Below are 288,358 nucleotides of genomic sequence, written 5' to 3' on the forward strand. Positions count from 1 at the left end.
AAGCGACTTGACTAATAGGTCCATTGAAATGGGGTCGATTTCTCATGTTAATCTGTCTAAACGACCAAGTCTTCTACTCAAGACTAAGGCCATTTGTTTCATTCCCATGGAATGGATGGTTCATACGTGAGAAAGGCCACAAGTTTCTAAAAACTCATGCTAGCTCAGGTCTTTTCATTGAGTAGTTGGTATGAAATGATTTTTGACAATGAAAAGATGAAAGTGGTGAGAAAAACTAGGTCCCACCTGTGCCAGCATGGCATTTTCCTACTGTAATGTGTGGATGTTTGTTTTACCCATAATGGAAAGTGAGAAAAAGAAATGTCAACTAAGCAATTTTCCATGCAAATTACATGAAACAAACAGATTCTAAGACATGGAAATAGACACATCTTCATAGTAAATGGTTGTCTTTCCTTTGGGGGTTGAAACCAATGCCCCAATTGGGAGCCATGTTTTTTTCATGCAAAGCTTGGCCTTTGATATGAAAATATAAGTTGGCAACACCCCCCATCCTCCCAACTCCCAAACAGAACTGATTTTTCCTGTGGGAAAGTGTGTTTCACATGGAATGTGCTTCCTGTGGGTGTGCATCTAAAAGATGTACTCGAAAGGGTTTACCTATACATGGGCAAGTTTTGGTCAACTCTAGGTCCATGGGAAAGTTGAGTTGGTGACTCTAAGATGACGAAGCAGGTTATATGTCCTCCCCCAGAACAGACAGGTATGTGTTCTCTGGTCTGAATGAGCGCCACGTATGTAAGCACATGGGGCTCGCTTCCCTGTGTGTGTCTGCATTACTTAGCATCGAAGTCTGGTGCATTTGCAAAGACTAAAGTATCCTTTCCCGCCATTAGCCCCATGAAACAACGTTTCGAGTAATGTACCAAAATCTCCTCCAGTCAGAAAATGGAGGATAACTTTTTGTTTTTGCCCTAAGCAACACCTCTGCTTAAAGAGTCTCAACCTCGAAATATGGTGCCCTCTCCGTTCCGGATCACCCTTACACCTCCGAAGAAGCACCCTTTGCGTCGTCTGTTGCTGGAGCACCCTTTGTCATTGTCTGTTGTCGGACCACCTTTTATCATCGTCTGTTGTCGAACCACTCTTTATCGTATAACTGAGGATCTATCAGATATTAAATCAAAAAGAGCAGATTCAAAAGTATACTCTGCAGCTGATAGCTCCATGTTCTTCTGCAGAAGTTCTGACAACAACTCTGTATCAGGGGTCAGATCTCACATATCCTTTGCAAGCAAACGAGCTCATTCGTAATGGCAGCCCACTGCACCATTCAAATCGATACAGTTTCTCATATGTTTGAGATGTTCAATATTGTTTCAATTGGTGGTTGTACATACTCATCGAAGAGAAACAATTGAAGATCTTTACAAAGAATGGGTTGACCTTGCCAAACGAAAGGTGATTCAGTTAGTTGTAATGATCTTTGAGTTATTATTTACCATGCCAATAAAAGTAACGATTTATAGTATTAGCATGTTTTGACGTGATTCATATGAAAAATATCGTAATAATTGACACTAGCAAACACATAATATCTATTTACAACAATCCATACTTCAAATAATGTGAAACGAGTTTAATAGAAATCGCTAAATGAGCAACAATTTGAACACACACATCGATGTGCATATCGTATACTACAAATCGATACGACATTTCAACATAATCGCTTATTCATATTACAAATTGATACGATAAACATATATACTGTTATGCCTCACAAACCCTGGACAACAACAATCGTGGTAACTTCATAAATCATAAATACAAATTGCAAAGCCTAATCCATTAGATTATGAATGACACATATTTTGGTAACAAAGCGAAATCGACACGATTTATGAGTTATGATTTATATGTTTAAAGCAGCAACGATTTATACATTTAATGCAGTAGTGATTTATGATATATAAAGTTACCAAGATTTATACTCAAGTTTGCTAAATCGTACAACGAGGTATACTGTTGAAGCCTAAACGTTACAACGATATGTACTTATGAACGGTGCGATTTATACATCGATTTGTAAGTTTGAAGCAACGATTTGTACGTTTAAATTAGAAATGATTTATATGTTTGATGCAATAGCGATTTATAATTGTTGATGATAGTGATTCACGTGAGAGCTATTTAATTACAGGTATGATGCTTTAAAGCGATTTACATAGAAATTGCTAAAGTAGCTACAATTTGAACACGCAAATGGCCACCTCCTGTCCCTACAATTGTTATTCCTCACGCACAGGTTTCAATTACATACTACAAGTATCTAACCCTAAACCTAAACCATAGACCATAAACCTAAACCATAAACTTCAACCCTAAATATCTTACTAAACCCTAATGGCAAACACTAAACTCTTAATATATTACTAAACCCTAAATGCTAAATCCTAGCCCTAAACCCTAAACACTAAACACTAACCCTAAACCATAACCCCTAAACCTCAAACCATAACCCTGAAACCCTATACCCGAAACCCTAAACCATAACCCCTAAACTTGAAACCCTATACCCTAAACCCTAAACCCTAAATCATAAACCCTAAACCTTAAATCACAAACCCTAAACCCTAACCCTAAACCATAACCCCTAAACCTAAAACCCAGAACCCTAAACCATAGACCCTAAACCGTAAAACCTAAACCCTAAACACTTTTCCCTTTACCCTAAACCCTAAATCATAAACCCCAAATCTTAAATCATAAACCCTAAACCCTAACCCTAAACCATAAACCATAAACCTTGAACCCTAAACCTCTAAACCTCTAAACCCTAAACCCTAAATCATTAATATCTTACTAAACCCTAACGCTAAACCCTTAATAAATTACTAAACCCTAAACCCTTGGTAAATTACTAAACCCTTAACCTTAAACCCTACACCCTAAAACCTAGACCATAACTCAAAACCCCGAAACCCTAAACCCTAAATCCTAAACCCTAAGCATCATGTCAATTTGTTCTTCAGTAAGTTTAAACATTGTGTCGATTTATTTAAAGCTATTTCCTTTCTGCCTTTTATGAATCAGTCATTAGGTAAATCGTTATATGACATATCGTTCACGTAGAAAACGCTCGTAAAAGCAAATCGCGATAGGATATCATTCACATAGACAAATCTAGTAAACAAAAATTGCTATAGGATAAATCGTTAACGATTTGGGTCTGTTGTTGTACAGATCTTGATAAAACACTTTTTCTATAAAATAGTGATAATGATTTACAACTTTAACTTAATGTTTGTTGTTGTATAGATCGTGATAGAACACTTCTTTTATATAACAGTAATAGCGATTTATAACTTTTTAATAGTTATCAAGTTGTAAATTGATTTGTACTTTACTAAGTCTAAACGTCGTATCGATTTATGTACACGTACTTAAAATCTGATTCTATGTAAAACCCTAATATAGATGTGTAAAACACTATTCTATGTAAAACCTTACTCGACCCGACCCATTGTCCATGTCTAAAACCCTAATCTATTTAACCTCTTTTCAGCGGCAGCGCAACTTCTTCTTCTTCTTTTTTTTTCTCCTCCGCCTTCTTCTTCTTCTTCTCCTGCTTCTCCCTTGTATTTTTCTTTCTTCTTTGTTCTTTTGTGTTCCTTCTACCTGTGCTTGATAGATGGGTTTTGATGCTGATAATATAGTTGTTTCACGTTGTGAGGAAAAATCTGTATAATCTTCCATGATGATTATGGTTGTTATCTTTTGTGTATACCTCGATATATTCATGACACATATGACTATGGTGTATTTGTCGTGAAGTATATCGAAGCTTACGCAGAATATAACAACCATAATCATCTTTAATTGTTGCCGCCATACCAGAGCAAGCACAAATACTATGCATGATAGATAGGGGGTGATGTTGATGTTCATCTATTTGATCTATTCCTACTGTCGGACCCTCCATTGTTCGCAAACCATAATTCGTAGTTGGAAAAATATTTGCCTACCTTCTATATACTTCATGACAAATATGCACATAGAATCAGTTTCTTCAAGGGAACAATGCCTGAGCTGATGTTTGTGAAGCATATTCTCAAGAGTGCGCTCATTTCATGCTGCAAAGCGATTCTATGTGCCGATCGCATATATATCTCTCTAGAGCTCTTGCTAGCTGGAATATGAACTTTGTGCCATGAGTGATAACATTGGAGGATCTCTTAAAACAAAGAATGTGCAACACTCTGAAAGCAAAGAATGTTCAGCTGCAGATAATTGCATGAGAAGCAAAGAATGTGCAACACTCATATATTTTGTAAATGAATATGATTGTAATGTACGTTGAAGTTAACTGTATTTATAATTTACTATGCTTAAACATCGTGTCGATTTGTTTATTGTATTTTCCTTTCCGCCTTTTATGAATCAATCATTGTATAAATCACGGTAGGACATGTTCACTTATACAAAGCTCATAAAATTAACTCGCGAAAGGACAATCGGTATCAAGCAAATCGCAATAGGATATTCAATGTATAAATCGCAATAGACAAAGCATAATATATTAATCATTGATACAACAATTCAGCATAATATCAATTTCTATCGTGATTTTGTATATCGATTTAAGATATTGTTTTAATTATTAATATTGATTTAAGATATTGTTTTGATTCTAAATATTGTTTTTTAAGATATTAATACAAATTTTCAAATCGATTTATGATATTATTCTGAATCTTAATATTGATTTCTATGATGATTCTTAATAATGATTTAAGATATTGTTTAATTCTTAATATCTATTTAAGATACTGCTTTGATTATAAATATCGATTGTTAAGATATCAATAGGAATTTGCATATCGATTAAGATGTTTTGATTCCTAATATCAATTTAAGATACTGTTTTGATTTTAAATATCAATTTGAAAGATATTAACATGAATTTTCAAATCGATTTAAGATATTGTTCTGAATCTTAATATTGATTTCTATGTTGATTCTTATTATCGATTTAAGATATTGTTTTGATTCCTAATATCGTTTCAAGACATTGTTTTGATTTTAAATATCGATTTTTAAGATATCAATAGGAATTTCTATATCAATTTAAGATATTTTGATTCTTAATATCGATTTAAGATATTGACTTGATTCTAAATATCTATTTCTATCCTGATTCTGTATATCGATTTATAAGCTATCAACAGTAATTTCCATATCCATTTGTATGATATTTGATAATCCGATTGCGTTATACTATGATAATATTTTCGCAACAAAGGCAGATCTTTGTGGCCGACAATGACACCATTTTAAAATCTTTTATTATAATATGTGAACCGCCAAAAATGTGAACTAAAAAAAATCTTTGGCGGGTCCCATAAGCATTAAACTCCTCAGTTATAAATGGAGTTTTTTTCGCAATATTTCCTCCTAAACATTCCACAAAAATTCTAATGTTTCATCTTCTTTCGCCGGAGCACCCTTTGTCGTCTCGGTAAGTTTTTGTGTTGTGCTAGTTTTCAATGGCTTACATTCCTAAGAGAAGAAACGCTTTATCGTCAGCGGAGAAAACTCTTGACGTAATCATCCAAGAGTATGCTTTGTATGAGCAAGTAGAAGCGTACTACAGAATAATGAAGATTGAGAATAATAAAGAAAGAAATAAATTGTTGGTAAAGTATAGATCGAAGCCTAATCCATCAGATGTTGAAGATGATAATCCAACGATGAAGAAGAAGAAGAAGGATGACGAAGACAAGCAAAATAAAAAGAAGGAGGAGGATAATGAAAAAAAGCAAAGGAAACCAAGGCAAAGGAAGGAGGAGGAGGGTAGGGGGAAGCAAAGAAATAATAAGGAGAAGAAGGAAGAGAAGGCAAAAGGAGGAGGAGGAGAGAGAAAAGCAAAAGAAGAATAAGGAGAAGCGAAGGCAAAAGAAAGAGGAAGAGGAGATGGAAAAGCAAAGGAAGGAGAAGGAGGATAAGGAAGAGAAGGAAAGACAAAGGAAGAAGCAAGAGGAGGAGGAGGAGAGGGAAAGGCAATTGAAGGAGGAAGAGAAGGAAAGGCAAAAGATGAAAGAGTTTTTAGCAAAGCGTAAGAGGATAAGGCAAATGAAGGAGGCGGCGGAGAGGAAAAGGCAAAAAAAGAATAAGGAGGAGTGGGAAAGGCAATTGAAGAAGATGGAGAAGGAAGAGAAGGAAAGCCAAATGATGAAGATGGAAGAGGAAAGACAAAGAGAAAAACATCAGGATGAGGAAGAGAAGGAAAGACAAAGGAAGGAGAAGGCTGATGAGGGAGAGAAGGAAAAGCAAAGGAAGGAGAAGGAGGACGAGAAAGAGAAGGAAAGACAAAGGAAGGAGAAGAAGGATGAGGTAGAGAAGGAAAGAGAAAGTAAGATGCAGGACAAGAAAGAGAAGGAAAAAGAAAAGAAGAAGCACGAGGAAGAGAAAGAAAGGGAAAGGAAAAAGCAGACGATGGATGAAAGGAAAGAAGAAGTACAAAAGCGGAGGAAGGGAGGGGATGAAAAGGAGAAAAGTGTGACCAAGGTACATTAATCACTATTGTATGTCACGATGCACTGTTATAGGTATTATTATGTATAGTGATTACTACAAATAGTGATTACTATGTATAGCAATTACTATGTACAACAATTATTACGTTTAGCGATTTATCTTTAAAGCGACTACTACGATAGCGATTAATGTGATAGTGATTACTCTATACAGCGATTACTATGTATAACGATTAATATGATAACGATTATTTTGTATAACAATTAGTCTGTATAGCTATTACTAGGTGTAGCGATTAACTGTGATTTGATATTTTATGTTACAGGCAGGTCATAAGAGAAGCAGAGCAACAAGTGAAAAGCTGAGAGGGTGGTGTATGTGGCCTGTAGTTCTATCATGGTTCAAAAAACTGAGTGAATATCAGAAGAACCGATTACGAAAGATGCACTTTGGCGGCCTTTTGAACCAACATTATTTTGAAAATTGTTGGAACACCATGACCCACCTGGTCAATAAGTGGAACCATAAGACAAACACATTCCAGTTTGGGGGTTTTGAGATGACCATGACCCTCAAAGCTGTGGCACGAATTATGGGTCTTAAGTGCTATGGCAGTGCTGTCCTAACACGAGATTTAAGCTATAACCCAAATGACAATTGCATCGACCCTTTTAGGAATGTCGATGCAGGAATGGCGTGAGTGTATTTATGGTGGAGTCAGTTCATCATCGATGAAAGTTCATTTTTTCCGTAATAAATTGGAAGGCAGGTCTGTTGTATGTGCATCTGAAGCAGCTGGCCAAGAGTTGTGTGGCTTCCTTCTTTATTTTTTTGGATTTACTTTATTTTTCAATTGTTCTGGATCGAGAATAAGTTACTTGTGATTGCAGTTTATGGAAGACTTAGATGAAGTCGACAATTAAGCATGGGGTGCTACTATGCCTGCACACTTATACAATAAACTTTATCGTGCGAGTAGGGGTACAAAAATCATCCGGAGGTTTTGGTCATTTGTTCAGGTATTTGTTTATTACATATTTAGTGCTTGTGGACTAAGCTCGTTGAAGGTTGTAGTCTTACTAATATATTATTTTTCTAGGCCTGAACTTGGGGAGCATATTGTCGTCTTGCATCCTCAATGTGGCCCTGCGATTTGTGGTTTTCCCATGATCGGCGCGTGGGCTTCAATAAATGTCAAGTACGAAAATGCCCAATTTATTTTAGATGGGCTGCAATTAAATGATGTAAATGGTTTAAAATCGTTGTAATATTTAAAATTCTTAAGTAATCATCGCTTTATGATTTTGTCTTCCTTAGTACAAATCGTTATCTCCTATGCATCTAACTTTCATTAGCGCAAATCTTTATATGGTTTAGCATTCTTAAGTAATCACCGCTTTAGTATTTTGTCTTTCTTAGTACAAATCATCATCGCCTTTGCATCTAATTTTCATTACCATAAATCATTGTAATGTTTACCATTCTTATTTAATCATCACATTCATTATATCATTTTTCTTAGTACAAATCGTTATCGCATTTGCAGCTAACTTTCATTACAATAAATCATTGTAATGTTTAACATCCTCAAGTAATCATCACATTTGACATTTCATTTTCTTAGTACAAATCGTTATCGCATTTGCATCTAACTTTCATTACCGTAAATAGTTGCAATGTTTAGCATTCTCAAGTAATCATCGCATTTGGCATTTCGTTTTCTTTAGTACAAATCATTATCTCATTTGCATCTAACTTTCATTACCGTAAATCATTGTAATGTTTAGCATTCTTAACTAATAATCACATTCAGCATTTTATCTTCTTTAGTACAAATCGTTATTGCATTCAACATTTTGCATGAATAATTATGTCTATAACTAAACCACAATCTTGATTATACAGGTTATGTGGAGACCTTATGGGGATGAGGAGGACAAGGACGACGAGGTTGTTGTTGAGGCTGCGAGACTGACTCTATGCGATATTTGACTATTTAGCAAATGTGAAGCCAAGATGCAGCATGGTAGTCGAGTACTTCTACAAGCTGGCTTGGGACAGTCGATACCAAAATTGCCATTGACATTGAAAAGGAAGATGAATAGTGGTGGGGCCACAAACGTGAATTGGCATGAACGCTTCAGGGAACAATTGGATAACTGGAACAAAGGAGGTGTTCGTGCCATGCCATATGATTATAAAGAACGACAATATGACCTCAACTATTTCAAACAATACTGGCAACCCATGCATGGAAATCGACAGATTGAAGAGAAGCAACCTGAAAGTGAGGTCACTCTTGTCCCCAAGCATGTCGCCCTCCAGCATAGACGTAACGTCCATCGTATCCATTTGGCGGATACTATGATTCCATTTGTTGCAGTACATGATAAAGAGCGAACACAACTCCCAAAGGAGAAGGTATCGTCCGACCAAAGGTTTGCGATGCTGGAGAGTGAGAATAAGGAGTTACGGAAGGACGTGCAGAAATTAAGTAAACAAATTGGGTCGTTGGTTGAGTTGATTACCAGTGGGTTATAAAAGATCAAGGGAATAAAGAGGCCACCAAATAAAGAGACTCCACCAAGTGCAAGCAAGAGACAAGTTATAGGTCTATCTGACTCGTCAAGCGCAAGTGAATAAACATATGTGATTTGTGTATCCCGACAATTCTATGTTGTAATTCTGACATTCTTTATTGTAATTTTATAATTCTTTTCTTAATAAGTGTAACACAGAAGTATCACTAACTCTTTCATGATTTGTACTTTCGTATAGCGATTACTCGCTTCAGGTTTATTATGTATCACGATTCTTGTGATAGCGATTACTCTGTATAGCGATTAATATATATAGTGTTTAGGAAGTTACAACGATTTATACTTACGTTGGATAAATCGTATAGCGATTACTAGCTTTAAGTTTATTACTTGTAGTGTTTCTTGTGATAGTGATTACTTAATATGTCAATTACTCAGTATAGCGATTATGAAGATACCATTATTTGTACTTACATTTAGGGATTATTATTAATAGCGATTACTGGTTTAAGGTTTATTATTTATAATGTTTCGTGTGTTAGCGATTACTTAGTTTAGAGATTAATAGGTATAGTGATTATGCAGTTACCACGATTTGTACTTCCTGTGATAGAAATTATAGTGATTACTAGTTTTGAGTTTATTATGTATAGTGATTTCTTTAGTTGCAAGAAACGTCGCATAACATTAGTATATGGTTTAGGATCTGACACGCTACTGATGTTATGCTACGTGTCATTCATTTACACGTACTACATCATATTGATGATACTATCAAATGAAATGATGTCTTTTAATTAATGCGTAATATAATTTATTTATTTGTTAATAAACTTTCATTGCGTGATTTTTAAAAACTGGCGGGTTGTGAAACAACGTGAACAATAAATGAATGAATCATCATGTTTCGCAAGCCACACAAGACGTTTCCTTTAATAGCACGGAACAAGCGATGTTTCATTTAAAGAAGAAAAAGAGCCTTTCCTATAACCAGCTTTGTGAGCAACGAACAAAAAAACTGACATTTTCTCTAACCTCTTTCTAAGCACAAGCTGTATCGATGTCGAAGAAGAACACTATGATTCAGTCGAACGTCAGCAAAAAAGGGTACCTTCGATTTCTATAACCTGCTTCAGCTTTTTATGTCGTTTACAGTTCGTTTAATGAATATAATGCTACAGTTATTTTATTGAATATTCAACTAATTTCAGTGCAGTGTCTACAAAACAAGGTGCAAGAAAACTCAACAAAGTGTTCGAAGAGAACATCGACCTGATGTGAGAGGAATTTGCAGAAGGACACACTATCAGTAATTTTGTACGTATGAAACCACACTCAGTTATACATTAATGTATGCCATAGGTATATATACTAACAAATGCACATTTGTTCTAAACAGACTATACACGATTTCGTCATGTATATTCAAAGCAAAGGAAGAACCATGTCGGTCTGCGTCGTCACCCCTTATTTTATGGCATATCAGTTATCTGATATGTTTATTTTGTCATGTTATTTACTAATGTACCTTCATGTTTTAAACTTACTATTATCATTGTCCATTTCAACATAGTATTGTCCACAGAATGCCATACGCGGCTGAATTTCTAGACGGAATATAATACTGAGGTGACCATGACCAAATGACAGACTTTTTTTTCAAGTGAAAAGGTTTGTGACCATATCGATTTGTAAGATGTAAAATCTATTTAAGATCATGTTTTGATTCTTAATATCAATTTTAAGCTATCAATAGGAATTTGCATATCGATTTAAGATATTGTTTTGATTCTTAATATCGATTTATATGCTGATTCTAAATATTGATTTTTAAGATATTGTTTAGATTCTTAGTATTGATTTCTATGCTTATTCTTAATATCGATTTAGGATATGGTTTTGATTCTCAATATCGATTTGAGATATTGCTCTGAATCTTAATATTGAATCCTATGTTAATTCTTAATATCGATTTAAGATATTGTTTTGATTCTTAATATTGATTTCTTTGCTGATTCTTAATATCTATTTTTAAGCTATCAATAAGAATTTCCATAGTGATTTAAGATGTTTTGATTCAATGTTGATTCCTAATATCGATTTGATTCTTAATATCGATTTATATGCTGACTCTTAACATCGATTTTTATGGTATCAGTACACATTTCCATATCCATTTTTTTAAGATGTTTTATAATCGATTTGCAGATATTGATTCCTACATTGTGGCAATCAGAAAAGCATTGGGTCTTATACGTGTTGGATGTACGAGAACAAAAATTATGGCTATACAATTGTGAACACCCTAAATTTTTCAAAAATCCAAAAAAATCCCTTCTTGCCCTTGGCCCCAGCTTCTGAATAAATTGGGTTAATCTCTGATAAAATTTTATTTATTTCTTGAATTTACAGAAATCCAAGCTCAATTTTTGTATCTGACCCAATCCTGGATCCAGATCTGATATTCGGATCTAAATCTGAGTCTGGATCTCTTATTTTTCAAAAAATAAAAAAAAAACAATTTTTTCATACTTTCTCAGAGTTTTTTTCTCAATTCAGGGTCCAATCTTAATTTAAAAATTTGAATTCTAATGTTTTATCAAAATTCCCGGATCCGAATCCATTCTGACATCTTATTCCCAAAAATTAATCAAGTATTTTCCCAAAAAACCCATTTTAAAAATTCTTAAAATATTTCAAAATAAATGTTTTACAAAAAAAAATACATTAAAAACCCCATTTAGACCTTCATCCTTTGTATTTCCTTCATATTTTAGGTTTCTTTTCTTTTCTTGAAAAATTCAGAAAATGACCCAACTCTTTTTCTTTGAAAATTTTCATAGTTAAACCTCCCTCTTGAGAAAACCTTATAAACAAACCCTCTTGTCGAAAATTTTAAAACTTGGAGGACCCAAGTTGAAAATCTCCAACGACCTTCAGTTGTGAGAGAAACCGCAGAGACCTCCCTCTCTCTCTCGATCATCCTCTCTCGATCCTTCTTCCCAGCCTACTTAAACGAACCATCAGGGGTCCTCCTCTTCATCCATTCCTCACCCCAGCACCCTTGTTCCTCTCTACGAACCGCGTTTCACCCCACCATTACCCTACTTCTTCTTCTTCTTGATCCTTCCTCATTAACGCTTCTTCTTCTTCCACCCTTTCCTCTCCTTTATTACTTCTTATTTCTCTGGCTTTCCTCCTCATCGACTGAAGAAACTCCATTCTGCAAAGGCTTCAAGCAATCCGAATGAGCATACAGGATATCGGTACTCCTTCCATCCGAACTCCAGTGATCCAAAGAGCCCTGCAGCAGAACTAAGCAAAATCATATTTCCTTTCCCGATTGCCTGGAGGAGCCTGATCTACGATTTATCTCTTCATTATAGATTCTCCCTCTTCAATCCATCACAAATACCTCTCCGCACAATTATATGATTTAGCTTTCTGCATCTAGATATTGCATCATATTCCTATGCCTATTCATTTTCATTTTCTATTAGTATTGTCTCTGCATTACGTCATTTACTTTGATTTTGCCCCTTTATTTCTTCTTTTAGTCACGCCCTTGTTTCTGTGCACTAAATGTTATGGTTCATATACTTGCATTTTCATTCAGATTCATACTTCGTCGCACCATTCCCCGTCTCTCATCTGCATCTTTCATTTTTATTACATACGCATTGCATCACTGCATCGAGTGTTCTGATTTTCAGATAAGCCCATTAATTTTCTATGCTCACATTTCATTGCATTCTCTGTATGTAATGTATGATGTTTAGTTTAGCAATACATACATAATATTTTGCTTTCTAGCAGTAGTTTCATTTTATCATCTTGCATGCAATAGAGCTTTATGGCTGATTTGACACCATTCACCTATTTCTCCATGGATGTCAACATATGAAGGTTATTGTCTTATTGATCAAACACCCTCATCATTATAAGCTTGAGCCAAAATGTCTCATGTATTGGTCAGGTAATGGTTTCATACCCTTTTAACGGTTTGTACTAAGGATTACAAAATCCTACAATGATCATTACTTAAGAATGCAAACGATTACAAAGATTTACACTAATGAAAGTTAAATGCTAAAGCTATAATGATTTGTACCAAGAAATACAAAATCCTACAACGATCATTACTTAAGAATGCTAACAATTACAATGACTTATACTAACAAAAGTTAAATGCTTAAGAGATAATGATTTGTACTAAGTAATACAAAATCCTACAACGATCATTACTTAAGAATGCAAATTATTACAATGATTTACAGTACTGAAAGTTAAATGCTAAAGCGATAACGATTTTTACTAAAGAATACAAAATCCTGCAATGATCATTACTTACGAATGCAAACAATTACAATGATTTACAGTATTGAAAGTTAAATGCTTAAGTGATAACGATTTGTACTAAGAAATACAAAATCCTCCAACGATCATTACCTAATAATGCAAACGATTATAACGATTTAGAGTACTGAAAGTTAAATGCTAAAGCGATAACGATTTGTACTAATGAAGACAAAAATCCTACAGCGATGATTACTTAAGAATGCTAAACATTTCAATGATTCATACTAATGAATGATAAATGTTGAAACGATTATAAACGATTTTAAACCATTTACCTAATTTAATTGCAGACCATTTAAAATGAACTTAGCATTATTCTCCTTGACATTAATTGTAGCCCACTGATCGATCCTTGAAAAACCACAAATCGCAAGATCACACTGAGGCCGCAACGCGACAATATTCTCTCATGCTCAGGCCTACAAAATCAATATATTAGTAAGACTATAACCTTCAACGATCTTCGTCTACAACTACCAAACATGTAATAAATAATTACCTAGACAAATTGTCAAAACCCTGCGATGGTTTTTTTACCCTCACTTGCACGGTAAAGTTGCTTGTACAAGTGTGTGAGCATAGCAACACCCCATGCATAGTTGTCAACTTCATCAAAGTCTTCCAAGAATTGCAGCCACAGGTAACTTATTCTTGAACCAGACAAATCAGAAAATAAAGTAAGTCCAAAAAAATAAATAAGGAAGTTGCGCAACTCATGGTTAGCTCTTTCAGATGCACATGTAGCAAACCAACCTTATTTATTACAGAAAAAAGAAACTTTCATCGATGTAGATTGATTCTACTAGAAATACATTGACCTTAGTCCTCCATCGACATTCCTAGAAGGGGTCGTGCACTTGTCCCTTGCATTATAGTTTGAATCCCGTAATAGGACAACACTTATATGGCACTTAAGACCCATAATCAGTGCAACATCTTCTAGGGTCATTGTGATCACAAAAGAATTAAACTGGAATGTATTCATCTTATAATTCCACTTTTCTACTAGGTGGGTCACGGTGTTCCAACACGTTTCAAAATAATGTTGGTTCAGAAGGCCCCCAAAATGCATATTTTGTAATCGATCCTTCTGATATTCACTCAGTTATCTATACCACAACAGAACTACAGACCATTGACACCGCCCTTTGAGTTTTTCACCTAGTGCTCTACTTTTCTTCTGACCTCCCTGTAACACAAAATAACATATTATTCGTATCAATTGTAAATTAGTTTTATTTATATTTCTACATGTCGTTATACACATGAATCACTATAAATAATAATTGTTGAACACACGCTATCACAGTAATCGCTATACAGAATCATACCTATAACAGTAAATCATTCACAATAATTATTATACATAGTAATCGTTATCACAGTAATCACTATATATAATAATACCTATCACATTAATCGATATCACAGTAATCACTATCACATTAATCGCTATACATAGTAGTCGCTATCACAATAATACCTATCACAGTAAATCATGACATTCATGATTAATTTGCGTACCTTGGTCACACTCTTCTCCTCTTCGTCCTCTATGTTCATCCTCTGCTTTTCTTGCTGCTCCGTTGCCTCCCTCTGCTTTTCTACTTCTTCATTCCTTCACTCCTTCGCCTCCCTCATCTGCTTTTCAATTTCTTCCTTCCTTTCTATTTCCTTTTCTTCCTCCTTCTGCTTTTTCCTTTCCCTTTTCTGATCTTCCTCCTTTTGTTTCTTCTTTTCTCTTTCCATATCTTCCTTGTCATCTTTCTCCTTCCATTGCTTTTTCTTCTCTTCCTCGTCCTCCTTCTCCTTCATTTGCCTTTCCTTCTCTTCCTCATCCTGATGCTTCTTCTTTTGCCTTTCCTCTTCCATCTTCATCAATTGTCTTTCCTTCTCTTCCTCCTTCTTCTTCTTCTTCCATTGCCTTTCCTTCTCTTCCTCCTCCTTCTTCTTATTCAATTGCCTTTCCCTCTCCTCCTCCTCCTCCTTATTCTTTTTTTGCCTTTCCCTCTCCTTCGCCTTCTTCTTCATTTGCCTTATCTTTCTTTGCTTTTCAAAATATTTCAGCTTCATCATTTGCCTTTCTTTCTCTTCCTCCTCCTCCTTCTTCTTCAATTGCCTTTCTATGTCCTTATTCTTTTTTTGCCATTTTCTCTCCTCCTCCTTCTTCATTTGCCTTTTCTTCCTTTAATTTTCATTCTCCTCCTTTTTTTTCCTTTCTCTCTCATCCGCCTTCTTCCTTTGCCTTTGCTTTTCATTCTCCTCCTCCTTCGTCCTTTGCTTTTCCTTCTCTTCATCATCCTTCTTCTTCTTCTTTAGTTCTTCATCATTATTCCTTTGCTCTTTAGCCTCAATATCTGATGGATAATCCTCCGCATAATATAATTCCAACACTTTGTCCCTGTCTTTATCATTCTCAATCTTTATTATATTTTGGTACCTTTCATAATGCTCATATAGATAGGACTGACGGATAACTTCTCTAATAATCATCTCATAGAACAACGAGGGATTTCTTGTCTGACGAGCTTTAGACATTGCTAACCTGCACAACACATAAATTTAACCGCATCATTATATGTTACAACTGCCTCCCCAAGTATATAATAATACAAATTATCTCATTCGTTAAACAATCACCAACATTACAAATCACCGCAATATTTGGCTTCATAAGTAAACATCATTGTAAGATTTAGCAAACTTAAGTACAAATCGAGGTAACTTCATAAATACACATCGCTAGTGCTTTAAATGTATAAATCATTGTTGCATCAAACTTACAAATCGTTGTATAAATCGCAGCCTTCATAAATACATATCATTATAACGTTTGGCTTCATACGTAAACATTATTATACAATTTATCAAACTTAAGTATAAATCGTGGTAGTTTCATTAAATCATTACTATTTTAAACATATAAATCATTGTTGCATCAAACGTATAAATCGCTATTGATTTAAATCTATAAATTTTTCATGCTTCAAACGTACAAATCATTGTAGAAATTTATCCTTCATAAGTACATATCGTTGAAATGTTTTGCCTTCATAAGAACAAATTGTGCTAACTATTTTTCGATAACCAGAAGGTGGATAGGTACAAATTGATTTGTTTCAGTATGAAAATAGGTGTTATTTAGCATAAAGACGACCACCAAATTGTAAATTTTTGCATTCAGATCTACAAATTGATTTGTTTGCAAAACAAAACCTTGGTAATCCAATAGTGGAGAAGATGCACCCAGAAGGTAGACGCAGCTGATGGTGGAAACAATGTTGCCACTGTGCAGACGATGACAAAGGATGCTCTGGCGACAACAGACGATGACAAAGGGTGCTCCAACGACAGCGGACGATGACAAATGGTGTTCCGACGGTAGCAGACAATGACAAAGGGTGCTTTGATGCAGAAGACGGCAAAGGATGCTTCGACGATAGCAGACAATGGTAAATGAGGGTACGATGGCAGCAAACGACAACAAAGACTGCAACGTCAAAGGGAGCTCCTGTTACAGCAGATGGTGTAAAAGTTTACTGCTTAGGGCGAAAACAGAACGTTTGGACTTTGAAGAGTTAACATCATTCTTGAATCGACGTTTCACTTTTCTAGATGGAGGATCTTGAACCGTCATTTCTTTTTTTTGAATTGAGGACATTTTTGTTATTTTCTCGAACCATCATTTCATGGCAAGAATGGCTTGAATTGGCGTTTCACTTTTCTAGATGGAGGACATTTTTGTTCTTTTCTCGAACCATCATTTCATGGCAAGAATGGCAGGAAAGGGTACTTAAGTCTTTGCAACCACATCAGATTCTGATGCTAAGTGATGTTGACACACGGGGATACGAGCCCCATGCACTTTTATATGTGGTGCTCATTGGGACCCCCGAACATGCACTGTAGCAAGCTGTGCATCTTAAGGGGGGGAACATATGACTTGCACACCTTTTACTCATGTTAGCTTAGCTAATGCCATTCTTTTAGGACTATTGAAAGCTAAAACCCAAAGTCTATGATCCTGCAGTTCTTGGAATGGATGATCCCTACTCACCGGAGGATGAAAAGCGCATACACGATAAAGAGCGAAACCCCACATTCTCTTTATTTTAAAAACTTGATCCATTTTCTTAAGTAAAAAAGTTGCCTTGCAAATCTACCAATGTTTTCTTAAAAACTTGGGGGTTCACACGGATAGGTTGTTTCTTGGTCTCACAAATTTTCTAAGAACCATTCAAGATTTAGATGAAGGGAATTAATAAATTTGTCTCTAGTTGTTGAGAGTGAATGGTGATGGAAAAGAAGGGTGGTCATTCTCTTGCAAAGGAACCTCCCAAGCATTGTGAGTTTCCTATCACAGATAACAACTCGAACTATCAGTATATATATGAAAGAAAATCCACACCAAGATAAACGTAGATCATGGGTGGATATTGTTGAAGAGTTTAATTCTGAATCAAGTGGTCCTCTTGGGCCGTTTGATGTACTGATCATTGATAATGAACTTGTGATGATGGACCCATAAGAAAGAAATCAACAGATGTTAAAACCTTTATCTTTCACTCTTTTGGCAGGAGTCATTGGTGATGAGTGGTACAAGAGAATGGAATTTTAGTTTATTTACCAATAGTTGCAAAGGTTATTGCCTAACGTGCAAAATCTTTAATTTTCACCTGAAAAAATGGTATCTTCTTGATTTATGTTGGATGTGAGCATGATATGCAGACAAGTATGAAGCCTAGAAGATGGAAGATTTCTGAACAAACTTTGGTGGTTAAGAAATGAACACCATGGATGTCGTGGCAGCAAGTTTCGGATAGACTTCCTATATAAATAAGAATGCCTAACTTATCCCTTTAATTATGTACGATGGTTAATTATTTAAATGCTATTCTTATTGGCATTGATCAATATACTAGGGACAAGGATCGTGTTTTATATGCTTAGATTGTGTTTACACATGCATATCAATGCTCTTAGATTGCAATCCATTGAAATTTAAATTGAACAAGGAAGGAGGATTTCCCAATCAATGATTTATGAAACCATCTTTAACACCATGTCATATTTTTGGGTCTACATACCATTGTCATGGAGGTTGTCTTAAGCAAGCACAAAATCAACGGTTTGTTCCCGCTCAACATACTGATTCTCAGTGGATAAATGTAATGTCCCGATTCGGGGCCACTCGAGCCTAGGTTCATGGATGCTAGTTTTTAGAGAGAAATTACTCTAATAATCTCAAAACACCCTCAAAACTATGACAAATAATATATATATATATATATATATATATATATATATATATATAAAATAATTGAAGGTTAAGACAACCATTTTTACAATATCATAATCATCCAAATACATAAGCAGAATAAAAGAGTAGAAGTGAACCATACTTCTGATGTGGTAGTGTCGCAATTTGTTACTAAGTCTTGTGAGTGACAGCAGTTCCTGAACCTACAGTTGTAAACAAAGGAAGAGGGTAAGTTTACAACCAGTAAAATTTTATTTATAAATAAACACGACTATTACAACTGTAGTGAGTTTTAAGCTCTTTGTCTTAGTTTAGTTTGCTAAATATACACACATGTTATTTATGAGTTTTACCCCATTTTTATCGTATCTCTAACAACATTCTCAGACACATCTTCTACTCTGTTATTTCGGACATAGCGTACTCAAGTGTAGCAACCCATGTATAAAACTCAGAGTCTATGATGTTGGCCAGACATATAAATCAATCACAACAATATAGTCCAAATCGATCTAGACTACGGACACATGTGCTACAACTGCTCATCGGTTGCAAGCCATGAACACACAAGCTCAATTGGTAACTAGCCAAAGAGTGAGGGTAGCTATACCTACCCCCACGGTCTCTCAATGAGCTATACCTACCCCTAATCTGTCTCAAAGAGCTACCTTCTCAGCCGAGGTCTCTCTCTCTGATTTGGTTGTTGGGGGTCGTATTTTTTTTCTTCATTCTTTTTTTCTATTTGTCATTTTTGGTGACTTTTCAATTGGGGCTACATTCGGATGGTTGTTTGTGGGTGCCTTCGTTTAGTTTTTGGGTATTTTTCTTTGTGGGTACATTCGGATGGTTGTTTGTGGCTTAGTTGATTTTTGGGGATTTTGCTTTTGTGGCCTTCATTTTTTTCCTGTTTTTTATTTTTTGGGGATATTTCTTTTTGGGGTATATTTGGATGGTTGTTTGTTGCTCAGTTGATCTATCTCTAGAAACCAAATTCTGAAAGGGGTACATGTGTGAACCACAACATTCTGAGGGCTTGACTCTATTAGAGATCATAATGTTGTGCTATATTATGTACAGTTGTCTTGGGTACAATTGTTCAGTTTTTTTGGTTCTTGACCTTTTGTTCTAGATGCAACTAATGGGCTTGAAGGTGAGGTTCACTAAAACAAGAAAGATAAGCTGTAGAATGCTTTGTACCATGAAAAAATAGTACCATAAGGTCATCAAAAAGATAACATCCTCCCGCAATAACAAAACAATGCCTTAATGGCACTCATGGTGACATACGTTCTTCAACAATAGCATAATGACATGGAAAGGTACTCACGATGCCTTAATGTCACTTGTTGGAATGTTTGTGCATCATTGCTTTTTCCATACTGCCTAACGAAAGCAAAGAAGAAGAGAAGACTGCAAAAAGTAATGGCTGGCAAAGGCCCCTATGACGCCCACCAATGATTGAACCAGTCGATCGATTTATAGTTATCTTCATGAGGTAGGAATGAACCTAGGAATATTTGTAACAAAAGGCAGAAACAAGAAGGCGACAATGTGTTATAACACAAGCTAAAAACCAAGACCGCAATCTGGACTCGAGACGATGACAAAGGGTGCTCTGACAACAGTAGACGACGATAAAAGGTGCATCATCAAAAGGAGCTCTTATTACAGCAGATGGTGCATCGTCAAAGGATGATCCATTCACAGCATAAGAGTTTACTGCTTAGGGCAAAAATGAAACGTTTGGACTTTTTGAAGAGTTAAGATCATCCGTGCTTTTTTGGATGAAAGACATTTTTATCCTTTTTTTTAACCGTCATTTTATGACGAGAATGGCAGAAAAAAGTAGTCAAGTCTTTACAATTGCATCGGTCTTTGATGCTAAGTGATGCCAACACACACGGGGATACGAGCCCCACGTGCTTATATAAGTGTTGCTCATTCAAACCCCAAACATGCATGGTAGCAAACCCTGCATCTTCGGGAAAGAACACGCAACACCCTCTTGTGGTTGGTAGGTGCCTGCTTGAAGTACAAAGAAACTTCCCCAATGCAATGCAATGTGGATGCCTGCCAATGAGTACACAAAAAAATGATTTGATTGAATATTTTGTGAGATGGACCACTCGAGAATGATGGCCACCCATTTATTAGATGCCTAAAAAACTTTGTTCTTTTTATCTATGATTGTAGTCTCCAAGGCCTACTAGTGTATTTTAAATAGTAGTCGACTGTAACGTCATCGTATATTTAAGCTTTTATTTTTAAGCACAAGACAAGGCTTGATTTACACATCAAATCAAATTGATCTTTGTTTTTTTTTAACTTATATTTTTTCAATTATAAAATAAAGAGAGTGAGTTTGAGGTTTTCTGTTTTTATGTGGTAATGATCTTTGCATAAGAGAGATTTACTCTTAATCTCATATATGATACATATTTTGAAAATGATAAACAATCACATCAGTGGCATGCAAGTAACTGACTTCTCAATCATGTCATGAATATAATGATATTTCACAATTATGTGTTTGTTTTTAGAATTGTCTGCTCCACTTTTTATAAGAGTGCTAGCTGTTTGATTGTCACAACAAATTAGCACTTGCCCGTTAGTTATATCCTGCTTCAAATTGTTGATGAAGCGGCTTATCCAAACGACAAAAGTGGTAACAACATTACATGCAACATACCCGACTTCTTGAGTACGTTGAGCTACACAACCTTGTTTATTGTATAACTAAAAAACTACATCTCCTTCAAGACAAAAATATATCAAGAAGTAAATTTACTTGTCATCTCTACTACCAGCAAAATCAACATCAGAATATCCAATCAGTTCCAAATTATCAGATTGAAAAATCAATTGCAAAACTTTGGTCCGTTTCAAATATCTAAATATTTTGTTCACTACTTGCCAATGAAGCCAACCAGGATTACTCTGGTAATGACTAATGAGACCTACAACAAATTTGATATCAGACCTTGTACATAACATAACATATATCAATTTTTCAACAACTTGTGCATAAGGGATATTAAATCTTTCTTATCCTTCACCTAGTCAATCTTTCTTACTTAATTTTACCATTTTTACTACGAGGGTTATAACAAGTTTGCGATCACTCATTCTAAACTTTTTGAGTATATGATTGATATATCTTTATTGACTCAAGCTCAAAATTTTAGATTTTTTGTCTTGAGTGATTTTAATTCTAAGAACATATGATGCCTTTCTCATGTCTTTCAATTCAAACAATAAATTTAACCATGACTTGGTTTTGATAATCATTTTATTAGCATTTTTAGTCAAAAGAATATCGTTCACAAAAAAAAAATAGAGAATTTGCTTTCATTTTTTCAAACATAAACACAGTGGTCAAATCTATTTGCCACGAACCCCACTTTAGCAATTGCTTATGAAACTTCAAATATCACTGTTATGGTGATTGTTTAAGTCTGTATAGTGATTTTTTCAACCTATACACTTTATTCTCTTGGCCTTTAACAATATATTCTTTAGGCCAATCCGTAAACATGGTTTCTTTAAGATGACCATTTAGGAATGCAGTTTTATTATCCATTTGATGTAGATCTAAATCATAATGTAATACAATAATCAAGATTATTCTTATAGAGGTAAATTTAGAAACTAGTGAATATGTATCAACATAGTCTAAACATTCTCTTTGAGAGAATCCTTTATCTACTAGTTTAGCTTTAAATTTGTCTATACTATTGTTAGACTTAATTTTTTTTCTTAATATCCATTTGCATCCAATGGATTTCCTTTCCTCAAGCAGATCAGTCAATTCTCAAACTTTGTTTTTCTTAATTTTTTTGTTCATAGATTTTATCCAATTTGTTGACTCGAGTGAGTTAATTGCCTTACTATACGAGGGGTTATCTTCCATGTCATTAAGGTTTATCAAATAATACAGTTCCTTTGATAGGTAAACATAGTAGTCATTTAAATATAAAAGAGGAGTTCTTGACTTTTTGTGGTCAACCTATCTCTCATGCGAAGTAGAAGGGTCACCAACAGTTGATTCATCATTACCTAACAGTTCTTGAGAATCATCAGAGTCGTAGATGAATCATATAGATCATCTTCATTTATTTCAAGGATGATTGGTTCTATGTTTTGCTCTTTCAAGAATATGTTTCTACTTTCAATTAAACCCTTATCAGGATGATAAAACCTATAACTTTTGAATCATTTTGGATATTTATTAAATGTACATTTATAGATCTGTTATCTAGTTTATCTCTACATTGATCTATGATTTTTATATGAGCTATTGAACCCCATCTTCATAGATGGCTAAGGTTTGGTTTTCTTTCAATCCATAACTCATAGAGAATAGAGACAATGTCCTTACATGAAACCCTTTTCAAAACTTATGTAGTTGTATAAGCAGCTTTCTCCCAAAATACCTTGGGTAATGATGCATGAGCCAACATAGATCTTACCATGTCAAGCAAACTCCTATTTTATCTTTCAACCATAATGTTTTGTTAAGGTGTTCTACGTGTTGTGTTTTGAGGTTTGATTACAGTCTTCTTATAATATTTAATAAATTTATTTAAGGTATATTTTTCTCCTCGGTCAGACCTTAAGACCTTAATTCTCCTTGCAAGTTGGATTTTAACTTCTTGATGATATTCTTTAAATTTCTCTAATACCGCTCACTTATATGTTATAAGATATATATAACTATATCCTGAGTAATCATCAATGAAGGTTATTAAATATTGCATTTCTTTATGAGTTTGGGTCCTAAAAGGTCCACAAATGTTTGTGTGAATAAATTTTTAACAGTTCATATGCTCTAATTACATCAATTGAAAATGATTTTCTTATCATTTTTTCTTGTATACATGATTCACATATACAAAAGAATGTTTCTTCAAAATTAGGCATTAAATTTAGTTTGACAAGTTTCTTTATCTTATTTAGACTAATATATCCTAGTCTTTGGCATCATATATTCACATCAATATTAAGAACACTGTCAATATAAGCAGAAGTTGATGAAATTGTATTCAAGTCAAAAACATGAAGCTTAAACAAACCATGATTTTTGTCAAAGTGTCCTTCAAACTTGACCCGATCATGTTTTTCCATAGTTACTTTTCCTGGGACAAGCCTAACCTTCAATCAGGGCAAGAACAGACACCAGATCTTGTCACATTGATGGCACAAACAAAACATAAGTCAACAAGACATTATTCTTAGAGACTTCAATACTATATTTTCCAACACTCATAACATCAGATAGAAAGTTGCTTCCTTGCTCTTGACAATGTGACGTGTTGATTCTGATCCACCCACCATCCAAAAGTTCTTGGTCCACATACAAGCACCACTACAAGGATGAAGGTCAATAGCGGTGACAAAAGGTGTTGCTATTTCTCTCTATGTCATCGTTATAGATCTATAACGATGACAAAAAGTGGTCATCTAATTTGGGTATCTGTTGACTAATAACAACAACAATTATAGGTTGTTGTTAAAGGATATATTCCAATAGCGATGACTTAGCCTATAATGGTGATGACCTTATAATAGTGATTAGCCTTTAACAGGGAGAATTAAATTTCATTATAGCCTATAATGGCAAGCATGAAGTCGTCGTTATAGGCTATGATAGGTTAACGACCTATAATGACACAGGAATGTCATCATTATAGCTCATAACGATGACCTCGTAGTTATCATTATAGGCTATGACGAGTTTAAGACCTATAACTACGACATCATAATGTTGTCATTATAGGCCTTAAACTTGCAAAAATAAATTTTTATATTAGTTTTATTTATTTATTTTTACAGAATTTGCATATGAAACAATAATAATGCAATAAAATTCAACAATAACAATGCAAATGAAACCACTCAAACAATAACAATTCAAATATCACATTCAACAAAATTTAAACAATAACAATGCAAATGAAATCACTCAAACAATAACAATTCAACCATTACATTAAACAAAATTCAAACAATAATAATGCAAATAGAATTACTCAAACAATTACATAGTCAAATGAAAATATATGATAGCTTTTAATATTAATTAGCAGAAACAAAAGTTCAAGTTGCCCAATCATTGACATGATTGGCCAGAACCTCTCTCATCACTCGCCCAATGGAATCACTCAATAGTGAACTAATCAACCAATCAATTTCATGTGCCAACGAACTAATCCTACTTCTCTCTGCTTCCTACCATAAAAAATAAAACATGTTAGAACCTATAACAAGTATCCATAACATAATGCTCAAAATCACAAATTAACACTCAAATAAATGTGAAAATACACCTAAATATTATCCACTTGATATACATTAATAAGAATTTAAGATATACCAACAAAGCACGTGATAGAGGCTTACCTTATAGTTGAACTTGAACATACCCTAAGAGAAATGTAGCTCATTTACGAGCTGCACAATAATGCTATAAAAAATAAATAAGTAAATAAGAGTATTTAAAAAATCAGTTCTATTCTCAAATTAGGTAACATAATTTCACACTTAATTATTTAAAGACAAGCAAGGTAAATATAAATATGAAAGCATATTTGATTTATCATATTTAATTTAGCATGGACTCATTAATATATATATATATAGTTATAGTTATAGTTATGGACTTTGGACCTTCCTTTGCTTGAAAGGGTATATATATATATATATATATATATATATATATATATATATATATATATATATATATATATATATATATATATATATATAGAGAGAGAGAGAGAGAGAGAGATGTTGAGGGTCATCCTCACCTCTATAGGAGAGAGTAATTTCTCTTGACGAGCAAGCAGCAGGAGGGAAGACAAGCATCATAGCATGATGATAAATATAAATATGAAAGCTTATTTGATTTAGAACAGACCCGTTATATATATATATATATATATATATATATATATATATATAGAGAGAGAGAGAGAGAGAGAGAGAGAGAAAGAGAATGGGGCATACTGAAACCATGGAGAGATTTATTATAGGGGGTTTAGTCTAAGCGATGTCACTTTATTTAACATGTCCTTTCTAAACCTTCTATTTTCTTCTATCTCTCGCTCCAGCGGTTGTTCGAGTCACAACTAGTTTGTCCTTTGTTCTTCTCTCTCTCACTTCAGTTATTCGAGTCGTTTGAGCTCTGACTGCATCGCCTTCAACTGAGGAGATAGCTCTGAAACTTGGGTTTTGCCTTTGGATAGAATGACAAATACACCTATCCCTCTCACATTTTCAGATCACTTTGTGAGGACTTTCGCAAAGACTTCTTGTTGTGACATCGATGTGCCTCTTTGCCTCCTTATGAAAAACATGTTTCATTATCTTCAATCTCTCCAGACGGTCTGATTTACCTCACCATTGCCCGACCTTATATTCTATTTTGAGTTCATGTCCTAAGTAGATTTATGCAAAATTCCCAAATGTTGGCTGCCATGAGAATGTTCGCTACCTCAAGAAGAATCCTGGTCAATAAATTATGTTGCATGCATTATCATCATTGCGCATCAATGCATTTTGTGATTCAGATTGGGTTGGATGCCCAGATTCTCACAAGTCATTTACTGGTTACTATATTGTTTTGGGACAAACTCTAGTTTCATGGAAATTCAATAAACAAAATATTGTGCCTTGATCCTCTATAGAAGCAAAGTATAGGGCGATGGCCGATGCAGTTTGTGAAATAGTGCCGATAAAATATATATTGACTAATCTTGAGGTCGCTCATTATCAGTCTACTTAATTATTCTGTGACAATCAGGCAGATATCTGTATTGTTGAACTGCAAATTCAGTCAATCATGAGAGGACAAAACACATTGATATAGACTGTCATATAGTGTGAGAAAAAATAGTTGATGGAGTGATTAAAACTGCTTATGTCCGATCAAAGGACCAACTTGCAGACTTGTTCAAAACAATTTATAAACCTTATTTTCAAACTGACAATTCGAGATCTTCATGCTCCAGTTTGAGGGGAGTGTAAAGAAATAAGGCAGACTTGATATCACGGGAGTAATTGTCGTGATCGGTTGTTGCCCTTTTTTCAATCCCACGATGTACGGGATTTGGCTACTTCATGTAACCTATATTGAATGAATGAATTTATGTCTTCCTCATTTGCGTGTCATCTTCTGGTATCACATTTTGCACTAAAAAAATCCATGGCTTAAGTTCACAGTGACACGAGGTTGTGCACATTTCTTAACCAGTTATAAGCAGAAGCTTATGATGAGGATGAGCCATAATTTTGGCGATGAAAAAGCCAAAAGTAAATCTTTGTTTCCTCGATGAGGAACACGGCAAATTTAACATTATCCATTGTTACGTCAATCAGGAATACGTCAAACTGTGCCCATTGTCTTATAATTGCAACCCACTCCCCCACAGTATGAGCCGGCGGTTTTGCATTGAGGTTTGAACCAACCGAGATTTTGGACCGCGTTTGTTAGGTCAATGGTGAAGGGGGAAAGCTGTCAAAAAAAAAGAAAAAAAATATAGATGCATGTGCAGGGAAGGGAAAAGATGAGAAAAAGGAATCAGAAAACGTGTAACTATTTGATCATTCGAATTATTAATCAATTGGGAAAGGAAAGAGAGAGGATCAAGCACCTACCGGGGGGGGGGCTCCGCTTGTTTTGTAGGAGCTGTTAGTGCACGTCACCATGTGTTGAGGTTGCACGTTCAAAACCCAATGGTATGTTGTGTAACTGGTAGGGGTCTGGCTAACCTCAGCTTGCTTTTCAAAAAAAAGCAAGAGGATCAGGTGCAATGTGATTGCACACTTTTAGTAGGCTGGTGAACCTGATCACCCACCATCTTTGAGACAGCCTATCAGCTATGGGAGCCCAACATCCAATGGTGGCTGATCAAAGTGTGCAATGATCTCAATTCGAAAGGAAAGACCAGGAGGGGAACTGTGTAACGACATTTTCTACACTTTTCAAGAAAGTCACATTATTTCAACTCGAGACTGTTGGACCCCTCCTGGCTTTGGTCCCATACAATACCTATTTGGATTGGACTCATACGATCCAACACTGTAAAGACAAATTTTATTGAATGTGTGTCTCGTTCTAAATCAAGCCACTGGTATTGTCACGGGCATAAAATTTTTGCAAACCCGCAACATGCCAGACTACCCAGTCTGAACAGCCCAACGGCCAAAGGCCGTGCAACAACACTTTTCCATGTGTTGAATCATTTTCATTGGCCCTGCGCATCACCTCGTGCGCAACTACCTAGAGGAAGCTGATCAAGCGCCTCTTCAAGTGCGCATTCCATGTAGTCTATGCCGCTTAGTGCATAGCCGTCTCATACCAGCTATCACTTTCGAAAAGAGGCACAAACTTTGCCTTAGCATTGTGTATCATAGAGCGTATTGCGACTCCATGCGCATGACATAGCAAAACCCCGTCACTGAAGGAACAAGACCTTGTGGCCCCCAGTCCGAAGACCAGTTGATAATTGAACACCATAGCGAAGAACACCACCCAGACTTATTCGTCGACGCCTAGGCATTCACTCGCCTAGCCCCGAGTCACCATAATCGGTTGGAACCGCCTAAGGTGATTTTTGGAGGAATTAGCCCTAATACATATGCACTCTCATGCGTTCAACCGCTACGCATGAAAAACTCCAAGCCGAGAGGTCCTTAACAAAATCTTCAAAAGCAACATCCTCCGACAACCAACCAACACTCTACGTTTGAGCCACCACCCAAAGATGCACTAATGCCAATATCGTTGCTTATCGCGTGTAGCGCTATCACCACGCATCACCGATCAAGCCAATTCATACTGCGTGCTGCTACACTCGATGCGTTTTCCACTCAGCAGAGCTCAGCACTGCACATGCTTCATCATTTTGAAGGCTCGGTTCAGGACAGGTATGATCCCAGAGCAAATTGATCCTGAGCAAGATAAGGTTCCACCGTCTACACAAGAATCTTCCTAATTACTCCTAGGGGAAGACCTTCGATTTTTTCCTTCGTTTTGGTAACAACATAGATAGATGTGAGAAGAGTCAAAGAGACAACATTGCCATTTCCATTAGTCATAGTTGAAAATACCGCTTAAGGCAGCCCCCGGCCCCTAAGAAAACATCCATCCAGGGCCGAGGGTGGAGACTTCAACCCAATCCATTCAGCGGCTATCCTCTATTTATGCACAAGGTCTCTTTCCCACACCTTGTGGCTTTATCAACATAGCTCTGCAGCATTGTATATGCATGGCTCCTTTGCTCCTTGCTCTCCTCCTGCTCCATGGATGTTCTTGCTCTTTGGCTGCATCTTCCTTTAGGCCAAAGGCTATCATTCTTCCTGTTGCCAAGGATGCAGCAACCAAGCAATATGTAGCAACCATTCAGCAGCAAACCCCACTACAATCTGAGAAGGTTGTTATCCATCTTGGTGGCCAGCTCCTTTGGGTAGACTGCGATTCCGTGTACAATTCTACCACCTATCGCCATGTTCCTTGCCGGTCTGCTGCTTGCTCCGCAGCAAGATCTGGGGCCTGCGGTTCATGCAATGCCCCTCGTCGACCGAGTTGCGGCAACAACACTTGCGGTGCCTTCCCGGAGAATCCCATCATTCGGACCAGCACCGGCGGTAACCTCCTACAAGATGTGTTAATCCTCCGCTCCACTGATGGCAAAACCGTCGGTCCTCCCGTCACCCTACCCAACTACATCTTCACTTGTGGCAGCACCTTCCTCTTACAGGGACTAGCTGCCGGGGCTCGCGGCATCGCAGGGTTGGGACGGTCCGCAATCGGCCTGCCGAACCAACTTGCAGCCACATTCAACTTTGCTAGGAAATTCGCCATCTGTTTATCTTCATCTTCGTGGCCATCATCATCTGGCGTCATATTCTTCGGCAACGGGCCATACGTATTGCTTCCAGGGATCGATGTATCGCAGTCGCTAACATTCACTCCTCTCTTGATCAATCCGGTTAGCACGGCGGGTGTGAGTTCGGGCGGGGAACGTTCGGACGAGTACTTCATCAAGGTGACGTCGATCAAAGTGAACGACGAGGTGATTCCGGTGAACACCACTCTCCTTAACATAGACAAACAAGGGCGAGGTGGTACCAAGTTGAGCACGGTGATTGCTTATACAACTCTAGAGAGCTCCATCTACAGGGCTCTGGAGGGTGCTTTTGTAAGGGAGGCAGCTGCAATCAACCTTGCTAGAGTGAAGGCAGTGCATCCGTTCAACGCATGTTTCAGCACCAAGAATGCAGAGTACACCCGGATCGGCGTGAGAGTGCCGCCGATTGGTCTGGTTTTGGACAAGGAAAGCACAGAGTGGTTCATCTTCGGTGCCAACTCCATGGTGCAGGTGAGGGATGGAGTGATGTGCTTGGGGTTTCTGGATGGTGGAGAGAGCCCAAGGACGTCGATAGTCATCGGAGGATACCAACTGGAGGAGCATCTGGTGCAATTCGACCTTGCGGCTTCTAGGTTAGGTTTTGGCCCCATATTGCTATCCAGCCGAACATCTTGCTCCAGTTTCAATTTCACCTCTGTCTAGTGACTATATCCTGTAATGCAATTTTTCTTTCTTCTCTTGCCAAAGTCAAATAAACATGGTCGGTAGTAGATCATAGAGATAAGAACTGAATGTTGGCAATCTTAAGAATAAGTTTGAGAAACCGAACACGGATCCCATCATACATTCAATCCCAAGCTGAGAAATCACTGTTATTGTTTGGACGTCCCATACAGGCTGAGAGGCATCACGTTGTTCACCGTAGAACACGGAGTCGGTGTCCACAGTGTAAAACTCTACAAGTACTCTCTCCATGCCCATCAGGGATAGTTTTTCATTTGGCTTAGACCTTGCAGCAAAGAACGCACAGCCTGGGCTTCAAACTCTCAACCTGAAAGCCTTGAGTCGACCGCACCTAGCCATGTATGCGTTGGCTTCATCGGCGTGATGTGCCACGTTTGTGCTACCACTTGGAGCAACGTAGAATCATTTATTAATCAATCAAAAAACACGTATGACAGAGAATGCAATAGCTTCCATGTAAAATAGCAACTAATAACCCTTCCCTTAATCCTAGCCCTTAGATCAAAATAAACCAAAATGTCAAATCCAGCCATTGTACCAATATACGCAAGGTCAAACGCTGGGTGAGAAAGTTAATCTCACCCAGGGTTTTATAGGATCCGCTTTCTCCCAAAAGTGCGTGTTTGCTGGTTGACTGGGCATAATACAGCCTGCCAAATCCAAAATCTGTATCAAAATCACGGATTCTAATCCTGATCCAAACTTAATAAAAAAAATCCAAATCCAGATCTTAACCTTTTCCCATCTCCAACTGCCCCCATGGCATAAAAAGCTGGCTCTATCTGATATTCGAGGACAATATCAAAACCAAGGGCGGCCTTGCCTTTCCGTCCAAAAATTGTGAAGTTTCATTAGAGAGTGGTTTTTAGGGCTTTCTTTTCAATGTTATGTTTTTGATTGACCACAAAGAGGTCGCCTAAAACAGGCAATTAGCAAATGCATCAACCACATTATTCCACCATAATTTGGGACGTCCTGCAGGTTATCTATAAAATCCAAAACTGTCTTCACAACATATGCAATAATTATACAAAATAACACATCATCAGTAGAACTATGAAGAATTTCTTTTTGCTAATTTTCTTCTTGATCTCTAAGTTAAACCATGTCCTTCTAAATACTAAATGCATAAAATTTGTTCCTCAAACACCCCGAACATTTCTACGAAAGGCAGTTACATTACCCATCTTTTGATCAGCATCTCCAGAAAACAAAATTGCAGATAATACAAACTAATAAGAAATCTGATACATGTGCTCCTGCTAATTTATATGTTACAGGTGCCTAAATATAATTAACAGTTCCAAAAAACTCTAAAGAGCCTGTCTACGCGCATTGCTTGAACACCTCCAGCACAGCTGCCCACTAGGATATCAGATTTCATATGCAGTTTGAGAACCATTGCCATATTTCTGTACCATAATATGAAACAAAAAATATGAAAAAGAATGAGATACATAACAAAGTTATTGGATGAAAATAAGCAATCAAATATGAGACAAAAACCAAATGTCTTGAGAAGTATTAAGGCCAGAGAAATGTAGTTTTAAGAAACCCAGAATTATTAGGCCACGTAAGGCAGGGTGGTCGTGGGGCAGAAGTATTAGGCCACGTAAGGCAAGGTGTGTCCATAGCTTTTAAAGGTGGGCCACGTAAGGCAGGGTGGTTGTGGGGCCCCACCCAGGGTTTTCCTTGAATCGGTGGTGGTTCCTCGTTATAAAGAAAGAAAGAAAGAAACCCAGAAGTCATTTCACTGTGAAAGGATCTCCATGCCTTGCATAGTAAATACTACAATATGGCCTGGTATGTGGGCCATCCCTTTAATTTTCTTTTGTGCCTTGTGCTGCATAAATTATACAATGGTTGTTTAGGCATTACCCTTCAATTTCTTCACCGTAAATGAACATTTATCTAAGCCTATCCTGAATACAAATATGTTGGTTTAAAGTGTTCTTTTGATATAGTCCAATCAACATGAAGTTTGAAAATATCAACCCTCTATGCAAAACTGTAATAACTTGTAATTTTCCTCTGTTTTAAAATTTTAAAAATATAATTTTTATTTACTAATTATATTTATATGTCTAAAAATTAAAAATATTATAAAGAATTGTGTATATATTAAAGTATATGGGCTGACGTCAATATTGAAGATATCTATATATGATAAGTAACCACCTGTGAATTTTATTTATTTTTAATTTTTAAATTCAAGCACAGTTCAGGTTAAAACCAGATTAAATTCAAGCAAAATTCAGGAGTTATATGGATCTAGGACTACAGTTAGATCCATAATGGGACGTATGTTAAAATGTATCTCCCAAAATCGTTGATGTAAATATAAATATATATACTTATATACATAGAGATACATATACATATAATATATATATGTATATGTATCTCTCTATATATAAATATATATATATATATATTATTTTTATGTTTACCCGATAAGGGTATAATTGTAATTTCCCTTCTTGCGCATATTCCATTTGGAATATGTTGTACTTTTCTTTCTTTTTATTTTTTGTATTTTTATTCTTTTTATTTTTTCATAAAAGGTGCATTGGGGGTCCCCCAATAGAGTCGTTGGGGGCTCCCCACCCCAACGACTCCTTTGGGAGCCCCCTTGCACCTCCTCTTTCTTGTATAAATAGGGGTGTTCCCCCCTTGTTTTCCCCAAGCTTGAGAGTCTCAAGCATTTGGTTATTTCTATAAAATACATGCCATTGTGCATGTTTATTATTTTTACGCTTTTGCGTACTTTGTTCAAGAGTTGTGAGAGTGCCTTCGTGCACATCTTTTCTATATTATTTGTGCTCGTATGCGTATTGTCTTTTCATAGACAATTTTACAACGTAGATCTCGCATGAGATCTGATTTAGCAATTTTGGATATGGGTTGATCTAGAAATTGTGTTCTTCTAATTAGACCGGCCTCTATTTTGGGTCTTTTTAGATTTGGATTGAAGTCGACCCACTCTATATACATTTGGGTCGACGTCAATATGGATCTAGACCTAGTCTAGGATCCATATTAACTAGTGCTCATGAATAGGCTGAAATCCAAATGAATATGGATATGGATTTGAATCATGGGTCTAACCCAGACCCATAATCCATCCATATCTTATTTAAAACTTTAAGATATATATAGTAGTTATGATAGGGTAGAGTTCTACTTTTGTATAACTCTACCCCAAATAACAAAGTCTAGAAGAAGTTAGAATAGGGTAGAGTTCTACCTTTGGTAGAACTCTACCTCAAGGAGGGGGGGGGTGCTTTTCATATTTAAAGAGAGAGGCAAAACCTCTCTCTCCAAAAACGTCATCTAGAAAGAGAAAGAGAGGGAGGAAAAAAAAAAGAAAGGCACCACCTTCTTCCTCTTCTTCTTTTTCTTCGTCTTCTTTTGCTTCTTTTTCTATTCATTCCACATATGTTCAGCAAAGCAAGGTACAGGTTTCTCTCTTTTTCCAATAGAAAAAGGTTTAGCATGATTTAAATCAATCGTATGGGTTTAAGGGCTAACCATGTCTGAAGATTTCTACCTACATATGCTATGTATTTTTTTATGTTCTTAATGCTTAAAATTGATTTTCTGCATCCTTAAATATGACAGCAAATTTCTGCATGTATATGTTATGTATTTATAATGTTCTTGATGCTTAAAATTGATTTTCTACATTTTTTAATATGACAGCACAACAAATTTCTATATGCATATGCTATATATTTTTATGTTTTTGATGGTTAAAATTGATTTCTGCTTCCTTGAACATAACAGCAAATTTCTGCATGTATTTTTGATATTCTTGATGCTTAAAATTGATTTTATGCATCCCTGAATTTTGCATGCATATGGTATGTATTTTTTATATTCTTGATGCTTAACATTGATTTTCTGCATCCTTGAACATGTCTTCAAATTTCTGCATGTATATACTATATATCTATGATGTTCTTGAGGTTTAAAATTTATTTTATGCATCCCTGAACATGTCTGCAAATTTCTACATGTATATCATGTATATTTTTATCATTCTTGACGTTTAAATCTAAGTTTAAACATCCCTAAACATGTCTGAAAATTTCAGCCTACATGTCATGTATATTTTTATCGTTCTTGATGCTTAAATCTAAGTTTATGCATCTCTAAACATGTCTGAAAATTCCAGCATGAATATCTTGTATATTTTTATCGTTCTTGATGCTTAAATCCAAGTTTATGCATATCTCAACATGTCTGAAAATTTCAGCATACAAGTCATGTATATTTTTATCGTTCTTGATGTTTAAACCCAAGTTTATGTACCCTAAACATGTCTGAAAATTTAAGCATGCATGTCATGTATATTTTTATCGTTCTTGATGCTTAAATCCAAGTTTATGCATCCCTAAACATGTCTGAAAATTTCATCATACATGTCATGTAAATTTTTAGTGTTCTTGATGCTTAAATCTAAGTTTATGCATTCCTAATCATGTCTGAAAATTTCTGCATGCATACAATAAATATTTTTATCGTTCTTGATGCTTAAATCCAAGTTTCTGCATTCTTGAACGTGTTTGCAAATTCCTTCATGTATATTGGCATGTATATTTGCGTTCTTGATTAGATTTAGAGCATGTATAGACACACATATGCTATTTAGAGCACGTATAGTCACATATACGCTGGCTGCGCCATAAACAAATTTGCAGCAGCATACTTGTGCATATACATGTCTGCATCATAAACAGGTTTGCAGCAGCATATACTTAATTATGTATGTGTTGTCCGCGTTTTGAACAGGTTCGAAGCATATATATATATATATATATATATGTGTGTGTGTGTGTGTGTGTGTGTGTGTGTGTGTGTGTGTTGTCCGCATTATGGACAGATTCGCAACAGCATATATATAGGTATATATGTTGTCATATGTTGTTTACACCTGCTGCCCACGCAAATGTGTTGTTTGCATATGCTATTCACATATGCCGTATCCATATGATGTTCACGCATGTGCTGTCTGAACTATGTTGTCTGCGTTATGCCGGTTATGCTCTTTACGCTATGTTGTATGCATTATATTGTCTGCGTGTATTGTATGTGTTCTTGAACAAGTTCGCAGCCTAACACACACACACACACATTATATATATATATATATATATATATATATATATATATATATAGAGAGAGAGAGAGAGAGAGAGAGAGAGAGAGAGATTTGTGTTGATTGCTTTTGAGCAGATTTGCAACATAAAATATATGGATTGCTACACGGCATAAAATATATATAAATGTTTGCTTTTTTAACAGCTTCGAAGATGTCACGGGCCTATTTCCTTCAATAGCCCAGCACGGCGCAACGGTCATTCCTTACCGGCGCAAGCCTACTTGGCAGCTCGCTTGCCAGTCGTGGAAGCTTGTAATCAAAGTCCAAGAGAGAATAGAGGGAGAAGAATTGCAATCACAAGAAGCAATCACAACGAAGGTGAACAAAAGAAAGCTCAACGCATTTAATTCATTCACAATTTTGCCCGAGGGCTATTACAGTTCAAGTATACGGGCTGCCCCTTCGGGGTATTGATTCACCTGAACCGGGCAGCTTACATCAGACTCAACAAAAGCAAAATAGACTCTAAGCGCAACTTTACAATGTAAGTCGCAAGGTAACATTCTTCTCTCTTCAAATCATGCGTCGTCCTCGACGCCATCTATTTCATGGTAAGCCCCGACTTCAGTTGTGTAGCGGTTGTTCATTCGGAATGCAAGCTCCCACGTTGGTTTCGTTGGTTCCTCCCACTGCACTAGGTATTTCTTCGCTTTGCCCAAGTAGTTGACCTTGTGACGAAGGATCTTACTAAGGTGCTTCTCGGCACGTTATGCTGCCAGGACCCTCTGCATGATTTGGAGCGCGTTATAGCACGCTACGTTCCGGATCTCCATCGTCTGGATGAAACTGTGTGAGGTTGCACACGTGGAACACCGGATGCACCTTGAAGTCTGGGAGCAACTCCAGCTTATACGCCAACTTGTCCACCTTCTTTGTGACGGTGAAGGTCCTTCATACTTTCTAAGCCATCATGCTTCATCTGAAAATGTCTCGGGCCGATCTTTTGGAATGGGCATGTACAATGTGGAGCTCCACTGGGTGGAAAAATGCATCGAGTGTAAGAACGTGCGGTATGTGTTCGCTTGATCAGTGACGTGAGGTGGTAACATGGCATGTGATAGGCATTGGTATCGTCGTTAGTGCATCGTTGTATGGCGGCACAAACGTCGAGCTTTGTTCGGTTAAACAGTGTCAGCGGATCAGAGGATGTTGCCTTTGAAGATTTTGTTAAGGACCTCTCAGCTTGCAAGATGAGTTTCCCACGCATAGCGGTTGGATGCACGGGGGTGCGTGTGGGTTAGGGCTAATTCCCCCAGAAATTACCTTAGATGATTTCAACCGAGTATGGTGACTCGAGACTAAGCGAGTGAATGCCTAGGCGCCGGTGAATGAGTCTGGGTGGTGCTCTTCGCTATGGTGTTCAATCATCAACTGGTCTTCAGACTGAGGGGCGCAAGGTCTTGTTCCTTCAGTGGCGGAGTTTTGCTATGTCGTGCGCATGGAGCCGCAAGACACTTCATGACACACAAGGCTAAGGCAAAGTTTGTGCCTCTTTCGGAAGTGATAGCTGGTATGGGATGGCTATATACTAAGCGGCATGGACTACATGGAATGCACAATTGGAAATGCGCTTGATCAGCTTCCGCTAGGCAGCTGCGCACTGGGTGGTGCGCAGGGCCAATGAAATTGATTCAGCACATGAAAACGTGTTGCTACACGGCCTTTGGTCGTTAGACTGTCCATCTTGGGCAGCTTAGCGCGTCGCGGGTTTACGAAGCATTCTATACCTGTGACAGAGCGAAAAGTAGGCTTATGGCGGCAAGAAAGGATTGTCGCACCGCATTGGCTTATTGAAAAAAGTAAGCTCGTGACAACAACAATATATGTGTTTATACATAAATATGTTGGTTGTATTTGAACATGAAATTTTGGTTATTGTGTGTTTCATGTTCACTAAAAAATCTTGCAATGTTAATTTATTGAGGTAATGTTTGATTCACTAAGAGATCATTGAGGGCTCTGAGCATGTGTTACTTACGAAATATTAAATTGTGATTTTTGCATTGAAAAATGATTTTGTTGAAAATTGATTTTCCTAAATTAATTACACTGTTGAATTTGATGGAGCAAGGGCACGAATTTGTTATTGTATGTGGATTTGCATAATTTTTCTGGTGTAAAGAACTCTTAATTGATTAATATGGTAAAAGAGACCAAACAGTGTAATAATTTTATTTCCTATTGTCCCTCTCAAATGGTGAAAACCTTGGATGGAGGTCGTAGGGAACCGTGATGATACTAAACATCGTGTGCATTTGTTGTTTCCAAGAATCCGATGTATTATTCGTGTTCCCAACCATGGTTATAGGAAACTTTCAGCTACTTTGCCTAAGGATGGTAGCGTTGACTCAACTGTAGTTATTGGTATACCAAGAAAGTGACGTCAATGGTTGTCGATTATCATTGTTGTCCCGACATTAGGTGAAGATTCGTAATGTTTCAATGAATGGTGAGGATTCCTGATATCAGTTGAGGAACAAGTGTGAAACTCAATCATTAAAATACAAATTGTATATTAAGCTACGACTAGGAACTGCCTAGAAACTTGAAAACTTTGTCTGTTTAGAGTATCTGCAGCTTCGTAAGAAAGTAAAAATTAAATTTGTTTGCACTAAATAGGGATATGCATGCAAAAACATTTTTGATAAATTAACTTAAAAAGTTATTCATGCATGTTGTATTGATTCATGCATCCCTAAATGTTTAGCATCAATTTCATGCATCTTTAAATGTTTGATTTAACATAAAATTGTTGAATGTTTGCTTGAACTGTTTAGATGATCCTCTTAAACTTGTGATTGATTTACTTAATGTTATTTCTTTACTGTTAAAACTTTAGAGTGTCTCGTACGAGAACTTCAGTTCTTACCAATGTTATAAAAAACATGTCTTGAGGTGCAAAAGGCACGCCTCGCCGTGAGGCACAGCCCTTTGTGCCTCAAGGCACAAAAACAAAACAAAAAATGTGTTTTTTACAAGATTTCTGAGACATAATCAACAAGATTTTTGTAGGTTAATCCCATATATTTTCCAGTTATTTCAGTTATGTAATAAGTTTCTTAGTATATTACTATATTTTAACTTTTGTTGGTTAATCTCGTATATTTTTCAGTTATTTCAGTCATGTAATTAGTTTCTTAATATATTTTAACTTTTGTTGGTTAATCTCATATATTTTCCAGTTATGTAATCAGTTTTTTAGTTACTTTTATAAGTTAATCTCATATTTTTTTAACTTTTGTAGCTTAATCTCATATATTTTCAGTTATTTCAGCTATGTAATCAGTTTCTTAGTATATTTTAACTTTTGTTGGTTAATCTCATATATTTTCCAGTTATGTAATCAGTTTTTAGTTACTTTTATATGTTAATCTCATATTTTTTAGAATAATCTCATATATTTGAACTTTTGTAGGTTAATCTCATATATTTTCCAGTTATTTCAGTTATGTAATGAGTTTCTTAGTATATTTTAACTTTTGTTGGTTAATCTCGTATATTTTCCGGTTATGTAATCAGTTTTTTAGTTACTTTTATATGTTAATCTCATATTTTTAGAATAATCTCATATATTTTAACTTTTGTTGGTTAATCTCATATATTTTCCGGTTATGTAATTGGTTTCTTAGTATATTTTATCTTTTGTTGGTTAATCCCATATATTTTCCAGTTATGTAATAATTTTTTTAGTTACTTTTATATGTCAATCTCATTTTTTAGAATAATCTCATATATTTTAATTTTTGTAGGTTAATCTCATATGTTTTCCAGTTATGTAATCAGTTTCTTAGTATATTTTAACTTTTTTTGGTTAATCTCATATATTTTCCACTTATATAATCAGTTTTTAGTTACTTTTATATGTTAATCTCATATTTGTTAGTACTTATTTGAGATTTTCTATTTTTTATTGGTTTTTATATCATCAACGCACCCAGGGTCATTTTTGTCCATAATTTGGGCGTAAAAAAAAATCCCCCGATGAAAAGGAGGATTAGGGCAAAAAAAAAATTGCCCTAATCTCTCCTCTCTCTCAACCTGAGCTCGAGCTCTCCCATCGTCGCCCCAGCTCCGCCGCCCCCAGCGCCGCCGCCCCAGCTCCGCCTCCCAGGCTCCTCGTCTCGGCTCCTCCTCTCCTTTCGCAGGTATGTCTCTCACTCTCTTCTTGAGTCGGCTGGGGAGGGGCCGAGCACCTCCCCCCCTCTATCGGTCTCTTGTTGGGTCGGCAGGGGAGGGGCTGAGCCTCCCCTGCTCCCTCGTTTTTCGGCACAAGAGGGGCCGAGCCCCTCCCCTTTATGTTTTTCTTTTTTGGGTCGACAGGGGAGGGGCGGAGCCCCTCCCCTTTATGTTTTTCGTTTTTTGGTCGACAGGGGAGGGGCCGAGCCCCTCCCCTTTATGTTTTTCTTTTTTGGGTCGACAGGGGAGGGGCCGAGCCCCTCCCCTTTATTTAAATGTTATAAACTGTTGAATGGTATCTAGTAAGTCATCCACTATTGAATGTTGTGTATGTGTCTTGAAGCATGGCAACAGTGGAAGTAATCTTATTCACTGCTCTTCTTCATTTTTATTTTGCGTGGTGGGACTAGGCGCTTGCTACCAGCCATGGAATTAACTAAGTATGCAGTGTATATCTAAGAATTAATAAGCTCAAATGCATGACTAAGAATAAATAAGTTCAAATGCATGTTGCAATTCAAGGGTGTGCTTGGTGGTAGAAATGAATGCAGAAGCTCCTTGCCTGGAGGGTTAGCACAGAATTGATGTTCTGGTTCAATCTGTTTTTAAAATCTGCAAGTAATGGGTCAACTGTCAATGTCTTGACCACTAATGTCTGCTTGATTTAATGGATGCTTAAATGAAACCACTTGCATGCCTGATTCCAGGTAAGGTCACTAGTACCCATCAAGAAGATTAGTGACATTCATATTCCTCTCCTTTAAGAGCTTTTATTTTCTAGAAGATGCCTTTACATTCATGGAGAAGCATGGTGAAAGTCCTGATTTAGCTTAATCTTAAACCGAGTTTTTCGTTCATTTCCATGAAGAAGTTCATTGAGTGGTATAGACTGCTAATTATCTAGAATATAACACATGGATTGGTGACAATGACTAACAAACAGTGGTCCATTTCCATACTGCACCTAGATGAAACCTAGGAGAAAATCATGAAAAATTAAAATAAATTATTGTGCCTTATAACATTTAAATAATTTAAAATAAATGTTAAACTGTTAAAACTTCAAAATTATATATATATATATAATTTTTTTTTTACATTTTTGCCCCTGCCGCACCCCCGCACCCGGGTTTTTTGGAAGTGCCAAATCCCCGCACCCGCACCCGCACCCGCTCCCGCACCCATATGACATAGCGCCTCGAGGCTTACGCCTTGCCTAGGTTTTTGTTGGAGCGCCTCGCTACGCCTCAACACTTTTCACAACACAGGTTCTTACTCATTTTCTAACAATATTTTTCAGGCACTGAGGCTCCATGATGATGAGACTGGCTGGCTGAAGGACTCGAGGGTTATGGATCTAGTGTCTGACGGATAGCGATGTTTTGTCTTTTTTTTTTGGGAACAGTGTGAAACTTCAGTGAGACTATTCAATTAAGTTTAATTCAATTTCAATTTATGGTTTAAATTTATTCTATATCTGAAATGGTTGATGGGTTGTAAATATAAAATTTGTCATGTGCCCCTGGTCCTTGGGAGGTTTTCCGCATTTTTTTAGTGTCAGTTTGGGGTCGTTACAAAAACATTTTCTTCTTGCTTGCATATAGTATCTCAACATTGATTTCTACGGCCCACCAGTAGAAAAATTCCAAAAAGCATAAAGATGCTACTTGAGGTTGATTGTCTCCTTGTTATGAATCACTACATTTGTCCGGAAGCAGAATCCATTTGGTTAAAAATAGATATTACACACACAGAGATAGTTTCAGAGAAAATTAGAGGTAGCATCAGTGTCATGCATAACAAGGAGACAATTTATACCTAAATTATAAATAACAATATAGACCTAATTTATCCAGATAGAGTTAAGTTGAGTTTAAAACTTTTGATCAAAGAGATTGTTTTCTTAGAGATAACAAAGACACTAAAAGACTATGTTTCAGGTACATTGAACACATCGAGAAAATCATCTGAGAGTACCTCATGAAATACGAAATCCAGAGGAGATACAAAGTTTTGAATCAGCTCCACCACTTATCACACTATCACCTCTCCACCAGTCCGTGCAGAGTACCTACATTTATATATTCATGATTTAAAAACCACAGTCCGATTCATCTTGGGGCAAAAAAGCCATAAGATCAATTAGTATGAGAGTGAAAAGTGTACCTTGTCTTCATGAGATTCCAATACTGCTACAGGCCACTGCATAAAAGCACTTCATTCAGTAAAAAAAATTCAGTTGGTAAACAGAAAGCTTGGCACACAGATTCTGCAACCAAAGAAATCATACCGCAGTTCTAATATCCCATAGCATCACCTTCCCATCATAAGATGCAGAAATTAAATGAAACCATGATTTTTCATGCCATTTGCATGATGTTATCCAAGAGGTATGAGAGGAAAACTGAAATACCGGAGCAAGACTACCTACAGAGACAAGTTGCTAGCAGCAATTAAAGAATGCCAGCAGTAACCAAAGCATACAGCATAATAAAATTTATTCAGACTGATTTTTTTACTGCACCTGGTTTCCGAGGGTCCCATATCCGAAGAACAGGATCTGAACCACCACCAGCAACAAGTGCAGAGCTCTCACCACCAACATCGAGGCAGTGCAGGACCTTCCCACAAACCTACCCCATGGGAATATAAAAAGGCAACTAATTATTGAAAATGTAGTATTAATAAGGCAGCAAGACTTGACTCATTTTATGGGAACAGCTGCAGGCCACCATAGCCTGGGAAAAAACAGCTCACTCAGACAAGGCTGGACAAGAATCTCAACACAGAACATGCTCAAACCTGGAAAATGAAGCACACACAAACAAAGGTTGCTGGCTTTAGACACAGAAAAAATACATAAGAGATTACTATCTCGACTTAAGAGCGTAGCCTAAAGATGAGAGGGAGAAGGATGGGAGAAACGCACAAGAAATGCCCAAAATTACAGAGAAAGCTGGGCTGAGAACAAAAAAAACAAAAACATCTCAACATTGAATCAGCATGAAAGTGAAAACTGATCCCACACTGCATACAATTCTGCAAACTTGGCAAGAAATTACAAACAACCTTGATGATATCAATCTGCTGTGGTATGAAGCACAGAAGAGAGGGGATGTGGGAACTGTACAAAAGGTTCCAAGATTACAGACAATGTTGGTATGCGTAGATGACAAAAAACAGATATCTGGAAGTTGCAAATAGGGCTTCCAAATACTCATTTTTGTAGTCTGCTGAATTTACTTAGGCAGTTGCTTCAGATTAATACACCTATGTTCCCTCTCCAACTCAGTTTTTGACTATTATAGAAATGCATGAACATGGAACTGTTAAACCTTTGATATAAGCCAGCCACCCCAACCCAACAGATACTAAGTTTACACTTTTAGCCTCCCATAGTTTTCCACCATTTCCTTTTATAAGTTACCTGTTATGGCAGGGTCCAATGAGATAGTTGGATGGTTAACACCTTTGTCACATACATATGGATCATAGTCACCTATATCGTTCAAGGTACTTTCTTGGCGAGGGTATTTCCCAAAGAGATTTTCAAAAGTTGAAAAATTTCAGGAGTTTAAAAATATTAAAAAAATATAAATAATAAGAGAAAAAATATAAGAAAACAATAATCTTGCATGATTTTTCTTGGAAAAATATAAAAAACAAGTCTTATCAGGTTTTAAAATATAAAAGAAACAAACAAATAGAAAATGTATGCTTAAAATATTAAAAAATGAGATTTTTCCTAAAAATATTGTGATATTTTAAGTATTAGTTACATTTTGAAAATTTCAGGATAAATTGCAGATAATATCGCCTGATTTGATATCTCCGATATTATCACGATATTTTCAAAATATCAGCGATATAAGTGACACTGATATGGATATGGAAATGGGACACGATGTGGATACACTTGGTACAAACAAAAGATTTCAAAAGTTAAGACACTAGGAGAGTAGGTGCCTACCGCGAGCCAATGGGGGTTTTCGGAGTGTTTTTCACAAATGTGACCATGCAGATGTCGGCATAGTCGAATTGCTAGAAAATGACACTTGAATCGTGTTTTTCAATGAAAATACGTGCATTTTTAAATTTGAACATTTACGAAAATTTTAGCATGTTGATTTTAAACCTTATAAAAACCTATCCATGTGTCATAATCGGATGATCCAAGATGCCATTCCTATAAAATCAAGCATGTAGAACACATCTGCATGGTCAGATTTGAGAAAAACATGGAAAAAAAACCTTCAGAAGCCTGGTTTGTTTGGTGTTATTCAAGGCACAGAACTATTGAACTAGAAATCATAGGTTCGAGCTTTATCGACTCAATCTGACCATGTAGATGTGTTCAGCATGGTTTGTTTGCTGAGGATCAAACCTTGGTTCATCTTATTTCAATCTAAAAATATGAATTTTGGAGTCGTGATATTTTAGTGCACTGTGGATCATTCATTTTTTAAGACCTTAAAAAACCAGATTACATGTCACAATCGCATGGTTCAAAACTCATTTTCTATTAAACAAACTTGTAGATTACACCCAAAAGATCGGATCTACAAAAAAATGTGAAAAGAAGATTTATACTCAATAGTTTTGTGCCTTCAATAGCACCAAATATTAACCATATACACATATACATACATAAATACATATATATAATTCTTAACCAAAAGCAATAAACATGAATGTCATCTCAAGTGCAAGCTCTTGAACAACATTTCTAATCACTATAATTAAAATCATCAAATAATAAAATTAAGTTGGATGACAAATTGAAGAAAAAGAATGCAAGTGACTACAGAATAAGTAAACAAGATCATAAAAGGAAATAGATAAAGTTAATGAAACAATGTTGATTGTGTCCATCACTGATGTGACTGTACATAAAGTATTCTGATGTGTCCAAGCATCATGTTGTGTCAACGCAGGATATGGACAATAAGTGTGACACACTATTGTGACTGAAGGATGACGGGTTTGGTAAGCATTAGAAAACCTACCAGGCTCATGGAATCCTTGCCCGTTTCAACATCCCATATTCTGATAGAATGATCCCATGATGCTGAATAAATTGTTTCCTGCTCCGGCCAGACAACAGAAGAAACACATTGTGTATGACCTGAGAATGTTGACACTGCATCCCCCTGAAAATCAATGAGATATCAGCATAAAGGGAAACAAACAACCTATTGTTTATGACAGAAACTTAGCTAACATATAGATTATACAAAGTGAAAATAGTTAACTCAAAGAATGGGATGGGAAAATTACAAGAGTTGGCGCTTCCTTGCACACACACACACACACACACACACACACACACACACACACACACACACACACACGAGGTTAAATTCATGTTATACATGGTAAAGTTACATATTGATAAACATTGTAATCCAATAAACCGATATGAAAAGGAGAAAGTTGAAAGATAGAGTTCTTTTCAATCTAGAGTAGATAGGCAACCATAATGAGCAAAAAGAGTCATATCAACAGTATTAAAGGATCGTGCCCTCATCTTAAACTAGGATATGACAAAGCCCTAAAAAATCTGCCCTTGCAAAAGCACACCTTTTGCTGCATCCAGAGTTGTACAATAGAGGGTCTTCAAGCTAGGCTTTGAAAGAGGGAAACACACAAATAGGAGAGGAAGAAAAACTGTTTCATTCCTTTTGAGAGAATATACATATAGGGGTTGACCCTTTTGTTTGATTGCTTTTTACAAGCTGGTCAACAATGTTGTTATGAAGTTGACCAAAGGTCCAAAACAAATAACCGTTATATAGATGAATAAATAAGTCCAAAAAAAAAATCCAAAGCTACATAAATGACTAGAATAAGTCCTAGAAGAAATTTATATGCACCATTATATACAATATAAGTGTAAAAAATTGAAACTGTCCCTAAGCACAATCCAATTATTGTTTAAACACTCCCCCTCCGACTCAATATGGTGTAAGAATAACCATCACAAATTTGAAGATCGAAGAGCGAAACTGAACAGTGGATTGTGCCTTGGTAATTACACCAGCAATCTGGTGCTCGGATTTGACCAAAGATAGGGAGATAGTCCCCTCCAAATATGCTTGACGCTCAAAAGTGGCATCATTCTCTATAAGCTTTGTGTGAACATGGAACACAAGATTTCTCACAATATGAATTAAACTCTAATTATTGCAGTGAAGAGTAGACAATGACAGAATGAATTCCATATCCCCAAGAAGCCAAAGCAACCAAATAATCTTTGTTATAGTCTGGATCATGGCATGATACTCTGCCTCAGTAATGGATAAGACGACTCTTTAATGCTCCTTACTCTTCCAAGATATCAGAGACTCTGCAAATAAGATACAAGAGCCTATGGTGGAATGTCAAATCTCACTACATCCTCCAAAATGTGAATCACAATATGGCAATATGCACTCAACTCCAACTAGGAGGAAGATAGAAAAAGCAATACATAGTGCATAGTATCATAAGTTCCTAACATATCGAAAGATCCTCATGATTGCTGGCAAAAGAAATTGACATGAGCACCCATGAACTACCTAACCAGGTGTACAACATACATAATGTCAAGTCTCAATTTTGTTAGTTAGATGGGGCTCCCAACTAACTATCGATATGTTGTTGGATCATCCCTGTCAATCATAATTTGGCATTTGCCTCAATAGAGGTCTCAACATGTCTCACATCCTCAATCAGTCTCGCTCAGGATACCAAATCCGCTGCAATACTTGTAATGTGACAACAAGTATCCTTTCTTTGAGTATGCAACATCGAGGCCAACAAAGTAGTGCAACACTCCCAAATCCTTCATGTCAAACAACTCACCATCCTTTTTTTTGCATTGGCTATCATACTAGTATTATCACCTGTGATGATAATCTATATAAAACAAAAGTAAACATTGTCCTCGAGGAGGCGAGAACAAAAACATAGCTAAGACATGGTAACTTTCAGTAAATCCAAGGTGTCTAACAGTAGTACTGAACTTCTCAAACAAAGCTCTAAAAGCTTTTTTGAGACCATAAAATGTTTTACGTAATCCTCACATTTTCCTATAAAATGCTCTACACAATCTACACACTTGTCCTTCAGAACTGACATAGCAGAAGGTAAATTCATATAAACCTCCTCTAAGTCCTCTTCTATATCTTCATTCAGAAATGTGTTCTTATCATAAGTTCCTAACATATCGAATGATCCTCACCCATGAACTACCTAACCAGGTGTACAACATGCATAATGTCAAGTCTCAATTTTGTTAGTTAGATGGGGTTCCCAACTAACTATCGATATGTTGTCAGATCATCAAGTGGTTCCTTATCTGTCAATCATAATTTAGCATTTGCCTCAATAGGGGTCTCAACATGTGTCATATCCTCAATCAGTCTCGCTCAGGATACCAAATCTGCTGCAATACTTGTAATGTGACAACAAGTATCATTTCCTTGAGTATGCAACCTCGAGGGCAACAAAGTAGTGCAACACTCCCAAATCCTTCATGTCAAACAACTCACCATACTATTTTTTTTGAATTGGCTATCATACTAGTATTATCACCTGTGATGATCATTGATCGTGCATAATTTTATGCATAATATATACACTTTGTATGCATGATTGTGTGTGAAATGAGTATTAAAAACCCATGCTTAACTAATGTTTGGCATGGTCCTGCAGGGTATTTATTGATTTCAATTAACGAGAAAAATGAATAAGTTTGGACCCATTCGAGTTTTTAGAAAAGTTTAGTTTTTACTAACAAGTCTTTAGAAAATAGTTTGAAAAAGGAGGTTTTATGAATTTGTTAAAAAATTGGAAAGTGTCACTTCTAAAACCTAATTTGAGATTATAAATAATAAGGATTAGAGAGAGGGGGGTCTCTCCCTCTTGGAATTCACGCCCCTCCCCTCTCTCTCTCTTCCTCTCTTCCATTCGGCTCTCTTTCCTCTCTTTCTTCTTTCTTTTTCCCTTTTATTCTTCCTCTCTCTTCCTTTTTTCTCGCCAGCTTCTTCTTCTTTTCCTCAGAGGTGTTGTGTGACTTGCGATCATCGTGGAAGACCGCTCTGCTCTCCCCACTCCGTCAGAGGCAACCCCAGGTACGTCACTTCTCCATCTTCTCTTTACATTCCTGCACGTAGAATAGGTTTCTGAAACTTCTAAATGCATATAGTTTTTTTAGACATTGCATCTTAGTCTGATATTGTTTTTACATTAGTTTTCTGCATATAGGTAGTGTTCCATGGGATTCATTGCAGCATATAGTTAGTTTTTAATTTTCCTAAAGAAAATACACAAAAAAATCTCTGAAATAAAGTCTGATTTGTCAATTAGATCCAGCCAGCCACTCGGTTGGCCCAGATTTGACTAGCGCAGGCTATCTCAGGCCTGATTTGCTGAGCCAACTGGAGTAGCAGTCTGCGTGTGTGTGTGTGTGTGTGATCTGATGGCCACAACAGATTAGATCTACCACCAGACTCGAGTTGTTTGCATTCTCGACCCAGCCTGATCTGACAGATCCGGCCACTAGTCCAGGTCTGCAGTTTTTTTTTTAAAACTCTGCCAACAGCCAGATTCAGCTAGCCTCAAACCGAGCAGACCATCTGATCTGTCGACCCCAGATTTTGTCAGATGAATCAGGCCAATCTTATCAGATATAGTTTTTCTTTATCATATCTGCCAACATAGGCAGATCTTATCTGATTTTTTATCAGGTAAACCGACCTGCTTATAGTCGACCCTGCCAGTTTGGCTAGCAATTTGCCTGCTGGTTTTTGGGGTTTTATCCAGTTCAGGCGAGCAGCAGAGCAAGTCCAATCTGAGTGTTTTTTTTAACATATCAGCCTGCTGCCAGCTAGCGTGATAACACGCTGATCTGGCCTCGATCACGGCTGGGTTGTTAGTCAAGCAGCCGACCAGCAACGTGAGTCTTTTGTTTATATGATCGAGCTACTGATTGGATTTGATTCAAGGCAAGGCAAGGCAAGGCTGATTTTAATTTTTGTTTGCTAACCATTTCCCTTTAGTTAGTTTATTTTCTTCTTTTTATTTAGATTAGTGTTTTTATTGCATTTTAGTCTAGAATTTGAGTTCCTTTAGAACTAGATATAATTTAGGTTCTTGTATTATTTTGTTTAGATTTAATCTTTATTTCCTTTAACTAACATTAACTAAATTAGGTAGTCTAGTATTTCGTTTGTTTTGTGGTTGTGTTTTGCAGGTGGGTTCACGCTTGTTGACTAGAAGGCGATAGCGAGTGTGGTGCCCGTGCGAATAAGGGAAGCTAGATTGTGAGCGAAAAGAGCCTTGCAGATTTTTGCTTTTCTTTATTTTTAATTTTTAGGGCCTCAAGTCATTCAATTTATTGGGTTGTAATAATTTTTATTTTTGCTCGAACCCTCTGTAATAGGGTACTCCGTTTTATTTACATTTGATTCAAGACAATAAAGAGTGTTATGTGTGGAGTACAAAAGTTATAAACATGTTCCCTGAGTTCGACCCAAACTTCACCACTAGTGTGAACCGGTTAATTTAAAATTTGATGCACAATTTGCAATGACAATTTTTATCAAAAAATCCCTTTTAAAAACACTTTCAAGAAAAGTTGCATCAATCATCTATATAAAACAAAAGTAAACATTGTCCTCGAGGAGGCGAGAACAAAAACATAGCTATGACATGGTAATTTTCAGTAAATCCAAGGTGTCTACCAGTAGTACTGAACTTCTCAAACAAAGCTCTAGAAGCTTTTTTGAGACCATAAAATGTTTTACGTAATCCTAACATTTTCCCATAAAATGCTCTACACAATCTACACACTTGTCCAAATCTGACATAGCAGAAGGTAACTTCATATAAACCTCCTCTTCTATATCTTTATTCAGACATGCATTCTTAGCATTCACTTGCCAAAGATCCCATTGCTTAATTGCAGCTACAGCAAATAGGGTGTAAATCAGTCACATTGGGCAAAAGGAGCAAAGATCTCGACGTAGTCATGCCAAATTGCTCAATGCAGTCCTTGACTTCAAGTCTTTCCCTATATCTTTCCATTCTTCCATCTGCCTTTGACTTTATCTTATATGTTCATTGACACCCTATTTCTTTCTTGTCTTTAGGCAACACAATCAGATTCATGCATTCATTCTTTTAAAAGCAACTAATTCCTCTGTCATTGCCTCCTACCGCTCTGCTTGTGAAACAGTTTCCTGATAGGTATTGGGCTCTACATCAGAGTGAACTAAGGCAAGAAAAAATTGATGTTGGGCAGTAAAGGATTCATAAGAAATAAAGCAAGAAGGAGGTGCAGAGAGTCTAGTACTACATCTTACTTGTAACATAGGCATCTCCCCTATTGCTTGTTCAGGCTCAGCAGAGGGAGGATCGTCGTGAAGTTGTCAATCACCCATTGTTGTCTATCAAGGTTTGAAAACTTCTTCTTTGAGGATCAATTTCAGGTTTCTTTTCTTTAAAGGGATATGGAATAAAAAAACAAAATATCTGAACCGATTGACTTCCTGTCGATGTTCAAAGCTTCCTCTTGACATTCAAAGAAAAGTATGATAGTTGCTCAAAAAAGATTACCTTCCTAGGTGTCCATATTCTCTTGGCCATGGGATCCTAGCAAATGTATCCCTTTTGATCAGTTGGATACCCAATAAAGCAACATTTCCAAGCCTTAGGTGACAATTTATTCCTCATGCTTGAATAGAAGGATATAGCATATACAACCAAAGACTCTAGGTGCATAATAGTCAAAGAGGAGACTTATACAATCTTTGATATGGAATGCCCCACCACAAGACACTAGATGGTATATAATTAATCAAATGAACTGCCACACATGCAACTTTTGCCCAAAACGCTTTTGGAATGTTACTAAAAAACAGAACCCATGTGGTTTCTAGTACATGTTTTTGAATCCAACAACTCTATTTTGTTCAAGGTATAGGGACAGGCTCTTTGATGCTCAATTCCTTTCTCCTTAAGTAATTTCTGCACTTGAAAACTAACATATTCTTCCCCCGAATCAGAATGCGGGGTCTCAATTCAGGCCAATATTCTCAGAAAATCTTGAAACTTTGAATTTCACTGGAGCTCTAACCTGAAACTTGTCTTGAAAAACTTGTTTTCAGTCTCTCTTGCAACATCAATATGACCCAAAACAACCCAGCAAAGATCCAGGAGTGTCACCCCAAGCAAAAGTGATATCAGCCCCTGTAGTGATCAGCAACAAAAATTTAACTCATACCTCTTCAATCATGCCTAAACTCTGGTCCAATCACACTTAAATCCCCCTCAACCTTGGTCTGATACCATCTTCAAGCTAGGGTTTGAATGTGGGAAACACACAAATAGCAGAAGAACAAATTGTTTTATTCCTTTTGAGAGAATACACATATAGTTGTTGACCCCTTGTTTGCCTGATTTTTATAAACTAGATAACAATGTCCTTATGAAGTTGACCAAAATAAATACCCAAATATACAAGAATAAATAAGACAAAAAAAAAAGATCAAAAACTACCTACTAGAATAAGCCATAGAGGAATTTATATGCATCAGTATATACAATAAAAGTTTGAACTACTGAAAATGCCCCAAGGTACAATCCACTTATCGTTTCAACAGGTCACCTCTCCTCAGTGATACATGCACCTGTTTACAACTAAATAAATGCATGTGCCATCAGTAACATCTTGTTCCAAGCATAATACCATTTTCCTAGTCTCCCTTGAATCCTATTTGCTAGCAACTGTTCTAGAATCAGTCTCTATCCCTATTTGAAACTTCCATTGCCAAGCCTTGCTAAAAAAGATAAGATTTTAAATTGTGTACAAGAAACATCACCTAATGACATTAAATATTTATCCATCTAGAATGTTATTATATGGATAGAAAGTAATTTAAGTATAGAAAAATGAATGTTAATCAGGTTACAGGTAACATATAATACAAGAAATATTTTGAATACATGTAATGTACACGTGTGCACAGCACATGCATGCACATAAGCACATTGAAACACATACCCATACTGGCATACAGTCTTATACATACATGAAGATGTATACCCACAAGCATGCCTATATGCACACACATTTCCCTCAAGAATATACAGATGCAAAGAAACACATTGGTAAACCCATCTGTTTGAAAAAGTGTCGAATGTGGTTTTGGAAGCCATGTATATCAAAAATATATGCATGATACAGGTGCAACAGTAAACCATAAGCATTCATGTAAGATGGGTTCATCAACGAAAATTTCAATTTAGAAGTGTTTCAGTTCTTTGTGGAAACATGCCTCAGACACTTTTATTTGAGAGGTGATATATGTCCAGCCCTTAGTTTCTAGGGGAGAGACATGGACATTTTCAAAGGCTTTGGTGGTCATGAATTTGAAGATCTTCGTGTCCCTGAAAAAAGGTTTGACAGAGACATCTCTCATTAATATTTTATTCTTTGATTTACTTTTTAGCACATGCCACTGCAGGCGAGATGATTCTTACTTTTTCTCTTTGCCAAGGGTTTCCTGCATAGTTACCAGAAGCGCACTTCAAAAAAGGGAAACCAATTGCTTCCCCAAAAGTGGGGAAGCGATTGGGAAACTGCTTCTCATATTTGGGAAGCATGCTTCATAAATGAAAGGAAGTGTGTTTCTTAAAACTAAGAACCATGCTTCTGTAATTTGAGGAAACGTTCAAAGATTGTATGGGAAACGCCTATGTCACAATGGTGCGGGAGCGGATGCGGATGCAGCTGCAGGTACGGGTACGGGTGCGGGTGCGGGTGCAGATGCGGATGAGGATGAGGATGTTGATGCGGCACTTTAAAAAAACTTGGGTGCGGTGGTGCGGGGAGGATATATATTTTAAGTTAACACTGTGTATTTGTGTGCATATATATAATATAGATAAAAATGGACTTGATTAGGGTTAACAGAATCTACTTTTGAATAGAAATGAACCTCAGTGTGGTTGACTTCACCTAACACAAAGGAAGTTGTGTCCAAGTGTCGCACCCGCCTGGGTGCGGGTGCGGTGCCCTCGTAGAAGAGTCCGTGTGACATAGGGAAACACACTTCTGTTACAAGGAAATGTGTTTCCCTATCTTTTTTGGGGCTTTCTTCATTTGGTTCAATACTATTTTCATGGGGGTTTCAACGGTAATTTAGGAATTACCAAAAATTCAAGAAAGGAGTGGACTTACCTCTTCGTTTCATTTGGGGCTTTCAGTTTTCCACCTTCCGTTCGAAAAAAGTGCAGGGAACAAAACAAAACAAAGTCAAACCCACCATTGATGAATACAAAGAGACGAGAAGTGATGCTTGCCACCAGCAATTTGCAGGCATTTTTTTGCATAGTTGGCAAACTCGTGACTCGGAGTCGTATCGCCCAACCCCTTGACTCACGAGTCAGCGGGTCGACTCGGTAACTCAGACGAGTTAGGACTAAAAATTTTCTAGTCTTAAGATAGGGAAAAAATCAAAATTCATATTGTATAATCACTAAATTTAGCACATGACATCAATGACTAAGCTATATAAGTATTCAACTATACATAATTGTTAATTTTTATGATTTAAAAACACAATTCTTTATAACAAGTATTCTTTTATGGTAATTATACATTAAAATCACAAAATGCATGAAAGCATGTGGATCGGCCGTCCTAAATCGTGACCTAGTTGGGGTCCGATTCGGGTCGACTAGGGCACCAACTATGCATTTTTATCTCATAGGGCTAGGGATTTTAGCAAAATGAAGAATTATCTCTAAAGGAAGAACTAAAGAGGATCCTCTCTCTCTCTTTGTCAATGTAAATGAGATGGTGGTGAGATTTTGGTTGTGTGGTGCCATGGACCATGGAAGAAGAGCCCCTCTTTGTTTTTCGAAGAGGGAAGCTTCCTTTCCTTGTTCATGGAAGAAGATCCTCTCTTTGTTTTTCAAAGAGGGATGTTCCCCTCTGCTTTTCAACAAAAGGAAAGCTCTCTCTCTCTCTCTCTCTCTCTCTCTCTCTCTCTCTCTCTCTCTCTCTCTCTCTCTCTCTCTCTCTCAGGCACGTGTTTTTTTTTTGGGTGTTGGTAGTGCAGTGCCCTTTTTATGATGACGGTCTTTTGGCCCATGCTAAGAGGAAGAAATGGGGAAATTAGAGAATAAGGGTTTATAAAACATTTTGTTACCATTATTTGTTGTTCTTTAATTTTTATTGGTTTATGATTCATGAGATTTAATAAGTTAATATAGATTAGCTAGAGAATATCGCTTCCAAATTCATTTTGTGTCGCTTTTCCTTTCACTTTTTTGCCGCTTCCTCTTTTCGCTTCCCAAACACTTCACACTTCCCGCTTCATGAATTTCAAAATTATGTGCTTCCCCGCTTCCACTTCTTGAATCGCTTCCCGCACCCATTTTATTTCCTGGTAACTATGGTTCTCTGTCCTTGCTTTGTGCTAGAAACTCTAGTGTATGGATATCCATGTTTAGTATCCAATTACTACCTTAAACATCAAAATTAAGATATCTTGAGGTTCTAAAATGTACTCTTATGAGAAATACAAGAATCCAAATGAGAATCTTTCTTCAGATAAACAGTGTTTTTTTATAATATTAATGACTTAAATTTACATGCATGTTGACATTACTGATCCATACCAAGGAAGTTAGCATGACAGATAACAGGGATCGTAAATAAAATACTCAATATGGGATAAACATCAGACTGGCCCTAATGTCCAATAAGCATGATACACTGTTCAGGATCTGTTGAGTATTGACACCATGAAGGGAATATAGGATGTAAACATAGAACCATATATACTTACATATGAACAGTAAACTTACAATTACAGTGTGCACAATTAGCAGAAACCCAAAAAGATCAACAACCAATGCATGTTTATTGAAGGTACGCAAAAATATACTTGTAAACCTTCCAATATGGGGGAGGAAGGGAGGAGGGGAGGAGGGGGAAGGGGAAGAAAGAGACAAAATGAACATTTAAGCATAAGATCATATGTGAACAAAGCAGCATCCTCTTGTCATCAACAACAGTCTACGAAAATCACTGTGTATAGAGATAGGAACGTTAGAAAAGATGCATAACCTCAAGGTATAAAATTTGCCTTAGTAATATAGAATAAACAGAAAGCATTAAAAATTCTTGTATAGGACAAATATCAATTATGTCCACCGGTTATAATAGGTAGATCATAGTAAGGTAACAAAAGCAGCTTTCTCCCAAGATAACCTCTCCCTTGTGAATAACTTCAGATCAATTTAAGAATTTTCTAACTACATTGGTTGACCAACAGACAATTTTCAAAGGCCAAGCTGTAGCCCATTGATGAAGCAGCCAGTCTCCTCAGAGCATATTTTCCTATATCAAATATGTTATTATGTACTTTAAACATCTAAAATAGCCATTTATGTGGCTGTTCAAGAAACAAGATACTTGAGGCCTGAATCCTGCATCCAAGAGTTAGTGATGAGACCAGCCATAACTGCGGAATTTCAATAGCAGCCTCCTGTTAGTTTTATATTAGTGATAACAACTAATATTTCATGTTCATGATATCATAGATTTCATATTTCAGAATTACATATTGATCATCCTTTTATGAAAAAGATACATATTGTTGGTAAAGATGATGAGATGATAGAATAAACTTGTATTTTTATTGAGGGTCAGAAGAGGTTGGTCATGGATTTCCTTGTTTTGATTATTTTCTGCTATCACTCTGGATGTTCTTTATGAAGTTACATTTAAACCTATGATAAACAATGATTAACATCACACTCCATCCACGCATGAATATGAAAAAACCCAGATGGACACAGATGGTGCAATGAATGACCATGCCTAAAAGCAAAATTAACTGCCATTGCACATCTTTGTCAAATGGACAATATAGGTACGAAGATTTTTGTTGGAAAATTGGAAAATAGTCAAGAAATCATCAGACTTTTAGAATGGCACTTTAAGAGAATATCTCAGTAACTACAATTACCTCCATCTGTGCTGTCCCATGTAAATCTTTTTCAGAATCCACCTTTCTCCTCTTTAAGGATACAAAGCCATCAGCATCAGATTCCTTTGCATTCCATAACTTGACAGAGCAGTCCCAAGAGCCTGAACATACCTAAGAAATAAACTGCATAAAATCAAGAGAAATGCATAGACACCAAAATCTATTGGATGATAACAAGCAACAAGAAAGCTGAATGAAATTACCATTCGTCCTGATGGGTCTGATGAGACACTTTGTACAGACAATGCATGCCCTCTCAGGATTTTAAATGCAGTAACCTTCTTAGGACGCTTTACAGAATCAGCTGCATCAAACTATTATAAGGGAGATATGAGCACAAAATGAAAAGTCCGAAAGCAGTAAAACACTGCAACATTTGACTCACTTTCCATAGCCTTAATGTCCGATCTTTAGAAGCAGTTGCAACATGCAAGTTACCACTATCTTCAGTGACTGCAAAAAGAAAGATGTACTAAGTATCAAGTATAAAAGAAGAATCCATTCATGTATGGACCATATAGGAAAGATAGATTGCTAAACATGCTCAGCAAATAAATTAAATTCTTCCACCAAAACAGGCAGTTACTAAGATTTTTTTCTGTAGTAAAACTAGTGTTATTATACCCTCTCCACTGGTAAGGCTTTTCAATGGTAATTACATCTTATCTAGATCCATACTCACAGAATTTATCCCCTTTTCTTGAATCTAGACAAAGGATCTGTTCTCTTACAAGTATGATGACATCATGAATCAAGAATAGACTTTATAACAAGGATGACGCTTAGTAGCAGTGTAGCCACAATCAGCGACTCCTCGGCCAAATCGACAATAAACCACAATCAGACTAATGGACGAGGTTGTAATGAAACAAGTACAAGAGAATGCCTCGAAGGGCTTACAAGAGCATAAACACAAAGTGCCACTTATGGGAAAAATACAAAACCACACAAATCACAAGCCACTAAGGGCCACAACATGAAAATATAAAACTTTTATTAGTGACAAAATGCTTGGAGAAGCATTGCATTTACAATAGAGATATAGGCACAACAGAGAGCAAAAGAGGGCAGTCCAACTAGTAGTTGTACTAGCCCCCATCAGTAATAAATATGACCGTTGGAATAAGCCCAACAACTAGTTGGGTTGTCCCAACCAGAGTTGCCAGTTGAGGAAGCGGGAGCGGGAAGCGAGGCACTTCCAAAAATGTAGGAAGCGGGGAAGCGTGGGACCACTTAGAAGAAAATTATGAATCGTCTCGGAAGCGACCTAGGAAGCGAACCGGAAGCGAGGGGGAAGCGTGGAGGAAGTGCGCTTCTCATAAAAGGGAAGCGTGCTTCCCAAAAAAAGGGGGATGCTCCCCACGCATTTCGGAAGCGCGACATTTCGCGCTTCCGAAGCGCGTATCGGGGAAGCACGCTTCCCCATTACCCTAGGAGCTTCCGGTAACTCTGGTCCCAACCAAGGTTGTAAGTATAGTATCGTTATTTGTATCGGTCTGGCCCAAATTAAGACATTATTGTATCGTATCGTAAAATATTATAAATTTTTAATAAAAAATTATTTAAAAAACAAGAAAATAGCAAAAAAATTTAAAAAAATCATATCACATAACAATGATGAATTGCACAAAATACAACCATAAAATCACATATGGAGCATTTATGTCTCTATAAGCCGCATAAGACATCATCAAACATCAAGTAATATGGAAAAATAGATAATATTGCATGCATATCTCACAAGAACAATGCAAAATATTAAATATCCTACAATTCAGAACATATCACAAGACTCACACTTTTATATTAAAATACACAAAATTATTATGGTAATAGTTGCACTCAATTTGCAATCGATTTTCACTCATTACTTGAGTGCCTCATTGTCATGCTGGATCATGTGATGACATCTTTGTTGGAGGAGTGTGGAACCTAATTTCTACCTTGATATAAATTTCTAATTTTTGCGGATCCACGAGTCCTAGGGTGGGCATCACCCCTCGAGGCAAAAAAATGGAGGGTAGATTTGTAAATTTAATTTAGCAAACCACAAAACCTCTCTTTGTTGTGCACAAATCGGCCCCCAAAGCGCTCTCACGAGTCCTAAGGTGTGTGGATACCTTTCTAATGACTTCTACATATATGAGGGAGCCCAAAACTGAACAATTATGATTTGGTAATTTTTTAAAAGTGTTGACCATGTATCGTATAATAAACCTTGTATTGGACGATACAGTATGATACCAACATGTATCGTACGATATAGCTATGATACGCACTAGTATCGCGAAACCAGTGCATATCGTATCGATATTCTAAATAGTAACAATATGTATAGTACTGTATAGCACGATACATACAACATTGATCCCCAACAGTCATATGATATACAAAAAAAAACAGAAAAGAAAATTAAAATTTATAGAAACAGACCCTATTATGCTCACCCTATTACAAAAAGAAAAGTATACCCTTGACATATATATATATACAAAAAATCATATTTTAACACTCCTCAAACTTACGGTGTAAACATAGAAAGTTTGTCACGGAGAAAGTGAAATCGAGGTGACGGAAGCGCCTTAGTCAACAAATCCACTACTTAATACTCGAAGTGACATAGGGCAAAGCGCTAGTCTTCTTTAAAAATTCTACACGTACATATTGCCTATTTATTTTGATATGTTTAGTCTTTTCATTAAATGTATGACTGTCAGTTCTGTATATAGCATTCTTATTATCACAACATAATCTAGAGGGTGTATGCAAATGCAACCCCATATCATAAAGCAATCTTCATAGTCAAACAATCTCTGAAGTGGTAGTAATCATCACACGATATTCGGCTTCAGTGAATGATAATAATACTTTTGTTTGCTTCGTGCACTTCCAGAACACCAAAGAAACACCTAAAAAGACACAAAAATCAGTAGTTGAGTGTTTAGTATTTGAGTCACCTACCAATCTAAGAAAAGAAGAGGAAGACAGCAAAAGACACCTAGAAGTAGAATTCTATAAATATATAATTATCTGCATCACAACACTCATGTGAACTGTGGTAGAGAGTGTTGAAAGTGGCTTGCAGTATGAAGTATGAACTGCATGCGCAATATCAGGTCGGATAATGGTTAAGTAGGTCAAGGCACCAATCATCTGGTGATACGAAGTTGCATCTTCCTGAGGTGACCCATCATCTGTCTTTATTTTAGCATTGTTAACTACTGAAGTATCCACCCTTTTCTTATCAATAATCCTGAACATGTCAATAATATCATTAGCAAACTTGGTTTGAGTAAGTGACCTCTAGGAGAATAAGCAACCTCGAGACCTAAAAAAAATTTTGAAAAATTCAAGATCGGTCATTTCAATGTATTTTGTTAATAACTTTAATGTGATTAAGTATCTATTTGTCTTCACCAGTGATGATCATATCATCAACATAAAGAAGGAGAATTATCCATGCATCAAATTTATTAATAAACATAGCAGTGTCAGTATAGCAAGATTTAAATCCAAGAGTAAGAATAACAGAGCTAAATCTATCATAAAAGGCTTTAAGTGCATGTTTCAAACCATATAAGGGTTTTCATAAATGAAGTACATTTCAAGGAGAAACCTCATATCCAAGAGGTGAATTCATATAAACTTCTTCTTTTAAATCCTCATTCAAGAAGATATTTTTTACATCCATTTGGTAAATAGTCCAACCTTTGACCGCAGCTACAGCTGTAAGAGTCCTAACAGAAGTTATCCTAACTACGAGTGCAAAAGTTTCATCATAATTTATACTATATTCTTTAGCATAACCTTTTGCAACTAATCTAGCATTACACCTCTCTAAGGTCTCATCACTCTTAATTTTAACTTTATAAACTCACCTACAACATATAGTTTTTTTTTGTCTTTAGCCAAATCAGTTATTTCTCAAGTCTTAGATTTTTCAAGTGCCCTCAATTCGTCATTCATGGTTCCTATCCATTCGAGGTAATTTTTAGCTTGGTTATAGGTTGTTATTTCAAAATATGGCAGAATTTTAGCTAGGCAGAGTATATATTGAGGAAACAAAGATTCCAATGAAACAAATCTATCAGGAGGTCTGGAGATTCTATCAGATCTTCTAACTTCCCTTACATGTTGTCTTTCTAAGTTGGAGAAGGTTGTCTATCATTTCCTAGTCTACTATTTTGAATTACTATAGGTTCATTTTGATCAAAATTTTCACCATCCTGGATATTGGATTGAGGTTTTTCATTACTAACATTATCAATCAACCAATCATTATTATACTTAAGCAATAACTCAAGCAAGAAAGAGTATCAATACTTTCTAAGGCACACTTTGATCAAAAAAATCTTTTTTTTCTAGAAACATAGAGTTTGTCTTTTCCAAAATTCCTTTTGGTTTTCCCCATACCCAAAAAATGCACAAGTTATGGCTTTTGGAGAAAGTTCATCAGTTTTGTTAGTAAGAACAAAACATTTGCATCCAAAAGGCCTTAATCTAGAATAGTCAGGAGAGAACATGTTTTGAAATTAGGAGGGTTCTAGTAGTTTCAACTACATGCCTATGTTTTCTTTCGGCCAAACCATTTTATTAAGGTGTATAAGAACAATAACTTTGATGTAAAATCCCATTTGATTCAAGATATTTTTTAAATCAATTGACATAAATTGTCCACTTGAATCGGAGCAAAAGATGAAAATATCAGTTTTAAATTGATTTTTAACAAGGTTATGAATTTTTTTAATATTTCAAAATTTATATTTGTGCCTAAGAAAATAAATCTAAGTAAATCTAGAATAATCATCAACAAATATCACATAGTAAGTATAATTACCTTTTGAAAAAATAGGAGCCGGAACCCATACATCCGAATCCGAGTGCACTAATTCAAAATATTTTGATGAAAAAACGTCCTATTGGAAAAAGGAAACACTTTCATTTTGCCAAGAATGCAATCAATACAATGAAATTCTTCATTATAAAGATTTTTCAAATGTGGTACATACGACAATTTGGATATACTAGGATAACCTAGCCTTTGATCACAAAAAAATGTCCACACTTTGTACATTGTAACAAAAAGTATTTTTTGGAAAGACAAGTCATTACATGTAGTAGAGACCTTCTCTATGCCCTTTCCCAATCCGCTTTCCTTACTAGAGATCCTACACCCAACATTAGTTTGATAAGGAGGCACCACACGTGATCAATAATTTAGGAAATGGAAAGAATGTTCAAATTCAATTTAGGAATAATTCTAATTTTTTAAATGAAAATGTTTGAAATATTTTTAAATTTTTCAATACCCTTTATATCAAGGGAGGACTCATCGGCGATAAAAACATGATTTTTTATTGAATTAGTGCAACGATCGCAAAGCAAAGATGCTTTGTAATCTAAAAGCCAAGAAACCTTACCAGGAGGAGATGAAGTAGAAACCGAAATGGAGGAACATGTCTTGAGAAGTGGTTGTAGGGCCTCTACAAGTTGAGACAAAGTCATGGTCCCAACGGATTTGGAATCTCCATCGGTTCCATTATTGTCATCTTGAGAAGTTCCCACGGATGCCACATTTTTTTCCTCTCTTCCTTTGAATTTTGGACAATAGGGCTTGATGTGCCCCAGTTCTCCACAATTATGATAAATGATCTTTTTGTCATCATCATTGTGAGACTTTCTGTAGTAAGGCTTGAAAAAGTGTGTTAATTTGTAAACATTGGTGTTGGCAATCAATTTTGAAACGGCCAATACATTATCCTTAGTTTCTTTGGATTCGAACATGGATCTCAACCTTGTTACCTCTATACACACCTCGACTAACCCTTCATGCAAGGGAAGGAATTTTTTCCTATGGATAATATTAAACCGAACTTGTTCAAATTCGGGTCTAAGACCTCTCATAAATTGGAATAGTTGCACTTCAAGAATTTGCTTCTTTCTTCGAAGAGCATCACTTGGTTTTTCCCATATTGGCTTCAACTTAGTCATTTGATCTCAAAGCCTCTTAAGGACACTATAATATTCTCTAACTATCTCGTCACCTTGCTTACAATTACGGATTTGGTCCCTTACATCCCATTTGTGGGCGGCATCTTTTTGGGTATAAGTTTGCCTAACAAACCCCCAAGCTTCATCCGTCCTCTCAAACTCAAGAATGTTCGATCATGGATCCTCGTATGTATTTCCCATAAAAAGTGAAAGAACATTGGCATGGCCCACTTTCCATTCTTTATAGCCTTTTTGTATTCCAACAAAGCCTTTTCTCTCTCAACTCCCTTGAGAGTTTCTTCTTTAGATTGCCCAACTTCTCCTATAGCTGTTTTTGTGAGAATTTGTTGAGGTTTCAGTGTGGAACCATCAACAAATTGCCACAAATCCTTACCCATAAGAATTTTTTTCACTGTGGTGCCACACATATTTGATGGTAACAACAATTACAACTTCTTTATCGACCATTAGAGAGGAGAAGGGAAAGAGAGAGAATAGAGAGAAGTTGAAGATCCACCAAGAAGTGTGTCCATGAGAATTCTTTTCACTGTGGTGCCACACATATTTGATGGTAACAACAATTACAACTTCCTTATCGACCATTAGAGAGGAGAAGGGAAAGAGAGAGAAGTTGAAGATCCACCAAGAAGTGTGTCCATGAGCTCCCGAGCCTTTAACACAACCCGACCTTGAATCTACAAGTCTCCAAGAGTGTCAAGCTCTTATACCATGTATTGAAACAAGAAATAAGTACAAGAGAATGTCTCCAAGGGATTACAAGAGCCTAAACACAAAGTGTTGCTTATAGGCAAAATATAAAACCACACAAATCACAAGCCACTAAGGGCCACAACATAAAAAATATAAAATCTTTGTTAGTGAGAAAATGCCTGGAGAATCATTACATTTACAATAGGGAAGTCCCCTAAATATAGGCACAAAAGAGAGCAAACGAGGCAGTCCAACTAATCGTTGGATTATCCCCTAATGGTAGGGATGCACAACGAGTCGAGCTAGCTCAGGCCCGACCCGTTTAAGCTCAGCTCAAGCTCCTACGAAAAAATAAATGAGTCGAGCTTGAACACAAGTCCAGGCTCGATGTGGATAAACAAGTCTAGCTTGATCAAGTTGCTGAGCTCAAAAAGCTCAATAAGGCTCGCATAAAATTATATATATATATATATATAATATGTTTGCAAGATAAAACCAGAAAGTCGTTGTTCTTTAATGGGTAGGGTGTTAATCTCTTCCTCAAGAGGTGCTAAGTTCAAATTTCAGGCCCTATAACTTTTTTCTCTGGACAAAAATCTTGCAGGTTTTTAGTATATGTAAATTTTATAGGTCATAATAAACACAACATAGTTTGGGGTAATGATGGGGTGTCTGTGCACTGTTTGGAGAGATTGGGGATCAAGTCTCATTTTTGCAAGACCCATTACCGGTAAAGTCTTTTTGGAACAATAGCCAAGCTCGGCTCGGCTCGAGCTCGGAGCTCGAGCCGAGTTCGAACAGCCCAGGCTCGACTAGAACTCAGCTCGTGTGCATGCCTACCAACGGTCAGAAATATGACCGTTGGGAACAACTAGTTGGGCTGTCCCAACAGTCATATGATATACAAATACAAAAAAAAGAAAAATTACAGAAATAGCCCCTACTAGCTGACCCTATTACAAAAAGGAAAAGATTAAAATACCCCTGATATACACATATTCATACAAAAAATCATATTTTAACAGAGGTGATCGCACCGATTTTCTTCAAGAATCGTTAGATCGTTAACTCACTGATGAAACAATGATATATCTCCTTTGTATTGACTTTATGCATTTTTTAGAGAGGGGGCATTGTGTGTGGGAGCATTACTGGCAGCGGAGGAATCGAGAGAGTTTGTCCATTAAGTCAGCGGTGGCTATCACCTTGTTTTTACGAAAAAAGTTAAAAGATTTAATACTTTATTAAAAATTCTTTACCTCATGACACAACAAAATAAAAAATTAAATTAAATGTACAAAAAATGAAAGTAGTTTATGTACATTCAAATTTCTATATGGTAATATTAATAAAAAAATACATAATAATTAAATTAAAATTTAACCATTTCCTGTAACCTAGTTGACCATATATTTGCTTTAAACTTCAATAATTTCAGCATTTTTGTTATCATAGATTCAATAGTTTGGTTTATTCTTTTAATTGATATATATATATAATGGTAAGAATTATATTATGTAATTAAAATATTAAAACACCATCAATTTAAGAGCACAATGGAATAATTTTTTCAGTTATTGATATTTTTGAAATTTAATTATTTATAAATATTAATATGAAATTTACAATCTTGCCGATTAATCATGCTTTAACGAGGAGTTTGCATGCCAAGGTTGACCTGTTTTTTTCCCTGATTAATCATGATTTGCTGAGGAAGATCATCCTCGACGAATTGCTGAGGATGAGTTTGGCTACCATGCTTAGTAGCACAACTGCCTTATTGAAGTGTATTAAGCTCCACTAGCTGTGTAAGATTGACAATAGCAGTCCTTGTAGACATGCATGAACAAAGATTTGAAGGAAATTTGAAAAACAGAAACATGAAGGGAGTACAACTTCTCAGATGCACACACCACGCATGCATGCAACACAGACACACATATACACACCATGCGCATATGCACACGAACACACACAAAACACAGAGACAGAGACACATACGTGCATACCCTCCCCCCCCCTCCCCACCCTTTTCCCCCACACAGACAAAAATACAAACTTTCAGTCTCCTCTGACTCAGGATGCTTTAGAAAAAATATGCCAATAGTTGTCATTTTTCATATAGTCAACATGAAACCAACCAGGCCAGCGCCAAAGGCAAGAACCAGAGATATGGCTTTTAAGAATTTCGCTTGCTATTTAAACAAGTTCCACCTTAACATGACCTAGAGAACCTTACGGCCCTATAGTTGACAACAATTTAAAGCAGAAAGCAATCATTACAAGCAAATAAACGCCTCCTCCGCTCAAAAACTAGGAAAAGGAGAGAGAAAGAGAGAACCCAAAGCACATTTTCTTGTTGCCATTTAAATCAGTGACATTGTAAGAGAGCTTCCTCATCAGAATTTAAATTAGCTCTAAGGCTTTTCATAGGCAAGGAAATGCATATGATAAATGGAGTGTGATAAGAAGCTTCCAGTTACCAACAAAAATAACACATAAATTTTTTGAAAGATGACAGTTCAAAAGCTGCTTAAGCATATAACCCATGGCATTTAGCAACCATTGGAAACACACAGCAGTCAAATGATCTCATTACAACAGACTACTAAACTAGGGAAGTGCAAGTGACAATTTCGCCAACCTTTTGCATTGATGATGCAGACAGAAGCAACAGCTCCAGTATGTCCCTCCAAAATGTGAGTACATGTTCCACCGTCTTTCCATATTCTAAGGGGAAAAAGATGCTAATACATGAGGCACAGTAATATTGTTCATAAATCAGATGATAATTAACAGGTTCAGAATATAGAAAAAACTAAGTGTTTGATGCTTCCTCACCTTCCATTGCCATCATAGCAACCCGACAATATAAAGCTGCAAGGCCGCATAAATAGATATCATAAATTATACTTAATCATTTATTACTTCCTTTCTGAAGCAAGCAGAAAAAAATATTTGAAGGAAATCAAAGTACAAGAAAAGCTAGTGAACACCCACCTGCCCTCCAAAACTAGGAAAAAGAAAAGAAAAATTAGAAAGTCTAACAAAGAAAGCAGCATAACACCAAATGCATTCACTGAGCCATCCCATTAATCACTTAATCTCCAAAACTAGGCATTAGACCAAGTTAAGAGAGCAACAGGTGGCTTCATCTCACCTACAAAAGTATAGGAATTTTTTTTTCTAGATCCTAAATCTAGATATTCCATAAAAGGTTGACTAGACTACCCTTTCAATAGGCATTCACTGCACTATCATTGTGAATGGCTAGAGGGAGCTCCAAGATGCACGCACAGATATACAAGCGTACGCAGCATGCATATGCACATGCACACTCAAAATGCAGCATATCACAGCAAGAAGACGAAGAAGAGGAACAAAGAAGGAAACTTCATTAACCTCTATAATGAATGATTACAACAGATCAGGAGTCGACCCCTCTATTATACTATAAGACAAAAAATGGTTGACTTTCACAACTAACTGAACAAATATAATAATGCCCCTATAAACAATGATATGAGCATAAAGCATAGCTGCATAGAAACTCTATTTTGTCCTGTGTATCCCGTTTCAGGCGTACCAGTACCTGGTACTAGTTAGAAATTAGTTTCAAAAATACCGAAACCAGTTTCAAAAAGGCCAAGAAACTCGTTTCTAAATGCATATGAAGCCCGTCCCTAAGAATATAAGAAACTGGTCCCTTGTACAAGTGAAACCAATACCAAACCTGGCTTCATTTGTGGAGGTGGTATTGTATCCCACTTAAATAAGGTAAATCATGGGATATTCACAAATTCTTGCAAGAGGAAACCTATGGATCATTGACCAAAGGGCAAGGAACTTTAAATGTGAGGCATGTGTAATTGTAGGATGGCTGTAACGCAGGCCTCCCTTCTGTCAACATCACTCCAGAACTGACATGACTACTGCAAACCAGTCTTGGCATTCACTCCAATTTAGATAATGGCACAAATGCATTTAATCATTATTGGTGCCAAAATAATACTGGAACTATTTCACTATCATATGCTCTTGAAATAATAAGGGAAATTTCACCCCTTTCCTGACACAATTCCGGAACCAGCAATGCAGAAAACTGGTTAATTTTCAGATATTCGTATCAATTTCATTAGAAACTCGTATTATCATCAAGGAAACCGCTCACCAAAACCTCGTATCAATGTCTATAAAAAACTCGTACCCAATTTTTAGAGATATGTTTCAATAAAAGCATACCCAAACTTTTGATGGTTGTACCCGCTTCTGACAACTATGACATAAAGAGAAGGGACAGCACTATGTACAAAAAAACACATGTATTACACTTCTCAACACTCCCCCTCAAACTTGAGATGATGCGTGTGAAATCATCAAAAGTTTGAAAAGGAATAATTGAAAATGTAATGGGGCAAGACTCTTGGTGAAAATATCTGCAACTTGTTCTTTTAAGCCCACATATTCTAAAGATATGATCTCATCATCATATGTCCTAGTAAAGTGACAATCTATCTCAATGTACTTTGTTCTCTCGTGGAACTCTAGATTCTTTGCAATGTAAATAACACTCATATTATCACAATACAAGGAGGTTCTCCCAGAAACTGAAACACCTAGCTCCCCCAAAATCCACCTTATCTAAATAATATCAATTGTAACTTGAGTCATAACTCTATATTATATCTCAGGTGTGTAAATAAAGCAATCTGTTGCTGCTTTTTGTTTTTCCAAGAAATCAAAAAACTCCTAAAAAACACACAAAGCCCTATAACAGAGAGACAATCTCGAGTGGATCCCCCAAAGTCTGCATCACAAAAGGCTCTAAGGTCTATGGTGGAAGATGAGGAGAAAATCCCAAAATGCATAGTGTCTCACATATCAAATAATCTGGAGCACAGCAGCAAGGTGAATTGACATGGGACAGCTTATAAACTAACTGACAACACGATCTGTAGCCCTCAGCTTGACATTTGCTTCCATCGAAGAGATAACTCTCTTAAAATCATCTACTGGTCTTGCCTTCACAACAAGATCAGTTGCATACGTATGTTGTGACAATTAAAGTCCATTTTTTTAGTATGCACCTTCCAGACCAAGGAAATATTTCAAATGTCCTAGGTACTTTATCTCAAATATGCTAGCTAGTCTTCTTGGTATCTTCTACCTTTTGCACATCATCTCCTATAATAATCATATCATCAACATATAGGAGTAATATGCACTTGCCATAAAATGAGGACACAAACAAAGGGGGATCGTGATAGCTTTGCTCAAACCAAGAGATCTAACTGCAGTGCTGAATTTTTCAAAACACGCTCATGATGCCTGTTTGAGACCATAAAGAGCTCTCGTCATTATGCATATTCTGCCTTGAGAATCTATGTATTCTTGAGCAACTCCATGTACACCTCCTCATCAAAATCTTCATTCAAGAATGCATTCTTTACATCTAACTGTCTCACTGTCTAGCAACTACAAGCAAAATCCTTAGGGTGGTCATATAGGCTACATGAGCAAATGACTCAACAAAATCAATCTCAAATTGTTGACTATAACACTTTGCCACCAACCTTATCTTATACCTCTTAAGAGACCCATCTAATTTAGTCATTATTTTAAAAACCCACTTACACACAACTACATTTTCCCTGATGAAGGTTTCAAAAGATCTCAAGCATGCATTCCCTCCAATGCATTTAGCTCTTCTACCATAGCCTATTGTCACTCTTTAGAAGTTGCCTTTGTATATGAACTAAGCTCAACATAAGACTGGATGAAGACCAAAAATGCACGATGCCTAAGAAGAAAAAAAGAATCATAAGAAACAAAATGATGAGGAACAGATACTCTAGATCTTTTATGCACTTGAGGAGGAAAACACGGTGGAGATGAGGAAGGGGAAGACTACAAACTTATATGTCAGGCTCAACTGAAGGAGTCGAATCAAAATTGGCTTCTAGATTTTTCATTTGCTCAAATTCAACTTGATCCAAGAATGGTATCTCAACAACATTCTTATGTCTTCTAAAGTAGGTTTGTCCAAACCTATTCTCTCAAGTGTGATCTTGCTCCCCTTGAACCTCAGTATTCTTATCAAATCCTTCTTTTTCAAGAAATGACACCAAGAAAGAAAAATCAATCTCACATCCCTCCTTGTCTTTAACTTGACTAAAATAAGTTATGTCCCCATGAAAACAGCATTCCTAGATATCCAAATTCTTCTTTCAACATGATCATATCACTTGTAACCATTTCAACCATTAGAAAATCCTAATAAGCAGCATTTCACAACTCTAAGAAAAAGTTTATCTCCATATCTATTAGGCAAGAGTACAAAACAAGTGCTTCCAAAAACTTTTATCATATTATAGTTTGGAGCAATTCCATATAATATTTGAAATGGAGATATACCTTTAAGAACATTAGATGGCATATGATTAATTTGATAAATGATCATACACATTGCATCTGCCTAATAGTCTTTAGGCACACACCCACCAAAAAGCAAAGCTCTAGTAGTCTCCAATATATATCTATTCTTTCTTTTAGCAAAGTTGTTCTGCTCAGGGGGTATAAAGACATATTTTCTGATTATTCCCTTTTTTCTTACAAAAACTTTCAAACAAGCACCCATAGTGACAAAAAGTTTAAAACAGCAATTTATTGGCAGTATTTTTCTCATGAGATTTTCAAAATTTTATTTATTTCGCATTTTTTCGAGCATATCTCAACAAAAATAAATAAAACAAAGCTTAAAATAAATAGGACAAAATATAAATTTTAAGAAATGACATTGGTTCAAGATCTGGTTTCAAATTTCAAATCTCCTAATAAAAGCATTTTACGTTTTCAATTTCCAAATAAGGATTTTAGAAAGTCATCTTTTCTTCAACACTTTCCAAAGCTACTTTTTTCTAAAGTGTTATATAGTGATAGTGGATGAGGACTTTATTAATATGCAACATTGAGAGAGAGAGTGTGTGTTAACGAATTTAATGACATTTAGTGGTTGTTATAATGCCACTTTTAATGCATCCTAATTCTTAAATAACTCTAGCAATTAATTGTACACGTCCTTTTAAAAAATCTCATGTTAAAAAATGTAAATATCATGATAAAATATATTCAATTATATTTTGTACAATCATCAATAAAGGCAACAAAGTATGCAAAACCACCTTTGGACAAAACTGATGAAGGACCACAAACATTCGAACATAAAAGATCAAAAGGACTCACAACCTCTCTAATTCTACACTCAAACGGCAAGGCACGACTTTTTGTTAATCCACAACTCTCATATCCATGTACATGACTCAGTATGACTATTTTGGAACCATCAAGACATCCTGACAACACAAATGTTGCAACGTAGGACTGGAAATATGCCCAGTCTCCTTTGCGAACTCATATCTAGCTAGTGCAAATAGTACAAGTCTCCCCTTATATGACCAATCTCAATCCACTTCTCTGATAGTTGATGCTGCATAACACAATCAACAAGAGAGAATGTAACACTACAATCAAGTTTGGTAATTTGACCAACAGAAATAAGACTGATAGCCAAAGAATAAACATGATACGCTTGAGAAATATTAGGTCTACTACCAAGATAAAAACTAAAGGCAATAGAACCAACTTTTAAAACAGATATAAATGACACATCTACAATGCGAAAAACATTGCAGGGATGACGGTCCGTCAAGACAGACCTATGTCACACGGACACTCCATTTTGCCCTCTGTATGCATGTCCCCGTGTCGACACACGTCGACACCTGGACACACCATTTTACCCTCCGTACATACAAGTTTGTATTCAATTTATAATTTATAATTATATTTTCAGTATATAATATATATTTTAAATATAGCATATATATTTAGATTATATTCAATTTATTTTGTATTTATGTGATATTTAATATATATATATATAGTCGTGTCCGCGTACCCACATTTTTTGAAATTGCCGTGTCATACCCTTTGTACCCATACCCAAGTGACATAGAGACAGACTTATGAGCTATGATATGACATTATGCTCCTAAGTCTATCAACCACCCAATGAAACTATCAGAGATACCTGTTAAGGCAGTAACAAAGAAGAAAGTAGGAACAAAAGAGGAAAGAACATAAGTTGTGGCAAACTGAGTCAGAAGCTGCAACCGGTGAATTTGTTGTTGCATCTACTCAAGGAGCTGAAGTTGGCCTCCAACCACATACTCGGAATAATTAGACTGGGTGCCACTACAACTAATGTCAGACTGCACATCTTTGGGCTTAGAGCTCTCTCTTCCAAAAGGTGCTGCATATACTCCACCCGTCTTTTTCTTCAGAACTGGACATGAGTTCTTGATGTGCCTGGAACCTCTGCAATAGCGGCATTGAACATAACTCATATCTCCCCTGCCACCTCCTCTACCTCTCCCTCTGCCTCCTGACTGTCTACTTGAAACAACAGGTATTGTCTCATTGAAAGACTGAGCATTGAGATACCTAATCTTGGTCTCCTCAGCTAGCAACTCTACCAATGTCTGAACAAACATGGGAAAGAAGGGTCAGTTGAGAATACTACTGTGAACACTATCGAACTCGGGACGAAGAGCCATCAAGAAATCAATGACATGCATTTTATCCCTAGCTTCACCATCTCGATCCTTGCATTCGGTGCACTCATCACACTTTGCACATTTAACAATAGGCATCACTAATGCCAAGGCTTTTGACAACTGTTGAAATCGAACATAGAACTCTTGTATAGAATCATGCTTTTAGTTCTCACTCTAATTGATACATTCTAGCCCAGTTTGATTGCTCATAAACTTGTCAAATACCCCAAGCATCCTTGGCTGCTTCATACTTCATGATATTAATTGCAATATTTTGTTCTACTGAGCCCAAGAGCTATGATTTTAGCTTAGCATTATCCCTTTCCCACTCCACAATGTTGGAGTCATAATTGGCATCTCCTTGGGTTTAGATTTGGAACCATCAAGATACCCAATATAGCTGAAACCTTTAACTACAGTCCTCATGAATTCAGCCCGGTATGAAAAGTTTGTCCCATGAAATTTTATTGCTAAAATCTGGATGGTCTCCTTCTCCATACTACACCAAACCCCCAAACTACAAATCACATACCTACACACAATACCAACCAAGGCACAGCCAAAACAGAAGCAAACAATATGCAGCCCAGCAACACCAAAATATGTTGCACTATTGATATTAAAAGAAACAGAAATTTCCACACAAATGATTTAACTAATGAGTAACACAACCACCCAAGAGTTCTAGTGTAATGCTACCAATATCAAAACTAAGGTGAAACACAGCAAAATCTCCCAAAATAACACCAACTTGCAGTCAAAAGTATACAATACTAACCCAGCAGCCAAGAAAAAAATATATAAAACAAGTCTAACAGAAGTTAAACAGCCACACCACTACTATCAGCCCAAACACACAAATTAGACTACCTCCTCTTATAGGAGTTCCAAAATTACATTAAAACTCCATGATAGTCACCCAAATTACTTCCATCCGATTTCTTACCCAAAAACAACCTCAACACATCCCATTTGAGGCATTAAAAACCAAATCTCATATCAGAATCAGCAATTTTCTCAAATCTGGCCAGACAGAAACTCACAATACAGAAAAATATTGAAAAATCAAATTTTAAATCGAATATATCTCCAAACACCACGATTTTGGATTTGATAGACTTCTAAAATGAGCACTATTGAGTCCCTAATTAGGACAAGTCAAAATCTACCAACCATATTAGGCATCTGGTCGGTACGTGATGATATCAGCAGCAAAAATCTTGAGGTGGACGACTGATAGATCCAGGATGAGGCTTCCTTCTCTTCTCAATCAGCAATCTCAATCTCTCACAACTCTGATATGGCTTTGATACCATATCACAGCAAGAAGATAAAGAAGAAGAGAGGAACAAAGAAGGAAACTTCATTAGCCTCTATAATGAATGGTTACAACAGATAGAAGGCGTTGATCCCCTCTATTACACTACAAGACAAAAAATGGTTGGCTTTTACAACTGAAAAAAAAATACAAGAATGCCCCCTATAAACAATGATATGTAGTTATGTACATAAAGAGAAGGGACAACACTATGTACAGTAAAACATGTATAACACTTCTCAACACAGCACACTGTGTATGTGTCACACACGCGCACAATGCACGTCTCTGCACATGCACACATTCATGCATGCAAGACCATGTAAATTGTTATGGTTAATTATACTTAACGATAGGTAATATAAAGCTGCAAGAACACATAAATATACAGACACGCACAAGCACGTGTACATGCATGTGTGCAAGACCACGTAAATTGTTGTCAATAATTATGCTTGACAATAGGCAATATATAGCTGCAAGACCACATGAATTGCCATCATTAATTATACTTTATTGCTTATCTTTTATTGTACTGCCTTTATGAAGCAAACAGAAAATATTTAAAGGAAAGCAAAATATGTGAAAAGCTAGTGAACACCCGCTCATCCCCTTAAAAAAAATAGAAAAACTAACAAAGCAGCAACATAACACCAAATGCATTCACTTAACCATCCCATTCATCATTTAATTTCCATAACTACGCAAATTATACCAAGTCAAGAGAACCAGATGCAGCCTGGTCTCACCCACAAAAGTATAGGAAATATTTTATTCTATAACCTAAATCTAGATATTCCACAAGACTACCCTTTCAATATGCCCATAGGGAGTTCCATTTGATTCACTGCACTGACTCTCAGATTTGCTAGAGGGAACTCCATGCCACACGCACAAACCCTCACACATACACATGCACATGTTTGTGTCTGGAAACAAGCACCAAATGCTCATCGCTGCAAACTTTTCCTTTAACTTTTTATACACATACATACATGCATACATACGTAAATATATGTATATATATATATGTAAAGTCGCCATAAGGCACAACAGTGCAGTTACTAGGGCTCATCAATACCATGAACAGCATGCAATATGTGCTTCCAAACAATGTCATCAATGATACGTTTTCCAAAGTATAACATGCATCACATTCTCATGAAAATGTTTATAAAATAAAAGCAACGGTTTAAAGACAGTAAAGTATAGAATCTAATCTCACCAACATGCCATTTAAAACTCCAGACTGAACAATTGTTTACCTAGGATGTGAACCATCAACAGCACTGACCCAATCATCATGTAAACATGGATCCTCCTGCTTTTGTGGCGCTACAGCATATATATATTCTATGTCAAGAACCTTCTCCTGAAAAGTGGAAAAGAAGATGTTGTCAAAGAATTGAGTAAATCTCCTCAAAATGTCATTGTGGAAATTTACAAGAGCATATATCACCAAAACCAAAGCAAACAGCCTACGAAAATAGCCAGTCATTGTGTTCGGTGGAACTTAAGGCCGTACAGTTCCCTGTGTCATGTAGTGCTACTATTAAGCCCAAAAACCTTAGGATGACACTAAAGGAAATTACATTTTACCAAAAGTGACATTTTTTAGGATAAGCAAGAAAATTAAGATCTTGATATTGGCAAGTATCCTTCCAGAACATGATTGTATTGCTATTCTCATCTTTTGCTTTAGGTTGGTCAATGAGTCATGCTCCAATGCACAATACTTAATACAAACCGCTACTCAGTATTTTTTTAATCATATTGTAGCAACAGGAATTCAGTTATTCAGTAACACAACACCTAGCAGACAAAATTACTTCCAGGGAACTTTGTTTAAATAAATAGGACAGTTTTTGTTTTCAAAACACCTCTTCTGTTCAAGTTATTGAGATCTTCCTTATCTAAGAAGGATTTTCAAAGACAGACAGACTTCTCCGCCAAGTCTCTCAAGAGACAATAATAGCCACAACTAAGCCGAATGAGAATGGACCATGTAGAAAAAATAACTGATGTAAAGTAGGATATGTTGCAGCAAGAAAGAGCTCAATTTGTTTATGACCAGAAATTTTCATGTTTTAAGTTCATATAGGACCCAAAGAATATCATGCATCTCTCTGATCAACACTAGTTCTTTCCTTTCTGCAGGTGTTGACAAAGGAAATACAGTAATAGAAGCATAATTATGCTCAATGTAGAGAAGGACCAGCCAAAGAGTTTAAGAATTTAACATCTCAGTCAGATGAGGAATATTATTTCAATTTCCATTTATAAAAAGAAAAAGGGATAAAACTACAAAAAAAATAATAGAATTTAGATAGGAAAAAAACTCTGGAATCCACTTCAGAATTTTATATTAGAAGTAGTCCTTCTTAGAAGACTAAAAAGAAAGGAAGACAAATATTAACGTTACCAATGGTACCACAGGGCCAAATATCAACCTGACATGAATCAAACTTTCCCATATACCACTCCCAAAAAAAAGTGATCTAATAAAAAAGCAGGTCAAGTCAAATAATATTAAGAGGGTTCCAATTGAAATATAAAACTAACTGAATACTCTATAATGGACTCGAAGTCAAGCGCCATGAGTAAAAAAGACAATTTTACTACTATGCCTGCTTCATATTTTATGTGTCACTATAATACATACATTATATGTCGTGTAGCAGATCACTCTCTCAAAAAAAACATAACATGGTAGATCACATTCAAATCCTGAGAGTTGGTGCTAGATGTTACAAATCCAATCATGATCATAACTGGCGAGTTTAAATGGACATTACTCAGCATCCAGTATCTTTGTGTTTTATGATACTGACTCCAAAATGACAAAAATAAACTTCAACAAGCACACGCTAAGAATGTTTTCAATGTTAATTTAAATTTCTCGCCAACAATAGAAGATAACATGCTGGAAAATAACATGAAATGAAATCTATAAAAATTGCACTCTAAAGTGGATTTTTTATTTTTTTTACACAAAAAAATGCATTTCATACGTTAACAATCACCAGGAATGATGTTAAGCATCGTATAAAGCAGAGGTTTATTACATAAGAAGATAAAATAAATGAAGCATTGGTACAACAGGAAGGGCACAACCAGTGTTCACAAAATCAATCCCATTACAACTCATCCAGGCAAAAAGCCAGCCTTTAAGTGAGAACAGAAATGCAAATTCCATCAAGTCAAAAGAACATATGCATGCAACACACTTTTGCTACGAAAAATGTTAAAAAGGAAAGGAAAGCTGCACACCGCAGAGATGCCCTTAGCAAGAAGAAAGCTCTCAAGAGGCATGCGAACCAGTTCGCCATCAATGAGAAAATCAAATGGTGTAGGAGTCTCTGACATAAGAAAAGATAAAAAGTTAATGGATAAAAAGTTTTTGAATTTGTGGGATTGAAAAGGAAACAAAAAAATATTGCATTCAAAATATCTACATGTCCAAGGAATACATAGAGAGGTTAGAAGATAATTAGATCGAGGACGAAAACCACCATTCTACCAACTCTTGAAATATCCACCACACTGCACAAAACTTAGAGCGAAAAGACAGTAAATCTTATGGAAAAAAAAGATCTTTGATTCACATGTTCAGTAGAATTACACATACTTTTCAAAGATATCAAGCGTTCAAAACAATGACGATATAAAATGAGCATAAATGCTTTCAATTATTGATTCAGAAAACAAAATCCAATCGAATCAGTTTCAATTTGGACTTGGGGTCAGGTGCCTTCACCGGATCATAATTTGATTAGCTCCCTGGCGAGTCAAAAATTCCAAACTTACATGCAAATTGCACTAATTGGATTCATAATCATATAGAACTCCAGGCCTTTTTTTCTTCATGTGTCAATTGGTTTCAGACACAGAAGCCCAAGTCAAACTCAAGTATACATCTACTCAATTGCAGAAGCAGAAATACATTACCAAATCCAAGTAAACACGTCAAACATCAATTTCCAACCCATACCAGTGCCGCTGTGCATTGTGTGTCCTAACCTCAGAGCATCGCAATAAAGCAAAGAGTAAAACCAAACAAACACAACAAGTTGCATTAGAATTCACAGATTTTGGCAGAAATGCACATACTACCCACGCGGCGAATCCATCATTCGTACTGAACGGAAGAGAGAAATATCTTTCCCCCGCCAATTCCGAAAATATAGCGGGAAATCACATGTTCCCTGTTAGGAAGAACTTTGTATCTCCAGCAATGCGCGAACGGCGAGTTCCATGGTGAACCACATATCAATGTAAAGAGTGTTTCTAAGACGTTTCTATTGGATTAAAACACAATAGAACCAGAAACCTAATTAGGGTTTCACCGGAACGGATGCACAACTTGATCGAGCTCGAGAACGAGTACAGCGATGAATGGCAGAGATCGTAGACAAACAAAAGCGGGAAAAGAGAAAGAGAAAGAAGGATAGGGTCAGTCACCGTGGTGGAGAAGGGCGTTGATGATCTCGGAGAGGCCGAGCCTGGTGAGGTTGGAAGGGACGGCGATGGAGGTGGTGCGCACCCTCAGGGGCTCCGGGAGCTTGGTCACGAACCGCACTCTGATCTGCCGAGCGGATTCCTCTCGTCCGGCGGCCGCGCCGCTCGTGCTTCCTTCCATCGACCTCAATCACCACCAGCCGCCCGTTTGGTCCCGCGGAGACAGGGCAATAAGAAAGGAGAAGAAGAAGATGAAAATCCCGCCACGAAGAGAAACAGCCGCCCTAAAATTGAACGAGCGCAGCAACCACTGTTGGTGTATGGTAGATGATCCAACACGGATAGACGTGGACCAACCCCACCACACCCGGCCCGAGCTGATTTAGGTCCAAACCAAATCTCTCTCTCTCTCTCTCTCTCTCTCTCTCTCTCTCTCTATATATATATATATATATATATATATATATAATACGAAAACTGTAATGTTGGATGCCAGAGTCGTCGAACGGGGTTGGACGCGTGGCTTTGCGGCGTGCATCCAAAAATATAAAAAAACTGACGCTTTAGCGGCGATCAAGACCACCGCTAAAAATAAAAATAATAATATATTACAGAATAATTATGCACCGCTGATCATGCACGATCAGAACACAAAGTGTCCAATTTGTGTCAGACACTTTGCCCATTAGATACGGCTTATTATATATATGCTATTGAGATCGAAAGGGTATGATCAAGCTTTATGGACTCAATATAACCCCATATGTGTTTCAGCATGGTTTCTTTGGTAAGGATCAAACCTTGTATCGTGTTGTTTTGATTTTAAAATATGACTTTTTTGAGTAATGAAATTTTAGTACATTGTGGGCCCTAGGATTTTTAGGTCTTTTAAAAATCTAATTATGTGTTATAATCTCATTATTTTAAACTCGTTTTCTACTAAATATACCTTGGAGATCACGTCCATATGGTATACCAAAAGATAAAAATTTAAAAAAAAAAGGTGAGTTATACTCAATAGTTTATTGCCTTCAAATATAACACCAAATATAAACCTATGTATACTCAATAGTTTACATGTGATATTACTTGTTTACATGTTCTCTCTTTCTTTGTATATATAAATATAACAAAAAATAGGTTAAATTGTAGTTTTTAAAACTAATTACATGCATTGACATTGAATAATGGATTATAAAGAAAATAAACCATAACTTAAAAAATGTGAAGTCCGACCATGAAAAGGAATTTATTAGCAATTGAATCATCATCACCTTGAATCATAACAATATAGTATTCTTTTGGGGTTTTTGTTTCACACAATAATTTTCTCGTTGTTTGCGTTCACTACAACAAAGTAGTAGATTAGCGATGACTACATTCTGTCGCTAATCCGTCGCTACACATGTTAGCGACGGATTAGCGACAACGAGGCGACGGTATGCTTACGTCGCGAATATTTCGACGCTAACTGGCGACGGAATTATTCTGTCGCTAATTGCGACGGACTAACAAGCGCTATATTCCGTCGCCAATCCGTCTGTACTAAACGGCGACCACGGCTTGGCGACTGATTTACTTCCGTTGCTATGTCGTCGCTAGATTAATATGAATAGCGACGGATGGTTCCGTCGCAAACACGAAAAAAAAATAAAAAAAATTTTATTTGAAAATTAAATATTGAGAACTGTACAATTTATATTTCCTGAACAATTTATATTTTCTGTAAATAAAAAACAAATCACACAAAAAATTTCATATAACAAGAATCTACAACAATTAATCGTTCCACCTTAAAATTAACAAGTTTAATTATTTACAATTCAACAATTACGATTAGGAAACATAAAAAAATAGAACTTCTTCAACACAGTTCTCTAATCATCGCCAAGATTTTGTGCGTCTTCTTGTTCATTGACTTTATTTGTCCCTTCAACTCCACTACGCTGATTATCGCTAACAGTCTACACAATAAAAGAACAGTCAGTATTGATAAACAAAATATAATGAAATAAATTACACACTATATGTGAATCTATCATGTGCTCATGTGTGATCTAAGGCAATAAAAAAACTCTATATGTGATTCTATCATGCTCATATGTGCTCTAAGGCAGATAAAAAGTTATATATATATATATGTGATTCTATCATGCTCATATGTGTGCTAAGGCAGTCAAAAAATTGAATATGTGATTATAGCATGTTCATATGTGTTCTAAGGCAGCTAGAAAAACTCTATATGTGATTCTACCATGCTCAGATGTGCTTTAAGGCAGGCAAAAAACTATATATGTGATTCGATCATGCTCGTATGTGTGCTAAGGCAGTCAAAAAATTGAATATGTGATTATAGCATGCTCATATGTGCTCTAAGGCAGGCAAAGCAAAAAAATTTATATGTGATTCTATCATAAATGATATATGTTCTAAGTTAGTAAAAAAACTCTATATGTGATTTGTGAATGCTCATATGTGTTTTAAGGTAGTCACAAAACTGAATATGTGATTATAACATGCTCATATGTGTTCTTAGGCAGTCAAAAAACTGAATATGTGATTATAGCATGCTCATATGTGTTGTAAGACATGCAAAAAAACTTTATATGTGATTATAGCATGCTCATATGTGCTCTAAGACAATAAAAAAACTCTATATGTTATTATAGCATGCTCATATATGCTCTAAGGCAATAAAAAAACTTTATATGTGATTCTATTATGCTCATATGTGTGCTAAGGCAGTCAAAAAACTGAATATGTGATTATAACATGCTCATATGTGTTTTTAGGCAGTCAAAAAACTGAATATGTGATTATAGCATGCTCATATGTGTTCTAATGCAGTCAAAAAAACTTTATATGTGATTATAGCATGCTCATATGTGCTCTAAGGCAATAAAAAATGTTTATATGTTATTATAGCATGCTCATATGTGCTCTAAGGCAATAAAAAATGTTTATATGTTATTATAGCATGCTCATATGTGCTCTAAGGCAATCAAAAAACTCTATATGTTATTATAGCATGCTCATATGTGCTCTTAGGCAGGCAAAAAGTTATATATGTGATTCGATTATGCTCATATGTGTTTTAAGGCAGACAAAAAACTAAATATGTGATTATACCTGAGAGGGCCCTCGAATCGAAGATCCCCTTTTCAGAACAGCGGCCTTGATCTCATTTCGGAGAAAGGGGGCGACAGTGTATTGGAAGTAGTTATTCAATGATTCATTAACGATCTAACGTACATCATCACCGGAAAGAATAGTCGGTTGCTTGGAGCTTATGTCGGCGCAAGAAGTCGGTGAGCCGTAACTGGAAGAACCAATAACTGGTGAAGTGTTCATATTACTCCCAAACCCGAACACGCGACCTTTTTTGGGTTCACCTGCTGCAGTCACCCATGCTGTAGGATCAAATGATGGATGCTGAGTAGCGTCATCACCATATCGCTCTACCATCTGTTGCTCATATGCCTCCTACAAAATAATGTTTAAAATATTCATTAATAATTAATGATAACATTATGATAACTTGTATATATATTACAATGATTATTAATAGAATTAATACATACCATTGTCGTTCTCGCATTCTCTGATACGAAGACTCCCGTGGTCTTCCGTTTATGTGTTTCAACAAACACATCCTTATATGGTACACTGCCTCCTTTTTCTGCTTCCTGCGAAGTTAAATAACAAAAGATTTAGTACACAAATTTGCAACAATACTTATAAAAATAATATTATAAATTAATGAGTTACCATTTTCTTTAGGTTACTCCCAAATGTCCTAAATCCATTTGTATGTAGATGGGCTTCGGGCATCTTCGATCGATTTTGTGCAGCCTTCGCAGAGCGATTTTTAAATGCATCTCCCACCCACTTATCGCACATTTCATCCCAGTAATCTCTCCTGATAGTAATAGGACCATGGCCCTTCCACAGTAATAGATCATCTACTACGCCATATGTTTTTTTTGCTGCAGTATTCATAGTGTGCAGCATGTCTGCAAATCGATTGGCAGCCACCTTCTGTCACACCTTCCTTGCATCATTTTCTTCCACCGTAGTTGCGAAGCGATTCGAAACCTACAAATATTTTCAGAAAGTTAGTAGACATTGCTTAAATAAATTAAATATGAAACACATTAACTATGAGGAACAACTGTATACCATGAATGAGGACCACAATCTGTCTAACACCTCCTTTGGGTACTCTTTCCATTGAGCAACTGGTCTTGGTAGATGTTGAATAAGTGAATTCCTAATCTCTCGTACTACTTCTTGTGGCTCAAACCTCGTGTTGCACATGAATTGTTACACATTAAATATCAATATAAAATATTTAAAAGATATGCAATAATTGAAAACAAAATACTTATGGTCGATTATCGATATACACTATTCAAATGAGTCTTCTTGTGCCAGCCTGAGAAGACCATGTTTTCTGTGTTGGCTGTTGACTTGTGTGATAAACTGGTGTAGGTGGGTCGTGTACAGGCGCAACATCATCTGTAAAAAATACATTAGAAATTCTCAGAATGCGCATTTGAACTAATCAAGCATCCAATTAGTTATATGATATACCTATCACAGGAGCCCGTGAAGATAAAGGCTGAGTCTGGCTACTACTGGATGAGCGACCACTATAACCTCCACGAACCATATTCTAACAAATAACATATGTCATACAATACATTCAAATAATTTACATCAAGTATTACAATGCATTCAAGTCATTCACATCAAACATTGCAATGCATTCAAATCATTCGCATCAAGTATTACAATGCATTCAAATAATTCAAATCATTCACATCAAGTATTGCAATAATTCAAATCATTCGTTGCATAAATTATAATACATTCAAATAATTGAAATCATTCACATCAAGTATTACAATGCATTCGAATCATTCGTATCAAGTATTAAATACATTCAAATAGAATTTTTAATCATTAACACCAAGTATTGCAATACAACTCACATCAAGTACTGCAATGCATTTAAATAGAGATTTGTAGTATAAGATTTTGCTCACTAGCTTGAGAATTCTTCCTCGTCACTAGTTTGACTTTCTTCTTCTTCATTGTTTGCCCATCCACTTGGTACATCATTTGGATCACATTCCTCTATGAATGTTTCATCGGCCAATGGAGATATGACATGCATATCATGCGCAACATCGTGACCATAAGCGAAGTCATAGACATCATCTGATTGATAGTAATCGCTGTCTTCAGCTAACTCATCTTCCTGTAACTGATCATACTCGGGGTATAGTTTGGACTTCACCTTGCAAACTGCCCACCATTCATTTCTATCTGACTTTTTTATACTCGGATATGAAGTATAATAATCTTGTTGAGCTTGAGAGGCTAATATGAATGGTTCATATGTTCCAAACCTTGATTTATGATTTACCTCTATAATGCCTGAAGCTTTGTCGAGTCTTGTTGCAGTTGGATCAAACCAATGACACTTGAATATCGTAACCCTGTTATTCATGCCTAAGTAAGTCAACTCCATTATTTCCTCTATAACACCGTAGTAATTATGTTCATTTTCACCGTAGCTGCTAACCTTGACACACACGCCACTATTTATCATTGATTTGTTTATACCGTAGTCTTTTGTATGGAATCGATAACCATTTACGATATACCCATTGTAGCATTGCACAACTTTGGTTGTACCATTTTCTAAATCACATATTCCTTGATCTTTAACATCACCATGGCGAACCTACGCACAGACATAAACAATGATTGTGATCACGATCAATTAAGTAACTTAGTGTTGTTTATAAGTACAAAATTTATGTTAGCTTCTTTACCAACTGTTTCAACCACTCCACAAACTAAGTTTCGCATTCTTTTTGTACTTCTGCATCAGTGAGATGTGAAACTTCGCTTTGCAACTCCAGATCAAATCGTCTGCAAACCACAAATACTTGTATTACCGAGCCATGTATCCATATATAGAACATAAAATGATTTATAATTGAGTTGCATATACATATACTTACTCGATGTATGGGTCGATCGTTGAGCAATTAAAAAGAATATAGATGTGTGCTGCATCTTGCTCTCGATCTATCAATAGCCTTGATCGACAACTACCAAATGCATGCCCAAGTGGTTGAAATATCGACAGCTTGTCAGCTACATTTACTTGTTCTCCATCATTATTACGGGGCGGGCATGTGTAACGTGTTGGAATATGAGGTTCGGAGTACATAGATGAGAAATTTAAAATCTCTTCTAAAGTGTACGCCTCACAAATAAAGCCTTCTACTCTTGCTTTACTACGAACCTTCTTTTTTAGGTCGAACATGCATCTGACAAGAATATACATTTCAAATTTTAAATATCTGTCATTAAAGAGACAACTATACAAAAATATATACCTTTCAAATGGGTACATCCATGCAGCACGGACAAGCCAACCTCCCATGTGTGCTCCAACCAGATAACATACCATATGCAGGGAAGTCACTGATTGTCCATAGAACAACGACCTTCATGTTGAAATTTTGTTTTTTTTGGGCATCATACGTGGTAACACCGTCATCCCACAGTACTTTTAGTTCATCAATCAATGGTCTTAGATATACATCAAGATTTTGGCCAGGTGAGGTCGGACCAGGGATCAACAGAGACAAGAAAATATTTGGACGTTTCATACACAAGCTTGGTGGAAGGTTGTATGGAGTTACAAATACTGGCCAACATGAGTATGGAGTTGATCTACCCCCAAATGGATTAAATTCATCTGTACATAGACCGAGTCTAACATTTCGCACTTCCATTGCGAAGTTCTGATGAGTACGATCAAAGTGCTTCCAAGCTTCAGCGTCAACAGGATGCGTGATCTTGTTTTCATCGTGTCGAACTTTATTTGCATGCCATCTCATGTGTTTAGCTGTCCTTGAAGACATATACAATCGCTGCAATCTAGAAGTGATAGGAAAGTAGCAGAGTGACTTGTATGAAACTTCCTTTAATCTCGTGCTACCATTGCCTCTTGTCTTTGGCTTGAACCGAGGATGCTCACATAACGAGCATGACATGTTGTTTTCCTGCTCCTTGAAATACAACATGCAGTAATTTGGAAAAGCATCAATCTTTTTGTAACCCATACCTAGAGCGTTGACCATAACTTTCGCACGATAGAAATTTTGTGACAATTTCTCATATTTGGGCAACATACTCTTCACAATAATGCACAAACGATCAAAACATGATTGACTCAAATTATACTCGGACTTCAAATTCATTAGTTGAAGAACTGCAGACAAGATAGTGTGACTCTCACAACCGTTCCAAAGTGGCTCATCAGCATCTCTAAGTAAATCATAAAATCTACTAGCTGCATCATTTTGTGATTCTTCATCTACGACAGTTCTTACATCACTAGAACTCATAGCAGAACCCAGTTTTGTTCCTGCGTCATCAAATATCAAATTCGTATATGAATTATCGTGCACCATATTCACCCGTGCATCAAAATCGTTTCTAAATTCTTCTCCATGAAACGTCAAGTTCTGATAATCACTCACAAAATCCTTCCTATATAGGTGATGTCTAACGCCATGAGGTTCTACAAATCAATTATTCTTACAAATCTTGCAGGGACACCTAATCCGACCCGTGAGATCTACTGTACTGACACTTGCCGTTGCAAATTCAATGAAACTGTCAACACCATCCATATATTCATGCGATAACTCATTGTCCACTATCCTACGGTACATCCATTCACGGTTTGCGGTCATTTTGTCGTATGATGTTACAAATATTATCCTAACCAGTTAAAAGAGAACCATCAGAATGCTATGATGAAGAAAATATCAAATTTATCATGCAATATATGATGTCATACAATCACAAGAATTATGATGCATGCATTGATAACTTAATATTTTCATGTGCAAACTATTCATGACACGATACATTCATTTGAAGCATGCTTTCAGTATACAATTTCACATGGAAGACATAATCAAATTGAAAGTAACTACATGTAAGCATAGATACCATCACATCAAACATTGCAATATATCGAAATAATTCATATCAAACAAATGTCAAACATGTACCTGCAACAAACACACTTCAATATCCCACTAATTACTACCATGCCTAACATGGACTCCGTACTAAAAAAATAAGAACACTTCCATATTCATACATTAAAATCATGCTCAGCATGATCTCCGAACTCCAACAAAGCAGTCCTAGATATCAACAACTAAGTGAGTGTGTGAACAATAAAATATTACATTCAATAAATTAAATAACATGTGATGCGCTTGCATCACTTACTCACCACGGGTATTTACCCGATTTGCATTGTTTTTGTCACTTACTTACCATGGGTGGCGGGGCACAAGCGAGTTCCGTTGAGAAATCTGCAAAAAACACTGTGTTAAAATGAATATTGAAGCTAATTAAGGAAACACAAACCACACTGGATCGGACCTAGGGATGCAAATATATCAGTTTCGGACAAGCCAAGTACATGGCAGAGTCAAATATGGCCGGAGCAGTCCAAAATCACAAAACCCCAATACTGGATCCGACACATTTGTATCCCTAATCCAACGCATGACTTAGCACTAGTGTTGAAAATTGGTCTTGTATCCGATCAATCAGGAAATTACCAAAATCGGCTCGGAGATCGGATTTGGGTTTTGTCTGGTCAAGTTGAGTTGGGTGGAATAGAGTACAAAAAGAATCATAACCCAAACCCGATCCCCACATGGTTCGTGTTCGGTTAAACTAAAATAATAATTGAGGCCAGCCTTTTTTATACTCATACCTAAGAATTCGGGTTCATGTCGAGTTGATTACCTGGTCCAAACCCAGACCCATTGACAGGCCCACTCAGCACTGATCTCTAATTGTTTCAGTCGAAGACCGCGTCGAGCCCCAAACCCGAGCGAGACATAGAAGAAGAAGGTCCGGCGGGTCAGTGACCACGAGTGATACGAGTTAGACTACTGGGGAACATACGGACGGCTAGGATCCACCCCTTTCACGTCACGCACTAATTCTGAGCCCTACGATGGGAGAACGCTCTCTGAAAAAGCATTGACCACCCTCTCCTTCCTTTCCGTGCGTCTCTCCTGGAAATTTTTCGACGACGCCGGAATTCTCAGCGCCAGTAAGGTGAGAGGGAGAGAAAATGCACTCGTTCGCGTACAGAGCGAACGCTCTCCTGACGTTCTCCATCACGATATTGGGCGTGATCTGCGGGTTGGCTTCTCTCTCCGACAATTTCAACGCTTCCTCCCCCACCGCCGACATTCAGGTCCTCACACCCTCTCTCGCTTTTCTTGTTTTTTTTTATGGTGTCGGTGGATTTGTTTTTTTTGCTTTTCTTTTTCTCTGTTTTTGATGGAATTCTTTTCCCTTTTGGTTTATGTGGTTTGGTTGGTTTTGTTCGATTCAAAAAGGTTTCGTCCATTGAAAGGATTTGTCGATGCATAAGGGCGCCGGTTTATGTCTCTCTTTTATTCCTTCTTTTTTATTTTGATTGGGTTTGGTTCGGATGACGTGTTGGTCGTCACAATTAGGTGCCGATTCTCCATAGAGTTCAAGAAAGAATTTGTTCGGGTTTCGAAGGGGATGTTTAGTTGGATTTCATGATATCTCGCGGAGTGAAAAACCAATTGCAGGAAATCTCAGGGTTTAATGCATGGTTTTTTATTCTGCAGAAGCAAAGTCAATCTCGAAGAGGTCACGTGGAATAATTGGATCTTATGTGTGATTGTCGATGAACCCTGTGATTTTTAGATCAAAACTGTTTTCAGTTATGCGATCATGGAGCGCTTAGCAAACTTGTGTGTGTGCTGGGTGGGACAGTGTGCAGGGATTGATTGGGTTGGTGAAGCAGAGAAGGGCACAATAATTTTAAGCACCGGGTTGTTCTTTTATTAACAGGCTGCCCGCTGTGGCGGAGCACCTAGAAACAGATTCTAAGCCCACTATGATTCAACGGATATAAAAGTATCATTTGTTGCATAAAATCTCGAGGAAATATGATAATCACATTGAGGTTGGTGGATTGAAGCTGCATATTACTCTTGGGGAAGCATTTTACGTGATTAGACCCTAAACAACCTGAGCGGTTGAGCCTCTTCCGAGTTTTTCCATGGATGTAGGTGAGAGGAGCAAAGTGTTTAAGGTTGTGTCATGCCAATCTCTCTAGCAAGCCTTGATGATAGCTGTGCAGTGTGCACGTAATGTATGTATCAGAGATTGTTAAAAATAACTATTTTGCTATACATAAATGGTTTGGATCTATTCCGTGATAGTGTGGCATCATAGGTTTCTTATTTCACTGTCGTAGTACCCTCTTATGTTATTGCTGCGATTTTGTTTTGGTGTCTAGGATCTGCCTTTTGCACATTTTTGCATGTCATGTCCGTTAAGAAGTATCTGTACCAAAAATTACTTATGACATATAGCATGGGCGGAAGTATTGCCAACATTTTGAATGAGGCTTTCCTGTATCTATATTAAATGATGTTTGTTGCAATGTGCTGGAAGTATCTACAATTTCTTAAAATATCATGAATATATAACAAAATTCTTGTTATATTTGACCTCTTTTAGTTGGAAATATGAATAAAGTATCATTTTTGCAACATAATTTCTAAAAGTTCATCACAATTGTTGACATTTTTCCCGAAACCAAAGTTTTCAAGTCACCTTGGTGAGAAACTCCTTGAATATTTTGTTTCAGAACAATCTCATTTACACAAACTCAGAAACAAAAAGGAACCCCATGGAAACATACAATCTGAGTCTCATGTTACAGTGGATATGATTGGAAAGATCATATTCTTAATCATTACTGGAAGGAACTTGAATATATTTGAGGAATTTGGATGGGCAAGATTCTTTTTCTATTCGGCAAATACAAAACGTGTAAGAAGAGACACACGAAAGTTTGATAAATTGTGGAAGATTTACATAACTGGAACAGTTTTATGATGAGATACACATGTATTTGTGTACCAAATGCAATATTGTTGCAAGTTTTTATGATGATTTATTCTGTTTAATGCTTTTGAACATTTTGTGCAATTTCTGTTTACCTATTTAAGGATCTTTTTTTGGTCATTGATGTCATGGTAGTTGCTCACATCCATCATGTACTTCTATAGTTTCTGTACAAGTTTCTTCCTCTCTTTGTCTTGAATCAACCTCTAAATTAGGGCTGTCAATTGGTCGGGTTTGTATCAGGTACCTGGCCCACCCAAAACCGGAATACCATGGAATGGGCATAAAAAATGCTGACCTGAATATTATTCAGTTTGACCTGAACCTGACCCGAGTAATATGCAGGTTAGGTTTGGGTTATGATTTTTATTAGATATCTGACCCAACCTGGCTTGACCCAAGTGTTTTATAATTTTTTTTCGCGAATATAAACTCTTTAAATTATCTGGATCCAGCTTTGGATTTCATTTCCTTGACCTGAAAAAATCTCGAACCTGAACATGAATCTAGCAAATAATTATTTGGGCAGGTTTGGGTACCCCCCGATAGGCCGCTTACCTGACCCATTGACAGCCTTACTCTAGATTGTGATGTGCTAAATTTATTTGAATTGAATTTATATCATAGTTACAAATATTGATATCAGCTATATCTCCGTGAGGCTATTTCTCGTGATATTATAGGTTTGGTGATAAATCTTGGGGCTTAAAAAATATAAAAAACAACAAAAATAAGTAAGAAAATATCATGTTTAGACAAAAAATACATAAATAAGAAACAAAAAAAAATATAAAAAAAAGAAGAAAAACATATTTAAAATGTAAAAAACAAATAAAAACAGTAAAACTAATTGATAATATCACGATATTATCGTGATAATATCACAATATTATCAATTTGGCGATATTTTCAAAATATCACAATATTTTACCTATATTATTGTTTGCTGAATTTACAGCGATAATAACACGATATTTTGGAAATATCATCGATATCTGTGACTATGATTTATATTAATTGTGTGTGCTACTTGCAGGTGTTGAACTTGAATTGGTTTCAGAAGCAACCAAATGGAAATGATGAGGTTATGTCTTGCAACCTTTCTTTGTCTTCAATTGTGTTGAATGTTGTTACTGTGTAATTTTTTTTATGAAATATTAGCATGTAGGTTTATGTATAAGTCATCAGTTTCATGTATGAAATATTATTTATGTGGTTATTCTTGTCTTTTTGCAATTTTAGTTTTTCCATTTTTTTAAAATTTTGGATGAAACAAGAGAGTTAACAACATGCTGATGTCGGAGGTCATTGGGTTTTGCGGTAATTGATTAACATTATCCCAAATATGAAAGCAGCTGATAGTTATTGAAGTTTATCTAAACACCATTTACAAGCCGGAGCTCTATCATATTTTGAGTAACTGAATCAGTCACCTGACCTTGTTGTATTAGTCATAACATTGCTGACTGCTGAGCCTTGCCTCACCCCTGACACACATCCACAGAAGCATGTTTGTAGATATGTGCATGAACCTCCATATTTTATGGAATTCAATCATGTCCATGTTGATTTAATAAAGCAACATTGACCACAACCATCATGTAGTCGATGTCCAATTATTATTTTATTTTAACTGATTACTTTATTTGTCTTTTTTCCTTCCATGAACATTTTATCCTGTTAATTTGTGTCAGCCTAGTTTGGTATTGTTCGAGTTAGTTTTATATTTACTATTTTGAGAACTTCTCCAGTGCATTTTTTTGTTCGCATTTTATAGAGTTTATTTTCTGTTATTTATGTATTCTTTTGACAAGTTCTATGGCTTCATCAGCTGTTATAAGGGTTGCTAGAATCTGAAGAAGTATAACTCCCAGAACTTGCTGATTTGATTAAATTTGTTTTTTCTACTGCTTTTTGGCCAAACTGCTGCTGGTCTAGAAATTTTTACAAAAGGGTGAAAACTGAAAATGAGAGGGACACATGAAGTCTATATACCAGGGTTGTAAGTATTGTATCGTTACTTGGAAAAATAATAATTTTTTAATATTTTTTTTAAAATGATAAAAAAACATGAAAATCAGAAAAAATAGCAAAGATTCTTAAAAAACCATAAGACATGAAACAATGATGAATTGCACAAAACACAACCGTAAAATCACATATGAAACATTTATGTTTCTATGAGCTGCGTAAGACATCATTAAACATCAACTATCTTACAAAAACAATGCAAAATATTAAATATCTTGCAATTAAGAACATGCCACAAGACTCATACTTTCATATTACAGAAACAAAAATAAAATAACCAAGTTTATGAATAACCAGTTTTTTAAAAAATTTACCCTTGTGAACACCCCAAAATTTTCAAAAAGACCTTTTTGCCCCTAATTCCATCTTCTGAGAAGGTCGAAGTGATTTCAAAACTAAATTTCAGTCTTTCTTCAGATTTTTGGATCGAATTCCACATTGATATATTCAAAATCAATTCCGGATCCGAATCCAGTACTTTAAATCCATATTTTCTCAAAATTCGGATCCAAACTCATTTTTGAAGAAATTTTCTCAAAATGGCTTGTAAATTCTCAGAAAAATTCCCTTTTGTAAATCTTTTTGCAAAAACACAAAAAAATAATTAGTTTTAACCTTTGTTTTCTCACAAACTTTAGGATTTTATTCTAAAAATACAAAAAATTGAAAAAAAAAAAAACCAAAGACCAAAAAAAAAAATTGGGAAAAATTACAAGAAAGCGAAGGATTCTTAAGCCTTTTTCCAAACAAAAAAACTCATTTCCCAACCATTTTTGCAAAAATTTCTTAAAAGGAGTCCTCTTATTGGAAAATGAGAAATTCTACAACGGAATCCTCCTGCGCCTTCTTCCCCTCCTCTTTCCACCCTCCATCTTCAAACCGCATGCTCTCTTTTCCACCATCAATCCTTAACAGATTTCACCCTCTCGAGCCTTCCATTCTTCCTTTAAGAAGAGGCCTCCAGACTTCGTAGATGGATCCGATCTTGATCTCTCCATAGCGCATCTGTTTACCTTTTCCCGTTTACACTCCCCTTTTCTTCACTTGAGTTCTGAAAGAAGGCTTGCAGTTGAAATCTCATTCGAACTACTTTCAAGCTCCAGAATATCTATAGAGCCACGATCAATTAATCCCTCAGCAAACCAGTAAGAGCTACTCCTCCCTTCTTTGCTTTTTGTTTCCCCTTTTTTTTTATTTATTTTTTTTTCTCTCTCTTTCTTCTTTTCTCCTTTCTTTTCTGTGGATTTCCTTAGTTTTTCATCATTCGGCATTTCGTTAAAAGCACTCTGGGTGGTAATTGATTTGCTGATAGCAAAACCAATCCACATATATGTGCGATATTCAATGGAACAGACAGGTTCCGACATTCCTTTTTTTTTCTTTCTTTCATTTTGTTGCTGTTTTTTTTTTTTTTTTCTCTTTGCTTTGAACATCGGCTGCATGATTAGATTCAAGCAGTTATTTATCATTTCCCGGAATCAGTAATATATTTTCAGTTTCCTTTAACTATTGCTGGCATCTGTTCTTTAATCATCATTTTCTATGTTCTGTTTATAACATTATAATCGTGTTGGTTTTGATTTTCATTATGTATCTTTGATTTTCGCAATTAAATTCCTGCATCTAATCTTCCATTCCATTTCCTTCCAGCGTATCATAGGTCATCCCCATTTTCTGGTTTTATGCATCCAATTCATTTCGATTTTGTTTATCTGTTGGCCTATGTTTCCGGTTATGTTTTTTTTTTTTTTTCCTTTTCTCTTTCATCTTAGTTGTCTGGAGGGATAACCATTTATATCCATTTTGATTTACCATGATTGGTCGATATTCATCTCTTATCGACTGCCTGTTAATTCCATTTCCCTTTTAGTCTGTGCTCCTTGCTTTTTTTTTTCCCCTTAAATTCCACATAGATACTTCTGTACATTGCATCAAAGCATGGATGTGCTTAGACGTGTTGATCCCTATGCGTTAAGCTTGGATTCTAAGGGAAGAACATGACTACCGGCTAAGGACCTTCAGAAGGCTTTCAAGGATTCGAGATTCGTCCATCTTGACACAGATAACTGCCGCTGGGATCAAGTGCATCCTCTGCACCATCCAGTATCGATAATTCATCTCAAACAGGGGATTCTATTTTATTTGTTGCAATTCTCTCAATGCACTATGATCGTTTTGTTTACCTGATTTTTTTTTCTCTTTTTCACAGTTTTATATTCTTCTCCTTGACTTCGGGTATGATCGTTGGCTTTGAGGATCATCTAGGACTATCATCCGATTCAGTATTTCTCTTGTATTTGCCTCAGCTTTCTAATTCTATTTTGATAATTGATTGACGTTTTAACTTTTAATTCTTATTTTGTTCTCTGGTTATTTGCCGTGATTAATTTCCTGTTTTTCCCCTTTGATCTATCTCCTAGCATTTGATTTTCTAGTTTTAATAAACATCAGATGACATTCGTTTACTGCATTTAGTTTGTATCTTCCCTATTCACGTTCTCCAGTTTCTGATATATGCTTTCATGTGGTGGTGTCCTGTATCATCATATTAAACAAGAATCTACATACCCATTAGGTGAGGTAAGAGTCAGCATCACCTTATGTGATAAGCTTGAATTAGAATATTTGAGATGGTTGCTGCGATCTGACTGTCAAGATTAACAAAATCCATTATAGTCTTTGGTCTTACTATCCCTTTTGAATGTTACGTCAGTTTTTCAGCATAGAAGCATTCAAATCATCCATAAACACCCCAGCAACACCATTATTAACTTGACAAGCTCTCCTAGAGACATCTCCACTGGTTGGGATAAAGCCCCTCAAAATCCGTAGAATGAACTTAGAGATCGTTATGGAAAAGTAGATTGGCTATATTATATTTATCCTCCTGTAAAATTCTAATATCCTGTTGTGCTGAATTCAAATGAGATTCACATTGGGTTCGGTTCTTTCACTCTGATTTAGTATAAAAAAAAAAAAAATAGTATAACTGCTGAAGGTGTAACCTTATATGTCTTGTGCCACATAGAATTTCCCTTCGATGGCCAACTCACGTTTTCAAGGGTATTGGCTCAAGGTATTATAGTTAAGGTTTTTAGTAAGATGGTCAACAAAGTCTTTCTCCAAGGTTCATAAATTGTTGGATGGTGTTCGGTAGGTCGATGCTGAAAGTGATAAAACATCATTTCCACTAACATTTTGTAAAAAGAAAAAGATGCTATCAGTTGATGTGAAGGCAACATCCTTCATTGCTGTGTGTTCATATTTTGCTTCCCTTCCCACACTATGGTGCTGTACACATTCCTTTTTTTAGTCTGGCGCAGAAGTTACATTACCTGTCATGGTAAAATTTTGGGCAACTTGGCTTGCGGGTTGCTGATAATAAAGGGTATCTATAAGCAACAGAAGGATCTCCAGAGAAGAGTGCAGCCAGACTCATCTGCTTATTTGTCGCTTGTAGTAGATGCCATTCTCAATAGTGAATACGTTGGGATTGGTTGCTTAGCATATTATATCTCTTATTTACTTGCACTACACCTATTGCACTCATCTGTGTATAATTCCAGCACATACCACTCTGCACTATCCACCTGCAACAGCACAAGCTCCACTCCATGAGTCACTGATCCATTTGCTAACGGGTGATTGCAAAGATTACCACCTGCTGGGATGCTTATTCTAGCTACCACATGTCCACCCATCAACAACAGTAAAATCCCTATTTGCTAGATGTATCTTCCAGCATGTGTACCTACAGTAGGTATGTTTATTGAGTCCATCACATAAACTCCACTAAAGGTGCTGTTACACTTGCCAACAACCATCTTCTACCCTGTATATAGCTGATGTACATCAATTACCCGCCCCTCGGATTTGCAGCAACACTTTGCTGCAAGATACATACACAACCACCTGTTGGAATCAAGCATATACTGTGGTACCACCACCTCACAGTATTCTTCCCCCACTGCCTTTAGATACTGCTACAGCCCTCACTTCACTCTTTGCCCCATAATCAGCTCTCACTACACTTCATTTCAATACCTTCACTCCATATACATCTGCCACTCACCTCACAGTATTCTTCCCCCACTGCCTTTAGATACTGCTACAGCCCTCACTTCACTCTTTGCCCCATAATCAGCTCTCACTACACTTCATTTCAATACCTTCACTCCATATACATCTGCCACTCACCTACTTTATATCAATATTATATATATATATATATATATAACACATTTGGTTATCCTTCCATACTTTAGATCATCCATGTCGTTTCATTAGGAGTTAAGCACAAGGTAGGTATATGAGTGTCCCATCGCTTAAATCCATGTGATATATGCCATTTCTCTTTTATTTTCCATACTAACCAAGTGTTTTGCAGGGAATATGTGGAAAATATCATTATTTAGAGTTGTAAATTCAATTTCGTGTATTGTAATAGCTAGATATTAACGAGAACTTTACATTTCTTGTTTTAGATAGAATGAATGAGCATTGTAAATATCATGAATTACTTGTTCTTCATGCATTTTTTTTTTATTTCTCAAAATCTCACATTGGTGAAACACGAATGGCACGTACATCATTTCATAAAAGGTAAGTTAATTCTAAGTTGATGATTTATACCAACGGCCATAGTCGGGGTGTAAACAAGACTTAGTATTCTTATCTTTTATGAAATAACACTGGATCCACACTGGATCCTCTTTCAAAAAATCATCATATTCTTCAAATATTTTACCTTTTATCAGAGTTTAACTTAGAATTAATTCAATATATATACCAATGGCCATAGTCAGGGTATATTGAGAGTTAATTCCATTCTAAACTCTATAAAAGCACAAAAATGTGTTTCATTCTTCACTAGAATTTTAATATAGATTACTATATAATACATTCAATGACCATAGTCAAGGATGTATTATATTTTCAATCTTATTTTAATTCATTTAAAGAATGAAATAGCTTTTCAAAGTCCAATCTCAAATTTATTCAAATTCATTCATCATGTAGGGTAAAATTGCATCATATTTTTCAAAATTATTTCAAAAACCCAAGTGATTTCGAACATCTTTTCTATTTTCCAAACCTATCTCAAATTTCAAAGTCCAATTTGACTTTGAAATTTCGAAATTATTTCATATTCAAACTTCAAATTTCCAAACTCAATATCAAAGTTCAATTCAACTTTGAAGTTTCTAAAGTCATCTTCTGATTCTAAACCCAGTTTTTTTTCTCTTCGAAGTTTTAAATCAAAGTTGAGATTGACTTTGAATCTCAAACCTTCTCAAGTTCAAATCTGGATCTTCAAAACCCCAGATCATCTTTAAAAGTCCTATTTTTGACTTCTCAAAACTCAAATCCAAAATCAAATCCTAGTCTCAAACTTGGATCCAGATTTCCAAGTATAAACTCCATTCTACTTTGGATCTCCAATTACAGATCCAAAATCCATTTAGGATCCAGATCCTCATTCCATTGGATCTCAGATTCAGATCCAAAATCCAACTCTTAGGATCCAGAATCCAATTCTACCATCGGATCTCAGATTCAGATCCAAATCCATTCTAGGATCCAGAACCCAATTCTATTTTGGATCTCAAACTTCAGATCCAATTCCATCTTAGGATCCAGAGTCCAACCCTATCCCGGATCTCAGATTTCAGATCCAAATACCTTCTTGGATTCCACGTCTTGAATCTAATTCCATTCAAAATTCCAAGTCCAAATTCCACTTTGAATTCCAATTCTCAAAGCCAGTCTCATTTTTTTCATTCAAACCAAAGTTCCTATTTCAGATCTTAAATCCAAAAATCAACTCAAAACTCTATTCAGAATCCAGAATTTGGATTCAGATTTCATCTTGAAATTCCAACTGTTCCAAGTCCCATTCCTCAATTCCTTTAGATCCCCCACATTTCCTTCTAACTTCAAAAACTTCAAAGTTAGAATTCAATTCCATTCCAAAGTTCAAACTTCCAAATTCAAAGTCCATTTATGACTTTGAAATTTTCTTTCCTTCAGTTTTAAGATCATTTCTCTCAAAGATCCAAATTCATTTTCCTAAGCTCTGATTATTCTAAAAACTTAGAACTTCAAATCTTAAGTTCTAAGTTAGAAAACATTTCTTCACTTTATCTGATTCACTTGGAAATTCTTCAAAATATTTTCAAAAAGAGCATACATCTTTGCATTTGCACAAGCATGATTCATTGTGCATTTTAGACTTAGGATAAATACTTAGATAAATTCATTGCAAAGCAAAAAGGCATAAAATTCGACCCTTGGTTCGATTACCCCTGGTAAAGGCGCCAGGAACGGTCGAACCTCGTACCGACGAGCGGATCCCGTCTCCCAGTTTTCCCGCAAATATTTCAAAACGGAGGCGAGTTATTTCAAATATTTTCAAAATTAAGGTCAAGTGAGACCCGCAAAAGAGTTCCTCTTCTCTTCTCTTCTTTCTTTTCTCTTCTCTCTTTCTTTCCGTTCTTTTATCTTTTCTCCCTTCAAAAAGGAGGAAAATAAGAGGTTGGAAGGGAAAAGAGAAGGAAGAGAGAGAATATTACGAGAGGAAAAATTTTGCGATGATCACAGATTTGGCGACCGTGATGGGACTCGTCTTCGTCTGGTCGAATTTAATGCCTTTTTTTCTTTGCTTTGATATTATCTAAGTCTTTATTCTTCATATGTCAGCTTCATTTCCATGCAAACCTTAGGAGCCTAGACTCTGTCCTAAGCTGACATCATGGCATATAAGATCTAAGTATGGTTTGGTAGGACCATATTGAGGAGATTATTCCATGCTCACATTAGACTTAGGTTTTAAATACAACTCTCCTCAATTCTAGGGATTGAATGTAAAAACAATGTATGCAAGTGTATGCTTCTCTTCATTTTAATCTCTATCTCTTTAGGACTTGCATTAGAGCCATCTGATTTCTTGCATGTTGAGCATATTTTGAAAACCTCCTTACCTATATTGTCCCGGTCTTCACGTTGCTGGGCTGTCTCACTGAACCATAGTTTGGGAGAGAGCCTCACAACTGGACCACTTATTTGGGTTCGCGCCCCCCTATCACGTACCTAAGGGCCATAGTCCGAGGTATATCGGTAGGTGCTCAAGGATGTTGGGAAGCCATTACCTTAGAACCGAAGGAATATTTCTATGCCACGTACTTCGAGCTTCGGCTTGAGTATATCGGCGTGTCTTGATTGGAATCAGATGATTTGAACCCTAGAGTTAGGATTAAGGTCCTACAAGCCATTTCAAAAATTGCATTTAGAGTCAGCCTCTAGGGATTGCTGTTTGTACATCCTTGTTTGTATATTTATGATTGTATGATATTTTATATTCCCTATATTTTCCAAAACCCTGGGTATATATTATTCAAGATTTCCTCCTTGTTTTAAAACCCAGGTGTATTTTCCTTTTCTTCTCTTAAATTTCTTCTAATTCTTTTGATCCTGCCTGCAATTCTTCAAAAAATTTCTTTTCTATATTCCATTCACTACCTTCATTTACAATAAAACATCTTTTTGTCAGGATATGTCCGTTTCAAAATTTATCTTTATTCACATTTTACTTGTCTATCCTTTTCCAGAAAAACAAATGCGGTTGTCGCAAATTTTGGTGACAACCCAATCCCTCGTAATGGGATGTTTTCATTTTATGATTTCCTCCTTTATTAAAATTTCTTCCTGGATCCTCTCTAAAAAGACCCATTTATGCTCTACAGAGAGTATCAGCGTTATCAGTTGAGACGGGCAAAGCTCAGGAGATTACACTGCTCTAACATCCCAGTTATAAGCAGAAAGAGTAAGGAATGGATTCTCAAAAGTTTGTCAAAAGAGGGGTTCAGGACAGCAAAAGTGAGATCGATCCTGCGATATATCAATTATTCAAAAAGATGATGGTGGAGATATTATCTGAACAAGCTGAAGCCAATTGCGGAAAAGCTCCCGAAGAAGGAAAGACACCTGTCGCCTTCCCTCTGACTGAACACAGCCACATCAGTGCAGGAAACTCTAAAGCCAGCAGGATCATCCATCAAGGCAACCAGGGCAGCTACTTGGGAGAACACAAAAGCCAGATTGGGAAATATTGTGAAAACCATAATAGACCTCTTAAATACAGTCCTCAGCAGAAAGGCAAGAAGCAGGAAGAACCAAAGCGCAAGGATTGGAGCAAGGATCGAGATTTCACTCCTTTAGATCAACCGCTCGACACAATCCTCGAATATATGATGGCCAACGGATTACTCAGGCTCCCAAAAGCCGCCAACCCTTCCACAGTCATGGGAAAATATATAGACCAGTTCTGCAGATACCATCAAGTAACAGGGCATGACACTGGGCATTGCTTCATCTTCAAGAATATCGTTCAGGATTGCCTCGATAAGAATCTCTTTGTCAAAAACGAAGGAGAAAAGCATCCAGATCTCCTGAACATGCAAGCTCAGTCCAGCTACCAGGCAAGGGTCAGTGTTCAGCAGAAGTCAAACAAGCCGAAGAAAGCAAAGCATGAAGGCTGGGGTTATGATCGTCAGTTTACCCCTCTAGGTCAGCCGATTGAAGAAGTTCTCCGATATCTGCTCGAGAAAGAAATGATCAAGCTCCCAAAGCAGGATGATCCCTCTGTCACCAAGGGGAAATAGAAAGATCGCTTCTGCAAGTTTCATCGAGCAATGGAGCATGACACGGAGCGCTGCTTCGTCCTCAAAAACATTGTGCAGGATTACATTGATAAAGAGCTTCTGGTACCAGAGGAAGGAGAAAAGCAGCCTGCAGTTTCAGCCGGACCTTTTTCAGACCAACCAGAGAATTGAGAATGTCAAGAATTTTTCGCTTTCATCCCTTTCTGTCAGTCGCTTTGTAGGGGCAAGTCAGCCAAGTTTTTGTGACTTCTTTCTAGTTAAAATACTTGTAAATATTCAGTTCTGTCATCAACTTTTGCTTATCAATGAAATGTCGATTTTCTTTATATCTTTGATATTCAATACTTTCTTCCTTTTGCTATATTGGGGCATTTAAATTTCTTTTTCAAAATTTGGGACAATCCTGACATCATTCATGAGAGAAATGATATTACCTATGAGGGTCTTTCAAAAATCATGAAAATTTTAGTTCATATATTTTATTACAATCTCATTCAAAGATCAACCCTTGTGTTGATCATATTTTCAAAAATTGACTTTGAATCATTACATTCAAAGATCAACCCTTGTGTTGATCATATTTTCTAAAAATTGGTTTCAAATCATTACATTCAAAGATCAACCCTTGTGTTGATCATATTTTCTAAAATTTAATTTCGAACCATTACATTCAAAGATCAACCCTTGCGTTGATCATATTTTCTGAAAATTGATTTCAAATTATTGCATTTAAAAGATCAACCCTTGCGTTGATCATATTTTCCAAAAATTGACTTTGAATCATTACATTCAAAGATCAATCCTTGTGTTGATCATATTTTCTAAAAAATTGGTTTCAAACCATTGCATTCAAAGATCAACCCCTGTGTTGATCATATTTTCTAAATCATTGCATTCCAATATCAACCCTCGGGTTGATCATATTTTCTACAAATTGATTTTCAAATCATTGCTTCAAAAGATTAACCCTCATGATGATCTTTCATGAATGATCCCCTTTCAAAAGATCAGCTCTCGCGGAAAATCTTTCTTTCCAAAGACGATTTCTCTCATATTCTTCTCTCATTTTAAAAGATCCCACATGCAGGCAGGATTAAATTCTTTTCTCAAACTTCTATCAACCTTTTGTTTATCCATTTTTATCAGTTTTATCAATTTTTTATTATTATTTATCCATTTTATTAATTCTCCTTGATTCTTATTTTAAAAAATTACCCTTTCAGGTTAAGGGATAAACCTGATGCCTCTTTCCCATGAGGTATTTCTTTTCCTTCTTTTTATTTTCTTTCTCCTCCCCTTCAGGTTAAGGGATAAACCTGAAACCTCATCCTACGAGGTCCTTCTTTCTTCAGGAGAAGGGATAATCCTAAAAACCTCTCATAGGAGCAACAATGCTACCTGTGAGAATTCTTTCCATAAAATTTCCTTGATTCTTCTCTTTTGTCAAATATTCCCATCAATTTCTATCTCTTCACATTTGTTCTTTTAAATTTTATTTCCTCTCCAATCAAGATAAGGGGGCAATCAGATCATTCAGTCCCCTAAATGGTCATTCTCAATCCCAGGTCCGGTCCTCGCATTGGCAAATTTCCAAAAACTCAATCTCTTGTCAAAAACCCGAGTTTTCACTCGGGCTTCTCCCTTTATTCTTTCGTTCGAAGTTCTGAGTTCCGACCAGGACTTCCTTTTGAATCCAATCCTCGCATTGGAAATCCTTCATCCCTTTGGAAATCCGAGTTCCAGCTCGGGTTCTCCTTCTGTTATTTTCAGTCGAAGTTCTGAGTTCCGACCAGGACTTCCTTCTGAATCCAATCCTCGCATTGGAAATCCTTCATTCCTTTGGAAATCCGAGTTCCAGCTCGGGTTTTTCTTCTATTATTTTCAGTCGAAGTTCCGAGTTCCGACTCGGACTTCCTTTTGAATCCAATCCTCGCATTGGAAATCCTTCATCCCTTTGGAAATCCGAGTTCCAGCTCGGGTTCTCCTTCTATTATTTTCAGTCGAAGTTCTGAGTTCCGACCAGGACTTCCTTCTGAATCCAATCCTCGCATTGGAAATCCTTCATTCCTTTGGAAATCCGAGTTCCAGCTCGGGTTTTTCTTCTATTATTTTCAGTCGAAGTTCTGAGTTCCGACCAGGACTTCCTTTTGAATCCAATCCTCGCATTGGAAATTCATCATTTCTTCTACCCCTTCAGGTTAAGGGATAAACCTGATGCCTCCTGCTAACGAGATATTTCCTTCCTTCCTTCCCCCGTTCAGGATAAGGAGATAAAATCCTGAATCATCTCCTAAAAACTCATTTTGAAAATCTAGCTCATCTTTACAACCCAGTCCTCGCACTAGGGTATTTCCCAAAATCTTCAAACATATATTGAGCTCATTTGGAGGACTCGGTCCTCGCACCAATAACTTTCTACATTTCAATATTTTGATCAAAATTCTTTCTTCTACCAAAATTCAAGTTCTGATTTAAAATCTCCCAAAAGCTGATGTATTTCAAACGTCCCAGTTTTTTACTGGTCAGGTATTTCAAACGTCCCAGTTTTTACTGGTCAGGTATTTCAAACGTCCCAGTTTTTTACTGGTCAGGTATTTCAAACGTCCCAGTTTTTACTGGTCAGGCATTTTCGCAAAAGATCCAACAACTTGTTGGTCATATATTTCAAACGTTCCAGCTTCCCGCTGGTCAGGTATTTCAAACGTCCCAGCTTTTGCTGGTCAGGTATTTCAAAAGATCCAACACTCGTTGGACATGTATCTCAAACGTTCCAGCTTCTTGCTGGTCAGGTATTTCAAACGTTCCAGCTTTTTGCTGGTCAGGTATTTCTAAAAGATCCAACACTCGTTGGTCATATATTTCAAAAGTTCCAGCTTCTCGCTGGTCAGGTATTTAAAACGTCCCGGCTTTTGCTGGTCAGGTATTTCAAAAGGTCCAACACTCGTTGGGCCTATATTTCAAACGTTCCAGCTTCTTGCTGGTCAGGTATTTCAAACGTTCCAGCTTTTGCTGGTCAGATCCAACACTCGTTGGTTACGCATTTCAAACGTTCCAGCTTCCCGCTGGTCAGGTATTTCAAACGTCCCAGCTTTTGCTGGTCAGGTATTTCAAAAGATCCAACACTCGTTGGACATGTATCTCAAACGTTCCAGCTTCTTGCTGGTCAGGTATTTCAAACGTTCCAGCTTTTTGCTGGTCAGGTATTTCTAAAAGATCCAACACTCGTTGGTCATATATTTCAAAAGTTCCAGCTTCTCGCTGGTCAGGTATTTAAAACGTCCCGGCTTTTGCTGGTCAGGTATTTTAAAAGGTCCAACACTCGTTGGGCCTATATTTCAAACGTTCCAGCTTCTTGCTGGTCAGGTATTTCAAACGTTCCAGCTTTTGCTGGTCAGATCCAACACTCGTTGGTTACGCATTTCAAACATTCCAGCTTCTCGCTGGTCAGGTATTTCAAACGTTCCAGCTTTTGCTGGTCAGGTATTTCAAAAGATCCAACACTCGTTGGGTGTGTATTTCAAAATGTTACAGCTTCTCGCTGGTCAGGTATTTCAAACGTTCCAGCTTTCACTGGTCAGGTATTTCCAAAAAAGATCCAACACTCGTTGGTTATGTATTTCAAACGTTCCAGCTTTTTCGCTGGTCAGGTATTTCAAACGTTCTAGCTTTTCGCTGGTCACGCATTTCAAACGTTTCAGCTTTGCTGGTCATGTATTCCCAAAAAAGAACTCAGCTTTTGGTCGTGTATTTTCAAAAGACCCAGCTCTCGCTGGTCATATATTTCAAAAAGTCCCAGCTCACAATTTTCGAGCTCCCAAATCAACCTATTTTCCATAAATCAAACCTTCAGGGTGCGATTCCTCCATTCTCTCATTTCCAAACCTTCGAGTTTCAATCTCTCAAATATGTCATTTCCTAATCTTCAAATCTCTCAAGATTATCAATTCTCCAACCTCTGGGTACAATATTTTCAAAAATTCACCATTTTCTCAACCCTCGGGTTATAATCTCCCAATTTCGATCATTCTCAACCTTTTTATTAAAACCCAGTTTTTCATAACCATTCGTGTATTTCCCAAAAGGCCCAACACTCGTTGGTCATGTATTTCCAAAATGTTCCAGCATTATTGTTGGTCATGTATTTTAAACGTTCCAGTTTTACTGGTCAGGTATTTCAAAAGGTTCCAGCTTCTCGCTGGTCGCGTATTTCAAAGGTTCCAGCTTTCGCTGGACAGGTATTTCAAAAAGATCTCAACAGCTATTTGTCATGTATTCCAAAAGGTTCCAACTTTTGCTGGTCATGTATCCCGAAAAGGTTCCAGCTTCCGCTGGTCACGTATTTCCAAGGTTCCAGCTTTCGCTGGTCATGTATTTCAAAAGTCCCGGCTTTTTGCTGGTCATGTATTTCCAAAATCGAAGATATAACTTAAGGTCTCATCAAAATCTATATTGAGTGATTATTTCACAAAAGAATTCGTGAAAACGTTGCCAATTTGCTAAAAGCATTTGTTGATTCTAAAAATCTGACTACACAAAAAAAGAATTTCCTCAGATTACCTCTAGTATTTCTTTCCAAAAAGGTGAAACTTTTTGCGAAAAGAGGTAAAATTCAGACCTTTTCCTGTTGATCAACTAAAAGGATGTAAGAAATGTCCTCGATATGATTAATGAGAGAAATCTTCAATGATATTGAAAAACCAGAAGCGAATTGATATTGACCTTGGTTATGGCGCATGTTTTAAAATAAACTTTCTGGCAATTAGGCAGTGGAGATATCTGGAGCTATAAAAAGAATCCACTCAACCCATATCCTCTCATTTCGTTTAAAAGTTGCAATCAAATATCCGCAAAAGGGATCTCTCAATTGTCGTCAAGATGAAGGCGAATTAAACGAGTGGACCCCCGGGGCCAAAGAAGATTCGAAACATCTCCAAGATGACGGAGTTTGTGACGGATCCTTCCAGGGAAAGTTTAGATCACCGTCAAGATGAAGGCGAGTGTGATGAACCTACCGACAAACCCTAAAAGATATTTGATTTCTGCTATCATCTAAAACCTTTTGAGCCAGTATCATCAATAGAATCCCTGAGATAAAAGAAGGATCGGAGCATCTCCAAGATGAAGGAGTTTGTGACGTACCCTTCCCTGAAAAAAGAGAGAAAAGTCAGGACATCCAAATGAAGGATGATGTGAAAAATCGAGAAAGCCCAATGACTCAAAAGAGTGCAAAAAGATCATCGTGGGAAAACACCCAGATATCAAACTGCCGAAGCTGCCAGAAGTCATCTTTTCTCATGCAAAATTCTTTTATCAATATCTCTTCATTTCCTGCTTTTATGAAATTAAGAATATTTCTTTTATTCTCATATCAGGGAAATGGATAGCATCCTTGAAGAAAATCATCAGCGCTAATCTTTTGAATTTGACTCTTAAAGCCGAGGAGTTAACCTCATTGGAGGGGATACTCTAGGTAAAAGAGGGAATATCTTTGCACATACATGCACATTTAGAAACATTTGAATCTACTATGATTTTATCTTATTGGCAGAATTTTCTAGCTATTCCAAAAATAAAATAAACATTCAATATCCATTTTGATGCAACTTAGCGTTGTCTATATCTTCCAGAAGAGTTGCCTCATTCAGTTGAAGTATCTCTTCCTGTCCCATCGCGGTTTCTTCAGTCAAGGATTCCGTATGGCGTTGACCCACTCAGGATAAGGGTAAAGCCTGAACCATTTGCGAAAGATTCATTTACTTCAAAAGTTGTTTCAGTCTCAGCAATGAGACACGCAATTTCTTCCCCTTTTCGAAGCTTTAGGGACTCTATATTTCCTCCTTTCGCAAAAACCCCTCTCGGATTTGTTCGTCCAAAATTCCGAAGGTCCCATCGTGGTTTCTCCATTTTGAGAAATCCGTATGGTAGATTTCTTATTTAGGTTAAGAGTTAACCCGGAACCTCGCTTCGCGAGGTATCTTCCTTGCAGGTTTGGGTTAAACACGAGTCTCGTTCCAACAAGATTCCTCGTTTGAACGAGATGATTTCTTCCAGTCCCATCATGGCTCCTCCCATCAAGAAATCCATGCTTTGTATATCCATCGAGGATAGAATCCCGCTTGAGCTTCATTTCACAAGGCCTTTTCCAAAATGTCCCATCAAGGTACTCATGTATTCCTTTCCTCATTTCCAAATTCATTTTTGATATATCTTCGTCCCATCCAGGTTAAGGGCTAAACCTGAATCATTCCACAGAGAGTATCTTGTCTCACCCATGAGACCGGATCAAAATTTTCATTTCCCACCATTTCAGAATTTCCATCTAAAGTCCCATCACGATTTCCTCATTCTCTACTCAATCATATCATCTCAAGGATTTCGTCTCCCCAAAACCATGCAGGATAAGGTTTGAAGCCTGAAAAGCCATATTTTCAAAATTAATTTTTCCACACCCAGTTTAGACCTGCTGACTGGGGCATTTTTCAAAATTTGGAGTGTTGTCTTTGCCACTAAGCTCGGCTTTCAACCGGCTTAGTAGCAAAGAGGGGCATCTGTGAACACCCCAAAATTTTCAAAAAGACCTTTTTGCCCCTAATTCCATCTTCTGAGAAGGTCGAAGTGATTTCAAAACTAAATTTCAGTCTTTCTTCAGATTTTTGGATCGAATTCCACATTGATATATTCAAAATCAATTACGGATCCGAATCCAGTACTTTAAATCCATATTTTCTCAAAATTCGGATCCAAACTCATTTTTGAAGAAATTTTCTCAAAATGGCTTGTAAATTCTCAGAAAAATTCCCTTTTGTAAATCTTTTTGCAAAAACACAAAAAAATAATTAGTTTTAACCTTTGTTTTCTCACAAACTTTAGGATTTTATTCTAAAAATACAAAAAATTGAAAAAAAAAAAAAACCAAAGACCAAAAAAAAAAATTGGGAAAAATTACAAGAAAGCGAAGGATTCTTAAGCCTTTTTCCAAAAAAAAAAACTCATTTCCCAACCATTTTTGCAAAAATTTCTTAAAAGGAGTCCTCTTATTGGAAAATGAGAAATTCTACAACGGAATCCTCCTGCGCCTTCTTCCCCTCCTCTTTCCACCCTCCATCTTCAAACCGCATGCTCTCTTTTCCACCATCAATCCTTAACAAATTTCACCCTCTCGAGCCTTCCATTCTTCCTTTAAGAAGAGGCCTCCAGACTTCGTAGATGGATCCGATCTTGATCTCTCCATAGCGCATCTGTTTACCTTTTCCCGTTTACACTCCCCTTTTCTTCACTTGAGTTCTGAAGAAGGCTTGCAGTTGAAATCTCATTCGAACTACTTTCAAGCTCCAGAATATCTATAGAGCCACGATCAATTAATCCCTCAGCAAACCAGTAAGAGCTACTCCTCCCTTCTTTGCTTTTTGTTTCCCCTTTTTTTTTATTTTTTTTTTTTTCTCTCTCTTTCTTCTTTTCTCCTTTCTTTTCTGTGGATTTCCTTAGTTTTTTATCATTCGGCATTTCGTTAAAAGCACTCTGGGTGGTAATTGATTTGCTGATAGCAAAACCAATCCACATATATGTGCGATATTCAATGGAACAGACAGGTTCCGACATTCCTTTTTTTTTCTTTCTTTCATTTTGTTGCTGGTTTTTTTTTTTTTTCTCTTTGCTTTGAACATCGGCTGCATGATTAGATTCAAGCAGTTATTTATCATTTCCCGGAATCAGTAATATATTTTCAGTTTCCTTTAACTATTGCTGGCATCTGTTCTTTAATCATCATTTTCTATGTTCTGTTTATAACATTATAATCGTGTTGGTTTTGATTTTCATTATGTATCTTTGATTTTCGCAATTAAATTCCTGCATCTAATCTTCCATTCCATTTCCTTCCAGCGTATCATAGGTCATCCCCATTTTCTGGTTTTATGCATCCAATTCATTTCGATTTTGTTTATCTGTTGGCCTATGTTTCCGGTTATGTTTTTTTTTTTTTTTCCTTTTCTCTTTCATCTTAGTTGTCTGGAGGGATAACCATTTATATCCATTTTGATTTACCATGATTGGTCGATATTCATCTCTTATCGACTGCCTGTTAATTCCATTTCCCTTTTAGTCTGTGCTCCTTGCTTTTTTTTTTCCCCTTAAATTCCACATAGATACTTCTGTACATTGCATCAAAGCATGGATGTGCTTAGACGTGTTGATCCCTATGCGTTAAGCTTGGATTCTAAGGGAAGAACATGACTACCGGCTAAGGACCTTCAGAAGGCTTTCAAGGATTCGAGATTCGTCCATCTTGACACAGATAACTGCCGCTGGGATCAAGTGCATCCTCTGCACCATCCAGTATCGATAATTCATCTCAAACAGGGGATTCTATTTTATTTGTTGCAATTCTCTCAATGCACTATGATCGTTTTGTTTACCTGATTTTTTTTTTCTCTTTTTCACAGTTTTATATTCTTCTCCTTGACTTCGGGTATGATCGTTGGCTTTGAGGATCATCTAGGACTATCATCCGATTCAGTATTTCTCTTGTATTTGCCTCAGCTTTCTAATTCTATTTTGATAATTGATTGACGTTTTAACTTTTAATTCTTATTTTGTTCTCTGGTTATTTGCCGTGATTAATTTCCTGTTTTTCCCCTTTGATCTATCTCCTAGCATTTGATTTTCTAGTTTTAATAAACATCAGATGACATTCGTTTACTGCATTTAGTTTGTATCTTCCCTATTCACGTTCTCCAGTTTCTGATATATGCTTTCATGTGGTGGTGTCCTGTATCATCATATTAAACAAGAATCTACATACCCATTAGGTGAGGTAAGAGTCAGCATCACCTTATGTGATAAGCTTGAATTAGAATATTTGAGATGGTTGCTGCGATCTGACTGTCAAGATTAACAAAATCCATTATAGTCTTTGGTCTTACTATCCCTTTTGAATGTTACGTCAGTTTTTCAGCATAGAAGCATTCAAATCATCCATAAACACCCCAGCAACACCATTATTAACTTGACAAGCTCTCCTAGAGACATCTCCACTGGTTGGGATAAAGCCCCTCAAAATCCGTAGAATGAACTTAGAGATCGTTATGGAAAAGTAGATTGGCTATATTATATTTATCCTCCTGTAAAATTCTAATATCCTGTTGTGCTGAATTCAAATGAGATTCACATTGGGTTCGGTTCTTTCACTCTGATTTAGTATAAAAAAAAAAAAATAGTATAACTGCTGAAGGTGTAACCTTATATGTCTTGTGCCACATAGAATTTCCCTTCGATGGCCAACTCACGTTTTCAAGGGTATTGGCTCAAGGTATTATAGTTAAGGTTTTTAGTAAGATGGTCAACAAAGTCTTTCTCCAAGGTTCATAAATTGTTGGATGGTGTTCGGTAGGTCGATGCTGAAAGTGATAAAACATCATTTCCACTAACATTTTGTAAAAAGAAAAAGATGCTATCAGTTGATGTGAAGGCAACATCCTTCATTGCTGTGTGTTCATATTTTGCTTCCCTTCCCACACTATGGTGCTGTACACATTCCTTTTTTTAGTCTGGCGCAGAAGTTACATTACCTGTCATGGTAAAATTTTGGGCAACTTGGCTTGCGGGTTGCTGATAATAAAGGGTATCTATAAGCAACAGAAGGATCTCCAGAGAAGAGTGCAGCCAGACTCATCTGCTTATTTGTCGCTTGTAGTAGATGCCATTCTCAATAGTGAATACGTTGGGATTGGTTGCTTAGCATATTATATCTCTTATTTACTTGCACTACACCTATTGCACTCATCTGTGTATAATTCCAGCACATACCACTCTGCACTATCCACCTGCAACAGCACAAGCTCCACTCCATGAGTCACTGATCCATTTGCTAACGGGTGATTGCAAAGATTACCACCTGCTGGGATGCTTATTCTAGCTACCACATGTCCACCCATCAACAACAGTAAAATCCCTATTTGCTAGATGTATCTTCCAGCATGTGTACCTACAGTAGGTATGTTTATTGAGTCCATCACATAAACTCCACTAAAGGTGCTGTTACACTTGCCAACAACCATCTTCTACCCTGTATATAGCTGATGTACATCAATTACCCGCCCCTCGGATTTGCAGCAACACTTTGCTGCAAGATACATACACAACCACCTGTTGGAATCAAGCATATACTGTGGTACCACCACCTCACAGTATTCTTCCCCCACTGCCTTTAGATACTGCTACAGCCCTCACTTCACTCTTTGCCCCATAATCAGCTCTCACTACACTTCATTTCAATACCTTCACTCCATATACATCTGCCACTCACCTACTTTATATCAATATTATATATATATATATATATATATATATATATATATATATATATATATATATATATATATAACACATTTGGTTATCCTTCCATACTTTAGATCATCCATGTCGTTTCATTAGGAGTTAAGCACAAGGTAGGTATATGAGTGTCCCATCGCTTAAATCCATGTGATATATGCCATTTCTCTTTTATTTTCCATACTAACCAAGTGTTTTGCAGGGAATATGTGGAAAATATCATTATTTAGAGTTGTAAATTCAATTTCGTGTATTGTAATAGCTAGATATTAACGAGAACTTTACATTTCTTGTTTTAGATAGAATGAATGAGCATTGTAAATATCATGAATTACTTGTTCTTCATGCATTTTTTTTTTATTTCTCAAAATCTCACATTGGTGAAACACGAATGGCACGTACATCATTTCATAAAAGGTAAGTTAATTCTAAGTTGATGATTTATACCAACGGCCATAGTCGGGGTGTAAACAAGACTTAGTATTCTTATCTTTTATGAAATAACACTGGATCCACACTGGATCCTCTTTCAAAAAATCATCATATTCTTCAAATATTTTACCTTTTATCAGAGTTTAACTTAGAATTAATTCAATATATATACCAATGGCCATAGTCAGGGTATATTGAGAGTTAATTCCATTCTAAACTCTATAAAAGCACAAAAATGTGTTTCATTCTTCACTAGAATTTTAATATAGATTACTATATAATACATTCAATGACCATAGTCAAGGATGTATTATATTTTCAATCTTATTTTAATTCATTTAAAGAATGAAATAGCTTTTCAAAGTCCAATCTCAAATTTATTCAAATTCATTCATCATGTAGGGTAAAATTGCATCATATTTTTCAAAATTATTTCAAAAACCCAAGTGATTTCGAACATCTTTTCTATTTTCCAAACCTATCTCAAATTTCAAAGTCCAATTTGACTTTGAAATTTCGAAATTATTTCATATTCAAACTTCAAATTTCCAAACTCAAAATTCAAAACTCAATATCAAAGTTCAATTCAACTTTGAAGTTTCTAAAGTCATCTTCTGATTCTAAACCCAGTTTTTTTTCTCTTCGAAGTTTTAAATCAAAGTTGAGATTGACTTTGAATCTCAAACCTTCTCAAGTTCAAATCTGGATCTTCAAAACCCCAGATCATCTTTAAAAGTCCTATTTTTGACTTCTCAAAACTCAAATCCAAAATCAAATCCTAGTCTCAAACTTGGATCCAGATTTCCAAGTATAAACTCCATTCTACTTTGGATCTCCAATTACAGATCCAAAATCCATTTAGGATCCAGATCCTCATTCCATTGGATCTCAGATTCAGATCCAAAATCCAACTCTTAGGATCCAGAATCCAATTCTACCATCGGATCTCAGATTCAGATCCAAATCCATTCTAGGATCCAGAACCCAATTCTATTTTGGATCTCAAACTTCAGATCCAATTCCATCTTAGGATCCAGAGTCCAACCCTATCCCGGATCTCAGATTTCAGATCCAAATACCTTCTTGGATTCCACGTCTTGAATCTAATTCCATTCAAAATTCCAAGTCCAAATTCCACTTTGAATTCCAATTCTCAAAGCCAGTCTCATTTTTTTCATTCAAACCAAAGTTCCTATTTCAGATCTTAAATCCAAAAATCAACTCAAAACTCTATTCAGAATCCAGAATTTGGATTCAGATTTCATCTTGAAATTCCAACTGTTCCAAGTCCCATTCCTCAATTCCTTTAGATCCCCCACATTTCCTTCTAACTTCAAAAACTTCAAAGTTAGAATTCAATTCCATTCCAAAGTTCAAACTTCCAAATTCAAAGTCCATTTATGACTTTGAAATTTTCTTTCCTTCAGTTTTAAGATCATTTCTCTCAAAGATCCAAATTCATTTTCCTAAGCTCTGATTATTCTAAAAACTTAGAACTTCAAATCTTAAGTTCTAAGTTAGAAAACATTTCTTCACTTTATCTGATTCACTTGGAAATTCTTCAAAATATTTTCAAAAAGAGCATACATCTTTGCATTTGCACAAGCATGATTCATTGTGCATTTTAGACTTAGGATAAATACTTAGATAAATTCATTGCAAAGCAAAAAGGCATAAAATTCGACCCTTGGTTCGATTACCCCTGGTAAAGGCGCCAGGAACGGTCGAACCTCGTACCGACGAGCGGATCCCGTCTCCCAGTTTTCCCGCAAATATTTCAAAACGGAGGCGAGTTATTTCAAATATTTTCAAAATTAAGGTCAAGTGAGACCCGCAAAAGAGTTCCTCTTCTCTTCTCTTCTTTCTTTTCTCTTCTCTCTTTCTTTCCGTTCTTTTATCTTTTCTCCCTTCAAAAAGGAGGAAAATAAGAGGTTGGAAGGGAAAAGAGAAGGAAGAGAGAGAATATTACGAGAGGAAAAATTTTGCGATGATCACAACCCTCCATCATCATCATCATCATTATCTTCTTCTTCGATATTGACATCGTCTCCAATGTAAGTGGGCTCTTTATCATCTACCTCCTCGGCTCCTTCCACGTTGATCCATTGAATGCCCTCTTCATTCAAAATGTCTGCCTCTTCTTGAACCTACGCATCCAAAAACTAACGAGATCCAATGACTCTTTGTACTTCTTTGATGATAACTTTTCTAGTTGCCTAAAAAGATGACATAAAAAAATTAAAATTAGTTCAGTTTTTGTATGATATAAAAACTTTAAATAAACACATTAAAATGACAAATAAACTTTATAAATTTATATACCTTTGCCTCAATCGTAAGTTGTAGCGAACGTGGACGAGGTCACTGAATTTTTTGTGCTCCAATCTATTTTTTTGTTTTATATGTATTTGCTTAAAGATGTTTCAGTTTCTCTCACATTCACTTGCACCACGTTTGACTAAGAATGCTCATAGCAGAAGCTCTCAAATTTGAAACATTACTTCTAAACCTGGTCCACCACATGTTTGAAAAAAAAGAATATGAGAAATCAATAAGATAATAATATATACAATCATACAAAACGTCATAACTAAATAACAATATGAGATTAAAAATGAAATAGACAAAATAAATTACTTGGACGCATCGTGACACAATTTCACACTACTGCAGGTCTCCCAATATCATACAATGCATTATCATAAATTTTTATTTTTTTATGAATTTGATCTTAAACGTTATAATCAGGGTTCAACCTTTCAATGCAATATCAAAGTTCATTGTTGACTTTCCTGTTCATTTTAAACGTAGAGGAGTGTCTAAATGCAAGATTTAAATCATATGCTGCAACATGAAGAGGTTGATGAAGTTTATCACTAATGATCTATTTTGCCTTATCCATGGCTTCATAGAGATAACCCATAGCTAATCTGTCCTTACTGTTAACCAATCAAAGTACCTTCACCAAGGGTATAGTTAGTCTCAACAACTTCACACATGAATCTAATAATTTACTTCTAAATACAATATCTACAATTTTTCTTGGCTTTCTTCTTTGTGCATGGGGATATGCATTCCACTCATCTGATAAATTTTTTTAATGCAATTCTATTATTTACTAGACTTTGTATTGCCAAAAAATTCTTAGCAAATCTAGTAACTGCACTAAGAATCAACTCATCACCATTAGTGTACTTTCTCGTTAGACTCAAAATCCATGCATAATTGTAAATAAATTTAGTAACTTCTTGACAACATTAATTGTGTGCTTTATCTCATTCATACTGCCTATGTCTACAAACATGAGGTCTATGCAATGGGCAGCACACGAGGTCCAAAAAAGTGATCCATAATTTTCGACTAATTCTTTACCTCCTTCCGTATAATTTGCTGCATTATCAATAATGAATTGAATAATATTTTGAGGCTGAACTTCTTCAATAATTTGATAAAAAACCCTAAGTAATACATTTATTGTCTTGGGTGTATCAGACAAATCAATTGACTTCAAAAACATAGTTTCTTTGAGGCAATAGAAAATAAAATTTATTAAGGTCCTTGACTTTTTGTATGTTCATCCACCTGCCATGATGCTACACATAGTTTCTCTCCATATCTGCCTCATCGCATCACAATATGCTTTCACTTTATTCACGTTAATATCTAATTTTTTTTCTCTTAAAACATGATGTGAAAGCATTTTATATTCAGACCCGATACTGTTTATGACATCTGCCATGCCCTGAAAATGAAAAGAATTTGCCGCATTAAAAAAAATGTAGGCGTCATAGAACCATCTCTCAACCGCAACATTCCCTTGCTCGACTAAATGTTGAGGAGTCAAACTAGTACGAATGTTTGGTTGCGCCTTAGGGGAAGTCTTAAGAAGGAAAAACTCCTAATAGAGCCTCTAGCTCTACCTCCTATCGAAGAACTCCATCCTCTTCTTTTTGTGCCCATGACACTACTACTAGCTCCAAACACACCTTTCCCTTTCGCTGAAGAACTTTCTACTTTTAGTGCTATGCTAGGGGTTGTAAGATCAGAAGTAAAGAGCTCATCTTCATCCTCCTAGGGTTGCACATATCTCATTTCTCCCTCACTCATCCATTTTTCTTGTTTTTTTTCTCTCAGACCAGTGAGTCATTGTTGACATTGCCATTCCATGACATTCGACAAATTCCTTAACGTGCATGCCGCAACATTGAGATGTGTCCCAACTAAATGATACTTTAACCGAGAGATACCACCCAAAAAAATAGTATGACAATAGTTTCACTCGATTTTCAATTGGTTTTTACTCATTACTTGAGTGCCCCATTGCTATGCCAACGCATTTGATGCCATCTTAATAAAAAAGATCAATAAGAAGCTAAGATAGGATTTTTTTTACCTTAACCCACTTCCTTGAGTGAAAAAATTGTAGAAATGCCTTTTTACTAGAGCAAACCGCACAAATCCCTCTCACTTATGCACAGATTGGCCCCCAAATCGCTCTCACGATTTATGGGTTGCGTGAGTACCTCTCTAATACCCTACACACAAATGAAGGAGGCGGCTCTCAAGAGGTATTTAAATCTCAAACAGAAAAAATTACAATTCAACCATTTTTAAAAGTGCACCGAATGTGTATCGTACGATAGAGGGCTATATCATATGATACATATACGATACACAATCATATCGCGATACGAGTGTATATCGTATTGTTATTTTCCATATTAACAATACCTACGGTATGATACAACATTGCTATATACATTTCAAATCAAAGGAAAATCTGGAAAGGTGAACCAATGGAAGTCACCATTTAAATCTTTATCCATTCATTGAAAGCTTTAACTTTGGTTTTATAGGTAATAGCACTTAGATAAGCATGTTTCGGAAGCGCGAAACACGTCGCTTCCGAAACGTGTGGGGAACTGACCATTTTAAATGGGAAGCACGCTTCCCATTTCTCTTCCCACTCGCTTCCCAATATCAAAACAAATTTGGAGCCTTTAGTAAATTTTTTGCCCAATATCGGGAAAACTTGATTCCTATTCGCTTTCCACTCGAATCTTAGGTCGCTTCCCTCTTCGCTTCCCTTCTCGCTTCCGAGGCGATTACCGGTTCACTTCTAAGTCGTCCCACGCTTCCCGCTTTCTCGAGTGACAACTCTGTCCTAAACAGATAGGGTCATTACATCAACAAACTAGCATAACAATATACTTTATTGCATGTGCAGGTCAGTTTGACTTTGAATATATCAGCAGACCTGCAATCCCTGTTCACATGGAACACCAAGCAGGTATGACCATATGATCACGAGAATATTTAATATGATGACACCGCTGCTTCTTATGCTTCTGATATGGAGTTTACTTTTATCAATATCCTTCCTGTGAGTTTTGATTCATTGCATAGATAAATCCAACTCTAGCTTTACGACATTCTTATGCTTGAATTTAAATTACGTTTATGCCATGATGGAGAAACAAGAATTGGCCATTCATGGAGGTGGATAAATGGACAAAATATGTATGCCATAAGCAACAAAAAGGCATCTTAATAGGAATAAGGAATAAGGTATAAGAATAATGTGATCACCATCTTGGACACAACACACACACACATGAAGTCTCTCTCTCTCTCTCTCTCATCTTCAGACTTGTGTTTGTGTACCATGTATAAGTATATCCCCATAAAAGAAATATCCTTTGCTGGTAAACTGTTACATTATATTGGTTCCTGAGTGAATGAGTATCTATATCAGGCGACTGTGACATACTTAGAGGGTGAATCTGGACCAGAAAAGTAGAACAAGGCAAGGTTGTAATTCATTTGGATGTAGGAGATGCTTGACCTTTCAAAGCCACTTTTAAAAGATATTTCGTGTTAGAAACCTTCAATGTGGCCTGGCAAAATCCCACCACCTGAATTCTTAGACTATTGATCTCTGCCTCATAGTGTCCTGTATGGGTGTATTGAAGCCATAAATCTAGCATGTGATACACCTAATTAAAATAGCGTTCTTCTCCAAATTGAAAAGCAGAAAGAAGCCAAGCAAAATGAAAAATTATTGCTAGAAAAGAACACTCAAGATTTAATGTGACCCTAACAAAGAATGGAAGCAGCTAGACGATTTCAGAGATTAATACTGTGTCAACAAACCAACAACAGTCCTGATGTGGTCAGGCAGTGTCTACAGTCATGAAACTCCCTTTACATATATGCTAAAATTGCTTCTAAGTTGGTCGCTTATCTTTGAAGTAGTAATGATTTTTTTTTAATAACCAAAGAGACCAACACCACTAATCAGTGTATTATTTTTTTATAACCAGAGAGACCAACACCACTCATCAGCGCAAAAAGACTTCTGTCTCTCCTTTTGATTCATTACCTTCTTAAGAGGTTTTCGGGAAGCACAAGCATGTAAATTGCATTGTGCCGGGTATTCTTGCCAAAATTCTTAAATGCAAAATTTAAGCTCATATTCTCCAAATAGGTGGAAGATAAATTTGGAATCCTTTATGTAATCGACGTCTTCCTACCAGGTAAAACCCTGCTTTTGTAGAATGTCATAGGTTATTGGCTTCCCTTTGAGCACAAGCCAAAGCAGAGAATACTCAAAATGCTGTAAGCATAAACTCTGAACTGGCAAATATGAAGTTGTGCTGAATTAAAAAAAAGCTCTGATTTACGTCCCTTCTGCCTATTCTCACAGCATGAACAACTAACTTTGACATTGTTCCCTCCACCTTCTAGCTGCCCTTTGTAAAGAAAGAAGTTTCTGTGCCTTGTCCATCTAACTGGAATTTGTTCTTGTTGCCTCACTTGTGTACTTACTGTGTTTGAAGTTTGAACTAGGGGACATAGCAACAGTAGATGGTAAAATATTGGCAGTAGGTGGATGTATACTGTTGTAATCGAAAAAAATTGATGGAAGCTTCAAAATTTCATTGGAATAGCTATACAAATTGTATTGGGTGATGATATCAGATTACATAGTTTCTTCGAATTATTGTTGTCAATGTTTTTGGTATCCAACCCATTTGGCATACCTGAGTGTCACCAAATATTGCAGTCAGTTTTGGATTCGGAGTTGGGTAATTGTCTGATCAGAAATGAGAGAACCCATAGCAGGCCATATTTATTTTTAAAGTTCCTATTAACCATTTCTTAACACGGCACTGGGTTGAATCTTTTGCAACATTGGTGCTTTTGCCAGCCGCCAGCACACATGTCATACCTGCAATAGTACTTCGGGTGTGAGTTTACTAGTTTTCAAACTTGACTTGCCTGGTCAATATTCAGACAAACGTGTCTGCTGTTAACTATAAACTTTTTGATTATTAGTTGTTAGTTAATTGTGTATCTTTGTCAGGTTTTAGACTTTTAATTCATAATTGACTATCTACAACTTCATACAATAGAGCATTTTCTAAACTGTAGCATTCTTGTATATATATATCTGTGTGTGTGTGTGTGTGTGTGTGTGTGTGTTACCTCCCTACCCATAATTTTCGAATTTGGTGTCCTACCCTTCACACCTGTGTTTTATCCTGTATCTGCACCTGTACCTATGTGACATAGGTTGGATCAAAGTCATGTCAGGCCGGTCTGGTTGAGATTGAATCGGATCATCGACCCAAATCATAAACTTTGCCATACTTTTACTGAGTTGGGTACCTGTCCCAAAGTCTCTATATGCAACTCATATCTGGACATGAGCCCAATTGGGTTTGAATATAAAGCCCCAAAAGTGACCATTTTCTATACATATTCCTGTTGTTTATGCACAACCCTGGAACCTAGATTCGGGTTGGCTGGGTAACCTCAGGTCCATCAGTTGACAGACCTAGTTTTAGGTATCCAGAGCTGTTTGAGCAGCACTTACTGTAGTTGCAACGAGGGTAGCAAATGCTATCCCTATGATATATGGGCAATATCATGCATATGAAATACAGATTTACATATTTCAGTAGAGGACAACATGCAATGAAAACCAGAGACACAAATTACACACATAATTACATATAAGCACGCCACTCACTGTTTGTTCACCTACACATATATATACAACACACACACACACAACTACATTTACATATACACTACTGTAATATACATGCAGTCACTCATCCACATACAAATGCATACAAACAGAGCAAACATACACACACAAATGAAACAAGATGTGCACAATCACAATGCCAACAAAGGGCTACACAAGTGCACAAATCACAATATGGTCTCTAATGGACCGATTACAATCTCAGAAAGGAGATATACAAAACACAAACTTCACAACAGCACAATGTAAAAATAATGATTTTATAATATCAACAAGTATGCTCGAAAAAGCATACCTTAACACTTACAAAAGGCTCTATTTATAGAGCAATACAACAGTCAAAAAGGGAGTGAAGGGAGCAATACAACAGTCGTTGGACTGCCTCCAACGGTCAGAAATATGACCATTGGGAGCAGTCCAACGACTAGTTGGACTGCTTCCCAATAGTCACAAGCAATTTTATATTAAAAATGAAAAGAAAATTAAAAATCTAAAAAGACTATACAATCCTTATTGGACTGTATTTATTACAATATATAAAATAAATAAAATACCCTTGATATACATATATTGTATGAATATATGTATATCAAGTGTATATATATATATATGTATATAATGTATTTTAATACTCCCCGTCAAACTTACGGTGAGATCACTGAAAGTTTGTTAAGAAATGAAAATCGTTGTAGAGGAAGAGCTTTGGTGAAGAAGTCTGCAATCTCTCAGACTGAACATATGGTAAAGTAATCGTTCCCTTCAAGTATTCTTCTCGAACACAGTGACAATTCATTTCGATATGTTTTGTTCGTTCATAAAATGCGTGATTGCTGGCTATATATATGTCACTTTTGTTATCGCAGTATAACTTTGAAGGTTCTGAAACATCAACACTCATGTCTGAAAGTAAGGATCTTATCTACACGACTTCGGTTGTTGCTGTAGCCATCACCCTATATTCAACTTCTGTGGAAGATAAATACACTTTCTGCTGTTTTTTTCATCTCCAGAAAATGAGGGAATCACCTATAAACACACAAAAACTTGTAGTTGAGTGTCGGTTATTGGAACTCCTCTTCAATTAGAATCAGTATAAGCAATAAGATTTAAAGATGATGAAAATGATAAGACTAACTCTTTAGATATAGTTTTCTTGATGTATCAAACTATTTTTAACACAACACTCATGTGAACTGACGTAGGCGCATGCTGAAACTAACTTGTAGTATGCATTGCATGTGCAATATCCAGTCTAGTAATAGACAAGTACATTAGTGATATAATAAGTTGCTTATAAGGAGTTGGATCATCTAATAAAACTTCGTCTTCAAATCTCATTTTAACATTTATCACTTTAGGAGTATCAACATATTTTGTGTTTGTGATTCCCGAACGTGCAACAATATCAATTGTGAACTTTATTTGAGACAAAATGTATCCTCTTGGCGAATATGCTACTTCAATACCTATAAAATATCTCAAAAAACAAAGGTCAATCATATCAAAAGATTTTTTAAGCATAATTTTAATTTCTTCAGTTTCCTTTTGATCATTCCCAATGATTGATTATATCATCAACATATAAGAGCAAAATGATAAGCGAAGTATCTGTACATCTTACAAAAAAGCAGTGTCAGTATAACATGATTTAAACCCAAAATTTATTATAGTCCCACTAAACCGATCATACCATGTTTGAGCTTGTTTAAGCCCATATAAAGCCTTTCGAAGATAAAGAATCATACCATTTTTAATGGATGATCTATGTAAACTTCTTCATTTAAATTTTCATTTAAGAAAACATTCTTAACATCTAACTGATATATAGGCCATTTCTTAACGGATGTTATTGCAACTAGAGTCCTAACTGTGATCATGCGAGCGACTGGGGCAAAGGTTTCTTCATAATCTATATCATCTACATCCTATTGTCTTCTTTTCCTTAGGAAGATGTTGGACTTCCCAAGTATGGGCCTTATGTAATGCATGTAATTCTATTTTCATAGCTTCTAGCCGTTCTTTTACGTTTTTGACTTCTCTATAGTTGGATGACTCATGATACGAGTGAATTGCTAGAAGACATGCCCTATAGTTTCGAGAAAAAGATTCATAGGAGACAAACCTATTTGGAGGTCTAGAGATTCGTTCAGATCTTCTAACACTAGATTCTTCTATACTTGTTGGTGGACTATATTTCTCAAAAGCACATGGATGCTCCTCGTTATATCGTCTAGAGTATTGTATATGGTTATGAGTTGGTTCTCTTTCTTCAATTGGTTCATCATTTGACTCAACATTATCATTAACTTCATTATCATCATTTTCAATGTTAAACTTAGGCAATAAGTCAAACAATAAGACATACTCAGATTCTTCTTTAGTTTTTTCAAGATCAAATCCCTTTTCTTTTTCAAGAAATGTTACATTTCTAGATAGATACATAAAGTTTATCATTTTTAGAGTCATAGCATCAATAACCTTTTTGATTTTCAGCATATCCTAGAAAAACACATTTAATAGTTTTAGAATAGAGTTTGTGGTAAAGTAGCATAAAACATTTACATCCGAACACCCTTAATCTTTTCAAATCGGGAGAAATCTTAAGAGTTTTTCAATTGGAGATTTGTTTTCTAAAATTTGAGAAGACATTTTATTTATTAAATAAACCGCGGTGAGAGCGGCTTCCACCAAAAACTTTTATGAAATTTCTTTTGAAATAAGTAGGGTCTTGGTAGTTTCAATAATGTGATAATGTTTTCTTTCGAAAATTCCACTTTGTTTGGGGGTCCTAGGACAAGATTTTTGGTGAAAAATACCATGGGTTTTTAGATAGTATTGAAAATCATTTGAAAGAAAGTCTCCTCTCCAGTCAGAGTGGAAGATCTTAATATTTGTTTTAAATTGATTTTTAACAAGATTATGAAAATTTTTAAAACATGAAAAAACTTCGGATTTGATTTTAAGGAAGTTGATCCAAGTGTGTCTACTAAAATTATCTATGAATGTAAGATAGTATGAGTAACCACCTTTTGACATAACGGGAGCGACACCACATACATCCGAATGCACTAATTAAAAAATTTCATTAGTTAAGGAAGTTCTAGATCCAAAAGGCATCATTTGTATTTTTTCAAGTATATAATTTTCATATACAAATTCTTTTCCTTACAAAATTTTTCCAAAAACGAAAAACGAAATAATTTGGATATACTTAGATGACCTAATCTTTTATGTTAAAGATCCAAATTAGTTTCTTGGATATGGTTACAAAAAGAGTCTTTAGGTAGACATAAATAGTCTATATAGTAAAGGTCTCCTCTTCTATGGCCTTGCCCAATTAGCTTTCGTGACGAGAGATCTTGCACCCAACAAGACTTAGATGAGAAGAATATTTTACACCCATAATTGAAGATTTGAAAAACCGAAAAAAGTTTTAAATCAAGTTTTGAAATAACCCTAACATTTGGAACAAATTTTTTTTAATCATTGTTAAGGTTTCCTATACTTTTAACTTTTAAAGAAGTACTATCGGTGGTTGACACACATGAAAAATGTGAACCAGTGCAATCTGATAGTAGGGACTCATTATGAGTCATATGAAAAGAAACTCCCAAATCAAAAATCCAAGAGGACTTACCCGGAGGCGAAGAATAGGAGACGACAACGCTGAATGTAGATGAAGTGACTTTTAGTATTTGTGAAATGGCCTCCGCAATTTGGACATTTGTTAAGTCATTGAAGTTGCCCTCTTTCTTTGATTCTTGAGGTTTCACTTACCGTGGCAACTTTTTTGAGTTTGGGAGAATCTGGTCGTATGCGTTCCGATTCTTTACAGTAGTGACAAGTAATTTTACCACCCTTGTATCCTCCCCTATTATGTCCTCCATTGAATTTTTTCTCAAAATGAGGAGGTTTATATGTTTTTACAAAATTTCTGGGTCTTGATACGGCAAGCACCTCATCACTAGACTTATGCATTCCAAGTTTAGTTTCTTCTTGACATATTTGAGCAAGGGCATCACTTATAGAAGGAGCCGAAGTCTTATGAAGTAAAGAGAGCCTAACTTGCTCAAATTCCGGTCGAATACCATATAGAAAAGAGAAAAGATTCTCTTTCAACTTGTTGCCGAACCTTTCCATTTTGGTTTCAACCTAGCCAATTCATCCCAAATAGGTGATAAGAGACCATAAAAATCTCTTACACTCTTATCCCTTTGTTTGGTAGTACGTACCTTGTCTTGAAGATAATATAGTGTAGCCATTTTTTTTTGAATGAATGTGCTTCTTAAAAAGATCTATGCATCACACACTTTTTTCAACTTGAGGATGTTAGTTGCAATCTTGAACTCCATAGTATTCATAAACCATGAGAGTATTTGAGTATTGTTAGCCTCTCAATCCTCCATTTTGTCTTGATATTCTTGCAAAGCCTTCTCCTTTTATTCTTCGGAAAGAGCTTTAATTTGATCTTCTTCTCCTCTTGTTAGCCTTAGTTGGGGGTTTATTAGTGGTCCCACTAACAAAACCCTTAACTTTTTCCCCTTGATATGGTTTTTATTGCGGTAGCCCACAACTTGCAGGAGATGATTGAGGCATATTCTTTCACCCATGTTAACTTTGAAGATTTTAGCTTGAAGTTGAAGAACACCATCACAAAGAGAGCACACCTAACAACACAATGTAAAAATAATGATTTTATAATCTCAACAAGTATTCTTGAAAAAACATACCTTAACACTTACAAAAGGCTCTATTTATAGAGCAATACTATAGTAAAAAAGGGAGTGAGCATTGGACTTCCTCCAATGGTCAGAAATATAATCGTCAGCCACTAAATGAAAATAAAATAAAAAATCTAAAAACACTATACAATCCCTATTGGATTGTATTTATTACAACATATAAAATGACTAAAATACCCCTGATATATATATATATATATCAGGTGTGTATATATATATATATATACCTGTGTATATATGTATACAATGTATCTTAACACACACAACATATTCACCTACACACACTACATATGGACTCATCATAAGGCATACATACACATATATGCATGGCGTTCATCACACATAGCGACAAAAAAGAAAAAAAAAGAAGATAGAAAAAATGAACAATGAAGAAGAAGAAGAAGAAGAAGAAGAAAGAAAAGAAGCAAAAAGAAACTAAAAAAGAAAAAGAAGAAAGCAGAAAAAAAGAGAAGAAAGAAAGAAAGAAGGAAAAGATGGGAAGAAACAAAAGAAGAAGAATAAAATAAAGAAAAGAAGAATAGAGGGCAAAAAAGAAGAAAGAAAAAAACAGAAAGAGAAGGTGGAGAGAGAGAGAGTATTGTTTGTGAAGTGCCAGAATGTTGTTGTTGGTTGAAGGGAGGTGGAGGAAAAAAGGGAAGATGGGTGCCCTAATCCATTGGACCCCCCCTTTCCTTTCATGTTTCTTTTGTTTTTTTGTTATTTTTCTAATGAGTTAAAAAGGTCAAATGAGGCCTTTGACTCCATTTGATCACATGAGTATGAGGCATGCACCTCATGTTTGAGGTGCGCCTTGTTAAGGTATTATACTTGGTATATATTTATATATAGATATATGTGGTTATATCATATATATGTATGTAAATATAATATATATATATATATATAAAATGTATATATACATTATATATACTCATTTATAATTGTAATAGGTAATACCCTCAAGGGGTATTTTAGTCTTTTTGACCTTGTAATAGAATCTTCCCATTAAGGGCCGAACTATCTTTTGTTTTTTATTTAGTTATTTTTGCAATAGGTATAATAATCAAGGGATTTTTAGTTCTTGACCAATAGAGTCGTTGGGGACTCCCACCGACTAGATTTATTGGGTTATTTTCTTGCCTCTTGTGCACAAACCCTATTAGGTTGTGGTTTATGAGATTGTTCTCATTTCATTACATGGTATCTGAGCTTTGGTGAATTGACTATAGAAGACAAGTTGCTTGTGTGAACGTGAACTTGTGGATCGTGAGGCTTGTGGGGTTCCTTAGAGTATTGCACCTCTCATCTTCTCTCTTCTATTTCTCCTTCATTCTTGTGACATCACCATGGAAGAGAATCGAAAGAACATTATTACCATTCCCACTAAATGACTCCAAATATGTGACATCATGTGGCATTAATTGTCAAACATCAAATTTGGAGCAAAGGTCTATGGGGTTTGATAGATGGGATCGAGAAAGAAGCCAAACTCAAGCTTACAAAGATCGACAATGGTAAAGAAGTGTCGCTCTAAGGAGACGACATGAGCAAAATCGTTGCCGAATATGAAAAGGAATGGAAGGAATGCAGGATGGGCCATTCCAACATTACGACATGGCTCATCAATAATATTGATATAAAAAAGTGTTCTAGTGTAACCAAATTTGATTTTGCAAGTGATGCTTGGAAGTATCTCCAAGATATGTATTTTTTAAAGAACAACGCTCATATATGTAATCTTCAATATAAGGTTAGGACCATGACCCAAGGAGATATGAGCATAAGAGAATATTACATTTCTCTTTCTCTCATTTGGGATGAGTTAACCCTTTTAGAGCCTAAATGACATTGTCCCACGGACATAGAGCTATGTGAAAAACAAATTAATACAGAACATTTTTATCATGTTGTAAATGCACTTAGACTTGAATTTTCGGTTACCATGTTTGCTCTTTTGCATTGAGGAGGTTTCCCTCCATAGTTGAAACATTAGAAGAACTAACTATGGAAGAAAATAGGTTGAAGAAACCCACCTCCTCCAAAGATGATGACTCCATTCTTGCTATGTTAAGACCCAAAAATCACATAAGAACTTATAAGCCTCCACACTTAGGAAGAAGCTCAAATGACTATAGATACAAGAAGAAGATAATGCCATTTTTGCAACCGGGCCACATCAAACCCTTTTGCCTAAAGAGAAGAGAATATAGAAGAGATGAAAAGAAAGCGGCCTTCGTAGCGCCATCATTTGAGAGAAGTGGTGCAGATGAAAGCTCCAAAAGCATTGGCTCAATGTCACTAGCACAACCCTTGAAGACACTACAACTACTGCTGAAAAATTAAGCCTCTTCCCTCTCTGGTGTGGCCGTGCCCAGATGCATTTATCCCTAAGACTTCTTAGATTCTTGATTCTAGTGCATCCTTCCATATGATTGGAAATGAATCCATACTATCTGAATGTCATATTAACTCAAATGATTCTTATGTTTCAACCACCGATGAAACTTTTTCGAAAATCAAAAGTTTTGTGATTTTGCAAAAACATCAAACCTTTTATGTACCAAATGTTAGAATAGTGCCAAAATCAAATTTAAATTTCCTATCAGTTTTTCAAATTGAAGACTATGGGTGCAATATCTCTTTTTCATCTAGTGGTTGCTTGGTGTGGGATCTTCAGTACGGGAAGCCGATTGGGAGAGGCCATAGAAGTGATCTCTATTTCATGGACAATCTTGAACTATCAAAACATGCCTTTTGTAATTTTGTGAAAAAGAGAGACAAAGAAAATTGACATAAGAGATTATGACATCCTAGTATGTCAAAAATACATTTGTTTCTATTCCTTGTAAATTGTAATGAAAATGATTTAGTTTGTAAAGATTATATTATTGAAAAAAATAAAATCTTTACCTTTGGATCTAGTCATTTTATATCTAAAGAATCATTTGAGTTAGTACATTCAGATGTATGCGGACCGACTTCGGTTGTGTTCAAGGGAGGAGTATCATATTATGTTATTTTTGTAGATGATTATAGTAGACATACGCAAATATATTTTCTTAAGGTAAGATGATTATCTAAAGTATTTGATTGTTTTAAAAAATTTCATCACTATGTTAAAAATCAATTTAAAGCAAACATTAAGATTTTTAGATCCGATTTTGGAGGAGATTTTTTTAAAAATGAATCCAAAAATTATCTTGACTTTTATGGAATTATTCATCAAAAATCTTGTTCTTATACTCCAACAAAATGGCCTAACCGAAAGGAAACATAGGCATATTGTTGAGACCATTAGGACTCTTATATATAAAAAAACCCCTAAAAGTTTTTGGGTCAAAGCCTCTCTTACGACGATTTATTTGATTAATAGAATGCCTTTAAATGCTCTTGAAAATATTTTTTGATTGAAAAATTATTTAAAACTCCTTTTGACTATAAAAGATTAAGAGTTTTTTGTTGTAAATGCTTTGTCCTTACTAACAAAAATGATAAACTTTTCGCTAAAACTATTTATTGTGTATTCTTGGGATATGCCAAAAATAAAAAAGGGTATAGATGTTATGAAATTAAAAAGGACAAACTTTATGTTTCAAAAAATGTTACTTTCTTTGAAAACGAAAATGGATTTGATAAGGATTAATCTAAGAAACATTATGAGTATACCTTTCTTTTGATCTTGCTAATGAGCATGTTTAAGTTGTTGACAATGATAGTATTCATGAGAACAATGATGATGACATTTATGATGTGCATGAGAGTGACAATGAGGACACTCATGATGCACATGAGAATGTAAGTGAAAGTCTTAATGACATAATTGAATCACATAATATTGAAGATCATCCTCCATGTGCCTTAGAAAGATATTCCCAAAATCAAGACATAGATCCATCTAGTGTTAGAAGATCCATAAGGATTTTCAAAGCTCCTAGTAGATTCATGTTTTATGACTGCTTTAAACCCAAGTTATAGAGCTTGTCTTATGGTCATCCACTCATATATAAAACAATCATATCTTATAATGATGCTAAGAATCATCAAGAATGAATTAAAACCATGAATATTGAATTATAAGCTCTAGAAAAGGCAAAAACTTGAGAAATTCAAACATTACCTAGAAAAGAAAACTATAGAGTGTAGATGAGTTTACAAAGTTAAAACCAAAAGTGATGAGACATTAGAGAGATATAAAGCTAGACTTGGAGCTAAACAATATAGTCAGTATTACAAAATAGATTATGAAGAAACATTTGCTCTAGTTGCTCGAATGACTACTATTAAAGCTCTCGTTACTATAATATCGATTAGAAAATGACCTGTCTTTCAGATGGACATTAAAAATGCTTTTTTGAATGGTAATCTTAATGAGGAAGTTTATATGAAACCTCTCCCCAAATTAGGGTTGGCACATGAAAAAATTATTCTTTTGCAGAAGGCCTTGTGCGACCTAAAACAAGCCCTCGATTCAGAAGTGCGATGATTCTACTAAGTTTTAAATTTTGTTATACTGACATTGCATTGTTTGTTAAGTCCTCTAATTTTGGTATAATAATCTTACTTTTCCATGTGAATGACATGATTATCACAGGAGGTGATAAGAATGAAGTTAGTCATATAAAAAATGTTCTCAAAGCGAACTTTGATATGTCAGATCTTGACTTTCTACGTTATTTTCTTGATATTGAAGTTGCATATTCACCTTGTGGCTATTTCTTTTCATACAATTAAAATAATAGAACGATCAGGGCTTTCTGATAAAAAACAAGTTGATACTCCAGAGGTCATTAATGCCAAGATGAAGAAGGATAATGGAGAACGTCTGAAGGACCCAAATCCATACAAACAAATGATTAAATCTCTAACTTACCTTTATATTACTCTGTCTGATATTGCTCATGCCATTTAGTCTGCTAGTCAATTCTAGCATGCTCCTACTACAATGCATATGAGTGTTGTAATGAGGATTATTAGATATATTATATATACTATTAGTTATGGTTTATTTTTGTCATCTTCTTCCCCATTAGAAGTCATTGCATATTCAGACTTTGATTGATGTGGAGATATGAATGATCAACGCTCAAGTGCAGTTTTTTCTGTTCTTGTAGGTGATTTCTTGATTTCGTGAAAATGCAATAAACAACAGAAGGTGTCCCTATCTTCTACAGATGCAGAGTATCGAACTATAAAAACTACTACTTCTGAGTTGGTGTGGTTGAGGCAATTGTTAGAAGACTTGGGAGGTCACATAGCTGAATCCTCAAGACTATGTTGTGACAACAAAAACACAATTTACATCACGGGCAATCACATATTTCATGAGCAAACCAAACACATCGAAATGGATTGCTATTATGTCAGAGAAGAATTTTTGAAGAAGACCATTACATTGCCATATGTACCATCTGAGTATCAACTGACAAACTTCTTCACCAAAGCGCTTTCGTGATCGAGATTTCAATTCCTTCTTGGCAAACTCTCGGTTGTGGAACCGTATGTTTGATGGGGGGTGTTAAGTTATTGTACTTGGTATATATATATATATTATACTCATTTATAATTGTAATAGGTAATACCTTCTAGGGGTATTTTAGTATTTTTTGATATTATTAGTAGGATCTACCCATTAGGGGCAGAACTATCTTTTATTTTTTATTTAGTTATTTTTGTAATAGGTATAATAGTCAAGGGCTTTTTAGTCCTTGACTAATGGAGTCGTTGGGACCTCCCAACAATTAGATTTCTAGCCATTGGGAGCTCCCCATTGACTAGAAGGGAGTCTCTTGCTCCCATTTACTTGTATATATATGGGGTCTTTTCCCCTTTTCAGGTTATGCATTTTGTATGCATAACACATGTAATAATACTATTATTTTTAATGTGTTGGTTTGGCCCTTAGTGGCATTTGGTGTTTGTACCCATATTGGGTTATCTTCTTGCCTCTTGTGCATAAACCATATTGGGTTATGGTTTGTGAGATTGTTTTCATTTCATTACATGCCTCGAGGAGAAAGCGCGCCTCGAAGCACATGAGGTGCACACCTCGACCCTTCTTGCGCTTTCTAGGTGCGCCTCAAGGGCCTCGCTTCGAGGCAGTTTTTTCGCCTCGAAGCGAGTTTTTAACAACACTGGTTTAAATGATTAGTTTAACATCCAAGATGGTTCATCCTTCTACTAGAATAGAACGAGATTTCAACTGGGCTTGTAAGTGGTAAGCAAGAAATATTTTCATGTTGTTCCTAGAAGTTGTAGGTTGCTTTTAGATAGATCGATTGTTATTACATTTTTCTTAAATATGGAGAATGACACTGATGGCACCATTTTGTCCTTGCGCTCATTGATATGTCTGCTTGAATGGCTTGGTCAATGGCCATTATATTGGAAGATTTATCATTGACATTCTTTGGTTACCTTCCATCCAAGTGAGTCACCAAGTGGTGAAAAGCTATGTCACATAGGTGTGGGTGCAACACTTTAAAAGAAGTTGGGTGCTGGAGGGTATATAAATAATTACATATATGTAATTTTTAATATTTAACAATAACACTAATGAAATAAAAACAATTATCATATTATCGTTTCATCATGCATGTAATAAATCAAATTAATAGTCTACAATTTTATTCTTGATCAATAAAAACTAACACTACAATTTAATCAACCTAAATATATTATGAAAACAATCACACAAGCATAAAAGAAGTAAATTATACTAATAAAAGAAACACACATTGCATAATTACGTACCAAAAGTATATCATAAACAATGTATATGACGATGATGTAATGATCCTAATAATTTTCTGCTTCATCATCAAATTCATCATAAGAAGGAATAATATGCTTAGATAAATTCATGTTTATAATGTTGAAATCATGCACCTCTTCTAAGTCACACTCCTTTGAGTTTACATCCCAAAATTTGGATGAACCTTGTCTGCATTACAATTAAAATTTTAAAATGTTAAATACTTGCATATTTAAATGAAGAAATTAATAAATAATCAAATAACTAAGAGAACAATTAGTACCTGTATTCCTTCGTGGTTCGCGAAAGTAATCGAAGATTGAAATAAATAAAGACTAAATCCTCTCTATACTTGCTGGTGAGTTTGTTTTTCTTTCATATTGTGGATTTGAGTATATGCGCTCTAATTTCTTTCACAATAAGATGAACTAGCAAGCTGAGATAACAATCTCAATACAAGACGTTGGTGAAGAGGTGTTTCTAATCCATATGTTGATCACTATGTGATAGGGTCTATATTCTCCTCCTCTCTCGCTATTAATGCTTGTCTATATAACATCAAAGATGAATTTTTTTCAAAATCTTATATGACTTGATTTAGAATATGTGATTCATGTTAAAGTCTTGTCATACACATATTTCTATGCCTTGATAGCTCTAAGTCTAAATTTGGAGGGATACGACCAACATCACCTTCTTGTCACTTTTTCGCATAATATTTGGGATTGAGAGAATGTACCATGCAATGCAAATGAGTGTTGCTCTTATCCTATCTTTTGACTAAAATTAAATGTATATGATTAAAAAATTCTAAATCATCCACTGCAAGATTTTTTCCCTCATGCTTGAAAACTATAACCTGAATTTTTTCAATCATATTATTCCACATTTCATAAACTTTGTGAAGCATGGGCTTATCCATGTCAACTTCTCTCAACCGTTTCTAAATAGGTTGCGTAAACTCAAGGAAGTATATAGTTCTATCCCAAAACTCATCATCAATAATAAATTTCTTAATTTCTTGAGTCTTGACAACATCATCAACACGATAGAATATCTAATTTTCATCAGTCATCATGTTAACCAAAGCATTATTGTCTTTCTTAATTTTTTTCACCATCACAATGATGGACACAAAACATGTTTCATCAACCTTCAACAATTTCAGATCAAAATGCCTATTAAATATGACATTAGCATGATGGTGGTTGACAATAAAATTCCTAATGATTTTGACATTTTTTTCTAATTTCTCAATCCATGAACATAAAGCATATGCTGGTGAATTTTCTTCTTATTTTGGGTTGCAAAAGCTCTTGATGGCCAGATTCAAGCTGTGTGCTACACAGGGAGTCCAAAAAATATGAGGATACTCATTCTCCAAACTCAATGCTGCACTTTTACAAACTAGAGCGTTGTCTATGATGATTTGCACTACTTTCTGATTACCCACTTCTTTTATTTCTTTTATAAACAATCTCTTCAAATACTCAACATTTTTATGTTACTCGGATGCATCAACTGCTTTTAAGAATATTAGGCCACTAAGTAAAAAAATAATGAAATTAATCAATGGACACCTTTGAATATCTGTCTACCCATCAGAAACAATGGAAACTCCATTTTATTCGCATAAAAATTTCTTAATCTCTAGCAATCTCTCAACATTTGCCATCTTTTTTGCAAGAATTGTCATTCGTAGTTTTTCTTAGCTTGGAGGTACATAGCCACTCAAGTTATAATTTTCTAATGAAGTAATTAAATCATTCCAATAAGAATTTGTAGCTGCATTAAATGAAAGTGAACTAGAATAAAATTACCTCACTACTTTTCTATTCATCTCCTCTCTTGTATATGTATTGAATGATGCTTGTATCGTTCCTCTATCTCCTACGTCTACTTTTTTTTTTTAGCATCTTCTTTGTGGTTTAAAAATGGTATAATGATTACCCAAGAATCACTCATTGTTTTCTTCTTCTCATATTCATCTTGTATTTTTTTGTATTATCTCCGCATTGCCTCATCAACTCTTTTGCATCCTGAAATGTCATGTCCTGATATCTTCAACAAATGAGCCTTAACTCTTGTGTAAGACCTAATATAATCTCTCCCACAAAGCTTGCATCGAAATCTTTTATTTTCACCACCTCCTCCAACTTTTTCAAACTTATCAAATGTGCTCATAGTGGCCCCCCATCATCACATGATGTAGCCAACAAACGAAAATTAACACTACTACTACTACCAACAACACTAGCCACAAAACTTACATGTGTGGATGAGGATGACACAATTCCTTTTCCTTTAGTTGTGAGTCATTTTCCTTTATTTGCCGTTTTCGTTCTTAAAACAAAAAAAAATTATTAAAATAAAATTCTTATTAGGTTATTCAGAACCAAATAAAATTTAAAATAAAATAAAAGAAAAGGGAAATGACATCTGCAAAGGCGAATCCCTAGGTTCAGCATTGCCAAACCCAACAGGGTTGGGTTCGACATTCCAGGGATGCTGGGCTAGGTTCGACAGAGCAGAACCCAGACCAACAGGGCTGGGTTTGACAGCCAGGGTTGGGATCCGAACCCAACCCCAACAATCGAGAGATGTGAGCCAAACCCAGTCCAGCAGGGCTAGGTTCGACAACCCAAGGCTGATTGCCTAACCCAACTCAGAAGGGTTGTGTTCGACAGCCGAGGGATGGGAGCCGAACCCAGCTCAGAAGGGCTGTGTTCGACAACCAGGGTTGGGAGCCAAACCCAACCTTGATAGCCCAGAGATGGGAGTTGAACAAGCCCAACAGGGCTGGGAGCTGAATCCAGACCAAAAGAAGAAGAAGAGAGAGAGAGAGAGAGAGAGAGAGAGAGAGAGAGAGAGAGAGAGAGAGAGAGACCTTGCAGTCACTGGAGGAGGAGAGGAGGGCTCGAGTTCGACAATCACCCGTCCATCAGAGGAGTGGAGGGGTCGAGAGTGCAGCCATGGAAGAGGAGAAAGGGGGAGGCGTTGAGGTCTGGGAGAGAGAGATTTGCCCTAATCCCCTGTCCAACCCCCTTCCGTAGTTTTTTTTATTTTATTTTGGGTCCAAAATGGACAGTTATGACCCTAGGTGCGTTGATCGCACCCAGGGTCAACACACCCAAGGTCGGCTTGACTGCACTGGTGCCGCACCCGCACCCGAGTAGAGTCGTGTCAACGCAGGTGCGACACCTTGTTGACCAAATCTCTGTGACAAGTGAAAAGCTATTATTTCCAAATGAGTCTCCACATCTTACATTTGACGACTTTGGGCGGCCCAAATAGAAGTTGGCAAATACAATACCTGGATTGAGGATTGAACTTTGAGGTGAATATTAAGCCACACTAGCGCAAACAATTGCTGAAAATTGGGCAAAGCTAAAATACATGTGATTTAGTCTCTACCTCAGCAGAACAAAGGAAACACATGCTTGCTGGATACCTTTCCTCGTCATGTTGAACTGCATATTTGATTTATCTAATACGATCAGCCACACAAAAAGCTTGGCCCTTTGGGAAGGGCTGAAGTTCCAAATTAGGAATCTGGGGAAAGGTTCAGCCTCCAGCTACAAAAAAATCTACAAATGGTAGCAGTTGAAAATACTCCTGATTTGTGACATGTCCATAAGATGGTGTCCTCTTAATGGGCTGGTTTTCAAATGGAAAGTTCTCTCATCAAGGTGCCACTACACAAATTCTGAATCCTTGAAATTTCTTCTAGAAATTATGCACTAACCTTCTGAGGATTCCAATAATTACCCTTACCCATCATGGCATTTTAACTTTTTGCAATTTGTAAAATATTAGGGCAGGTTTCATCCCAAGTTTTCCAAAAACACTGAGGATCCCTCCAGAAGCGCAGGTTTCATTGGTGAAATGGCTGTTTGCTGCAATTGCTGCAGAATAAGTGAATTTGAAGTAAGCCACATTGGTTCGTGCAATTCAAGAAAACCCCTTTCATCCAAGTAAATCTAAGCCCTAAGGCTTTACTATCAGTCAAAATAAAGGGGCAAATCTGGCCAAATCTGAATGAACATGGTCCAAGGAAGATATTGGGCTGAAACAATAAGACTCGAGCAGACCTGAATGTCCAGCACTGACGAAAGGGCTTAAGACCTTGAAAACAATGATACTGAAAATAAGTTATAGATCTGAGCAGATCTAATCTGTATAGTCAAAAGTGCCAGGCGGTGCCTAGCCCGTAGACCCCTAAAAAGACTAGTCTGAGAAGTATATATATATATATATATATATATATATATATATATATATATTCAATTATTGATAACATATTCAGTAATCAACAAAATATGCTTTCAGCCTTTTATAGAAAAATTGATTGTAACACACATTTTATAGCATTATCATAAAACACAAATCATACTTTCCACCTTTCACAGAAAAAATCACAGAAGCACAATTAACACATACATATATAAATAATGTTACATAAGAAGTAAATGGGCTAAGGTAGCAGAAGTCAGAAATAGTGCGGTGCTACAAAAAACACGCTTTCAAGCTTTTATAGAAAAAATTACAAAAACTCACACATATATACAAACAAAAATCATACGTATATTATCTCACGTACAACCTTTAACTGAAAAATTCATCAGAAACAAGTTAACACCCACATATACGTTTTTTCGAAAATATATATAATAATAAAAATAACCAAACTACCCTTGCACCTAGGAAATGCAGCTTAATCACTCACTAGGCACCCTAGTCGACTTCTAGTCGGCAAAATTGGTACCTTTTAAGGTAGCCACATATAAATTGCAAAGCCTAGGTGTTTTACCTACTTCTAGGCTGACTAGGTGGACTAGTCGACGCTTTTGAGTCTTGACTACATAGGATCTAATGTTTCAGCAAGAGACATTAGAGATAAGGAAGGAATGAAGATAAAAATGTAAAAAAAATTTTAGAAAGGATAAAAAGTAATAGGTTTTGGCAGTATTTTCTATGAAAACATAATGAAACAATTATACAATATTTAAAAAAAATAAACGAAACAAGAAAAATATATACTAAAAAAATAGAAATTTAGAATATTTTTGAAAATAATCAAATATCGTGATGTTATTGCGATATATATGATGATATTTTGAAAATATCATTATATATATACTATGTCACACGGACTCGGCTCCAAGGTCGACGCATCCGCGTCGACAAACACGGGTGCGGCTCGGACTCGGACTCGGACTCGGTCAACCCGACCCTGGGTGCGGTCAATGCACCCAGGGTCATTTTGGTCCATTTTTTGATTTTTTTTTTTAAATTTTCTGGGCTACAGAATTTAAGGAAAAAACCCCCTCCTGTAAGGAAAAAAACCCTGAATCAGGCTTCACAACTCATCACCTGTCCCCTAATGGGCACAACTTTGATCGGGTCTTATATATATATATATATATATATATATATATATATATATATATATATATATATATATATATATATCCGAGTCCCCGTGTCCAAAATTTGTGAAATTGCGCCGCACCCGTGTCGCACCCGCACCCATGTGACATAGTATATATATATATATCCTTTAATATCAGCTGACCTGTTTTTCTCGTAAATATTATTATATTTTCAGAATATAGGCAATATTTGTGGCTATGGTCAGATCAATGTTTCAGCAAAGGTTATAAGGGATAACAAGCGAGAAGAGGGAAGAGAAGAAAGAAAAAAATGAAAGGAGAAGAGAATGAGGGAAAGAAGAAAAGGAGGATGATAGAGAAAGTTTTGAAATGAACAAAAAGATGAAAGAAAAAATGGAAAGAGGAAGAAGAAATAGGAAGAGAAGGATATGAGATGAAATACACTACCTTATGTGTATCGGGATGTACAAGATGAAGAATGAGATGAGATGAAGAAGAAAGAAGTTAGCAGCCCACAATGAAAGGAAATCTCAGTCCCTAGCGATTCTCTCTACTGGGGAGTCTTCTCATTATAGGCTTTTATAACTACCCTAATTAGGGTTACAAAAAAATACCTGTACATTTGATCCATGTTACAACTATGGCCACTGCCTGGCAATATTACAGTAATGACACCACCTATACACTCTCAGATATTGCAGACAGCCACCTGTACATTTGATCCATGTTACAATTATCGGCACTGCCTGGCAATATTACAGTAATGCCACCACCTATACAGTCTCAAATATTGCAAACAGCCACTTAAAGGTGGCGCAATTAGGTGTGTTACAACTGCCACCAATCACCTTAATATGCTTGTATTGGATATTTCTCTCATTATCAAACATTCCTTAGATATTTGTTCAATGTAGATTTTATGTTCAACTTTCCATAAGCTGTGTTTTTGCAAGATACAGATACTTTCCTTTTGTATCAAGGTTGAAAGCACTCTGTTATATGTGCAATGCTAGCTTTCAATGCTCTTTTCCCTGCATTTATCAAGTGTTTCCACATAAAATAGGATTTTTTTGCTTTTGTGATGTGGCATATCTGTTAGTTTTCAGTATTTTAGCCTTTTATACTTGAAAATTTTAATCTGCTTACATGCAAATGTGTTTGGACTTTGGATTAACCTTTTTATGTATACATTTCTTGCTTTCCGATTGAACTGGAATGCATGTTTTAGTTAGTTGTTTGGTCTAGAATTTTGTTGACATTCAGTGCCTTTCTACTTCAGATACAGTTAATCCTGCATATGAATTATATGGAGACTTGAACATTAATAAGTTCTCACCATGTCATAGTGCATAATTGTAGATTTTTGTGTTTGTGGCTGCTGAGTACGAGACTCCTCAAAATTCCTTGAATCAGGTATTTCCACTGGGATATTTTGTGTGTTATTTTCACAATCTCAAAACTTATGTTCCTTTGTTATTACCAAAAAGCACTGTAATTATTACTGTGGCACTTGGCTTTTCTAAAATTATTATTTTTTAACTTTTCTGTACGTTCTTAGCTACCTAACTGGTTAATTTTGTGGCCATCTTTTCTATCACTTCCTTAGCCTAAATTGGTAGCCGTGCTTTGTTTGAATTGGTGCAATGCAATACCATGATGGTTATGTACATTTAATTTATAGTATAACTTTCAAAGATTGCCTAGGGCCCTTCTAGACACGTGCTTATTTTGGTTCTTGGACTAACTTTCTGCAAGAATAGCTGATGCTAAATCTAATATAATTTGACACATCCTTCGCAAGGGAAATCTTACAAATGAGATGTGGAGAACTGATAATAGAGTTATGGTATTATGCCACATAACTACAACAATGGTGAAACACATGCAGGTTTCTATGATGCTTCTGGAGTCTCATATTGGCATCCATTTTTTTTTCTGCCTTTGTTGTAGTTCTTAAAAAAAAGAGGAATTATAGAATTATTTGTTTTAGCATCACCTTTCAAATAAAGGCAACTGTTCTGCAAAGTATTCCATCCATCATTCTGCGTAAGGAAATATGTTTTGCCTATGGCTGTTACCCATTTCATCCAAGTATTAGTAGCAGCTTTTTATGCTATGAGTTCTTTGGAGCTTAGCCTCATTTCTTCAGTCAAATTGGAAAGTTTTGATTTCTCATAAACACAAAATTGCGTCTGTACATATATTGTCAGGAAATCCAAATAATTCAATGTTCTATGCATTTAAGCTGGTGATCAGGCCTCTGACATTTGATCTTTCTGATGACAGGTGCAACTGAGGTTGCACTGTTTCCTATTTTGGTAGAAAGGTTACAACTAGATTAGGACGCCATTGATTGCAAATGCCACAAGTGGATAGATCCACATAAATTCAACCTTTAACTAACAAGCTAGGAGCATATGCTTCTGTGATATGATTCCGAAAAGTCAACCTTAGCCTGGTTCTATTAGGTAGTTTTTGATAGGCCTATTACCAAATAATAGTATTTTTGTGACTTCAGTTTGGATATGGTGGTAGTGAAACACGTGAAAGAAAATTTTATGCTTTCTTTAGTTTGGATATGGTAACTACCTGAATTTATTCTGAAGATACTGTTATTTTGACTTGTTCCGTGGGACAAATTATCACTGCATATTCATGTTTTTGGGTGACTTGACTAAGCACCAGTAGCCTTTGTTTGCGGTTTTCTGTAATGGTGATGCCTGAACCTCCAGTGTAGCTGGCATCTTGATCCTCCTTAGGCTTGATGATAGAACTGGTTTTTGGAAGTTATTCATCTGTGCTAATATTAAATCATTTGGTAGGTATCTCTGTGGGATGGAATAATTCCTTCGAAAGAGCACGCAAAATTTTCAATTCACACTACAAACAAGTATCGCTTTATTGATCAGGTAACATAGTTTCGGTGCATGGGTATGTGGGAATATTGTCATATCATCTTCAAAATCTGGCTGAGTTCCAAGAGCATTTCAGTCACTTCTTTACATGGTTCTGTTTCCCTCTTTTTTTTCCTTTTTCAACGTTTATGGTTGGTTGGCAAGTACTGTTATGAAGCGCCAACATACTTCCAAAAAAAAACTCCTGTTATGAACCCTTGCACTCCACAATATGGTTGTAACTTTTAATCATGATTTCAAGACACTGAACTACGTCACTGGCTAAGGCATGTTGGGTCTGTATCATCACAGTCTGGCTTGGTACCAAGTATGGTGACTGACTAAGTAGATTTGGTGCTCTCACCCTGCTGCCATGTTCTTAGTCACAAGCATAGTTGATTTCTGAAGTGGTTTGGGGTCTGACAGTCTATATCCAAGTATAGGATCTGTTGCTTCATTTCAATACTTCTATTTTCGTGCGAGGTGGTCTTTGTGCCATACCTTATCATTGTCACACTTATTTTAAGAAATCAATTCATTCGCGTTTTGACCCCAAGCCTGAAACATCAGGTCAAGCCTGGTGTTGATCTGCAAATTTCTCCTTTTTACTAGGCGAACTCTCTCTCCTTTGTTATATTTGTTCTTAAAGTGCTTTTAATCTTTAATGCATATGCAGGGGAGCAATCTCAGAGGCAAGGAGTTCAACTTGACACTTCATTGGCATATCATGCCCAAGACTGGTAGAATGTTCACCGACAAGATCGTCATGACAGGATACCGTTTTCCTGAAGCCTATAGATAGTATGTGTTAATCCAGTGGTTGGATGTCTTCAGAACTTGTCAGGGTCCATGAGATTGTTCAAAAGAGTATTGCTACAGAACGGACACTATCTCTAATCTGTAGGATAAAATTTTGAATTTCCGATTTAATTACAGTCTCTTGTTTAGTTCATGTCCGGTTGCCTTACTGAACTAGTTAAAGAAGAACAACATGCAAGTTTTCAGCAACTTCCCTTTCTACTCTCTGGTTTTCATTGTATTGCTCACTGAGCCGATATAAAACCATGTTTGGGAGGAGGTAGTTAGGTGGAAATTGTTTAAGATGAAATGAATAGAAATGATTTAGTGGGAATTGTTTTTCCTTTTATCTTTCCTTTCTTTTCCATTTCTTTATAATTTTCTTCCTTTCCCTTTGGGCGTGGAAAAAAATTGCGAGAAATTACCAAAACCTTTTAAACAGTAATTTTTTGAGATATTTTAAAAACCATGTTTCTCGTAAAAAAATGTAGATATCACGTTTTAAACAAGGCATTCACATTTTTAATGGATTTAATTTAATTTTTTTTCAATTTCTCACAAGTTTTTTGGTTTTTTAAACGTTTTAAAAGGTTGTTAACGCACGTGGAAATTATTTTAATGTTTTAAATATTTTTAATAATATTTAAAAAATAGTTTCTTTGTTGATTAAAAAAATAAGAAAAACCATGTACTCATGTCTTATTTTGAAGATCTTTGTGACAAAAATGTCTTTGCCACTAGAGGTGTCAACAACAGGTCGAACTTTCATAGTGCGGCGGTGGGTCTGGACTGGGATCTGACTGAGGTATAAGTGTTGGGTCCGGGTCTGGGTCTAACTGACATACCAAAGTCTAAACCATACCCGGTTACCTATAAGTATATGAAAGGTTTGCAATTTTACCGTGCCTAGTTTGTGAAAGGTTTGGCGCCAAACAATCTAAGAGAAGGTGCTCATTGCTTCTGCTCTGTTGCATATATGGCAATGATTCACAATTGTAATACCAAATTTAGGCCATCTATCTATCGTCAGAAGCTTGGATTCACAGCCCAAATAAAGAGTCCAAGCCGCATGAGACAGGTGCTGCTTGGTCCAAATGAGCTCTCTCCATCTCTCAACTTGGTTCTTAACACGCATTGATTCCCAAAGCTCCTACGAGTACCATTTTAACATCCTTACCTTGAAACATCAATATATCTGCCCCCCACTGTAAACTCGGAACAACCAATTGGACCTAGCTGGGTAACCAGCTGCTGATTTCCAGGTTGAATCTGTAACTACCAATAGCCTCATGTCATACGGAGGTCAGAAATAATCCTTCCCAATTGAGCTCCATCAATTTCACTGGTCAGTTTAGAATGTCCCGACAAATCAGTCCAGATACGTGCAGACAAACCATTTACAACTTTCCATTGGATATCCCCATCCACTCCTTTCCAACACCAAAGCAGCCCCTTCCACCCCCAAGATCCTCTCATATCACTTCGAAAACCTCTTATTGTAAAGGTATTTGCAACTAATAAACTTTTTCAAATTTGGAGTTAGAGGTATATGTTGGCAAAAGCAACATGGAGAACACTACTTACCGAAAGCCATCATCGTCGGTCCAGTCGAAGCTTACGTTGATGTGGGTGGTCGGTGTTCTCCTCTAACCTATGACAGATGAAACAAAATTACCGAAGACCGTTTACTTTACTCCTTATTTCTTGGTAAGTACATAAATCAATAGTCCTCTTGTTTTGCTACTGACTAGTATAAACTAAATGTTTATCATTCTTCACAGCAAATGGTCAAAGCAAGAGCAATGCGAGATGAAGCTCGTTCCTTCTTGGAGAGCCACAAATTGTCATATCCTTTAGAAGAATATGACAAGGTATTCGTTGGACAATTTTGTATACTTGCATTTATGTTTACAATACATCAAAAATTCTACATGCTTAAGTCTTCAACTCGATTTATGTTGTATATCTTAATTCCTCTAAACTGGAGCAACCAACCATGGGTTCTTTGGAAAATGAATATGAATGTGAGGGAGTTCAGGTTGTACAACTCCACGAGCTCCACTACTCATACAAATAAGAACAATTCAATAAATTCTCTATTTTTCTCATGCAACTAAGTAGGTCTAATATTAGGTTTCAGGTTAGCTTTTTTGCAGAGTGGTTTGACTATGACACTTACATTGTTTGGATGGTCTTTGCATATGTTTGTTAACTCAATTCGTATATGCACATGTTCTTGTTACAAGTTTGATTGCGGTATAATTGTCCTATTGTATATGCAATACTTCGATAGAAACACAAAAATTAATTTTATGAAAGTATGTATTTATGTTATATTTTGTTTTTTTTAGGATGATGCAATAAACTACAAGAAGCATATGGTCAAATTCTATAAACGGATAAGGAAGCAGAAAGAAGAATAGGAGGTTGCTCAAAAGAAGGTTGATGAGGAGGCACAAAACAATAAAAGACCACAACAAAAAATAAAAGGTCCAAAGGCCAAGTAGAAAGAAAAGAAGAAGACATCAAATGATGAGGCGATTGTTGACCTTGCTCAGGAAGTTGAGTTGTGGGCAATTCTCAATCATCATTGTTGATTATTATTATGAATTTGATAGAATTATAAAATAAAATAATTCATTAATAAATATTTTATTTTGTTTTTTGGGATATAGATTTGACACATTAGATGTAAATTCGATAAAATTTTAGATGTTTAACTTCATTTTGGGTTGGATATTCTTTAAATGTTTGACATTTTGTAAAATTTGAATGTTTAACTTCAGTTCTGGTTGGATGATCCTTAAATCTTCAATGTTCTGTAAATTTGGGATGTCTTGTAAACTTTGGTTGCTTGATTTCAGTTTAGGTTAGATGTTTTGTAAATTTTGAATATTTTATAAATTTTGGATGTTCTATAAATTGTCTATAGTAATAAAGTCGTATTTCGCAAACATAAAAAATTTACATATTTAGAAAAAAAATTGCAAAATACATGTTACAGTTTGTATGCGTATCACATAAAAACTTAAGTATAATAACGACGTCATGTAGACCTTCCTATCATTGTAGTAGAGTGTGTAAATGTCATTAAGGACGCAAATAAGGGAGTACATTTACATAAATGTTATGCGAATATCCTCAAGTTCACAACTAAGAGAGTACATTCACATAAACATAATACCGACCTCTCTATCCTCGCATTACAATGTGTGAATGTCCCCAATTCACAAATAATGAAGTATATTCACAAAAACTTTATGCAAAAGTACCGACATTCACATAAACTTTATGTGAAAGTACCAACATTCACACAAGACAATGAGATGCACATTCACAAGCGGAGGTTGCAAACCTGACAACTTTTGCACGTAAGATGATTGCATATCTCACTTAAGTATATGATAACTTAAGTTGAAAAATGTCATGCACAAATAATAGAGTATATTTTCATAAATATAATAATCATGTCTTCAATTTTGTAAATAATGGAGTATATCCATATAAGCATCATTCAGACCTCTCTCTCCTCGTATCACAATGTGCAAATAAAGTCAATTTCGTAAATAATAGAGTACATTCACATCACTGTGTGTGAATATTCTTTAGTTCACAAAGAATAACATACATTAGCACAAACTTTATGCAGACTTTCTTATCGTCGCATTACAATGTGTGCATGTCTTCCAGTTCGCATGCAGATATGTGAATGTGGTCTAGAAGTTACTGTATATATAACAATTGAAAATTACCTATTGTATATTCAAATCATATACATTAAAAAATTTTCATAATAAAAAATTCACCTACTGTATATACATTAAATTCAAACATTCACAAAATTCATATACATTTAAAAATAAAATTTAAATTCAAATATTATAATTTCACGCAAGCTGTGTGTCCATTCAAATTTACAAAAGTATTCAATTATAAAAGTTACATGTATGCAAATACAAAAGTATTCAAATTTAGAAATATACATTGAAGTTGTAACATTCATACAAATAGAAATCAATTATAACTTCAGTTACAAAAGTAGCATGACTTAATTACAATCATTGTAATGATTTACAAAAGTACAAAATTGAATTATACTTATTTAAAAAATATTGTTTACTAAATTACAATGAAAATAGATGTCACTGTTGTTAATGCGTTAGGCACGTTCTTAACTCATCGATAACCCAATCCTTGTTAGTGATTGTGTCAACTTGAGTTTATACAATGGACTCCTTTGCTTGAAGCAAATCCTTCAGCATGCAGATTTCAACTCTTGCAAGTAACAACTCTGTATATGCTCCACTTGCAGTCTCGTTCTTCAGACTCCTAGCCCAAATTCTTCCCCTCCTCAATGCCCCTCTTTGTAGAGAGATTGCTTGCAAACTGTAGGTGATCAACAACTACATTCTCATCCTCATGAGCACGCACCATGGATGACAAACCTATGTCATTTTCACTTTCGTGTTAGTCTTCAAGTTCAGAGAGAAACTTCTGGGGTAATCCTTGGTCCGATCCTTCATGCAAAAAGAAACACTTTTGCTAACTACACGAGGGCGACAAAGTGGTTGCTGAACAAGCCCAAACTACCAGACCACTCGGCTGACCATTTGACGCTTAACTCTATTTATGTTGTAGAACCAAATGTCCCTCCTCGCGATATCCACGACTTGAACAACCACATCCTCCTCCTTGTCCGCATCTTCGTACATATAGCATATTATCTACAAAATGAAGTTTCATTCATGGTTAGTCTTATATCGCATTATTGATAACAATGTAACAAATTATTTTTCATGCATACTTACATGTGCCATGGTCAGCCCACACAACTTTGCAGTGCAACGACCCTTCCCATATGAGAAGCCAACACCTTCAATCATTCTCTTCTTTTTGTTGTGTGACCGACTTTATATTGCAACAAGTAAAAATTCAAATACACAATCACATCTTAGGAGCCTTCCAATTGATACATGTTCCCATATCCAAACCTGCAATGATCAATACATAGATTAATATATAATATAGTACATCAAGAATGTTAAATAATATTTGAGTATAAATCAATGATTAATGTACAATGTAAGATTAAATACTTCAAACACAAACATGCCAATGATGTTTTTTTCTTCTATGCCTCGCATTACTCAAACTTGCATATATGTGTGCAAGTGAGATTACTCCTCATGCATATTCATCGACACAATGCAAATCTTGCAATAGTTGCATATACGATCTATGAATCAACTTTTTATCAGTGTCGATGAATTCACATATGCCAAAAAAGTAGAATAAGAATGCACTCACCACATTGTCCAACCTAACATTGCCATTCTCTCTAACATACAATAGCTTCCCATTTATTCTCCTTGCCTTGCTAGAGTCATAGTAATTCCTTAGCCATGGAACTTCGTTCATAAGTCCCCTAGATGTAAGAAGGGAGCCCCACGATGAGTCAACTACTCCCATTGAGCACTCTGAATAAGGCTATAAAGAGCCTCTTGATAGTCAAAAGGGACTTCGTTCAGAAAGAACTGCTTGTCAATGGTATCACACTATGAGGGAGGCAACCATCCTAGGATCTTGATGTTCTCGTCTAAGGTCACTGTCATCTTCTCAAATGGTAGCCAAAAGGTGTTCGTGCATGGATTCTAGTCCCCAACCAAGGCGTTGATGAGCCTCCCATTCACCCGAAAGCCTCAAAGAAGCACAACATGGTGAAGGTGGAATTTCTTTAGGTATTCTTGGTGTAGGGGCTCAAATTTAGTAGCCCACTCCTTATAATAGTCTAGGAGCTTTCAAGAGTGGCACCAATAAAGAGATATTTTGAAAAGAATAAGCAAATAGGCTAGTCCAAAAGGAAGAAGATAACAAATAAAAAACCCAAAAGGAAGCAAAGATGGTAAACCCAAGCTTCATTGTGGATTCAATGATATTCATGCATGAGCTTAAGATCCTCAAAAGTATAGAATATGTGATTCTCGACAATCTTCACCATGTTTAGAGGCTCACAAAGATAGGGATATGAGTTTAAAAAAGGTTGAAAGAGATGACAAAATTTGTACAAGGTTTTGGTTTAAAAAAGGCTTCTTAGAGTGTCTAAGGACAAAGTCAAGTTGTCGTCAGACCACAATATCTTGTGATCCCAGGTCGGCCAACTGTCATCACATAATCTCAGTAAAAGGAAACTCTTCCAAAAAATGCGCTTGTCATTAGACAGGTTTGGTAGGAAATAAATTATCGTCAGATAGTGTTTGGAAACTCTTAGAATTGTCATCCGATAGAAATTAGAAAATTTCCCAAATAAACAGCACCTATGGAGGTGAGTCTGATGACATGTTATATTGGAGGAATTGTGGTTAGAGATGGGATGAATTGTCGGTCGATTAGACTTTGTGGGAGATGTTTGGTATCCTTTTCTCATGCATTTTATGCATTTTCATACATTTTATGTGCATTTTTTATGTTTTTTATGTGTTTTCCATGCTACTAACTTGTTCTTGAAGCTGAAATAGTTAGAAACCTAATAAAACGCCTACCCAGTCCTATCTTAGGAGCACCTTGATAGATAGTTGGACATTAGGTCCATAGGTTGACCCATGGACTGATGGAGCATTTCGAAAATCCATGAAAAATGCATTCCTTACCCATTACCTTATAGCTTTTCTAAGTTCTTGTCATCATTTGTGACAAAATGACCTTCTATTTTTTTTAAAGAAAGATTGTCTTTCATGTCATCACTTTTCCAAAATGAGTTTTACTCTTCAAAAATTGTCTACTATATCTTTAATTCTACGCAACAAGGTACTTGTTTCGTTTCCTACTGACTTATGCCTAACAAAGACTCCCGCTCATTTACAAGGTTAAAGGGTGGCCCTCGAGTGAAACAATCTGCTAGCTTAGTCTCTAGCCCAACGTTCTTCAACCCATACCTCCCTGCCTATATAGAAAGGCATCAAAGGAAGACCCTCATGTTAAGCTACATATATACTTTAAAATACCGATTCACACTTTCGTCGTCATCTTTTATCAAAAATAACTTTTAGAAATAGATTTGATTTCAGAGTCAATCTTATCCTTTCTGTAAAATCGGTGTGTCATACTTATTTATCATTGACCGAGTTGCACATGCTCAATAATAAAGAGGGGCAATATGTAGACACCCCAATTTTGACTTAGTTGTCTTGTGTCAAGGGTCATATTTTAGAAGCTAGTTGTCTTAGTCTTTTTCGACATACTTTTAAATTTACTATATTTTTGGCCTACAAAATAACATATTTAAGGTTTTTTCCAAAATAAATTTGAAACTAGAGTCTTATCTTTCAAATGGGATAAAAATAAAGTCATTTAAATACCAGAGCACAAAGTTATGACCAAAACAAGTCAATTTGCTTGCCCGAAAAACCTGTTTTTAGGTAAGGTCCAATTCGAGTCTGATTTTGATATCCAAATTACCAAATCATTTTTTTACTTAAAATATGATTTAAAATAGAGAATTTTAGCTTCCCAACACATTAAACTGCATCTAAAAAAGATACACAATTAGAGAGATATGGCCAAAACAAGTTAACCTATTGGAATAGTCTAAGCTCGTCTTTCTAACAACAAGTCAATTGTCGTTAGACCCAGACCAATTATTGTTAGACAACTCGTAATCCATACCTGGCCCACTTATCATCATACAAAGCTTCTCGGTTTGACCCAAGACACATGGGAATGAAGATAAGCCTTGCCAAAACCTTCCTAAACCCTTAGACTTCATGATAGGACCTTCCATATATATCCCACTAGCCTACCAAAAAACCTTATTCTTATACCTTAACAAATATAATATCATATCAGAGTCTTTCACCTCAAATTTTCAGCCATTTAGAATAAGACTACTGCACACTAGGCAGATCTGAATATATGAATCCAAAATCTCATCATTTAGTGTTAGATTCCACTTTAAAAACTATAAATAAGGGTCATTCCCCTCTTTAAGCGTCTATGATCTAGCAATTAGAGCCTGAATGCTATTATTGTGTGACCATCCTAGCCCTATGCCCTCACCCTGCTATCCCTTAGGTCTAGATCCACTGTCCCATTTGGTGCACTCTGCTAAACACAAATCCCTTGTAGTCTTATTCCTGTGAAAGCTTTGTTGGATTTCTTGCGCTCGTCGAAGTCATTAGGAAGGCTACCTAAGTTTTTTTTTTCGTTTCTTTTTATTTATTTTATTGGGGCATGTTTATTTCTAATTTTCACATTTCTATCATTTTCTAATATTTTTGAGTGTTAGTGGTGCCCCACGCCATCAACCTCACTTTTCTTTTTTAGAAGACTAAGTAAAGGTACATCGTATCACATGCTAGAAACCGTAAGATGAAAAGCTGCACTCCTGAATCGGTTGATCCATGCTCATCACAGGAGGAAAGACTCACATTCCACAATCATTTTCAAAATATCCATTTAAAAGTCCACTTTCCAAAAATAAGGAAACTGTTAAGCTGAGTATGACTTTATGAAAGTTCATATTAATATCGTTAATGCTTTTGCAAAGGTCTTGCAGTTGGCCCTAAGTTGTGAGATGCATGCACAAGATCTAGTGGAAGACTTTGATTGACAAGGGATTGGCGTCAGCACCCCAAAACGGGCTCCACGGGGACAAGCAAAGCTGTGGGGCTCCTAATCCCGACTAAGAAAAAGGAAAAAGATAAAAAAAAGGAAGGGGATTAGGATCACCCTACTTCAATAAAAAGATCTATCCAACCAAAAAGAAATGTTGATGACATATATATATATATATATATATATATATATATATATATATATATATATATATATATATATATATGAAAAGTAATAGCTGCTTAATAGTTTTCGTGCTTAATGAAAATGCATGCACACTTAGCGTTCACGCGATGAACGCTTAGCATGCATTTTATAAAAAAAAACCCATTCAGTGGTGCTTCAAAAGTACCACTAAAGACTAATTTTCTGTTAGTACATTTAGCGGCACTTAAAAAATGTCACTAAATCTGCATTTGGTGCCTAAAGCGCACTGAGCATTCATCACGCATGTGCAATGAATGCTCAACGCTCATGCATTTTCGTTAAGCACGAAAAACATTAAGCAACTACCACACACACACACTCTCTCTATATATAATGCTACCCAAACATCACACATGACGAGGACATTCCCACAGCGAGACTGTGAACTTCTTCAGTTCAAGAAGACTAAAACCAACTCAATAAAAGCTGGTCTTGTTTAAGCTATTGGCTCAATTCATAACTAATTCTTGACCAGGTTCTCCTGGAAGCAATAAAGAAAGAGAACCCTACAATTTTTCTTGCTAAAATTACTTAGTTGGCTTTCACTGGTCTATAAATATAAAAAAGATGACATGTGGTCATTCAAAGAAAAGAAATGGCATAAATGTCACTTTAAAATGTCAACTAGAGTGAAGTGATAGAAAAAGTAACTTAAGGGGGTGAAATCAATTTGTTGAAAAGATAGATACCTATTCGGAAACTTTCAAAACGTAAGTGGTTAAACATAATTTTATCATTAGTTAGGTTCCTACACATAAACTCCTAAAATTGTATTGTGAATCTTAAGTCTCTTGTTCTGGGGTAAGTTAGGTTTTAAGTTTTAACCAACCAAGGTAATGCATATTGACTGTCAGCGGCTTTGCATATAATGTGAACACTTTCAGAATTTCGTTAAACAACTAAACCATTGGGGGAGATTTTTTTTCCCCTCATCTCTGCATATTTGCAAAATGTCTTGGGGGAAGTTTAAGAATTTCATTGTGACGACTACTTTATGCTTTCAATTGCGGCGAGCTTGCTGGCCCCTTTGTCACAGGTTCGACTCTCACTAGGTGTGCGAGTACCTTTAACCGGTAGGTTCCATAAGCGGTTTACCTCACACGGGTAGGGATGGCAGTGGACCGGGGTGGGGGACAAGGTCTCCACCCTCGCCCCGTTTCAGAAAATTAACCTTCATCCCCGGTCCATCCCCGTGGCGGGGGAGACTTTGGACCTCCACCCCGTCCCCGTCCCCGCCCCGCCACCGCCACATCCCCACCCGGTCCCCGTCCCCGCCCCGCCACTGCCACATCCCCACCCGGTCCCCGCCCCTACCACATCCCCGCCTGGCTGGAACATCAGAGGGAAGGGGAAATGCCCAGAGAGAAAGAGAGAGAAAGTCACCCCCGGGCGGTGGCTCTGTTCCCGATAGAGCCTGGACACCCGCACGGTTCCCGGTAGAAACCAAAAGTAGGGGGTGCACCCTTGATGGCTGGCGATGGAAGAAGGGGTAATGGTGGCTCTTAGCACCCTCGATAACCCAAAAATGAGGGTTGCAGAAAAGAGGAGGGAGAGAGGAAGAAGGTTACCTGGCGATAGTCGAGGTTCCTGATGTAAGTGGCAGCAACATCGGGCTCGCAACAACGGTTGGCTTCCGACGAACAAGAGGAGGACAGCGGCGACCCCGATGGGGTTTCCGAACGTTACCCGAACGAGGAAAGAAAAAGAGGAGGAAAAAGGAGGGGGAAGAAGAAAAAGAAGGCGAGGAAGAGATGACGTCTGCCGGCAGAGGATGACGACGACCCAATTCTGTCTGGTCTTTGGTCGAGGATAGGAAAAGAGGGGGAGAAAAGGACTCAGGCGACTGCGTGCAATGGGTGGGAAGACAGGGGAAATAGGAAACAGAGGAAGAGGTTGTGATGGTCACGACAGTGGCGTGGCTCCGACCGATTTGCAAATGGGGAAGGATACGAATGAAGGAGGATCTTACGCGAGGAGGTAGAAGAAGGAAAAAATCGGGCTGCGTGAGAGGGGAGGTGAATAGAAATGGAGAAAGGGGGTTTGCGTTAGGGTTTATCGGGGTTAAGGTGTGCCATCGGGAGAGAGAAGGGAAGGGAAGGGAAGGGAAGGGAAGGGCGGGGCGGAGCGGGGCGGGGCGGAGCGGGGCGGGGCGGAGCGGAGCGGGGGAAAGTGTCAGTCTATCCCCGCACGGAGATGAATTTTAACCTTCATCCCTGCCTCCATCCCCGTTTCATGCCCTCCATCCCCGGTCCAAACGGGGCGAGGCGGGGCCCCGCTTTCCCCCGGTCCACTGCCATCCCTAAGTAGACCGGGGCGGGGGCGAGGGACAAGATCTCCACCCCTGCCCTGTCTCAAAATTCCACCCTCCATCCCCGCACGGGTTTTGATTTTAACCTTCATCTCCGCCTCCATCCCTATTTTATGTTCTCCATGCCCGGTTCAAACGGGGCGAGGCAGGGCGGGACTCTGTTTCTTCCCCGCTGCCATCCCTAAAGGCATTTTAGTTATTTTACTAACGGGGCGAGGCGGGGCAGGAGAAAGCTTAAGTTCATCCCCGCCTCCATCCCCACACAGGTTTTGATTTTAACCTTCATCCCCGCCTCCATCCCCATTTTATGTCTTCCATCCCTGGTCCAAATGGGACGAGGCGACTATTTTTCCCCAGTCTACTGCCATCCCTACGCAGGGGTGGGTCATTAAGCCACCTGGTTCTTGGACATGGTTCCTCGTCGTAAAAAAAAAAAATTGCTAAAAGCTTATACTTTGTTGCCAAGTGAGAAATAAATCTTGTTTACGAATTACATCTGCTTGTCCAATCGCATTTGGCTTCGACAAAAGGAAAGAAGTTAATCAAGCTGCTCAAATAAGAATCTATGCAAGCTCGACATATACTTTATACACAAGCTAAAGGTAAGGGAACTCCTGAATTAGGAGTTCTTACATATTATGAATCCATGACGTCAGACACTTATTAGTATCTTACACTTATTCAACTTGAATGATTTCTTCAAATCCAGAAGCTAATCTCACAACCACCACCATGATTCACTCTTGCATGTCCACAACTTAATCATCCAATGCTAACCAAGATTGAGGCCTCTGATCAGTGTATGCTGTGGCTGTGAACAGAGGAAGCCTTTAGTCGCCTTCATGACCTATATGGTCCTTTAAAGAGGATAGCTAAGATCTTTATTGCATCCTAATTAACATGGATAAAGAATACAAATGACAGTTGAAAAAAGAATAAACAGGCAGCAGATCACAATGATCATCTCCTTAAGAACCTCTGATTACAGTAAATGCAATCGTGATTAACGAAGGGGGATGCCTTGGGATTCGTGCCGGGCTTATAAGCCGTTTGCTTGTGTGGTGGTGCGCTGGTTTTACCGGATCGGCTTTTCCTCCTTGGCAGTACTGTAGTACGAGGGATGAAAACCCCAGTGCCCTTTGACTCTTTTCTCATGTATACTTGATCCATAGCTGGAAATGTCACCACTGCTGGCTGTGATACATGAGTGGTATTGGCCTGTACAGACAGAAATACACAATATAATTACTTATAAGCTCAAACGGCCAGGGACGTTTAGAACATAATTACCAGGAAGTGATGTTTAAAGGGGAAGCAAGAGAATGAGTGTTAAAAAGCAGTATGAAGCTTAAAGTGGGATTCATTTTGAAAGCCATTGTGGAAGTGTGTGAGAAGCGAAAAAGAACCATGAAGGAAGCAAGGGAAAAACAAGTGGAAAGTTAGGAGAAGCTAAAAAAAAAGAAACAAGGGAAAAACAAGTGGAAGAGAAAAAAATTAATGACTTATAAAACACAAAAAATAAAGGAGAAGTGAAGGTAAAACCCAGGGTAAGCTAGTGGAAAGCAAAGTAAAAACGAGTGGGAAATGAAGATGATGCTAAAAGAAAGTGTATGCTTTTGAAGAATGCTTTCCCCTTATGGAGGCGCTTCTGGTACTATTGTTTAGAACAAAGATGCTTTGCCCAACTTGGTAAAAGTTAAATTCAAGGCAAGTCATGCTCTCTTGTGAATTTATTGATTTGACTACCCAACATTTAGGCCTCGTTTACTTGGTAATGGGCACACATTTCTAAAAAACCCAGCTCACGTTCTCCATGTGAAAGCTCTAGGGTAAGTTTGAAAGAGAGAAAAACTCTCATAGAAAAAAAACTTTTTGCCTGTGAGAATTTTTTCAAAAGAAAGTTTTTTGCTCATACGTGTAGCATGAGAAAAATATGAAAAAATGAGAGAGAGGAGGAGGAGGGTGGTGAGATGTGGAGAGTGTAAAATTATATTTTTTCTTGGTAGAAAATATTCCTTCACCTCCACCTTCTCACGAAGGGTGGAGGAATGTTCCTATCAAAAAGTGTAGAAAAACACTCTCAGCAAAAAAGTTTTTTTTAGTTTAAAAGAGTCGAAAAATCCAAACCAATTTTTCATTTTGCATCACTTTTCCGAAATCTTTCTCGCTTGGAAACATGTTTTAATGTTTGTTAATTCATTCATGATGAGAAATGATTACATACATAGGGCGGCCAACTCAATTCTTTTCCATGTAAGTTGCATGAAAAATGAAGCCTTAAATAGGCTGTAAAAGAGTAACTTGACTACATTAATTTACTAAGCCGTGTTTCTCAAATGATCTTAGCAGGATTAACAAAATTTAAGAGAGAGAGAGAGAGAGAGAGAGAGAGAGAGAGAGAGAGAGAGAGAGAGAGAGAGAGAGAGAGAGAGAGAACTGTTTTCAAATCAAATTAAGCCTAGATGGTCGCCTGGCCACTATCATAACTTGGTTGAATTGACCTTGTAGATCTAAACCCAGCAGCTCAAGTCCATAACTGACTGTACCTAATAGGAGTGTGGACCAGGTTCAAGCACCCTTCATCCTTGAGATGAACGACACCCATAATCTCAGAAACACTTTGATATATTGAATTGTTTATGATCGTCTATTTTTCCAGCTCTTGATGCCGATCCTCAAACAAGGAATGACATTGCAAAACCTTGTGGGACCCATCCACATAAGAAAGAGTCACTTGAGTTGGTTTGGGATGCCTCTGAGGGAGGAGCCTTGACCTCGGAGCTGATGGTGAAAACCTAATTGGCTAAGTTGCAGGTAGACATACTCTGCAAAGTGCTCGGCCGAGCCAGCAGATGCTACACATCATCCACTGCCTCCTCCCCAAAGGACAGGGTGGAGAAGTGGCATCCACTGATGAGGCTGAATACCTTGCATTGTACTCAGTCCGATCACTGGATCTGCCTTGCTGCTAGTTTGAAGGCTCAACCAAGCTTTTGCCTTCCTCTTCTACCCACTTTTCCTTTGAATTTATAACTCTAAGAAACTGCACCCTGCACGAAGACCTGGTCGCCCTGGCTCATACTGCCATACGGTCGTCGTGCCAACTGCTTAAAACTCAGAGGCTAGGACTCCTGCTCCCAGCGCTTAAACTATGCGTTGCGACAGAATCAAGCAGCCAAAGCCCCACCCCACGCACGAAGCCAACAACCCTTGGGCTTCTCTCTACCCACTTAAGTTCTGAAGGCAACCTGCTGATTCCAGCTGAAGGAACCGGCCAGCAGACTTCATATGTGATAAATGGACAGGAGAGAGAAAGTATGGGGGCAGCAAATTAAGAAAACAGCATACCTGGATGTAGAGAGAGGGATGGCTGCTGCTAAAGGAACGAGGCTCCATGCTCTCTTCATCGTCCATGATGAGGAGTGAGATCTGCTTGTTGAGATCAGCAAAGTAAAGATCGTCGTCTGCTTCTACCTTCAAATCCATTACACCTTGGGTGCAACAAGTGTCTACTCTTAATTGTAAAATCCAGTTGGGAATGAGAGTAAAGATGCATACTCCACCACCACTAAATAAACGCGGACAGGGAACAATGTCCTGTACAGCAAGCATATCACTTACTTTCGCAAACCCACTTGGACGGCACATGGTTTCTTGCAATTACAAAAGCACCCTCGACAAAAAAGGGCTTGTACGTTTCGGGCCCATAAAAAGTATTTAAAGTGCCAAGGACTAAGGCTTTCACGTGAAGCTTAGTAGGACAATGCATATTAAAAAACTTAGTCTCTTTAATTGTTTTTTTTTTTTGGGTTAGGCGTACCATACCCCCACTAGGGATGCCAGTGACTCGCCCGTTTGAACAGAGGTTGAAGGACATGAGAATGGATTGGGGATGGGATTAAAATCAAAACCCGTTTAGGGACGAAGGGGGCAAAGCAGGTTATATGTTCTCCCCCCCCCAACAAGGCCGGTACTGAGATCTCATGTTCGGGGGTTCCAAATAGCGCCACGTATAAGATCCAGACCGGCATGGATCCCGATGTTTGTCCGCATCATACTGCATCGTAATTTGGTGCCACAACAAAGACTTAAGTACCCTTTACCGTCATTCGCTTCCTTTTCCTCGAACGGACATAAATGCCCTCTTTCTAGAAAACTGAATCGCGGTTCGTGAAAAGGACAAAACTGCCCTCCATCATTATCGCGTCAAAACGTTCCGCAGAGTTTGTGTATGTAGCAAGCGTTATGTTGTAGGATTCAAATAGTTCAAAACAATCCATTCTCGATCTAAGCACTCTACCGGAGATTCTTTGCTTTCATCTGGAGTCGTCAGAGCATCCTTTTCCTTTGTTCCAGAGCATCTGTTTCCGTCTTACGCGCATCAAACTTTATGGATGGAGGACTTTTTTGTCTTTTTATCGACCCGTTGTTTCACAACTTTTGAATGAAGGATATTTTTGTCATTTCCTCGAACCGTCATTTCAGGGCAAGAAAAGCAAGTAAGGGTGATTAAGTCTTTGCAACAACACCAGAGTCCGATGCAAAGTTATGTCAACATACACGGGAATACGAGCCCCATGTGCATGAATACATGGCGCTCATTCGATCCCCCGAACACAGACGTGGGATTCAGTGAATCATCGGGGGCGAACATACACCACCCTCTCCGAAGGGGGTGATGAATTTGGCCCAGTACCGTGCTCAATCCCTATTAAGAAAATTATTATTATATTTTTATACATATTATAAAATCTCATATATATATATATATATTCTTAACCCGGACATAAAACCCTTTTCAAAACCACTAGTTACCCAACGTACCATTAGGTTTTAAACTTGCAACATCCCAATAAATTAATGATGACATGCACTAACAACTCCTACCAACAAACACAACCCCCCATTCGTCTCTTTAACTAGCGGCTAGTAAGGGCTTGACTGCCAATGATTCCGTCATCCAGATTTACCTCACAATAGAGCGACTGATTAAGTGACTAGATTCTTGGTAGGGATGGCAGTGGATCGGAGTAGGGGCAGGTGACAAGGTCTCTACCCCGTCCCCTCTCAAAATCCTAACCTCCATCCAGGGGCGTAGCTAGTATTCATGTGATGGGGGGGGGGGGGCAAACAGGGGTGTAGCAAAAAAAAAATTATTTGTGTGATAGTTGGGGGTTCGGGGGCAGCAGCCCCGAATTTTTTTTTTAGATAAAATAAAAAATGGCTACAATTATTAATAAAAATCTATTTCATATGGACAAATCAAACTATTTGCTGCAGTCAGGGCTGGGTTGGGCGAAAAAATGGATAAAAATCTATTTCATATGGAATCAGGGCAGGGCTAGGACTGGGCTTAATTTTTTTTTATAACTGTTTGGGGAGGCAGGACTGCCCCCCCCCCCCCCCCCCCCCCCCCCCCCCTAGCTACGCCCCTGCCTCCATCCCCATTTCATGTCCTCCATCCCCGGTCCAAACGGGTGAGGCGGGGTGGGGCCCCATTTCCCCTCAATCCATTGCCATTCTTAGAAGGATTGGGGATGGGATGGGGCAGGCATGAAGGGGCAAGGGGGGATCAGGATGGGGCGGGAGAGAGTAAGTCCATCCCTGCCTCTATCTCCGAACAGGTTTTGATTTTAACCTTCATCCCCGCATCCATCCCTGTTTCATGTCCTCCATCCCTTGTCCAAACGGAATGAGGGGGGCGCCCCCCCCGCCGCGAGGGTTTATTGTTATAAAAAAAGAAAAAACGAAAAAACGAAAAAATGTTGTCGCTTTTGATAACCATTGGCACGATACTTATTATTAAGTGACATTGATCATGAGCTTGGCAATTGTTTTCTCCTTTTCATGCCCGATCGACATGAAACAATGGAGGATCTCAATCAGGAGGAATATATGTGATTAAGCTGGGACAATGCTATATATGAGGCCATCTTATGCACCATCAATCATGAAGACTCGACGGTCTAAATTTATAGCTTTTTTTTTTTCCGGTTGTGGGGATAACGTTTCCACATGAGATGTGGGCCCCATTGTAGATCTGGGCTATCATTTTTCAATCATGCTGGTCCACATGCTCGTTGGCTCGTTCAAGAGACAGACATGAGCATGTGTGGCTCATGTGAGCGACGAGCATGTCCCATTATTATGGCTGCATTTCTTACAGCTAGCTATATAGATACATTACAACATCAGGATGCCACCAATAATTCTTCAGATGATCTAATATTTTTCAAAGATAATGATATGCTTACTCATTTGGGGGGGGCAGAATTGGCATTGGTTGAATGGGGGTCATGCAGAGGAGTAAAGTCACGCTGCCAGTATTATGGCGCTGCCCCCACATGTTTTTCTGCAAATTGGTTGTTATCATGTTTGCCAGTATAATGGTGGCTGCCCCCACAAGTTTTTTTGAAATTGGTTGTTATTTTGTTGAAACTTTATCCCTAAAAGAGCTCTCATGTATCCCTTTCTTCTTTCTCTCTTTTTTTCTCTCTCTAGGCAAAAAAAGTGCATGGGAGGAGTTAATAGGACATGTGGGCACTTGCCAGCTATCATAAAAATGACCCACATGCATGAATGAGAGTGAATTAGGTCAAGGAAGGATCAGGTGCACCTGATTACCACTTAGCTCGAGGATACAACCTGTCAGCTGTGAGGCCCAACAGCAGATGGTGGGTGATGAGGTGCAGCAGCACACTTAAAGTGTGCAACCACATTGCATTTGATCTCAATTCCATCAGGTCTCATGGGGTACCCACTTGAGGGTAAGTGTCCCTGTGATGCCGCTCATTCAAGCGATGGACGGACGGCGTGAGAAGCACCATGATTCCACTGCTTGCCTCTTAGATGGGTGTCCCACAAATTTTTTTCAAAGCTGTTGATGCTTTAGTTGGTTGGCATCTAGAGCGTCGATAATGAATGGTCAAAAATAAAGCAGTACACTGGTGTTTCTGATTCCATTCATCGCATGGATGAAGGGCATCGGAGGGACCCCTAACGAGGATACCCCTGGCCTGGTCCGCTCTCATAATGAACCAAAATCTTTAGAAAATCTAATTATCATAGCCAAGTGGGGTCAAAGGTACTCTATTTATAACGTTCCACTGTCAAAGGTGTTAATCTTTACAGTTCAAGTGCTCAACTAGCACAGCTCTTGAGAATAATTGTTAGGAGGAAGAAAGAAAAACAAGGTCAGGAACATAAGTTTTTTTTTTTTTGAAGAACTCTTGCCTAGAAGCGGATCATTTGATAGGCCCGCTGCATTGAAAGATAAACTCTAGGTGGGTTCACCGACACTCCAGCCCTTATAGAGCCCACAAGTTAAAGGTATGAACACAACCGGTGAGAGTCGAACTTGGGATGAAGGGATCATCATCTTCTTCAGTAGTTAAAAATGTTATTTGAAGCAGGAAGCTATTAAAGGGGTTCACACCTAAGATTGCACCGGATGAGACTCCCATTCCACTGGCATCATTCGGTCGAAAATCATGAAGAGTAGAGTAGTAGAGGACATCGTCTTAACTGGGTGAAGGCTAGCAGACACGCCTGCTTGTTCAGAAACAATGACAGGAGGTTTGTGCAGCTGGCGTCACTAGCATTTGGTTCAGTCAACCTGGCAAATTAGAGTCACGTCCAGGTTGCTTTATTCTTTACACTGAAAGAGTAAAGATAAGATGGAATCTTGCAGCCGACAAATCGTTCGAAGAAAAGCTTTTGAGAGTGGAGTCTGGGAATCCCTTAAAAACCTGCTTACATGTCACAATCATGTAGATGACATATGTAAGGTTTGATCTACAAAAAATTAAAATATTTTCAAAGGTGATTTCTGCTCAATAGTTTTATGTGTTTATCTCTCTCTCTCTCTCTCTCTCTCTCTCTCTCTCTCTCTCTATATATATATATATATATATATATATATATATATATATATATATATATATATATATATATATATATAGGGGGGGGGTTGTGTTCTAGCAAGGTCCCAAGTTAGGTCCTGGCAAAAAACATGACTAGGTATTTTTTGTCGAGTCTGAACCTGTAGATGTGTTTATAATTGTTTATTTATAAGGAACATGTTTTGGATATAATCAATTTACTAAAAAAATTAAAATATTCTATCATCAAAATTTAGCACAATGTGAGCCGTTGATTTTTCACCCCTCTAAAAAAACACATATATGCATGAAAAGTACCTGTTTGAATGCATGTTAACTACCAAGTAAACTATGATGAATACATTTATTGATTTAGATCAAGCAAAAATTACCTTCAACTACTTTTTTTTTGCTTGAACCTAACTTGAGGCCTAACAAAAATGAGACATGACTAGAACATTCCCCTATATATATGGAAAATATTTGGTATTGGTAAAGGTAAAGAACTATTGAGCAAGAAATCATAAGTGTAAGTTGTATCAACTCAATCTAATCAAATAGATGTGTTCAACATGGATTGTTTGCTAAGGATCAAGCTGTAGATCATGCTTTTCTTATGTAAAAAACAAGGTTTTTTTAGCTAATTTGTTTTGGCACATTGTGAGCCATTGATTTTTTAACCCCTTTAAAAGCCTAATAATTTGTCATAATCACATGATCCAAAATAAGTTTTCTAATAAGCAAACCATGTTGATCACATCTATAATTTTTTATATACAAAAAAAGGATTTTTTTAAAAGGATGATTTTTACTCAATATATAGTTTCATACCTTATATATATATATATATATATATATATATATATATATATATATATATATATATATATATATAGGAGAATGAAAACCTCCCCAATGGAAACCCTCCCAAACATACCCAATAAAATTTTTGGGTATTCTTTTTCAAAATTTTGACCATACAAATTTGTTCAACATGATTGATTTACTATAAATCGATACTTGGTTCATGAATTTTGGATAGAAAAAATAGTATTTGGAGTCTCAAAAATTTATGAAAATTTTATGCCGTTGATTTTGAAACTTATATAAACCTATCCATGCAGCAGAATCAAATGCTTCAAGAACTGATTCCTATAAAACCAAGCATATAAGTCACATCTGTACTGTCAGAATTTTGAAAAAAATAGCAGAAATCTAATAAAACATCCATTGGGGAGGTTTTCATTTTCCTATATATATACATGCTTTTTTCAGGCCTTTTTTATTTCATTTTTAATTTTTGACCATGCAGATGTGATCTATGCACTTGATTATATAGGGATCAATTCTTGAAGTGTTCGATTTTGATACATGGGTGAGTTATTTATAATGTTTGAAAAATCAACGGTCCAAAATCTTTGTAAATTTTTGAAGCTCTAAATATCATTTTTCATAAAAAACACATGATCCAAGTGTGGATTCCTCGTAAATCGACCAAGCCCAACACATTTATGGGGTTAGAACTGCGTAAAAAACACCTAAGGAGTAGAAAAACTCATTTAGTATGTTTCATTTAGCATATTTCATTTAGCACATACCCATTAATATATATATATATATATATATATATATATATATATATATATATATATATATATATATATATATATATATATATATATATATATATATATATATATATATATATATATATATATATATATATAGAGAGAGAGAGAGAGAGAGAGAGAGAGAGAGAGAGAGAGAGAGAGAGAGAGAGAGGTTCCTTATCCCCTAGGTAGGAGGGTGCATATAGTCTTCAATTTTCAATTTTTTTCATTCAGTTTTTTTTTAATCTAACCTTAAAAAATGTGACAACTATGGTTTCTTTAGTAGGATTCAACTTTTAAATAATCCGATTATGACATGAGAGAAATTTTTTATAAGGCACAACAAATCAATGGCTTAATTTTTTTTATAAATTTCGAAACCCATAAAATCATATTTTTTAGAAAAAATGATCCAACAGCCGATTCCTGGCAAAAATGAATCATGTTGTACCCAAACATATGTTGGGTTTGATTTGCAGAATATAGCTTGGAATATCGACAGTCAGTACTATTAAGGATACACACACAAAAAAAATACAAAAGTTGAAACAGATGGGATTCTAGTTATAACAATTACTTTTTTGTGTTAGGAAAAAAACATATGATAAATATGTGCAGTCATTAATTCATTATTCATTTATAATTATTACAGTATCATCATGTCAGACTTCTCTAAATCTAAAAGGCAACAACAAAGCCAAGCAGCGATTCACCCTGTTTTGGGCAAGCCATGCACCCCAAGCAGTGTCCCTGGATCTTACGAAACATTGAGCCGCACAGGAAGACAGTTGGAACTGTGAGGCAGTGACAAAAAGGATGACAAAGCTAGGGTTTTGAACAAGATAAAAGGAACCAATAGACGCATAATAAGAGAGAAAAGCAAGATAAGGAACAAAACGAGGACCAATACAAGCAGGCATTCTCTAAACCATGTTATCCTAACCAAGTGAACATGATTTATCATACTGAATATAAAATCATAATCCAAAATATAATTACATCAATCATTTTTAACAGAACCCACACAAATACACACACTATAGTAACACAAACTATTGGAATCGTGAAGAATTTAGACGTGGCAATAGTTAAGATTCCACTAACTCGAAAAGACAAGCCGAGTCATGATTACAAGCACCTCACATACACAAGAAAGTTCATGTTATTAAGAACGTCAGACATGAAGTACTTCATCGACTGAATCTTTTTGAACCAGTAGACATTTAGAGTTAGCGTCTCAAGCCAAGCTGAGAAATCTATTTTCCCATTTTGGCTAATTATCAGTTCAGACATTTAATGTTGGAGAAAGCCATAAAAGAAAAGAATGCACACATGATTTTAACTTCGGTGAACTACCACCTACATCCACGGTACTCCACTCAACAACATCATTTGTTGAGTTTTCCACTATTTAAAGTATTACATGGCTTATCGACTTTTCTTAGTCGATTTTCTCTATATTTTTCCTCTTTGATAAGATTATTACATTCACTATCTTGGTCTCTCTCTATTCTAACCATATTAGCTTTAATATCAAGATTATCGTTATCGATAATCTTGATATTATCGGTAAGCTTGGCTTTTATCATATTAGCTTTTTGTTTGATAGTGTTGACATTAACTTGTGAGAGTTCCATTGTCGATAGCTTCATATGTGGCCTTATCAAAACCTCTTGTGAGAGTCCCATTGTGATGGCTATCATAATCGGTTGCACATTTGGCTTTATCAAAATCTTTTGTGAGCGTCCCATTGACAGGCTCAATATTATTGTGATTTCTATCATAACCAACTTCACATTTAACAATATCAAAACTTCTTATGAGAGTCTAATTATTGTGACCGATCTTGTCATGATCTTGTTTGTAACAGACTTCACATTTGATCTTATTGAAACCTCTTATGAGAGCCCCATTATCGTGACCGATATTATCTCTCTTCCCATTATAGTGTCTGATATTATCTCTATTATTAACAATCCCCCTCAAACTGGTCGTGGGAGGAGCAGAGAGACCCAGTTTGATGCGAAGATCAAGGAGGTGAGTGCACAAAAATGGCTTAGTAAAAATGTCTGCAAATTGTTTTGACAAAGGCACATAACGAGTGATGAGAGTCCCCAAAGAAACTTTTTCCTGAATAAAATGATAGTTGATTTCAACATGCTTTATGCGAGAATAAAAAGCTGACTTGATGATAGTCTGAAGCACTGAAATATTATCACAAAATAGAACATGAGGTTGACGAAGGAAGATTCTCAAGTCACGGAGAAGAAATGTAAGCCACATAAGTTCAACAGTAGTAGATGCCATTGATCGGTATTCGGTTTCAGAACTGGACCGAGCAACAATAGGTTGCTTCTTAGCACTCAAAGAAATGCAATTGTTCATAAGAAACATGCAGAAGCCAGAGGTAGAGCGTCGGGTAATGGGGCATCTTGCCCAATTGGCATCGAAAAGGCATATAAGGACAATGATTTATTAGAGAGTAGCTGAATCCCATGATCAATAGTGCCATGAACAAAACAAAGAATCCACTTAACCATTTGAAAATAAGCATTGGTCGGGTACTACATGAACTGACTAACATAGTTGACACTAAATGAGAGATCATGTCGAGTCATAATAAGATATTGAAGACCACTAACCAGACTTCGATAAAAAGTGGCATCACGAAAGGGAAAGTCACCATCCGTCGTGCCGGCAACATGAGCCACCATTGGTGTTAAGACAGGCTTGATGCAAACCATTTGGGCCTCGTTAAGAAGTTCATAGGCATAGCACTTCTAATTTAGAAATAGACCCTCGAAGGACTGGTGAACTTTAATCCCCCAAAAATAGTGCAAAAATCCAATATCTTTCATTGCAAACTCTTGACTGACAGTGTGGATGAACTGACTAAGAATCTGAGAATCATTGCCAGTCAAAATAATATCATCAACATAGAGTAGACCAATAATTATCATGGATCCACTTTTGCAAATAAATAATGATTAGTTGACAACACTGGAGAAGAAACCAAGAGAAAGAAGAAATGTGTCAAACTGATCATACCAAGCATGAGGAGCCTGCTTCAGCCCATACAGTTTTTTTTTTAGTTTGCAGACAAAATCCAACCATTGAGGATCTTGAAACCGTGGAGGTTGATCAAGAAACACAATTTCATTCAAATTACTATGTAAAAAAGGCATTTCTACATCTGACACATCAAGCAAGTTTTTTAGCATCTGGCACATCATCGATGAGATATTCTTGTAAGCACAAGTTTTGCTCCTTGTAACGGTTGAATCCATTATTTTTTAAAATAGTAGCATGAATCAATTATTTTTGTGAAACAATGACATGGTTCTCAAGTCATTTTTATATATTCAAAAGCCCGTGAGTCTCCTTTGCCCATTTTCCCCTTAATTTGGTATGCCTCTAACTCTGAATTTGGTTTGTTATCTTATATTATAAAGATGACTAGGGAACAATGACATGATTTTTCAGTTATTTTTGTATTTTTAATACCATATTCTATTTTTTTGTAATTCGATTTCATGTGAGTCTCCTTTGCTCCCTTGTCTCAAATTTTGTTGTATAAGAAATGGTTTATTCTTTATTATAAGGATGATGAGTGAAAAAACTGTCATAGAGAGACACACCTACTAAAAAATTGGAGAAAGATATAGAATATGTAAATGCTATAAAAATGACCATTTGAATTTTCTCTCTACTATAAACCTTATGTAATATATCGAAGTTGCACTTTTTGAATACTATATTTTTTTTAAAGAATACCCACTGGCTGATGATTCATACTATAAGGTACAAAAGAGGCTTGATACATGAATAGATAAGGAACCTGCTTCATAGCCAAGAACATGAGTTTTTGATATAATTCAAAAAAATATAGCATCAGTAAGATGAGACCGAGATTGTTATGATAAAATAAGAAGCCTTAGACATATTTACTAAAAAAACGCTCCAGTAAAAAAATTTCTTGCTACAAAAAATGTTGATGTGTTTGTGTCCACAATCACAACTCCCATCTAAGAAGCATTAAAAGAGGGGGTTGTTAGTGAGCAGTCAATGATTAAGAAGTGTAAAGAGTCATTGACTTTGGATTCTTTGATAGTTTGTAACTTGTAGGTCTGGTTGGAAGAAGCAGAAGATTTAGCCACTTGCACTGATAATGATAATGATGAGATAGAGGAAAATAGTGGACACTATGACGGTGGAGAGGGCGGAGGAGGAACCTCAATAAGGAGAGGATGCCAAGGCTAAGGTGAAGCAAAGTTCTTTGAAGAGGGAATATCTGCCTCAAGCAAATAAAGGTACCAATACTGAGGTGGAGAGTGAGGTTGTTGGTGGTGAGAGGATAGAGGAGGAACCTCAACAAAGGATAGAGGTGAAGAGTGAGGTTGTGATTAGTGAACGGGTAGAGGCGAATCCTCAGCAAATGGAGGAGGTTGAGGCAAAGGATGACATTGAGAAGAGGGTAGAGAAGGAGGAAGAAGTGCATACTCCCAGAAATAGGTCATAAGGTCTAGTGCTCATGGACATATACTTTCTAAATCTGATGATGTATATACAATAGTGAAACATGTTTGTAAGATGTTTGCAAGATGTTTGCAATCATTTTTAATATTATATTCACTGATTAAATTATGATATGTGAGTGTGTGAAGCATGTTTATAAAATAATCAATTTGAATATTGTAATTTATTATCATGTATTCAATGATTGATGTGTATGCAATAGTGGGTCAATATTTTATTGATGTCTGTAGTTGTAACTAGTAAACTTAAGTGTAATCAATTTTAATGTTATATTCAATGATTAAATTATGGTATGTAAGTATATGTAAAATATGTTTGTAAGATAACCAGTTTGAATATTGCAATTCATGAACATATATTCAATGATTGATGTGCATGCAATAGTGAGTTAAAATTTTATTGATGTATGTAGTTGTAACTAGTAAACTTAAATATAATCAATTTTAATGTTATATTCAATGATTAAATTGTGATATAACTATGTGTCAAGCATGTTTGTAAGATAATCAGTTTGAATATTGTAATTCATGATCATGTATTCAATAATTAATGTGTATACAATAGTTGATCAACTATTTATTAATGTGTAGTTCCTTCTAGTCTATTGAAATAAATTAATTTTAGTGTTATATTCAATAATTGATATGTGATATATGACTGATTCTATGCACTTTCTTGTTAATTTGTGTAATTGTAACTAGTCTACTGAAATAAATCAATTCTAGTGTTATATTCAATGATTGATGTGTGATATGTAACTGATTACATGCAAATTCTATTACCATTATAGAGTCCACAACTATAAATATCAGAGGATCCATAGTGTTTGTCACATTGGTTCTAAGCACACAAATGATTCATAACACTATCAAAGGAGCAAATGGATCAGCTAGATCAAATGCACTTTCGAGATTTTTTGAGGTTTCATCATAGACTATTGGTTATAGTCTCATAGATTCCATGCAGTTTTGAAATTATGCAAAGAAAACCTTCTAGTTCTCTGGATTTGAGTTGACTATCAAGGAGACTAAATGAAAAGTTGCCTTGTGGGAGAGGGAAGGAAGGTCACAAACTAGACATGGAGTTGAGGGCATTCTTGCTCTATTTCTTTGGCACTTGTGTGTTTACTGACAATGGTGGGAGGACGGTCCATGCATCTTATGTGCAGTTTGTGTAAAATTTGGTGTCGATGACTTTTCATGGGGGACAACTTCACTTGCACACCTATATGCAAGTCTGACGGTCCATGCATCTTATGTGCAGTTTGTGCAAAATTTGGTGTCGATGACTTTTCATGGGGGACAACTTCACTTGCACACCTATATGCAAGTCTGACTCAAGAGAAACTTCTACAAGTATAGAAAGAGCTACTTGCTACAAAGGAGAAACTTCTACAGGCCCAAGAGAAGAGCTGCTTGTTACGAAGGAGAAGCTTCTACAGACTAAGGATACAAAGCTTCATGACCTTAGAGCATGCAATCAAGTTTAACATCTACAAGAGTCGCAACCCTTAGATTTTTTGGCTATTTGATCCTTAAGTTTTAAAGAAACATGAAATGATTTGTAAATAACATACCTTTTTTATTTTGTGATTGATATTATTTATGAATTTTATAATTCTTTATAAATAGCATACCTTTTTATACCATGATTCATATTATTTATAAATGTTTTAATTCTTTATAATGTTGCAATTCTTTGTAAATAACATACCTTTTTTATACTATGTTTGAAGGAATAAATGTATTGGCAGGTTTTATACTTTGTTAGGATATAGCATGAACCATACCGAGATTGAGAGCTTGACCTCCCGGCTAGCTACTGTTGGGGTCCCCGTGGCGGTTCACTGCAGTGCCTGGTGGTCCGGGGACCACTGAGAGTGTATGATTTATTGTCTGACTAACATGTAGAATTGAGGTGTTCTACGGGGTTGCTACGCCCATAGACGACTATGACCGATATAGCCGATTTAGTGATAGTTGTTTTGAGAGAGTGAATGAGGGTAATTAAAATATATCAACTTGTGTGGTGTGGCGAAAACTAAACTAAGACTAGGGCTTAGAGCCCACTACAATTGTAAGTTTAAATGCTTATTTGCTTACAATTATTTTTTATTGGGTTGTAGACTCACCCCCAATGTTTAATTATAACTGTAGGTTTCGGTCATATTAACACAAATAGAACGTGAGCAGCTTCTTCGTCATCAGTAGAGTACTTGGTAGATTTCATTTCCTTGTCATTGAATAAAGATGTAATTGCTTTTCTTTTGTTATGAACGATGAACATTGTAAGGAAAAAGTTGATTATGAAAATAAAAAGAATTTTTTTTAGTCACGTTTTCTCTGTCTGAATTTTGAACTTTTTCCCTTTAGGAAGTAATACCAACCGAACTCGGACTCTCGAGGTCCCAAATCAGGGTATTACACATACACTACTTCGTGATAGGTAATATAGTTTATGAATTATATATTGAGACATAAACCAGTCATCAATATAGGTGATATCTTGAAAATATTGCTAGATTTTTTGAGAAAATAAGTTGGCTGATACTATCGGAAAATTCTTGTGATATTTATGATTTTTTTTCTTATTTTATATTTGTACTTTGTGTTTCTTTTGTATTTTAAATACTTTCCGAACTTATTTCCTTATATTTTGCAAGAAAAATTGATACAAAACCTATTATTTTCTTATCTTTCTTATTATTTTTTATATTTTTAAATTTGTTAAAACTTCTAAGATTTTCCCAAGAAAAACCAGTTTTTGAAAATCTCTCTGAGAAAAATCCTCGCTGAGATATTACCTTGAACGATGTGACTGTGATATAAACTTTTACGACGAGGATGTGATGCTTTGTCATCTTGACACAGGAACAATTCACTCGTTAGAAATGACTTAACCTAGCTGGACTCAGATATGATTCAAGTGTTAAGCTCATGTTTGAGTCCATGGTTGCTCAAACTTTAGACCAAGCTGCAATAATGGAACTCTGAGCTGATTATGTTAGTACATAATACAACTGCTCTAATGTTACTTTGGTCCTTGTTTGCCGTGTTGAACCACTCTTTTGGGCATTCTCATGCACGTGGTTGTGGCGTGTAAGCCTGCATGTTTATTTGCGTTAAGACAACCTTGTCTTTTCAGCAAATAAATAGTTACCTATAACATTTTCCTTGGTTTTGTTACTGATGCAGAGTAGGACTGGGTCCAGCTTACACCAAATGACCCAGGCAAAGAACCGAGTCTGCAGATGGGGATTGACGATCGGATTCAGGTGGCGGATCCGATCCAAATGGTGGTACCAAGGCGCCAGAATGAAGCACTCCTGACAAGCACGAGGAATGCAGACCCAGACGACCCAGATCTAGCAGCAAACAGATGTTGTCTCAAGTTCAGGTCCGAACCCGAGACCCGGATCCAGCGGGGGCCTTTAAAACCCCCTCTAGGGTTGCGTGTGCAAGTAAGAGGATTTTGAAGTTTGCAGTCGTCTTCCCTTTCAGCAATTTTACCTTTTGGGATATTCTTTTTTTTTTCTTGCATTGAGCCGTCTTCTCTACTTTTTTTTCTTTGTCCTTTTGTATTTGTTTTCTTCCATCAGTCTGAGCATTTATTTATTGTTCTGTCAGTCTTATGTTTTCCCCTATTGTTATTGCCTTTAGCTGTCAGTTGATTAGTAAAAAGCTATAAAGTTGTCAGTGTGTATCCCACGATGACCTTTCTGTCTTTTTCATATCACCTTTGCATCGCACAACTGGAGAAGTCATGGTTCTGTGTCATTATTGTCGTCGGTGCCTTGTAGAAACAACCAACGTCGGCATTCGTTAGCCGCATAGGGCTCGGTTCCGCCTTTGCACCAACGACCATCAGCGTCAGGCCCGTAACGTGGGTGATTGCTCCTGTCGCTGCATCAAGACGCAACAGTGAGGGCACCCGTTATCGTGAGCAACACACCCTGCATCAAAGTGGTATCAGAGCACAAACGTCCTCCTTCGACAACAGAATGGCTCATGAGGCAAGGCACGATCATACCAGTGGAAAAGAGCGGGAGGAAACCGTCGTTGACGATTTGATGTTGTGGGTACTTGACGCAGTAACCCAAATTCTGGAAAATCTACATCGCATCAGCAAATAGGTTGCGGGTTTGTCGAGATGCGTGGACAAGATCGACGAATGACTCAAGGTCGTTGAGTCATCCGGAGGTGCGCGCACAACTTCGATGTTGAAAGCAGGGGCAGGCGTGGGTGACAGCGTGGACAGTCATGTACCCGTTGCATCAACCGACTCAGTTCAGCCGATCCTCCATGGTTGCACCATCGATCTTCATCAGGTACCTATTTCGGCTACCAGCATGAGCGCTGGTGTTTGTCAGTCCAAGCAAGGGGGCCTGGCCGTGTACCCAAACAACATTATTGGCGCACAGGCCTGGCCACACACCCCGATACTTGTGCAGTAGCTTAGGCTCAGGTCGCAAGCCCCCGTGATGCTGGGCCAGGTTGTTGGCACCACAACGTCAGTTGAGCCCGAGTCCCCTTTCTATGAACCTACTCATGGGAGCGTTATTGCAGTCCACCTGCGCGTTGGGGGTCCCAGATCCGTGTGGGCGGGTCCGAACTAGATCCGATTACTACCGGACCGAAGCCCAGGTCTCGGGGACCATCCTTTGGGCCCCTGGGAGTGGGTTCGAGTTCCAAAAACCCCTACCCAGTTGGGGTCAGTTCGCGGTTCGCTTTGAATCCGACCCGACCCGTTTCTTTTGAACCCCAAATTGGATCCCATACCGACCAAGCCCATATCGGACCTGGACGAATCTCCAGTTTGAATTTGAGTCGGATCACAACCAGACCCATAATCATATGGATCGTGGATCAAGTTCAAACCAAGCCTTTTATCCACACAACTCGATTCTCGATCCAACCTATCCAAATCTGGGTCCGACGAGTAGTTTAGGAATAAACCCGATCCACATCCAATCGGGCGAATCAAGCCAATATTATACCAACCCGACCCAATTCTCAAACCAAAGCCAACCCATTAACCCATCCCCGATCCAAAACCCAATACCGTATCCGGTTCAACACCACTATCCTCACCCGACCCATAACCCAAACCCATATTATCCCATTCCTATCCACCTAGGGCCCGAAACCCGACCAGTCTTTCCACCTATAGCAGGACCTCTTGTTATACCGGTGCCACAACGCCAGCCACAAATGGCTCCCGCCCACAGGCAAGCCAGACCGAGGCAGATTCAGCAAGGATTGGCGCGACCCGATCGTCGACCACATATTGTCGGAGTACGTCAGCACTAGCAGCCAGGCTAGCCGAGCTGCGATGATGAAGCAATATGGGATGATGATACTTTCTGGAACGAGTACCCCGCAGGCATGGTGGAGGCCCGTCATTAGAGAGCACCAGAGCGCCCCTCCACGTATGGGGTGAAGTTGGAACTTCCAGAGTTTGCAGGTCGGTTCAATGCGGAGCAATTCTTTGACTGGTCTTATGCCGTTCAGTTCTTCTTTGACTACCACGATGTAGCTGAGCACCGTCGTGTCTCCCTAGCCTTCACTCGGTTGAGAGGCCTAGCACAAACATGGTGGGTTGAGCTGCAGAAGTCGCGAGAGCGGCATGGACTAGAGCGCATGCAGTCGTGGGAAGAGATGCAGAGGTTGATGCAGTCTAAGTTCGTGTCGTCAGATCACGCTGAGAGAGCCTACAAGGAGTACATGACCCTGCGTCAAGGCACCAATACTATGGTGGAGTACACTGCTGAGTTCCATCATCTTTTCCTATGAGTGTAGATCAAGGAGACCACCCACCAGCAAGTCACGAGGTATATTTCTGGTCTCCATCCTGCTATTTCTGACAACTTCAGTTGTATCACAATCGAGTCATTAGATCAGGCAAGTAGTTATGCCATGAATATGGAGGAGAAATTGAAAAGGAGGCAGGAACATAGGACACCCCGTAGTGATCAGTCCAGTCAACCTAAGTCAAGTTTCCCAATCAAGGGAGTGAGCTCCACCCCTGGAGTCAAACCTAGCAAACCCGATCAGTTTGGACCCGCGTACCACACCCGATCCAAAGGTAAGCCCAGTGAGTCCACCGTTCGTTGTTTTAGGTGTAAAGAGTTAGGTCATATTGCATCCAAGTGTCCCACCATGAGTAAGAACACCCATCTAGCAGAGGGTATTGTTGAGTCTGCGTCTGATAGTGAGAGCGAGGGTGAGTTGCTTGTTGAGGGAGATGATGGGATGAAAGTTGTAGAGTTCGATGGCAGCATTAAAAATTTGTTAACCAGCCGTCATGTTTTGACCATATCCTGAGAGCCAGCACCGACAAAATGGTTGCGGAATAATATTTTTAGAACCCAGTGCAACTGTGAGGGGAGCACGTGTGATGTTATCATTGATACCGGAGCGTGCGAGAATATGGTGTCCGAGAGTATCGTGTCCACCTTGAACTTAAAAACAAAAAAACTGTCCCAACCTTATAAGATGACATGATTCAAGAAAGGAAACAGGGTACCTATCACCCTGCGTTGTCTAGTTCGGTTTTCCATGGAGGAGCATTACCACAATGAAGTGTGGTGTGATGTAGCCTCTACGAGTGCATGTCACATCCTTTTGGGGCGTCCTTGGCAGTTTGACCTTAAGACCATCCATGATGGCCGTAGGAACACATACACATTTATCTTTAAGGGTCATAAGATAGTTCTTCTTCCCACCAAGGAGACTGAGTTTCCCCGGCTCGCGGGCCTATTTGACCAGTCTTACCTCCTTGAGCTGCCCGAAGATTGGCACAATTCTCTTATGTCTACTATGTCTGATCTAATTGCTTACTGTGGAGACAACAAGTCGTCAGAACTGACTTTTTCTCAACCAGAGGAGAATGATGCAAAGTAGAACTGGGTCCAGCTTACACCAAATGACCCAGGCAAAGAACCGAGTCTGCACATGGGGATTGACGATCGGATTCAGGTGGCGGATCAGATCCAAATGGTGGTACCAAGGCGCCAGAATGAAGCACTCCTGACAAGCACGAGGAATGCAGACCCAGACGACCCAGATCTAGCAGCAAACAGATGTTGTCTCGGGTTCAGGACCGAACCCGAGACCCGGATCCAGCGGGGGCCTTTAAAACCCCCTCTAGGGTTGCGTGTGCAAGTAAGAGGATTTTGAAGTTTGCAGTCGTCTTCCCTTTCAACAATTTTACCTTTTGGGATATTCTTTTTTTTTTCTTGCATTCCACCCTCTTCTTTACTTTTTTTTCTTTGTCCTTTTGTATTTGTTTTCTTCCATCAGTCTGAGCATTTATTTATTGTTCTGTCAGTCTTCTCTTTTCTCCCCTATTGTTGTTGCCTTCAACTGTCAGTTGATTAGTAAAAAACAATAAAACAATCAGCATGTATCCCCTAGTGACCTTTCTGTTTTTTTCATATCACCTATGCATCGCACGACTGGAGAAGTCGTGGTTATGTGTCATTATTGTCGTCGGTGCTTTGTAGAAACAGCCAACGTCGACACTCGTTTGCCGCATAAGGCTCAGTCCCGCCTTTGCACCAACGACCATCAACATCAAGCCTGTTACGTGGGTGATTGCTCCTGTCACTGCATCGAGACGCAACAGTGAGGGCACCCGTTATCGTGAGCAACACACCCTGCGTCAGTTACCCACAAACTAAATGTCTTTTTACTGAGAGCCACCTCGTTGTAGTTCCAAATAATAGTTTAATCTAGTCTATGTAACAATGAAGCATTTATACTAGTTGAACTTTATTTCTTTTGGCTTTTGCAAAACTTATGGAAGTTTTGGTCCATTAATGGAGGCTTTGGTAATTTGCTCTCTCTCTCTCTCTCTCTCTCTCTATATATATATATATATATATATATATATATATATATATATATATATAACTGCAGACCTTCCTTGATGATCAGTCACTTAAAAATTGTGGTTGAATACTACAATGAGGAGATAATGCAAATTGTGAGGCATTTCAAAAAAACATGTTATTTGACAAAGGCAGTACGATCATTTTTCATGTATTTGCATAATCGCTTCCCAACTTTATCTTGCTTACTGCTACTTTTTAACACTCACTTCATAGCTTTAGTTTCAATCATAACTCCTGGATTCCATTTCGTTTTCTAGTAACTATGCATCGAAGCTTCCTTTTCTAGGTTGCGTCAATTACACCTTTTAACCATGTTTTTTTCTTTTAAATGGATCAAGACCAGAGTGTATTAGAATCGGTGGGGGCAACCCTGGGCTGTCGCTATCTAGAAAATAGAACAGTCCCCCTTCTAGTAGGACTCTTCTGTTCCTTAAAAAGCAATGGTGGTCGGTTTGACAGAAAAGCCCAAGTCACAGAGGGGTTTCAATGGTGATAAGACGCCACGCGTGGAATAGACCAACCAACCAACTTCGTCTTCAGTGCCTTGGTTCCGGGCATAATAAAGGCTTACAAATCTTGACATTTAAGATAATAACAGTTGAAATAAGTAAAACATGCTTCCATGGAAATGCAGACCAAAAAAAAAAGGGCTCATTGTCCAGGAATGAACGGAAGCAGATCAGATCATGCTGAACATGAGGATGGCCACGATGTCGGCATGAGCAAAAATGCTCATGTTCAGCATGACCTGATCTGCTTCCGGAATGAACGCCTTATCAGTTACCACTAAAGTCGCTACCCCAGCTGCAGCAGAAGAAACAATGGGTTTCGCCTTGTGGTGGGACGTTGCAGGTTCAAACCCCAGCTTGCTTGGTGGGGATCAGACTAAACCCAGCTTACCTTAAAAAAAAAAAAACGGATTTCTTCTGTTTGGACTGATTTAGTCCATTGACACAATTACTAATACCCTTATTGTGATTCCTATAAACTCCAACAATATATATACACACTTGGAAGCCAAAAGGTTGATGATAAGACCACAAAAACGGTAAAATAAATCTAAAAAGATAAAATATGCAAAAGGGGAAAATTCAAAGATTTTGCAGCACTCTGCTAGTTTGTTCAACCACCACAGCAATAACGTGTAAAGGCGGATTGTATATAAATAAAACGGAGGTAAAGGATGAATCATGAAACGATAAATACGAGGCATACGATTATGAGACAAACTTAAAATTTCTCACCCCTACATGATGGCAGTAGAGAGCTCGGTGAAGGGTGACAGAAGCAAAAAATAGAGAAGGTACCAACAATTTCATTCCTTTGTATGATAAAAAAATCGAGAATATTCTCCCATTGTAGCATGTCGTTGACATCTGATATCTTTTTTTTTTCACTCCGCACTAGAAAATCTGGAAACTGTTAATGATTTTACAGCAAAACTAAGGGTTCATGAAAGATTCCACAGATTTAGGAGAATGAATACAAATAAGAAACAATGGGCAAGCTAAATATGAAAGTTTCAACATTATTTTTAATATATGCTCCTTCTAATCCACATTTCAAAGGGTCACAAGGTTTCAACAATGGAAGGAAAAGAGTAAGAACATTGCTACCAAGGTTGAGAAACAGTAAAGTGTTCCATATGGACGTACAAGCATGTGTGCTAATGAGTGTCTTCATAAACATCGTGATCACTTCCATATCCAACGAACTCAAAACAATTTATCAGCCCAAAGACGAGAAAAAGTAGAAACAGGTGTTCTGACAGAAACCACGTACTACATGCAGGCTGCCTCTTGAAATTACTTCAAAAGAGAGGAAGGAAAAGAACAATAGAAAGAAGGATGATTTTACCCTCACTGAAAAGTGATACAGCAATATTGCCTTTCACAAAATCAAGATGTATCCTAGGATAACTGCAATTTAATCTCTATGCTTTTCATAATGCAATTTCTCCAAACTTTACCAGCTTTGATTCCCTTCTAGTGGACATTTTCACCTCAACTATATGTAAAATGAATTAAAATAATATTCTCTTGCACCATCATTGCTTTTGCTATCAATCAAATATAGCAAGCTCTCTGAAGATGTAGTGAAGAAAGAAATTAATTTATCACTACTTTAAACTTCACATGAAACTCTCTGATGTGAAGCTCTGAATGGTAGTGAATCTTAATGACTTACAAGTTTGAAAAACCGTAAATCATGTAGGATTAAAAGAAAGTAGATGCCATCAATAAAAAACCCAATAAAGGATAGGTCCGACCAATTTAACCAGCAACCTAAACGGAAAAAAAGAAACCAATAATTTTCAACAAAGATTTCTTATGATAATGATGATGTCATGATGGGGATTATTTTATGACGGTGGTACATGAAAACGGCAGAACATAACTCTGGTTGTTACAAATACCAACATGATACTCATGGCATCCAAGACTACTGAACCCCACCCACATAGACTGGGATTTCTAAACAAAGTTTGAAGTTTGAACTCTCTGGATGTTATTTCTTGCAATCAAACAGTACCTTATTTAAAACAGAAATTAAAACTGAAGGTAAGCATTCCACAACCTGTAAACAAGTACCTAAAATTCATTTTAACAATGGTTCCAGATTATTTAAAAAGTCAAGCACTTGCTGAAGTAGCAGAAGAATAAAATGTATTCCCTTGAAAAAACAAGAAGCTCAGGACCACACAAAAGAATTCTGCAGAATCATAGTCCACAAGACAATACCATTCATTTTGTTCTTATCAATCACAAGTCCTATTTGCAGACAATCACCAAATCTGTTGAAGTGGTACGTAATGTACATGAGGAGGAGATTTCAAGAAATTGCACTCACAGCTCCAAGGATCTGACACCAGAACATAGAATGTCACTGTCTAGGATTAAATCTATTCCTTCTGCCTGAGTTGGATCAAATGTATGTATAAATTTCATGGAAAGTTTGCTCTCCAATAACCTTTTGTAAGGACACATGATCATTTGGTGTACCCAATGGCTCAACTGTTATGCACCTTCTATCATTTCAGATGCAAATATGCAAACTGCTTCAGAAGCCTCAAGACTTCCCTGAGGATGACCCGCTTCTGCAGATATTGTTTACATTAGACATTGAAAGACTACAAAATTCTGAACAGATACAGTTGTAATATGAAAATAGATTATGAAGAAAGAGAAAGAGAGGTGAATTGTGTAAGACTTCTATGATGTTGGCTATACAAAGGTAAACTACACATGTTACATCATTATGTCACAAATTTTAAACAGTAGACAAACTAAAAAAAATGAAAATGCACTTCTAGCTCTACATGAAGCTACCCTTTTCTTTCTTTTTTCCCTTTTTCCTTTTTCTTGCTTCGATTGTATTTCCACAATCATCATTTCCTCACTCTTTTCAACTATCAATCAAACCACAACTAACCAGTCTTCCATTATCACCGGCGGCGTTATCAGCACATCAACCTATTCAGATGCATCCATATAGATGACAGTTTTGTTTATAAAACTGCAGCATGTTGTATGAATACAACAAAAACATCACATGCACAAGGGCTGACAAAGGACAGGCTGATCATGTATGAGAACCATAAGAAATTTCAGACACATTGCAGTGAACATGCTCTATAGGGGTATTAGTTTCATCAATATGAAAATTTCAAAAAAATTCTTTATTGTGCATAACTGCATTCATTTCTGTTGAAGAAGGCTCCACAAAAAAGTGGTATTCTTTTAAAAGCAATAAGTAGGGTCTGGACAAGCTTAACCAGCTATACTACTAAGTATATCCAGTACCCATGATAACTTTTTTTTTCCTTCCTACCCTCATTCTGCTACTGCAGTTTTGTTATGTAAGTTCAGTGAAATGGTTCTTAAGCATTGAGGATTTATTACAAAATCTTAAAGTCTAGAGCAGTTCTGCCCATATAAGGTAGAATATTTAAAGTTCAAGAATCATTAATAAGTCACTCCAGGTTTGGGAAGAGCAGTTAGAACTGGAAGAAAACTATTTACAAAGATGGAACGGTGGCTTATTACTTATTTGTCAATATGCCAATGCCACTATAACATAAAGGTGGTGGATAATGGATACACTTGTAGTGATGCTGTGCGCTATTAGTTAGATAAGTAATAATGAATGCCTTCACCATATGCTTGTACAAAAGAAGGGAAAAAAGATTATCAAAAACTGCATCAAGAAGTTCAAAAAATTGACTAACTAAAACCATAATCAACCAAAACAATAAAGAAACATAAATAAAAAAGAGGGTGCAGAATATATGAAAATCCTGCATGCTTCTAACTACAACTTCAATTAATTTGACTTATATCGAATCTGTCTGCTAGATCTAAACCTTTTAAGAAAGCTAAATCCCCACTATCCAAGAATATTAATGGTTACAGGATCATGTCAATCTTTATTTACCAAAAAACCGGGAAGCAGTACATGAAGCAAAATCAAGAATTGGTCATTTCAAATCTTTAGAGGATTTGGGATGCGAGAAGGGAGTAGGAAGCAGTATAGGGAATCACTTAAAAGGTGATATAGGGAATCACTTAAAATACTGATAAATTGATGGAGATAAGAAGATAACTTTAAAAAAATGAGGACCACAGTCAAGAACAATATTTCTATAGAAAATCTCTAGTGTACTTAGTTAAAAAAATAGCACACAAATCTATATTCAACAAAAGTACAAAATATTCAAAACACATCTTAATAAGCTTACTTTGGACATTATACATTTGAAATAATGAAGAGTTTGTATAATAATTTATGCATATTTTATCACATATATTACAGATCTAGGAAAACTCATGTAAGCCTAACAACATAAGTTAGCTACAGTATGATATTTTTGAGCAATAAATAAATATGCTAAGTTTTTATGTATACATGCCTACAATATGATATTCAATGCCAATGTAAAGTAGAAAATAATTGATTCTTTTCATCTAAAAAACAAACTCATAAAGCAATAACAAAATATATTCATATTATCTCAAAACTTGCAAAAAAAAATCAAAACGATTCCTATGATCGGGCATTCGGGTTTGGTAAAGATGCAAAAAATAAAGGATAGTTACGAATACTTGTATGCAAAAAGAGAAAAACAAAATACAGGAACTAGGGCATCATATGGATCTTCCAAGTTCCAAACCACGATTATCAGGAATGCGTATCACTAGGCTATACCCATTTTCTATTGCTAAAATTAAAGAAATGATCCCAATCACAAGAATCATCAAGGAATGGAAATCTTTACGTACAAAGAATCGATTAACTCACAAGAAAGCCTCAATGAAGAAATTGGGAAAGGATTAGACGACCAAGATAATGGAAACAAAGGATTAGGTCGAGATTATGATTACCCAGAGCTTCGATCGTGAAGAGCATTATAGTATCTGGACAAACGACCCGTGACGGGCTTGGATTGAGGGGGCTTCTTCCTCAACCCACAGACCTCTTGCACAAGGGGAATGTGAACCAGAACCAACTTCCACGCACCCACCCATCCTGAAATCCCATCACCCATCCGATTTTCTCTTTAAAATCAGAGAAATTATCCGAAGAAAGGGAAGAAAATAAGAAGTTCGATTAGCGAACAGTCACCCAAGATAATGAGCGAGAAAACGAAGAAGATAGCGAGAGCTGGACGGAAAATCAGCAGCGAGAGGTTTTCCCAGGCAGACATCTCTCTCTCTCTCTCTGACCAGTTTTGTTCGTGAGTAGGGCTGCGAGATGAGCCGCTCGAGCTCGTTCGAGTTTGTGAAATAGGCCCAGCAAGCTTGAGCATGAACAAGTACCAATGTCCTTGCCTTTAAAAAAAATGAACAAGTACCAATGTTCCGCTCGGCTCAGTTCGCATAGGCTCATTAATTAATAATAAATATAGTTTACACATCATAGAGTGAAGATAAGTGTTGGGGTTGCAAGCAATAAGTTTAGAGTTCAAATCCACTTGCTTACAAGTTCAAACAATTATTTATTTTGTAAATGGGTCGATTTGAACTTGATTGAGTAGTCTAGGGTCTATTCTATTAGTTTTAACTTCAAAAAAAATAAATATATTTTTTGTAAATGAGTTGGGGATATAAGATTTGGTATACAGGAATAAATAGGAATAGGAACAGAGTAGGGATTGTTATGAGTCGTCAGTTTATAGATAATGTAGTTGAGGTTCGTAGGAAGGGTGATAGAATTTTACTTATTAAATTAGTATTAGGTACGGATATTATTAATATTATTAATGTTTATGCACCTCAAGTAGGTTTAGATGATTCCATTAAGCATCAATTTTGGGAAGATTTAGATGGAGTAGTACAAGGGATATCTTATGGAAAAAAGCTTTTCATCGGCGGTGACCTTAATGGACATGTAGGCATTAGTAGGGATGGATTTGAGAGTATACATGGAGGCTATGGTATAGGAGAAAGAAATGAAAGTTGAGAAAGGATTTTAGATTTTTGTTTGTCCTATGATATGATCTTAGCAAACACTTGGTTTAGGAAGAGGGAGTCTCACCTAGTAACATTTAAAAGTGGGGTTAATACGAGTCAGATAGATTTTTTCCTACTTAGAAAGAGAGATAGGGGTTGTTGCATCGATTGTAAGGTTATACCGGGAGAAAGTGTAGCTACAGAACATAGAGTCTTAATTTTAGATCTTAGAATTAGACAATGCCTCAAAAGGGATAGACATAAGATAGATCCTAGAATTAAGTGGTGGGCACTGAAAGGAGCTAAACAAGGAATGTTTGTAGAACAGGTAGTTAAGGAAGTTGATTGGTGTCTCGAGGAGGATTCAGAATCAATGTGGAATAAGATAGCGGGTGGCATGAGAAAAGTGGCTAAGGAGGTATTGGGTGAGTCTAAAGGCGGTGCACCACTAGGTAAGGATACATCATGGTGGAACGAGGATGTCAAAGTAGCTATTAAGGTTAAAAGAGAGTGTTATAGAAATCTAAGTAAGAGTCGTGATAATGAGAATTTGGAGAAGTATATGATAGCAAAGAAGGAAGCTAAAAAAGTTGTTCGAAACGCGAGGGCTAAGGTATATAAGGAGGTTTATGACAAGTTGGATACCAAAGAAGGCGAGAAGGATATTTATAGGCTTGCAAAGATGAGAGATAGGAAATCGAAGGATTTGGGTATGGTTAGATGTATCAAAGATGAAACGCAAAGGGTTTTAGTCAAAGATGAGGAGATTAAGGTGAGATAGAAAGATTATTTTGATAAGCTATTTAATGATAGTCATGCTCAAGATCTTGGAGACATCTCCATTCCTTTTCATGAGATAAATCGTGACTTCATGCACAAGATTCAAAAGGCTTGGAAATGCTTGGGAGAGAAAGGTTTAGAATGGTTGACAAATCTTTTTAACTTGATTTGGCGAACAAATAAGATGCCTAATGAGTGGAGGAAGAGTACTTTGGTGCCTTTATATAAGAATAAGGGTGATATACAAGATTGCACAAACTATCGTGGTATAAAACTCATGAGTCATACTATGAAACTTTGGGAGAGGGTGATTGAGTCTAGGTTGAGGAAGGTTGTCATGATATCGGAGAATCAGTTTGGTTTTATGCCTGGAAGATCAACTATGGAAGCTATACATCTTCTTAGACAACTTATTGAAAGATATAGAGAGAGGAACAAAGATTTGCATATGGTTTTTATTGATTTAGAAAAGGCATACGATAGAGTACCTAGGGACGTTCTTTGGTGGACAATGATGAAGAAAGGTGTTTCTCTCAAGTACATTAGTATAATTAAAGATATGTATGAAGGAGTAGTAACCAATGTCCGCACTTGTGGAGGGGTGACAACCAATTTTCCGATAACGGTTGGGTTACATCAAGGATCTGCTTTAAGCCCTTTCCTATTTGCGATAGTGATTGATGAGCTTACGAGATCAATTCAAGAAAATGTACCGTGGTGTATGTTGTTTGCTGATGATATTGTTTTGATTGATGAGTCTAGAGTTGGGGTTAATGCTAAGTTAGAATTATGGAGACAGACATTGGAAGCTAGAGGTTTTAAGTTGAGTAAGAGTAAGACGGAATATATGGAATGTCGGTTTAGTAAGCAACGAAGTAGTGATGGGAGTGTAGTGAAGCTCGGTGAGCAAGAAATACCGGTGAATGATTATTTCAAATATTTGGGATCCATCATTCAAAAGTATGGAGAAATTGATGGGGATGTAAATCATAGGATAAAGGTTGGGTGGATGAAATGGAAAAGTGCAACTGGAGTGCTGTGCGATCGTAGAATGCCATTGCGGTTGAAGGGAAAGTTTTATAGGACGACTATTAGACCCGCTTTACTATATGGTTCGGAATGTTGGGCTGCCAAGAGACATCATATTCAAAAAATGAGTGTAGCTGAGATGCGGATGCTTAGATGGATGTGTGGAAATACAATAAAAGATAAGATTCGGAACGAGGAGATACGTAAGAAGGTAGGTGTTGCACCCATTGAAAATAAGAGGCGAGAGAATCATTTACGGTGGTTTGGACATATTCGGCGAAGGCCTAATGATGCTCCAGTTAGAAGGTTGGAGAAATGGGAAAATATATTAGTTAAAAGAGGTCGGGGTAGGCCTAGGAAGACTTGGATGGAGATGATAGGAAAAGATATGAATGCTTTGAACCTCATCGAGGACATGGCATTGGATAGAAATGATTGGAGGAAAAGGATTCATGTGGAAGACCCCAAATGAATTTCTTTTTTGGTTCATATCGCTGACCCCAATGGTTTTGAGATGAAGGCGTAGTTGTTGTTGTTGTTGTTGTTGTTGTGAGTTAGTTCGCGCTTGACTCATTTAGTTGGAAGCTTATCATGAGTTCAAGCTCAACTCGACTCAACACAAGAAATGAGCTGAGCTTGAACACCCTTTGTTCTATTGGTTTGGGTTGATTAGGAGCCTTGGTTGTAAACCTTTTGAGTGGCTTTTCGTACTCGCCTTTGACATGTTTGAAACCCTTGTAAATAGGATTTGCGTTGGGCGTGGGCCAGGTCAACCTAATTGATTAGGACAAGCACACCCTAATTTAGTGCTTGGGTTTTGGTCATGTAGTTGGGCACACAGGACCCCTACCAGATATCTCTTAAGCCCCACGTGGCAGAGGGATTCGAACCTGAGCATTCAGCTTGGCACAGGACCCAGCTTACCACATGGGACACCTGTCTCTAAAAGATTTCTACTCCAAACCTAAGCCTCCACCACGTTGACATCTAAGTCTTCAGGCTTTTGTTTAGGAAATGGTACCCCTTTAGATTTGATGGTAATGAAGAGAGATGAATTTGAGGAATTTATCTTATTTGGCAGCATTTTTAATTGCTTTAGCGCACATTTGGAAGCAAGAAAAGATCTTGTAGGAAAAGAAAATTCGGCCCATGAGAAGTTTTTCAAAAGAAACTTTTCTGCTTGTTTGTGTAGCATGAGAAAAATGGGCTAGAAAAGTATGAGAGTTTTTTTTTTTGCAGTTTGTGTGTTGGAAAACGGGTTGAAAACTCTCTCTCTCTAGCAAATTATCAACACCAATCTGATCATAAAACCACGAGGATCTCCCAGGATTGAAAATTGACAACCTATTATTGTCCAACCAAAATCCCACTTTGAGAACGGGTAGATTAAGTCCTAAGTAACAAAACCAAAATCCCACTTTGAAAAACACCACCACCCATAAAAAAAGAAATACATTTCATCACAAAAGTTAAAACTCACAAAAAAAACAATAGATTATCAACCATAAACTCACAAATAACTCCATCACCTATCGTCCAAAAATGCACCCCATCAACCAAGTGAAAGAAAAAATGACAGAAAAATTCAATTCATCTCCTTCAACCGAACAAACACCATTTCAAGAAGACCAACCATCTTTCACCTTCAAATCCCCTTCAATCAAACCAACACCATTTCAAGAAGACAAACCATCTTTCACCTTCAAATCCCCTTCAATCAAACCAACATCATTTCAAGAAGAAACTCTTTGCAACACTGTGACAATTATTTGCAGCATAATAGTAAGCATCCGTAATCTTAGCATTACAACCATAACACATGTAGTCTACACATTAAAATCATAGTCATACAAACTTAAACAATAACATCCATAGTCTTAGCATTACAACCATAACTTGTGAGAAGTATTATTCTTATAAATCAAATAATTGTAAGATGACAATAATCTCTCCAAAGCATGCTTACAATTCATAGACGGAGAACTTTGGTGATTCCTCGCTCCACACTTAGAGAGATTGCGTAGTTTCTTTATCGGACAACGACTTAAGTTTTTGTTACTTGTGACATCTTGTTCAAACTGGTCATCATTTGGGTTTTGTTCCAGAATAAAATTGTAAAGCTTGCATGCTGCAAGCAAAATATTTACTTGTATCATTGAGGTATTTTAAGCATAGAAAAACAAGCTTTCAATAAACCAAATGTGTGCTCAATAACATTCTTCAATGATGCATGATGATAATTGAATATTTCTTCTTTTTTGGGTGGATGAGCTTCATAATTTGTGTATTCTTGCAAATAGTATATGATTTTTTTAAATGGTTCTAGGAATCTAATTATATTAGGATAGCCTGGATCAACAAGGTAGTACTTTCCTATATATATATGAAAACTTGTAAATTAACATGTCAATATACCAATGAGAACATAAAAAACAAACTTTTTTTAGATTTGAAAATATACTTTGAGGTACTTGGAGTGGGCCATCTCTTCTATCAAATGCATTATACAAAATTCTTGAATCAGATGTTGAACCCTCCCATCCAGCTAATACATAGTGAAACTTTATATCAAAGTCTACTACAACCATCACAATTTGTGTGAGTTGATTCTTTCGATTGTAAAATTGTGCTTGTTCTTTTATTGGTATACATACAAGTATATAAGTTTTGTCAATGGCACAAATGCAGTCCTGCAAAACAAGAATATTATTTTAGACTTATAATTATTATGAATTAATGTCTTATGAAAAAATATTATGAATTACATAAAAAAATTTGTTTACCTTAAAATATTGATAGAATTGAGGGTCACCACTTATTTTTGGTGAAATTGTAGTGTCTGGCATTTGAATATACTCTGGTCCAAATGCACAAATTGCATCTAATACTTTATTGAACTACTTGCTAATAATTTCACCGAAATGTCTACATGTTGAACAACTCAATTGCGTTCATTATGTTCCGATGTTAACAAGAAAATGACTTATTCTTCAACCATTACATATTGTCAATCACGTAACAAACCCTTTGTTTGTAATATATTACATAATTCTTAAAATGTCTGACTCCATGTGTAGTAAATCAAAGTAATTTTGATGATTTCTATATAACAAGTCCCATACAACATCCACTCCCTTATGAATGGAATCATAAACAATATTTTTATATATTTTGTAGTAGTTTACAAGGAGAAGTACCATAATAATAATAATACAAGTAAAACGTCTTCATCTTCATGTCTCATTTTCCCTAATGAGAGATAACATAATTATTCATCAAACATAAAATAAATCAAGTTCTCATGATAAAAAAGAGTGTATACAGACATTTTAAAGATTATAATAAAGAAAGCATGCCATAGATTACATTGTATTAATCATGACATACACATAATATGAGTCATAAAAAACTTAGGCACATCAAAAAATATATGATAAATGTTTTTCATCTTCACCCTAGCCAAAATAACAAAAAGACGAATAACTTAAAGCTAGGTACAAAATGAGGGGAGGTGCCTTCCATTACACACAATATATATATATATATCCACCCTAGCTAATATAAAGAAGACAAAATTGAAAGACAAGTTCTTTCATCCTTATAGCTAGGTACAAAATGAGAGGAGGGACTTTTAACCCATTCAAACAATGGGTTCACTCCCCAAACTTTTTAAACAACCAAAAGAACCTACACTCTTTCTTCATAGAAAGAAAATCATGAGCCTTCCTTTCATTTTCAAATAATCTAATTGCCTTGCAAAAAGTTTCATTGTCTAGGCTCACAATTTTCAAAAGATGTGGACCGCTCTTTAACTAACTCTTGCATGACTTCACCAATATTGTTGCTGCATCTATAATAAAATCTCAAGATTTTCTTTTTCTTTTTTATTCTTCAACCCTTGCATTCCTCTCAAGACATATCAGTCTGAGTTTCTGCCTTAGAAGATAAGGAAACAAGGTCATCATGGTCAAATGTGATAGAAATATCTTGTTTCACTTGCTCTTTTATCAGATTGGATGATGGTGTAACTTTATGAACATGCACTGTAAAAGATTGGGACCCCATTGCAGATGAAGTACCAAAACAAAGAGCTAAATTCTCATAGTTAGCAAATGATGCAACCTAAACTTCTTATACTTGGGATATGCTTACATGTAAGTACAAAAATCTATTAATTAACTAAATTATAAATTAAGATATAATACAAACCAAAATGAATTTATTTTTTCCATTGCTTACCATCACATATTTAATCCATACATCATCGGTAACTTCAATTTGCTTGATCTCAGGGTTTATTTTCACACCACTCAAGCTTATAATCTGATGCATAATTCTGTAGTTGCTCTGCAAAGTCTTCAACCTATTTCTTATGTTATCTTTGTATTATTTTAGAAAAAAATTGCTATGCATTGATTCTCCATATCGGTATATCCTTCACTTGTGAATCCATTGGGTATCTTCCTTCCATTAGTCACTTGGTCTTTCATTGCTTGAATAAGAACAATATCATGTGCTTTGCTCCATGTAATATTCTCTTTCTTTTGAGAGGATTGAGACTCCTCTTGTGTCTCAAGTACGTTCTCATCAATGTCAAATGCATATTCAGCTATCCCTATTTTCACATTTATAATATGCAAATATATGAGTAAACATACAACAATGATCATAACAAAAACATATGAAAATCAATCATGATTAGGCAACATAGAAATAGACTAGTATTATAATGTGTGCAACAGATCTCAAGCCACTTGTACAAATGAATCCCTATTTTGGATCCCAATACATTTGAATGGGTCTTTGTTTATATGAATATGAAACATAAATGACAAACTATAAGTTGTTTAAGCTCTAGATCTGCTCTCAACTTTCTCTGGTGGACTTTGAGAAAAACTACTTCCAGGGAATTAGAGTTGGAACTCCAAATCTCCAAAGGTTACATGGTTGTATGGACAAATGAGGATGCTAGCCATTCAGAACCTTTGTTCTCCATTTATTTTTTATTGAATCATCAGAAAAGTATGAATCAATATGGGGTTTGGAAGTCTTGATTGAATTTCTTAATGAAGTCGTGCATTTGTTTTACATTGATATTTTTTGGTTGAATTTACTAGTGCAATTGTGAAAGTTGTGTTGTCCACAAATTGTTTGAGTAAATTGGTTAACTAACATAAAGAAATATGTACTTGCAATTGGAGAAAGAGATATTGTTTACTATCATTATTTTTGTTAGATTTATATTTATTTTATATTCAGTGCTGGTCTATGACTATCTCGACTTTATATTGGATGACAAAACTCTTTTAATATTGGATGTTTAAGGTAGGATTTAATTAATTAGATTTAATTGGAAAGCAAATGGTGTTGGCATAGACCGAAATATAAAAAAAAAACAAAACCACATACCAGTAGCTGCCATGGACGAAAGTGAGCGTTGATGTGGGTGCTCGATGTTCTCCTCAGCCTATCAATGCCCACAATGAGCCCAGGCCATCAAGTCGATGGTGAGCAGGACTCTAAACCCAAATGAGAGAAAGCGAGCACCTTGGTTACACTCATTAAGCAACCATGCCCCAATTTATAGTGGGAGGAGAGTGGGGGGTTAACATACATAGAATTCATGTATGTGAACCCTTCACATTCCATATTGAATGTAAACTCTTCACATTCACGTAACCCCCTCCTCACTAACTTCCCACTAATGCTTTTATTAGTGTCTTGTGTCAAACCGGGTCACTCAGAGTTAGACCTGATCCAAAATGTCCAACATTCTCTCACTTGATCTATTGACACAGAAGGGCATAAAATTGAGGTTCTTTACCATTATCTCGATCCAATTTTTATGTGGGTTCACATGGTATCTGGTATCATAAGAATGAACCATATGAGTCATGAAGATGAACACCTCTATATGAAATATCATATTTTCATGCACTACAACATAATTCATTTTCATTGCTTTAGCATGTTAAGATTATCTTTATAAATAGGTTGGTCTCTAACCCATTTTATTGGTTATTTAATATTGTTATTTTGTTATTCTCTCTACCTAAATGAGAGATCCTTTATGCAAAATCAACAGTACACAAAGCCATAGAAAATCAATTTAGTTTTATAAATGTGATCACATATAACCATAATGTATTGTCATACATCAGAAGAAATCAAACATACCCATCCTCTTTACATGTCGGGAATATAATCTCGGTGCTAGCCCTTAGTAAGGGGATCCACAATCATTTCTTTTGTATAGATTGTATTAATGAACACTAGATGATTTTCATTCATTTGTTTAACAATAAAGTACTTTAACTCCATGTATCGACACAAGGTTGAGCTCTTGTTGTTATTCGAAAAGGATGCAATAACTTCATTATCACAAAAAATATTTAGTGGTCTCTCAATAGAGTCCACAATACCAAGACCCATAATGAAGCTTCTAATCCATATGGCCTGAGATAAAATCTCATTTAAATCAATAATTTTTGCCCTAATGACTTTATAAAATTCCTTTACTGTCCTATACTGAGAGATGTCACCTCGAATATTATTAGTCACTCACGATTGCAAAAGCAATATGCTAAGATTATTTGAGCACTCCGACTTCTCATAGACATCTTTTTAAGCACTCCCACTTTTTATAGACAACCTTTAGAGTGACTCTTCTATTCTTCGTATGAGTAGAAAATTAATCGCTCTATACAAGAATTATATTGAAAAGGTAAATGTGAGACCCTTTATTATTCAATTTTTTTGAGACAAACATAATTGGGCCATTATCGTTTCACTTTTATGAAAATTATAATACTCATAGTTGCTTCGTCTCTTCAATTTATGAGCAATTGACTTTAATTGGTGAAACTAATAGATCATCTAACCAAAGGCAATTCAATACTGTAATTTAGGTACAAACATACTTTATGGGCTGATATACACATCTACTATTATACTCTGTGTGAATTTGGAATACAATGACCTACTTTGGGTAAAATCATTGTTTTATAAAGTCACACACAATCATACTACCCAATCTTAACACGGTCTAAAAAATCTTTAATCAACACAACTCAGATCACTTTGCAGATTAATGTATGAGTTTGTTAATCGAGATCTTTTACCGCAAACATATTCATATCATAGAGTATGCCCATGCACACATGATAATGCATGTATATTCATGATAAAATATGTATTATGTCATCAAAAAATATAAATTCATACTTCAACTTATATGCATAAATAAATTTTAATGAAAACACATCATATATGTCATGAATTTAATTATAATTCACGCTTAAATATCATGTATAACTTAAATAATATAAAATGCATGTATAAGATATGCAAAAGTCTTGATTCCATAAAAATAAAGACCTATAAAACATGAAAAAATGACAAAAATGTGTTCTTTATGGGTAATACCCCGGGTTTTTATGCTGGAACCGATCAAAAAGTACTCTAAACCAGTCCCAGAATAGACGAATCGCTCTGAAACATGTACAAATGCATATAAACCCCTAAAACCGAATGAGAAAATCCCCATTCTTTCATAGATTCATGAAAACAAGGTTTCTACATTCAGAAACCAGTAAAAAACTGATAGGAACCGGTCAAAAATGCTCCAAACTGGTTCTAGAATGCATAAAACTGGTTTAGTCCTTTTAATAGTATATGGACCTTATTTTGGATCTGATTTGATCCAATCCTGATCTAGATCCAGTTCTAATGGATCTCGAGCCAGATTCAGACCCATTTATTATCGGGCTCTGGGTTGGATCCCACAATCAGGCTTGATATGTATCCAAACCTGATCTAAACAGGATCCGGGTCAGACCTGAATCAACACCTCAATCCAGAACCAAACTCGGTCCAAATAGGATCCTAGTCCTCGACCCGATCAAGATCCATATATGATCCATAAAGGATTCAGGTCAGATCCATATCCTGGGTCTGGCCTATCCGGGTTGGACCCAGACCTGAATCCCCAAATGGGTCCGAGTCTGGTCCATCCTTCCAGGTCGGGTCTAACCTAGACCCAGAACCCTAAATTGTTCCTATGGATTGGGTCAGACCCAAACATCAGGTTTAGACCCGATCCACAGACTTCATAATGCATCCTGGTCTTGGATCGGGTTGGCCCAAGACTCGAATCTTGTACCCAATCTACCCATACCGAATTTGGATCAGGCCAGCCACTGGGTCGGGATACCCGATCCACCAAGACCAGGGCACCCGATAGACCCAATAGCTTTTGGTTTCCTCAGAAACTAAAGGCGTTCGGTTTCTCATAAAACAAAAGCCACTCCTGCGCTACCTTATGAAGCAGGTTATATGTGTACCCCCCGAAGATGCACAATTTGCTACAGAGCGTGTTCAGGGGTCCCAATGAGTGCCACGTATGTAAGCACATGCGGTTCGTATCCTCATGTTTGTCAGCATCAGTTAGTGTCGGAGTCTGGTGCGATTGCAAAGACTTAAGTACCCTTTCTACCATTGGTGCCATAAAACGATGATTCTAGAAAAAGAGCGGTTGCAAAGACTTAAGTACCTCAGAGATGATTATTTAAGACCCAGTCCCTGCACTGCAGGATTATCCGAGAAAGGGATCCCCCCCTAAAGAAGGCCATGAACATCAACCCTCTCTCTCTCTCTCTCCCTTCTCTTTCTACCTTTGTGCACATCTAGCAGACGATCCTACACTGCTCCATCAAGCATCGACTGACCTGCACACTAATTGTAGCATGGTTCAACTTGATGAGTTGTGGAGCCTAATTCAGAGTTTTTGCCCTTACAAGAGGGGGGGTCTGGGGGCTCCCCCCGACGCGGGTCCCTGGCGAGGGGTCGTAGGGGGTTAGCGCCCCCCAGAAGATTTTTTTTTTGGCCTTGTATAAATTCTTTCTTTTATTTCCCTCTTGTAACTGTCGAAAAAGAGCAATACAGTTTTTCCTCTCGACAACCATGGTTTTTTACTCCCTCTCGGATTTGAGAGGAGGGTTTCCCACCTCAATCTGTGTGTCGTTGTGTTTTGTTTGATCGTTCTTATTTATTGTTTCTTTCGGTTATTTCTTGCTCGTGGTTTTCGTAACACCCTTTCTCATGATTTTCTAATTTTTTTGCTACGTGATTTTCGTAAATCAATTTAGCAATTTTTCATTTTTTTTTGCTATGCAATTTTTGTAAATCGCTACTCAATATAGCGATTTAGGAAAATCGCATAGCGATTTGCCATTTTTTTTTTCACTACACAATTTTCATAAATCGCTACTCGATTTAGCGATTTGCCATTTTTTTTGCTACGCGATTTTCGTAAATTGCTACTCGATATAGCGATTTACGAAAATCACGTAGTGATTTGCCATTTATTTTTTTTCGCTACGTGATTTTCATAAATCACTACTCGATTTAGCGATTTGTCATTTTCTTTCACTACGCAGTTTTCATAAATCGCTACTGTGTGTAAATCGTAAATCGTGATGTTGAACTCCGCCCCCTTGAGCACTATCTTCGCCGTAATCAAGATGTAGTCGCCAGCCATCCCAATGGCAGTCTTGAGGTCCGTGATGGGGAAGCCGGAGAGGAACATGCCATTCCCGACGTTGGCAGGGAGGTGGGTCTTGTCGGAGAGCACGACGTCGGAGGTCGAGATGAGGACCTCACGGTGCCAGAACCCGACAAATGCCCGCCAGGACTTGAGGGTGGAACGCCCATGTTGAGCAACGTCAGGGTGGCCTGGAAGGCATAGCCCTGATCGGAAGTATTGCCGATGTAGGGGTAACCATATTGTACTTTGAAAGACTCCGTTGTAGGTGTACTGGAGGAAGATTTTGTTGTAGGTATCCCTCAAAGGTGGCGAAGGAGCCACTGCAGTCGGTTGCCCGCTGGACGAGGGCAGCATTCCGGTGACTGCTAACAAAAAGATGACGATGATCGCCATCAGATCGTCAAGTCTTTGCCTCCCTTAATTTCTTTTATAAAGAAAGAGAGAGAGAAAGAGAGGGTTTTACAGTGTTTCACGGAGAAGAAAGAAGAAGAAGATGATGACGGAAAGTTCAAACGAAAAAGAAAGAGAGAGCGCTTCAGGTTCATTTCGCTGTTTGGACTTTGAAGAGTTAACATCATCTTCGACTTTCTGGATGAAGGATATTTTTGTCCTTTTTTTGAACCGTCATTTTCTTTTTTTTGAATAGAAGACATTTTTGTCATTTTCTCAAACCATCGTTTCATGACGAGAATAGCAAGAAAGAGTACTTAAGTCTTTGCAACCGCACCAGACTCTGATGCTAAGTGATGTTGATACACACGGGAATACGAGCCCCATGTGCTTATATATGCGACGCTCATTTGGAGCCCTACACACGCACTGTAGCAAATAATGCGTCTTTGGGGTAGAACACCTCCCCCCCATTTCAACTTACGACCACCTGCGATGGCGACCCCCCGGGCGCCAGACACTTTCTGCCAGCAACACCGACGAAGGTAAGGGGAAGTGTTTATTTTTTTAGAGGGTTTACACCCTCTTCTCAGTTATCGCTGGTTTTTGTCGCCACCGATGGTCGGTCACAACGACAGTTGGGCAATAGCCAGCCTCCGATGATGGGTCATTGCTGGATCCAACCGTCTGCCGGTGGCTCAAGGGTTAAACATGGTAGCACAGGAAAAGGGGATAAGTTTTTTTTAAACTGCCGCTTAGTTGTTGTCGCCACCAGCGGTCGGCCACAGCAACCGACAGCGATTACGACCATTCGCTAAGCCCGTCTACCGGTGATACCAATGGTGGAGGAAAAACTGCTTAGCACCCTCTGAAAAAAAGGTTGTTGTCGCGATGGGCTGCCTTCGACGACTGATTCTGGATGTCATCGGCAACGGCGTTTGAACATCGATGATGACTGTCTGCCGCAGGCGGGCTGCCGACACCCAACAGCCAGAGTCGGAAGCTAGCCTTCACCATCAGCGGTGAAGGTGGCTGCCAACGACCTGCTGCCTACAAGAACAACCGCTCTCTTGGCTGTAACAACCAGCAAAGAGGCTTGCAGTCTCGAGAGATGGGGGCTAAACATGGGGAGAGGGAGAGGCAAAAAAGACTGGCAAAAAAAAAATGAATCCTGGCGAGCGTCTCAAGAACGCTAGTGCATCCACACACGCAACAGAATGCGAAGCGTGGGCCTATAACCCAATGTTGGCGTAAACCAGAATGTAAAAAAAAAAATCACATACCGGTAGCTGCCATGGACGAAAGTGAGTGAAAGAACCGTTAATGCGGGCGTTCGACGTTCTTCTCAGCCTATCGATCCCCACGATGAGCTCATACAGTCAAGTCACAGGACCCTGAACCAAAATAAAAAAAGAGAGTACCTTGGTTGCACTCATCAAACAATCATGCCTCAACTTATAGTGGGAGAGAGTGGGGGTTACATATATGACATTCATGTATGTGAACCTTTCAAATGCTACATTGAATGTGAAAGGTAACCCCCCTCAGCACTACCTCTCGCTACATTGAATGTGAAAGGTAACCCCCTCAGCACTACCTCTCCACTAATGCTTTCATTAATGCCTTGTGTCAAACCGGGTCACTTAAGGTTGAACCCTATCCAAAATGTCCAACAAATGGATCTAGTATAGATGTAACAAAATTAAACGTTGGCATGCTAAGTGTGCGGATGATATGTGATCCACCTAACATTGGTGCCATGATTAAATTGCCATGCCCCACTCCCACACGGTGGTAATAATAAAGTTCAGATCTTTGACTGTCATTTCCTCCATTTATCAAGGCCATCAAGTGAGGCCTTGAATTGAAAGGCGACACTAATTGAGGCAATTATTGAGTCCCATCAGGTGTACAATGATTTCATGGTGCTTTACAGTGCAGTTTAATCACAATTACTCTTTTGAGGGATAGAAAATTTTATCCCTTCCTCAATCCTATTAATTATTTTGCCCTCTGGATTTTTCTACCATGTAGAGCTTCTCCATGTTTACCTAAACTCTTGACAGATAATAGGGTGCAGAAATATCTAGTACCATCCTAACATGCCGCCTCTAAATACGAACTAGTTCCAAAAATAATTTCTGAACTATAAAATACATTTGCTTTCTTTAGTTACCTAAACTCTTGCAGACAATGGATGTAGTTATATTAGTGGAAGTATGGCTATTAAGCAATGTCTTATTTCATCTCACTTGTCTGTTTTCAACTATCTATTGTCTGTCAACTTGCTATTTCACTTTTGCACTTTTTGTTGCAGATTTTTTATGCCACAACCATGGCTGTATTTTGATCTTGACATAACAATGCCTCATAGGACAAGACCACTGACAAGGCTTTTGGTATTTCTGGGAGTGAATGTTGCTTTGGTGTCTACAATTACTTATGTTTATGATTTTGTTTGCTTCCATCCTTATTGGGAGAGAATGGTATCATCCGAGTTTCAAGTTTAATGTTTCATTTTTTTTTTCTTATAGCTTCAATCAGTTTTTAATTTCTTATATTAGTCCTATGTAAGCCATATTCTGTTCTCCGAGATCTGCTCGTTCTTATTGCCCTTCCTATATGAATTTTGAACCCATAGTGTGTTCAGTCATTAACTATTTGTTTGTTTACAACTTGTTGAATGTTGTTCTTTTATCATATATAGGATTTTGAAGCAACAGTCATCCTTTGAGGAAAACAATATTAAGGATCTAGAATTTGTTCAAGTTTACAAAGATTATGATAAGGCAACGATATGGTTTTATGATTGCTAACTAAATCACATGATATAAGCTTCTTTTTTTAACTGAAGCAAGATTGCTAACTAAATCACATGATATAATCATATTTTTTTGGTTTTATGATAATGGGACACTAACCATCCGGCTGCCTCATTTGATCCCATCCCACACATGATATAATCCTCTATGCACATAATGACGCAATTTGATGTGGGACCTTTAGTTCCAATATCAATATGGAGGCAATACCTATAGCAACTTTGTATGTCAAAATTGAATTTTTACACGATAATCTATTTGAAAAAAAAATAGCACAGAACAGCCTCTTGTGAGTACATGAATGCTTGTCATTTGATAACGTGGTAAGTTGGCAACTACCCACCATAGAGAGAGTAATACCCACCACAGAGGTGGAGCCCTCGGTGTGCGAAGGGGGTAGGGTAATACCCACCACAGAGGTGGATCGATCTGACCCACTACACACACACAGAGAGAGAGAGAGAGAGAGAGAGAGAGAGAGTACCCCACTGCAAAGGTGGATCGATCTGACCCACCATATATATATATATATATATATATATATATATATATATATATATATATATATATATATATATATATATATATATATATATATATATATATAGAGAGAGAGAGAGAGAGAGAGAGAGAGAGAGAGAGAGAGAGAGAGAGGGTGGTGTGTGTTCTCCCCCGAAGACGCACTGAATGCCACAAGAGAGGACGTCTGCACGGAAGATGAAGGTGTGGACGGTTGCGTGGAGAGTCTCCTGTCAGAAGCTTTGCCCTAACCCAGAAATATTTTGATATTTTTAATATCAAAAAATCAGATTTTTAGAAAAAAATTCTTATCAAAATTATTCTCTTGTTCGTCATGAATGAAAATGTTGTAAACTTTTCTTTCTTACATTCATTTTTCTATTACTTTCTCACTTTCAAACGTGCCCTTAAATATTTGGACTGTCCAACTCTCTTATTCTCAATCTTGTATGGAAGAAACTTTAATTTTATTTAGGGTTTTTTGTAAATTGATCACCTTATAACCGATTTGCAAAATAGTCCCTACCTTATGCAAACCAGTCATCGCTTTGACCATGGTTAACTGGTCACTAAAATGCCCTTCATCAAATAGTTGTTAGTGTATTAACATTTTGCAAATTCATCCTTACATTATTTACATTTTGCAAGTTAGTCCAGAACCATCCATTTGTCTACCCTTACCATCAAGAAAGCTAAAAGTTGTTAACTTTGATTGATTTGCAAGTGTTAATGAAAATGTAGGGACTGATTTGCAAAATTATATTAGGCAAAGACTATTTTGCAAATCCGCTATAAGGAATGGGTCAATTTGCAAAAAACTCTTTTATGTATACCAAAAATGGTTATTCTATCCTTGCAAAATATTGCACTTTTCAAAATACTTACCAATTTGACAAAATCTCCCACATATCCAAAATCACGGATTCTTAACTTTTTTAGGATACTTTTTCCCTTTGCACTTGCAAACCTAATGAGGTTTGCATAATATATAGGTACTATGTAGAAAATTCTCAACCTTTCAATTATAAAAAGAATATTATATAAATATCTACAAATATTGTACGACCTTCATGAATATAACCTGTGAAACTCACTTAAGTAAATACTCCTCAAGGAGCTCCATAAATGTGTGTGACATTCACAACTCTGATGAGACCTTTGCAAATACAGTACAACATTCATAATTATAGTACGACCTTCACGAAGAAAACCTACGAACCTCCTTTAACTAAATACTCCTAGAGGAGGTCCGCAAATGTCTGCACATTTACAAATACCTATTGTGAATGGTCGTACCTTTGCATGCTTATTGGTTCATATATAAAGTCATTATGTTCTTTTTTTTTTGTTTCTTGTTATAATCCTAACCATTTTTCCTCTCTCCTTTGTGGCGATTCGTGTAAAATAATTTTGCAACATTTTGGTGAAGCTGCAATATCTTCTTTCTCGTCTTTCTGTTAGGTCTTAAAGCGAATTTCACACACACACACACACACACACACACACACATATATATATATATTATTTTGCAATCTGATACGATCTCAATTTATGTGAACCTTGCTCTTGATCCAAAAACCGCCAATACCATCTCAATTTCACACACACACACACACACACACACACACACACACACACACAAATAGATTCAAGAATGACTCCCGACCCAAGCTCCAAGCTCCAAGTTCTAGCAAGTAGTAGGACCCATGCCAAATCAACCATGCCACTTCAGCAAGTGGGACCCATCATGGGGTGCCCTACTCTGGGGAGCATTGAATATGAGTGGGACCGACATGGGGCACCCTCTATAGAAGCCCTAAAGAAGGCATGTGAGCTCTTCATGAAACCCATGTGGCCCTTGGTGGCCAAGTTGTACCTTGTGCGCTACGCCTCTTAAGTGCCTTGGAGAAAAAGTTTTACTAAGTTTAGAATTATGTGTCATTAGATGTTCCTTGTTTTTAATTTTCTTTATAATTATTGATTTTACTTTAATTATGCTTTGGATTTTGTATAGCTCCATTGGCTTATAAAAGGAACTTAATTTTTGTATTTTGGGCATCATATATAAAATATTGAATCAAGTTTGACCTCTCTCTCTCTCTCAAGAAATCTCCACTTGTGGTCAACTCTTTCTCTCTCTCTTCTACCCCCTTAGACCCTAAGCCTCTTCCAACGAGTACCCCTCTTGACTCGTGCCTCTCTCTCTCTCTCCTTACCTCTACAAATCCCTACCCCATGAATCATTCACCCTATCTTAGGGCTCCTAACTCGGTTACTAAGGTGGTCCCAACCCTCCAAAGGTCTAGAGCTTCCCAAGTACTAAGTAGAACACAAGCTCTACTTAGTTCTCATGCAAACTATAACTTGTGGTGGATTCAAACCAATATGCACCAATTTAGTTCATAAGCATTCTCGGATAGACCAGACCTCTCCCCAACCTTAGGACATCTCCTCAAAACCGTGTAAGTCCTTAGAACCATCTTCTAAACCCACTCTAAGCCTAAATCTCTCCTAAACCCAATTCTGAAAACAATATTATGTTGTAATTTCTAAAAAATCACTCGACTTAAAAGTAACGTATATCCAAATTTGTACCTAGTCTAGACTTGCAAAATTAACCCTAAATGTCTCTACGTGTTCTCAACCTATTAAAAACGGATCATAATTCTTCACCAATAAAGAGAATTAATTCTAACACCAAAATCGGTTCTACCCAAAACCCAGTCCAGAAACATGCATGTTCCCTACCCGAGTCCTGACAACCAAATTTTAATTCTCAAACCATAATGACCTAAACCTCAAATTTTACCTAGACCTTCTTTAACTTGTACTTAGCTAAACCCCATTTTATCAGATTATTTTTTTTATTCTAAGAGAAATAATTCACTCTCTCAGGGTCTCTCAAAAACTGAACATAATCCAGATCCAAAATAAAACTAGAACTTTTCAGAATTTTATTTTTGCAACCCCGAATCCCCTAAACCTAATATTTTAACCCAAGCTTTTTTGATGTGTACTAAGTCTTCTCCTATTTTTACAATATTTATTCAGTTGTATTTTAGGAGAACTCAATTTTTCTTTAAAGCCTGTCAGAACCAAACCGAAACTCGAAACAAAACTTGACCTTTGACTTGACCAAACCTAACCCTAGCCTACCTAAATCCTAAAAATTGAACATAGGCCCATTGAAAGACATCACATTCTTAAGTTTTTTTTATAGATATATATATTTAATGCAACCTTGTAGTGTCTGTGTTTGGTTGCTGCTATGAAAGATTTTATGTATGTCTCCATGTGCTTTATTTAATATTTGGCACCAGATATTTCATCTAAACTTTACTATTTTTAGGTTTTTTTCATATATATATATATATTTGTTGGTGTTCTATATGATTTGTGTTTGTTTTCTTATTCTTTATTTTATATTTGGTGGTTTTGTCTTGGGATAATAAGGTTAGTGTTGTGCATAAGTATTCAATTAGTGTGATAAGGTTGGGGTTGATTGTGCACAAGCATTCAATATGGGTTAGGATTTTTGTAGGTAATTAATTTTCAGAGTGATATTTTTATTACATTCTATTTTTATTAGATGAATGATATGTTGTGTGGTTGGTATAGGCAGTTAATGGTAACATTTGAAAGGGTTAAAGTATATTATCGTAAGTCTGATTACCTTAATTGGAGATTTATAGTGGTCATCATTTTTCATTATTTATATATTACGAGAGAATGGATAAAAATAAGATAAATATGACAAATTATGGAAGATAAAACTGGTAAATTGTAATATATATTTACCGTTCTTACTTTCTCATCTAACCAGACTCCTTCAAGGAGAAGGAATTGGCAAACAGTTGTTCTTTGTGAAAGAAATTAAAATAGGAAAAGAAGAAGAAATGGCAGATGTGAACTGCGTCCCTGTTGTCACGAATTTGTTGGTTCTTCCTTCCCAAACAAGTGGCAGTCCCCGTCAGCCATTTCTCTCCTATTATCAGTTTTCCCCTTGGGTGCGTTTGTGTAGCGCGAAAGGACGCTCCGCGCGAAGTGTCCTTCTGTGGAAACGAAATCGGGCTACCTCCCACATAAATGGTTTCCGCAGAAACGCAGGCTGAACTCGTTGATTTTGAGGCCCTTTTTCTGCCAGAAGCGCAATATCGCGTTTGCGTAGTCACAGTGGGGCCCGTGGAGACGTTTTGTGCATATAACATATGATGATCATGAATGCAATCCCAGTATTTCCGCAGAAAATCCTGATAATGAGTTTTTCTACTATGATTGGGATCATTGTTGAACCATTCCTCTTCTGGATATATATCAAATCAATTTGTGAATTTGATGTGTAATTGTACCAACTCATTGCTGGTGTGACTCAAAAATAATAAACTTGTCTACGTCTTTGCCAGCTGGGAGCTTGGATTGCTCAGAGAAAATGATTTGTGCTTCTAGCAGGAACAAGGTGTCCGTCCCCATCTTGCTAATAAAAATGATGATTGTTTTAGAGGTGATTGACCTTAGGTATGTTTGATGCCAAAGCAGGTTATATGTCCCCCCCCCCCCCCCCCCCCCCCGAACAGGGCAGTTAGCTACATCTCATGCTCGGGGGTCCCAAAGAGCACCACATATGTAAGCATGTGTGTCTCGTATCCCCATGTTTGTCAGCATTAATTAGCATTGGAGTTTGATGCGATTGCAAAGACTTAAGTACCCTCTCCTCTATTGGTGCAAAAAAAAATGACGATTCTTGAAAAGGAGTGGTTGTAAAGACTTAAGTGCCCCGAAGATGATTATTTAAGACCCAGTCTCTGCACTGCAGGATTATCTGAGAAAGAAATCTCCCCTGGAGGAGGAGGCCATGAACATCAACCCTCTCACACTCTCTCTCCCTTCTATTTCTGCTTCTATGCACATCCAACAGAAGATCTTACATTGCTCCATCAAGCACCGGCTGACCTGCACATTGACTGTTGTGGAGCCTGATTCAGAGTTTTTACCCATACAGGAGGAGGGTTTGGGGGTTCATCCCAGCGTGGGTAGCATCATTCAACTAAATGAGTTGTAGATCTTGATTCAGAGTTTTTACCCTTATAGGAGAGGGGTCTGGGGGCTCCTCCCAACGTGGGTAGCATCATTCAACTTGAAGAGTTGTGGAGTCTGATTCAAAGTTTTTACCCTTACAAAAAAAGGGGGGTCTGAGGGCTCCTCCTAGCGTGGGTAGCATCATTCAACTTGATGAGTTGTGGAGTCTGATTCACAGTTTTTACCCTTATAGGATGAGGGTTTGGGGGCTCCTCCCAATGTGGATAGCATCGTTCAACTTGATTTATTGTGGAGCCTGATTAAGAGTTTTTGCCCTTACATGAAAAGGGTTTGGAAGCTCCTTCCGATGGTCATCCGACAAAACAAATCTGAGTCATCAAAAATGTCTGTTTGAACTTTTCATCGCCATCTTCTTCTTCTTCCTTCTCCGTAAAACACTGTAAAACCCTCTCTCTCTCTAGAGAAGAAATCAAGGGAGGCAAAGAGTTCCCCCTGGAGAAGGCCATGAACATCAACCATCTCACTCTCTCTCCCTTCTCTCTCTACTTCTGTGCACATCCAACAAACGATCCAACATTTCTCCATCAAACACCGACTGACCTGCACACTAACTGTAGCATCGTTCAACTTGATGAGTTGTGGAGCCTGATTTAGAGTTTTTGCCCTTACAGGAGGGGGGTTTGGGGGCTCCTCCGAGCATGGTAGCATCATTCAACTTGAAGAGTTGTGGAATCTGATTCAAAGTTTTTACTCATTCATATTTTAAGGCATTAGATCTTATGTTTGAACATCCACGCATGTGCAGTTTGCTTTCATCATGTTCAGTTGCTTTCTAGATTATACTTTGAATTCTGGTGCATTTTAGATCTATCGATTTGTATGTAATCAGAGCTCATTTTAATCTGAATTTTTTACTGCAACTTTATGCATATGTCTTCATGCTCTCCACCAAAAATCAGATCATTCTGAGTTTGTTTGACCCACTTTAGAAATCGAGATTCAAAACCTGTTATTTTGCACAGTCAGGATTTTAGCAGAATCAGGACCAAGTTGCGGGAGTGATTTCTCCCTAACCAGAGATAATCTTTCCGATCCGTAAAAAGGGTTGTTTTTTAAATTGAATCTAGTTTGTTCATACCAAATTTCAGCGATTTCTATAGTGTTTTCATACCAGTTTTGGGTCCAAAACCATAACCCTGTCACCCTGTGTCATTTTAACGGCTCAAATTTTGATCCATTTTGTTTGAATTTTATTTCCCTAATGGGAGATCATTTTTCAATTCTGTAAAACGGGTTCTCTTTGTTTATGTGTCTAGTTCATCCCTGTAAATTTTGAGAATTTTTCATGGTCAATTACTATTTTTTTTTATTAAATACCAGAACCTTATATCTAGATTTTATAAATGTTCTGATTTTGGCCCCCATATCATGACTGTTGTAGCACTTCTTCAACAAATCGTTATTTGATTGACAATATTATTCAGCAAATTGTTGTTATGATTTTTTTGGGTCTCTAATGAGTCCCTACTATGATTTATAGTATTTTTGGGTCTCCAACGAGCCTCACAATGATTTATAGTGTTGTTCGGTCTTTTAACTATGATTTATAGTGCTTTGGGATCTCCAACGAGCCCCACAGCGATTTATAGTGTTTTTCGGTCTTTTCACTATGATTTATAGTATTTTCGAGTCTCTAACGAGACCCACATCGATTTATAGTGTTGCTAGATCTCGCTATAGCGATTTATAGTGTTTCTCGCTAAACACTACAGCGATTTGTGATACAAACCGTTATTCGAATCAAGACCAACTTGTCAGGGTCATATCTCCCTAACCAGAGATCGGATTTCAAATCCGTAAAAAATGGTGTCTTTGTTATAAAGTCTAGTTTATTATTGTAAATTTTCAACGATTTCTATGGTCATTTGTTACCCCATTTGGATCTAAAACCAGACCCCTATCAGTCTGCCTTATTTGAGTGAGATAGGTTTTTATTTCATTTTGTAAGAGTCATATCTCCTCAACGAAATATCATTTTCCAAATCCGTAAAAAGGGTTTTTTTACTCTATGTGTCTAGTTTATATCTGAAAAGTTTTATAACTTTTTATGCGCATTTGATATTTCAAACCTGTTAAAAATTGAGACATGTTATTATTCCGTTTTAAGTGAGTGGATGGAAGCTAATTATAACCCTTCTCGGTTTTTAACAGGTTTGAAATATCAAATGAGCATAAAAAGTTATAAAACTTTACAAATATAAACTAGACACATAGAGTAAGAAAACTTTTTTTACGGATTTGAAAAATGATCTTTCGTTGGGGAGATATGACTCTTAGAAAATGAAATAAAAACCTATGTCACTCAAATACGACAGACTGATAGGGGTCTGGTTTTAGATCCAAATGGGGTATCAAATGACCATAGAAATCACTGAAAATTTACATAAATAAACTAGACTTCATAACGAAGACACCACTTTTTACGGATTTGAAATCCGAGCTCTGGTTAGAGAGATATGACCCTGACAAGTTGGTCCTGATTCGGATAGCGATTTGTATCACAAATCGCTGTAGTGTTTAGCGAGAAACACTACAAATCGCTATAGCGAGGTCCAGCAACATTATAAATCGCTGTGGGTCTCGTTAGAGACTTGAAAATACTATAAATCATAGTTAAAAGACCGAAAAACACTACAAATCGCTGTGGAGCTCGTTGGAGACCCCAAAGCACTATAAATCATAGTTAAAAGATCGAACAACACTATAAATCATTGTGAGGCTCGTTGGAGACCCAAAAATATTACAAATCATAATAAGGACTCATTAGAGACCCCAAAAAATCATAACAATAATTTGTTGAAGAATATTGCCAATCAAATAACGATTTGTTGAAGAAGTGCTACAACGATCATGATATGGGGGCCAAAATCAGAACATTTATAAAATCTGGATACAAGGTTTTGGTATTTAATCAAAATAAAATAGTAATTGACTATGAAAAATTCTAAAAATTTACAGGGATGAACTAGACACATAAACGAAGAGAACCCGTTTTACAGAATTGAAAAATGATCTCCCATTAGGGAAATAAAATTCAAACAAAATGGATCAAAATCTGAGCCGTTAAAATGACACAGGGTGATAGGGTTATGGTTTTCGACCAAAAACTGGTATGAAAACCCCATAAAAATCACTGAAATTTAGTATAAAAAAACTAGATTTAATTTAAAAAACAACCCTTTTTACGGATCGAAAATATCATCTCTGGTTAGGGAGAAATCACTCTCGCAAGTTGGTCCTGATTCTGCTAAAATCCTGACGATGCAAAATAACAGGTTTTGAATCTCGATTTTTAAAGTGGATCAAACAAACTCAGAATGATCTGATTTTTGGTGGAGAGCATGAATACATATGCATGAAGTTGCAGTAAAAAATTCAGATTAAAATGAGCTCTGGTTACATACAAATCGATAGATCTAAAATGCATCAGAATTCAAAGTATAATTTAGAAAGCAACTGAACATGATGAAAGCAAACTGCACATGCGTGGATGTTCAAACATGAGATCTAATGCCTTAAAATATGAATGGGTAAAAACTTTGAATCAGACTCCACAACTCTTCAAGTTGAATGATGCTACCCACGCTAGGAAGAGCCCCCAAACCCTTCTTCTGTAAGGGCAAAAACTCTAAATCAGGCTCCACAACTCATCAAGTTGAACAATGCTACAGTTAGTGTGCAGGTCAGTCGGTGTTTGATGGAGAAATGTTGGATCGTTTGTTGGATGTGCACAGAAGTAGAGAGAGAAGGGAGAGAGAGTGAGATGAGGTTTTACCCCTCTCTTGTAAGGGTAAAAACTCTGAATCAGGATCTACAACTCATTTAGTTGAATGATGATACCCACGCTGGGAGGAGCCCCCAAACCCTCCTCCTGTAAGGGTAAAAACTCTGAATCAGGCTCCACAAGAGTCAATGTGCAGGTCAGTCGGTGCTTGATGGAGCAATGTAGGATCTTCTGCTGGATGTGCACAGAAGCAGAAAGAGAAGGGAACAGAGGGTTGATGTTCATGGCCTCCTCCAGGGGAGATTTCTTTCTCGGATAATCCTGCAGTGCAAAGACTGGGTCTTAAATAATCATCTTTGGGGCACTTAAGTTTTTTCAAGAATCCTCCATTGATTTCTTCTCTAAAGAGAGATAGGGTTTTACAGTGTTTTACAGAGAAAGAAGAAGAAGTCTTTGAAGAGTCAACATCATCTTCGACTTTCTGGATGGAGGACATGTTTGTCCTTTTTTTGAACTGTTATGTCAACATACACGAAAATACGAGCCCCATGTGCTTGTATACGTGGTGCTCATTCAAAGCTCCGAACACAGACGTAGAATTCAGTGAATCATCGAGGGGACATACACCACCCTCTCTGTTTGATGCATCTTTCTTAGATTCGAACCAAAATCTTGCTACGAACGACTTTTTTTTTGGATGCCGAAGGTCTCGCTCTCCTGCGGGATCCGGACCTCGGAGACTGCCTGCAGCATGGAGATCCTGTTGTGGAGCCGCTCGATGGCCTCCGGCGGGTCGATCACGCGGGTGCCAGGGTTCCTCGCGGCAAATTTGCGCAGCTGGTTCTGCTATTCATCACCGTAGATCTTATGGATGACGCACTCGAAGGACCCCTGCTCCACCAACATAAATCCACGACTCTGACAAAAACTCACCGTCCATCGCTTCACCCTCCATCTCCGTTTGCTCCACCAACCGAGCACCGATCTGTATGAAAAAGATGTTTGAACGATGGTGCCATGTGTTTGATGTAATGGTTCCGTGAGATGTTATATTTTATGCTGCCATTGTTGATCATTAAGTTAAATTTGAGGTCGTAGTTTTTTTGTCAATGTGAAGTTGCACTTCAATCGTTTGTTCTAATGTCTGCAAGAGATGGTAACCCATGTAATAGCCATAGCAGAACTCCATTTAGAACACCTCAACAAATGAAACTTTGATTCTATTTGGAATGCTAGATATTATAAAAGAAAATGGAATCATTTTTGTGAAATGATCATTATGTGTCTAGCTTAGTCTTTTCTCTTGTACATGTAAAACCTATTTCAAAGAAAAATGCTCCTGCATAAGACGCAGGTATGATTGTCTCACCTGTATATTGTCTAGTGTACCTTATCACACACTTACTAAAAGAATTACTAAAAGAATGAAGGGTACTAATGAAATTGAGCTCAGTCATAAATGCCTTTGGATTTTCTAGGACAAGCTAAATATTTATTCATCTCGATAGTATGCTCTTTGCATGATTATTCGATTTAGAATGATAATTTCCCATAAAACAAAAGGGAAGAATGAGAAATCACAACCATGGTAAATGTCTCATTTTCATGCAAATGCTCATTTCTTGGAGAATTTTCAATTGCCATATGTTATGTACTTGTAAAAATGGCTATCATTATCATTATACTCATTAAAACTTGGTCTGTTTGATTGCTATTTCGTTTTCAGTTAGTTATCTGCAATTTAATTGTTGGAAAGGCGTAAGGAATTTTCTTGAATATATGGGTATGTCTGGTTGGATACAAATGTTATTTGTAATATCATGCAAGTGAGAGAATGAATCTCATTTTCACAGCTAACCAAACATGTGATTTGGAATCTCATGCAAATGAGAAATGGAATGTGGTTTGAAATCACATTTGAAGTGAATCTCATGTGATTCTAAATCACATGAAATTTGTGATTTGAAATCATATGACTTCAAATCACATTTGATTCCAAATCACATGAGATGCAACCAGACATAACCTATATGTATAACCTAAGCATTGCAAAACACATGCCTAATGTTTTAAATAGGTTGAAATACTCAAGTCCATTGAATCAGTTCAATAACATCCAAGACAAGCTTATCCTTGTTTCCGTAAGTCACAGAATGATCTTGTATGATGTATTTTCACTCTGCTTAAATTTCTGTCCAAAAAGCCATCCAATAAATAGGTATGGGGACTGGCTGATTGAATACACTCAGGAGCACCCTTTTCAAAGAAACATTGTCCCGTCAATTTTATTAGTGATCCTATCCTGTCCAAAAGTTCTTGATTCTTAGTGGGTCTAAAAATGATTGATGCAAAGCAAGTTTGCTTCACAAAAAAAGATAAATATTGGGCACTCCTGTGAATATGTTGTTCCTAAGTAGTACTCTTTCGAAAATTATGAGCTCTGTCTTTGACTTGCTTAACCTCTTGCCTAGTATTTGTATCATAAATTCATACTTGTCTACTTCAAACTTCTCATAACCGCATTTAGCATAGCATATTATTTAACAGTATGATCCTTTCAGTCTGCTATCTAATGGACCGTTCTATCTGAAGAGGGAACTTTAGTCAATCATGTTGAAGAAAAGAATCTTATTGTATTTTTATGTATGTCTCTAATTACAATGACTTCCTTTTTTCAAATACCATGCATATATCCTGTGTAGTGTGGAGGGGCCTCAAGAGTAAGGTGTGGTGCAAGTCTATCATCAATTGAGTACTTTGCTTGGAAGAAGCAAACAAAACAAAAATATGAATATTTGTAAAGTCCATAATCTGCTTTAGCACTAGCTAGTTGCCTACAACATGACTAACCTGGGGATACTCAGGGACATCTAATATTGCTATTTTCTTTGCCTTTATAGGGATAGAATTGAAAATTTTGATATCCTAAACATGCATGCTCATTCCATGCATCTCTTGAATAGTCCAAGTAGTTTGGAAGTGGAGATTGCACAGGTATGCTTGGATTTGGGAAATTGCTTCTTGAGCATCTATATTTCAGTTCTCTTAAGAAAAAAGAGAAATTCAGAAAGATAAATTTTGAGAAATCATTTTCCTAAGTGGAGTTCTACATTTTCAAGAAGACGATAATTCTGGTTTCCCAAACAGGTTTGCACCATAGTCACAAATATTGGGAAAATATTGGCTCATGAAAAAGCTCAAGAGATGCTTATATTACTGTTTTTTTTTTTGAGGAATTAAAACTTGTTTAAGAAATTAAAGTTTTTCAGAAATGTGTTAGTATTTTTTGGAAAAAAATTTCTTGTCCAGAACAAGTTGTATTTGTCCAAGACAATTTGTCCTGCCAACTCAAACATAGGACAAAAGTTGGTATTAAGCGTAAAAAAGTTGATTTTTGGTCTTGGAAGTTGAGGTTTTAAGGTATTAACAATAACCCTTTCATTCTTTCTGTATGGAGCTCATTTGTTTATTTCATTGTTCATCAAAATGTCATCAACTTGATGCTACAAAAATATGATAACGGTAAAAATTGAAATCTTGGCAGTTTGATGTGAATTTTGTTTACTTTATAAGAATTTAAGAATATGAAAATTCAATTCAAGATCTATATTCAGGGCAAAAATCAAATTTCAAATTCATATTCAGGGCAAAAATTCATGATTTTAGATATAATTTCATAATTGAATCCATATCCAGGCAAAAACCATAATAAACTTGTTAAAACATGTAAAATGGTGGACGGATTGGGTCATACGATCCAAAACGAAGTAATTTGACCCATTATCCATGACTGTCCAAGTTGTCCGCACATCGTCATCAAACAACGGACATTTGGAACATAGCATTTGAGTATGATCCAAACAAACGTTGGTCTTGGAACAGTTGTTATAGAACGAACATAACCAATGTTCTGTTCCGTTCTTTTTGTTCATTTCATCCAACCCTGGACAAGCCATCAAACATACCCTTAGGTTATGAGTTCCTACACCTTAGCGCCCTGAACTGTGGAAATGTGACCACCTACTTCTCCATAAATAGTGAGTTGAGAGTTGCATGGTACGCAGACAAACATGCATTTCTGTGGTCCAAAACCTGCTTTCTACTAAAGACATTATGTAGATCACATCTATTAGCTATGCCACTAAGAGGAAAACTGCTCAGACATGGTTGGGATTGGTTCACTTCAGTTATGGAGCGTTTTTAATACCTGTATAAAATGTATTAAATTTCTAAAGGAAAAAGGCATGCATAAGATTGCAAACTGCTTCTTTTTGACCTGTACGTTCTCCACAGATGTGGCAGGTTGGAGATTGTGCTACATAATCTATTAGGCTAGTTTTGAGCAGGAGATTGCTGTACAAAGAAGATGATGGCTCAAAATGCGCTCATCAGAGGCTTTATAAAAATGATATCTGTGTATCATTTTATCTTATGTTTTTATCTTGGTATGCGCTTCAATATGCTTATTTCCTTTTGATCAACTCATCCAGTTCAACAACTGCCAGTGTGTGTGTGATGAATGTATGTTATGGAGGGAATTGTATTTCTCAATGTCATAAAGCTAGTAGGTTCATATAATCAAGCTCTGTTGATACTATAGTGATTTAGTAACACAGATTTACATGACAAACAGGTTACATCAGGCTTCCTGCACCCTCATCCCTTGTATGACCAATTGAGAAGGTACACAGTGAATTGGATCATAAAAAAACTGACCCTTCATTTGCACAAAGATTCAAACTTGATAGTGTTTGAAAGCCCGTCCCACTTATGCGCAGTGCCAGGCTATTGCCTGCGTCCTATCTCAAATGTGTTCATGAACTGTAAAAACTTGCTAGATCTCCTAGTTCCACAACTTCCTTAGACAATTCTTGTATTTTCTCCACCATCTCTAACAGCACAAATGCAAAGCTTGCAATTGGAAGCATATCAATGTCTGTTATAATTTCATCGGCCCCTTTGTTTTCCAGCATCAACCGCTTCTTGTACTCTGCTATAGCTGCCTTCATAACCATGGCAGACAGCCTCAACTGTCCATTGATCAATTCATGTGAATGGCACTTTTTTGTTTTCTCAATGCTCTCTGCCAGTTCCCCTAATGCATAACACATTGCTGTTACCAATTGTTTGCATGAGTCCTTGAATATGATCCTTATTTTATGTGGGGGCTGCAAAATTTCAAAGTTTCTGTGGAGTTAGCAATTCTGTTTGGTACTTTCAGTATTGCAGCTTTAGCTGGAGATTGACAGTTAAAGAGGACAAGGTGACTGAAGTAGGTTGATTGTGTCTAATGGAACACTAGAAAAAGATGGAAAGGAAAAAAAAGTGCATGTTAATTAAGAAAGCAAAGGCTAATTTTATTTCACTACAATTATTATATCAACATGATTTAAGAAATCTTAAAGTTTCTGGCAATTGTTCGGAGCAGATGAGAAGTTTTGAAGAACACAAGGGAGTTGGATGTTTTGAATTCAGAGTTTTACAAGGCAGAGAGGTAAATGCTGGCTGCGGCAATGATGAGAGAGAGAGAGAGAGAGAGAGAGAGAGAGAGAGAGAGAGAGAGAGAGAGAGAGAGAGAGAGAGAGAGAGAGAGAGAGAGAGAGAGATTCATGTTTGTCTTGCCTGTCTTTGAGACTCTAAACATGAATGTAAGGTGTGGATGGAAGCTGCCAGCTGCCGAAGTATGTCACCAATTTGTATATACTTATTCCATGGATATGAGGTCCTAAGTCGACCATGCCATGGTTCCCATTTTGCAAAGTTGGCCTGGAATATGAATAAAAGAGGAATATTACACAAGAAGACTAGTGTAGTACAGCTGTTCTAAATGATTTTACTCAGCTTACCATCGACTCATCTGCAGATTTGGAGTGCATAACAGAAATGTATCTCTTTGATAGGGATCTTGCCTGAGATTTTCCTTTTTCATCAATATCTTTGAAGAACTCATCATTGCACTCTGTAAATCAATGGATGCAGTTGCTTATTCCACACTGAAGTGTGCTTGTGTATACTTCATAATTGAAAAGAAAAAATACCTTCTAGTGACCCTTTTATGCTTTTGAACTTGGATACTAATGATTTCTGAAGCTCATCACCAGCTGACACTGGAAATATGGTCAAGCTGATCATGATAGTCACAGTGAACCCCAATGCGATCATGGCAAGGCGATCGCTTGCTAGGAGGACAATGTGTTCTTCACGATGACCCGAGACAGCAACTAGATTAAAGGTGAGCAAGAATACCACAATTCCATAGTCATACTTTCTTTTAATGGTTGGAATGAATCGGTAGTATGTTGCAATTGCCCCTGAATATTACACAGGACATCGTCAAGATACAACAGACTTAAAGACAGAAGAAACAGATGGTATATGAATTTTGTGATTACCAACTAGAAAAACTACCACACCGATGAAAGCAGCACTGCCTTTTCTATCAACTTTCTGTGCTAGAACACCAACTAGCACACCAAGAACACCTCCTAAAATTGTTCCACATCCTCGATTTAGTCCTTTGCTCAGCGTAGCACCTGATAAAAGCATACAACTTTGTAAATGCTGCCATCTCAAATCATCACCACAAGGATTAATCACCTCTGTTGTCTTACCTGCTGTATACTCCAACATAACTACTACAGTCATGATAGCCCACATTGCATTGTCTCCAACTTGTTCATAGAGGGGCTCAATGAGATATAGCAGGGAAACCAGAAGCAGAGCGCCACCAACCTTGGCACAGTGAAGCAACTTTCTTGGGTCATCTCCAGCCAACTGGCGCAGTTGGTGAACAAGGTTATGATGAAACCAATAACAGGATGACTCATTCTTCTTCAAGACTTTATCTTCAATTTCAATGACTACTACTCTTGAACCTGGTTTCTCCATGGCAGAGTATACAACAGAACACTACCAGGTCTAGATCTCATTCATGGTTAGTTATGCTTGTGGATATGTGTATATATATAATGTGATACTCTTGCACTTCAGTGGAACACACGTGTTCTACACAAACATCATGCTGAAAGTTTGTGACGAACTTTGGGAGGAGGGGGAGTGGAGAGGGTTGAAAATAGACTGACAAAGGGTGGTATCTGTTAGAGAGTGGTACCTATTCACGGAAACTGTAGATGGGGGGAAGTTGGTGACAAAAACATGATTTCTACCGTACACAGATACTCCCTTTTCCTGTATCAAATAGTTGTGAAATGACAAGCCACTTATTTGGTGTTTTATCAATACTTTCATGGTGCCAGGTAAGAGTCTGGGCCATCATCCCGTACTGCGTGCACTACTTTGAGAAACCTGCAAGTAGCACGAGTAGGCACCACGGATCAGCTGAAGTCAACCCCAAGAAGGGAGATGTCAACACTGGATGATAGTGGCATTTTGACTTTCCAAAAGGTATAAGTGATTCATTCTATCTTATGGCACACTACAACAACACCTCACTTCTGTTCATAGAGCCCCCACAAAAAGTAGCATTCTGCTGATGTTGGTTTTACTTATTTTCTGACGAATGATGTCGAGTTGATCAGGAATGACTCATTTGCCTTTGTGCATCTTGAAACAAAGAGGTTCCAGTTTCATTCCCTAACTCATACCCTTTTGTCATAGCACTTCTGAGAACTCATTGTTACAAGTTGTTTTGATCAAATCTGTCCCTGTTGACAGATTTAGCATGGTCAATTTAATAGGAGTTGAGCCCTGGATCATGTTTTCTCTTCTTTTTTCACCAAAACACGAGTTTTTCAGAAAATTTTGGTATTTTTACAACCATTATTTTTGACTTGCAGAAAAACCCTCCATACAAGTTGGATTCTTGCAATTCAAATGACTTTCACCATAGATCACATCTACAAGGTCAGATTTGACCAAAACCTAAAACACCTGAACTTGGGCTATATTTATCATTTTGATAGATGTCGTTTTTTTTTATGTTTGGTTTTTTAATATAGAAGAGATCAGTGGTGACCGTCTTAAGTAAATTTAAGGGACGTGGATGTCATCTTTCTCAAACAAACCATCCAAGAACTGTTTGTTTGCATTATTAGTTTGGTTACACTCATCCCCATGTCATCCCTCTCTGGGATCTCATTGATACAAGTTATGTTCATAAACTCTGACAGCATAGATATATAGATTTAACATGTCCAATTTGATAGGAATTAAGCTCTTTTATTGCATTTCTTTGACAAAAAAATATAAAATTTTAAACCAACAAATTTTAGCATAATTATAGCCGTTGATTTTTTAATTGTTCATAAAATCCTATATAAAAGTTGGACTTTTGTCAAACGTTTGATATTTACTAAATGAACTATGTAGCAACCAGAGGTGGGCAATGGGCCAAGTCGCCCCGGCCCGCCATGGGCAGGGTTTGGACCAAGGTTTTAGGCCCAGGCCTGTGAGGTACTGGACTGAAACCCAGCTCATTATATATGTTGCTCAAATTTGAACCTGCCCATGGGCTACCATGCCGACTAGATGGGCCCGAGTTATTTATTAATTTTTTAATAATATAAAAATAAAAAAATTAACTATTGCATAGTAACTTCGTAACTATTACTATTTACCTAGTTAGTTACATTAATTTTATGAAAACCAAAAAGATAATTAATTTGCTGCATGGGAAGTTGGGAACTTGTTAATTATTATTATTTACAAATGGATATGGGTCGGGCCATGGGCTGCTCTTCAAACTCGAGCCCATTAAGAACCGGGCCATCTTCGAGCTGGGCTGCACTTATAGCCCGGCAAGCCGAGCTACAATAGGGCCCGGCCCTATGCCCACCCCTAATAGCAACTATAATGCCAGATTTGATCAAAACAACTTGCATTTGTAAGGACAGATTTGATCAAAACAATTTGCATCAGTAAGATCCCAAAATGGGGTATGAAGATAGAGATAACATAAGGGATGAACGGAATTGAATTGGGTATTTGTTAGGTTCATCCTGGTAGTTTTCTCTAATAACCACTAGTGAACGGTAATTTAATTACACTAAAAACCGATGGTGGTAGGTGGTGATGCTTTTCCTGTGTTTTAAGGACGACTCCCAGGTCCATGTTCACATTTTTTTTCTTCATTGTCTCACTGGCATCTTCGACAGGACACCACTTATACAAGACTTGATTTTTATTTCTTAGTGGATTCTCTTACTCACTTAAGAGGTCCTCTGAGATCCTCTAAGTTCACCCTTTCCAAGTTCCCTCTTGGTGGATTTTCATGCCAAATGATGATGGTCTCACACGGTGTACTTCACAAACCATACCCAGCTCCATGAACCCTTTGGGTCCGACCCTAATTCTAATCGGGTCTTCTTATTTATCACCAAACCCTGACCCTATAGGGTTTGGTACAGGTCGGGTCCGGGTCAAGCCTAACCCATTGACATCCCTACCTGTGACTCAACAACCCAATGTAAAAAATATCCAAGAAGATGGAAAATATCAAGATGGATGGATGGTGCTTGTAAACTGTAAAGCAAGAGTTGCAACACCTTTGCTCAAATCGCATGCCAGCAGACAAGTTGCGCACGCGATCGAGCACTGCATGCAAAGATGACATATGACAAGTGAAATACCCAACATGTTTTTTCTCTTCATGAGAGAGAGAGAGAGATCATGACAATTGACACGCCCAAGTGGGCTGATGGCAAACTCAACTGTCTGATATCTAAGTCGGTTGTGGGCACATCGATATGAACAACCTCCAAGTTCCCATTTTGTGTATGAGAGAGAGAGAGAGAGAGAGAGAGAGAGAGAGAGAGAGAGAGAGAGAGAGAGAGACAAATGGATTCTTGTAAATCTTGGCCGACCCAATGATCGCATACAGTTCGGTTCCACTCATCCCCTGTCATCCTCCATCTTCATGCCTCTAATCTTATGATGCAAGTTATAAAAATCGACCTTTGGATCCTATTTTTTTATGAAAAAATACGATTTTTTTAAATCACAAAATTTTATGTTTTGTCAACCATTGATTTTTGAATCACCAAAAAATCCTGCACGCAATTTGAATGTTGATCTTAATGAATATGTTTTGTCAACAGTTGATTTTTGAATCACCAAAAAATCCTGCACACGATGATCTTTCACTAAACGAATTACATGTTTTGTCATCGGTTGATTTTTGAATCACCAAAAAATCCTGTACACGATTTAAATGTTGATCTTCACTAAATGAATATATTTTGTCAACTCCTGATTTTTGAATCACCAAAAGATGCTGCACACGATTTAAATATTGATCGTCTCTAAATGTATATGTTCTGTCGACCTTTGATCTTTGAATCACAAAAAAATCCTGCACACAATTTAAATGTCGATCTTCACTAAATGAATGATGGAGATTACATCAATGGACTTCAAATTGATCAAAACAGCTCGCATCAAAGAAATCCCAAGGAAGAGTTTTGAAGATGGGGATGAGCCGAACCGATTCGGATCATGTGTGCTTGCCTAGTTGGCTGGAATTACTGCAGATCACCAAAAAATATCCCGCATGTGTTCAATCCCCCTTTTCTGATTCTTTCATCCTTTGGTATACAACGTGGACATATTAGTCTCCTGCTGGTGAGCAGGACGTATTAGTCACCTTCCACAATCCACGCTCAAGCAAGTTGGTCGCTTGGGCCAGTTTTCTAACTCCCAAAATATAACCATCTTGAAAATAGAGATTTTTATCTTACATGGATTTCGCATGTTGTAAGATATCTTCTCTTTTGGCGAATGAAACTGAGGTTACTTTTTGGAAAAAATAACTAACTATTTTATTTTATTGCCAACATAGAGAAAGACCAAAAAAAATTCATGATTTCTAATGAAAACCGCTTGAAAGCCATGGTGTGCAGGATCAGTTTCCCACATCCCATTAGAAAAAAGTGGTTTGTGCAACGTACCAATGTTGTCAGAATCGGCCTGTATCGGTGCGTATTGTATCGGCAGATAATCGATACGATACTAACCCGAATATAGACCATTTTTTTAATAAATGTAAAAAATGCTTAAAATTAAAATTTCAATTTTATTTTAATGCCTTTAACACATGTCATGTTTTGATTGACACAATATATTTTAATCATTTTTTAGCCGATTCAGAACGATTCACTTGGGAATCGGTATGGGCGGATTCACCTGAATCGTTGGTCAAAAGATTCGCCCCGATACTGACAACATTGAAACATACCACAAGCTCCAAAACATGGGTCATTATCTGTGATTTTTGTGCACCAACCTAGATTGATATGTAGTGGCTGCACTCCATTCATAAGGTGAAGGCTCTGATCTGAACCACTCGGAGCATTAATGCTTGCTTGGTGGAGGACATCTCTAGTGCTTTGATAAACCGTGGAGGTTGCAATCAAACAAGTCTTTCTCACCTTGTGTGTATATGTTCATTATCTAGATAGCGTTTTATGGCGCAAAAAGGAAGAGCACTGCGTTTGTGAAACACATCTAGCCAATCTATTGTTCCATGTGTGTGTGAGCACTTTTATATGAGATAGATAGATAGAGATATACAGAGAGATTGATTGATTTGGGTGTGGTGTTTTGAAACTTGCTCGTCCAATGATTTTCTTTGCAAACTAAAGGATTTCCATTATGGGAAGAAAAGAGCAACACTTTTTTTTTTCTATAAAGGACAGGAAACCACCATGAGACCAGAGACATAGTCATCTTACCTAAGTCTGCCATACTTACAGTCATTGTCCCAACAGTGTAAACCTGTGGCGCACCCCTTGCCCTCATGGAGTCGCCAGGCTTCGGCTGAGCAAGGACTTATCCCTTGCCATCATTAATGCAAGGAGCTTATGCTCATGGCAATGGATCCCTGACTACCTGCCTAGTGGCCAAAACCCCTCCATTGTGCCAAACCCCTTGGGGGCTGAGTAACACTCAAGTTTGGCTACCAGGAAAAACAAAACAAGAGAAAAACAAAAAGCTTTATGGAGCAAGGGTGCCAGTTTGAAGGACTGTGCGCAAAAAATGGAGGCTGGCCCTGAAGCTGAAGTCATGACAAACATGACAAAAGCTAGACATGGCAGAACTAGTCATTTGGGCTTTGGCTGCCAACTACCCAGATTTATGCATTTATGTATCAGTCATTACAGTGGCAGAACAATGATCTTGTATCATATGGTCACTACCTTATTTGTTGTTTCCCAGCCAACTCTAGGTTGGTGAAGGTGTTAGGTGTAAGAAAGAAGGGAGAGAAATTCAAAGAAGGAATGGGGGTGTTTAAAGATAGAGGTCTTGATGAGGTGGAATAGTCCCATATTGCTTTTGCTTGAGTTTTCTGAGAGCTTTATAAGCAATTAGTGAACTCATACACTTGTTCCTGAGAACAAGGGGGTGGGATGACCACCACACACGCGCGCCCGCCCGCTGTGCCGGGTTAGGGTTCGGGTTCGGGTAATTGGCCCTTTAGGGCCATATCCAATCAAGACAAGTATCTTTTTACCCAAAGTTTCTTTGGATTCGGTAACGGGTTATGGGAATGGATAACGGGTCTCTGTTACTCTCTCTCTCTCTCCTTTTCCTGAGATATCCCGAAGAGGGTTGTTCTGCAACTTTGGTTCGAAGAGGCTGTTTTCGAAGGACGACCTGCCGGAGTGCACCGTTCGGTTCGTCGTGGCTATTGTATCCTGGGGGAAGGACGCCGGACCCTGATTTGCACAGTATGATTTTAGTCTGATGCGGAAAATGCCATGCTTGCTCCTTGTTATTGTTTCGGTCGCCTGTTAATCATGTTATTTACACTGTTGTATTTCTTGATTTATTTTGTGTTTTATATCATGATGACGATTGTGAAACTGTGTGATCTGAAAAATGATCCAACAGAAGGGATGCAATTTCAAATTCTCTATCAGGTTTGCAGAGCAACACAGTGTGTGTTTTTGGATTCTTGTAATATTGGTGCTTTATTTGATTTTGACTGATCCATCCTAGTGTTGGAACATATAGTGATATTGGACTACAACTGAGTTTTTTTTTTGATAGGCAAGCTGGGGTTAGGCAGACCCCCACCAGTTACACAACATATGATTGGGTTTTGATCTTGCAACATCCCATGACATGCACTAACAGCTCATACCAAACAATAGGGGTGGCAATCGGGTCGGATTGGCAGGTTGGCGTGTCAGCATACCTCAACCCGAACCGTTTATTAAACGGGTCGGCTGTGGCAAACACGAACCCGACCCGTTTAATAAACGGGTAACCCGACACGACCCGCCAACCCATTTAATAAATGGGTTGGGTCGGGTAAACGGGTTTTCAGGTTCGCGGGTTGACGGATCGGGTTGGCAGGTAGGCAGGTTGGCGGGTCGGGTTGATGGGTCGGGTTGGCGGGTTGATGGGTCGGGCAGACGGGTTGGCGGGTTGACGGGTCGGGCAGACGGGTTGGCGGGTTGACCCACCCGCCTAACCCGTTTATTAAACGGGTCAGACGGGTTGGCGGGTTGGCATACCCCCAACCCGAACCCGACCTGTTTAATAAACGGGTTACACGGGTCGACCCGTTTATTAAACGGGTTGGCTTAAGCCCAACCCGAACCTGCCTAAGAGGCGGGTTGGCGGGTCATGTCAGAAATTGCCACCCCTACCAAACAAGCAGAGCTCCTCGCTTATAGACAGGCATACATTGGACATGCTTTCTTTAAAGTGATAATTGCCTCACTTATATTCAAAACTTGGTGCAATGTGTGATATGCAACCTGGTCCCCAATGTACAATTGAGCTTTAACGACTTGCAAGGGTTGGTCCACCATTTGCATTAGCTGAAACCAAGCAACTTGACAGCCTCTTGTCTAAGTCCCAAGCTTGATAACTCAAAAGAGAGAAGGGAAGAGCTAAAGAAGCATGCAGAGGATGAGACAGAAAGAGAAGAGAGAACTCAAGAGTGAGATGGTGAGAATGAGGGGAAGGCTTGGCTAGTAATAAGTATTAATGCCTAGCAACTAGCACTAACGGCTAGCAGTAATGGGCTCAAAACTACTTGACTTGGCTACACCAGCTAGTCAAAAGAGAGCACAATGTTAGACATGGTCAACATATCATAAAGGGCAATCGATGTGCAAATTGATCATAGTGAGCTCAAAAGCATCTTAAAAAAATATTCACTCAAAGGTCAACCATCAGCCAAACAGCTAGGATGAGCCATAGGCCGTGGGGCATTAATGTGAAATACTCTAAAACATTGGATTGAGTCAATTGGTCAAGGTTGACTAGGTCAAGGTCTCAAAACATATCATAGATTAAGTTGGTAAAAAATCCAAGCATTAAAGCTTAGTAAATAGGCGGTCAAGGCCGTCCCAAATAGTTAAGCTTAGAGTCAAAATCATCCAAAGCCAGCAATTGACTAAGTAAAGCAAAAACCCGACTGAATCATGCCAAGTCGAGTTGAGTTAGGCCACATCAGGTCAAATAAAATTGAACCGAATTTAGGAGAATTGGGTAATGGGTAGACAAAAGCTAGGTCCACAAAAAAAATTGAGACAAATCCTTAACACTTAGCAGAAGTCTTGGATTCGGATCTCAGGCCTATACGTTGGGTTGGCTGAGAGAGAGAGAGCGAGAGAGAATGTTTTCCATCATATATTAGTAGTAGAGTTTTTTTACTCGGAAAATGACCGTACTGTACTATAAAAATGATGTGTTTTCAAAAAAATATGTAGGACCTCAATTTTTAGGACCTTTTTAGCCTTTTCATGTGAGAACCTCACGAATTTCGCAACACCATGCAAATTTTCTCAAAAATTTGAAGAACAACCTTTGTTATCAGATCTATATCTCAAACATCCGATATTGAAAATCTATAGTTTTATAGCCGTTGAAAATTTGAAACAAAGATCTCGAACTTTCCTGTTTTGAGTGAGAACTGAAAACCCCTTTAGGGTTCTCGCTTCTGTGATCCAAAACCAGAATAGAAAGTTGTTTTGCAAATTGTTATAACCAAATAGTTTTTATTCCAGAAAGCGTTTCTTTCCAACCGTTCATCAGATCGATGTGATTTTGGTAGTATTAAAAAGTTAACATCTTGATCTTCCTCTGTCATTTTTTTGTTTCTTCTAATTTTTGGTACAGGTAGCTAGAAAATAGCATATAATCACCGTGATAGGTGCAACTAAGTATGTTCATCTCTTGTTTTAGGAAGGTTCTTAGGGTTGTATCTCAACACACATTCATCAATTTTCAATAAATAAAATATCATTGGAAATATATTTTTGCATAGAATCTTTATTTTTTTATATTTTTTTATTTCTCATTTTCTAAGTAAAAAAACAATGACAAAATAAAGTATCATTGATGAAGTGTCATTAATTTGTATTTCACCAAAAATAGTCACCGAAAACAAAACATCGCATTTAATGTGGTAGTAATTTCGCACGCTGAAAAGAAAATTCGCATTACTATATCTGAAACTTTGTGAATTCTGCAAAAAAATTAGTAATTCTATAAATTTTTTAAGAATTTTACAACCAACAATGCGAAACTCTTGATGAACTTCACAAGTAGTGTCTCATTTTTTGCACTATAGATGTGAATTTCGCAACCCCCATTGAAAAATTCTTTTTCCTTGCAAAATTTCTTATTCACCTCCACCATTCATAGGAGATTAGTCGAAAAAATTGTTGGAGGGAGGCCAAAATTTGGGATTTGTGAAAATAAGACATTCAAAAAGGACTTGAGAAAAAAGCGTCATTCTTTCACAAAATGAAGTCGCTCATGCATTGCATTCATTCTATTCTTTCATAAAATGAAGTCGCTCATTCATTGCATTCATTTCATTCTTTTACAAAATGAAGGCTCATACATTGCATTCATTTCATTCTTTCACAAAATGAAGTCGCTTATATATTACATCTATTTTGTTCTTTTACAAAATAAAATCGTTCATACATTGTATAGGAAAAAATCATAAACATCGTCTAGCACATCTTAGGAGATTTTATAGCTCATTAGAGTGGAGGCCCCCCATCTATTCTACATTATCATCATTCACGTTCTCTATGATGAGAACGAATTTTCAATTGATTAACTTTTGCACTCACGAACAACTTGCTTACATTTGGTTTCTTATCCCACCCATACCATAAGATCTCATCGTCAATGCTTTTATTGAAAAAAACTCACCGTCGATGCTTTTATCAAAAAAACTCATCATCGATGAAATGTTGTCGATCTTCTCACTATTGACGCTTTTACCAAAAAACTCACTGTCGATGAAGTGTCGACCACACTTTTACAAGAAAAACTCATTGTCGATGAAGTGTTACCCATGTTTTTGGGGTTTTCTATCGTCGGTGAACCATTGTCGATGAGGTATTTTCGCAAAGCTAGAATGTTACCTGAATATCATCAAATGATTTGGGACCACCGATTGGGGACCAAAAGAACCTTAGGATTGAAAAAATAAGACATCTACATGCAAATAAAGATTTGAGAAATAAAGCATCATTTATATATATATATATATATATATATATATATATATTTTCACAAGAAAAAAGAAATTTTGCAATGTTATTATGATACTTCTTGAGAATTTTCCAATATAGGACTTTCACAAGTTTTTAGTAATTTTGCAATACTTCATGCAATGCTCCTTAAAAATTTCGCAAGGTAAAGGATTTTCACAATAATTTTTGAAATATCGCAATATCAATTTTGATTTTGTTGATAAATTTTGCAAGTCCATCAACTTTTAGCGTCGTGACCTACAGAAATAAAAAATTTGCATCTGCGAGGGGTAAAAAGCATTAAAAAAATTGAGAACCTACATAATTGTCTATTTGGCGGATTTGGTAAGTTGTGGGGTATTTCAAAAAACATATCAAATTTGTCATACAATACGATCATTTTTTATTTTCTATTTTCTTAGTACCTTAGTCCCAATATAGGCAAGTTGTTTCAGAGCAATGTTGGTTATTGTCATGTGATGATCGAAAATACAGAATTAGACTACATAGATTTCACCCATAAAAAATACACATACACACACAAATCGTAATAAATGTAATTTTTAAATGTTAAATAAATTCATTATATAAAACCTATAGATCTTGAACCAGATCTGAACATGATCTAAAGTCCAAAAGTTTGATCCAAATAATATTTGGATCTAGTTCTTTTACCTGATCTAGATATTGATTCAAACCCATATCCAAAAATAAAATAGATTCTTTAACGATATTATCCAAATAAATGTTTTAATGGATCTGGATATTTATCCGGATCTATATTTCAGAGGCATATTTATAAACAATTAAATTGACTAAGGGTAAAATAGTAAAATTTTATGTGTTTATTATGAAATACCAAAAAATATCAGGTTTATTTTTGAAATTTGTATAAAAAATAAAAAGTATTAGATACTGACCAATGGATGACAACCTCTCATTAACCTCCTTTTCTAGGAGTGACACCCAATAGGGCAACACCCCCTTGGGCTATAAATACCCCCTTTAGGGTGTCTCTCTCTAAAACAAGTTTGACCCTCTTGGAGCTTTTCTCTCTTCTCTCTTCTATCTAGCCCAATCCAGCTCTCTCTCTCTCTCTCCTAATTTTTGAACCCAAACCTTAGTATTTTCCCAGTTTGTTCCGTTAGAAGCCTTTAAAACCCCTGCCTGCCTAGCTATGATACTTTGTTTATGGTTCAACAACAGAAGCCATGTCTTTCTGAATACAGATTTGAGATTCTGTTGTGAAAGCACTACCAAAATTGCCACATTCAAAGGAGAATTTAAGAACATATTGCTGAAGCGCTGCTCAGATTTTTAAAACAAGGTATATACTCGTAGAACTCATTTGGGTCTTCATATAGATTTATAGAATTTCTTAACACTCTCTTAAACCCTTAAGATTTCTTTTATAGACTAAAATGCAGTAATTATGTCAAATTTTTTATCAAATTATATTCTTATATAGGGAAGGTTCTATCAAAATTTTTAAAATAACTTTTGAATTTTTCATATTAAAATAAGGAAGGTTATGTCAAAATTTTCAAAACAATTTATAAATTTTTTCAATTAAATAGGCCATATTTTATTCAAATTTCAATTAAATCATAGGTATTATTGCTAAAAAATAAAGTGGGGTGTTGTTGTAGATACCAAACTTTTATGATGTCCAATTACTAATATCTGTCGAGACAAGTGTTTGTAGGTATTAAGCGGGAATTAGGTACCCTTTACACTCGGATGACAAGAAGGATTTTGCCATCCATTTAGAGGACGACTCACTGTACAGTCATCTGTTATTGGAGAGCAAAACAAACTCTTGTCAAAAATTGGTGCATAAACAACCATTTTTTTGAAGCATCAAAAGAACCTGAACACACACCATATTCCAGTGATTTGAAAGTCGATATCGACCAAACAAACCATGTAGAGCATAACTATAAAGTTAGATTCATTTAAAAATGCCTGCTCAATAAGATGTTCATAGTTTGGACTCATTAATAATGTATGCACATCCATTTCAGAGGCTTATCCTATGTCCATATCTGCACACACACGCCTACAGCATATTGGGCTAACATGGCAGAACGCATGGTACGTCGATCTACCAAAAAAAATCACAAATGATCTTTGGAGGTGATCTAAAGAGGTTTTGATTTGAACACAAAAATCAACAATGTGAATGCATCTTGTTTTGTTTGAATATATATATATATATATATATATATATATATATATATATATATATATATATATATATATATATATATATATATATATATATATATATATATATATATATATTGGCTACACTCGTGGGTAAGGAACCTCTTAGTTGGAACTCATTGAAGAAAGTTGTTTTGACAAAATCTAACCCCATGGATGTGTTCATCATGGTCAAAACGGTAGGGATTGAGTCTCGGATTATATTTTTTTCAACATAAAAACACAATTTTATGAGGGTTGAAAATTTGGTACAGTGGAGATTGTTGATTTTTCAACCCCTAAAAAATCTTACATGCAGTAGAATAAAACGATTAAGTACTAATTTCTACTAACCCAAACAGGTAGAACACATCTTGAGGGTCAGATATACAAAAAAAAGTACAAAATAAAGTATATTATAGTTTCCTACTAAGGGGCTCCTTTCACATGGGTGTATCCAATATTATCCCATATATATAGTAATGGGACCGTGCTAAACCGTGGGTTATATGGGTTTTTCAGTTTTTTTGCTGCTTTTTATGCGGTTCCGGCACTATAAATGTGTTGGGCATGGTCGATTTACTAAAAATCCACACTTACATCATGTGTTTTTTATGAAAAAATGATGTTTGGAGCCTAAAAATTTTACAAAGATTTTGGACTGTTGATTTTTTGAACTTTATAAAAACTTACTCATGTGTTGGAATCAAACGCTTCAAAGAGCTGATCCCTATAAAATCAAGTACATAGATCACATCTGTACAGTCAAAAATTTAAAATAAAATAAAAAAAGCCCAAAAACGTATTTAGCACTGACCCATTACTATATATATATATATATATATATATATATATATATATATATATATATATATATATATAATGTCAATGTTCGCTACTCTTGAGGGTAAGGAATCCCTTAGTGAAAAATCTAATATTTTTTATTTTGTTGATATTTTTTAAACATCTAACCCTTTAGATGTGATCTAGATTTTTGGGTTAATAGAAATTAATGCTTAGATCATGTTATTCCAACATGTATGTAGTATTTTTTGGTGGGTCAAGAAATTAATGATGCACAATATACTAAATTTTCAACCCTCAAAATCATTTTTTATGTTAAAAAATACAGTAAGAGTTGATTCCTGCTATTCTTACCATGTTGAAAACATCCATGGGGTTAGATTTGGTCAAAACAACATCCCACTGAGTTCCAAATACTGTGTGTGTGCAAGTGGGGGAGGGGGTGCTAATTGTGAAACTATTAGCAGGGTAGAAACTGCAACCTTCCAAATAGGAACTAGCTTTAGCAAAAATTACCTCGTCCTATGAGATTCAACAAGGGATTTAGAACATAAGGGTATTCAATAAGTTCCTCTCTCTCTCTCTCTCTATATATATATATATATACATATACATATATATATATATATATATATATATATATATATATATATATATATATATATATATACACCCTAAATGAGTTTTTCAGCTTTTTTGGTATTTTCTTCACCATTCTGACCCCATAAATGTGTTCATCATGGTCAATTTACTAAGAATTGACACCCGTATGGTATGTTTTCCATAAAAAAATATTTGGAGCCTTAAAAATTTACAAAGGTTTTGGATTGTTGATTTTTTTAAACCTTATAAAAACCCACCTATGTGTTGGAATCGACAGCTCCAAGAACTGATCCCTATAAAATCAAGTACGTAGATCACATATCTGTAGTCAAAATTTAAAATTAAAATAAAAAAGCCCAAAAACCCTGTTTAGCATGTTTGCATTATATATATAATTTGGTGCTACTGAAGGCACAAAACTATTGAGGTGAAAATCATAGATTCAAGCTTTGTCAACTCAATCTGATCACATAAATTATTGAGCAAATATGATCTTTTGAGTCAATGAAATTTTAGTGTACTATAAACCATTGATTTTTTAAGCCCTTAAAAAAACTGATTATTGGCCCCACAAAGTGAGGCATACGCTTGGAAGTATAAAAGTGTATGCTTCAAACATACATTGAAAAATAAAATTTTTTTATAAAACATTTAAAAAATATTACATTGCACCATGTTATCAACATTGAATTGGAAAAAGCGTGTTGCTTTTCATAATGATTATTAACAATGGTATCAATAAGTAAAAATCCAAAAAGTTTAACGCATGATAATTCAACCATTTCAACCATCGTTCTTTAAGGTACAAAATAAATAATTTAAAGTACAAATTAAATAGAGTCCATGTCATTCCCGTAAGCACCATCCCCTGCACCACAGACGTATGCAACAAAAAAGAACACCATCTCCTATGTTACCCATTCATGCCTGTCATAATCTCTTTAACCCTCAACATATGCAATAACTTTTTCTTTTATTTTTAATTAGATGAGCTTAATGGAGGCTTAAACCCCAACCCACAGACATATGAGACATGTCTTTTCCCTCACGCACACGAGAGAGAGAGAGAGAGAGAGAGAGAGAGAGAGAGAGAGAGCACCACGCCACTTATTTCTAAAGATGTATTCATCTAAATCACAACAAAGTTGAGAAAAAAACACTTGTAATTAAGGGTGTCAACGGGTCGGGTTTGGTTCGGACCTAGGTGAAACTAGACCTGGCCCCAATTTTCGGGTATGGTATCGGGTTCAAACTCGGGTCTAATCGGATCCATCATAAGAGAAATCATACTCGAACCCGATAAGAACTACATGAACCAGACCTGGGCCATACCCAATAAAATACTATTTTTTTATCATTTTTACATTGAAATTTTGTGGATCTTAATCGGAACTCGGGCCGGGCCTGGGTCTGGTATAAAATTTCATAAACTATACCTGAATTCATGTATTATTTGGATCTTGGGGTTTGGACCCAAGTCTTAATCGGGTGTTCTTATTTATCACTATACCTGGACTCTATAGGGTTTGGTACAGGTCGGGTCCGGGTAAACCGGACCCATTGACACACCCCTACTTGTAACTCATTCAATTAGTCTTCACTTCACTGACCAACAGGGGCTCCAGTTGTCCGGTAGGAGCAGCGAGTGCAGGTCACCTTGTGTCGGGATGTTGCAAGTTCAAATCCCAAAGGTAAAAAAAAAAGTCTTCACGTCACTGAAAAATTGCAAAACTCGCCTGAAAATATAGGCAAACTTTCTCAGATGACACTGGACATAGGGTTGCTCTCCCCTTTTTGCAGTTGGGGTTCCATACTTCCATGAAGCCTCTTATGCAAAGATGAAAGACCAAAGCCCTAATTCCCGATTTTGGGGTTTTAGGGCAGCAGCCCTAATTCCTGATTTTGGAGTTTTAGGGCATTTGATTTTAAATTTTTTTTAAGGGGAGATATCTTTAGACAAATAAAAAACAAAGATGTTTGACCAGCAAATGGGCTTCACCTCCAAAGCACAAAGCGCAAAAAAGTGTGGGCTTTTCTAGGAAAAGCACTTTGTTTGCATGCACTTTTAAACTACACTTTGAAGCATTTTTTACACATTTTTTGAAGCAAAGTGTAAAAGCATGCTTCAAAATGTGCTTTTCACAACATTGATCATAGTCACGTTATTCAAAACTCATTTTCTACTAAACAAACCTTATAAACCACATCCATAAAGTCTGATATACAAAAACACTCTTAAAAAATTTGAAAAAATAGTGATTTATACTCAATAGTTATGTCCCTTCTATAGCTTGTCCCATTTTTCGGGATATGGGTCATGTATGGCTTATAGCGGTGGCCATTGAGACAGTTCGAGCCAGCTCAATTAAGGGTTGACGGACCAGACCCGTATCTAGGACCGAGCCCAGCCCAACTCAGTTATACTTAGACTCAGGTCTGACCCTTTATGCCTGACCCAATTAACATGCTGGGCCTGTTGGGCCCAGTGTGAAATACACAAAGGCTTAGCCCGATACAGGCTCAATTATCTAATTGAACTGGGCCTGGCCCGATTTGAATCGGGCCTGGGCTGCATTTTACAGCTGGAGCTCGACCTGCTGCGGGCCAGGTACCTGGCAATCCATCGGACACCCAACCTAATGGTCAACCCTAATGGCTTATCTTTTGCCGTACATTATCTCATGGGGTGCCTCAAAGAGCAATGTCCCTTATCTAGCCTAGGCCTATTCTAGGTTAGTTAAAGACCCATGTCAACCGAGTCTATATAAAGGGCCCAAACCCTTCCTTTTCTTGGAACTCTATTCTCCACTGTCCCATTCTCATCCTTTCATTAACTCTCTCTCCCCCCCCCCCCCCCCCACCACACACACACACACTCTCTCTCTCTGTATCCTCATCCATTTTCCCACCTATACATGAATTCATGGTAGATTTATTAAGAATCACCACTTAGATAATTTTTTTACACCAAAAAAGATATGATTTTTTTTAAATGTATTTTGTCAACCATTGATTTTTTAATCACCAAAAAAATCCTGTACACAAGTCAGATTTTGGTGGTTAGACATTGATTTCACTAAACAAACCATGCAGATCACAACTGTGGAGTCCAATTTCATCAAAACAACTTGCATCAATAAAATCCAATGAGGCATGAAGATAGGGATGAGTAAAACCTATTTGTCATTTAACTCCCTTGCCCTCACTCTCCCTCTCAACAGTACCTCTTACTTTTAGTCATCTCCATTCACTTTGCCGTGCCACCTCTTTCTCACCATCTCGCTCATCATTACCTCTTACTTTTAGTCCTTCCTAGTTCCCCATTCACTCGGTTATACTACCTCTCCCCCTCTCTATCTATCTATCTATCTGGTCTCTCCTCAACTCTAAGCCCAACCCTTCTTTAGCTAACCCCAATCACCTCTCACAAATCTGCCTAGTGCCAACTCCTTAATGTCTAGCCTAGTTCCACACAGCCGACTTAGTCAATCAATTACTTTTTCCTTAACTTGCATTGTACCCTTTTCTTAACCATATATCTCTTTGGAACCAAGTTCTTTAGCAAAATAACCCTTTCTTTTGCCTATTTTTTTTTTTTTAACTTTTGAAAAGAAAAACTCACTTTATAAAAAATTGTTTAGTCCCACATTGATCATCTTTGAAAAACTTCTTGAGTTTAACACATGGAGAGTTGTTTTAGACGGTAAGGCCTCTCCAGGGGCATTAGATTTTGAGTTTGTCAAATATACTTTAAACATTAACTTAGACTTGGATTTGGTCTCGGTCTAACTTTGACTTATCTTTTTACCACTCATTTTGGATATTTTTGTACTTAATAAAATCTTCACTTTTTTGGTATTTGACCAAGGCAGTTAAAGGTCTTTTGTGACCTTTTTGAGAAGCAACACATATCCTTTTGGTTAGCCTCAACGTGTAAGCACATTGAGACAATCAATGACACTTGCCACCCATGTAGGGAGAGTGGCCACCCATTATAGGACAATAGTGACACGGTACCCATGTCATAACGGTGGCCGCCCATGATGGGCGAGTTGCCTTGCACTCTTAGTTTGGGACCCTAGCTGCCTTATATGGTCCCAAAAAGATGAATTTTCTCTCTTAGTCTCTTCTTACCACTCGTTTTGGACATTTTTGTACTTAATAAAATCTTTTCTTTAAAAGTTTTTCTTAAAAAGTTTTTGGTGTTTGACCAAAGTAGTCAAAGATCTTTTATGACCTTTTTGAGAGGTGACACCTATCCTTTTGGTTAGCCTCAACGTGTAAGTATGTTGGGACAATCAGTGACATGTGACACCAATGTAGGGATAGTGGCTGCCGATGATGGAATGCTAGTGATAGGTGGTGTCCATGTCAGGATGGTGACCACCCATGATAGACAAGTTACCTTATACTTTTAGTTTAGGACCCTAGCTGCCTTATATGGTCCCAAAAAGATGAGTCTTCTCTCTTCGTCTCTTCTTTCTTCTCTTTCTTTTTCTTGGGTCTTTCTCCTTCTCTCATTGACTGTGAAGTTGTTCAGGGTAGCTGTGTTGTGGTGACTAACCTACCCAGTGCCAGGGGTGATTAGTATTGCATGAGAGGTGAAAGCTTGGTTGTATCTTATAAGTGAGGTTATGTTCAACCCTATTGTACCATGGTTCAATCCTGGTAGGACAATTGTTAGTTTTAAGAAAACGCCATTGCCTCTAAGCTTTGGTCAGAAATCAAAATGTGAAATTGTTGCTTGCTATGTATGTGGCAAATCGAGGCACTATATAAGAGAGTGTCATCACTGCAAAATACATGGCACCAAGTCACAAGCTCCCGAAGAGAAACTAGTGGTTATAGTAAGCTCTAATTTTATGGTCTACAATTCATACTTATAATGATCGAAGTATGCTTAAAGCATATGATGTCGTGGGTAAAGACAATCAAATTTACATAAGAGACTCTCATCCTAAAAAAGTTGAAAGAAAATAGACTGTAAAACTAAATTTTACATCAAAAAAATGTCTTATCCTCACGAATGTGTATCATGTACCTACCATGACTAAGAACTGTATATCAGCTTTCCTACTGACCACATATAGTTTTAAGCTTGTGTTTGAATCTAACAATATAATATTGTCAAAAAATAATGTATTTATTGGAAAAGGCTTTGTTTCTTATGGACTGTTCAAACTGAATGTGATAAATAATAATGCCTATATTTCTATTTATTTGCTTGACTCTCTTGATGTGTGGCATACTAGACTTGGTCATGTGTATTTTGGATCCATTAAGAAAATGGGTAAATTATGATTAATTCATATTTGCGTGCATGATCATTATAATAAATGTGACGTGTGTATTTAAGCTAAGTTTCCTAAGAAACCCTTTCATAGAGTGGAAAGAAGTACTAAAATTTTTTAACTCATGCATAGTGATGTTTGTGATTTGAAAATTACTCCAACTCGTGGGGGTAATATGTATTTCATAAATTTTATTGATGATTTCTCCAAATTTGCTTATGTTTATCTTATAAAAAGCAAAGATGAGTCTTTTGAGAAATTTAATATTTTTAAGGTTGAAGTTACAAATTTTTACAATCACAAAATTATTTCATTCAAGTCAGATAGAGATGAAAAATACTTATCTCATGATTTTATCAAATTCTGTGAAGAACATGACATACATAGATAGAACACTGCACCTTACACTACCAAGCATAGTAGTGTTGCATAACAAAAAGATAGAGCTTTACTTGATATGGTGAATGCAATGCCTATTAGCTCTAGTCTTAATTTTAATTTATGGGAAGAAGCCTCACTTAGTGCATGTTATATTTTGAATTGTGTGCCTTATTCAAAATTAAAAGTTACTCCTTATGAATTATAAAAAAATAAAAAATTGAATTTAAGTTATCTTAAAGTTTGAGGTTGTGTTGCTAATGTTAGATTGAATGAATCTGAACAAACTAAATTAGGACCTAAAACTATTACATGTGTTTTTATTAGTTATTCTCAAAACAACAAGGCATATAGATTTATGAACTTAGAAACTAAAATAATTTTTGTATTTGTATAAGCTAAGTTTAGAAAATATCTAGTTTTCAAAGATTTGCAAAGTCTTTCTTCTCCCATGGGTTTTCATGAAACTGTATCCAAAAGACGTGCTTTATAACATGAAAATACAGAAACTAAAAAAGTAGGGAAATTAGAAAACCAAAGGAATTTGGAAAAAAAGTATCTCTATATGATTGATAGAGATCCTTTAAGCTTTTATGAATCTATGTCATTACCTGATGCTGTATCTTGGAAAGAAGCTATTCAAAATGAAATTGGTTTCCTTCTTGAAAATAAAATATGGGTTTAGCAGAATTACCACCAGACTTTAAACCTCTTGGCTGCAAATAAGTTTTCAAAAAAAAAAGAGTAGATGAATCACTTGATAAATTTAAAGCGTGATTAGTAGCAAAAGGCTTTAAATAAAAATCTGAGATTGATTATTTCGATACGTATGCTCCAGTCTCTAGAATAATTTTAATTAGAATCCTTATAACCTTAGCTTCTATTTTCAAGCTAAAAATTCATCAAATGGATGTTAAAATTGCTTTTCTAGATGATAATTTATAAGAAGAGATTTACATGTAATAACTTGAAGGTTTTGTAGTTCCTGGTCAAGAAAAAAATGTTTACAAATTTTTCAAGTCCTTATATGGATTGAAACAAGCTCCAAAATAATGGCATGAAAATTTTGATCAAATAATTTTAAGTTATGGGTTTAACACTCAAATATGAAAAATGCAATTATACTAAGGTTGATTATGAAAACATTATCATAATTTGCTTATATATAGATGATATGTTAATACTTAATAATAATATAGAATGTATAAACGATACTAAGTAATTTCTGACATTTAATTTTAATACAAAAGATATGGGGCTTGCTGATGTGATTCTAGGAATCAAATTTGTATGACATGAGCATGGATATGGTCTAACTCAATCATACTATATTAAGAAAGTGCTTAGAAAATGTAACTATTTTTATTGCAAGACTGTTGACACTCTACTTGATCTCGGTGTTAAATAATCTAAATACACTCGAAGAGGTATTTCCCAACTTGAATATGCTAGTATTATTGAAAATCATATGTATGCTATGAATGAAACTAGACCAGACATAGCATTTTACATGAGCAAACTAAGTAGATATACTAGCAATCCAGGACCTGAACATTGAGATGCAATATTTAGGATTCTAAAGTACCTTAAAGGGACTTTGAATCATGGGTTATTCTATACGAAAGAATCTGCTAACCTTGAAGGTTATAATGATGCTAATTGAAACTTGGATAGAGATGACTTCATATCCACAAGCAAATGAGTTTTTACCTTTGGATTTAGGGCAATATCATGGGCTTTTGAGAAACAAAGTATCATAACTCAATCCACAATGGTGGTTGAGCTCATAGCAATAGCATATGCTAATATAGAAGCAAGGAACATCTTGATTGAGATTCTATGAGGTAGAAAACCCTTGCCTCCTGTAGCTATTCACTGTGATAGCCAAACTGCTATATATAAAGTAGGGAGCAACATATATAATGAAAAATCTAGAGATATCATTATAAAGCACAATACTATGAATAATTTACTCAAGCAAGAAGTAATTTCAGTGGAATATGTGAAATCTTGCCAAAATTTGGTAGATCCACTTACGAAAGGCCTTTCACGTAAAATCATTAAAAATACATATGAGAGAATGAGATTAAAACTCACTAAAGAGATTACTCATGAAGGAAACTCAACTGAGTGACTCAGGTCATCTGAGTTCTTGGTTCAATAGAAATAAGTCACTGGAGTAATTGGGTGAGCATTAAAGAATATTTGAAGATAAAGAGTATCTTCAAGTCTCATTCTAATGTAAGGGATTGAAAAATCTATGATACGAGGATGAGTCACTTGGCTTTTATTGAGATATGTAGACCACATTTGCTAAAGTGGTTTAAACATGTTTCCTTTTTTGACAGACTCACCTATATGAGTATGAATGTGTGGGTCACATTATATTAGATTGAGGTTTTCTCTAGAACACTCATGAAAAAAGGATAATGCATAGGACCCTAAATAAATGCAAGCTTTATAGATTGATGACACATATAGTTACCTTAAAGGAATATGTGTCTGAATAGGCTTAAGAAGTCTATACTGGGGACTAAGTTTAAAACACCTAGCTACTTAGTTTCTGAGAGTGTTTGAATCTTCTTCACACTAAGTGGAGGTTCAAACCCACAAGGTACCTTCACCTACGCATATGACTTTCGCAAACAACTTTATTGTTTTTCTTTATAATTTTGACCCACATGGGAGATGTTATTTGGCTCAAAATTATACCTCTTTGAAACCAAGTTTTTTAGCAAAATAACTATTTCTTTTGCATGATCTTTTGAGAAAGTTTTTTTGAGGAAAAAACCCACTTTATGAAAAATTGTTTAGTCCTACATTGATCATCTTTGAAAAGATCCTTGAGTTTAATATGTGGAGAGTTGCCTTAGAGAAAAAGGCCCTCAAGGGGCATTAGATCTTGGTCTTGTCAAATAAACTTTAAACATTAACTTGGACTTGGATTTAGATTCAAAATTGAATTTGGTTCAATTAAGTTCGGTTTCGATTTTAGTTTCGGTCTTGGTCTTCGTCTAACTTTGGCCCATCTTTGTACCACTTGTTTTGGACATTTTTGTACTTAATACAATTTTATCTATAAAAGTATTTCCTAAAAAGTTTTTGGTGTTTGACCAAGGCAATCAAAGGTCTTTTCTAACCTTTTTGAGAGGTGACACATATCCTTTTGGTTAGCCTCAACATGTAAGCATGTTGGGACGATTAGTGATGCATGACACCCATGTAGGGATGGTAGTCGCCTATGGTAGGATACTAGTGACATGTGGCACCCATGTTGGGATGGTGGCTGCCCTTGATGGGCAAGTTACCTTGCACTCTTGGTTTGAGACCCTAGCTACCTTATATGGTCCAAAAAAGACAAGTCTTCTTTCTTAGTCTCTTCTTCCTTCTCTTTCTTTTTCTTTGGTATGTTTCCTTCTCTCACTGACTGTGAAGTTGTTCAGGGTAGTTGTGTCATGGTTACTAACCTACCCATTGCCAGAGGTGGTTAGTATTACACGAGAGGTGCAAGCTTGGTTGTATCCCAGAAGCAAAGTTGTGTTCAACCCTACTGCACTCGAGTTCAATCCTGGTGAGGCAACTATCATTTTTAAGAAAATGCCATTGTTGCGCGCCTCCAAGCTTCAGTCCCACTGATTTAGACAAAAAGGTATCCAATCTGCAATAATACTCACTTTAACACACATTTCACATCTTCTTTCTCTCTCCTTCATCGGCCTCCTTAGCTTCCACTCGCCTAATAACTTATAGTCGGACCTACTATCTCTCTACTTCTTGGCCGCTCAAGCAGTAGGTGATGGCCTATCAAATTGTTACTAACCAAGCCTCATTATTCAACCCCTTGGCATCTCAAGTAAGTAGACATCAGACAAATTGAAAAACCACACACTAAATCTCACCCTTCATGTCATGGCTTGGGACCATAAACAACAGGTTGTGGTTCATGTTGACTGATAAGTTTGGCACCAAGCTTTATTGTGACTGATCCAATCATAGTTTTGTCGAATAAAATACCCTCGAGATGGCACTCAAGTTAGTATAAGTGGAGGCAATTTAAAGGTCATGTTGGCCAAGTCTAGGATCAAATCTAGTTTCATTAGTAGCTCAAAACGAGGATATCGCCTATAATTATTAATATAACATGTCCTAGTTCTGGTTCAGATCCATAATCCCAAGAAGTCTCAGTGACACATCTGGATGAGTCCAAGTCTAAAGAGATTCATCTTAACTTGTTCTCAAATGAGAAGACTCACAGTATGGCAACACCTCTCAAGGTTCCTCCCAATGTGAAGATGTTTCCTCATAAAAGGACTCATCCCAATGCTAATAGGTCCTCTACTGGAAGGACTCCTTCCAATGATAATTCAAATATAGAAAACTCAGTTAGTGTGGACTCTAAGGTGATTGAAAATTGTAGAGTCCTTTTTAAATCTAAATGTACTCATGAGAGGTTCAATTGTATTAGAAATCTCTCTCATGCAAGTCTTGTATATGTATATTTAAATTAATTGAGACCCACTCCTCTCTTCATGAAATAGAAAGAAAGTGTTTATTGTGGATGTAAGTCACACTTGGCCAAACTACGTTAACCTACATGTGATAGTGTGTGTTTCATTTTCCTTTTTGTGGTATCAGAACCTATTTTGGGTCAAATTATTCATATTTCTACTGTTCATAAAGCATGGGTCACATTGGAATGATCCTACGCTTCTCAATCCAATGTTTGAATCTTTCGGTTAAAGAAATATTTCCAAAATGTCAAAAAAGAAAAAAAGTATGGTAGAGTATCTAAACCATATTAAATTTTTGATGGATTCTTTGTGTGTTGTTAGTGAACCTGTTTCTAATGAAAATCTTGTTCATTATACGTTGAATGGTCTCATAAGAGACTATGAGAATTTTATTATTTATATATCAACTTGTGAGTCTTTATCCACTTTTGTAAAAATTTATGAACTTTTGTTGAATCAAGAGAATATATTGTAAATGATTAATAAGAAACTCCCTTAAGGAGAAATGACCACCACTACCTTATTTTCACAAAGAAGGCATGGGAGAGGTCGGTCCAGAGGAGCTGGATAATTTTTTAGAAACTTCTAAAATTTTAATAATAAAGATAATCAGGGTGGTCGACCTTTGCATCCCCAACAAAGAGAGTGACAAGTAGTTTATGAATTTTGTGGGCATCATAATCATACAACCTGCACATGCTATGATATTTCAAAAGTGTTTGCAGTTATGACACTAAACATTATGCAGGACTTTTCATGGTTTCCAAACACAGGAGCCACATATCATGTTGCATCTGAGGACCGAAGCATGACTAGCAAGAGTGATTACCATGGATCAAATGGCATCATGGTTGGGAGTGACTCATATTTACCTATTTTCAATACAGATGATCTCTCTTTGAAACATGAAATAAGTCCTTTATGTTAAAAGAAGTTTTATCTGTGCTTTCTATCAAGCAAAATCTTTTGTCAGCTAAGTTATCAAGAGATAATTATTATTTATTTTAATTTAATTCTAATAGATTTTGTGTGAAAGATCTATCAAGCAGGACTGCTCTCCTAAGAGGATCGATTAGGAGAGGACTTTACCCATTGTCGGTTGGGCAACATGGTAAATAGAACTGGTCTTATGAAGTTAGTTATGCTAACATTAGTAATAATCAGTTTAAATTTTCTGATGAAGTTTGGCATTGTAGCCTTGGTCATCCTCGCTTTAAGGTTTTAGAAAAACTTGAGAAAAAAATATTTTACTTATAAGCAATAATGGTTTTGAGTTATGTTCATCTTGTGCCATCAACAAAATCGAGTTTTCATCTCAAGCTCCATTAGAGCTGATTCATGTGGATCGCTGGGGAGCCCACATTTGTGCCATCTCGTGAAGGGTATAAGTTTCACTTGTTGCTTATTATTGATTTTTCAAAAATTTTGTGGTTATTTTCACTGGTCAATAAATTTAATGTTTTCTCATATTTCATAAATTTCAAAAATATTATTAAAAAATAAATTGGTGGCCAATCAAGATATTTCATAGTGATGGTATTAGAAAATTTGTCTGTGATAATTTTATAAATTTTTTAAATGATTATGGTATCAAACGTTGGTTGTCTTGTCTACACACACCTAAACAAAATGGTGTAGTAGAGAGAAAACACTGACATGTAGTTGAAACAGGTTGAACCCTATTGTTTCATACTTATCTTGATCACACATTTTGGGTAGATGCATTCAGAACTGCCATATATCTTATCATTTGTCTTCCTACCCCTAATCTTGGTAAAAAAATCCCCATATGAGTTCCTTCATAAATGTGTACATGGTTATGAGCATCTTAGAATTTTTTGGTGCATGTGTTACCCATATTTGTTTTCTTATATCAAGTCCAAACTTACCCCAAGATCCAAGCCTTGTGTTATAGGATATGACTTTAATTACAAAGGATACATATGCTTGATCTAGTGACCAAAAAATACTTTATAACTAGGCATATTATTTTTTATGAAGAAAAAATCCTTTATGTTGAAAAGAAAGAATCTATTACATCGAAAGAGGTGTCAAGTTGGATCCAAAACTAGAAACTCAATCAAGTCAAGAGTCTAACCTTATCTAAAACTATAGAAAGTCGGCATACAAATCCAATACTTTTATCCAACCCTGTGCCTTTTTATGAAACTTATTCACCTAGTCAACCTCTAGAACTATCCCACTGTTCTCTTCCTGAACTGTCCCATTATGAACCTAAAAATGAAACCAATATGGAACCAAAGATTCCAATGCCTACCCAATCTAGTCAACCAAGTGAGTTTCATGAGTATAGCATGTCGTCCAAATCTTCATCCTTAGGTTTAAACCTAATTGTTGATCTTTTTAATCAAACACCTCCTAGAACTCATCACATGGTCATGATATCATAGGATGGAATGTTAAGACCAAGACCATTTTTTGGATCTAAATATCCCATTGCTCTCTTGAGTGAAGTCAAGAAGTATAAGAACCCTATTCCTTTAACCAAGCAATTACCGAACCTAAACGATCTCAAGCCATGGAAAAAGAAGTCAAGACCCTTCACCAAAATAAAACCTAAACTCTTGTTTCTCCTAATAATACTACCAATCTTGTTGGGTGTAAATGAATCTATAAGATTAAGAAGCATGCCAATAGAACCATAGCCAAATATAAAACTTGTTTAGTTGCCAAGGGTTATAGTCAACAAAATAGAGTTAACTACTTTGAAAAGTTGAATCTTGTTATCAAACTCACATCAGTCAGAATGGTATTATCAATTGCTATTAGTTTTAGTTGGCCAATTCATTAATTGGATGCAAATAATGTCTTTCTTCACGGTGTTTTGATAGAAGTTTATATGAGTCAACTACTAGGCTTTGAAAATAAGAAGCATCTTAATTTTGTGGATAAACTTAATTGTGCACTTTATGGTTTAAAGTTGGCTCCCCATATATGATTTGAGAGACTTCGTATTTATTTAGAGAAGTTGGGTTTTATTGAATCAAAGGTTGATCCATCATTGTTCATCTGTCACAATAATGGTTTATATATGTTTATTTTGGCATATGTTGATGATATCATTGTTTTAGGAAATTCATATGATAATGTTAAACACATTATTCAAGATTTTGGTTGTACTTTTTTATTAAAGACCTAGGCGCTCTACATTATTTTCTTAGATTTGAAGTGATTCATGTGTCATCAACAACCATGTTATATCAGAGAAAGTATATTATGGATCTTGATCATGCATACATTTTGCATTATTATTCATCTTATTTTATGCATGATCCAAGTTAAAATCACTTTAAAACCCATTTTTATCGTTAGTTTTGAGAAACCACATTGAAATGGAATTTATCAAAAAATCATGTTTTTCAAAGATTGCCCTGCATTTTTTAGTGTTTTATTTAGTTTAGGAATTTTTAATTAGTGTTTTAATTAGTTTAGTAAAGTTTAAGTGGAAGTTTTAATTAGTTTAGAAAGTTTGTCTTATGAAACATGTTTTTTAAAAGACCTTTTTAGAAATTACTGAAAAATCATTGGACCCTTTTTGAAAAACTTGTTTTAACCTAATATTATAATATAAATAGTATAGTTAAGAAGGAAGAGACATTTTTCCAGCCTAGGGAAACACGCCCCCTTCTTCTTGCCTCCCTCTTCTCTCTCTGAAAGCCGATTTCTCCTCTCTTTTCTTCTTCTATTCTTCTTCTTCTCCCTCCTTTTCATCAAGTTTCGGATCATCTCTTCATCGGCAGCCTCTTCTTCTTCGTCGGGATCATGTGCATGCAGCTGGAATCACCACTTTTTTCTTCCCAATCCCTCCATCGGAAGCAGATCACGGTTTGCCTCTTTCTCCGTCTCTTTCATCGTAGTTTAGTTGCATAGCATGAAGCATAGCATCAATTGACTTTCTTTTTTAGGATTCACATAGGTTATTTAGGTCTGCATACTTAAATTTAAATTTGACATCTAGAAAAGAAGAAAAAAAAATACGTATTTATATTTCAACATTGAATTGCATAGTATATAGTTTTCTAGCGTGCTACTTTGGTTAGTTGAGTCTCAGTTGCAGTACGTCGTGGAATAGATGCAGTTGGTCTATTTTATTTTTGTCCAACATTTAAAAAAAAAAGAAAAAAATGCAGCATGCTCCATGATTCGATCAAGCTGTGCACAAGTGATCAGCCTTCACACAAGTTCTGAAAGTTAAATAGCCTAATTAATTAATCTGATTGATTACAACATGTTGCTCAGTTTGAAACTCATGCAGCTTGAGTGTTGAATGAGTTTCAAACTGAACCCAATAAAATATTGATCTCAATCCAACCGTGTAATCTGGTTATTATAAGTTTTTTTTAAAGAAGCAGTGCATGAACCATATGTTGGCAGGATTAATCATAACCCAACGTGAATGGTGCAGGCCGGTGCATCTCAACAGCCATTACTTGCTGTAGCTGCATTAGTTAGTCAAAAGAAAAAAAATTAGAAAAGAACATAATTTTTTTCTTATCTCTTTAGTCAACATAGGTCAGTTGTTCACCCATTTACTAATAGCAGATCGTGTTTTAATGATTTAGAGTACTATAGGTCCCTAAGATGCATATAGTGCGAGATCTTTTCAGCATTAGGTTGATCGGCTGGTTATGTCAAGCAGTTAGTTGGTTAATTCATTACTTACTTACTTAGTACATAGTTGTTTCAAGTTATTGCTAATCTAATGAAATTAATTCATAAGTGTTATCAAGATAGTTAGTTAATTAGTTTTAGAAGTTGCTATTAGTTGTTGCCTTAAATAGTTTCTTGATTTGTAGTTATGTTGTTTTGCTATTTTGTCTTTTAGTGTCAGGTTGTTAGATTAGTTTGTTCATAGTTTAGTTCATGTTTAGTTTAGTTTAGTCAACTCAAATCTTATTTTTGCTGAATTCTTTTTATCATTAGTTCATAAATTTGTGTTAGTTGTCCGCGTACTGATTGTTTTGTGTTTTTTTGTTTTGCAGGGAAGCGTTGGAATGTGCAGTAGAGCCTTTTTTGTGCCCTAAAAGTACCCTCTGAGGTTCCCTCAGGCTCTCAGAAGTGCCCTCAAGGAGCCCTCAGAAAAGCAAAAGTTCAAGAAAACATACATTACCTCAAGAAGGGACAAGAAGACTCGAAGCACTGAAGCCTTTGTTTTGTTTTTAGATTAGGTTTTCATTTTTTTAATTCAATTCAATTATTGGGTCTGTAATAAAACCATTTATTTTTTTTTAAAGCCCTCTGCGTAGGGCCATACTCCCTTAGTTATTTAATTATTTAATTAATTCTTGTATTTTTGGCAATAAAGAGTAGTGTAGACTGTGTGATTGAATACAAGTATTTCCTGTTCCCTGAGTTTGACCCGGACTCCACCACTTGTGTGAGCCGATTTTTATATTTTTGGTGTGTGGCTTTCATACTTATTTTCATTAAAAATATTGTTTTAAAAAGGGTTTTCATAAAACTCACATCAGATCTCTTGGTCAAGACAGGTATGACAAAGTGTAAGCCAATTGCTACACCTACTACACCAAATGTTATACTATCCAGATACGATGAAACATTGTTGAAAGATATCACTCAGTATAAAAGTATTGTTGGTGCACTGCAATAGGTCACATTTACAAGACCTGATATAGTTTATTCGGTTAACAAAATATGCCAATTTATGCATGAATTAAATCAAGATCATTAGACTCATTTAAAAAGAATCTTGAGATATCTCAAGGGAACCATAAATATGGGATCATAAATCAAGAAGTCGCCTTCTCTTCGGTTGTTTTCCTATTCTAATGTTGGCTGGGCAGGATGCTCGGATGATCATAAGTCTACAAGTGGTTATCTCACCTTTATGGGAACCAATTTGTTATCTTGAAGCTCAATCAAACAATGTAATAGTTGCCAAATCAAGAAATGAAACATAATATAAAGCAGTTGTAGGTGTTATTTTTTAGTTGATTTGGCTCAAACAATTGTTGACAAAAATGGACGTTGTTCCTTGTGAAGTCCCAACTTTATGGTGTGACAATTTGGGTGCTACATACCTTGCTACAAATCTTGTGTTGCATGCCCAAACTAAACATATTGAGATTGACTACCATTTTGTTCAAGAAAAGGTCTTTAAAGGAGAAATTGACATTCAATTTATTTCTTATCAAGATCAAATCATTGATATTTTCATCACGCCTCTATCAGGACCTAAGTTCAATCATATCAGGGACAAGCTCAATAGCTGCATGTGATGGTGTGGGTTTCCTTTTCCTTTTTAGTAATAAGGTGCACTATAAGGATGAGGGTCAATGGCGGTGATTTTTGTTGTCGCTATTACTCTATTTCTCATCATTATTTGCCTATAACGGCGATAATAAGTCACCACAAAAAATAACTTTTGTTGACCAATAACAGCAACATTTATAGGTCGTTGTTAAATGGTGAACCAATACTAGCAAAGAATCTCGCCAGAATTGAGAACACTAATAGCAGTGTGCTAGCCTAGAACGATGAAGTTATTTTAACGATGAAATACCCTATAATAGCGAGATCGCTTGCTCACTGTTATAGGCTACCTATAGGTTATAACATTTTTGTCTCGTTGTTATAGCCTATAACGGTGAGCATTAACTCGCCGTTGTAGGCTATAACAATCATCCTATAACTTGCCATTATAGGTTGGCTATAATGACGAGACAGGGATATCGCCTATAATGGCGACACAGGAATGTCATCCTTACAGGCTATAATACAAATTTAAAAATAAAAATTAGTTTTAAATTTTTTTACATTCAAAAACTTGCAACTAAAACATGCATTTAATAAAAACTTCAAATACTCTTTAAATACAAACCCCTCCTCTACATCCTCCCCCCCCCCCCACCCCTCTGCTACATTCCCTCAAGCCTATAACAAATACACTTTAAATACAAACCCCTTACACTTTGTACATCATCTACAAGCCTGTATCAAACATATATACTTCTAATATTTATATAAATCAAAATTTAATTATATCAAAGAGTTTGATCAGTGGTAGAAATTTATATTTTTTATTCTTGCAATCCCGACATGGGTATCTCATTTTTCCAGCGAAATCAACATGAGCACATGACGCTTTAAGAAATTGATTAATTCCATATGTATAATATTTAAAACTTTTATCGTGAATGTGTATCCATGATTGATCCATATTCATATACAGTAGTTTCACTTGAGAGAAAAATATATTTTAGAACCTAATAACATAATCATTCATTTCAAAAAAAATATTTTAGAACCTAATAACATACACATAAGCATTCATTTCAAAACAAATTATTTTAGAACCTAATAACATAGGCACATAAACATTCATTTCAAAAAATATATTTTAGAACCTAATAACATAGGCACATAAGCATTCATTTCAAAACCTAATAACATAGGCACAAAAGCATTCATGTGAAAATATATATTTCAGAACCTAATAACACAGGTGCGTAAGCATTCTTAAGCTGGAAGCCACAATGTTAATGGCAATCACATGATAAGCATTCTTAAGCAGGAAGAATGCATCCAGTTAGCATGATTGCCTCTCCAAGTGGTCTGTGTAATTCAGTGCATCCTAAGTACAATGGAAGTAGCTGCTCATGCCCAAAAGCAACCTGCCCACCAACTTTTAACGTAAAGCTAATAGAGTTTCCCAATCAATAAAGGGTGTGATTCCTATATATTCTTCAGACAAATTATTTAGCAGGGCGTACATTGGTTGGTGAATTGGAGGTAGCATTATCTAAAGTAAGCATATCAAGGCAAGTTAAAAGTGGGCAAAACACTATATTAGTGGGTACCGAGTTTTAGAGATGGTGGTGAAATTAATTAACTGACTGCAGCACCTTCATTATCTGCACAACCAAAGTGCTTGTGATGATGCTAACCCTCGTAAGGGCGTACATTGGTTGGTGAATTGCAGGTAACATTATCTAAAGTGAGCATATCGGAGCAAGTTAAAAGTGGGCAAAACACTATATTAGTGGGTACCGAGTTTTAGAGATGGTGGTGATATTAATTAACTGACTGCAGCACCTTCATTATCTGCACAGCCAAAGTGCTTGTGATGATGCTAACCCTCGTAAAACTAGAGTCCGGATCGCGGGTGCAATATGATTGCACAAAAAATTTGTGCATTAAGCACCCATCACCCTCCATCAGGTCTTGAGTCCCATACCTGACAGGCCCTGTCCCCAAGATGGAGGGTGATCAGGTGCTTAATACAAAAATATTTGTGCAATCATATTGCACCTGATCTTTTCACGTGAAACTGCCTGCTTCCGAATAGAAATTAAAATGCTGAGTAGGGTTAGCAATAGAGGAAGTGGTCACCTTTTGTTTTGTTTTTTCTTAAAGGAAAAATATTATCATGTATTCTTAGATAGAAAGAATTACAGGAAGGAGTTACGAGGTGTCACTCGAAAGAGATTAGAGGGACCGAATGTCCTATAAAAAGTGAACATTCAAATCTTACCACTTAAATTTGCATCTAGTAAGCATTTCGCGATGAGCTGTCTTGGCGATTATGCTGTGGTGATGGTCTTTTCGCGTGCAGACTATGGTTTTGCTGTAGTCAAATGAGACATCATAGAACAAGTACGAAGCAACGGCAAGCAAAGATCATCTTTTTCCCCATCGATGGAAATGCGAAGCAATTAGTACATCATTTAAGTGGTCACATTTTGTTGTTCCGGTGGTGGGGTTTTACGGTGAAACTGAACCTCTTTGCACACTGCCATATTGATCATGATGCAGAGGATGGAAATGATTTTGGCAAAGAAGAGACTTGTGAGAATCCTTTTTCTGCATTCTTCTACTGGAACAAGAATAGATCGAGCTTACAAAGAGGAGATTTTGAGGGTCCTAATGATAACCTAACGAAAAGGTGGTAGGATGATCTGCAGTCAGTCTCTCTCTCTCTCTCTCTATATATATATATATATATATATATATATATATATATATATATATATATATATATATATATATATATATATGGCTCTAAGCTAAATGAAATATGTTAAATGATACGTGCTAAATGGGTTTGGGCGGTGTTCATTGTTAAGACATCAATCATCAACTGGTTTTCGGTCCGGAAGTCGAAATATCCATGGGGCCGCTATACGCTACATGGCACGCAAAGCTAACTCATCCATGTGCATTTGCCTTCAGATGGCCATATCTTTAGAATGGTTACTTGAAATGAAACTCAGAAGCATGATGTGCATTGGCAATTCTTAAGTGATGTATTATGCTCCTTATGACCCGTGTTGAATACTAGGATATTTGTAGTGTCACAGAGGTACTGTTTGACCTTGGCAACAACGTGCACTTGCCTGTGGAAGTGGAAAGGCATGTTTGGACTTTTGGTTGAAGGTGTTTGTCAGTATAGGATGATGATGCACGTAAGTGATGATCGGCTATGCGACGATAAGGTTCAAGGATTCTCTGAAAGAAGTCTTGGCAAAAGAAAGTATTTGTTGTGTGTTTACACGTGTTTGAAAAAACATGTATTGATACTAGGTTCGGTTGTCTAGCAGAATTACAGAAGTTTGAGGCATGCCAAGCGTGAAAATTTGTGTTGTTTGCCTCACTTGGGCTATGCCCACGACAAACCTTAGCTTGCCTTTGAAAAAAAATCATTTAAGACTTGATAGGTTGGCATAATTAAAATTAATGAAAAATAATTGTATTGTCTTCGTAAAATGATGTGATTTAAAAAATGCCTCAATTTCCTAAAATCCCCTCATGCCCAAAGTTTTGATTCTCGACTTTTTTGAATATTTTTACCCTTCACATAAGAAATCTTGTTGATGTTTGTATGATAGATACGTACGATGTACGAAACTCGCAACATCTCAATAACAAGGAGATTCACATGAACATTTCATGGATCTGATGAAATCCGCATTAAAGAATCTGTGAACATGGCTAAGTTGAATCCCAACAAAGGATATTCGAATATCAAATGCATGCATCTTCTGAGGTTCGTAAGCCCTATGCAAACCTTCTAAAAGTTAAAAGTTCTACCTCGGTAGGTTCGCTTTATACATTTATGGCAGTTCTGGCATTCGTGCAGATATTATGCGAACCTCCTTTAACTAAAAACTTGCTTAAAGTCAAGACACACATCCTCAAATGACTGTATGACATTTACAAGAATGCTCCTAAGCTTCACATGTTTATTGTCTGATTGTAGGTTTACATCATACATTTATGAATGTCACAACCTTTGCGCAGGTACCATGCAAACCTCTTTTAACTAAAAACTTGCATAAAGTTTATACCTACATTTGTAAATATGTGTTCCAACTTTTGCAAACTTCCTTACCTTTGCTTATTTACTGACTGATTGCAATTGCAAGTTCGCATCACACATTTCCAAACATCCAAACCTTTACACATATAATGTGCAAATCTCCTTTAATTAAAATCGCATAAACTTTGGACATATGTCTACAAAAGTCAAACATTCACAAAAGTCTGACGTGCACGTGTTACTCCTGTTAATGCAAAACAAATATAATTAAGATGCAAATGTCCACACATTTGTAAATGTACTCATGACATTCGGTATTAGACTTATGAATATCCTTCATATATATGAAACTTTTTACCTTAGTTGCGGGCATTCCGAACATTCATATATTCAACATGAGATTCACAAATATTCTCATGTCATTTTTGTGAATCTCCTCATGCTCACATGTAACATATGAGAACCTCTGTACAGGCATTAAATATGATACTTCATATGTATCAAAGCTTTGTTTTGCATACAAGGACCAGTTTTCATAAAATTAGGATTCTTAGTGAGGGTTTTGTGGTCTCCAAACTATTTTTCCCTGACAAGTTTTTATGGTGAGATACCTTTTTTTTTTTGCATTATCTTCATCACACGACTACACATAAGGTGAGTTTTTTTATTATCCTCCATATCATCAATAGCGAGATATTTTGGTAAGCACAAGTTTCACTCATTATAACAGTTGAATCAATTATTTTTTGAAACAGTGACATGAGTTAGTTATTTTGTAAAACAATGACACGGTTCTCAAGTTATTTTGCATATTTAATAGCCTATTATATATTCTTTTAATTTAATTTCATGTGAGTTTCTATTGCCCAGTTTTTTTCTTAATTTTATATGCCTCTATCATCGAATTTTGGTTGTTTATCTAGTATTATAAAGATGGCTAGGGAACAATGACATAGTTTTCAATATATTTTTTCAGTTTTAATAGCATATTTCATTTCTTTTTTATAATTCAATTTCATGTGAGTCTCCTTTGCCCACATGTTTACTTATTTCCTTGAGTTTTGTTGTGTAGGAGATTGTTCATCCTTTATTATAAAGATGACAAGTAAAGAAACTGTCATGGAGGTACCAACACCTACTTTAAGATCAGAGAAAAAGGTATGATATGTACATGCTACAAATTTGTCATTTGAATTTGTTCTCTCTATCATAAACCTTATGTAATGTACTGAAGTTGCTCTCTCTTGAATACTGATTTTTTTTCAGAAACACTACTCATAGATTTATCCTGATCTGATACTTGGAAGGACCTTCTAATAAAAATAGCGTCCAAAGCTCCAAGTAGCTTGAAGAAAGTGATGAGCAATGTGAGGAGTAATTCAAGGCCGATGAAAATTGAGAGGATGGTTCAACCATTGCCTCACTCTATGAGGATGATCACACATCAAGGCTCGAGTCTGAATCTCAATAAAAACACCAATAATGAGAAAGACAACTTGAGGATGTGACTGAGATACGAAAGGAGCATGATACATGGATAAATAGAGAACATGTTCTATGGTCAAGAGCATGAATTTTTTATATAATTTACAGCAAATGCACCATTAGTAAGATGAGGCCGAGATTGTTGCGATCAAATAAGAAGCAACAAGCATATTCACTGAAAAAGAATGCTTCAATAAAACAAAAATTCTTGCTGCAAAAAAGGTTGATTCGCTGGTGTCCACAATCATGTCTCTCTTTCAGGAAGCATCCAAGAGGGGGATGTTAGTGAGAAGTTAGTGATTAAGAAGTGTAAGGTTCCATTGATTTTAGATTCCTCTATAGTTGTTAACCTTCATACTCGACTAAAGAAAGCAGAAGACATAGCCAGCTACAGTGAGAATGATAAGATGGAGAAGGAGACGATGGACACTATGAGGTTGGAAAGGGCGAATGAAGAACATCATCATGAAGAGGATGCCAAGGTTGAGGTGGAGAGTATGGAGAAAGGAGAAGATCAACCTCAAGCAAATAAAGAGGCCAATGTTGAGCTAAAAAATGAGGTTGTTGGTGATGAGAAGGCAAGAGAAGAACCTCAACAAAGGAATGAGGCACAAACTGAGGTGAAGAGTGAGGTCATGGTTGGTGAGAGGGTAGAGGATGATCCTTAGCAAAGAGAAGAGGCTGAGGTGGAGGATGATAATGATAAGAGGGTAAAGAAGGGGGGAGAAGATCATTCCATAGAGGTGGAAGTGCATACTCCCACGAACAGGTTGTAGCGGGTCACAAGGTCCAGTGCTCGTAGATAGGTATTTTTTTAAATCTATTTATGTGTATGAAATAGTGAAGCATATTTGTAAGATAATCAGTTTGAATATTTTAATTCATAGTCAAATATTCAATGATTGTTGTGTATGTAATAGTGGGTTAATATTTTGTTTGTGTGCAGTTCTAGATGCAACGCTCTTATACTCAAGTTCTAGATATTAGATTAAATAGGATGACCTTTATTTATAGGTTTTTTATAGATTGTAGACCTTGAAAACTAGATTCAATAGATATTTGTATTCAATTATTTAGATATAGGTTTTTGGTTTTATGCTAGATTGTAGACATTTGTTGACCTTTATTCGATTATCTATATATGATAGATTGTAGACCTTTATTTATAGGTTTTTGGTTGTGAATTTTGATTTGATTATACAATTGAAGTGATTTTTATTGTGTTAGAATACTAACATTATCTATTTTAATTCTTCTTTTAATTAAAAAATATAAGATCATCATTTTGATGATTAAAATTGTTACTCTTAAGAAATTTTATTTTTCATAACAATTTGTAGCTCACTATATGAAAAATAAATATAATATGTGGCATGTGTGCCTTGAATGTTTCATTTTAATCACCAAAATTAATCAATTACCAAAAAAAATCAATTTTGGTGTTATACTCAATTATTGATGTGTGATACGTGACTAATTCCATACAAATTCTTGTTAATGTGCAGATTTTAGACTGGTCCTAACTACAAATACAAGATGAGCCATAATGCTTGTCACATCAATTCTATTGGTTCTAAGCACGAGTGGTTCTTAACGTTATCGAAGGATGCCATGGATCGACTGGATCAAATGCACTTTTGACGATTCTTGAAGGTTATACCATGAACTATTGATCCTATACTCATAGATTTTGTTATGCATTTTTGGAATCCTGCAACAAACATGTTTCAGTTCTTTGGTTTTGAGTTGACCATCACCTTGGAAGTCATGGCATGCATCACATGATTAAAGTGTCATAGAGAGCCAGTAAATGCGCTTCAGTTTGAAAATTTTAAGTACAAATGTGAAGTTTTATTGGGAGCAACTGAGGATACATTCGAAGGTGATAAGCTGAAGTTGATGTATGCCAACAACAAAGAAAGGAGACTAAAGGGAAAGATACCCTATATAGGAGAGAAGGTCGATCATAGGCTAGAGAGGTAGTTCAGGGTATTCTTGCTCTATTTTTGTAGCACCTATGTATTCATTGACAATGGTGGGAAGACGGTCCATGCATCCTATGTGCAACTCATGGAGGACCTGGATCATGTCAATGAATTTGCATGGGGGGCAGCTTCACTTGCAAACCTATATGCAAGTATTAGTCAAGTGAAACAGGAAAGAAACAACTTCGTTGGCATGCTAGTTTTGTTGGAGGTATGAAAATTGATTCTTTGATTTGATTTGAGTTATATGAAAACATGAATTTGTGATCTTTGATGTATTAATTTGTGTATTGATCCTTGCAGGTTTGGATATGGGAGCACATATCTATTTAAAGTCCTCTTAGACATAACCCAGTGCATGGGTTTTTACGTATGGCTATGTAAAGCAGGTCACATAAGGAAAAAAATAAAAAAGAAGAGAAAGATGAAGTGGAGAATGATGAAAGAAAGAAGGGTCATCCCATAGGAAGGGCTCGGTAGAGAGAAAAGTTATACATGCTAGCTGAAACACATGTAAGTATACTTGAAGCAAGTAGTTCTAGATTTTATAAATAATGTAATATACTTTCTTATTAATGAATAAAACTGCATTATGTAGGTAACATTGTGCCCCTACAGAGAAGGTGTAGATGATGACCTAGATGTGGGTGATGGCATTGCATACTATTCTATTGTATATGTCTGCCAGGAGAACGTAGATTCTCACAACCAACTGTTGCCTAGCAGACCAGCACCAAGAGGGGCAGTGAGATGGTAATGCACTTTGATATTCATAATTTTAGTATCACACACACACACACACACACACACACACACACACACACATATATATATATATATATATATTGATTATAAATGCAAATTACAATCCTCTACCTTTACTTGATGTTCATTGATGGTTTTAACTTGATCATCTCCAACAAGAGCTTTTTCAACACCTTCTTCAACCTTGGTGAGCTTTAACGATGGTTCAAGAGAGGTTCCCATCACAAAGCCCCAAAGTTTTTTTCCTCTAAGATGATTTTTCATGGTCGACGCCCACATCAAGTCGTTGGATCCATTGAGTTTGAAGGAAAGCTCCACTCTTGATTCATGCTCCATGATGAAAAAGAGATAGATAAAGACGAAGAAAGTGATATGCACCTTTGTCAGGATCTTCAATCATCATAAGTAATACTTCCAAGATCAAGAGAACCCAATGAGCTTTGATACCATGTAATGAAGTATGTAGAATTACAAAAGCAAAGTGCAAAAACACATATAAGTCCAAGAATGGACAGTTACAAAGAAGATAGACAAGCACACAAGTGCATAAACAAAAGTCCACTAAGGGACAATACCACAAGCTTAATAAAAAGAAATATTATTGAAGATAATGGAAAAAGGAATGAATGAAATAAGGGGGATCACTCCCCTATTTATATACAATCACAAGATGGGGGAGACCATTGGGAGCTCCCCTTCATAGAGTTGTTGGGGAGCTCCCAACGGTCATATTTATGATTGTTGGGGCCCCACTGTTAAGAAAAAGATAAAAGAAAAAAAGGAAAAAAATTTATTTATTTCTAATAAACAACTATTATTACATATAAAAAGACAAAAATAGCCCTATCTAGCAAACTGCTATAATACAGTGTATATATATAGATATTTTTTTACAATCCACACCTGGTTTAGGGTTTCTTGAGTCTCTTGGGGTTTTGAAAACTGAGGTTTACTTATAGTTTTGAAAGGAAAATTGCTCTCATAAAAAATAACATGTGATATATATATATATATATATATATATATATATATATATATATATATATATATATATATATATATATATATATATATATCCAGTTTCCAAGTGAAGGCAACAATATCCATGATGTTGTGAAGCATATCCCAAAAACACACATTTTCCTTATTTATAATCCAGTTCATGTGGCTTGTAGGCTTTCAAATTTAGAAAGCATTCACACCCAAACACTTTCAAAAATAAATAATCCGGTTTTACCTTCAACAAGAATTCCATAGGAGATTTAAAATTCAGTACTTTAGTCGGTGTGCAATTTATCAGGAAAACTATTGTAATAAAAGCATATGACCAATAACGAGAAGGAATGTTGGCTTGTGCCATCATGGACAACCTTATATCCACAATATGTCTGTGCCTTTGTTCCTCAATGTCATTTTGTTCATGTGTATGGGGAGCAAGTCACGATGCCCTATACGATGCTCAATTAAAAACTTTGAAAGAGACTGAAACTCTCCTCCCCAATCAGAGTGAAAGTTTTTAATCCGGTGACCCATAATATTTTCAGCATATTTTTTAAATGCATGAAATACTTGAAAGACATCTGATTTTATTTTAATTAGATAGATCCAGATGTATTTTGAGTAGGAATCCACAAAGGTCACATAATACTGAAAACCATTTTCACTTATCATAAGGCAGGTCCCCACACATCAAAATATATAATTTCTAAAGGATTAAGAACCACATTAGAGAACTTTTCAAAAGGTAAATTATGAGCTTTACCCTTTTCACAGGCCTCACATGCACCATAATCTCTGTTTTTAGAAAAAGTTAAATCATAAAAGCCAAGAGTCTTTTGAACCACTTTCAACGTAGGATGACCCAAATGTTGATGCCACTTCTCTGTTGAAGTCCGTTCTCCAAGTTGTGCCTCTTTATTATGCGATTCAAGCTCCAATTTATAAATCCCCTTTTCACTTGTTCCTTACAAGAGCACCTTTTATGTACATCGATCCTTAACAAAACAATCATGAGGGTGAAATTCAAACATGACATTATTATCATAATAAAATTTTTGAACTGATAAAAGGTTTCTAACAATCTTAGGCACATGCAGAATATTAAGTAAAAAACAATTCTAAAGACTAGTGGAACAAATATTTTTTATATCCAAACCTATTCCATCACTAATCTTTACTATATTTGGCCCTTGATATTCAGCATGAACAGAGAGATTAATGATGTCATTGGTCACATGATATGTAGCCCATGAGTCGGGATACCAACTTTCATCGTTGTAGCTGACCTCTGGCCTGCATGATATGCTGGCGGAGACATGTTCTTTTCAAGCAGGAGATTAGTATATTGATAACATGTTTTTGTTGTATGTCCTGACTTCTCACATATTTGGCATATTAGTCTTTCCAATCTTTCACCTTAGTTATTATTTCTACCATTGAATCTACCTCTACGGTTTTGACCTCTAGGCTGATTTGACCTAAGGTAGCCATGGCCACCAAGACCCTTATTATTATTATCAAAGTATTGCCTGAAAAAAAATATTGGCAATAGGGGCAATTTGATCGGATTTGAATTCTTTTTCATCATTAAAGTGTTCTTCTTGGATCAAGAGAAGACCATAAAGCTGGTTTAAAGAAAGTGGATCTTGACGTGTCTCAATAGACGTTTTAAAAGCTGAGTATTCGGCAAGAAGACCCTTGAGTATCTTCATAACCATATCTTCTGCGAGAATGGGTTTCCCGGTAATAGCCAGTTGGTGGGCTAGGAAAGTCATCAATAGATTTTGATCCTTTCTTAATATCCTAAAAATGTGATTTTAACTGCATTACCTTTGATCTTGAATGAGCCTTGACTATGCATGATTTCTGACAAAGACTATAATATCCAGCTCAACAAAAGTTGGTCTCGTTTCAACCATTCAACATATTTCACTTGACCCCTCTTTGAACTCAGATAGGGCAGGTTTACTGCCATTAATAAACTTCATCAAATCATTGGTAATAAGGATGGAAACAAACTTAGATTCCCATAGGGGTAGTTTTTACCATTAAGCTTTATGACAAAAAAATGGTGACAACTACTAGGGGCCCGAGGAAGAGAAGCTGAACTCATACCAAATGCAGTGCTTGATGCAGCACCTGATGAAGCTGATGATGAATCCGACGATGTGATTTTCATCAACATGGTGATATCACACAAGATTCACAGCACCCACGCAAACACACAGAGATTAACGTGGTTCCGTTCAATATGAACCTACATCCACGATCAAAGTCCCTCACACCCCCTCTCATCCTTTTTCATTCATTATAATATGCTTTTTATACACAGCACTTCTACCACAATGGTAGTTTACATACTTAAGATTAGATTACCCTTATCAGCTGATGTCCTATCTTTGGTAGGACTCTTATCACCAAATACGTCACCCACATTTGATGGTAGGTGATTTGATGAATCAGGCAAGTCGATCTCCTCTTTATCCTTCTTTCTTCTAATATTTTAACAGTTGGATCTAAGGGTGTCCTTTAAGTGTGAATTTCTTGGTGCTGGTTTAGATGCATCCTTGCAGTTGATGGAGCACCTTTACTTGCTAAATTTGTTTTGTGTTGGCTTCTGTTTGTGTACTTTTGAAAAGCTGGTGTGCTTTAAATAATGTTACTGCAACTATTTTCTATCCATGACCTTTTTTTTCAGGATTTTGTTGACAAATGCATCCAATGTTCACATTCTCTCATACAGCCATCATTAGATAGAGCAAAACCTTGTTCTTATTTGCATGTTATATTTGTGCTGCTAGCGCCACTGTTGAGAAATAGATGATTGGTTGCAAGATCCCAAGTCAACTAACAAATGTGACAATGCATTCTGTGGCAGCTTTGATGATAGTTTCCATAAGAGGTTGGAGTTGGCCTTGAGTCTCACAGTCAGCTGCTTTGCTCAGACAACGATCCCAAACGTGTTTTCTGTATTGCTGTTGTCGGATCTTCTATCCACATCTTTTTCTTATATAACAGAGAAAACCACCTGCGCTGGATGGTTGAGGATGGATTTATGGTCAGACCCCCTTGCGGACCTCAACCGTCCCTTATCAACCACCCCTTATAGATGTAGAACCTCTGGATACCACATCCCTGCCCATCGGGATGTCTTCTCCCTGACTCAGACTTTGCAGCAATGGATGTGCACCACAGGTGCCAAACTCAACACTTTCTTCAACATGAGCACCTTAAGCTGACCCACCTAGCCTGGTGTGTGGGGTCCTTATGTATTCCTTAATAATTATGCAAAATAAATTATTGGATTTCTATGTGTGGAATGGATAAAGTATGAAAAAGAATGAGAGGAGAAAACTCACTTCTCACACTTGGAGGTTGTTTGACATCGCTTCACTCATCCAAAAAGTGGGATAAGCTGGGAAATGCAAAACTTTCCAACTTATCTTGCCTTTCTGGATAAGTGGGCGATCCAAGTATGCTTTGAAGAGTTATGAAAAACATCTAAAACATTCATTAATGAGGGACATTTGTCTCTGTCCAAGATAAGTCATTAGATGGTTGAGAGAATAATTCACATCACCCCTATAATCAACTGTAAGTTGTTACAATGAAGTGAGCTAGAATTAAATTCCAGAATGAAGTCTAAACTATGTAACTGAGACACACTCAACATGCGTCGACACGGGGGCCGGTACCAGGCACAGTGTGGGTACGTCGTAGGCAGGGTCAGGTCTAACATAGACCCGAACCTCAGATAAAGGTTACACCCCCCCTTCTCTCTCTCTCTCTCTCTCTCCTTTGTCTCTCTCGGCAACTACATGGTCAGCTCACCTCTGGCGACATTTCGGCGACCTCTGACAACATTCCGGCGACCTCTGGCGGACGGTGAAGAGGTAGGAACAACATCTTTCTCTCTGACAACATATGTATGGTCTCATTGTTCCTTTACACCCTTTTACATGCATTTTTAATTTGTGGTTCAGCAAAATTTTGTTTTTACCCCATTTGGATGTCTTTATGTTATTTTTCTTCGATTACTAAAAGTATGCTACTTTGTGAAAAAAAATGGTTTTCTTTTTGGTGAACATGAGGATTTTGAAGTTACATGTTTTATCATTTTGATGTATGATACAAGTAGATGCTGGTTGTCCAGTTATTTCCTTTGATTAGCGTTTGATGTTATTGTCCCTTAGCCAGTTCCTACTTGTAGGATTGACTGGGAAATTAATTTGCTCTTAGAAGATTTGGATATTCAATCTTTGTTCTAAAGTTTTGGTTATTTGTTAACTTGATAGTTGATACTATGTTTATGAATGCTTTTATATATTTTTGTTTGCTAAGTGCTAATTGTTAGGTATTACTATTATTTGAAATTATTATTAGCTTGTTATAACTTGTTTCTTCAATTGTTAATTTGTTAGTTGTAGCTTATTGCTTCTTAGTTTTTGCTTGAATTTTGATTCTTTGAATAAAAGTTGTTAGCCTGTTACTAGTTTAGTTGCTTGTTAAATGTTAAATTAATTTATGAATTCTTTGAATTTATTTTGCATTTATGTGATATTTAATATATATATATATATAGCCGTGTCCCCGTACCTGAACCCACACCCGTACCCAGGCGACAGAGTCTAAATTACATTCAAGTCACTACATATTGCTTGTTGACAGCCTTACTTAGGCTATGCATGAGTTCTAAGCAGCAATTTGTCTTCTTTTAGCACTTGATTCTACTGTTTCTACATGAAGTTCAAAAGGCCAAGACCTGAAAGCTAAGTTCGCAGGAACCAAAATTACAGACAGAATTCTGGTACCTGTGAACTTAACTTTCAGAGCTTGGCCTTTGATCTTCATGTAGATGGTATTCTCTCTGAATGTGTTTGTTTCATTATACTTCTATGGATTAGGCAATATACATTTGCATTTTATATGAGCATATAGTTCTGATCTGCACTCCAACACATTTGCAGATATCAAGAGAACAGAGAGTACTTGTCCAAATGAGTTCTGATCTGTCTTTGGTGCTTCATCAGGCTATACATGCCACTTTATTACTACACTGTTCCAAATATGCATAGCCAGATTTACTGTGATCTATAGAAAGTCCCTCTTCTTTTCATGAGATTTTCATTAGAAATTGCCACTAACATTGGGTTGTGTGCAACCTGAATAGGTTTAGTGCACATGATCCTGCCATCTTGTATATCTTCTATATATCATCAGAGTCTCAGACACAATCCAGTGCCTTAATTGAGCTGCTTCAGGCTGCACTAGTAGCCACTCCAGCTAAGGTTTACACTCTTGATTGCATTGAGGTCATAGCCAATCTTTACTGGTAGATGATGGAGGATTATGTTACCCGATCAATTCATCCAGTGGGACTATGGAAAACCCACACACACACACACACATATATATATATATATATATATGGTTAAGGGGGTTAAATATTTGGTATCAACAAAGATCTCTCTCTCTCTCTCTCTCTCTCTCTCTCTCTATATATATATATATATATATATAAAAAAAAAAGTTTATTACTAGACCTTAGATTGTGTTTTTGCGACACAAGAACATTATCTTTCTAGTCTTGAAGTATTGATAGCTTGTGGGCTATTGATTTTTCAAGCCCTTGATAACCTACCTACATGTCACAATCACATTATTTTAAAATCCATTTCCTACTAAACAGGCCGCGTAGATCACATCTATTAAGGTCTAATCTACAAAAAGAGGAAAAAAATGAAACTTGATATGTGTATATATGTATGTATATTTGTTTGTGTGTGCCTATGTATATGGACATCTTTGAACTTCAAACTACAAAGAGGGAAGGTGTTAGATTAGTAATGTGATGTATGAGGCTAAAAGTCTCTACAATACTAGTACTGCAATTCTTTCTTTGGCAATTAAAAAGAAAAGCTGTGATATATGACCAACTTGTAATTTTAGTAATTATAAGAAAACAATAGTTGAACATTGAATGAGTCAAATCTGGAGTTCTCCTAAGTGTCAATTTCAACCAAATAGTAATGGTAGCTGGTACAAATATCTGGGTAGCATAACTTAGGTTGTAAAGTTTCTTGGAGAGTGTATGATCCTGCCAGCAGTTTGGACATTGACAAAGTCCATCAGATAATGGATGGAGACTAGAAGTTGAGGCATTCATGATAATGCTTTCACATGTGGTGACTTGGAAACAAGGGGGGAAAGGGAGGTTGTACTAGATGTTCTGATTGATAATCTTTGCTGGGTGAGGCCCTGCTCTTACAAATTATGATGTTTATTGTTGAAGGAGCATGAGAAGCTCTGAACAATCAAGCATTAGTATTTCAGGATGGTTTGCTGTCTTTCAAGTGATCGAGTGCCTTCCTGGTTGTTTCTATGAGAATAACTCGGTATTGGTTTTGTTTCATTGTGTATGATGATTTGTGGTCCCTTCCATGATATCCATTAAACTGGTTAAACCATGCATTTGAAGGAGACAGAAGTTCAGTTATAGATAATACCATTCTAGCATTATAAACAAAGGGAATATATGCTTTTTGTAGTGAGATGAACCTGAAGTTTCTCAATGTAGAAATGATGATCTGGAAATTTCGGGTTTTCGGAGTATTGGATGTCTACTATTAAACAGAAACAGATATACATTTTCTTTTTGGTGTAGAGACAACAATCAAGTAAATTAGCACTTCATACCATGATGGTATTTACTGATACTCAAACTCAGTTCTCTCTTCCCAAGACTATCACAGCATTGTTTATTGAAGTTCGTGAATATGGTTTAGCCAACATCTAGTCAGTTTTTCTGCAATGCTTGAATATACGAATGTCAAAGCCATGTTGCCTAAAGAGTGTTCCTGACCTTCCCATGCAAATAGGGGGAACCGATCTTAATACATTTTTTTAACTGTAAACTGCATTACAAGTCAGCCATCAAGACAACCCCATGTCCAAGGAAGCAATGACAGGAGCTAAATCCTTTTACAACGGAATCCGTAAGAAATGGTTCTCTTTGATATGATAGTTAAAAAGATATCACAAAACATGGTAATTTATATGGAGACCGATTTTCTCACCAATGTATCAATTTGTTATCAAGCATTCCACCCTGTTCAGTTGGTTTCTCAGCAAGGGGAGAAGATCTGGTGAATGGACTGCTTTACATCAGTGATGCTAACTTTCCTCCTACTGGGCCCTTCTTTAACCTGCATATCCATGAATGGAGAGCATGTAAGCTACATCTTGGATAGTTCCAATTTCAGTCAATTCTGATTAATTTTATTGGGTAGCTAGTGTAAATTTATTGCTGTTGGGCTAGCTTGAGATCAGCATGCCTCCATAAGGGGGAAAAACAAAGATTCAGAGCTTAAAATGCACTCAATATTTTGAGGATTACTATTGTGTTTCTGGGAGTACCAGGTAGTTGTTTTAGATCAGCTATAACAGGTCATGTTTGCCTAAGCAGTCTGCAGACACTGCACCGTATCATGGTAGTGGTTTTCTAGTAAGTTCATTTGAATTACCTAGACACAGTTGCTGATGGATTTTTTCTTTTTCTTTTACCAAATGTTTTTGATGCATGTGCGGTTGTGGGTGAGGGCACAGCTGTGTTCGTGTTCATGTTTGATACATTTCCTTTGACATGTCAAAAAGTGATAAGGATGATTTACATACCTTGGCTCGAATCTCTGCAACAAAAATGTCATTTGCTGATGAATATTGGACAGACTGAGCTTCCAAACAGAGCTCACTCAGTGCCTGCATTGTCTCCAGTAGAAGACCGTCTCGGTGTGGACACTGCAACTCGAGCAATGCATCACTTTCGATTATAGAGACCTGCACAATTGTGATCAGGCCCCCAACTGCCTTCGATTTTGCTACACCAGCTCCTTCCATTGCTTGTAGTTTTCTCTTATCCAAGATTGGAACTTTACTGTGCAGTCTGTTCTCAGTTTGACCGTGAGCAGTGCTGGCTGTGCTATTGCTGTTTATTTGAGCCGTTCTCTCTTTGGTATTGTATGTTTCCCATGCTTCTATTCCTTTTGCTCTTGAATTGGCTTCCATCTGTCTGTTACGTGATTCAAGATCCTCTATGCACTTTCTGAGTTGTTTTACATACTCTATTGTGTCACCTAGGATTGAGGCCTTATCCATCTGCAAGTCATTTGAGGATAAGTAGCATGAGTTGGTCTCTTTGAAAAACATCAACATATGATTATGTGATTATGTAGCACTGCATTGTTGTTAGTAAATGCCTGGGCCGAGAGCTTTCTAGGAGCTTTCTTCTTCAATAGATCTGGAAAAAAAATTGAACAAAATTCTGGAATATAAAAATTAATCAAATGCAATTTTGGCTGAAATCTGCTAATCAAATGTGAGGTCAGTTAGAATGGGCATTTCATGCCTAGCTTAACATAAGTACGATGAAGGTGTTTTGTGTGAGTGTTGTTTCATTTGTTGGTTCTGGCTTATTCAATATCAGGTGTATGGAGCAAGATGTCAATTGTCAAGTGATTGGTTTGCTCGGTCATCTTTGAGCATATGCATGCATACTTCTGTTAAGTTGTATATATATATATATACATATATATATATATATATATATATATAATGATGTAATAGGTAATACCTTCTAGGGGTATTTTCATCATTTTACACTATTGTAATAGGCTGTGCCCATTAGGGGTACTTTAGTTCTTTTACTTTATTTTGTTCTTTTTGTCCTTTTCTGTTTTTATAGGGATTATTTGGTTGGGTTCTTTTTGGACTAGTCAACATAGAGTTGGCTAGTCAATAGAGCTGTTGGAACAGTCCAACAACTATATTTATAGTTGTTATTCGCGACTACCTCTTGTATATAAATAAGGGTGAACCCCCCTCTTGTTCTCCAATGCTCTTCTAAAGCATTCTAACTCACTTTGTGAGTATATCATGAATAAAATGTTAGTTATTTTATTCTTGCTTTTGTGTTTTAATGCATGGTATTGCCCTTAGTGGTTGTTTGTATTATTCCATAGTGGACTTGTGCATGTGCATTTTGTGTTTGTGTTATCGTAAGCCCTTTATGGTTCTTACTTTTGTTTTTTCACATATTTTGTGACATGGTATCAAAGCAAGGGATTCTTGATCTTGGTATTTTGTTCGGGTTCATGCTTCGAAAGTAAAATTTTGTATTGATATATATAGCTTAGACCCGAGGCTCTCGTATTTTGGTATGTATCTCTTGTTTAATTAAAAAAAAAGTATTTATAATATATATATTTCCTTTCTTTTCTTTTCAAAATTTGTTTAAAATATTATGGTTATTTCTTAGATATGTAAAGTGTTTTTTGAATCACTTAGAATTAGAGTTTTGTGAAATGTCTTTTAATGAAATATTATTTTAATGGCTCTTATGTTTGTTTGTTTTGACATTAACCCATAAGTAGTTTACTCTTGAGCTCCTTATGATAAAGTTCTCCATGTTATTATTATTTTTAATACAAAAAATATATAATTTAATGATCTCGTGTACGTATATATATTTATTTTGGGTTTCTTAGACGTCATTATGCTTATTGGTGACTTTATGTACATGTCAAAGCATTTACTTTGAATTCTATTTGGTGCTTCCATTGAGATGTGCTCTAAGAATTTTTAAATTCTTGTATGTTTTATATCTTAAGTCATCAATGATTCTAAGTTCATTAGTCATGCCATAGATGTTTTGTATGCTTTCATGAGATTGCTTTATCGGCATATCATCTTTATATTTATGTGTTATGGACATATGTTTATGCATGTTTTATCTGTCGTTAATGATTATGTGCCATTTCAAAATTGTTTTTGGTATTTTGGGTTGAAAAAATAGACATTTTGGGTATTGTTTTATGGTATCAAATTAAATTGAAATTAGAGTTTTATTTTAAAAAACTAATTTTTAAGTGAGTTATTGTTTTATTGGCTCTTGCGTAAGCATGATAATTCAAAATATATTTTGGGTATGTTAGTATCTTATGTGAAATCATGTGTTCATATGCATATCTTATGTGTTCCCTCATAATTTTTTTTGGCTTTAAACTTATTAGATTACTGCATATACATGAATTTTGATCTCTTTGTAAGTATCCATGACAAGTTGTACTTGTGTATACTCTTGGTTTTCCATATGGTTTTTTAAAAATCTCTATATATGTTTTTGGTCATCCTTAATGTTGCATGCCATTGTTGTCTCATAGTAGCTTGCTTATATTGACCATACATATAATTGCATATGATTGCATCATTTGATATCTTGTTGTGCATATGATTGCACTATACTCATTCTAAAGTTTTCATCTACCTTTATTGGATTTGATTTGAAACTTTGTTTTTTCAAATTGATTTTTATATACGAACTCACTTATTTGGAAATTGATTTCCATGAGTAGGTATTGCCTCCTTATGGCATTTGTTTTGTCCATCACGGATTTTTATGTGATGCCTCATTTATTTTTGGCCTTGTTGTTGTTGAACTAGAGTTGTTTGTTGGGTTGAGTTGTGGGCACCTCAATTTTTTGTCAATTTAGATTGTCTGCTTATAGTTTGGTTGTACCTGATGGTTGTTTGATCTCTGGTTCTATGGGTGTGTTGTATCACTCATTTGTTTATTTGGCCATTGTTATTATGGATACTTATAATTATGTTTATTTATGGTGGCTATCTATTTTGAAACTATGGTGTTTTGAAAGATTGTTAAAATCGATAATCTTATTTTTCTTGATGACATTAGTTTGTTTTCATTACAAGTTCTCTTACCTCGTGTGTTCCTCCTATTGTACCTCTCATCTAAGTGTCATTATATGTAGACAAGAGATGTTTGTTCATACCTTCGTGTGTGTTTTTAGCTCATTGTTGACATTGTGATTATGCTCTTGTTCTAGTTGTTGATACACTTATTTTGAATGTCCTTATATATAGACAAGAGATGTTTATAAATATCGTCGTATGTATCTTTATCCATGTTAAAATATGTAATCTCATATGCATGTAATCTTTTCTTTTTTTTTCTTTTTCTTTAGTTAGCTTTAGTTAGAACTTAACTAGAAATTAGGTTTAGTTTTTACTTTTTGGACAGTTATAGCCATTTCCTTTTTGACTAGTCAAAAAGCAAATTACAAGAGAGTCGTTGTAGAGCCGTTGGGAGTCCAACAACTCCCTTGATGGTTCCTCTCCCTTCTCTATAAATGTGGGGTACTATTACCCTTGTATAGCATTCGGTTGTATGGGATTTTCTTCCAAGTTAATGAGATTTATTTTTTATTCCTTTTGTATACCCTTTTTCGGGTATTGTGTATGTTCTTATGCTTGAGCTCTCTTTGTGAGTATTTGTTGAGAGTTACTTTGGCTGTGGGTTTCATTTTCTTACATGGTTTCAGAGCCATTGGTGGAAGCAATCAAAGGCTTTTTGTGTGCATTGAGAAGTGTGCCACTCAAGTTTTCTTCAAGAGAGTGAAGTCCCTTTAAAGTAGTGGGCGTGTGAAGACTTGGAAGCTTGGAGGATTGCTTATTTTTGCTATTTTGTGGTAGAGTAACTTCTTCCTTTCTCATTTTTTAAGCTTTTTCCTCTTCTCCTTCTTTCTCTTCCCATTCACAAGCTTGTAAAATGGATGACAATGATAATGTCACCATTAAGCCCATAAAACTCAATGATTCAAATTATGTAAAATGGGCTTCTATCATAAAGCACCTTATTTGGAGAAAAGGATTATGGGGATTAGTGGATGGAACCAAGGAGGAACCTAAACTAATTCTCACCAAAGAAAAAGGAGAAAAAGAAATACCTCTCTCGGAGGTAGAAAAAGTCAAAGTTATTTTCACATATGAAAAAAAGTGGAAAGAATGGAGAATGAGACATGCCAAAATCATGTCTTGGCTTATATCAAGTGTTGATATAAAAAAGTGTTCTAGCCTAGCCAAATTTGAACACGCTAATGATGTGTGGGATTACCTTAAGAGAATGTATTCTCTGAAGGATATTGCCCACATATGAAACCTTCAAGAAAAGGTTCGTAATATGATTCAAGGGTACAAAAGCATTAGGGAATATTACAATAGTTTGTCCGAGTTATGGGACGAATTGGCTCTCCTTGAACCAAAGTGGCATTGCCCACATGATATAGAGCTTTGCCAAAATCAAGTAAATGCAGAGCATTTCTTTCAATTTATCAATGGTCTAAGATCGGAATTTGAGACAACCAAATCCGTTCTTCTTCATCGGGGAAAAATCTCTTCCATTGAAGATACAATTGAAGAGTTGAGCATGGAGGAAAACAGACTCAAGAAAAGAATTTCTAAAAGTGATGATGACTCGGTCTTAGCAGTATCTAGACCAGGAAATCATGTTCGTCCATATAAACTTCCGCATGTTGGGAGGACTAATGATGAAAAACATGAAAGTGAGTTTGAAAGGAGAAAGATCATTTGTTATTATTGTCATGAATCAGGACATGTCAAAAGACTCAAAACATATTGTCCAAAGTTAAAAAGACCTTATGAAAAGAAGGTTGTCACTGTAAAACCCACATTAAAATATATATATATATATATATATATATATATATATATATATATATATATTGTACTGGACCCGGGCCGGGTCGGGTCTGGACCTGACCCGGGCCCCTTTTCATTAGGGTTTTAGTAACCCGACTCCCGAGCGCCGCACACACACACACCCCCACCTGCGATATCGGGCGAATTAGGGAAACCCATCGAGGGTTTCCCCATTCATCGCCCCCCTGTGCCCTTTAAGAACTGTGAAGGAGGGCGAGGGGAGGCACGCCTCCCTCTCGCAGTCCATCGCCCCCAACGCGCCGACCTCCTTCTTCCCTGTGCATGCCACCAGCGCCGCCCTCGATCCCCTCGCAACGACCCCCTCCTCCTCTGTTGCGCACGCCGCCGACGCCGGCCACCGCCTCCCAGGTACGTCGTTCTCCTCCCTCTTCTCTTCCTCACACCCCCCTCTCTGTCACCTCGCCGGGAGGCCGACAGGCGGCTCACAACCCTTGCCGCGGCCTCCCACCTCCCCTGTGCCCATCGGGGGCCCGACAAGTGGCCTATGGGGCCCCTGTCGTTCCCTTTTCCCTCTGGGAATTCGCCGGAGTGCCGGCAGGGGACCAAGGCCCCTGCGACACCCCCCTCACCCCTGTCACCCCCCCCCCCCCCCTGCCCCGGTCTCTCTCTCTGGCAGGGGTTAGTCCCCCTGCCACCTCTCGATCACTGGTAGGCAGGGGCAATGCCCCTGCCGCTTACTGTTTCCCGGTAGGTAGGGCTCGCCCCGCTGCCTCTAGGGTTTTGGCACGCAAGGGTAGTGCCCCTGCCGCCTTCCTGTCGCCCTTGTCGCCCTTTGTTTCGCTGGGCTGGCAGGGGCTCGTCCCCTGCCGCCTCTTGGCTTCTGGGAGGGCAGGGGATATCCACCTGTTGCCCCTTGATTCTCGGCACGCAGGGGCTTGTCCCCCTGTCACCCCCGTCCTGAGCTCTCTCCCTCTCTCTGTCGGCAGGGGTTGGCCCCCTGCAGCCTCTCGACTGTCGACAGGGGCTGGCCCCTGCCTCCTTGTTGCTGTCGACAGGGGCTAGCCCCTGCCTCCTTGTTGCTGTCGACAGGGGCTAGCCCCTGCCGTCTCTTGGCTGTCGGTAGGGGCTCAGCCCCTGTCGCTTCAATGTTGTCGGCAGGGGCTGGCCCCCTGCCGCTTTGATGTTGTCGGCAGGGGCAGGCCCCCTGTCGTATCGTGCTGTCGGCAGGGGCTGGCCCCCCTGCCGCTTCGATGTCGGCGGCAGGGGCTCAGCCCGTCGCTTCGTTGCTGTCGGTAGGGGCTGGTCCCCTGTCGCCTCAGTGCTTTCGACAGGGGCTCAGCCCCTGTCGCCCCGTTGTTGTCGTTTTTCTGATTTCGGCAAACAGGGGCACACCCCTGCTGCCTCTCTCTTTTTCGATCGACAGGCCTGATTTATCTTCTTTGTGATGGCGGCTTGGCTCTGAGTCTTTTTGAGTTTTTTTTTAGATTATTGAACTTTGGGAAGATGCTCATTTTGTAATAAACTGCAGATTTTTAATCTATTGCCTTATTTTCTCAATTCCTTTAAGTTGTGGTTTATGTGAATAATGTTTTTTCAGCTAACGTACCAAGGATTGTTGACTTGTGCTCCTTTCTAAATGTCTTCCGCTGTCGTTTTTAAAAGTTAAAACTTTAAATCTTTAAAAGGTTTTTCGATAATGTTTTCGAAATCACAAGTCGAAATTTTGGGGCGTTACAACTTGGTATCATAGCCAGGTTCGAAAGAGGTGAATCTTGACTATTGAGCATCTCATCGCGCTGTAAGTAAGTCTTTGATATTTTATAGCATGTTTAGACTAAATTATATTCTTGCTTCTATTCGTAGTACCGTCTGATAGATGAATCTGTTTGTTGGTTCTAGTGGTAGTCACGGTAGGGGCACGCGTAGGGTGCATGGTCGTTCCGTAAGGGAGAGCGGCGGACATGGGATGTTCGGGGCTGGTTACTGGGCTAACCGCCCTCCTCTACCCATTTTTACGGATGATCAGGGCTTCCCACTACCGATCTTCTGCCAAATACCCTTGGCAGCAACGTGGGCTGAGGTGTATGCTCGAGAAGGTGGTTTCGCACCTTCACACGTTCGGGTGCTCCATCAGACACCACAGGAGTCATTGGGAGATTTTGTTCCCCCTGAATTAGCAGAGGAGTGTGTTTTCTGTGGAGAATCAGTGCACATCATGGATGCCTGCCTCCGCAAGGCCGAGCATGAGGGCAGGATCGCAATTTCGACTGCAGGCGAGCAACCACCACCTCCAGCTGACCCAGTGGGCGGTGTATCACCCACATACACGCCTGCAACTAATTTGTCAAGTTATAGCCTTGGCTCACCGGAATATACTCCGGCGACGCCCCTCTACGGACAGAAGACCTCCTACGGGGAGCCACTTCCCTTCACTCCTAAGCGCAGATTCAGGCGCACAGGCAATGGAAGTGAATATCTTAGGAAGTACTCTAGCCGTCCCTAAGGGGAAGTAGCACCTACCCAGTTTTGTTGGAGTCTGTGAACTCATTTATAATTACGGAATAGAACTTCTGCTTATGTACCAGCACAGCTGGATTCTAAACAAATGACTTTCGTAATAAAGATTTATATTTTTGCCTTTGCTCCTATACTTAGGTCTTCTTGTGCTTCTTCAGTATTTCTTGACTCTTAACCTTGGTTGCTTTTTAAGGATGACGGGTAACTCAAGCAACAGCATGACTGATGAGTTGCGTGAGCAGAGGGGATTCATGATGGATACCCTCAACTCCTTGACAGAGGCAATTCGTAACCAAGGTCGCCCCCAGCAGGATCCGGGTTCTTTTGTTGGGAATACACCAACCGCCACGTATGAAAAATTTCTGAAGCTTGACCCTCCTACCTTCTCTGGCAAGGTTGACCCTGACTTGGCGGAGAGTTGGGTCAAAGAGGTGGAACGGGTGTTCCAAGTGTTGTCCGTCCCTGACGATAAGAAGACGATGTTCGGGTCCTTTCGATTGAAGGACGATGCTCGCGAGTGGTGGGACACTACCCGGGAGGTGCAGTTCCCAGGTGCTGAGGTGATTCCTTGGGAGGCCTTTCGGAGAGTTTTTCTTGGAAACTACTTTCCTCCTCATGCGAGGGAAAAGAAGAAGGTGGAATTTCTGGAGTTGTGCCAAGGCAACTTAAATTTGAACGAATATGTCGTCAAATTTTAGCGGTTGGAGCGCTATTGTCCTCACCTATTCGAGGATGATCATGAGCGGGCTGGGAAGTTCATTCGCGGACTGAAGGAAGGACTCAGGCATAGGGTTCTCACCAGCATGCCCGCGACGTTTTCTGCGGCGGTAGCAGCTGCCACCCTACTGAACGAGGATTGGGAGCGTTCAAAAAGTGTGCAAGCCAAAAAGTCACTCGCGACAGGTGGTGATCAGAAGAAGACCTATTCCGACGGCCCAGGGCAGCGGCTACCACTACCCGTGAAGTCTAAGGGAGGGAAGAAACATTTTTCTCCGGCAAAGCGCCAACGACAGCAGGGCCATCCACCGCCCAAACAGTCGTCTGGAGATAACTGCCCTAAGTGCAAGAGGCCTCACGTGGGACAATCTTGTCCGCGGGACACTGGCGGATGCCTGTACTGTGGCAAGATGGGTCATTTCATACGCGACTGCCGAAAGAAAGCAGTTGATGACCTCAAGCGAACCGGCAACGCATCTCAGCCTCCTCGACCACCTCATCAGCAGCAACAACGAGCACAACCAAGCAGTGTCAGGGAGCCGGGTCGAGTTTATGCAGCCACGATCGATCAATTGACAAAAGGGGATCTCGTTCAAGGTACCATTCTTGTTGTTGGTCAAGCAGCTTTTGCACTCTTTAATTGTAGTGCTACACACTTGTTTGTTTCAGAAAAAATCGTAAAACAATTGCATATAACTGTAAAACCACTTGACAACGCTTTAGACGTGTATAACCCCGTTGGGAAGAACACAGTTTGCACCACTTATATACCTGAATTGGACGTAGTTGTGGCAGAGCGGCACTTGCCTGCTTGTGCTATCTTGCTTGAGATGACAGAATTTGACGTCATCCTAGGCATGGATTGGTTGCACAAGTATCATGCCAAGATATTTTGCCGCGATGGCAAGATCATTCTATCACCTCCAGGCTCTCCGAGAGTAGAGTTCAAAATTCCCAGACCTGTTCGAGCAAGCCGGATGATCTCGGCGCTTAAGGCGCAGAACTTCTTGCAGAGATGATGCACTGCTTTTTTGGTTAGTGTTATCCAATCAGATCCAATGCATATTCCCATCAGTGAGCTGGATGTTGTTCGCGATTATCCCAACGTTTTTCCTGAAGAGTTGTCGGGACTTCCACCGTCTCGTGAGGTAGAATTCAATATTGAATTGCTACCAGGTACAACGCCAATCTCTAAAGCACCTTACAGAATGGCGCCAGCTGAGCTTGAGGAGCTGAAAAAGTAGTTGCAGGAGTTGTTGGATCAGGGATTCATTCGCCCCAGCGTTTCTCCTTGGGGAGCTCCTGTGCTCTTCGTGAAGAAGAAGGACGGAACCTTGCATCTGTGTATCGACTATCGAATGCTCAACCAGGCCACAATAAAAAACAAATACCCATTGCTGCGTATCGAAGACTTGTTCGATCAGTTACAGAACGCTAAGGTTTTCTCGAAGATCGATCTTAGGTCTGGATACCATCAACTCAGAATCAGGAATAATGATATTCCTAAGACTGTTTTTTGGACAAGATACGGACATTACGAGTTCACAGTCATGCCATTCGGATTGACCAATGCCCCAGCAGCTTTTATGGACTTAATGAATAGGGTGTTCAAGCCATTTTTGGACACCTTTGTGATCGTGTTCATCGACGACATCTTGGTGTACTCATAAAGTCGAGAGCAACATTGGAAACACCTAACCATCGTGTTGGAGACCCTGCGAAATGAACGTTTGTATGCCAAGTTCTCTAAATGTGAATTCTGGCTCGAAGAAGTCATGTTTCTGGGACACGTTATTTCTAAGGAAGGAGTGTCTGTGGACCCTGCAAAGGTTGAGGTTGTACTTAGTTGGCAGCAACCAAAGAATGCACGTGATATCAGGAGTTTTCTTGGACTAGTGGGTTACTACAGAAGATTCATTCAGGATTTTTCTAAAATCGCGCTACCCCTGACGAAGTTGCTGAAGAAAGAGGCTAAATTCTTATGGGGACGAGAAGTGCGAGGCGAGTTTTCAGTTATTGAAGGAGCGACTTACCAGTGCTCCTATTTTGACCTTACCTTCTGGTAAAGGCGGATTTGTGATTTATACTGATGCCTCTGGGTTAAGCCTAGGGGTTGTGCTGATGCAGAATGGGAAAGTGATCGCTTACGCTTCTCGGCAACTTAAAATTCACGAGAAGAACTACCCAACTCACGATTTAGAGTTAGCTGCGGTGGTGTTCGCACTGAAGATATGACAACACTACTTGTATGGGGAGCAATTTGAGGCATTCATCGATCATAAGAGCCTTAAGTATCTATTTTCGCAGAAAGAATTGAACATGCGGCAATGGCGTTGGCTTGAATTCTTCAAGGATTACCACTTCACCCTCTCCTACCACCCAGGAAAGGCGAACGTTGTGGCTGACGCCCTCAGCCGCAAAGCACCGGAAGTTCCGATTAATGCTTTATTTGCTGGATGGAGGTTGGTCGAAGACCTAGCCTCTTGGAAACCTTTCGCGATCACTCAAGGTTCAATTGGTTTATTCCACCTTGTTGCTCAACCTGAGCTACTAGCGAGGATCATCAATGGGCAGAAAACAGATGCACGCTACGAGAAGTTGAAGGCTCAAGCGATACTGGCAGATACACCTTTTCGTCTGAAGGAGGATGGAAGTATATGGTTGAAGGAGCGTTTTTGGGTTCCTGACGACCCGGTCCTTCGAGATGAAATTCTTGCGGAAGCCCACAAGTCTAGATACACAATTCACCCTGGAGGCACGAAGATGTTCAAGGACCTACAACGCAGTTATTGGTGGAACGGTATGAAGCGAGACGTGGCTGAGTATGTCCCGAAGTGTTTAACGTGTCAGCAAATCAAGATCGAGCACCAGAGACCCAGTGGGGTCATGCAGCAGATAGAGATCCCTCTATGGAAGTGGGAAGATGTCACCATGGACTTCATAGTTGGTCTACCGAGGACGCAGAGGAAGCATGACGCGATTTGGGTGATCGTCGATAGACTCACCAAGTCTGCTCACTTCCTACCTATCTGTCTCAACCAATCGTTGGATAGTCTCGCTGATCTCTATGTTAGAGAGATTGTGAGATTGCACGGTGTTCCAGTCTCGATTATCTCCGATCGTGATCCTAGATTCACTTCAAGGTTTTGGGGGCAACTTCAGCTGGCTTTGGGCACAAAGTTGAAGTTCAGTACTGCGTTTCACCCTCAGACTGACAAGCAGTCGGAACGTACGATTCAGACCTTGGAAGACATGCTTCGAGCCTGTATGATGGACTAGAAGGGAGAGTGAGATTCCCACATCAGTCTGGCGGAATTTCGTATAACAACAGCTATCATGCGAGCATCGGGATGGCCCCATACGAAGCTTTGTATGAGAGGCCATGTCGATCACCTGTTTACTGGGATGAGGTTGGGGAACGAAGATTGGAGGCACCTATAGTTTTGCAACACTATACTCAACAAGTGCAGATGATTCGAGAACGACTCTGTACCGCTCAAAGTCGGCAGAAAAGCTATACAGATAGACGCCGACGAGAGCTTACATTCGATATTGGCGAGATGGTTTTTGTTAAGGTATCTCCGACGAAGAGCGTATTTCGATTCAGGAAGAAGGGGAAGCTAAGTCCTAGATACGTCGGACCGTTCGAAATCCTGGAGCGGATTGGAGAAGCAGCTTATCGCGTGACGTTACCTCCTCAGTATGCTCAGATCCATAATGTTTTTCACGTATTCATGTTGAGGAAGTACGTTCACGATCCATCGCACATCATTCATTATGATGATGTGGACATTAGAGGGGACTTGACATTCGAAGAAAGACCAGTGGAGATCGTCCACCGTCGCGACCAAGTGCTAAGATCAAAGACCATTTCCTTTGTAAAGGTTCGGTGGCAACATCATGGAATTGACGAATGTACTTGGGAACCTGAGAATGATATCAGGGAAAAATATCATGACCTGTATTTTGACTCTTTAAGGCAATAAATATTTCGTGGACGAAATTCTTTTAAGAGGGGTAGGATGTAAAACCCACATTAAAATATATATATATATTGTATTGGACCCGGGCCGGGTCGGGTCCGGACCCGACCCAGGCCCCTTTTCATTAGGGTTTTAGTAACCCGACTCCCGAGTGTCGCACACCCCCCCCCCCCCCACCTACGATATCGGGCGAATTAGGGAAACCCATCGAGGGTTTCCCCATTAACCGCCCCCCTGTGCCCTTTAAGAACTGTGAAGGAGGGCGAGGGGAGGCACTCCTCCCTCTCGCAGTCCTTCGCCCCCAACGCGCCGACCTCCTTCTTCCCTGCGCACGCCACCAGCGCCGCCCTCGATCGCCTCGCGACGACCCCCCTCCTCCTCTGCTGCGCACGTCGTCGACGCCGGCCACCGCCTCCCAGGTACGTCGTTCTCCTCCCTCTTCTCTTCCTCACACCCCCCCTCTCTGTCACCTCGCCGGGAGGCCGACAGGCGGCTCACAACCCCTGCCACGGCCTCCCACCTCCTCTGTGCCCATCGGGGTTCCGACAGGTGGCCTATGGGGCCCCTGTCGTTCCCTTTTCTCTCTGGGAATTCGCCGGAGTGCCGACAGGGGACCAAGGCCCCTGCGACACCCCCCTCACCCCTGTGGGTGATAGGGAAACCGACGGGAGGTCGGTTGCCCTCCCTGTCACCCCCCCTGCCTCGGTCTCTCTCTCTCTCTGGCAGAGGTTAGTCCCCCTGCCACCTCTCGATCACCGGTAGGCAAGGGCAATGCCCCTGCCGCTTACTGTTTCCCGGCAGGCAGGGGCTCACCCCGCTGCCTCTAGGGTTTTGGCGCGCAGGGGTAATGCCCCTGTCGCCCTTTGTTTCGGTGGGCTGGCAGGGGCTCGCCCCCTGCCGCCTCTTGGCTTCCGGGAGGGCAGGGGATATCCCCCTGCTGCCCCTTGATTCTCGGCACGCAGGGGCTTGTTTCCCTGTCACCCCCGTCCCGAGCTCTCTCCCTCTCTCTGTCGGCAGGGGTTGGCCCCCTGTCGCCTCTCGACTGTCGATAGGGGCTGGCCCCTGCCTTATTGTTGTTGTCGGCAGGGGCTAGCCCCTGCCGTCTCTTGGCTGTCGGCAGGGGCTGGCCCCCTGCCGCTTTGATGTTGTCGGTAGGGGCAGGTCCCCTGCCGTCTCGTGCTGTCGGCAGAGGATGGCCCCCTTGCCGCTTCGATGCCGTCAGCAGGGGCTCAGCCCCTGTCGCTTCGTTGTTGTCGCAGGGGCTGGCCCTCTCCTGCCTCAGTGCTTTCGACAGGGGCTCAACCCCTGTCGCCCCGCTGTTGTCGCTTTTCTGATTTCGGCAAACAGGGGCACACCCCTGTTGCCTCTCTCTTTTTCGATCGACAGGCCTGATTTATCTTCTTTCTGTTGGCGGTTTGGCTCTGAGTCTTTTTGAGTTTTTCTTTAGATTATTGAACTTTGGGAAGATGCTCATTTTGTAATAAACTGCAGATTTTTAATCTATTGTCTTATTTCCTCAATTCCTTTAAGTTGTTTATGTGAATGATGGTTTTTCAGCTAACGTACCCAAGATTGTTGACTTATGCTTCTTTCTAAATGTTTTCCGCTGTCGTTTTTAAAAGTTAAAACTTTAAATCTTTGAAAGGTTTTTTTATAATGTTTTCGAAATCACAAGTCAAAATTTTGGGGAGTTACAGTCACAGTCGAATCTCCGCAAGAAACAAGCGAGACATCCATTGGAAATATGTCTGCATCTCCGATCCTGGTAAATCTCTTTGGCTTCTTGATTCTGGAGCTTCTTTTCATATGACACCCAACATAAAATTGTTATCCCAATGTCATAACTCAAGTGGTTCAAACGTTTTTACCGCAGACGGAACATCTCTTGAGATTAAGGGAATAGGATGTTTTGAAAATACCTCTCAAAACTCAAAAGGATTTTGCATTCCAAAAATTAGATATATTCTCAAACTTAATTTAAACCTTTTGTTCGTATCTCAATTAACTGACCATGGGTGTAATGTTTTCTTCTCCTTTCGTGATTGTCGAGTACAGGATCACCACTCAGGAAAGCTGATTGGGAAAGGCCATAGAGAAGGAGGCTTGTACTACATGGATTTTTTGTAAATTCCCAAGAATACACTATGTTGTAATGTTCAAAAGTTAGATTTGGATATTTGGCACAAAAGATTTGGACATCCTTGTATATCCAAGATTCAATTTTTTCCAAACATGGAAAAATTTTGTAATTTTGAAGCTTTTACATATGAAAAATGTATTATTGGAAAAATGAAAAAACTACATTTTCAAGAAAGAACCTTTGTTTCTACACGACCACTTGAGTTGATTCATCCTGATGTTTGGGGTCCCGCACCTGTTATATCAAAAGGTGGGTTTACGTACTATGTGATCTTCGTAGACGACTTTACACGACACACTTGGATTTATTTTCTTAAACATAAATCTGAAGTTTTCTCTTACTTTCAAATATTTCACAATATGGTCAAAAATCAGTTTAAAGAAGATATCTCGATATTTCGTACTTACTCAAGGGGGAAATTTTTATCAAAAGAATTTAAAGATTATTTGAATCTATATAAGATTTTACATCAAAAATCATGTTCGTACACCTCTCAACAAAATGGTTTAGCTGAAAGAAAACATAGGCATATTATAGAAACAGCAAGAACCCTTCTCATTACACATCAAGTACCAAAAATTTTCTGGGTTGAAGCAGCCTTAATTGTTGTCTATCTCATCAATAGAATGCCTTCCTCCTCGATAAACAATATTTTCCCAACTGAAAAGCTTTATAAGCAAACTCTATATTACTCTAGGTTGAGGGTGTTCGGATGCAAATGTTTTGTATTCACAGATAAGAATGATAAATTCTCTCTACGTGCTATTCCCTATGCTTTTTAGGTTATGCAAGTCATCAAAAAGGCTACAGGTGTTTCGATTTCATAAATAACAAACTATATGTCTCAAGAAATGTATCCTTTTTGGAAAATGAAAGTCCCTTTGAAAATAAAGATTCTACGAAAACAGACGAGTACTCATTTCTATTGTACTTAGTTCCGAGGAGTAATGAAAGTGATATTGATCAAGATGATCAAAATGATATTACTAACACTGAACCAGTTGATAGCAACCAAGATTGTATTCAATACTCTAAACGAGGAAACTTAGAAAGACCATGTGCTTTTGAAAAGTACACAAAGGAACAAGACCCTATGTCTTCAACTAGAAAATCTACTAGGATCTTGAAAGTCCCTAGAAAATTTGTGTCATATGAGTCTTTTTCACCAAAATATCAAGCCTTCATCGCCTTAATTCACTCTTATGAAGAACCTTCCAGTTATGCTATAGCTAAGGATCAACCTGAATGGGTCAAAGCCATGGAAGTTGAATTAGAAGCTTTAGAAAAAGCAAGCACCTGGACCATTCAAGATATCCCACCCAACAAAAAACCTATTGGTTGTCGCTGGGTGTACAAAGTTAAGACCAAGCGTGATAGCACTCTTGGGAGGTTTAAAGCTCGGTTAGTTGCCAAAGGCTATTCCCAAGAATATGGAATAGACTATGAAGAAACCTTTGCTCCAGTAGCTAGAATGACTACTGTTAAAATCTTGATAGCTTTTGCCTCTATAAAGAAATGATATATTTTTCAAATGGATGTTAAAAATGTGTTTTTAAATGGAAGTTTAGCTGAAGAAGTATACATGGATCCACCACCAGGAATTAATGTCCCTGAAGGGAAAACTCTTTGCTTAAATAAGGCTTTGTATGGTCTCAAACAAGCTCCGAAAGCTTGGTATGATAAGTTTAGTAAGGTTATGCTTGATTTTGGTTTTCAATCTTGTCTTACTGATACAACTTTGTTTGTTAAGAATTATAATGCAGGTATTATTATCTTTCTTCTCTATGTTGACGACATGATCATAACCGGAAGTGATAAATAGGGAGTTTACAATATTAAAAAGTTTCTCAAAACACATTTTGAAATGCGTGATTTAGGTTTTTTGAAATACTTTCTTGGTATAGAAGTTGCATACTCCTCTAAAGGATATTTACTAACTCAATCTAAGTTTGCCTTGGATATTGTTGACAGGTCAGGCATTTGAGATGAAAGACACGTTGACACTCCCAAAGTTGTAAATGTTAAGATAAAGATTGATGATGGAGAACCACTTGAGAATCCAACTCCTTATAGACAACTTGTCAAGGCACTATCGTATCTTTCCATTACAAGACCTGACATTGCACATGATGTCCATACAGTCAGTCAATTTCAGCATGCTCCAACTTCTGTTCATATGGGAGCAGTTTTGCGAATTATTAGATATATTAAAAATTCTATTTGTTGAGGGCTATTTTTGTCTGCTTATTCTAACCTAAAACTACTTGCTTATACTGATGCAGATTGGGGATGTGATCCAAATGACCGCCACTCAACTACTGGTTTCTGTGTCTTCTTAGGAGAATTTTTTGTCTCATGGCGATGCAAGAAGCAACAAAAAGTCTATCTCTCGTCAACAGAGGCTGAATACAGGGCAATGGCTACAACTACTATGAAAGTAGTCTGACTTCGACGACTACTCTCTGACATGGGAGTCAAAAGTTCAGGAGCATCAAATCTCTGTTGTGACAACAAAAACTCCATATATATTGCCAGCAACCGGACATTCCACGAACGCACCAAGCATATAGAAATGGATTGTCACTATATACGAGAGGAATTTCTATGCGACATCATCAATCTTCCCTACGTCTCTTCAGAATATCAGTTGGCGGATTTCTTCACCAAACCTCTCGCGGCTCCTAGATTTCAATTTCTCTTAGACAAACTTTCGGTTATCCAACCGTGAGTTTGAGGGAGAGTGTTAAAATATGTAATCTCATATGCATATCTCATATGTAATCTCATATGCATGTAATCTTTTATTTTTCCTTAGTTAGCTTTAGTTAGTCTTAGTTAGAACTTAACTAGAAATTAGGTTTAGTTTTTACTTTTTGGACAGTTATAGCCATTTCCTTTTTGACTAGTCAAAAAGGTGCTTTTTGACTAGTCAAAAAGGTGCTTTTTGACTAAAGTCAAAAGGAAAATTACAAAAGAGTCGTTGGACTCCCAACGGCTCTAAATAGAGACGTTGGGAGTCCCACGACTCCCTTGATGGCTCCTCTCCCTTCTCTATAAATATGGGGTACTATTCCCCTTGTATAGCATTCGGTTGTATGAGATTTTCTCCCAAGTTAATGAGATTTATTTTTTATTCCTTTTGTATACCCTTTTTCGGGTATTGTGTATGTTCTTATGCTTGAGCTTTCTTTGTGAGTATTTGTTGAGAGTTACTTTGGTTGTGGATTTCATTTTCTTACAGTTCATTTAGTGGCATTATGTCTATGCCAGAGTTACCAGAAGCTTCTTAGGTAGGTGGGAAGCTCGCTTCTGAAACTTCATGGGAAGCTCGATTCCCACACGCTTCTCATGCATATGGTCTATGCATACTATATGTTTTTCTCACGTTTCTTTTCATCTTTTTCATGTATTTTCTTTCACGCTTTCACTCACTTTCCATGTACTTTCTTTAAATTGGTAACCATTATTGTTAGATTTTAACAAAAATTTAACTCTTTTACAGAAAAATCATGAAATATAAGAATGATCAATTTTATTTTAGTTTTTATTTGTTTCTTGTTTGATTCCATATTACTTTATTTTTTATTCATATTTCGCTTTTAAATTGAAACTTCGCTTCCCGCTTCGTATAAATTTTTAAATGCCTCACTTCTCGCTTCTGCTTCTCGTATTGTTTCCTGCTTCTGCTTCTTAGTTTGGCAACCTTGGTCTATGCTCATGTTCTAGTCGCTGATACACTTGATTTTTGAGGTTAGGGTGACTAGTGAGGTGATTGCTTGTAGTGGTCGAATTATTATTGAGATTTGCAAAATATTATTTCTTGATATTTGTGGGATTTTTAAATCTCTTCATATCTTTCGCAAATTAGTATTAATTTGGATATACCATTCTCTTTGTTATATGGGATTTTTTAAAATCTTTTCATGAAATTTTTAAACTTTTACTACTTGTTTTTCCTTATATGAAAAAATGCTTATGGATAAAATTTCATGCATTTCATTAATAATATATATGTTTTAAAATTATTATTTGGTCCTCTGTACTTAAACTCATTCTAGGATGTGTGAGTAAATTTTAATGGGTTGTGATTTATGGGATTGCTCTCATTCATTATTGTGTGCACTAAATATATTGGAAATATATATATATATATATATAATTGATTATCTTGTCCACATTGTTGTATGCATAAATTTAATTAATTCATCTTTTTCTTAGGTTTTTTTTTTAAGTGAAATACTTTATATGCATGTTGTTTTTAGTATAAATTGATGATTTGTTCTATTTGAAGTGTATTTCTAAAAATTTGAGATATTATTAATACATGATTGTTTATCTCTTCTTGATAATTTAAATGTTCTTTAAGTGATTAAATTCTCCTGTAATCAATATTTATGTTTTCTTGAAAAATATATTGATTATTGGTTTATGCTTGTCTAAAATTGTTTTTATAAATTTTATAGCAGAGGTATGCTACACTTATCTTGCTTGAATTGTTACTAATGTTTTGAAAAATCTTAAAATTATTACTTTGTTCTAAATTGAGTGTTATTATTGATCAAAATATACATACTAGTTTTTTTTTGAAATTATATAACTATTTGGTTAGGATATCTTCTTTTTATGTAGTTGGATTCTGTGTTTTGTTCTCTCTGCAGGTTCTTAAAGATGTGATGGATTGAGAAATGAATATCTTTGATACATCATATCATGAAGATGGAGATAGCCGATGAAGGCGTTTGGGGATGATAACCAATGAAGACATTCAAAGACTTATATTTGCAAAATTCTTTGATGCGTCATAAAGATGGAGACTCTCAATGAAGACTTGGATCCTCCCCATTAATTATTTTTTGTATTTTCAAACTTTCGGTATATCATACCGTAAATATGAAGGGGAGTGTTAAGTTATATATATATATATATATATATATATATATATATATATATATATTATTTATAATGATGTAATAGGTAATACCTTCTAGGGGTATTTTCATCATTTCACAACATTGTAATAGGTTGTGCCCATTAGGGGTACTTTAGTCCTTTTACATTATTTTGTTCTTTTTGTCTTTTTTTATTTTTATATGGACTATTTGGTCAAAGACCAAATAGAGCTATTTGGTTCTTTATGACTAGTCAATAGAGCTATTGGAACAGGCTAACAACTCTATTTGAGACTACCTCTTGTTTATAAATAGGGGTGACCCCCCCTCTTGTTCTCCAATGCTCTTTTAAAGCATTCTAACTCACTTTGTGAGTATATTATGAATAAAATGTTATTTATTTTATTCTTGCTTTTGTACTTTAATGCATGGTATTGCTTAGTGGCTGTTTGTATTGCCTATGTTGGTACCTTGTATTATCCCATGGTGGACTCGTGCATGTGGACGTTGTGTTTGTGTTATTGTATTTTTCCGCATATTTTGTGACATATACATATACAACTTACAGCCATGCAGATACCATTACAAGCATTATACAATACAACAGTGGCTGTTCTCCACACATCCTGTGATGATGGAAGCAAAATAATGACCTTACTGATGAATGTAAAGGATATAACTTTTTCAATCAATGTGCCAGATGCAATGTGTCGTATTGATTGATTCATGTTGACAGGAAAAAGAATGTTTGACCAACAGCATGGTCATGCATACCTTAGTCACAAAAGGAATGAGCAAGCGCAACATTCTGAACATCTCATTCAGTTTCTCCCTTCTCCTCCGCTCTGCCAACACATGGCTTGCACTAAGTTCTTCTTGAGGGGAACCCTTTCTAAATCTATTTGCACCGTCTTCCTCCCTTGTTTTGGGTGAATTCTCATCCTTATACTTGCTATGAAGGAAGGGCACACTAAACAGGATGTACTTCAAAAACCACTGTGAACTTCCTTCCATTATTATCTGCAAGGTGTCATGCGAGCCGCCACTCCATGCAGAGAATGCTGATTGCTGTGATGAGTGCAGATAAGCAGTTGGAGGTGGATCTGTCCATTGACAAGTATTGTGTTGCAACATTGTTTTCACAGTCTGAGAATAGTGAGAATCTTCTCGTGTTAAATCTTGTATCTTTGGTGCTCCTGGAGTTTGTGCAGAAAAATCTCAGAGCATAAGATGACAGTTTGTCTTTAACTGGAAGCATGTAAACAATAAATAGTTCTGCTTATGATAATGAAAAAGGTTTAGTCGGTTTACCTGAATTTGGCATGTCGTTACTAATCTCTTCCTGTAAAAGCGGCCGAGTATGACCTGCATGGGGCAAGAAGCAACTGCCATTTTGCCGGTCATCACCTGTGGCAAGTAGCTGAATTTCTGAATCTAAATGGTTTGAGCAGTCTTCTGGTGACCCAATCCGGATATCTTCAGGCATATCCAGTTGCATTAGCTCACTTGGTGGCTCTACACTTTCCGCAGAGGGAACTACCCTCATCGTCTGCGTGTTGCTGGGGCTGCCTTTCTCTGCTTCAGAGTCGGAATCAAGATGAGCATTAACTTCTGCATCTGATTGCTGGAGGTCATGGATAGGGAATGGGGGACCAGGAGCTGGTGGAGGCATGTGGTGCCGTGGTAGAGGATATAGATTCCTTTCAGTTTCTGTAGTGGGTTTGGAGGTCGAATGTGCAGAGCACACAGGATTTGACTGGTTGTGGTCCATGAAGAAGCTTCTGGCATGGTTGACAATGCCTAGATCTTCCTGCACCTGTTTCAAGAAATATTTTTTTGGCAAAAAGAGGTTTCAGATGGTTTATTCATCTTCCAATATCATCCAATCTGGGCTGGCTAAGTCATTAGTTATAAGGAAACAGGACATACTTATTTGTCTCTAAACTTCATAAATGGGTATTAAGATCATGGAGTCTTTGTATTGATGATAAACTTTGTTTTGTCTAGTGTAGTGAAGAACGAAGTGACGCTAGATAACTCGCTAGCCTTGTCAGATCAACCATCATTGGTTAAGGTGGTCTGTGGTTTGGTTTTAATCCCTGTTGGTCATCTTGGCCTGTTTCATAGTTTGAAATTTCCTGATACCCAGGAGGCATAACTGTGTAGCCGGCTAGCCGTGTACGATGAGAGTGTGTTGTTTGATTTCGTTTAGTTTCTTGCTTGGCTCACCTAGACAAGGAACAGCCTGGTCCTACCTTCATAGGTTTTTTAATAGTCGGCTCAAAAGTTGTCAATCTTTTGTTCATGTTAAGTGGTGGAAGGAAATTTCTAGAAAGCAGAACAACCAGCCATTGTACTATTCCTATTCTGATTTTGACTCCTTTTTACAAAAGTGTGTGTGTGTGTGTGTGTGTGTGTGAGAGAGAGAGAGAGAGAGAGAGAGAGAGAGAGAGAGAGAGAGATCACCCTTTCTGTGGTACCCAATTCGAGAACGCCATCCATGAGTGGGATGCACACAACGGTCTGCAGAAAAGGGCATGATCACAAATGATGATGGATCAACGTCTTCTTTTCATAACAACAAGGAGGATGTGAGTGATCTACCTGAATTCGTGCACTCTGGCATTGTTGCAGAGCAATGCAGGAGAAGACAGAGAAGAGAAAGAAAGATGGTTATATCAACTGAACGGCAAATAACAATGATACCTTTTGATTGAGGTGGGGTGGTACCTTTGCTAGGATGGCTCGAGAATACACTTTGTTGTCTGCTTCATTCGCACCCGTGAGCCATACATGCTGTCTGCTTACAAGCGCCTTTCCCGGCACCCTAGGCACAATGGTTTTCTTGTTATCTTGCCTGAAAGTATCTGTGAATTTTTCTATTTTGGCATAAAAAGACTGTGACTATGCATGTTACAGGGTGCAGATTCATGTAACTGAGTGTATAAAGCGTTAGATAGCCATATTACACGCCTGAAACTTAACATGGTAGAGAGAGAGAGAGATGCATTATGCGTACAATTCAACAAGGGCCCAAATGTTATTGCTAACTGTTAGGAAGATTACAATAATGGTGGTTTGAGCTTGTTCGATTTTCATGGTCACTGTGTTTACTTCAATAGAGACTGTTTGGGTTGTATAGCCTTAGCAGGGCTGTTTTCCATTGACAGATGCTTTAAGGAGTAAATGTGAAAACAGGTGAGGGTAGAGAACTCATCGTTGCCTGCTTGTTTTCATGTACAAACATGCTAAACTCAAATCCAAAGTGAACGTCATTAGTAACTGAAATGTCGCTATCTTTCATGACTAAATCCATCCATGATATCATAGAAGTCCATGTAGATGATATCTTAATCAAGGTCATTGAGAAGAATTTTAGAATACTTAAGAAAATATAAACTCAGGATGAAATCCTCAAAAGTGTATTTTTGGTGTTGAGTTGGGTAAGCTTTTTGGCTTCATTGTTAACAAACGTGGCATTAAATAGATCCTGTCAAATTCAATGTATCGTGGACATGCCACCACCCACCAATCTCAAATAGTTAAGGGGCCTCTAAGAAAAAAATCCAAGCTATCAGGAGATTCATCTCTAACCTAGTTACTAAGTGCAAACCCTTTAATAGGCTCTTGAAGAAGTTTTTTGAGTTTGTTTGGGATGAAAAATGTCAAAACTCTTTTGATATGATAAGGCCTTACGTTGAACATGATCCTAAAGTCTCCCACCAGGTGTGCGGGTGCCTTTAACTGGTGGATTCAGTAAGGGCTTGGGTATCAGTGACCTCGCCCAGTGTTTACTTAGCAGGGTCTCGAAGGGTATGTTTGAATCACTGTCCCTCGTTTGAAATGGAACCAAATGAACGCTAACATGGTGATTTCAACAAACATTAGATATGGTGACCCTGTTATCGGTGAGGGACCCTCATCACAAAAAAAAAATTTAAAGATCCTAACGACTCAGCGTTGTCTTGTAGGTGATAAAGTTTTAGAGTTGGCAAATATTCAGAACCCCACAGTGAGGTGGAAACCTCTTGCTGCTTTAGGCTATCCCTTTGGATGCTCCCTTACCACTACGTGTATGTGTGCGTGTATGAATGTGGTTTGAAGGTTTGCCCAGTTCCAGCAGGTCCATCATTGTACGGACGCTTCTCTTTGGCCATGTATACATGATTACTTAATGAAGTAAATTGTTGATTTAATGCGTCAAAAACAGTTAATTGTCTCCTTCAATGCAACGAAAAGAAGGGAAATTTGAGGATCCATAAAAGTCACACCGCCCTTGAAACATTCTTCCATCTGCCAATCAAACCCGATATCCAACCAAATGCAACTCTGTTTAGTGGATTTTGGTAAACCAAAACCACATCCAATTAACCGAATGTTGATTTGATGAGCTTTTCATATCATTGAGATGCTTTTCACCACCAGAATCTAAATTTGGATTCAATCCGGTTAGCCCACGTCCAATTAGTCAGATCTGGTATTGGCCACATCCAACCTGAATCCAAACCATTTACATATGTGGGGCCCCTCTTAATGGAGGAGGGCAGTCACTACATGCTCTGCTCTAAGTGGGACCTGATATGACAGCTACTTTTTCATTTTTGATTTTATACCACATGAAGCCCAGTACTTGCCACACAAAACACAAGAAATCACAGTGCGTATAGCGATTTTCTGTGTATTATGTTTTACACAGAAAATCGATGCGCGGTAGCGAGTTTCTGTATTTTGTGTTTTACACAGAAAATCGCTCCCACACGGTAGCGATTTTCTGTGTTTTGTGTACTCGGGCCGATCACCTAACCACGCCACAGGTAACTTTTGGTGAGGGCAGCGTGAGCAGTTGGTGGGGTAGACCACATTCTCCATGTTAGGATTGGCCACTTCACATACAAAATCTTGGCACTCCAACGAGAAGGAAAAGATGAAAGAAGAAGTTGATGATGATGTTACGTACCCTACACCAAGAGGAAAAGAGAAAGAGATGCACATTAGGTAGAACCACTCAGACTCGGTGAGATCCTCTGGGGACAGGGCAGCACAGGGGCGCTTTGATGGCTGGATGGTTTCGCCGAAAGACAGCGATTCGTAGAGCTCTCGAAGTTGCTCGCTCCGCTGTGGACACGCCTCCTCTGTGCTCACCTCCATAGTTTGAACCGTCTTCCTCGTCTTGATTGCACCATTGTAGTGTCCATCACACCATACGAGTACCCTGATCATCATTATCACCACCACTAATTAAGAGATGCAACCTCGAAACCGAGATCGCGAGAAAGATCTACAAAGTACCACTATGACAGCATTATCTAAGGAACACTAGAAGTCTAGAACTTAAATAACTAAAAACAGGAGAAAACAAGAAATAACAACGTGACAATGAAAATGAAGCATATTGATGGGGGACGTGTGTCACAGAGGGAGGCACGCTCACCCTTGCTGTGGGCAGACTTTCCAAAAAATGCTGTAAGTCCACTGAACGCTTTGAACGGCCGACTGCAGTTGCCGCTGCAATCTGATGCTGGCCGAGGCTGCTTCCTCCACTGCCATCTCTATCGGGCGCACAAAAACCCACTCGAGTCATATATATATATATGGGCCCTGGCTAAACTCATTTGGTGCTAAATAGCCTGTTAAATGGGCTTTTCAGTTTCTCCGGTGCTTTTTACGCAGTTCCTGCCCTATAAACGTGTCTTGGGCATGGTACATTTACTAAGAATTCACACTTGGATCATGTGAATGAAAAAAAAATGATGTTTAAAGCCTGAAAAAATTTACAAAGATTTTAAACCGTTGTTTTTTTGAACTTTATAAAAACCGACCCATTTATTAGAATCAAACCCTTCAAGAGTTGATTCCTATAAAATCAAGTACATAGGTCACATCTGTACTGTCAAAAATTAAAAAACCCCAAAAAACCCATTTATCATGGGATTTAGCACCAAATGGGTTTAGCACCATATATATATATATATATAGGAAAATGGGTCTGCTAAACTCATTTGGTGCTAAACTGCATGCTAAATGGTTTTTTTGGGCTTCTCTAGTGCTTTTTATGTCGTTTCTGCCCCATAAATGTGTTGGGCTTGGTCGATTTACTAAGAATCCACACTTGGATCATGTATTTTCTATGAAAAAATGATGTTTAGAGCCTTAAAAATTTACAAAGATTTTGGACCATTGGGTTTTCCAACTTTTATAAAAACCCACCCATGTCTTGGAATCAAAACCTTCATGAGCTAATCCCTCTAAAATTAAGTATATCACATTTGTGCGGTCAAATTTTAAAAATAAAATAAAATAAGTCCAAAAAACCCATTTAGCACCAAATGGGTTTTAACACCGACCCATTACTTTATATATATATATATATATATAATAATAATAATAATAACGTAACAGGACAATGTTGTTGTAAGCATTTGGCTCCATTAAGGGTATCTTAGCTTTAATTATGCATGCACGTGCCATTCGCAACGCATATTGGTTGAAGAAAAGAAGCAGAGGAGCAAGAAGGATCAGCGATGGTGGGGCCCTTGTGAATATGAGAGACTGTCCACCGAGAAAAGTTGCTCTGACTGGTCGGTATACCTGCCAGTTCTCACGCAGCAGGTTCTCACGTGCCGTACCCACTTTTCAAGTTGGACGGACAGCAGACCAACTAACTAGTTATGATCTGGTGGTTAGGGCTGGTAAACTATCCAAACGAACGGAACAAAGCATGTTTGAGCTTGGCTCATTAACCAATTAACCAAGCTCGTGACTCGGCTCGTGCTCATGTTTAGCTGGATCTAGCTTGATCTCGGCTGGTGAAAGAATGAGACGAGCCAAACACGAGCAACATGTACTTGACACACACGAGCTTTTGTGTGTGTGTGTGAGTGATTGCTAGCAATCAGCACACAAAAAGTTTAAAAAACTATAAACCATCCAATATATCAAAAAAATGTCTATATAAACAAAACACACACAAAAAAAAGTTTAATATAAAAAAAAAATCTATATACACAAAAGACGTGTGGGTGTGTTTTGTGTATATAGAATTTTTTTATATATATTGGATGGTTTAAAGTTTTTAAACTTTTTGTTTTCTGATTGCTATCTATCACTCAAATGTGCATTCTGACATATATGTGGCACAATGAATCGTTTATAATTTGGTATTTATTCATGCTTGTTTGATGTGGAACTCCATGACCTTTTCTTTTTGTTTTACTTTTCTCTCTTAATTTTTTATTTACATGTATGCATGTGATTGTCGTTTCCTAGTATGATTTGAATTTTTTTAAATATAATCAATTATATACAAAGTTTTTAGCTCCGCCATGGGAGCTAGTCTCAAGCCTAGATAAATGAGGGGAAGCTAGCGAAGAATAAAATATGTATAATAATATTGTATTATGTTGGACTTTTATGTGAAAGGATGGAGTGTACCAAGGTCTGTTACCTCAACTTGATTTTAAATTAATGCTTGTAATTAAATGTTCATTTGAAATGTCATGTGGGAGGTTTGGTCAAATTTTAATGTCCCACTTGTGGCTCCAAAACATTATTTTCATTCTTATTCAACACTGGAAAACTCTAGTGAACTACTTTAAAGACAACTTCATATCTTGATGTTGCGGTCACTTTTGCACTTGCTGAAGTTCTGAAAATAGAGCAAAGAATCAACCACAGTGCCTTCATTATGCCCAAACCATTCACACTAGGGATGTAAAATCTAACCTGGGCACAAACCAAATCTTTCTGTTTCTATGTATTGTATGATATATTAGTGCTCAATGTTGTGGTTAGGCCCATCTAATTTGTATGTGTTCTCTCTTTTTTGACAGTTTTGTTGACATTTTGGGGCAGATGTCAATTCTTTAATGTTGTTTGCTGTATGCTCAATGAAACATATTGTAAAAAAAACTCATTGGTTTGTTTATGATTTTAGTGTAGTTTGCTATATGATTAACGAAACATATATATTGTATAGAAGTTACATCAATAAATTGGTGGTCCTTGTATGCATCAGTCTCATTGTATGGGAGTCTTTAGCTTGCACAAGTAATTGATTTTGTACTTTGTAATAGGCCCGCCCAGTGTTGTCAATATCGATGCCAATCAGCCTGAATCGGTCTCTTCATATAGGCTTGTTTGGCCGCATGAACGGTGTTGCTATCAAACGTTGGACGTGGCAAACGCACAGAACACCGTCCACCGCATCCTTTTTCAGTGTTAAACATTATTTCACCCCCCCCCCCCCCCCCCCCTGTTACAAAAAGAACAAGAGCGGGTAACAAACTTTAAAACAATTTATCGGGCGGAGGGGCCCCGACTCTCTCTCTCTCTCTCTCTCTCTCTCTCTTCTGTGCAGCGGTCGGAGGGGCAGAGCGGTAGCGGAGAGAGGAGACAGAAGCCTAAGAAAGAGGGACGACCATTCCTGTGCTCCTCCCATCTCCCACCCTCTGCATTGCACCTACCATCTCCCATCCCCTTATGTTGTGGCTGAAGCGCGGTTCTTCTTCTCTACTCCGGGCCTTATTTGCAATGAGGGATGGGGTTTGAGTTTCATGGTCTCATATTTGGGGGTTTTCATTTTTCAGACAAGGGAAGCTCAAGGAAGGAGGACGATAATCCCAATTTTTAGGGTTATTACAAGGACCCGATGGACGTTACTTTCTAGAGAAAAATTACTCAATAATCTCAAACAACTTCAAACCATGCAAGATTTTTTTTTTCATTTAATAATTAAAGGTCTATACATCCATTTTTTTTTTCAATAATCATCCAAATGCATAAACAGAATAAAAGAGTAGAGGCCAACCATACTTTGATGTGACAGATGTACCAGAGTCGTACTAAGTCCCGTGAGTGACGACAACAGTCTTTAAACCTACAGTTGCAACAAAAAAAAGGGGTGAGTTTACAACCCAGTAAGATTCCATTTACAAATAGTCACGACCGTTGCAACTGTAGTGAGCTCTAAGCTCCTAGTCTTTGTTTAGTTTGCTACTTTATACATATGTTATTTATGAGATGTACCCCTTTTATGCATCTCTATTATCACTTTCAAACATATCTTTTACTCTAATTTGTTATTCTGGATATAGCCTCATCAGGCATAACAACTCATGTAGACAACTCAGAGTCTATAATGTTGGCCAGACATATGAATCACTCACAACAACGTAGTCCAAACCGGCCCAGACTACGGACACAGGTATTGCAGCAGCTCACCGATTGCAAGCCGGGAGCAAAGGAGCTCAAACGGTAGCTAGCCGAAGAGCCAGAGTGGCTATACCTGCCTTCAAGGTGTCTCAAAGAGCTATATCGGCCCCCAAGGCGTCTCAATAAGCTATATCTGCCCTCAAGGTTTTGTGGTTCATGCTACATCCTGCATGTGTCTAGTAGGCAATGTTTTAAACCCTAAGGGTCACCTAGAAATGTTTGAGATATTCTCAGGTTACTCACGAGGTATACACCTCAACATTGCCCCAAACCATGCCTCCTAGTAGAGTTCTCATCATATACTAGGTAGTCATCCTATAGACAACTTTTAATCAACATTCATATCTTGAAGTCAGTGCGTTATACAATCCTTAATGTATATCCACTAACTACTTTTTAACACATTTATATGTCTGAACTATTAAGAATAGCAACCCACCACACATTAATTCATGACACTTACAACGCCTCTCCCAAGGCATAAGTGTGACATTCTCAGAGTAATACCTACCTTGAGACTCTGGAACTCTACCCGCAGTTTTCACATAACACATTAATCTTATACATGCAATCATGCCATGCCACATTTATTTCATAACTAAGAAAATATGCATGATCAGGTTTAAGCATCACACTTGAACTTTATAAATTCCTAGGCATGCAAAATAGTGTTTATTCACAAAACTAGCATACTTAAAGCATTGGAATCATATTGAAGAATGCCTAAACTAGCTGGCATGTGTTTTAATTAACTAAGGAGGAATTTTCAAATGTTCACTTACCTAGAACGCTTAAATTTCAAATTCTTAGTGTTACGCAACCTTTGATCTGAAATCAATAAATACCTCGTATTATTATCAAAACTATTAAAATACCCTTAAACTTAACTGTCAAACTCTGACTCCATTCATTCATATTTTATCCTCAAATCTCCTACTAATGGATTCTACTCAAGCAGTAGAATCTACAGATTCAAGAATCATATGAATCTGACTTCAGACACTTAGTTATGCCTTATTTATTTTGTAGGCATATCAAGGGTAAAATGGTCTTTTTGCTCTTTCAACCACTAATAGTGACGTCTACGTCATCTTTACTTCATGTTACTTTAAGATCCACATCTATACTAAAATTTGACCACTTAGGTCCTCAAGTCAACTCCTATTTGGATCCTGGATTCGATATGCCTGATCCTAACTTGTTTCTGATGATTTGGCATAAGCATAGCATCCGTGCTGGGTATTCATAAATTTTGGCCTAACTTCACTTATTTTTGGATCCATTTGGGTATCTGTGTTTCAACTTGCATTTTGCATCCAACTTGGTTCTGGTGCGTATTGGAAAAATCAAGGTTTTTACTATCTCGATTTTTCCACTGCACTCACACATTCATGCGCACCCATATATATATATATATATATATATATATATATATATATATATATATATATATATATCAAAATCTAATTTTGATTTTGACCCACATCGCGGCCCAACCTGGTCTAGACCGAGTCGGACTACCCTTAATACCATTTGGGCTTGGTCTGTCTGAACCAGATTATCAAGAAAACAAACCCTGACTTGGTCTTTCCAAACTGAACCGGTATGTCCAACCTCGCCGACCTGTCTCGGCCGTTCAGACTGAGTCCATCCATCTCAGTTTGATTTTCTGTGTTTGGCTCAATATGGGTACGCCCAAACTGAGTCCCTTTTATCTGCCTTGACTGGCTCAGTCTGGGTCACGTCCAGACTGATGATCGCCTCAGCCTGCAGAAAATGCAGATCGAGCCTGTCATCACGACGTGTAATAGTTCCCGCAGCTCCTACCGTTGTCAGTCTGTTGCAACTTCCTGCAAGCAGGGCAGCACCGTTGGCACTCGCCGATGGCTACCAACCCTATGATGGTAGCAGGGGAAAACCTCTTTCTTTCTTTTTTTCTTTTCTTGTATCTGCAACCGACGAGGGAATTCACCGGACCTCCTACTTCCTCGCAACAGTCGGTCCTCCCTTCCCATTTTTGTCACCAGCGAGTGGCAATAACAGAGGAAAAACCCCTTTGTTGCCCCCTTCTATTGCAAGGCAGAGACAGGGTTCTCCATGTCCTTGTTTTATTGCAACTCGCTGGCAACTGTGAGGTTATCGGCGACCTCTGTATTTAAAAACAACGAGAGGGAGAGGGCTTACCTGACGGCGACCAGCGGTGCTCCTCTCCCTCTTCTCTCTTCACGCTCCCTCTCTGCTCCTCTGGTGTTCGAATAGGAAAAGGGGAGGAGGGCCCCCATGACTTTTATAGCCATGGGGTGTCGGTTCCCCCTCCTTCCGAAATAAATGGGGGCACCCCACTTCCTCTCCCACGATCTGATTTGTGGGAGAGGAAGGGGCATCGTTTCCCCTTCCATCCGTAACCCCCCCACAACGGGGGGAGCGTTACAATTTTACCTTTCTTACAAAAAGATTCATCCCGAATCTTTCTCAAAAATAATTAGGGAAATTATGCGTGCATATCTGCCTCGTTCTCCCATGTAGTCTCATCCTTACTGTGATGCTTCCATCTCACTAGGACCATTGGGACAACCTTGTTTCTGAGCTTGTGCTTCTTAAATTCAATTACTTCAATTGGTTCTTCCCGAATGCTTAAATCTTTTTTGATATCTAACACCGAGTCCACTGTATCTAGTATATGTAAAGGATCTGGCATGTACTTTTTTAACATAGATACATGAAATACATTATGTATTCTGGAAAGCGATGGGGGTAATGCCAACTGATAGGCTATAGAACATATTCTTTTTAAAATATTGAATGGGCCGATACATCTTGGACTTAGTTTTCCCTTCTTTCTGAACCTCATTACCCCTTTAAACTGTGATATCTTCAAGAAGACGTGATCACCTAACTCGAACTTCAACTCACGTCGCCTCTTATCTGCATAACTTTTTTGATGACTCTGAGCTGCTTGGAGTCTTTCACGGATGAATCTGATCTTCTCCTTCATTTGTCGAACCAACTTAGGTCCTAAGGTTTTTCTTTCACCAACTTGGTCCCAACATAGAGGTGTTCTACATCGTCTCCTATATAAAGCTTCATAAGGAGCCATCCCAATATTAGCTTGGAAGTTGTTGTTGTAGGCAATTTCAATTAGCGACATAATTCCGTGCCATGAGTTGCAATACTCCAGTGTACAGGCTCACAACATATCCTTCAATGTCTGGATGGTTCTTTCTGACTCCCCATCCGTCGATGGGTGGAAAGTTGTGCTCATTTTCAACTGAGTTCTCATTGCTTCTTAAAAGTTTTGCCAAAACTTGGAGGTAAATTTTGAATCTCTATCAGAAACAATGGAGTCTGGCACTTTGTGCAATCTCACTATCTCTTTTATGAAAAGATGAGCCAATTGTTCAAAGGAACACGTTGTCTTGCATGCGAGAAAATGCGCAGACTTGGTCAGTCTATCAACAGTCACCCAAATCGCATTTAATCCCTCTCTTGTCTTAGGAAATCCTGTAACAAAATCCATCATTATATCTGCTCACTTTCATATAGGAATAGGTAGTGGTTGCAATAGTCCACCCGGCCTCTGATGTTCAATCTTTACTTGCTGACATATTAGACACTTACTGATATACTTAGCAACATCCCTCTTCATTCCATTCCACCAGAAATTATTCTTTTAATCCTTGTACATTTTTGTACTTTCAGGGTGAATGAAATACCTGGAATGATATGTCTTGGCAAGCAATTGTTTCCTAAGTTCCTCATTCTTAGGAATACATACCTGATCCCGAAATCTCAGCATACCTTAATCATCTACTTTGAAATTTGGATCTTCACCATTAATTGTTGTTGACCTGATTTCCTCTAACTCTTGATTTAAGAGTTGCTTTTCTTTAATTTTGTCTCAGATGTTTTACCCTAAAGTTGTCTAGACAAACATCAGCCGACCCGGAAGACATTACACTTCTGTTTTTTGTTCTATAATGTTCACCAGCAGACTTGATATGGATAGTCTTGTAACTGATTCTGCTTTTTGACTGAGTGCGTCAGCTACTACATTAGCTTTGCTTGGGTGATACTTCAGTTCAAAATCGTAATCTTTGAGTAGTTTCAGTCATCGTCTTTGTCTCATATTTAATTCCTTTTGAGAGAACAAATATTTTAAACTTTGATGGTCAGTGAATACCATAAATTGTTCTTCATATAAGTAATGTCGTCATATTTTTAGTGTGAACACTACTGCAGCCAATTCTAGGTCATGAGTTGGATAATTTATCTCATGCACCTTTAGTGGTCGTGAGGCATATGTGATAACCCTGCAGTGTTGCATCAAGACGCATCACAATCCTTTATGCGATGCATCACTATAAACGGTAAAACCTCAGTGCTAGAAGGCAAAACTAACACTGGTGCAGTGGTCAATCACTTCTTTATCTCTTGGAAGCTTTTGTCGCACTTTTCATTCCATTCGAACTTCACATCTTTCTTTGTCAGCTTAGTTATGGGAGCTGCCAATATTAAAAATCCTTTCATAAGGCGTCTGTAATAACCAGCTAACCCCAAGAAACTTCGAATTTCTGTGGCATTCTTGGGTGTAGACTAGTTGGTTACCGCTTCAACTTTTGTTGGGTCCACCATCACTCCTTCTTTACTAATGATATATCCCAAAAATAACACTTGATCAAGTCAGAACGCACACTTAGAGAACTTATCATATAGCTTGTGATCTCTAAGCATTTGCAAAATGATTCTTAAGTGTTCTGCGTGTTGTTCCTTATTGGCTGAATATATGAGGATGTCATCCACGAACACCACCACAAACTTGTCCAAGAATGGTTTGAACATTCGATTCATTAAATACATAAATGCAACTGGGGCATTTGTCAGCCCAAAGGGCATGACCAGGAACTCATAATGACCATATCTTGAGCGAAACGCCATCTTGGCAACATTCTCTTCCTGAATCTTTAGTTGATGATACCCAGAACATAGATCCAACTTAGAAAAACAGGTTGCACCTTGGAGTTGATCAAATAAATCATTTGTCCTTGGCAGAGGATACTTGTTCTTTATTGTCACTGCATTTAATTTCTTGTAGTCGATACACATACGCAATGACCCATCTTTCTTTTTCATGAACAAGATCGGTGCGCCTCAAGGTGATATCGATGGTCAGATAAATCCGATATCCAGCAACTTCTGCAGTTAATTCTTGAGTTCTTTGAGCTCAATAGGTCACATCCTATATGGAGGAATGAAAATGGGTGTTGTACCTGGAGCTAGATCTATCTGAAATTCGACTTCCCTATTCGATGGAAGTCCTA

The 288,358-nt window shown here is 37.1% G+C and overlaps 4 protein-coding genes, 1 long non-coding RNA gene and 1 pseudogene across 6 annotated transcripts; 2 read left to right on the forward strand and 4 right to left on the reverse strand.

The window, feature by feature from the left end:
- The first annotated feature begins 28,896 nt into the window (after positions 1-28,896).
- Positions 28,897-30,351, forward strand: LOC149837165 (putative aspartic proteinase GIP2 pseudogene; annotated as a pseudogene).
- A 988-nt stretch (positions 30,352-31,339) lies between these two features.
- LOC149837166 (ribosome biogenesis protein WDR12 homolog) lies at positions 31,340-77,057 on the reverse strand. The gene is made up of 14 exons (XM_090005863.1): positions 76,758-77,057; positions 75,567-75,655; positions 73,562-73,668; positions 65,205-65,240; positions 65,008-65,093; positions 56,047-56,114; positions 55,865-55,975; positions 55,641-55,772; positions 44,622-44,765; positions 42,140-42,248; positions 41,906-42,042; positions 41,782-41,817; positions 41,593-41,686; positions 31,340-31,687 (listed from the first exon to the last, which is right to left on the reverse strand). Exons 1-13 carry the CDS (start codon positions 76,933-76,935, stop codon positions 41,594-41,596), a joined length of 1,326 nt encoding a protein of 441 aa, XP_089861989.1. The 5' UTR covers positions 76,936-77,057; the 3' UTR covers positions 31,340-31,687; position 41,593.
- Positions 77,058-85,879: 8,822 nt separating this feature from the next.
- On the forward strand, positions 85,880-138,065 carry LOC149837167 (signal peptidase complex subunit 3B-like). Of its 2 annotated transcripts, XM_090007264.1 has the most exons (6): positions 85,880-86,076; positions 88,810-88,857; positions 114,453-114,515; positions 135,527-135,580; positions 136,990-137,076; positions 137,738-138,065. In XM_090007264.1, the coding sequence occupies exons 1-6, from the start codon at positions 85,951-85,953 to the stop codon at positions 137,861-137,863; spliced, it is 504 nt and encodes a 167-aa protein (XP_089863390.1). In that variant the 5' UTR covers positions 85,880-85,950; the 3' UTR covers positions 137,864-138,065. The 2 variants fall into 2 exon arrangements, with proteins under 2 accessions (XP_089863390.1, XP_089863391.1); XM_090007265.1 differs by lacking the exon at positions 135,527-135,580 and having other exon boundaries at positions 85,887-86,076.
- An 11,455-nt stretch (positions 138,066-149,520) lies between these two features.
- On the reverse strand, positions 149,521-152,542 carry LOC149837168 (uncharacterized). The gene is made up of 3 exons (XM_090007266.1): positions 152,333-152,542; positions 150,064-150,202; positions 149,521-149,795 (listed from the first exon to the last, which is right to left on the reverse strand). The coding sequence occupies exons 1-3, from the start codon at positions 152,468-152,470 to the stop codon at positions 149,743-149,745; spliced, it is 330 nt and encodes a 109-aa protein (XP_089863392.1). The 5' UTR covers positions 152,471-152,542; the 3' UTR covers positions 149,521-149,742.
- A 20,969-nt stretch (positions 152,543-173,511) lies between these two features.
- On the reverse strand, positions 173,512-176,422 carry LOC149837169 (uncharacterized). The gene is made up of 2 exons (XR_016432082.1): positions 176,286-176,422; positions 173,512-174,001 (listed from the first exon to the last, which is right to left on the reverse strand). It is a non-coding gene; the product is annotated as an uncharacterized LOC149837169 (long non-coding RNA).
- Positions 176,423-253,763: 77,341 nt separating this feature from the next.
- On the reverse strand, positions 253,764-279,377 carry LOC149837170 (basic helix-loop-helix protein A-like). The gene is made up of 9 exons (XM_090007981.1): positions 279,262-279,377; positions 278,788-279,042; positions 276,561-276,657; positions 276,435-276,449; positions 276,297-276,353; positions 275,142-275,646; positions 274,605-275,026; positions 254,725-255,204; positions 253,764-254,255 (listed from the first exon to the last, which is right to left on the reverse strand). Exons 1-9 carry the CDS (start codon positions 279,375-279,377, stop codon positions 254,175-254,177), a joined length of 2,028 nt encoding a protein of 675 aa, XP_089864107.1. The 3' UTR covers positions 253,764-254,174.
- Between the last annotated feature and the right edge of the window lie 8,981 nt (positions 279,378-288,358).

This window comes from Nuphar pumila, chromosome 5, assembly GCF_984573655.1.
Source record: "Nuphar pumila chromosome 5, dmNupPumi1.hap1.1, whole genome shotgun sequence".
Lineage (NCBI taxonomy): Eukaryota > Viridiplantae > Streptophyta > Magnoliopsida > Nymphaeales > Nymphaeaceae > Nuphar > Nuphar pumila.

Excerpts from the sequence above, each read along its gene's own strand:
- LOC149837166 (XM_090005863.1), bottom strand. The coding sequence starts at position 76,935 with ATGGAAGGAAGCACGAGCGGCGCGGCCGCCGGACGAGAGGAATCCGCT. Across the intron at positions 56,115-65,007 it reads CTGCATCATCAATGCAAAAG|TCACTGAAGATAGTGGTAAC; the intron begins GTTGGCGAAATT and ends TTCTTTTTGCAG. Across the intron at positions 41,687-41,781 it reads TGGAATCTCATGAAGACAAG|GTACTCTGCACGGACTGGTG; the intron begins GTACACTTTTCA and ends ATATAAATGTAG.
- LOC149837167 (XM_090007264.1), top strand. The coding sequence starts at position 85,951 with ATGCACTCGTTCGCGTACAGAGCGAACGCTCTCCTGACGTTCTCCATC. Across the intron at positions 86,077-88,809 it reads CCCCCACCGCCGACATTCAG|GTGTTGAACTTGAATTGGTT; the intron begins GTCCTCACACCC and ends TGCTACTTGCAG. Across the intron at positions 114,516-135,526 it reads TCACATGGAACACCAAGCAG|ATTTTTGTGTTTGTGGCTGC; the intron begins GTATGACCATAT and ends GCATAATTGTAG.
- LOC149837168 (XM_090007266.1), bottom strand. The coding sequence starts at position 152,470 with ATGGATTTGAAGGTAGAAGCAGACGACGATCTTTACTTTGCTGATCTC. Across the intron at positions 150,203-152,332 it reads ATCCCTCTCTCTACATCCAG|GCCAATACCACTCATGTATC; the intron begins GTATGCTGTTTT and ends CTGTCTGTACAG. Across the intron at positions 149,796-150,063 it reads AAGGAGGAAAAGCCGATCCG|CCACAGCATACACTGATCAG; the intron begins GTAAAACCAGCG and ends CTCTGTTCACAG.
- LOC149837170 (XM_090007981.1), bottom strand. The coding sequence starts at position 279,377 with ATGGCAGTGGAGGAAGCAGCCTCGGCCAGCATCAGATTGCAGCGGCAA. Across the intron at positions 275,647-276,296 it reads AATTGGGTACCACAGAAAGG|GTGCAGGAAGATCTAGGCAT; the intron begins GTGATCTCTCTC and ends TTCTTGAAACAG. Across the intron at positions 255,205-274,604 it reads TCATTCCTTTTGTGACTAAG|ATGGATAAGGCCTCAATCCT; the intron begins GTATGCATGACC and ends AATGACTTGCAG.